The 252,941-nt window shown below is 44.7% G+C and overlaps 1 protein-coding gene across 6 annotated transcripts; it reads left to right on the forward strand.

Moving 5' to 3' along the window:
• The first annotated feature begins 83,683 nt into the window (after positions 1–83,683).
• Positions 83,684–236,517, forward strand: tab3 (TGF-beta activated kinase 1 (MAP3K7) binding protein 3). Of its 6 annotated transcripts, none has more exons than XR_011595802.1 (8): positions 83,684–83,929; positions 172,028–172,223; positions 178,273–179,788; positions 184,041–184,201; positions 196,515–196,608; positions 202,040–202,132; positions 217,544–217,705; positions 234,742–234,825. XR_011595802.1 is itself a non-coding variant. In XM_070893351.1 (8 exons), exons 2-8 carry the CDS (start codon positions 172,122–172,124, stop codon positions 234,888–234,890), a joined length of 2,211 nt encoding a protein of 736 aa, XP_070749452.1. In that variant the 5' UTR covers positions 83,684–83,929; positions 172,028–172,121; the 3' UTR covers positions 234,891–236,517. The 6 variants fall into 6 exon arrangements, 5 of the variants coding, with proteins under 5 accessions (XP_070749452.1, XP_070749453.1, XP_070749454.1 ...); XM_070893351.1 differs by lacking the exon at positions 217,544–217,705 and adding an exon at positions 220,211–220,306 and having other exon boundaries at positions 234,742–236,517; XM_070893352.1 differs by lacking the exons at positions 217,544–217,705; positions 234,742–234,825 and adding exons at positions 220,211–220,306; positions 221,669–221,839.
• The last annotated feature ends 16,424 nt before the right edge of the window (positions 236,518–252,941 follow it).

Raw genomic sequence — 252,941 nt, forward strand, 5'->3', positions numbered from 1 at the left:
ATATATTGTAAATAGCTGGGGTCCCAGCGCTGAGCCCTGCGGTACCCCACTAGTCATTGCCTGCCATTCTGAAAAGGACCCGTTTATCCCGACTCTCTGCTTCCTATCTGCCAACCAGTTCTCTATCCACATCAATACATTACCCCCAATACCATGTGCTTTAATTTTGCACAGCAATCTCTTGGTTGGACCTTGTCAAAAGCCTTGTCAAAAGCAGCAAGAGCAGGACATCATTACAGCCTTGGTCCAAGCATGGATAAAAGAGCTGAATTCCAGAGATGAGGTGAGAGTGATTGCCCTTGACATAAGGCAGCATTTGACTGAGGTGGCATCAAGGAGCCCAAGTAAAATTTAAGTTAATGGGAATAGGGGGAAAACTCCCCACTGGCTTGAGTCATACCTAGCATAAAGGAAGATGGTTGTGGTTGTTGGAGGTCAATCATCCCAGCCCCAGGATATCCCTGCAGAATTTCCTCAGAACAGTATCCTCGGCTCAACCACCTTCAGCTGCTTCATCAATGACCTTCCCTCCAAATTAAGGTTAGAAGTGGTGATGTTCGCTGATGATTGCCCAGTGTTCAGTTCCATTCGCAACTCCTCAGTTAATGAAGCAGTCCGTGTCCGCATGCAGCAAGATCTGGACAACATTCAGGCTTGGGCTGATGAGTGGCAAGTAACATTCGCACCAGACAAGTGCCAGGCAATGACCATCTCCAAAAAGAGAAAGTCTAACCACCTCCCCTTGACATTCAATGATATTACCATCATCGTATCCCCCATCACCAACATCCTGGGGGTCATCATTGACCAGAAGCTTTACTGGACCAGCCACATAAATACTGTGACAGCAAGAGCGGGTCAGAGGCTGGGTATTCTGCGGCAACTGACTCACCTCCTGACTTCCTACCACCACCGACAAGGCACAAGTCAGAAGTGTAATGAAATAATCTTGACACCATCCAGGACAAAACAACCTGCTTGACTGGCACCCCATCCACCACCTTAAACATTCACTCCTTCCACCACCGGCACACCGTGGCTGCAGTGTGTACCCATCAACAAGTTGCACTGCCAGGCAATGACCATCTCCAAAAAGAGAAAGTTGATTGCCGGCTTCTTCAGCAGGACCTTCCAAACCCACGATCTCTACCATCTAGAAGGAAAAGGGCAGCAGGCACATAGGAACACCACCACCTTCAAGTTTCACTCCAAATCACACACTATCCTGACTTGGAAGTATATTGCCATTCCTTCATCGTTGCTGGGTCAAACTCCTGGAAATCCCTCCCTAACAGCACTGTGGGAGTACCTTCGTCGCACGGACTGCAGCGGTTCAAGAAGGCGGCTCACCACCACCTTCTCAAGCTCACTAGGGATTGACAAATAAACCTGGGGCTCTCTGAATGCAATCCCATCATTAATTTTAAATTGTCCTGCCAATCAACATGTGGTTTTGTAGCCTGCAATTGGATGACGTATCGCTCCCTGAGCTGGAGTGAACAATTGTATTGTAAAAGTCTTGTTCATGTCGGCTGTTATCTTCATCATGTTCCACTATAAATGTTTCAATTACAGTGGATTTGCCAGGAATCTTGCCAACAAGATATTTTTGTTTCCACATAAACGTTACCAAATCCTGATGCATAAAAAGAAAAACAATACAGAAAATATATATATGTTTTTTTTTAAGTATTAAAATGACACTCAAATTCACTACAAATGCCTTTGCCTAAAAATTGAGCCCATTGGTTGTGCATAAAATGTTTCTTAGCCCAGAAATTGTGGGCAGTATAATGGGTCAGACATCATCGCTTCAGCTCTCGGCTCTGGGTGCAATCCCCCATATGCCCATACAAGGTTAATGCAAACCTTTGCACCGATTGAAAAATCTGCCTGTTATCCTTTAAGTTCTCGAATTCTTTCCTTTATTTCTCTGAATTTGAATGGATTCTGTTCCGGTGAAGTATTCTTCCATCCACTCCTTGTGCTTTCTCACCCTGTCAAATATTGCCACCTGAACTGCTGTAAGTATCAATTCCAAAGAAAAAAGCATCCCAGCTGTTAAACTGTTCATTTCTCACTTGGATTATTTTATCTTTTCCCAGCACAATTTTTGGGCTAAGAAACATTTTATGCACAATCAATGGGCTCAATTTTTCCCAAGCCTGTTTTCTGGTGTATTGCCAAAGTTACGCCTGTTTTTCTAGGCCAGAAATGCGGCAGAAATATTTTGCCAAAGTTTCCCCGATTGTGTAATTTGAATTTGGCGGCGCGCAGCGTGTCCAGTCACCTCGTGCAGTGGAGACTGGGAAAAAAATAATACCGCCCGCCCACTTTTTTGGGGCGGAATCATCAGAATGGGCGAAATCAACGCCCATAATATCCCCAGCGTTAGTTTCTGCACGGAATTAACGCCAAGATTCAATAATACCGCCCGCCAACTTTTTTTTGTCGTAAAGAACCTTTAAAAGGCTGCTCTGCTTCAACCTAGGGGGAGTTCGGATGTACTCTGGAGGTCATTGGAGTTGATGTGAATATCTGTACACACATCTTGACCATACTGTGACCGATTGGAATTTAATAGGTGTCTTCGTCGGGACATTCATTGTTTCTGACCAATCGGTGGAAAACAGAGAGCTATTGCAATGGGGTCTGTCCTTTCCTACCCTCTCTTGATGACCAGTTACATGCTGCAGACTCGAGATGGCCGAAGGTATGCTGCACAGGCATTATGTGCCCAAAGTAAGATGTGCCAGACTGATGAGGAGGACGAGACGTTATACCCCCCGCAAGTACAGGGACAAGCGGTCTTGCCTCGACTTGCCAAACACCACCTGCCTTCGGAGACTGCGCTTCCACAAAGAGGTTATCACTGAAGTATGCCAGCTCATAAGGGGAGATCTGCAGCCTACCAGCACCATCAGTACTGCACTGTTCTTTTCAGGCCTCAGCTGGCGACATTTGCAGTCTGTCTCAGCATGCCACACATTGCTGCATTAGACAGGTCACTGAAGCCCTGTACGCACACAAGAGGGACTTGATCAGCTTCCCTATGACCAGGGAGTCACAGAGTGAGAGGGCCCTAGGATTCTCCAGAATTGCAGACTTCCCCAAGATGCAGGGAGCAATAGGCTGTCCACACATCGCGATGCGGGCACCTTTTCAGGATGCAGAGGTTTTCAGAAACAGCAAGGGATTCCACTCCCTGAATGTCCAACTTGTTGTCGACCACCAGCAAATGATAATGGCAGTGAATGCTAAATTTCCAGGCAGCATCCATGATGTCCACATCCTGCGTGAGAGCACTGTAACGGACTTGTTTAACAATCAGCCACAAGGTCAATGCTGGATGCTTGGTGACAAAAGATATGGCCTCGCCACCTGGCTGATGACCCCCTGCATGACAGCCACACTGAAGCTGAGAAGCGATACAGCGAGAGCCACAGAGCCACTCGCAATATTGTGGAGAAAACCATTGCAGTGCTTAAGCAGCATTTTAGATGCCTGGACCACTCAGGAGGCGACCTCCAATACTACCCTGAGCAGGTAGCTCAATTCGTGGTGGTGTGCTTCATGCTGCACAACTTGGCTACCAGGAGGGGACAAGAATTGCCAAAAGAGTCTGACAGTCCACCTCACCAGAGAGAGGAAGAGGAGGACGAGGAGGTGGACGCTGACATCGGCCCAGACAATCAGGCTGATGCTTAATCCATGCTACCGCCCCCCCTATAAACCATATGAAAGGGCCCGTGACGGCAAGAGCCTTACATCAGGAGCTCATCAATGAGCGCTTTGCCTGAAAGAACATTGGTGGTATTTACAAAGCTGACACACTGCTGGGTGTGCAGGTCATACATCAATGGTGGGCATCACCTTGGTGACAGTTAAAGTTTAAGTTGATTGAAGTTAAGTGTAATTATACCCTTTGATGTTAAGGAATCACCAGCGTGTAACAGTGCAGCTATCTGAGCCAATGTGCAACAAGGTCTTGTTAAATAAAAAACATTTAAACCAAACATTTGTCTGAAATCATCAGTATTTCTGCACAAACCAACCCTCTCCCCCCTCCCCACCTCTATCTCTTCCCCTTCCTCTCCTGACTCCAAGCCGCCTGGCTGAGGAGCTCCTCAGGTGATGCTTCATTGGTGGGGGGGAGGCGGGTGGGGGTATGACGGCTGAACCGCTGCTTGGACGGATACGGGAGAGGACGGTCCTGAGGTGGGAACGTGCTCCGAGTCAGAAGCAAGATGTTGCTCCTGGCTCTCATGTGTGGTTGGCAATGGGGGTGCGGCACCTTGGGGTGCGAACGCTGCCATGCCGTTGCTAAGGACGCTGACACTTTACGGCAGAAGGTCAGAGAGATTTAACGCTACCACCCGTTTCATATTGCTCACGGTAACGCCCAATTTCAAAAATGGAGACGAGGTGCTTTGAAAATGAGCGGGGAGCCCTCTGCCACCAGTGTTCCTGGCTACCAGCGCCAGGGCCTCTACCGTCCCTTCCATGTTATATTTTATTTGTTGGACAAAAACTCGGTGCCAACTATGCTCTTGGTGCTTCGTAGGCTTTTTGCTGCTAGTGAATCTCCATCATGCCTCCCACAACAGCAAACAAGCACACACCACAGCCACACACACTTTCAGTCCCTCTCAGCTCCCCCTCTCTCTCCGTCTCATCTTCTGCGCATGTCATGATGACCCTTGACCTCCTGAATCGCGGGAATCAAGCGTTGCCATGCCGTTGCTAAGGACGGCGACATTTTAAGGCAGAAGGACAGAGAGATTTAATGCTACCGCCCATTTCATATTGCTCACGGTAATGCACAATTTCAAAAATGGAGACTAGGTGCTTTGAAAATGGGCGTGAAGCCGGCGATCTGAAAACACATTTTTACCACCCAGGCCGGAAATAATGCCCATTTTTGGGTGATGTGCACAAAGGTACATAATCTAGCCCACCCTCTCTAAAAAGTTGCATTTTCATCTTTGCAGAGGAAAGTGGCACACAGCAGAAGGGAAAGATCTCGAACAGCAGGAGGCCTGGCAAATCTGCACCCACTGACACCCTTGGAAGAGAGGGTCGCTGCTTTGATGGGTCCTGCCTGGAGAAAAGGAATCACCACTGCACAAGCTGAGCCCACATTCGAGGGAGAGGGTAAGTCCTGCAAATTCATCATGGCCCTTCAAATCAAACTGCTGCCTGGCCTGCGATGTGTGAGCCTACTCATGCCACCCATCCTGCCCCCTCCTCTGCTGCTAACCATTTGACTGTTCTGTTATATTTTTCAGAACTTGAGGCCAACCTTGATGATGCAGAAGAAGATTCAGACGCAGATGAGCCAGAAGAGGAGAACATCTTCCAATCCATCCATGGGGGTGAGGGGGAGGGGATGGAACTGGATGAAGCTCCCACTATTGTACTGACCTTGGAGGAGGTGCCGCTCATGGAGGTGACAGCCCCTTCCATGACTAGTGGTTTGAGTGTTGGTGGGACATTCCATGGTTTCACACCTTCCAACGTGGCGGGACCCAGTGGTGTGGTGCAGCGAGGCACACTCAGGGCCACACCTTACGAGGTTGCAGTTCCCAGTGGTTTGGTGCAGCGAGGCACACCCAGGGCCCCACCGTCCCAGGCTGTGGGTCCCAGTGGTGGGATGCGAGCCACACCCATGGGGAGAAGGGGAAGGAGAGCTCGACAGCGCTCTGCTGAGATGCAGGATCCAACAGATGTGGTTCAGATAATATCATTGGTGTGGAGAGCATTGACCTTACCCGATCTCGTCTGGACACTATCAGTGGGGTGAGTGATGAGGTAGCAGGACTGTCGGGAGAAGTAACAACACTCTCACGAAATATGGGAACGATATCCGGGACCCATCAGTGAGGGAATAGTGGCCATGACGAAGGAAATGTCAGAGGTAGTTGCAAACCTCTAGTGGCCATGAGGGAGGGAATGTTGCAGGTCGTTGAGACATTGTCAGGGCGCATGAGGGATGGCATGTTGGAGTTAGCTGCTGCAGTAAGGGAACACGCCCAGACCCCTCGCACATTGACAGAATCAACTGTCATTCCCACTCCAATTCCCACACCAGCCTCTGAAGAGCCCAAAGCCGGACTCTCCAACTTGCCTCCTGGGCCCTCCAACTTGCCGCCTGATGCTGATGCCCCCCCACCCTCAAGAGGTGTGCAGTACCCGAGATGTTAGAAAGAATAAGCTTGGTACCAAGCCCAGAAACACTGTGCCACCGCCTGTGGGCAGGGGTGGTAGAGAGTACAAGACCAAGCGCAGCGGGCGGTCTTAGAATAAGGGGGATGAGAGATGGTGCAGCCTTTCTTTGCTGCTGCTGTTGTTGTTATTATTGTAACTGTTGTAACTGGTCTCAAATTAAATGTCTTTTATAAGTTATGTAAATTTATAAGGTTAGAAGTGATCTTAAAGTTTTTAAGTGATCTTAAAGTAAAGTTTGATACAAGAATAATTTTATTAAAGTTAAGTTATTGTAAATTTTGAATAAAATATATTTTACATTAAAACTGAACCATGTTCCATTAACACAACACAACAAGGGGTCACAGTCTCAGCCATGATCATATTGAATGGCGGTGCAGGCTCGAAGGGCCAAATGGCCTACTACTGCTCCTATTTTCTATGTTTCTATATTATGGAACAGCTCCAAACAGTAAACATGTCCATGTGGAATAGTTGTCGCTGACTTAAATTTAACCTTTGAAAGAAGTTCAAAATGGCAGGAAAGCAGGCAGTACAGGTTCACAGTTGAATCTTTGCAGGACTGTATGGATGGACCACACTCAAAGGTCTTGTGACTTCTCCTTTCTCCTCCTCACCTCTCTCTCCCTCCCCAGGCTCCAAAGCCTTTCGATCGGCATCTCTTTCTCTCTCCTCTCCTCTCCTCCCAACCCCCCCTCCCCCGTCAGCCTTTACTAATTGTTTTATGACTTCTCTTTCTCCCTCCCCCTTCCTGGGCTCCAAGCCTTCCAATCGGCATCTCTCTCTCTCTCCTCCCACTCTTCCCTCCCCCCCACCCGGATACATTCGGTTTTGTATCTGAAACCCGAGTCGCTGTGGCTGCGCGCGAGGCCGATTCTGCCGGCCAAACCTACGGAACCTCCAGGCCTTCTTCAAGACGTTCTCTGGTGGCGTGACTTTATTATTGATTTTGACAGTGTTCTTGACTCCCTCCAAAATCTTCGATTAAAAAACAATGGCGTCTTTCAGCGCAGATTTGTGAATGTGCGCTGGTTTTCTGAACTCACCAGAAGGTTTTTTGGGAGTGGCCAGATACGCCAACCTGAGAGAAAAAAATGTTGGCCAAACTGCGAACAGTTGAAAAAACTGTCGCCGACATGAGGGAACGTCAAAACAAACTGGCATAGAAAAATTGTAACTAAGTCAGTTATGCCAACGCAGATCCCAGGGGGAAACTTTGAAAAAATAAATATGCCAGAGAAGCAGCGTGCGCTAAAAAAAATGGTGCAAATGAGCGGGGAAAATTGAGCCCTTTATTTTTGAAATTTTTATTTTTTTTAATTTTTCACATTATAGGAGTTCAAAGGCTTAAAATATATGTGCTTCTAATCCTAAAATGTTGGGAAGTGTATTACTCCTAAAAATTCCTTTTGCCTTTGGGGAGCTTGAGGAGGAATGATCAGGGGTTAATCTGAGGCAGTCTGCACAAACTCGCTACTGCACAAGTTTGCAGGCTTTTAAACTCTGCCAGAACTACTTGGACATGTCAGAGGAGATCTGCCTTCACCACATGACTTTCACCAGGATAGCCGTTTCTGAATAATACCCATCTTCTCCAAATCAACCTGCAGATTATGTCGAGGACAGAGATAAAAGTTACCAGTGACCATCGAGTCATATAATCGTAGAGGTTTGCGGCACAGGAGACCATTCGGCCCATTGTGTCTGTACCAGAAGCAGCCTGGAGCTTTTGTGTGACTGACGAATTTCAAGTGATAAATGTCAAGTCAATCAGTCTGCAGTGGTCTGGTGCATATAGCGCTTCATTGATGCCCTGATTGCCAGGGAAAGTAGTTTAATTCTGTCTATATAATAAGCAGGCCACTAGCAGTAGCAAAGGACAGACCACTTTTTCCAGGGTGGTTCGTTTGCCAAAAGTGCACAGCCTCATCGAGGAAACCCATACGACCCTCTGGCCCTCCTCTGCCAACACCATTAATCTTTCTCACTTTATAATATGCCTCAGTCGGTGCTACTGACTCAATCTCATTAACTGTATCCACTATGAAATAGGTAGATGTGCTGGTGCTGGCAGACTTTGGTGAGAGGAATGCAGGGTGTTGTGCAGTGCTGCCTTACTCGTGACACTGGGGACCCCGAAATTCCATACAGGTTCTCCTGACCTCCAGCGAAACTCCAGCGGGAGACTAGTGGAACCGCTGGAGAACTAGCTGAAAACATCTGTTTAAGCCATTTCTCCAGGAGTTCCACTTGTCTCCCAGTTATGGCAAGAGACCGGGAGAACCACCCATGGAATTTCAGGGCTTGGCAGTGTTGGCAGACTGCATTTCCAGGCCTACCATGACTTATATCTGACAAATATTCCCAAAGTTCATTACTTCCCGATGCACCTTTTAAACAAAGCTTACATTGGAAGTTACTGTGTGCGAGGCTGGTGCTATTGTGTGTATGTGTCTCCAGGAGCGAGTGAGATAAAGTATGAAATATAACAATGTAACAGAATGAGAGAGGGAGGGACATTATATAAGCTATAGGATGTTGAGAGCTCTGTGTCCAAGATAGGGATACAACTTTAAGTAGTTAGATAAAAGGCAGTATAGCTTTAAGAAATCATTGACCTTAATTACATTTAATCGGGAACTGTTCCCAGCCTGTAAGAACAGAAGGCAGGGAAATGGTTTCATTGGGGCGAGGAAGGAACTGAGAGGGAGGCCGGAACATAATAGCTAGTACTGTCTTATTCATCGCTGCAAGACACCACATGGATGAATAAACCTCACTTATTTTAAAGCCTAGTCTGCATATCTAATTGACCACTGGGTCGTGAGCCTGTTTCAAAGAACAACATACATTCTGACTTTGAAAAGTTGACTAGCAACTTCCAAACAAAACCTGATCAACAGTGCCCAGTACAGGCTTTGTGATGTGTGAAGATAAGGTGCACAAAAACAAAGTATGTGGCAGCAGTGGATTTCAAAGTTACTGAAGATGGAAGTGAGTGCTGAAGACAGGGAAGTGGATTTCTGGAGAGGGGGATTCTGAGGGCCCCACCCTGAATCATCTTCTTGTGTTCCTGTTTTTTTTGGAGGCATTTTGGAGCCTGCTATTATTCTGAGCATAATTTTTAAAAATTAAGTAATATGCATTTCTAGTCCAACTTGGACTTCCCATTTTTCCTGGAAATTCCACAAATGTCGCAACAGGAACAAGGTCAGTTAACGTATTCACACCAGTAACATCTTTCTTATCTCAAAAGTGGCTGTAACAAGTTTTGAAAAAAAAACAACAGCTGGGTGTGACTCAAACGTTGTTAAAAGCTGCATTTTAACAGATTATTTGTTATATAAATCCTGCTCGGCATCAAATACTAAATAGCGACCTGTAACACTGGCCCGATTTTAATGGGGGAGTGGACACAGTGTGCACGAGCTCTGAAGCGGGCAGTGCAACCGGGGAGTCCAGGGATGTGAACGCCGCAGCCAGATACCCATGGGTTCTGTCCCCGGCATGGTAAATGGAGGAGTGGCGAAGGCAATCGGGCGAGGCGTGAAACCTTGGGCGCGGGATTCCCACAGTTTCCTTGTGTTGGAAATATGCCAGGTTAAGGCTCTCTGTATTCACTTTAATAATCAGCATCGACTGTAAAACCAATCTGGTTGATATATTGGGCTAGAACCTCCACTTTCTTTGCATGCTTAATGCCCAATTTGCTGCTGAAATGATGTATAACACCTGTATATTGCCCATTTTGGCACAAAATGTAAACTGACAGGCATTTGTAGGAAACTTATCGCCTAGAGTTACTTTCCCCATGTGCTTAATGTCGGGAAAAAATATTGCAGCCTGCCCACTTTTTTCATCAGAATGGGCGAAATCAACGCCCATAATATCACCCAGTGTTACTTTCCGCACGGAATTAACGCCGAGATTCAATAATACTGCCCGCGCACTTTTTTTGTCGTAAAGAGCACATTTGGTGAAACTAACGCCCAGGAGATCACCCACCGTCGTTGCACGGGTACGGGGGGGGGGGGGTGCCGAGTGGGCAACATTCTCTGATGCAAAAGCAGAATTTTGGATCCGCTCTCGTGTCGTTCGCAGTGGTGGTGCGGAACCTAGGGGTGGAGTGCCGCACTCGGGGACCACTGGGAGGCCTGTGGCAGCAGTGTTCCTGGCTATCGCATCCAGGGCCTCCGCCATCCACAGAATGTACTCGGTCATGGTGGCCAGGTGTCGGGATATGTCCCCCAGTGCTTCGATGAGCTGGTCACCAATGTCTACAGTCCTCCTGGACAATTGCTCCATCTCTCCGCTGTCATGTGACGCTCGTGGAACAGACCTGCCGTGTCCACGAGACTTCCTGGGGACAAATGGGGTGCCCTGTGGTGAGGTGCTTGGGGTCGGTACCTCCAGAGTGGAGGCAGGAGTGACCGGAGGAGCACTAGATGGTCTTGGGGTCGAATGGCTTCTGGAGCGTGGCGATGCAGGTTCCTCGAAGTCCGTGCTCTCATCCATGGAGAATAGACCCAGCGGATTGACGGGCGAGAATCGGAGCTCCTCAGCACCAGATGTTGGATCGTCCGGAAAGTCGGGCCCCACGCCCCCACCTTCTGGCCTCTGTGCTCTTGCCTGGTGCCGCGCTGCTGGCTGAGCTGCAAAACACAAATGAGGTTATTGGAGGAGAAGGGGTTGCTAGGGTCACGAGGTGATTCCAGCGCTACACACAGCATATGCACGACAAAAGCATCACCGCTCTCAAAATCATCGCAGACATCACATTTCATGACCATCAACACATGGTGCATTACAATGATTTTCATTAGGCCATCATTATTTCTATGACAATTTTAGAAATCATCTATCATATATGATTTTTTGGATATGAGTGGGTGTGGCATCTATTGACTTTACATCACGCAATGGTGTAAGCTTTACACATGTGGCATCACTTCAGGGTCTGCAGATGCATCCGTGGCTGTCCAGGCGTACTTCCCCACGAGCGCGAGCACCCGCTCCTCCGTGTCAGTGATGTTGCTGGGGACTGGGTGCCCCCCCACCCGTTCGCCTCTGCACGGACCTCATCGTCTATAGCTTCTTCTGTAAAAGGTGACAGGACGACATGGCATGAGATCATTGCATGATATCATTGCTAGGTACTGTCACAGAGACTGATACAACACATAACGGACAGATGTAATCATGATTATTATGAAAATGATCATTCTTTACCTAAAGATGTATACCGTGACCACAGGCTTTGAGTAAAACATTCTGAGTAAAAGTGAAAGATCTCATATCTGCTGATAATCACTCATAGAAACATAGAAAGTAGGTGCAGGAGTAGGCCATTCGGCCCTTCGAGTCTGCACCACCATTCAATAAGATCATGGCTGATCATGCAACTTCAGTACCCCATTCCTGCTTTCTCTCCATACACCTTGATCCCTTTAGCCATAAGGGCCACATCTAACTCCCTTTTGAATATTTCAAACGAACTGGCCTCAACAACTCTCTGTGGTAGAGAATTCCACAGGTTCACAATTCTCTGAGTGAAGAAATTTCTCCTCATCTGAAACCTAAATGGCTTATCCCTTATCCTTAGACTGTGATGCCTGGTTCTGGACTTCCCCAACATCGGGAACATTCTTCCTGCATCCAACCTGTCCAATCGCGTCAGAATGTTATGTTTCTATGAGATCCTCTCTCATTCTTCTAAATTCCAGTGAATATAAGCCTAGTCGATCCAGTCTTTCTTCATATGACAGTCCAGCCATCCTGGGAATCAGTTTGGTGAACCTTTGCTGCACTCCCTCAATAGCAAGAACGTCCTTCCTCATATTAGGAGACCAAAACTGTCTTTTGATTTCTAACAGTCATTGGGGTGGTGGGGGGGGGGGGGGGGGCATGCCCGCCCCACCCTCACCCCCCCATGACTTTTACAAATCAAATTATATAAATACATATGTACATGTAAATCAATGTAATACTTACTCTTGCAGAACCCATAAGGTTGTTCCATCGTTTGCGGCATTGGTTGCCCTCATGAACCTCGTTGTTCGCCGACGAGACCACCCTGCTATCTTTGTCCATATCCTCTGGTATGCCTTTGGGGTGGACTTCCCACGCCCTCCCTGTGTCAAATCACCCCAGTGTGACTCGACCTCCTGCAGGAAGGAGGCATTTGCCTCATCCAGAACCTCCTGGTTCTTTTGCGCCCTCCAATGTGCTCCTCTCCCACCTCACTGCTCTTTCCAGCATCAGTCTCTACAGCGTGCTGTGATGCCTCCTCCTCTCTCTCCAATATAGGCTAAATTCGGGCAAATATGTGGCTGGTAACAGCTGCTTTTTGTTTGCCTACTTACTGTGAAGCTCTAAAGTCTCCCTCCTTCCTAACAAAGCAGCCACACCACACCCAACCACGCCTTCAGTCCCACTAAGCTCCCTCTCTCTCTGTCTCTTCTGCGCATGTCATGGTGACCCTTGACCTCCTGAATTGCGGGAATCGAGCGTTGCCATGCCATTGCTAAGGACGGCCCACTTTACAGCAGAAGGTCAAAAAAATTTAACGCCACCACCCATTTTATATCGCTCACGGTAACGCCCATTTTCAAAAATGCAGACTAGGTGATTTGAGAATGGGCGAGAAGCCGGCGATCTGAAACCATTTTAATGCCCACGCCGGAATTAGGCAATAACCACAAAAGTGGAGATTCTAGCCCAATGTGTTTAATCAGAGTTTAAGATGGAATATAACACTAGTTATATGGCAAAAACATATAACGGTAACAGGTAGTTGATACTGATTCCGATCGGACAAACGGCTGGCGCATGTGAGCAGTTCTCTTTAGCTTGCAGTCTCTTTCTCTGTCGAGAGCTTCCTTCGGTAAAGCATGGGATCACTCTCGAAGCGTGTTCGACCAGCTTGACTTCTGGTCTGCTCTCCCCTCACATCATCTGTGGCTACAAGCTTCTAGGAAGTCACTTTTAACCTATTTTTAGGGGTGGGCTTGAACCTGAATATTGACGAGACATTTTGACCGATAGCGGTTCCCCTAAAAACTTAATATCCAATAAGGCCTCTAGTTCTTTGTCTCGATCCTTGTTTCAAGAACCCGCCTTAAACATGTCTTACGATTCTGGCCATATGTCATTGTTTATACCTTATCAAAGTCGCATTTCTGTCGAATTCCTTTGATATCTCTCTGTTTATAGTAACCGAGGGTTTCTTCCTGTGGAAAACGTTTCATATCTCTCTCATCTCCTTTGATCCCATGAAGACAAACCAGAAAACTGCTTGCCCCAGAGCCATTATTTCTTTTACGACGTCTCAACATGTTTACGTTAACACCTCCAACTTCCATTCATTATCTTCGCCAGCAGTTTTGTTAAGGTAACTTCAAACCCTACCCTTTACATTATACATAAAATACATAAACAAGGTTCAAGTCTTAACTTAAAAACAATAGATAATCGCTAAGCAACAGGGAGATTGTATGTAGTACGAAGAACTATACGATCCATTTCTAAGCATTTCTCTAATTCGAATAGACATTTTATCTCCAGTTCAAAACAACGATTTAAGCACAGCATGCGTATCTGTTTTATACATTCATAACAGTTTTATACATTTTGGCATCCCAGATTTCTAACATTTGTGGGGTCCAGAGGAGCACTCCTGCTCTTCCTGGCCCAGAAGGAAACCTGAAATAAAAATGAGAAGACTTCCCTCCTGCGCTTCTTCTGCCCACAGTCCAATTCTCAACAGATTTCGCCATATGGAAAAACCGTCATCCCCACTCAGGCCTTGGTCTAAAATAGATCGGGTTCCGATCCTGTCATCTGTTTCTTATCTGCATATTTAAACGGGACCCACCAGCTTGGGGTGGGTATCCTGCTCACCTGTGCAAATGACCAGGTTAACATTCGGACCCAGGGGGATCGGCAGGGTCAGTCATTCTCCTCATTATATTTGCCCCACAGGCAGGGAGAGTTAAAATCGGGGCCTATGAGTCTGAGGAGTACTAATTTTTTGAAGGTGCCTGATCAAATGGATCTAAAGGATTCAAAGCAATAGTGGAAGGCCAAGTAAACAAAGGCAAGAAACACAAAAGGGCCACACTACATCATAATTCTAAAAGGACAAAGGGTGTTAACAAAACAAGCCTGAAGGCTTTGTGTCTTAATGCAAGGAGTATCCGTAATAAGGTGGATGAATTAACTGTGCAAATAGATGTTAACAGATATGATGTGATTGGGATTAGAGAGACGTGTCTCCAGGATGATCAGGGCTGGGAACCCAACATCCAGGGGTATTCAACATTCAGGAAGGATAGAATAAAAGGAAAATGAAGTGGGGTAGCATTGCTGGTTAAAGAGGAGATTAATGCAATAGTTAGGAAGAACATTAGCTTGGATGATGTGGAATCTATATGGGTAGAGCTGCAGAACACCAAAGGGCAAAAAACGTTAGTGGGAGTTGTGTACAGATCTCCAAACAGTGGTAGTGATGTTGGGGAGGGCATCAAACAGGAAATTAGGGGTGCTTGCAATAAAGGTGCAGCAGTTATCATGGGTGACTTTAATATGCATATGGATTGGGCTAACCAAACTGGAAGCAATGCAGTGGAGGAGGATTTCCTGGAGTGCATAAGGGATGGTTTTCTAGACCAATATGTCAAGGAACCAACTAGGGGGGAGGCCATCTTAGACTGGGTGTTGTGTAATGAGAGAGGATTAATTAGCAATCTCATTGTGCGAGGCCCCTTGGGGAAGAGTGACCATAATATGGTGGAATTCTACATGAGGATAGAGAATGAAACAGTTAATTCAGAGACCATGGTCCAAATCTTAAAGAAGGGTAACTTTGAAGGTATTGAGGTGTGAATTGGCTAGGATAGATTGGCGAATGATACTTAAGGGGTTGACAGTGGATGGGCAATGGCAGGCATTTAGAGACCGCATGGATGAACTACAACAATTGTACATCCCTGTCTGGCGTAAAAATAAAAAAGGGAAGGTGGCTCAACCATGGCTATCAAGGGAAATCAGGCCAAGGAAGTGGCATAAAAATTGGCCAGAAATAGCAGCGAACCCGGGGACTGGGAGAAATTTAGAGCTCCAGCAGAGGCGGACAAAGCGTTTGATTAGGGCAGGGAAAATAGAGTATGAGAGGAAGCTTGCAGAGAACATTAAGACGGACTGCAAAAGTTACGATAGATATGTAAAGAGAAAAAGGTTAGTAAAGACAAACATAGGTCCCCTGCAGTCAGAATCAGGGGAAGTCATAACGGGGAACAAAGAAATGGCAGATCAATTGAACAAGTACTTTGGTTCGGTATTCACTAAGGAGGACACAAACAACCTTCTGGATATAAAAGGGGTCAGAGGGTCTAGTTAGAAGGAGGAACTGTGGGAAATCCTTATTAGTCGGGAAATTGTGTTGGGGAAATTGATGGGATTGAAGGCCGATAAATCCCCAGGGCCTGATGGACTGCATCCCAGAGTACTTAAGAAGGTGGCCTTGGAAATAGCGGATGCATTGACAGTCATTTTCCAACATTCCATAGACTCTGGATCAGTTCCTATGGAGTGGAGGGTAGCCAATGTAACCCCACTTTTTAAAAAAGGAGGGAGAGAGAAAACAGGGAATTATAGACCGGTCAGCCTGACATCAGTAGTGGGTAAAATGATGGAATCAATTATTAAGGATGTCATAGCAGCGCATTTGGAAAGAGGTGACATGATAGGTCCAAGTCAGCATGGATTTGTGAAAGGGAAATCATGCTTGACAAATCTTCTGGAATTTTTTGAGGATGTTTCCAGTAGAGTGGACAAGGGAGAACCAGTTGATGTGGTGTATTTGGACTTTCAAAAGGCTTTCGACAAAGTCCCACACAAGAGATTAATGTGCAAATTTAAAGCAAATGGGATTGGGGGTAGTGTGCTGACGTGGATTGAGAACTGGTTGGCAGACAGGAAGCAAAGAGTAGGAGTAAATGGGTACTTTTCAGAATGGCAGGCAGTGACTAGTGGGGTACCACAAGGTTCTGTGCTGGGGCCCCAGCTGTTTACACTGTATATTAATGATTTAGACGAGGGGATTAAATGTAGTATCTCCAAATTTGCAGATGACACGAAGTTGGGTGGCAGTGTGAGCTGCGAGGATGATGCTATGAGGCTGCAGAGTGACTTGGATAGGTTAGGTGAGTGGGAAAATGCATGGCAGATGAAGTATAATGTGGATAAATGTGAGATTATCCACTTTGTTGGTAAGAACAGAGAGACAGACTATTATCTGAATGGTGACAGATTAGGAAAAGGGGAGGTGCAACGAGACCTGGGTGTCATGGTACATCAGTCATTGAAGGTTGGCATGCAGGTACAGCAGGCGGTTAAGAAAGCAAATGGCATGTTGGCCTTCATAGCGAGGGGATTTGAATACAGGGGCAGGGAGGTGTTGCTACAGTTGTACAGGGCCTTGGTGAGGCCACACCTGGTGTATTGTGTACAGTTTTGGTCTCCTAACTTGAGGAAGGACATTCTTGCTATTGAGGGAGTGCAGCGAAGGTTCACCACACTGATTCCCGGGATGGCAGGACTGACATATCAAGAAAGACTGGATCAACTGGGCTTGTATTCACTGGAGTTCAGAAGAATGAGAGGGGATCTCATAGAAACGCTTAAAATTCTGACGGGTTTAGACAGGTTAGATGCAGGAAGAATGTTCCCAATGTTGGGGAAGTCCAGAACCAGGGGTCACAGTCTAAGGATAAGGGGTAAGCCATTTAGGACCGAGATGAGGAGAAACTTCTTCACCCAGAGAGTGGTGAACCTGTGGAATTCTCTACCACAGAAAGTTGTTGAGTCCAATTCACTAAATATATTCAAAAAGGAGTTAGATGTAGTCCTTACTACTAGGGGGATCAAGGGGTATGGCGAGAAAACAGGAATGGGTTACTGAAGTTGCATGTTCAGCCATGAACTCATTGAATGGCGGTGCAGGCTCGAAGGGCCGAATGGCCTACTCCTACACCTATTTTCTATGTTTCTATGTTTCTAAGAAGAGCAGAATGTTTTGTTGGTGTCCTGGTCAACATTTATTCTCAAGTAACACCACCAAAACAGACCAACTGGCAATTTATCTTGTTTGTGAGGTCTTGCTGTGCACTGTTCATAACAACAGTGAGTAAACTTTAAAAATAATTTGATGGCTATGAAGGATTTTGGGGTGTCCTGAGGGCATGAAAGATACTACATAAATGTAAGCATTTCTTTCTTCTCAACCTTAGAAACATCGGACTCAATTTTCCCCAGAGATTTGCGTTGTTTTTTTTTGGAGCAGGCTGCTCTTTTGGGCCTAAGCAATCAACTTGCACCAGTGTAACTCAGTTAGTTATGAATTTTTTAGGTCAGTTTTTTTTTTCAGCGAAAGCGGGTATAACCAGCCACCTACACCAATTCTGGGCATTTAGGGAAGTTTGGCCAGCTGTGAGTTACTCTAGTTTTGCTTAGGCCAGCTTATGTGGTCTCTCCAGAGAAACCTTCCGGAGAGTTAAGGAAATTGGCGCAGGTATGGAAATCGGCGCAGCAGATGCCTGGACACACACAGAATTGAAAAATACATAGCAGCAACTTACTTCCAACCCTGCCCGAAGGGCTTGCCAGTCCGGTCCCATTCTCGGTACACACCCAACACCACACACACACACACCCTTTGGGCGAGGTTGGTGGTACGTTGCTGCTATGTGTTTTTCAATGTGTTGGGAGCTGGCTGTCTGCTTCACTTTGCAGCCTCAGCTCGCATTGTGTCCCTGGTTACCATGGCAGCCCGATCCTTTTGGCGCAGATCAAGGCTCCACCCCCAAAACTAAAGGTCGGGTCACGCCACGCCAAAATGAAGAAATCCAACGGGAAACTTAAAATGTTTCTTTTTCTGGTGTACTTAGGCCCCAAAAAATCAGCCGTAACTCTTCAAGTACGCCAAAAAAATGCTTTGGGGGAAATTGAGCCCAAAGAAACACAGAAATCTACAGCGCAGAAGGAGGCCATTTCGGCCCATCGTGTCCACGCTGGCCGACAAAGAACCGCATGGCCCTCGGTCAGCAGCCCTGAAGGTTACCTTCTGTAGAACTCTTTTGGATGGGCAAAGTATGAGCTCAATACCTTAATCCAATGAAAGTCCATTTGGATGACATGTCCATTAATGAACAGCCAACAAGATGAATTCAATTGCACGTCTCAAAAGCTATAATTGCCAGATTTTAATTTGTTTGACAAAGGACAATTAAATGTTATTGTTAGAGAATCTGTTTGAGGATGCTTTCATTTATGGTTAGATATTCTATTTATTTCTCCTAATCAATAAGATTCTTGAAACAATAAGATCAAGCGCTCGTGGAATTATTAAGTACATAGTACATGCAACAGTACTAAAACATACATTTAAAATAGCTTGATTATGTGATTCAACACGTTACAATTCTGAGCTCAGTAGTCAGGTTGATCGAACCTTCAAATCCAAATTCCTGTTATAATTCACTGATTTATATCCTTTCAACTGCTTTTTGGTCTCTTTATCAAATGTCTTAAACGACAGGCAGGTTGAGCATGACTTGACCATGTCTTGTTCATGTGTATGTTTTACATTTCTGAACTACAGAGTAACAAAATAATGGGTAATTTTACAATACTTCTATTGATTGACATGGGTGAAGATAACTCCATTTCTCAAATATCGTGCTTTGCACTTTCTCAGGCTCCTTATCTCACTTTCCCGAGGTCCCCAGACTGTACTTCAATTAAGTACAGTTTCTCTAAGAGGCTTAAGGGTCTGGAGCATGATAAGAACGCAGGTGTAATCTTCCTTGGGAGGCCCACTATCAGTAGAGTAGGCAAATGATAAAATATAACTTCTGTTCTTTAAGCTACATATTAACCCTTTTTCATCCATGTCCCCCACCATTACCTCTCTCTTGAGAGTTTAAATCATGACCAGGAAGAAAGGTTTCTGACACCAATAGTTTTTCAAAATTCTCTCCATCTTCTTAGCCTTATCTGATCAAGGATTGTAACATAAGCCAGTCTACTGGTGTGCAGTTTTGCTTCGACATTAGTTGAAACTAGCACCAGTTTTAATGCAATATATATCTGGTGATATTAAGATGTATCCTTTGCCTGTGTCTCAGATGTTCCACCGTTCAAGGTATGTTGTGTGTTCAGAAACATAAGCTTTTCAACAAACGTGTCCCATATAGTCCTTGTTTTCTTATAATTAGAAGGCGGAAAGAAAGAAACAAAGGCCGCAAAATTCGTCTCCATAGAGCCCGTTGTTTGGGCGTTACCAGTGCTGTTTAGGATCGAAGATGATGTCCGCGGCACACGTGCACATTTCTGGTATGAGCCGCACAGACACCATCTTGGTGAGGATAGTAGTGCACGTGTAAGGAGCATCTGTTGGAAGTTTGCAGAGTCAGCAGATCGTGATGTTAATCAGAGTGTATCGCTGATTTGACACCAGCGCTGCCATTTTGTAGCTCAATGCTCCAGCCCGCCCTTAAAAACGCACAACTGAACACACATTCAGCAGCAGGACGGATATTGCTGATGCTGCGATTGTAAAAGTGTTCGGTGGTTTCGAGAGTTCTTTGAAGTTGCTAAAGTCTACAGGGGATTGTGTGGCACATGCTGAAGGACTTTGTCCTGGCTTCAAGGATTCTGCACAAGCCACTTGCTCCCAGACATGGGTGCAGTGCTAGGCATTCCTCTTGGACTACAGCATGACTGGGGGAATAAGCAAAGGTGACACAGAGCAGGACAAGCTGCTGGCAGAGGGAGGAAGTAGAGAAGGGCTTTCAGCAGGAGGCCATATCTGCCCAGTATGTTCAGGGAGCAATTAACCTACCGCACCTCAGCGAGGAACAGTGCGTCAGACGTCTGTGTTTCACCAAGGACGTCCTCACTGAAATTGACCAGCTGCTGTCGCCACCTCAGAGCAGGGCGAGGACCACATTGTCACTGGCTGTGAAGGTGACCGTGGTCATGAACTTGTATGCGTCTGGCTCCTTCCAGGCTGGAGCAGGGGATATTTGCAACATCTCTCAGTTTGCCATCCACTGTTGCATAAGGGTGGTCACTGAGGCTTTGTATTCCCGGAGAGTTGAATACATTTAATTCTCTTTTGCCAGAGAGCAGTAGGCGGAGCGAGCACTCGGCTTCGCAAGGATTGCAGACGTCCCCATGTTGCAGGGTGCCATTGACTGCACTCACATCGCTTTGCAGGTACCGCTTATCAACTCTGAGATGTACTGCAACCAAAAGGGATTGCACTCCCTCACTGTCCAGCTGGTGTGTAACCATACCCAACGAATCATGCAGGTCAATGTCTGGTATCCTGACAGGAGTCCTGATGCCTTCATTCTGTGTCAGTCTGCTGTGCCATCTGCATTGGAGCCACGATGGCGAACCAAAGGGTGGCTACTTGGTGACGAGGGCTTATCTGTTGCTGTCAACAAGGCTCATGACTCCGGTGTGCAACCCACGCACATGTGGGCCGTATGCATACAATGAAAGCCGTTGCCACACAAAATATGATAGAGCAGACCATTGGCATGCTCTCGCTGCCTGGATCACTTTGGAAGAGCCCTGCAGTACTCGGCAAAGTGGGTGTCAAGAATCGTGGTGGTCTGCTGCACGCTGCACAACCTTGCCATCTTGCAGGCACAGCTCTTGCCACCAGGGATATGGTGACCAGCTGAGGAGGATCAGGAGGAAACCTGGTCTGTCAACGACTCATCCGACTGCGATGCCAGTAAACGCAACCCTAATTCCCCAATCACCAACAGTCCCACACCTTCCCTTCCCTCTGTTACTGACCATCTATTGTGGCCTACTTGGCTACAATCCAAAAATAGAAGGCTACACAAAATAAACATTCCAAACCACATTTATAAATCATAGCCTGCCATATTGCATACAAATGTCATCTAATCACATTTGTGCATTCCCTGTCTTCCCTGTGCCTTTGCCGATCCGAGCGCTCCTAAGTAGCAGCTGCAGCATGGCTGCTGGAAGACTGCTGACTTTCAGTGGGGGAGACGGCAGACGGCCTTGGAGGGTGACCTTGAGCAGCTCTGGGCCTAGAAGACCCAGCTTCAGACTGCACCACCTTGGCATGGGCGGCAGAGTCTGGGCTTGCTGGTTGATCAGCAACAGCAAGGGCACTGGCGAAGTTACAATGGTGGGAGGATGAATGCTGTCATCCTAAGAGAGGAGAGCAGGTTTATGCTCCACGAAGCTACTGCCAATCACCCGGGGCGGCAGATTGCTGGATCCTTCAAGCCCCTTTGAACACTGGTATCTGCAACCATGATGGCAGCAGTCTGAGCTTGCATCACAGCAAGCTGTCCTTGCATGACGGATGTCTGAGCTTCCATTGCAGCACCCAGACATTGGGCGGTTTCTGCTTGTGCTGCAATGGAAGCTTAGACATCGACATTCAAATGCTGAATCATGCTTGGATCCCCAACTCTGTGAATGGAGTTGGCCACCACTTCCATGCCTGGAAAGGATGGGCACCAAGCTCTGTGCAAAGCCTTGTGCTAAGTTGGTGCCGGACTCCTCCAGGGTCCTTGACAATTGCACACAGGCTTTTTGGCAGTCCTGCCAATGTACCAAGCATTTCATCATGCATACCCAACAGCCGTCTTCTGTAGTCTGCCCCTTAGAAGTGTTCATCTGACCCCTTTGCAGAGGAACTTATGTGCAACGTGCAACCTCACCCCCCACTGCCCCCCCACCCCCAAGCGAGCTGGTACCTGGGCTACCATTGTCCCCTGCTCTGGCTGCAGGCCACTCATGCCAGGAGTCTCAGCCCGTGCAGATCCCGCCTCTCAGCTATCCTCTAGACTATGTGCAATGTCAGGATCGACTGACAGTGTTTTTCTTCATCACCACCTTCTTCCTCTTCCACCTGTTGTGTTTCCACCACTGCCTGGCCGGGTAACAGTCCTTGGGTATCTGAAAGGAGTAAAGTTGTATTGAGGGGAGGGGAGGGGAGGGGAGGTGCATGATTACACCATTTGCAGCTTCCAAATCAGGAGATTTTTGGGATGAAGGGAATGTGGGTTGTATGAAAGAGTATTAGCTATGAGGCTAGAGGTGCAGTTGATGGGATATGCTATTTGATGAATTCACTGACCATGACCACTTGTCTGAGGTCATTGAGCATCTGAGGCACTGCATCCAGGTCCTCTGGGCTTGACTCCTGGCATTGACAGCCATAGCTGTTGCTCCCACTGCCTTCTCAAAGTTTGTCTGGAGGGCCTGCTGGCCCCCTGTGGATAAAGGCCGTCTCTCTCCTCCTCTCCACCTCCTCCACCAAGGCCTCTAGTTCAGCGTCGGAAAATCTTGCAGCCCGTTCTCTCCCTGTTAGTATATCTTCTTCCAGGTCACAATATCTTCCATTGTCACTTCCAGCACCTGCTCCAGCCACAGTGCACCTCCCTAAGAGGTGCTGGCTGGCTTTAAATAGTGCAGGCTAGCTTTAAGTGATGCTAGCCTTGCACAAACTTGGACACCCTGCCGATGCTTGCAACCACTCAACAGTGCATTTAGCGCTAGTTGCATGCAGCAATCATGTAAATGAGCAGGCAGCACAAAGTTGGTGTGCTGCCCGCATCGGAAGCAACAGGTGTGGATTAATCGCACATCTCAATCCCGTGCCTGTTTTCAGGGGCTATTGAATTTTGCTCCCATAGTACTTTATTCCCGTATGGTTTTGATAGAGTGGATACAGAGAGAATGTTTCCACTTGTGGAGAAGAGCATAACTAGAGGCCATCAATATAAGATAGTCACCAAGAAATCCAATAGGGAATTCAGAATAAACTTCTTTACCCAGAGTTGAAGCAAATAGTATGAATGCATTTAAGGGTTGGTTAGTACAGCCAATGAAGGAGAAGGGAATAGTGGGTTAAGCTGATGGGGTTGGATGAGGAAAGACAGGAGGAGGCTCGAGTCGAGCTTAAGCATTGGTTGGGCCGAATGGCCTCTTTCTGTGCTGTATATCCTATGTATAATTTAATTTGAACTGTGACAGTGAATTTGTGAAACTGAATTTAAACCAGTACAATCAGTCATGAGTTTAAAATTAAAAGCCTAGAGCAAGACTAGAAAATAGATTTTTTTGTTACCTACAGCATAGTGGATTCGCGAAACATATTCTGAACAGATATCTCGTTATGAACAGGATTGAAGGATGCGATGATAAGTAGCGACATGCATGATCAAATACTCTATGGGATATAATGGTATTTGTACTGCCAGAGTCATGGAAATATCATCCACAGAAAGCAAATGGCAAAGGTTAAATAATGGAATTTATACGGTTGGAAAGCTTTATTTGACCTTTTCATAAAATATCTTTACTAGCAAGGAACAATTTTGCAAAAACCTCTTTCAGGAGATGAAACAAGTTGGCCAAAATCAATTATAAAAAAGCTTATACATGATTTATAGAAGGAACAGACTTGACTGGCCATAATACATGTGTGTATGTAAATGATCACTGGGCAATTTGGTTTATATGGGCATGGCAGAGGTTCGACAAGACATGTAGCAGTTATAAACCGAGGACGGGGCGGATGATATGAAACAATCCAAAGTTTAAATCTGAGGCCCTGTGATGGGTTGAAGTCAACTTGTCGACAATATGGAGTGCGCTTCTAATGTCTATGAAAACAATATCCAAATTCAGTCAGTGTGGTGAAGGGTTGAATCCAGGAGCTGTTAAAGAGGCAAAGTATCAGCTGAGGTATTGGTGGAAGTTATCCAGTGGAATCAGGAGGCTGAGGAAGAGCAGAGAGTTGCTCATTAGCCAGCCAAGGTTGATCCGGGAATTCAGCAGGATATTTCGGAACCGCCTGGGGAAAAAATGAGTCAGGTTAAGATATTCATCTTGAGCACACTTCTTCTTCCTATTAGAGTTGGGGAAAGTGCAGCATACGCATTACTCATCTGTTATTTTAGTAGTAAGGAACATGCAATTCGTTTTGTACAGGTAAACTAAAATGCCTTCATCTAAGTGCACACACCTGGTATATTTTCTCTGGTGACAATTAAATGTCAGGCGCCTAGAATTCTACAATTTTTAAATAGTTTTGACTTTGTTCTTAATTTTCTTTACATGTTATCTAAAGTATTCTGGACTACAGGAGCACAGAAAGAATCAGTAAGGACTTCACAATTCAATTTTGTGATATGCAGAAGTGTGTGTAATTGCTTGCTATTTAACAATCGTGTCATCACATTTAATTGGTAGGAAGAACGAGGTGAGGCAATATAAACTAACAAGTATAAATCTAAAGTGGGTGCATGAACAGAGAGACCTGGGGGTATATGTGCACAAATCATTGACGGTGGCAGGGCAGGTCGAGAAAGCTGTTAAAAAAGCTTATGGGATCCTGGGCTTCATAAATCGAGGCATATAGAGTTCAAAAGCAAGGAAGTTACAATTTATAAAACACTGGTTCAGGCATGTGTCAATTCTGGGCACTGCACTTTAGGAAGGATGTGAAAGCAGGGTGCAGAAAAGATTTACAAGAATGGTTCCAGGGATGAGTGACTTCAGCTACATGCATAGACTGGAAAAGCTGGGGTTGTTCTCCTTCGAGCAGAAAAGGTTGAGAGGAGATTCGATAGAGGTGTTCAAAATCATGAGCAGTCTAGACAGAATAGATGAGAAACTGTTGGAAGGACGTGATTGCACTAGAGAGGGTGCAGAGGAGATTTACTAGGATGCTGCCTGGAATGGAAAATCTTAGTTATGAGGACAGATTGGATAGGCTGGGTTTGTTCTCATTGGAATAGAGGAGGTTGAGAGGAGACCTCACTTACAAAATATTGAGGGGCCTGGACATAGTGCTTAGCAAGGATCTACTTCCATTGGTGGAGGGATCTATTACGAGGGGGCATAGTTTTAAGGTTGGTGGAAGGTTTAGAGAGGATTTGGTGGGGGGGGGGGGGCTTCTTTACGCAGAGGGTTATAGGGATCTGGAACTCGCTGCCTGGAAGAGTGATGGATGCAGAAACCCTCACCACTTTTAAAAGATGGTTGGATGGGCACTTAAAGTGCAGCAACCTGCAGTGTTACGGACCTAGAGCTGGTAATTGGGATTAGACTGGATGACCTTTTGTTGGACGGCGCAGATATAATGGTAAATACTGCAGGGAATAGAATACGGCCAGGGTGATCGCCTGGACTAGTTTTGATCGCCCGGATTGGTCGGAGAGGAATTTTCCCAGATTTTATCTCCCTAAATTGGCCTGGGTTTTTATCTGGTTTTTGCCTCTCCCAGGAGATCATATGGCTGCGGTTGGGGTGGAGTGTAGAATATTTCAGTATAAGGGGTGTCGCAGTTGTGTGAGGCAGACTGGTTGGGCTGGGTGCTCTTTGCCTTTCCGTCATTCTTCATAGGCTTATCTGTAACCTTTAGGGTTGCTAACCAAGGGCCGTGCAGTTCTTTGTCGGCCAGCGCGGGCACGATGGGCCAAAATGGCTCCTTCTGCGCTGTAAATTTCTATGTTTCTCTGTTCCCATTGATGGAAGAGTGGAGAACCAGAAGACACAGATTTAAGGTGATTGGCAGAGAACCAAAGGCGACCTAAGGAACAACATTTTACGCAGCAAGTGGTTGGGTTCTAGAATTCACTGCCTAACAGGGTGGTGGTGGCAGATTCAATCGTGGCTTTCAAAAGGAAATTGAATAAGTACTGAAGGAAAAAAAATTGCAGGGCTATGGGGAAAGCGCGGGGGAGTGGGACTAGCTGAAGTACTCTTGCAGTGAGCCGGCACGGGCTCGACGGGCCAAATGGCCTCCTTCTGTGCTATAACCGTTCTATGATTAAGTGGATTAATGCATCTGTTAAAATAGCGTATCAAGAACTTTCATGCGGAAAATGTTGGGGAAGGTCCATCTACTGATATTACACAGCATATTTTCTCAGCCAAAATGTTTTATTTTCAATTTATTTTACACCGCATTCAAAACAGGTACACACTTCTCGAGCTTGTTGCTTAACCTTTCCATCTGCCCTGGAGCTGCACCCATTGGCCCTATCTGGATTTCTAGCCTGGGGTTATTTCTAACCTGTGGATGGGATCCTTAGCCTCCTTCATGTAGGCGTACTGAACTGAGGCTGAGAGGTTACTGCAGTGGACCTCCTGCCCCTACCACAGAGCCACAAAGAGACAACCTCCAACTGCATATAAAATAAAAAAATATCAGTATTTTGGCCCACATTTTTTTTTATCTCTGTTCTTGCAGCCTGTGCATGGCAATGCAATGTGAATGACTGCACAGACCCCTCTTTTGGAAAAACAGCAAGGTCCACTTTGCTCGCATTTGACTGTTGGGTGCCAGGGCCTAACAGACGGCTCCGACAGATGGCTCTGGCATCAAGCATTCAATCAGGGGAAACAGTGGAAACATGGCAAAGGCTGTGTTTCCTTCATCTTACTTTCATTTGCACGTGCCCACTCATACTTGTGTGTGTACATTTTAGGCTGCTGGGCTGACCCGCCAGAATGGACTGGACAACTGAGTCGCAGCAGAGCATATTTCCAGCCTGGTCTGCCTTAGTTCCAGATACTCATCATCATCATCATAGGCAGTCCCTCAGAATCGAGGAAGACTTGCTTCCACTCCTGAAGTGGTGGCTGAACAGTCCAATACGAGAGCCACAGACTCTGTCACAGGTGGGACAGATATTCGTTGAGGGAAGGGATGGGTGGGACTGGTTTGCTGCACGCTCTTTCCGCTGTCTGCGCTTGATTTCTGCATGCTCTCGGCGTCGAGACTCGAGGTGCTCAGCGCCCTCCTGGATGCACTTCCTCCACTTAGGGCGGTCTTGGACCAGGGACTCCCAGGTATCAGTGGGGATGTTGCACTTTATCAGGGCTGAAAAGTCTTTGCCCATTGCTCAGAATTCACAGCAGATTTTTTTTCGGTAAGGAGTAAATTGTGATCCTTGCAGATATGCTATGGATATTTTTGTAGTATAAAGAATACTGTTCTTGTGTAGCTCTGCAGAGTACTACACTTTGAGCTGCCAATTGAACCATTGCAGTCGGAGTGCTTCATGGCACAGCATGAAAGACAGGATGCTTATAATTAGTGGTGTGAATAAACAAAACTTGTACAGAATGTACTGTAGAATGTAATGAATAGAAAATGTGTTTATAAGAAGTGTGAAATGTATAAAGAATAGAGCTTGTTTGGTACTTGCAAATGCAAACAAAAGAAATTGAAGATCAGGTCATTTTAAATAATATTGTGATTTAAATAATAACTTGTAGAGATGTAGCGCAGACACTTGCCCAGCAGGGATGGAGGAAAAAAAGGAGACTCGTTCCTCGAGTGCTCTCGTACACCTCCCAGTGGTTGGTTCTCAGCATCATTAGCAGATTCCTGGGACCGTAGAACAACAACAACAACTTGTATTTATATAGCACCTTTAATGCAGTAAAATGCCCCAAGGTGCTTCACAGTATTGTAGACAAAAAATTTGACACCAAGCCACATTAGCAGAAATATGGGCAGGTGACCAAAGGCTTGGTCAAAGAGCCAGATCTTAAGGAGCGTCTTAAAGGAGGAAAGAGAGGTTTAGGCAGGGAATTCCAGAGCTTGGGGCCTCGGCAACAAAAGGCACCAATGGTTAAGCAATTATAATCAGGGATGCTCAAGAGGGCAGAATTAGAGGAGCACAGATTTTTTTTTGGGGGGGGGTGGGATTATGGGGCTGGGGTAGATTAGAGATGGTGAGGGGCAAACATGGAGGGATTTGAAAACAAGGATGAAAATTTTGAAATCAAGACTTTGCTTAACCGGGAGCCAATGTAGGTCAGCAAGCACAGGGGTGATGGGTGAGCGGGACTTGGTGTGAGTTAGGACACGGGCAGCTGAGTTTTGGATGACGTCAAGTTTGCTCCAGGGTCTTGAGCACCGAAAATCTAGGCTGACACTCCAGTGCAGGTCTGAAGGTGTTCTGCACTCTTGGAGGTGCCATCTTTCGAATGAAACGTTAAACTGAGGCCCTGTCTGCCCTCAAAGATCCCATGGCACTATTTCGAAGAAGAGCAGGGGAGATATCCCCGGTGTCCTGGCCAATATTTATCCCTCCGTCAACATAACAAAAACAGATAATCCGGTCATTATCACATTGCTGTTTGTGGGAACTTGCTGTGCACAAATTTGCTGCCGTGTTTCCCACATTACAACAGTGACTACACTCCAAAAGTACTTCATTGGCTGTAAAGCGCTTTGAGACGTCCGGTGGTCGTGAAAGTTGCTATATAAACCTAAGTTTTTATTTTTAGTCTTTCTTTACATCGGGTAGAATGTGGGAGGCCAGCCAGGAGTGCGTTGGAAAAGTCAAGTCTAGAGGTAACAAAGACATGGATGAGGGTTTCAGCAACGGATGAGCTGAGACAAGAACGATGTTACGGAGGTGGAAATAGGCAGTCTTAGTTGTGCTGCGGATATGTGGTCGGATGCTCATTTCAGGGTCAAATATGACACCAAGGTTGCGAACAGTCTGGTTGAGCCTCGGATAGATGTTAGGGAGAGGGATGGAGTCAGTACGAGGGAATACATTTGATTGCGGGGACCGAAAACAATGGCTGCGGTCTACCCAATATTTAATTGGAGAAAATTTCTACTCGTCCAAACTGGAGGTTGAACAAGCAGTCTGACAATTTAGATACTGTGAAGAGAAGAGGAGAAAATAGCTGAAAAGAGGAAGCTTAATTTCCCCCTCTCCCCATAACACTAATATACGGTGATAGTGCTGCTTTGTATTGAAGGAGCCTATTGCAGTTACTTGTAAGTAGTGATCAACTTTCTTTTACTGATACAAAAAACTACAATTTAAGTGCACCCAGTTTTACAGGGATTCCTGTATTTTAGGGGGGTACTAGCAGAGACCTGCAAAACATTTGCAGTCAAATTGGTATCTTTATTGCAACAGTACTTGTTTAGACTGTATCTTCCTTGTCTATAGAATCAACGCTGATGTCCCCCCTCCATCTCACACCCTCTCTTCCCCTTCCCTCCCCCCCAACCCTCTCTTCCCCACCCCCTCACACCACCCTATCCTCTCTTCCCACTCCCTCACCCTCTCTTTCCCCCCCCACCCTCTCTTTCCTCGACCTCCACCCTCTCTTTCCTCGCACCCCCCCCCCACCCTCTCTTTCCTCGCCCTCTCTTTGCCCGGTCCCCACGCTCTCTTTTCCCTCCCCCCACCCTCTCTTTTCCCTCCCCCCACCCTCTCTTTTCCCTCCCCCTCCAACCTTCTCTTTCCCTCCCCGCCATCCTCTCCTTCCTCGCCCACCGCCCTCTCTTTGCCCGGTCCCCACGCTCTCTTTTCCCTCCCCGCCATCCTCTCTTTCCCTCCCCCCAACCTTCTCTTTCCCTCCCCGCCATCCTCTCTTTCCCTTCCCCCACCCTCTCTTTCCCTCCCCCCTCCCCACCCTCTCTTTCCCTCCCCCCTCCCCACCCTCTCTTTCTGTCATGTATTCCACTGTCATTGTAATCCAGGTATAAACTGACCTAAGTTGTACACCGTGAGAACACTGACCACGAGGTGGTGAACTTGTGGAAGACACTCCGAACCTGGACTTTCAGGTATAAAAGGTTCAACACTTCAGTGCTGGAATAAAGGTTACTGGTCACAAAGTGGCCTTCTCTCAAGTATGGGCCTCGTGTGCATTTGTACTGTATAGTAAGGACATATCATTGGCGACGAGAAACTGGGATTTAAACCACGCGAGCATGGCCGCTAGCAGCACAGACGAGAGGTACTGTGTTGGTGATGATTGGGATGATTTTATTGAGAGACTACAGCAAAGTTTCGTCACTAAGGAATGGCTGCGACAGGATTCGACCGACAAACACGGGGCTCATGTCCTGACGGTTTGTGGATCCAGAACGTACTCCCTGATGAAGGACCTTCTAGCGCCAGAGAAGCCGGCGGACAAGACTTTTGAAGAACTCAGTAAGTTGATCGGGGAACACTTTAAATCAACAAGCAGCATGCACATGGCGAGACACCGGTTTTACACGCACCAGCGGCGAGAAGGGCAAAGCGTTCCAGACTTCGTGGCAGACCTCTGGCGACTGGCGAGCCTATGTAAGTTCCCAGATGCATGCAGAGTGGAGATGTGGCAAGACTTTTTTATTGGGAGGAGGACCTCTTTGCGACGCTATCCGGTAGCAAACCTTTTTCAAAATTGGACCTGACCTCAGCTGACATGACCCAGAGCTGGCGAGTGAGTCGAAGAAGCTGACCACCATCATGACACACAAGGGGTTGTTTGAGTATAACAGATGTCCATTCGGGTTTCGCTCGGCCGCCACGATCTTTCAACGAAATATGGAAAGCCTCCTCAAGTCGATTCCAAGGACAGTGGTTTTTCAAGACGACATCCTCATCACGGGTCGCGATACTGAAGAACACCTCCACAACCTGGAGGAGGTGCTACGCAGACTGGACCGGGTAGGTCTGCGACTGAAAAAGGCGAAGTGCGTCTTCCTAGCTCCAGAGGTAGAATTCCTGGGAATGAGGGTAGCAGCAGACGGGATCAGACCTAATGCGTCCAAAACGGAAGCGATCCAGAGAGCACCCAGACCTCATAATACGACAGAACTGCGTTCGTTCCTGGGGCTCCCGAACTATTTTGGTAACTTTCTTCCCAAATTAGGCACACTGTTAGAGCCGCTACATGTGCTCCCACGCAAAGATCGCGAATGGATCTGGGTGGACAGCCAGGAAAGGGCTTTTGATAGAGCGCGCAATTTGTTATGCTCCAACAATCTGTTAACGCTCTATGACCCATGTAAGAAACTTGTTTTAACGTGCGATGCGTCGTCCTATGGGGTCGGGTGTGTGTTGCAGCATGTTAATGCCAAGAGTCAGTTACAGCCGGTAGCTTATGCCTCCAGAAGTCTGTCCCAGGCAGAAAGGGGATGGTAGAAGAGGAAGCGCTTGCATGTGTATATGCAGTAAAAAAAAATGCACCAGTACCTGTTTGGCAGGAAATTTGAGCTGGAGACAAATCACAAACCCCTTATGTCCCTTTTGGCCGACAACAATGCCATAAATGCAAAGGCGGCGTCCCGCATACAGAGGTGGGCACTCACGTTAGCCGCCTATGACTATACAATTCGGCACAGACCGGGCACTGAAAACTGCGCCGATGCACTCAGCAGGCTCCCACTAGCCACCACCGAGGGGGCAACTGAGCATGCTGCTGAGATGGTCATGGCTGTTGAAGCTTTCGAAAGTGAAGGCTCACCCGTGACAGCCCAAAGGCTGGACTAATAGAGACCCGCTACTGTCTTTAGTCAAGAAATGTGTCCTGAATGGGGACTAGGCAGCCACGTACAGGGCATGCCCTGAGGAATTTAAACCATTTCATAGGCGCAAGGATGAACTCTCGATTCAGGCCGATTGCCTACTGTGGGGAAACCGAGTAGTCATGCCCCAGATGGGCAAAGAGGCGTTCATCCGAGAACTCCACAAGGAGCACCCGGGCATTGTCATGATGAAGGCTATTGTTAGGTCACACGTTTGGTGGCCAGGTATAGATGCAGACCTGGAACTTTGTGTTCGCAGGTGCAACACGTGTGTCCAGCTGGGCAATGCGCCCAGGGAAGCCCCCCTTAGACCCTAGTCCTGGCCCGCCAAGCCATGGTCACGCATTCATGTGGACTACGCAGGTCCTTTCATGGGAAAAATGTTTTTGGTTGTAGTAGACGCCTACTCCAAATGGAACGAATGTGACATTCTCAATTCAAGCACATCCTCCACCACGATAGAAAGTCTACGGGCAATGTTCGCCGCCCATGGTCTACCGGACGTCTTGGTCAGCGACAATGGCCCGTGCTTCACAAGCATTGAGTTTCAGGACATCATGGCAGGAAATGGTATCAACCATGTCAGAACGGCACCATTCAAGCCGGCCTCAAACGGCCAGGCGGAACAAGCAGTGCAGATAATCAAACAGGGGATGCTCAGAATCCAAGGGGGTTCCCTACAAAGCCGCTTATCACGCCTCCTGTTGGCAATAGATCCCGACCACACTCGCTCACAGGGGTTCCACCCATAGAGCTGCTAATGAAAAGGATGCTCAAAACCAGGTTATCCCTCATACACCCACCATGAAAGAAATTGTTGAGAGCAGGCGCCAGTCACAATGTGACTACCATGACGGGAATGCGAGTGCGCGATGTATTGATGTCAATGACCCTGTCTTTGTCCTCAACTACGCTGCAGGACCCAAATGGCTCGCAGGCACTGTGGTTGCCAAAGAGGGGAATAGAATTCTGGTAGTTAAACTTACCAATGGACTAATCTGCCGCAAACACTTGGATCAAACAAAAAGGAGGTTCAGCAACCCCATAGAAGAAGCAGAGGAAGAACACGATGTAGAGTTCACTCCACCATAGATGACCAAACATCGGAACCAAGTGGAGGAAAGCCCAGTCACTGTGGGCAGTCCGGACAGGCCTGAGGCACCGCAAACAGCAGACACTCAGACCAGCGCCCAACAATCGGAGCCCCAACTCAGGCGCTCTACAAGGGAGCGTAAACCACCAGAGAGATTTAACCTGTGATCCCAATAAGACTTTGGGGATGAGGTGATGTCATGTATTCAACTGTCATTGTAATCCATGTACACCGTGAGAACACTGACCACTAGGTGGTGAACTTGTGGGAGACACTCCTAACCTGGACTTTCAGGTATAAAAGGGGACGCTCCACCCACCTTCATCACTTCAGTGCTGGAATAAAGGTTACTGGTCACAGAGTGACCTTCTCTCAAGAACATGTCACTTTCCCTCCCCACCCTCTCTTTCCCTACCCCCACCGCCTCTCTTTCCCCTTCTCCCCCCACCACCTCTCTTTCCCTCTTTCCCCCTCTTCCCCCACCACCTCTCTTCCCCCCTCTCCCCCCACCACCTCTCTTTCCCTCTTTCCCCCTCTTCCCCCACCTCCTCTCTTTCCCTCTTTCCCCCTCCCTGAACTCTCTTTCCCACTTTTCCTCTCTTGCCCCCACTCTCTTTCCCTCTTTCCCCCTCTCCCTCCACTCTCTCTTTCCTCCCTCCCTCATGGCTTCTTGGCTGTGGCTTCGCTTTTTCGTGGAAAATCAATCCATGAAATGGGTGCACTCGCTTCTTACAAATAAGGAGTACTGTTTTTGTTACACGATATATAGTGGATTCAAAGTAATATTTAATATTTAGAATATTTAGAATGTAATATATATTTATTATCAAAGACATACTATATTTCATTTCCCCACGTAATCTTTATCAAAGAATTAAGAATATAGAGACTTTTCTAATGGTGGGTCAATTCATAGTTTTAATCATCAAATAAACTACACAACACAATGGGCCCAAGTTTCCACACGATAAAAAACGGGCGCCCCTCCGAGCTGGGCGCCCGTTTTTCACGCCTAAAACGGCGCCTAAAAAACAAATCGCGATTCTGGAGCGCCCTGCAGCTCCTTGTCTGCCTGGCACGGCGCCCAGGTGGGCGGAGCCAACACTCGCGCCGATTTTGTAAGTGGGAGGGGGCGGGTACTATTTAAATTAGTTTTTTTCCTGCCGGCAACGCTGTGCATGCACGTTGGAGCGTTCGCGCACGCGCAGTGCGAAAAAAACATTGGCACTCGGCCATTTTTGTAGTTCTTTGTAGCTGTTTAATTTTTGAACATTTTTTTAATAAAAGCACATTGCCATCAGCACATCAGCACTTGCAGCCTTCTCACTGTCTCCTTCACCCCCCTCCGCCCCCCCCCCGCGGGAAGAACGGGCGCCTCCTCCCCCTCCCCGCAGGAAAGAACGGGCGCCTCCTCCCCCCCCCGCGGGCAGAACGGGCGCCTCCCCCCCCCCGCCGCGGGAAAGAACGGGCGCCTCACCCCCCCCCGCGGGAAGAACGGGCGCCTCCTACCCCCCCCGCGGGCAGAACGGGCGCCTCCCCCCCCCCCGCGGAAAGAACGGGCGCCTCAGGCTGACTGCAGCATTCTCCCTGCCTGAAGCACTTTCACACAGGTAGGAAGATGGTTTATTTAATCTTTTCTTTGCTTATAAATGTTTATTCAGGTTGGATTTATTTGTATAATATTTGTAGAAGTATAAATAAGGATTTATTGTAGAATTTAATGACTTCCCTTCCCCCCCCCTCCCCCCCCACCTCGTTCTGGACGCCTAATTTGTAACCTGCGCCTGATTTTTTAATGTGTAGAACAGGTTTTTTCAGTTCTACAAAAATCTTCACTTGCTCCATTCTACTTTAGTTTGGAGTACGTTTTCACTGTGGAAACTTTCAAATCAGGCGTCAGTGGCCGGACACGCCCCCTTTTGAAGAAAAAATTCTGTTCCAAAGTAGAACTATTCTACCTGACTAGAACTGCAGAAAAATAAATGTGGAGAATTGCGATTTCTAAGATAGTCCGTTCTCCACCAGTTGCTCCTAAAAATCAGGCGCAAATCATGTGGAAACTTGGGCCCTTTATGTTGCAAGCTGAGGCCTTGAAATTATATGACACAATATCAGCATATAAGCACTTAATGTATTCAGATGAAATTCCATCGACTGTTATTTAATGGACTGACAGAAACTGACCTGTTTAAACAATTGAGTTAATGCCCTCATACTAAAGAATTTCATACAAATGTGCCACATGTTCATATGCTAATATCCCACATTGAAATTTCAAGGCCTGTGCTTTTTTTGAAATCCAGATATTGGAAAAAACAAGACGGCCACAATTTTCAAAAAATAAAAGCAGCAAGCACTGCAAACACTCGGTGGGTCATCAGCATCAGTGAGGAGAACAGACATGCTAATGTTAGTTATGTAAGGGCTTGTGTTGATGGAGGTTGCTGAGCCTATACCAGTCGGGAAGGGAGAAGCAAGGCCGGGCCTAGGGAGACCTAAGGACACCATGTGAGACCCGGGGGATCATTCCTGCTTTTCCTGGCCGACAACGATTCCACATAGAAGAATTTATTTTGAAATTTACCTTGGCCTCTTCTGGAAACTCTGCGGACTCCCATGAATTAAAATGGGGGTCATGGCGCCAATGACATCATCAATTTAAATTAGGCCCCTGTCTGCCTGCAGTGCGAGTATCAGCGACTTTGTGGTCGGTGAAAATAAAATGTCGCCAGGTGGGAATGGTGTGGCCTCGGGTCGGAAGAGGATCCGAGTGATTTTTAACTCCTCCTGTGCCCGGTGGGGTGAAAATCAAAATCTACCACAATAGATCTGATCCTCTTTTTCGTCTGTCTTGTGCCTGTGGAATGCTGATTTCCCCACACAATTTTATTTCATTGTATGTTACAATAAAGGATGTGTTTACTGGATGGTGCAGTGGATTAGGCACTGTCCTTTCATCCCAAAACAATTTATATAGTGTTGTATCATACTTCCAGGCTACCCAAAAGCACTTTACAACCAAAGTATCACTTTAAAAGTCAAATAGAATCATATTAATCAGGCCTAGCCATTAAACTCTGCTGGGCCTCCCGCTGCCACTCCCGGATGGGCCAGCCATTTGCTAGGCTGCTCGGGATTTTAAATCAACTCCCGTTTACCTGAACTTTACAGCAATCCAGTCCTCCACACTAACTTGCTTCATCTTATATTGAGCACAAAATTCTCAAAAGATAAGGCCAACAAGTTCAGGTGATGTCATAAAATAAAACTGAAGCAATTTTTCTCAGTAATTTTATCTGCAAGATTACATTGTCTCCAACTAACAAACTCAGTGCAAGTTTTTATTATCACAATTTAACATTAATGCCAGCAAATGCACAAAATGTACCGCCACAACAAGAAAAAGTTGAATTTAGGACAGTCCACATTGGGCCAGATTTTGCTATCAAAATAACGGTGAGGCTAATGGCACTTGCTGTTATTTATGCATAAATGGTACAGCAACTTCAGGCGAGAAATAGATGCGCTGCTAAATGCCAATGTCCAAAAGTTGCTGTTTGAGTTGTGCTGCCCCACCATTACCTTCATGAGAACGGCATTTCACTGTCTGCCTCAGCATTGACACAAGTTGTCGTGAATTTGCTGTATTTGGGCGGTAGATACGAACTAAACTCGCCATAGGAATTTGAGGCATGTTACTTCAAGCGTAAGCACTCTTTTAATGACATAATAATTGTTAATGATTGCCAATCAACCTCTCTGGCACTGAAAATGAAGTATGGGGCTAGAATTTTGACTGGGTTTCGTCGCGATTTGACTCTCCGCAGCGAAAACCCGGCCGCGGGATCCTCGGGGTACCTTTTTGCGACGGCACTTCCACGTACCGCCGGGGAGAGAAGCGCCACCGTGAAACATCGCAAATTGCGTTTGCGATTGATTTTTTTTTTGGGCTCTCTCGGGGACCCGTATTCTGCGCCCAGAATAACGATGGGTCAAACCTGTCGGTGCAGCCTTGCCAGCAGTGGCAAGTGTGAAGACCTGCAAAAAAGGTAAGTTCAAGTTTATTATTTTTTGATTCTTTTCCAGTAAGTAGATAATGGTTTTGTGAATGTGTTTTGCAATTTTTTTTTATTTTTCTCCGCTCCCAAGGCCTCTCTCGCAGCGCTTTCGGTCCCGTACTATTGCCGAAATTCGTGGTTTGCGCCACGAATCCTCATGCAACACCAATTTTTACCGATGATTAAAGGCCGAAAAGCGGGCCTAAAAATGGTAGCGCCACGAAAATAGAAATTTGACGTAAAACTACTGTTTTCGCTGAAAACTGAAATTCTAGCCCATGGTCTCTTCTACCTTGAGGATTTAAATATCAAATTTAGATTTTTTTTTACTTTGTCTCTCTTTTCACTCTCTTAATCCAATCTTTCTTTCCCTCTCTTTGTTTCTCTTTCTGTGCCAGGTTTGACATTGAATTCATCCATTCTAATTTACACTTCCTTGTCTGACCTCCTGCTGTTTATTTCTCACTCCTTCAATCTGATTGGTTAAGGAGATACACAGTTGCTTGCCCTGTTCACTCAGGTCCCAGATGTCCAGTTTCCCTCGCTGCGCTGTTATCAATTCACACTTCCAGCAACTTAATGGGCAGCAATGTTTTGAGCTAAAGATTGCAAGGGCAAGTCTAACTATGGCAGATGCAATTAGATGCCCTGCTCCAACAAAATCTGCCTCAAAGATTGCTAGCACTCTAGGACGGGTATTCAAATCTGATTTTAAAAAGCTCCAGGGAGATTTGGTGCAGTCACTAATTGCTGTGATTAGATCTGACTATTAATGATGCAGCAAAATTGCATTTTTAAAACTTTGCATGATATAAAAAAATAGAAGTGGCATGAAGACCATTCAGAAGTCTTACCTTAATGAAGTCAAGGACCAGAACGTCAATCTATAATTGCTACTTCTTGCTATATTTATATAGAGTGTGTCTGTCACATTCCAGGCATCACTGTTAGAATTCAGGTTTTCTCGCAACATTTTGAATTCATGTTCACAGCACAAATGCACTTTCCATAAGTAGATTCACATTTCTTATGAACTCAAATTTTCACCATTATTCAGGATGTGAGCCTCTTAATAAGACATAGGACTAATAATTACTCTTTTACTTTGGGAGTACTTACGAGAGAAAATGAAGAAAGTTCACTACAATGTTCTCCCCGAAAGCAGTAAAAAATCACTTAACATTCAGGCTAAAACTGATAGTAAAATTTATATATAATAATAATTATACTGAAACAGAAAAATACAGCAGCAAAGTAGCAGTTCACTATTAATTTGTACAATAACAGATCTGTTTCAACAAGAGTAAAGAATCCTGAATCTTTGGAAGCTTAAAAAAAAGGGGGGGAATTTGATCGGCAATTTAATGAGTTCACACTGCTGTGAAATAGAATATCATGGGGTCCCGATAATGCCTCAAATTCGGTCGTGCCTCTGTTGTGGCATTAATCGAGGCAGAGCGGTACTTTTAGTGCCCTGAAAAAGTCTCCTGCCCAGAAATTCATCAGAGAGAGCTGACGGGGCCTAAATCAGCTGTTGCACGTCAGAACTTGTGGGACACTAATGAAAATGCCAGCGCTAAATTTAACTGAGCCATTACGTATGCGTCGAACTCCCATTCAGATCCCAGGAAAAGCCAAGTCTTAAATGCGTGGCATAGTAATGCACCCATTAAAGTTTTCAAAATCACTTTTTCTCAAGCTGATCTCTTATTTCTGTCTACTGCTGCAAACTCGGAGGCTCATGCACCGTGCTCTGTGTAAATGTTGCACTGACTGTGACCTCCGAGGGAAACGCTTCCTCATCCCTTTAAGTAGCCACCAGTTAATGACTCTGCAAGCCCGGTACCGACTCTTTTTCCAGGCATTGTTATTGGCGGGCGTTCTACAAGGCGAGTTCGGGGCCAGGGGCCCAGGGGCAGCACGGGACAGCTCACACTGTGATATGTGTGCACGCTAGATCCGTGCAGCAGAGCAGCTCTCCAGTCGTCTTGGGTAATCCTCGCCTCTGGACCAAGACCTAGCTCTGTCAAGCCCGTGTGGTGGCTGGCATGTAACGGCCACCACACGTTTAAAAAAAATCCACGCACAGGCATCTTCCACCCTTCAAGATGTAGTTCGGGTTCTTTGAAACATAGAAATTTACAGCGCAGAAGGAGGCCATTTTGGCCCATTGTGTCCGCGCCGGCTGACAAAGAGTCACACAGCCCTTGGTCAGCAGCCCTTAAGGTTACATATAAACCTATGAACAATGACGGAAAGGCAAAGAGCACCCAGCCCAACCAGTCCGCCTCGCCTCACCACAACTACGACACCCCTTATACTGAAACATTCTACACTCCACCCCAACCGGAGCAATGCGATCTCCTGGGAGAGGCAAAAACCAGATAAAAACCCAGGCCAATTTAGGGAGAAAAAAATCTGGGAAATTCCTCTCTGACCCATCCAGGCGATCGAAACTAGTCCAGGAGATCATCCTGGCCCTGCAGTACTTACCATTATATCTGCGCCATCCAATGAAAGGTCATCCAGTCTAATCCCAATTACCAGCTCTAGGTCCGTAACCCTGCAGGTTACTGCACTTTAAGTGCCCATCCAACCATCTCTTAAAAGTGGTGAGGGTTTCTGCATCCACCACTCTTCCAGGCAGCGAGTTCCAGATCCCCACAACCCTCTGCGTAAAGAAGCTCCCCCTCAAATCCCCTCTAAACCTTTCACAAACCACTTTAAAACTATGTCCCCTCATAATAGACCTCTCGACCAATGGAGGTAGACCCTTGCTATCCACTATGTCCAGGCCCCTCAATATTTTGTACATCTCAATGAGGTCTCCTCTCAACCTCCTCTGTTCCAATGAGAACAAACCCAGCCTATCCAATCTCTCCTCATATCTCAGATTCTCCATTCCAGGCAGCATCATAGTAAATCTCCTCTGCACCCCTCTTGTGCAATCATGTCCTTCCTATAATAAAGCGACCAGAACTGCATGCAATACTCCAGCTGTGGCCAAACTAAAGTATTATATAATTTAAGCATAACCTCCCTGCTCTTATATTCTATGCCTCAGCCAATAAAGGCAAGCATTCCGTATGCCTTCTTAACCACCTTATCCACCTGGCCTGCTACTTTCAGGGATCTGTGGACAAGCACTCCAAGGTCCCTTTGTTCATTTTACACTATTAAGTGGCCTACCGCTTAATGTGTATACCCTTTTCTTATTAGCCCTTCCAAAGTGCATCACCTCACATTTCTCTGAATTAAATTCCATTTGCCACTGCTCTGTCCACCTGACCAGTAGATTGATATCCTCCTGCAGCTCATGACTTTCCTCTTCATTATCAACCACACAGCCAATGCTAGTATCGTCTACAAACTTCTTAATCATACTCCCTATATTCAAATCTAAATCATTGATATATACCACAAAAAGCAAGGGACCCAATGCTGAGCCCTGTGGAACCCCACTGGAAACATCCTTCCAGTCACAAATACATCCATCAATCATTATCCTTTGCTTCCTACCTCCAAGCCAACTTGACACTTTTCCCTGTATCCCATGGGTTTTAACCTTCATGACCAGTCTACCATGCGGGACCTTATCAAAAGCTTTGCTAAAGTCCATATATACTACATCGTATGCACTATCCTCATCGACCCTCTTGGTTACCTCCTCAAAAAATCAATCACGTTAGTCAGACACGATCTTCCCTTAACAAATCTGTGCTGACTGTCCCTAATTAATCCTTGCCTTTCTAAATGCAGATTTATCCTGTATTTCAGGATTTTTTGCAATAATTTTCCCATCACTGAGGGTAGGCTGACAGGCCTGTAATTACTCGGCCTATCCCTTTCTCCCTTCTTAAACAAGGGTACTACATTAGCAGTCCTCCAATCCTCCGGCACCATGCTCAGATCCAAAGAGGACTGGAAAATGACGGTCAAGGCCTCTGCTATTTCCTCTTTTACTTCGCTCAACAGCCTGGGATGCATTTCATCCGGGCCTTTCAAAGCTGCTAAACCCCTTAATACTTCCTCGCTCACTATATTTGCTCAAAGCACCTGTGAACTCATCCTTTTTTTTGGCGTGGAAGCAAGTCATCTTCGTTTTGAGGGACTGCCTATGATGATGATAAGGCACATGCACCTAATTTAGCCACCGGGGCGCAAGCGTGCACGTTGCACCAGGGTGATGTCATGATCACCCTGGTGTAACGTTTGCGCCCTCGGTGAGCCTCTAATGAATTTTCAGTCAGGGCGCTAAAAGCTGTACACCCGGTCACTAAGCTCTAATGCCCGCATTCACGCTCTGGCCGCTAACTGGACCTTAGCCAACCGAAAATCCAGCCCATGGTAGGTGAAGCTCCACAACTGAAGCTCGAATGTGTAATATTATCTCAACTCTCAGTTAACACATAATCAATTTTTTTTAATGCACATTAAACTATTTGTCTTATAAAAGAAAAGGGAACACTTTCCTGTGACTTGAATTTTACTGTAATTGATTAACTGCTGCGCATTTTCTAAAAATAGTTCAAGCTATTTCAGAGATTTAGGAAATCTAACCAGATTATATGATTATGTTAACTGAGACTTAAGGAATGATACAATACAAAACGATAAAATGAATAATGATTTTGACAAGTCGTTTTATTCATTTAACTTTTCTATTATCGGTATTAATTATTGTATCAAATTTGACAAGAAGTTAACAATAGGATGCAAACTAGATTGTAATTACAGTATTGTAGAAATGGGTTATGGATAACTGAAAGCGTATTCGTCATTTGTTCCATTATTATATACACATTGCAGTGCAGCAAAACAATGTTTAAAAAAGGTCTTAAAATCTTCTGTAAAAGGACCTTTAGAAACAGACGATCCATATGTACAATACTGCACAGTATTTAACAGTTAATCATTTTTTTAACAGTTCAGTAATTAGCACTTTTCGTTTAGCTCGACACACCAGATGGATTAGCAATAAGCGTCACAAAGCTTGAGCAAAAGCCTCTGATAAGACAGTTTCCACACCTAACCAAAAGTGCCAGTCACATCGACTGCCAAAAGTGCTTGAGCCCTCACACCTGATGAGATAAAAAAGACTCTGAAACATCATGGAATTAGTTACATGATGATTTCCACAAAGACGCTTGAAAAAGGACTTAACTCATTGGTTTCATCATCATAGGCAGTCCCTCGAAATCGAGGAAGACTTGCTTCCACTCAAAGTGAGTTCTCAGGTGACTGAACAGTCCATACGGGAATTACAGTCTCTGGCACAGGTGGGACAGACAGTCGTTGGAGGAAAGGGTGGATGGGACTGGTTTGCTGCACGCTCCTTCCGCTGCCTGCGACTGGTTTCTGCATGCTCTCGGCGACAAGACTCAAGGTGCTCCGTGCCCTCCTGGATGCTCTTCCTCCACTTAGGGCGGTCTTTAGCCAGGGATTCCTAGGTGTCGATGGGGATGTTGCACTTTATCAAGGAGGCTTTGAGGGTGTACTTGAAATGTTTCCTTTGGGGATCACTTGCCGTGTCGGAGTTCCGAGTAGAGCGCTTGCTTTGGGAGTCTTGTGTCAGGGATGCAGGCGATGTGGCCTGCCCAGCGGAGCTGATCGAGTGTGGTCAGTGCTTCGATGCTGGTGATGTTGACTTGATCTCCAGTTTAGCGATGCATTATAACACTTAAATTAATAAATCAAGACTTTTGCAATGCATTTAAATGTTTTAGTCATTGAACAATTTATTCGTTAAACAGGGACAGCCATCACTGGAAAAGAGGAAGGTATTTGTGCATGGAGATTTTATTCTTTTAACAGTTATTAATTTAAATGGGCCTGACTGTATTTAAAAAATTAATGCTCTTAGTGGTTTTTTGGTTTGGGCCTACCTCACGCGCGATCGTTCCCTCCGAGCCTCTACCCATCGGCAACAACAGGACCACCCTCCAACCAGCGGCGACTGGATCTCTTCCCCTCCAACCAGCGGTGACTGGGCCTCTTCCCCTCCAACCAGCGGTGACTGGGCCTCTTTCTCCCCCACCACCCCTCCCCTTCGGCGACTGGGCCTCTTTCCCCATCGCCCCACTGCCCCCCCCCCCCCACCCCGCCCCACCCCCTTTGGTGACCTGACCTCTTCCCCTCCTGCGGCGACCAGTCCTCTCCTCTAGCACGTGGTGAGCACAATGGCTGTGACCACTCTGACCTCTCCTCCTTCTACTCTGAACAACCTAACCTCCACCCCATAAAATGGACCTCTGACCTTCCCAATGCCTGCCCCCAGCCAAACCTTGGATCACCTACCATCTCACCGAAGGGCGCTACTCAGCGCCGAGCTTACGGCCCGCATCGCGCCGTAGGCAACTAGGCTCATACAGCAGTGCCTGGTATCCAGTCATCTTGGATCCCCTTGTCACTGGACCAAGACCTTGCTCAGCTTAGCCCGTGTGGTAGCTGGTGTGCAACGACCACCCCACGTTAAAGGAACTCACACACAGGCATCTTCCACCCTTCAATATGAAGTTCGAGACCTGGAATGTCAGGACCCTCATGGACAAGTCCAACAGCGACAGGTCGGAATGCCGCACCGCCATAGTTGCCCAAGCACTTAGACACTTCGATGTCGACATCACCGCCCGAAGCGAGACCTGGCAGGCAGGAGAAGGCCAGCTCAAGAAACAAGGTGGATGTTACACCTTCTTCTGGAAAGGCAAACCAGAGGCAGAACGCCGCCTTCACGGAGTCGGCTTTGCCATCAAAAACGAGCTGGTTGACCGCCTCAAAGACTCCCCCTGCGGGGCTAACGAACACCTCATAGCTCTTCGACTCATCCTATCCCGGAACCAATGCGCCACAGTCATCAGTGTGTACACCCCAACACTCGATGCCACAGATGAGACCAAAGAGGGTTTTTACTCCAGCCTCTCAAAATCCCTGTCCTGCGTCCCTATGGACGACAAACTGATTCTCCTCGCCGACTTCAACGCCAGGTTCGGCAAGGACACGGCCCTCTGGAGAGGCGTGGTCGGCAGAGAGGGGGTAGGGAAAACCAATTTCAGTGGTAACCTGCTCCTGACAAAATGCCTAGAGCACGACCTTGTCATCACCAACACCTTGTTCTGCCAGAGGGACAAATACAAGGCATCATGGCAACACCCTCACTCCAAACACTGGCACCTGCTCGACTATGTCATCGCCTGAGCCAGGATGTGCGTATCACCCGCACCATGACAGGAGCTGACGACTGCTGGATGGATCACAGTCTAATCCATTCCATCATCAACATCAATATAGCCCCAAAGCGGCGATGGTAGCAGAAGCAGTGTCGCAAAAAAGTCAATGCCGGGGCACTCAAAGACCCAGCTAAGAGAGCCCTATACAGCCAGCATCTCACTGCTGACCTGACGTCCCACGATGATCCCGAGACGCAGAATGCCCACAGTGCTTGGTCTGCCCTCCAGGCCTCCATAACCAGTGCCTGTGAAGAGATGCTTGGTCACTTAACCAGGAAATGCCAGGACTGGTTTGATGAGAATGACCAGGAGATCCAAGAGCTAATAAATCGCAAGCGCAGGCCATTTCTGAGCCTAAAACAACAACCCAACTCGGGAGCTCTAAAACAGCATTACAAACGGCTTAAGGCCGAGGTCCATCAAAAAATCCACAACCTAAAGAACAGATGGTGGGTGGAGAAAGCACAGGAGATTCAGCAGCTGGCCGGCAGCCTTGATGTGCGAGGATTCTTCACCGCAGTCAAGGCCACCTACAGCCCGAACACCCAAGGCCCCACCCCACTGCTGGACAAGAACGGGGAGACACTCGTCAAGGACACCGAGGCAGTCAGGACCCGCTGGAAGGAGTACTTCAAAGATCTCCTTAACCGAAACTCTGCCTTTGACTCGAGTGTCCTCGACTCCATCGCGCAGCATGCTACCCATCACCATCTCGGCAAAACCCTAGTTCCTGCACGAGGTAGAAAAGGCCATCCATCAGCTCAAGAACAACAAGGCATCAGGAGCAGATGGAAACCCCGCTGAGGCACTAACTTTTGGCGGAGAGGCACTATTGGCATGAATGCATGACCTCATCTCTCTCATCGTGACCATCTTTAAAAAAGGGGACAAGTCTGACTGCGGCAACTACAGAGGAAACTCCCTGTTATCAGCCACTGGGAAAGTCGTCGCTAGAATCTTTCTTAACCATTTTCTCCCTGTGGCTGAGGAGCTCCTCCCGGAGTCACAGTGTGGATTTTCTCATCTACGGGGTGCAACGGACATGATTTTTACAGCACGACAGCTGCAAGAAAACTGCAGGGAACAGCATCCGCCCTTATACATGGCCACCTTCGACCTGACAAAGACTTTTCACACTGTCAACCGCGAGGGACTATGGAGCATCCTCCTGTTTCGGCTGCCCCAAAAGTTCGTCACCATCCTCGACCTGTTCCACGACGACGTGCAAGCCATGATCCTGACCAAAGGATCCATTACAGACCCAATCCACGTCCGGACTGGGGTCAAGCAGGGCTGCACCATCACGCCAACCCTCCACTCAATCTTCCTCACTGCCATGCTTCACCTCAAAGTCAACAAGCTCCCCGCTGGAGTGGAACTAAACTACAGAACCAGTGGGAACCTTCATCATCTCCAGGCCAGGTCTAAGACCACCCCAACCTCTGTCGTCGAGGTTCAGAGACTGAACTCCAAGTCATAGGCAACATCTTCACTGAGGCGTACAAAAGCATGAGCCTTACACTAAACATCCATAAGTCAAAGGTCCTCCACCAACCTGACCCCGCCACACAGCACTGCCCCCCGGTCATCAAGATCCATGGCGCGGCCCTGGACAAGGTGGACCACTTTCCATACCGTGGGAGCCTCTTATAAACAAGGGGAGACAGAGACGACAAGATTCAACACCGCCTCCAGTACGCCAACGCAGCCTTCAGCCACCAGAGGAAGAGTGTTGGAGGATTAGGCCCTCAAATCTGCCACTAAGCTCATGGTCTACAGGACTGTAGTGATACCAGCCCTCCTGTATGGCTGAGACGTGAATCATATACAGTAGACACCTCAAATCGCTAGAGAAATACCACCAACAATGTCTTCGCAAGATCCTGCAAATCCCCTGGGAGGACAGACGCACCAATGTTAGTGTTGTGTTCCTGACACAGATGAGACTGCACACAGGGAGGTTAAAGCAACAGTGACCTCAGTCTTTATTAAGACACTCCAGAGTGAGTAACAGGCCTTAGGGGCCGGCATATATACAGTGCTCCCCCCAAGGGATGCTGGGATCTCTTGGGACTTCATGGGATGCGCTCCCTGGTGGTGGAACATGGGAGTGCATGCTTTACAGATACACATCACTGCCCCCCAAAGTCAAAGTGAAAACTATTTACAAGGTGAGGCGGTCGGGAGCCTTTCTTTCCCTGGTGGACTGCTTCGGTACAAATGTCTGTTCTGGTGTGTTGGCTGTGCCCTCTCTGGGCTGGCGTGTTGTTGGCCCTGCAGGGCTGCTGGGTGAGCCTGGCCTTGCTGGGCATGTTGGGCGTGATGCGTTCGATTTTCTGATCCAGCGTGGTGTCGTTGATCCTTTGGGTGTGTGTTGTTGGCTCAAAAAAGGTGGTGTCTGCTGTGGGTTGTTCAGGGCAGTCTGTGAACCGCAACCTCATTTGGTCCAGGTGCTTTCTGCAAATTTGTCCATTGTCCAGTTTGACTACAAACACCTTACTCCCTTCTTTAGCTATCACCGTGCCCGCGATTCACTTGGGACCATGTCCATAGTTTAGCACGTACACAGGGTCATTCAGATCAACTTCCCGTGACACAGTGGCGCGACCATCGTTTACATTTTGTTGCTGCCGCCTGCTCTCTACCTGATCATGCAGGTTGGGGTGAACCAGTGAGAGTCTGGTTTTAAGTGTCCTTTTCATGAGTAGCTCAGCTGGGGGCACCCCTGTGAGCGAGTAGGGTCTCGGGCGGTAGCTGAGCAGTACTCGGGACAGGCGGGTTTGGAGTGAGCCTTCTGTGACTCGTTTGAGGCTCTGTTTGATTGTTTGTACTGCCCGCTCTGCCTGCCCATTGGAGGCTGGTTTAAAAGGGGCCGAGGTGACATGTTTGATCCCATTGCGGGTCATGAATTCTTTAAATTCAGCACTGGTGAAACATGGCCCGTTGTCACTGACCAGTATGTCAGGCAGGCCTCAGGCTTTCAATGATGGCGGTGGCGGTGCTTCCCAACATTATTTCACATTCAATCCATTTTGAAAAAGCATCCAACACCACCAGGAACATTTTACCGAGAAACGGGCCCGCATAGTCGACATGGATCCTCGACCATGGTCTGGAGGGCCAGGACCACAAACTTAGTGGTGCCTCTCTGGGCGTGTTGCTCAACTGAGCACACACGCTGCATTGCCGTACACAGGACTCTAAGTCAGAGTCGATACCGGGCCACTACACGTGGGATCTGGCTATCGTTTTCATCATTACTATACCCGGGTGTGTGCTGTGGAGATCGGAGATGAATGTCTCCCTGCCCTTTTTGGGTAGCACTACGCGGTTACCCCACAACAGGCATTCTGCCTGAATGGACAGCTCGTCCTTTCACCACTGGAACGGCTTGATTAGCTCTTGCATTTCAATGGGGATGCTGACCCAGCTCTCATGCAGTACACTTTTTTACTAGGGACAGCAGAGGATCTTGGCTGGTCTAAGACCTAATCTGGCGGGCCGTGACAGGTGATTTATCATTTTCAAACGCTTCCAGGACCATCAACAAGTCTGCGGGCTGTGCCATTTCCACCCCCGTGGTGGGCAATGGTAGCCGACTGAGAGCACCCGCACAGTTCTCAGTGCCTGGCCTGTGGCGGATGATATAGGTATACGCTGATAGCGCGAGTGCCCACCTTTGTATGCGGGCTGAGGCATTAGTATTTATCACCTTGTTTTCAGCGAACAGGGATATGAGGGGCTTGTGATCAGTTTCCAGCTCAAATTTGAGGCCAAACAGGTACTGATGCATTTTATTTACCCCAAACACACATGCTAATGCCTCTTTCTCAACCATACTGTCAGCCCTCTCGGCCTTAGACAAGCTCCTGGAAGCATAGGCGACAGGTTGCAACTTCCCCGCAACGTTAGCTTGTTGTAATACACACCCGACTCCGTATGACGCCTCATCACATGCTAGCACAAGTCTTTTACACGGGTTATACAATACAAGCAGCTTGTTGGAGCATAAAATGTTTCTGACTTTCTCAAAAGCAATTACTTGTTTTTTTTCCCATACCCAGTTCTCACCTTTACGCAATAACACATGTAGGGGCTCTAAGACGGGGCTTAACCCTGGTAGGAAGTTACCAAAATAGTTAAGGAGTCCCAGGAACAACTGCAACTCCGTGACGTTCTGTGGCCTGGGCGCGTTCCTGATAGCCTCTGCTTTGACGTCTGTGGGCCGAATGCTGTCCGCCACGATCTTTCTCCCCGAAAACTCCCCTTCTATTGCCATGAAGATGCTTTTCGACCTCTTCAGCCGCAGCCCTACGCGATCCAGTCACTGGAGTACCTCCTCCAGGTTTTATAGGTGCTTGACGGTGTCCCGACCCGTGACCAATATGTTTTCCTGAAAAACCACCATGCCTGGTACCGACTTGAATAGGCTTGCTGTGTTTCTCTGGAAGATCGCTGCAACCGACCCAATTCCAAACGGGCATCTGTTGTAGATGAACAGTCCCTTGTGTGTGTTGATGCAGGTGAGGTCCTTCGAAGACACCTCCAGCTCCTGCGTCATGTAGGCCGAAGTCAGGTCAAGCTTGGTGAATGTCTTGCCTCCTGCCAGCGTCGCAAATAGGTCATCTGTCTTAGGTAGCAGGTATTGGTTCGATAGCGAAAAACGATTAATAGTTACTTTATAATCGCTGCAAATCCTGACCATGCCATCACTTTTGAGTACTGGAACAATCGGGCTGGCCCACTCACTGAATTCCACTGGAGAGATGATGCCCTCGCGTTGCAGCCTGTCCAGCTCGACTTCTACTCTCTCCCTCATCATGTGAGGTACCGCTCGCGCCTTGTGGTGAATGGGTCATGCCTCTGGGACCAAGTGGATCCGCACCTTCGCCCCGGAAAAGTTTCCAACGCCTGGCTCAAAAGGGGAAGGAAATTTGTTCAGAACCTGGGTACATGAGGCCTCATCGACATGTGATAGCGCTCGGATGTCATCCCAGTTCCAGCGGATTTTGCCCAACCAGCTCCTTCCAAGCAGCATAGGGCCATCGCCCGGGACAATCCAGAGTGGCAGTTCGTGCACCGTGCCCTCAGAAGTGACCTTGACCATGGCGCTGTCCAGGACAGTGATAAGCTCTTTGGTGTACGTTCTCAGTTTCATGTGGATGGAGCTCGTGGATGGGGCTCAGGGCTGGTCTGAGTGCCTTGTTGCATCACAGTCTCTCAAACATCTTTTTACTCATGATGGATTGGCTAGCGCCAGTGTCCAGTTCCATGGCTACAGGTAAGCCATTCAATTTTACGTTTAGCATTATAGGTGGACATTTCGTCGAAAATGTGTGCACCCCATGTACTTCAGCATCTGCCTCCTCTCTCTCAGGCTCGAAATTGCTTTGATCCACCATGGACCGATCTTCCTCTGCCACATGGTGGCTAGCAGGTTTTGTAGAGGTGCCCCATTGTTCCACAGCTCTTGCAAACATACCCTTTGAAGCGGCATGAAGAGGCTGAATGGAAGCCTCCACAACGCCAACAAGGTGTGAATTGCCTTGCATTCATCCTTTGTTGTGGACTCTGAGTCATCTGGGTCACCTGAGGCCTGCTGGCAGTTGCAGACTCGTGGTTTCTGCCCTGTACATTACTGCTCGCAATACAGTTCCAGTTAATTTATGAACATTTGTGTGTTGAGAGATTTGTTTGGTGTTATCACTGGTGGACATAAACACCTGTGCTATCGCAATGGCCTTACTGAAGGTCGGTGTCTCTACAGTCAAAAGTTTTTGTGGGATGGTCTCGTGGCCAATGCCCAGTACAAAAAAGTCTCTGAGAATCTGCTCCAGATAGTCATCAAACTCACATTGTCCTGCAAGTTGCTTTAGCTCGGCGACGTAGCTCGCCACTTCCTGACCTTCAGATCGCTGGTACATATAGAACCGATACCTCGCCATCAGCACGCTCTCCCTCGGGTTAAGATGCTCCCGAACCAGTGTACACAGCTCCTCATACAACTTATCTGTGGGTTTCACCGGAGCCAGAAGATTCTTCATGGGTCAGTGCCCCGCAGACCGTGAGGAGGACCGCTCTCCTTTTTGCAGCGCTTCCTTCTCCATCCAGCTCGTTGGCTACAAAGTACTGGTCTAGCCGTTCGACATAGGCTTCCCAGTCCTCACCCTCCGAGAACTTCTCCAGGATGCCCACAGTTTGCTGCATCATTGCATTGGATTTGCGTACTCGTCGCCAGTTGTTGTGTTCCTAACACAGATGAGACTGCACACAAGGAGGTTAAAGTAACAGTGACCTCATTCTTTGTTGAGACACTCCAGAGTGAGTAACAAGCCTTAGGGACCGGCTTATATGCAGTGCTCCCAAGGGATGCTGGGATCCCTTGGGGCTTCAGGGGATGCGCTCCCTGGTAGTGGAACATAGGAGTGCATGCTTTACAGATACACAACAATTAGCATCCTCGACCAGGCCAACATCTCCAGCATCGAAGTACTGACCACATTCAACCAGCTCCGCTAAGTGCGCCAGATTGTTCACATGCCTGACACAAGACTCCCAAAGCAAGCGCTCTACTCGGAACTCCTACATGGCAAGCGAGCCCAAGGTGGGCAGAGAAAACATTTCAAGGACACCCTCAAAGCCTCCTTGATAAAATGCAACATCCCCACTGACACCTGGGAGTCCCTGGCCAAGGACCGCCCTCGGTGGAGCAAGTGCATCCGGGAGGGCGCTGAGCACCTTGAGTCTTATTGCCGAGAGCATGCAGAAACCAAGCGCAGGCAGCATAAGGAGTGTGCGGCAAACCAGTCCCACCCACCCTTTCTTTCCACAACTGTCAGTCCCATCTGTGGCAGGGACTGTGGCTCTCGTATTGGACTGTTCAGTCACCTAAGAACTCATTTTTAGTGGAAGCAAGTCTTCCTCGATTTCGAGGGACTGCCTGTGATGATGCTCTTAGTGCGGAGTTGCCTGTTAGGAGTGCATATCGAGACCCTGTGGTCATTTTTCTAGATTGTCATCTGTGGCTCAGTGGGTAGCACACTCACCTCTGAATCAGGAGGTTGTGGGTTCAAGTCCTGCACCAGAGACTTGAGCACAGTAAGCTAGGCTGACACTCCAGTGCAGTGCTGAGGGAATGCTGCATTGTTGGATGAGACGTTAAACCGACGCCTCATCTGCTCCCTCAAGTGGATATAAAAGATCCCATGGCACTATTTTGAAGAAGAGCAGGGAAGTTCTCCCCATTATCCTGGCCAATATTTATCCCTCAATCAACATAACAAAAACAGATTATCTGGTCACTATCATATTGCTGTTTGCGGGAGTTGCTGTGTGCAAGCTAACTGCAATGTTTCCCACATTATAACAGTGACTACACTCCAAAAGTACTTTATTGGCTGTGAAGTGCTTTGAGGCATCTGGTGGTTGTGAGAGGTGCTGTGTGAATGCAAGTCTTTCTTTATTCTTTCTTTCTTTCTTTTCTCTTTGATATGTGAACTCATTACCTTTTATTTTTTTTAAAAAACAGCTCTCGTGCGAGCACATAGGCTTACTATACCAAATTTGTGGAGCAGAGATGCATTACAACTAACATGTAACTGAGCATCCAATCAAAACACAATAATAGTGCAAAATCCCCTTTAATATGAGGGAAAGGATTTGTAACGTATATGGGGGTAACTTTGACATTGGCCAATTAATTTAAAACAGCCGACATCGGATCAATTTCCTATTCAATAGCTCTCCCGATTTTCATTTGGAGTCAGTGAAAATGAAAATCGTGAGCAATATGCAATGGCCGGCTGATCCAATAATGCCCCATTTATACTATCGCCCAAAGTCAAAATTACCCCCAAGGAGTCTGAAATAGAGAAGCACAAAATTGGGTGATGTTGTGTTCATACTCTATTTGTTTGTTACAGGCATTAGGACCCCGCAGGAGCTATTCACACACTGCTGTAAACATTCTGGTTCATGCTGGTTTTGGGACACCATTTTGGGTGTAGCTATAAAGGACACAGTAAGTTACATTACTCCTGCTTCAGTTAGTCGGTTTATTTACATACACAACAGATGGTAGAAGGAATACAGAAAAACTGACCTTATTTCTAGTTTCAACATTTTTTGTATTATCTTCCTTCTGTCATTTATTTTCTCATGATGTCTTTCTTTCAACCGCTTCTATTATTACTTTCTTTCCCCCATCTCTTTGTTGTATTAACTTTCACAAGCTACAACTGAGCGTGCATAAACTGCCAAAGCACTGGGAAGTGGTGATCCTAAAGCTTTGTTCGGATGCCACCTGGTAGCAGTTACTTGTTCAGTTTGCCACAATTCAGGCCATGCTGTACCTGTTAGTGAGATTGAAGAGTGGTAAACTCATGGAGATGTTTGCCAATTAATAATCATCTCCGGAAAGTGTTTTCATTTTGTGTTCTTCTGGGAAACATTGATTTTCTGTCTCGCTCTTTCAGCATTTCCAATTCGATTTTGCTGTCTACAGCTACACCTCTGGTTAATCAGAGAACTGCAGCAAAATGTTTGGCTCGTGGATTGCACTGAAATGTTACCTTTTAAATATATTTAGTCAAACTGAAGGGGATGTTATCATGAAAATATCAAAATGATAAAATTGATGTTTGGCTTTAGAAAGCATCTTACAATAAAAAATCCTCTTAAATTCTAGGTTTGAGGTATCGCTGCAAACAGAAGTTGTATATAAAATACTCAGAGGGACGATTGAAGAGCAGTTTGACACTGTCCACTGCCAAGTCATTATTTGAAAACAAAAGTTTAATTATCCTATTTTATGGATTTTAATGGACCCAAAACAAAATGGTGGCTGTGAATGATTGGCTGTGGATCCGCTCTTGCTACATAAATCTGATGATCGGACTGAAAGTGTCATGTCTGCAAACTCTTTGTATTCACTATGTAACTATGTAAGATGTACCACCTGAGGGCGCTGCTGTTGGAAGCCCCAGGGGTTTCCTGCCCTGGTGTGCAGGGGCATATAAAAGGCAGCCAGCCATGCTGCCCCTCACTTTGCAGTCGTATTAAATGGACTGAAGTCACACAGCTCTTACTCACAGTACAAGGCCTCGTGGAGTTATTCAATGGTAATTGCAGATATAATAGAAAGAAAACTAGCTAATCGTGATGTAGTAACACTTGATTTCACACTTTTCAAACAACAACAACAACTTGCATTTATATGGCGCCTTTAAAGTGGTGAAATGTCCCAAGGCATGTCACAAGAGCATTATCAAACACTAAGCCATATAAGGTGTTTTTAGGGCACTTGATCAAAGAGGCAGGTTTTAGGGAGCATCTTAAAGGAGGAAAGAGAGGTGGAGAGGTTTAGGGAGGGAATTCCAGAAGTTCAGGCCTCAGCGGCCGCCAATAGTTGAGCAATTTATAATCGGGAATGCTCAAGAGGACAGAATTGGAGGAGCCCAGATATCTGAGGGTTGTAGGGTTGGAGGAGATTACAGAGAAAGGGAGGGGTGAAGTCATGGAGGGATTTGAAAACAAGGATGCAAGTTTTAAAATCAAGACATTGCTTAACCAGGAGCCAATGTCAGCGAGTGATGGGTGAACGGCACTTGGTACAAGTTAGGACACGGGCAGCAGAGTGGAAGATGGGAGGCCTATCAGGAGTGGAATAGTCAAGTCTAGAGGTAAAAAAGGCATGGATAAGGCTTTCAGCAGATGAGCTGAGGCAAGGCTGTAGACGGGTGACATTATGGAGGTGGAAATAGGCAGTCTTATTTGGAACAACCACGTTGTCACCTAAACAAGTATAACCGATGAAAATGTTTATATTTCACCTGTGCAGTGTGCAAAATCCACATGTTAATGACTGCAAGAAAATGTCAATTTAACCATAACTCTCATTCTACCGGAAATGGAAGGCCCAGATCCAAAACAGATTGTTCTCCTGCTTTAATCAGGTGCTGTTCCTCAGGCAACAGGATACACCCCATGGGGCAAGGATTCTTCTGGTTGATATGTGTAGCTACATTGTAAATGTGTCTGTAAATATTTCCTGCTGCATGTTTATAGTGAAATCACAAATACATTATTTTAGAATGGGGCATCCTCCTGTCTTAAATTATGCGCAATCTTCACCTGCCAGAAAGAAGGGAGTGAGTTAGTGAAATCTTTGCGAGGTATTTAGAGAATGTGCCTTTCATAATCAAATAGTTGGGATGCAGTGTGTAAGATATGAGGTGTGGGGAAGATATGAGGTGAGTATTGGGAGAAGGATGTGGAGTGAAGTATGGTGCAGTGATGATAGTGGAGTGAAGGGAAGCATGGGAGGGGAGCATTATGAGTAGTGAGGTAGGAGATCATGGAAGTATGAGCGTAAAGTAAGAAAGCAGTATTCTTGACAACTCTGCTGAGGCCAGGAACTTTTTTCGGCATTGGGAGCTAAACACCTGGTGCTGACCCCCTCAGTGACCTCTTTTAACCGGCAGCGGAGGGAACAGGTTCTCCTCCTCTTGTTCACCAATTGGACCAGGGCCTCCAGTGTGGCATCTGGTCACCTGAGTCACTTGTCTGGACCTCTTCCAGCCATTTTCTTCGATCTGGGAAGTTCCCCTATTGTCGCAGCCAGAGTGCACCTTCCCTTTAAGAGGTACTGGCTGCCTTTAAGTGGCTTCAGAGACACCTGATTTCCCACCTACAAGATATCCCCACTCCAAACAGGCATGCTGGGTGCCTCACTCCACTGCACTTCTGGTGGTGGAGCAGAGAACCTGGAATTTTGAGGCTACAAAATCTAACCTAACCGGTCAGAAGTATTCTACCTGCTTACCCATGCTCTGTGGAGAACTGCTCTAAATCCATGCTCTCTTAATTCAGTTGGAGGCTAATTGCTGATAGAAGTTTGTAAAATAAAACCCCTGAAACAGCAATTTTGACTCCTCCTCCTGAGGCTCAGCAGAAGGAAACAGTTTATCGACCTCTTGATGTTTTAGGCTGGCAGCTCCCCCTTGGGTTAGGCTCGATTATTCGCATCAGCAGGAAAGGACGAACATGCATTATCTTTTTTTTTACAATTGTTCAGTATGATTTGTTGCTATTTTATGAATTTGATATTTGAGCCAACCAGATGCAAGCATGAGATACACTTTGCAATTTATGACATTTCCAAATGTGACACTTTGAGGCATGCCAGACACGTTGGATGCAGGTTGTTTATTATATGAACAGAAAGCTGTTGACATGTACCTTAGTTACGCTTTAAACTGTGTTATTGCGTTCTGGATTTTCCACGGGCAGAGCTTATTCAATATTCGCAGTGGGCTGACAGCAGTATCCCCCATTCCTAAATGGCTGACAATGACTAAAAGGGAAGAAGATGCAATGCACTTGCAATGTATAAACCAGCTGCTTAAAGGGACAGGTGACTTTCAGAAACCCTGGCAGCAACATGTCAAACTGCGGCAATGGTGGGGAAACTGGTTTCGGACAGGCGGTGAATGGCAAACCCTCCTGACGTCATCAATTTGAGCTCGGAGCTATTTGAGATTGAGGTTAGTTGGGGTCAGGACTAGTTGAGGGTTGGGGGCTAGTTGAGGTCAGGACTGGTTGAGGGTTGGGGACTGGTTGAGAGTTGGGGGCTATTTGAGGTCGATGCTAGTTGGTGTCAGGACTGGTTGAGGGTTGGGGGCTAGTTGAGGTCGGGGCTAGTTGAGGTCAGGACTAGTTGAGGGTTGGGGGCTAGTTGGTGTCAGGGCTGGTTGGGGACTGGTTGAGAGTTGGGGGTTATTTGAGGTCGATGCTAGTTGGTGTCAGGACTGGTTGAGGGTCGGGAGCTAGTTGAGGTCAGGGCTATTTTAACTCCTGGGACTAATTTACATCCCGCCAAACAACTACCGTCCCAAAACGGGCATGAAGAGACTGTTGGTCAACTGCCAACAGATGAAGGTCAGGCAGCCTGGAGATTGCCCGCTGCACTCGGGTAATTCGCAGGAGGGAGTTTCAGAATGGTCTTGTAGATGGTCTACACCGCCTCCAATGCGCCAGTGCAGCCTTCGGCTGCCTGAGGAAAAGAGTGTTTGAAGACCAGGCCGTCAAGACTGCCACAAAGCTCATGGTCTACAGGGCTGTAGTAATACCCACCCTCCTATATGGCTCAGAAATATGGACCATGTACAGTAGACACCTCAAGTCGCTGGAGAAATACCACCAACGATGCCTCCACAAGATCCTACATTCGTTCTCGACCAGGCCAACATCCCCAGCATTGAAGCATTGACCACAGTTGATCTGCTCCGCTAGGCAGGCCACATCATTCGCATGCCAGACACGAGACTCCCAAAGCAAGCATTCTACTCTGAACTCCTTCATAGCAAACGAGCCAAAGGTGGGCAGAGGAAACATTACAGGGACACCCTGAAAGCCTCCCTGAAAAAGTGCAACATTCCCACTGACATCTGGGAGTCCCTGGCCAAAGACCGCCCTCAGTGGAGGAAGTGCATCCAGGAGGGCGCCGAGCACCTCGAGCCTCATCGCCGAAAGCATGCCGAAATCAAGCACAGGCAGTGGAAAGAGTGTGCGGCAAATCTGTCCCACCCTCCCTTTCCCTCAACGACTATTTGTCCCACCTGTGACAGGGACTGTGGTTCTTGTATTGGACTGTTCAGCCACCTAAGGACTCATTTTTAGAGTAGAAGCAAGTCTTCCTCGATTCCAAGGGACTGCCTATGATGATGATTTGATGATGCAGATGATAAGGAGTAAGCCCAGCACAGCAGCTGGACTTTCCTTGTGGGGCGCAGAGTAGAACAAAGATAAGTTTAAAACTTCTTTCTTCCCCAACAGGTATTGGTGAGTCAAGTATCCGTCAAAATGCCATTGGTGTTCTAATGCCACCCTTGGACCCTGATTTGCACACATCAATGAGGCTCCTACCTGAATCATTCAGGGACCTCGTCCGCCTGACAAAAGGGCCCAGTAAAGGTGACGGGAATGGGGTGATATGATTTTGGTGCCGATTTTAACTTTGCCGCAGCCCCACTCCCACCAGATGGGGTGAATTAAAATCAGTCCCACTGTCCAAAGAACAGCTAGCTATGGCTGCAGCAAAAATGGCAAGCGCCCCTAAATTCACCGATGCCTCGGTGTAGGTACTGTTGGCAGAATATTGGCAAAGAGGGATTGGGTCTAAGGTACAGAGGAGAGGAAGCTGAACAAATTGGTGCAGCCATTGTGGAAGAAGGTGACAATGGCAGTTGCTACCTCTTCCTCATTATTCGTAGCCTCTTCCTGCTGCTAAATCCAAGGGCTTTGTCTTTCCTCCTCTTCCTCATCCATAGAGAGAAAGATCAATCCTTTACAAATAGCAACATGTTGCAGCCCGCAGTGCACAACCATGGTGTTCGAGACCCTTGCTAAGTTATACTGCCATAATCTCCTCAAAACCTTTCCCTGAATTGGGACTTGTGTCCCGATTGACTGTTTAATTAGGTTCTTATTGCACCGTGCTTCATCCTATTCTCCTCTGTTGTCCTTGGATGACAGAGTAGAGTCATCAACCACAGCTGCAGATGGTATACCTGGTCACTGGGCAATCATCTCAACACATGCTGAATAAACCTGGGATAGTAGACTTGTGAAGCAGAAAAACATTGTGGCAGCTTCCCAGATAGCATTCATTATCTGAATGGTGACAGATTAGGAAAAGGGGAGGTGCAACGAGACCTGGGTGTCATGGTACATCAGTCATTGAAGGTTGGCATGCAGGTACAGCAGGCGGTTAAGAAAGCAAATGGCATGTTGGCCTTCATAATGAGGGGATTTGAGTACAGGGGCAGGGAGGTGTTACTACAGTTGTACAGGGCCTTGGTGAGGCCACACTTGGAGTATTGTGTACAGTTTTGGTCTCCTAACTTGAGGAAGGACATTCTTGCTGTTGAGGGAGTGCAGCGAAGGTTCACCAGACTGATTTCCGGGATGGCGGGACTGACATATCAAGAAAGACTGGATCAACTGGGCTTGTATTCACTGGAGTTCAGAAGAATGAGAGGGGATCTCATAGAAACGTTTAAAATTCTGACGGGTTTAGACAGGTTAGATGCAGGAAGAATGTTCCCAATGTTGGGGAAGTCCAGAACCAGGGGTCACAGTCTGAGGATAAGGGTTAAGGGGTAAGCCATTTAGGACCGAGATGAGGAGAAACTTCTTCACCCAGAGAGTGGTGAACCTGTGGAATTCTCTACCTCAGAAAGTTGTTGAGGCCAATTCACTAAATATATTCAAAAAGGAGTTAGATGAAGTCCTTACTACTAGGGGGATCAAGGGGTATGGCGAGAAAGCAGGAATGGGGTACTGAAGTTGCATGTTCAGCCATGAACTCATTGAATGGCAGTGCAGGCTCGAAGGGCTGAATGGCCTACTCCTGCACCTATTTTCTATGTTTCTATGTGATTTTGGACGGTAGCTGAACACTGAGAGTGTCAAAACCCCCTCTGTTGAAATAATTTAGTGGTGCTCATGTGGGTCCCAATTGCCATGTGGGTCCCATCCATAGCATCCTGAACCTAGGGGAAAATTCAGCTGCACTGTGAAAGCTAACTGCACACTCTCTCGGCTTTGCTGGAACCACAGGAAAAACTGATGTCCACCGGAACAGGGCATCAGTCACCTGTTTGATACAGTGATACACTGCAGACTGACTTATGTTCTCCAAAGCAGCCTGGAAAGATGCAGTAGTAAGAAGAAGCACTTGCATTTATATAGCATCTTTCATGACCTCGGGACATCCCAAAGTGTAGTCACTCTTGTAATATCAACAAAAAAAAAATCAAAGCAGGTTTAGCTTTTACAGCCACCAACAAGGTTGTACCCCTGGTTCAAAGGGGCTGCAATTTAGGGAGCAGCAACAGGCAAAACGCAGATATTGAGGGGAATTTTAACCTCAACAAATGGGTGGGTTTGGGTCGGGTGGGATGTAAACATTTTTTAAATTTCAAACCCGAAACCAATCCACCCCACTTCTGGTTAAAGTGGGGCGGCGGAGGGGGGGGCCTTGTGAGGTGACCAAGCTGCTTCCAGGAGGTGGTTTGGTCAATCAAGTTCTTTAATGAGGCTGCGTACCTCATGTTTTATCTCTATTTTAAATTTAACCCTGGCTAGCGGGTTTCCCAGCAGCTGTTTACATTGTACATTAATGATTTAGACGAGGGGATTAAATGCAGTATCTCCAAATTTGCGGATGACACTAAGTTGGGTGGCAGTGTGAGCTGCGAGGAGGATGCTATGAGGCTACAGAGTGACTTGGATAGGTTAGGTGAGTGGGCAAATGCATGGCAGATGAAGTATAATGTGGATAAATGTGAGGTTATCCACTTTGGTGGTAAAAACAGAGAGACAGACTATTATCTGAATGGTGACAGATTAGGAAAAGGGAAGGTGCAACGAGACCTGGGTGTCATGGTACATCAGTCATTGAAGGTTGGCATGCAGGTACAGCAGGCGGTTAAGAAAGCAAATGGCATGTTGGCCTTCATAGCGAGGGGATTTGAGTACAGGGGCAGGGAGGTGTTGCTACAGTTGTACAGGGCCTTGGTGAGGCCACACTTGGAGTATTGTGTACAGTTTTGGTCTCCTAACTTGAGGAAGGACATTCTTGCTATTGAGGGAGTGCAGCGAAGATTCACCAGACTGATTCCCGGGATGGTGGGACTGACCTATCAAGAAAGACTGGATCAACTGGGCTTGTATTCACTGGAGTTCAGAAGAGTGAGAGGGGACCTCATAGAAACGTTTAAAATTATGACGGGTTTGGACAGGTTGGATGCAGGAAGAATGTTCCCAATGTTGGGGAAGTCCAGAACCAGGGGTCACAGTCTAAGGATAAGGGGTAAGCCATTTAGGACCGAGATAAGGAGAAACTTCTTCACCCAGAGAGTGGTGAACCTGTGGAATTCTCTACCACAGAAAGTAGTTGAGGCCAATTCACTAAATATATTCAAAAGGGAGTTAGATGAAGTCCTTACTACTCGGGGGATCAAGGGGTATGGCGTGAAAGCAGGAAGGGGGTACTAAAGTTTCATGTTCAGCCATGAACTCATTGAATGGCGGTGCAGGCTAGAAGGGCTGAATGGCCTGCTCCTGCACCTATTTTCTATGTTTCTATAAAGGGAGATGAGGACTGTTGCGTGGAAAAGCTAAGCGCCTTTCCAGTATGCTTCTGAGTCAGCAGGAGCAGGAGTGCTAACCTCCCAGCCCACCCTGCTTCCCTCCTTCCGATCGGACTCCTCTCTTCCTTCTTGCCCCCCCACACTACCACCCAGATGCCTGCCACAATCGGACCCCACCCTGTTATCACCGATAGCCCCCCCCCCCTCCCTTCACGCTCAGCACCCTCCCGTGACCACCAACCCCTGCCCCCCTCCCCTCCACCACCCCCCACATCTCTGCCCCGGTCCTGTCTCCCACCCCCACCTCGATCATACCCTGATCCTATAAAACCACTCTGTACACCCCTTTCCCGCCCCCCCCCCCCCTTGGATCTCTACGCCAGCAGTACAAACCTACCTGCTACTGGGCTGTGGCCTCTGCCACAGCATTCCTCACCTGTCAATCCGGCTGGCTTCAAGGCAGGGATCCTGTTGAGGAAAAAAAATACGCACACCATGGAGTTAAAATTCCACAGTTTTTGGGGAAACTCAGACTTTTGGGTTTCCCAACCAGAACTCCTGCCCCCAGCTTGAAAATCCTGCCTCAGTAAATATCGGGGCCATTGTCTCAGGTGGAAAGAGCAGCCTCTGAGACACTGCCTTGCAGACAAACTCAGGAAAGTCTGCCTTTGTCTATAAGCTTTCTGGTGTCGATATTGTCTCTTGGGGCTTGACAGCATCGATGCTGTTGGATTAGTCTGGTCCCATTTGCTCATCCTCCTGATACTCATCATCCTCTTCGTCATAGCAGAGAACAAGGGAATTTCAAGTGGAAACTTAATACATTTTGAACGTCGCCAATATTTTTAAATTTTGCACTAAGCTATTCCTGGTCTAATTTCCTTCTCAAGTGTGTGCGTGTGTACCTGTGTGTGAGAGACACAGTGCTGCCATATTACTTCCAGTGAACAAAAGCACAAATTAAGCCAACTTTTATGGGGTGAAACTAATTAATTTCAGTAACAGTCATTCTTCTGCATTTTAGAATTGCATACACTACCAGAACTGCAAGCCATAGTTGGACCAAACTCTATTGCTGCTGACAGACTTAAGTCAAAACATTTTTCAAATAGCTTTTTGCGGTTTTGCCAGAATTTATAATTTATAATAAAAAAGCATGTTTAAAGTGCAAATTGTTAAGAAGCAGTGTTCACCCTGTAGCCCAATGCCCTGAATAACCTCTAACCCCACCCTATAATCTTTGATTCCAGCCCAGTAACCAATAGCACTACCAACTCGTATCATTTTAGCTTTTGTTTGTTGACATTTGCTGATTTTATAATGTTATGACCGTTCACTTATAGAAGGATTTCATAAGTACTCAGTCATAGCCACATAAAAAAATTAGTAATGCATGTTTGTACAAGGCAATGGTTAGGCCAAAGTTGGAGTACTGTTTGCAATTTAGGGGATGAAAAGGATATTAAGGTCATAGCGGGGCATTCAGTATAGGCTGATTAGGATGATGTCAGAGATGGGAAATTATAGTTATTAAGAGAGACTTGAGCTACTGTAACCATTTCCACTAGATTGGAGAGTCGGTTTTGAGAGGTCAATAGTTTAAAAGAATCTAAATGAGAGAGGTTCAGTTCTTCCCCCATAAATTGGTACCAGGGAAAGGGATCGAGGAAAAGAGATTAAAATCGTCCAGGTTCAATAATAGGCAGGCGATCTGCTCCACCGGTTTACTGGACAAGCAGTGAAGGTAAAAATTACCCAAAATTAATTCATAGATTTCAGTAGAGATGTCAATATTTGAGACTAGATTGGATATGTGGATGAAGGAAAAGAGGGTAAAGGGATATGGGAACAGGGCCGGTAAGAGTGATTGGGACCATTTGCTCACCCTGGAGAGTAAACGCTACCATGGATTGGTTGGGCTGAATGGTCTGTTTCCATGTTATCACTTCTAAGTATTTACATTCTTTTGCTGAGAGTTTCACAGTTTGATAATCCTGTTGCGCCGTAAACTCTTACAGAAATTCAACTTGCCTCCAGTATTCTTCATTTGCACACTGGCCCTGAAATTCTGGTTGCGGACCCAGATGAAAACCCAGCAGATCTCCTATTGGAGGACGGAAAAATGAGGTGGAACTTGGTTCTGCCAGGATTCTGTGTTGCTTCCTTGGTTTTGCTGTCTTCTGGTGGGCACACAATCTCAAATTTTGCTTACGATGCAGAAGTAGAAGAATTAGCAAACCATAAGCAAGACTGTAAGAGGCTTCAGGAATATATAGGTAAGTTAGGGGAATGGGTAGACAGGTAGCAGATGCAATATAGGGCCCAAGTTTCCACACGCGCCTAGAACGGCGCAGTCCCGACCTTAATGCCCGTTTTTTGCGCCACAAAGTGCGCCTAAAATAATCCTCCGTATTCTCCACCTCCCTGCAGGTCCTCTGGCCCTCGGCGCAGCGCAGCACGAGCTGTGGGGGGGCGGAGCCAGGTCCCTGCGCTGAAAACAGTGCCGGGACCTCTGCACATGCGCGCTACAGTGGGCACGCAAGTGCAGTAAGCTCCAGGCGCCCGAAACTGTGTGGGAGGGGCCCGAAGCACGCAGCCCCTAGCCCTGGCCGAATGGCCTCACTGGGGCTGCGTGAATAAGGCTCCTCCCACGGCCAGCTCCTGCTTCCCCCCCCCCCCCCCCCCGGACCCGACCCGACTCCCGCTCCCCCCCCACCCCCACCCCCGGACTGGATCCGACCTGACCTCCCCCTCCCCGACCTGACCTCCCCCTCCCCGACCTGACCTCCCCCTCCCCGACCTGACCTCCCCCTCCCTCTCTCTCCCTCCCCCCCTCTCTCTCCCTCCCTCCCCCCCTCTCTCTCCCTCCCTCCCCCCGACCCGAACCGAACCGAACCTCCCCGACCCGACCCAACGCCACCTACCTGTAAATCTGGTGCTGGGGATGGGCCCTGCCCGAAGTCTCGGGCCGGCCCGTTCAGCCTTCGGTCCCGAAAGGCCTGCCTGAAGCACTTTCACACAGGTAGGAAGATGGATTATTTTATCTTTTCTTTGCTTATAAATGTTTATTCAGGTTGGATTTATTTGTATAATATTTGTGTAAGTATAAATAAGGATTTATTATAGAATTTAATGACTTCCCTCCCCCCCCCCCGACCTCGTTCTGGACGCCTAATTTGTAACCTGCGCCTGATTTTTTAATGCGTAGAACAGGTTTTTTCAGTTCTACAAAAATCTTCACTTGCTCCATTCTAAGTTAGTTTGGAGTACGTTTTCACTGTGGAAACTTTGAAATCAGGCATCAATGGCCGGACATGCCCCCTCTTGAAGAAAAAATTCTGTTCCAAAGTGGAACTGTTCTACCTGACTAGAACTGCAGAAAAAAAAAATGTGGAGAATTGCGATTTCTAAGATAGTCCGTTCTCCACCAGTTGCTCCTAAAAATCAGGCGCAAATCACGTGGAAACTTGGGCCCATAATGTGGATAAGTATGTGATCATACACATTGGGAGAAAAAATAAGGAAACAAAGGATGGGAGTAAACACTTGATGGAAAAACACTGGGGCATAAATTCAACGTTGTTACACTCATTTTATGGGTGTAAAACAGGCACAATGATAACCAATTTAGCAAAAGCAAAGGCCAGCTTTTGGGCCATTGCTAAATTGGTTGAGGCTTTTTTTTTAGGCTGCCTGAAATGAGTGTTGAATCTTGAAATGGAACTCCTGCAACCATTTCCGACCCAAATTCCTAAACTCATCGAACCTTGTGCTGTTGTGCAAGCTCCAATTGGAATTTTTCTTGAGCGACTAAGACAGCACAGGCTCAATGGGCCGAATGGCCTCTTTCTGCGCTGTAACCATTCGATTATTCTTAGCAGTAGCCTTCAAAGCAAGTCATTGAGACCACAGAACTTTTTGCGAAGTTGGAAGGAGCAGGAATGCTCCTCCTAGCTCCATAAAACAATTGCATGCTGCCATTCCCAACTCGAACTTCAATTCCTCTTCTCTCCCACCTTTTTTCTTACGAATTTTTAAATATGTGTAGTAATGCCTCCGCTATCTCGTCCCTAGATTCTTTTAAAATGCATGGATGCAATCATCCGGACCAAGGGTTTCATCCTCTTTGAGTTTAATATATCCCCTCTTTATTTTAAATGCACTTATCTCATTACTCATCTCACCGTCCAATGTCATGTTCACCTGTTCTATCTCTGTGGTAAATACTGAAGCAAAATTATTGTTTCATATTTCTGCTATTTCTCTGTTGTTACCTGTGGTATCATTCTGTCCATCTCTTAATGGCCTTATTCCCATCCCAACCTCCCTTTTTTTTTTAAATTGATGTACCTTTAACTATTTTACTATTTTGTTTTATGTTTCTTGATAATTTAATTTCATAGTTCCTCTTCGCCTTCCTAATTTTTTTTTACTTCTCTCCTAATCGCTTTGTATTCTTCCCTATCATGTAAGTGAGGCCATAAAAAGAAAAGCTAATCGCATTTTGGGTTTTATAAATAGATGAATAGAGTACAAAAGTAAAGAAGTAATGATGAATTTATACAAAATGTTAGTTGGACCACTGTTTTTGGCACTCCTTTATAGAAAGGTTATTGAAGCCATAGAGACCGTTCAACACTGATTCACCAGTATGATGCTAGGGATGGAAAATTATAGTCCTGAGGAGAGACTTGAGATATTGGGACTATTTCCACTACAGCAGAGAAAACAAAGAGTAGATTTAAAATAAATTATTGGATAGAGTCCCGGTTGCTGAGTTGGTCCAATGGAAATAAAAATCGAGAGAGATGTATAACAAGCAGCAGAATCGCTATCGCCTGTTGTACACTATCGCCCAAAGTCAAACTGGCCCCATTTAAACCTGTTGCCAAAGACTCCACCACAACAAACCTTGCAACATTGTATCAGGAAAGGCTAGGTACAGAATTTGGCTTTAGCTGGTTGTTCAAGCTTCTGGGTAGAATTTTCTATGGTTCTGCGCCATTGGTGGAGCTTCCCACACTCTGTCTGAAACTATTAAGTGCAACGCCTGCGATTTTCCATTCACCATTGCCAATGGAAGGACAATTACAGGCACTGCACCTGCGATATTCCGATAAGAAGCAAGTGTGCAAGGTCATGCCAGTGGCACAGGGCCTCCGAAAATTCGGCCCATTCTGACTGAGATTTAAGCTAACAGCTCCCACAGCCACATTAGACAAAAATGTATAATTATTGTTAGTGAGAGCAAAATTAGGCCTCGTGTCGCCTGTTTCTTGGGCACCATATAGCGGCAGAAAGGTCCAATTTCATGGGGCGATGTCCCTTGGCCCACAGGTACCTAAAATATGTCTGATGTCATACTGGCTTGAACGATATTCAGGCATCACTGCTGGGCGCCTTAAACAGGCATTAGCCACTTTGCATATGTTAATGAGCGGCCTGTTTTATGACCCTTCTCCTCATCTGGTAACAAATAGGCAATGCTCTGCTCAATTTTTCCGGTTCCTCTGTGGCCGAACCAGCAGTCCCTTTAAGATTCAGTGGAGGCCACCGACAGGAAAGGAAGTTTTGTTTTTCTTTTTAACTCGCCTTAATGTGGAACCAAGAGGAGGAGGAGCGCTCCTCCTGGCTCCGTAGCATATTACTGTGAGCCGCTGTCGGCCTGCGCACCCCTCACCCACCTTAAGCCTTTCACCCAGGGCCTACCTAAGTGCCACTGCCAGGGTCAGAGAGGCACACGCAGCTAGCCGGAATTATTCACATGAGGCCCAATTTCAGACGAGCCTCGGGCCTCCGGCTTCAGGTGCACTGCGACTGCACCCAACATTTCGGGTGGCAAAACGGGCTTAAACCCCTGTTACACTCCAGCAAATTGTATCTTTCTGAAGAAATTTCTGCTGTTCGAGATATCACAAGCAAGAGTATTTATCTCGCCACTCTGCTTGGAGCTCTAACATGTTATGCCATCGCTCTGATGAACATGTACATTTCAATTAAATTTTTTACTTTGACCACATGTAAGTCATCTCAAAATGACATTGCATAGATTCCATGGTCAGATATAATGGGACAGATTTTAAACTTGTTGCCCGGGCCAAGAAATTGGCATTGTGGATCGGCTGCCACCCAATCTTCATTTCTCGGGCAACATATTGAAAGCCTACCTCAATGTTTAACCCTCTTGAATGAAACAGCTATTGGCCCAGAAATTCCGGCCTCCCGTGCCCGTACGGAGTGTGTACGGACCCGGGAAGGCATCACAAAAGTTGGTTTTCAGTGCACAATGTGCATGCGCTGAAAACCGGCTTTTCCGATCTGTCAAACTGGAGCTTGACAGATCTTCCGTACCCCCACAGCCAGGACATTCGCATGGGCAAGATTGTGGCATTTACCCATATCTTGTCTAGCAGATGTCCTGAAAACTCTTGCACCTGATAAAAGTGGCCTACTTTTACAGGTGTAAGAGTTTTAAAATACACAAAAACATAATAAAATAAAATTTAAAAAACACATTGTTTAAAAACCCTCCCCGTTACGGTAAATTTATTTTAAACCATAAGTAAAAAAACTCTGGAAAATATATATATTTTTAATAATACATAAATAACTTTAATTTAAATTAATAAAAATATGTGGTGTATTTTCTCTCTTTTTTTTATGTGTTTTGGATGTTTGGGAGTGCTTCTTAATCATCATCATAATGGGAACTCCAACTACACAGTTCCCATTATTATGAATGAGTATATACATTACCTTGATTGGCTGCCCAGATCCATGTGACTGCAGCTCCAGCCCTGCAGACGTCCCGAAGTGCACGCGCTCCAACGTGCAGTCAGTGGAGGCCTCAGGACCGGGAACTCTCGTGGGCACAGCAGCTTCAGGTAAGTACGCATTTTTTAAACATTTTTACCCGATTGCCCACGGGATGCAACTGACCAGGATTTCTAAGCCATTATATTCAATAATAGTTACATAAGAACATAAGAAGCAGGAGTAGGCCCTACGGCCCCTCGAGTCTGTTCCGCCATTCAATAAGATCATGGCTGATCATCGACCTCAACTTCACTTTCCTGCCCAATCTCCATATTCCTTGATTCCCCTAGACTCCAAAAATCTATCTACCTCAACCTTGAATATATTCAGAGACTCAGCATGCATAACCCTTTGGGGCAGAGAATTCCAAAGATTCACAACCCTCTGAATGAAGAAATTCCTCCTCATCTCAGTCTTAAATGGCCTACCCCTTATCCTGAGTCTGTGCCCCCTAGTACTAGACACTCCAGCCAGGGGAAACAACCCCTCCGCATCTAGCCTGTCAATCCCCTTCAGAATCTTGTATGTTTCCATGAGATCATCTCTCATTATTCTAAACTCCAGAGAGTATAGGCCCATTCTACACAATCTCTCATCATAAGACAATCTCTCATCCCAGGAATCAATCTAGTGAACCTCCGTTGTACCGCCTCCAAGGCAAGTATATCCATATGGAGTTTCCTGTATAATATCCTTCATTTGATATTATAAATATTCCTAATTAATACATACTCCAGCCACCCGAGCTCACAAGTCACGGTTAACACCTGTGCAAACACGAGATGAGTGGTGGGTAGCAATAATGTATCCACAACGCAGTGCCATTCATGACCGTGCCAGTTACACACTCTGTACGTCTGCGTCTGAAAGAACTGATGCTGCACCATAACATGAGGTTACCTCATTTCCATCATTGACTGTCAGTCTGGGGGTGTCTCTCTTATGATGCACTGGGAATGCAGGGCATGGAGAGCACTGGTGCGAGGTCCCCTGGGTGAAGTGTGATTGGGGCGGGGGTCAGAGGGGTGGGGAGGGGGGGTGGTGGCATAACAGAGGTGACTGATATTTTTTTTCATTTAATGATGACCTCCCTTGCAGATACCCATCTGGCCCTAGTAACCCCCCCACACAGCTTGTGTTCTGGCTCCTGACCCCCTGTGTGCTCGGCACCCACACTGAGATGAGCTGAGTGCTTTGGACTCAAGCCTGAACACCTGATATTCCAGGGAATTGCTATTGTTTTATTGACTACCAGGGCTTTGGAACCAAATTTTAAATATTACACACCTCTTTAAAATATTGCTCTCTCCTTCCCACCCCACACTTACTTATTTCTGAACTCATTTTTAGATGGTCCATGGAAATTTAGATTTTTTTTTACATTAAAATTGGCGCATTCTGACTCGTTTTAAACACTTCTTATTTGACTTCATAATTGATAGATTTTTAATCTTAAAAATTGTAGAAAACATTAGTAATATTTGGGTTTATCCATATTCAGTAGATCAATTCCCTTTGTAATGTATTTGCTTCATGGGTTATTTGCTTAAGAATTCATAGCAACACATTGCTATTAAGAACGAGTTGATTTATTAACAACAACAACAACAACTTGTATTTATATAGTGCCTTTAAGGTAGTGAAATATCCCAAGGCACTTCACAGGAGTATTATGCAACTAAAAATTTGACACCAAGGCTTATAAGTAGAAATTAATGCAGGTGACCAAAAGCTTGGTCAAAGAGGTAGGTCTTGAAGGAGGAAAGAGAGGCAGAGAGGTTTAGGCAGGGAGTTCTAGAGATTGGGGCCTAGGCAACAGAAGGCATGGCCACCAATGGTTGAGCGACTTCAATCAGGGATGTTCAGGAGGGCGAATTAGAGGAGCACAGACATCTCTGTGGGGTTGTGGGGCTGGAGGAGATAGAGGTATGGAGGGGCAAGGCCATGGAGGGATTTGAAAATAAGGATATAAATTTTGAAATCGAGGCATGCTTAACTGGAAGCCAATGTAGGTCAGTGAGCACAGGGTGATGGGTGAGCGGTGTGAGTTAGGACATGAGCAGTCGCGTTTTTGATCACCTCTAGTTTATATAGGGTAGAATGTGGGAGGCCAGCCAAGAGTGTGTTGGAATAGTCAAGTGTAGAGATAACAAAGGCATAGATGAGAGTTACAGCAGCGGATGAGCTGAGGCAAGGGTGGAGATGGGCAATGTAACGGAGGTGGAAATAAGCGGTCTTAGTTATGCTGCGGATACATGGTCGAAAGCTTATTTCAGAGTCCAATATGACACCAAGGTTGCGAACAGTCTGGTTCAGCCTCAGACAGAAATTGGGGAGCGGGATGGAGTCAGTGGCTAGGGAATGGAGTTTGTGGCGGGGATCAAAAACAATGGCTTCAGTCTTCCCAATATTCAATTGGAGAAAATTTCTGCTCTTCCAGAACAGGTTGTTGGACAAGCAGTTTGACAGTTTAGAGACCGTGGAGGGGTCAGGAGAAGTGGTAATGAGGTAGAGCTGGGTGTCATTAGCGTACATGTGGAAACTGACACTGTGTTTCTGGATGATGTCGCCAAGGGATAGCATATAGATGAGAAATAGGAGGGGGCCAAGGATAGATCCTTGTGGGATACCAGAGGTAACGATGCGGGGGTGGGTTGAGAAGCTGTTGCAGGTGATTCTCTGATTACAATTAGATAGATAAGAATGGAACCAGGCGAGTGAAAAACAAAGGTTCAACAATCACACTACAAATTACCAGTTCATCCACTCGGCTCACAACTGCATGCCTCATCATGGATGACCAAGATCCAACTGACTGCGGTTTTATTGAGACTTGTGACCATCATGTGACTGGCTAAGCTACTCACAATGCAACAGCTCTACAACTATTTTAATTAAACAATAAAGCCGGGTGTCCCCTTATTAAAGGGGCACGAGAACTGACAAATTAACAAATTAAATTTTGTGAACCGTAAACAGTCAAATTAAAATTTGTTTGCCGGGGGTGATGATACACCACAGGCCCTCTGTATCCACATTTTGCAGAAGACCACGAGCGTACCAGTAGACACTGCATGCTCCATCTCCAAGGACACCCTAGCATGAACGTAGCCGTGGAAGTGAGGCAGGCAGTTGGGCTGAACGACCCCCTCGACTGCTCGCTGCCTGGACCTGTTAATGGCCACCTTGGCCAGGCCCAGTAACAGCCCTACGAGGACGCCTGCTGACCTGCCCGCTCCCCTCTGCACCGTGTGCCCAAAGATCAGGAGCGTGGGACTCAAGTGCAGCCAAAACTCGAGGAGCAGCCTCTTCAAATAATGGAAGAGGGGCTGCAATCTCACACACTGTACATACACATGGTACATAGACTCCTCCAGACCGCAGAAATTGCAGGCGGCCTGGGAGTCCGTGAACCAACTTAAAAACTGATTGCATGGGACTGCCCCATGCAACACCCTCCAGGCCAAGTCGCCAATAAATAAAGGGAGGACTCCCGCATAGAGAGCACTCCATTGAGGACCCCCACTTCCTCCGGACAGCAAGATGGTGCACCATGGTGTGGCACCAGCTCTACAAACCTGTGAGCAAACATTAAACGCTTCTTTCACAAAGGTATTCCCCTCTCTTTTATCATCTGCCCCCAATTTATAGAGGCACTTTCTTCCTCAAACCTCCTTTTCCCAGTTCATATTTGTTCCCTTGCTTTCCTCCCTCAGTTTACACAATCATCATCATCCTCCTCCTCCCTCCTCCCTCCTCCCTCCTCCCTCCTCCCTCCTCCCTCCTCCCTCCTCCTTTTTGCAAGATTGGGATTTCTGTTCATTGTGAAAATTCCCATGTACAGCAGCATTTTGTTTCTTGAATAGCAGGAGCTCAGAATGGGGAGTGGCATTAAGGGGCTGTACAGGGAGCAGAGCTCATTTTTAGCACCGAATGCGTAAAAAAGTGCACCTGGCTATGTTCATGTGAGGGACAGACTTCTAGCCAATGAACCTGGCTGGGAAACAATGCCATAGGTAGGAGAAACAATATTGGAAACATCACCACTGATATTTTGTGCACGCAGTTTAGATGCAGCTCGAGCATCTCTTGTGCTGCTGGCGTAAACATAGAGGTCTGGTTTAAGAACCTTTTGTTGCTGATCCAGTCATAATCTTGTGGAGAACTAACTGGCAGCCATATATGCATGATGTGGTAGAAAGTGCTCTCTTTGATGGAGTAAGCTGTTGCAATTATGTACTTGGAACTGCATTGAATGCAGAAGCGAGTGAGGGTTTCCCATTGCACAACACAACTGTAATATCTGCAGCACTGGCTAGACTTTGTTTACCATTGATAGAAAGAACTTGCATTTATATAATGCCTCATCACAGCCGCAGCATGACTAAAAACCCTTCAAAGTGAATGACTTACTTTTGAAATGTAGTCACTGTTTTGGAATGCATTGCCTGCTAGGATGGTGGAAACAGATTCAAAGGTAGCTTACAAAAGGGAGAAAACAACGGCAGGGTTATGGGGAAGAAGCAGAGGAGTGGATCTCTCAGGATTGCTCTTCAAACGAGCCGGCATAAACTCAGTGGGCTGAATGGCCTCCTTCGGTGCTGTACTATTCTATGGCCTCAAGTTTCCACATGATTTGCTCCTGATTTTTAGGAGCAACTGGTGTAGAACGGAGTATCTTAGAAATCGGAATTCTCGTCATTTAGTTTGCTCCAGTTCTAGTCAGTTCGAACAGTTTCACTTTGGAACAGAATTTTTTTTTCAAAAGGGGGCGTGTCCGGCCACTTACGCCTGATTTCAAAGTTTCGTCAGTGAAAACTTACTCCAAACTAACTTAGAATGGAGTAAGTGAAGATTTTTGTACGCTCGAAAAAAACCTTGTCTACACTTTAGAAAATCAGGCGTAGGGAATGGCGGGGGGGCGGTGTTTAAAGGGAAGTTTACAAACATTAAACACTTCAGTTTTACAAATAAAGAGCCATCATCAATAATAAATGATAAATACATCAATAAATCAACCAATAAATCAATCAAAAAAAATTAATAAGAAATAATTTATTTTTTAAATTAATAAATAAAACATTTTCTACTTACCGACTGCAGCACCGGGAGCCCTCCAACAGCGTGCTGGGATGCCCCCCCCCCCCCCAGTGTGACTCTGTCAGTGTCTCTATCGCTCTGTCTGTCTGTGTGTCTTTGTCATTCTCTGTCTGTCAGTGTCTGTGTTTCTGACAGCGAGGGGAGGGGGAGGAGGGGGGTAGAGGGAGAGAGGGGGGGAGCGAAGGGGGAGGGATGGGGAGAAGGGGATGAAGGGGAGAAGGGGGAGAAAGGAGATGGGGGGGAAAGGAGATTTTGGGGAAAAGGAGATGGTGGGGGGGGAAAAGGAGATGGTGGGGGGGGGAAAGGAGATGGGGGGGAAAGGAGTTAGGGGGGGGGAAAGGAGATGGGGGAGGGGGAAAAGGAGATGGGGGGGGAAAGGAGATGGGGGGGGGAAAGGAGATGGGGGGGGAGGCTGAACGGGCCGGGCCCGAGACTTCGGGCAGGGCACGTCCCCAGCACCAGAGTTACAGGTAGGTGGCGTTGGGCCGGGTCGGGGGGGTGGTGGGAGGGAGGTCGGTTCGGTTCGGGTCGGGGGGAGGGAGGGAGAGGGAGGTCAGGTCGGGGGGGGAGGGAGGTCAGGTCGGATCCAGTCCGGGGTGGGGCGGGGGGGAAGTGGGAGTCGGGTCGGGGCGGGGGGCGGGAAGCGGGAGTTGAGTCGGGTCGGGAGGAAGCAGGAGCTGGCCGTGGGAGGAGCCTTATTCACGCAGCCCCAGTGAGGCCATTCGGCCAGGGCTAGGGGCTGCGTGCTTCGGGCCCCTCCCACACAGTTTCGGGCGCCTGGAGCTACTGCACTTGCGCGCCCACTGTAGCGCGCATGTGCAGAGGTCCCGGCACTGTTTTCAGCGCAGGGACCGGGCTCCGCAACCCGACAGCTCCTGCTGCGCCGCGCCGAGGGCCAGAGGACCTGCAGGAAGGTGGAGAATCTGGAGGGTTTTTTTAGGCGCACTTTGTGGCGTGAAAAACGGGCATCCAGGTCGGGACTGCGCCGTTCTAGGCGCGGCTCGAAACTTGGGCCCAATGATTCTAAGTAGAAGCCAATTGGAACAAAAAGATCCCAAAAATAACAATGAAATAAATGATCAGTTAATCTGTTTTGGCGATGTTTGACCAAGACACTGGGAGAATTCCCTGCTTTTCAAATAGCAGCAGGGGATCTTTTAAATCCATCGGAACCTCTGTTCAGGGCCTCAGTTTAGTCTCAAAGACGGCATATCCAATTCCCTATCAATTCGGCAGTAATTCAGCAGATAAACGAAGGGCAAGTTCGGCCCCTGGAAGTCTGTTCTTCAAATGATTTGCTACAATTGTTGTGATATTGAGTATTTATTTATTTTAAAGCAGTATCTTCTTTAATAGTTAATGGGCAATAAAAAAATATTCTCTGCAAAAATTCACCTTTTAGAATTTTAGGCTGTACTTTCTATAGAATAATCATATTTTGTTATATTATACCTTACAAAAGTGTCTTCAATACTGTAAAGATTAGGGTATTAAAAGCAAACGCAAGTCACTGACTTCCTCTTGTAAATTGAAATATATAAAATCTGAACTTAGTTTTTGGCTTGATTTTACCAAATGCTGAATTTGCATCCATAGTACAAATGTTAAAGTAATTTAGAATCACATAGCTAACATTATAGGAACTATAGTCAACCTCTCAGCGTAAGATTATACTTCATTCATGTTACAGCAAAAATACATTGGGATTGCAAATTAATTTTGCCAAGATGTAAATAAATGCAACCAACCCCCATTTGCCTTGTTTTTTCCCCGTTTGTTTGTGTAAAGTCCCCTGTGAAAAAGAAGTCTATATTAATTCAGCGCTCAGCCTTGCATAAAACAGAATTTGGTACCTCTTTGGGAGGCATATTTACTGCAAAATGGAAAGATGCCGTATTAACAACACCTTCAGGAAAATAATCGTTGTTTTCATTTAGAAGGCAAAAAAATCCTCAAGTTTGACCCCTTTGCTTTTACATCCAAAAAAGCAATAGGTTCACTATTGGCCTTTTGAAGCTATTTCCTCCTTCATGCATACACAAAGAATTCTTGTATGGTAACATAAAAATGTGCAAAAATAGATTTAAATGTCCCAGCAGGTAATTATTTGGCAGTGAGAATTGACACTTTGAGCCATCCAATAAATAAGAAAAAATGTGCCTAGCGTTCCCATGCCGATGAATGCATCATGAAAAGAACCCTGCCTTTTGAAAAGTAAAATAAATCGCTTGTACTGCAGTATGCAGCCTTTCAGTGCACCTATTGTGCAAATAGTTATGCCAGGCCATTTAAAAGTATTAATATAGGTTTTTAAGTTGTAATTTTTTTTCTGTAGACATGATTTATGATGCCATCATAAACTATATTGCACAGCATTTTTTAAAGAGATAAGTTATAAAATAATTGATTTTTTTTTATTTTACCAGGATCATAATGCTCCTTTAAAGCTAAAGTAATTTTAAAAATGTATATTTTGGGAATTCTCCTTTCCTTGAGTAAAAAGCCTCCCCAAAATGATATCTAAACATTTCAGCAAGTTGTACTTATATTCAATTTCATTTTCCATTGTCTTTTGTCCAACTTTATTTTTATAATTTGCATATATTATCATAAGTTTACACAATTCAGATGTTCATTTGGAAGAAATATTTCCAGCAAGGGTTAGCTACAAAGAAAGATATGGGCCACGATTTCTCCACACGCGGTGGGATCGATTTGCTGGGGGTGGTGCATGTTGAAAGCCCATTCCGACTCGAGCCCGCTCTCTCTCCCAAATCTTCCCATGATGCGGCTTGTTAAGCCTGCCCTGCGGGCTTCCCGGCCAATTAAGAGGAAGCAGGTCTGATGACGTCAATTGATGACATGTCATCAGCCGGTTTCCTTAAAGGGACCATGCCCGCAATGGTTTCGACAGTTCTTCTGTCAGTATTCTGCAGCATTCAGGTGCTGCAAACACTGAGAAGCACTGCAGAGGTGCACGGCTGCACCCAGGCACGCCCATGACTCTTTCAGATGCTTATAGAGGGAGTTACAGCACACAGGTTCTCTTCCCTTCCCATGGGCAGAAGGGACCACGCAGCCTGGTTGCACATTGCACAGGAGGTTACAAGCAGGGATGTCGTCTGGAGGAGCTGGCTGCAGTGGTGCAAAGCTTTCTATGATCTCAGCAGATCACAAAATGTTACTGCAAAGCCACACTCAACTCACTGTGCCACTCATCACATCCCCATCACTCTGCCTTCCCTACCTTATTCCTGCATATCCTTACTCTCACACCAACATATCTTGCACTTCCACTCACCCCTCTACCTACATTATCACAATGCATCTCACTAGCCGCCCTACACACTCACCCTCATCCTTGTCAATCATATCAACTAATAATACACAAGGATAGCCACTTGGTTCTTTAGCCAATGTTCCTGTATAGTTAATGTGGCCTTGGTCAGGCCATCCCTGGCCTCCCGGGCAGCAATGTGGTCAGGTGCTGATGCCCGTGTCCTGTGCAGCAGCATGTGATTGCGGAGGTTGGTGGTGTTGTTGGTGATACGAGTGTATTTAGTGATGTTGGTGTTGGGATTGATCGTGGTGAGATTTTGAGGACAAAGGTGAGATTTCTTCAAGGGCATCGATGCTGCTGGAATAGATGGCAGGTGAGGTTGAGATGGCAGAAGCGATCGGTCAATGGTGAGAGAGGTTGCTCCAAGAAAGTGACAGTGAATAGAGAGTTCACTGCAAACACTTCCAAGTTGCATACAGCTCAAAAATCTCTTCCAAATTCTGAAGGCTTCAGCTTCTGACATTGGAAAGTGAACAGCTGTGAAATGGTAGCTTTAATACCACTTCTGCAGCTGTCAACCAGCCAAAGTAATAGAGAATCACTGAGAACTCGACACACTTACCGTGCCTGAAACCCGAGGCATGGCAAACCCATCAAAAGGTTGATAAAATTGTAAGTGCCTGTTTTTAAGCCTCTTAACTGACATTTAAGTACCTTTTAATAATGTTAATAACCTGTCTGACCGCTTGCTGTCGGGTCTGCTATCCGAATGCAGACCCGACAGCTGAGAAACTCACACGGTGGCAGGTTCAGAGCGGGATCCCGACCCGCTGTCAACCTCGGCTATTTTGACAGCAGGCCCGTCTCCAAACCCGCACTCGTAGGGCTGGGAAGATACCGGCCTTGGTGTGCAAATCAATTGAACCAAATGGAATTTAGCAATATGAAAACAAAATACTTAGAGTGCTGGAGATCTGAAATAAAAACAGAACATGCTGGGAATACTCAACACCTGTGGCGAGAGAAACGGAGTTCATGTCTCAGGTCAACGACCTTTTATCAAAACGTTCCAGGTCGATGACTTTTTGTCAGGACTTCTGACAACATGCCACGGAACTGAAACGTTTCTCTCTCCGCAGATGCTGCCTGACCTGCTGGGTATTCCCAGCATTTTCTGTTGATATTTTAGAATTTAACAATGACCTGTATTAAAACAGCTCAAATTCAAGCTGAAGCAAAATGTGTGATTGCTACTTCTGAAGATAATGAGTGGCTCTTGACAGACCCCATTTATTTCTTCTGCAATGAAGTTTTATCAAATTAAAAAATGATGTTGCAGATTTCTGTGAGCATCATCATCATCATCATAGGCAGTCCCCGAAATCGAGGAAGACATGCTTCCACTCTCAAAGTGAGTTCTCCGGTGACTGAACAGTCCAATACGGGAATTACAGTCTCTGTCACAGGTGGGACAGACAGTGGTTGAAGGAAAGTGTGGGTGGGGAGTCTGGTTTGCCGCACGCTCCTTCTGCTGCCTGCGCTTGGTTTCTGCATACTCTCGGCGACGAGACTCGAGATGCTCAGCGCCCTCCCGGATGCTCTTCCTCCACTTAGGGTGGTCTTTGGCCAGGGTTTACCAGGTGTCGGTGGGGATGTTGCACTTTAGCAAGAAGGCTTTGAGGGTGTACTTGAAACGTTTCTTCTGCCCACCTAGGGCTCGCTTGCCGTGTAGGAATTCCGAGTAGAGTGCTTGCATTGGGAGTCTTGTGTCGGGCATGTGTATGATATGGCCCAACGGAGCTGGTCGAGTGTGGTCAGTGCTTCGACGATGGGGATGTTGGCCTGATCGAGAATACTGATGTTGGTGTGCCTATCCTCCCAGGGCATTTGCAGGATCTTGCGGAGACAGCGTTGGTGCCATTTCTCCAGCGATTTGAGGTGTTTACTGTATATGGTCCACGTCTCTGAGCTATAGGAGGACGGGTATCACTAAAGCCCTGTAGACTATAAGTTTGTTGCCAGATTTGAGGTCATGGTCTTTGAACATTCTCTTCCTCAGGCGACCGAAGGCTGCACTGGCACACTGGAGGCAGTGTTGGACCTAGTTGTCGATGTCTGCCTCGCTGATAGTAGGCTCCCTAGGTATGGAAAGTGGTCTACGTTGTCCAAGGCCGTGCCGTGGATTTTGATGACCAGGGGGCAGTGCTGTGTGGCGGGGTCAGGTTGGTGGAGGACCCTAGTCTTACGGCTGTTTAGTGCAAGGCCTATGCTTTCATACGCTTCGGTGAAGATGTTGACGATGGCTTGGAGTTCAGCCTCTGAGTGCGCAGACGCAAACGTTGTCCGCGTACTGTAGTTCGACGTCAGAGGATGGAACGGTCTTGGATCTAGCCTGCAGGCGACAAAGGTTGAACAGGTTCCCACTGGTTTTATAGTTTAGTTCCACTCCAGCGGGGAGCTTGTTGAGCGTGAGATGGAGCATTGCAGCGAGGATGATTGAGAAGAGGGTTGGCGTGATGACGCAGCCCTGCTTGACCCCGGTCCGGATGTGGATTGGGTCTGTGATGGATCCGTTGGTCAGGATCACGGCTTGCATGTCGTCATGGAGCAGCCTGAGGATGGTGACAAACTTTTGGGGATAGCCGAAACGGAGGACAACGCTCCATTATCCCTCACGGTTAACAGTGTCAAAGGCCTGTGTGCGGTCAAAGAAGGACATGTACAAGAGTTGGTGTTGTTCCCTGCATTTCTCTTGCAGTTGTCATGCCATGAAGATTATATCCTTTGCACCCCATAGTGGACGGAATCCGCATTGTGATTCTGGGAGGAGCTCTTCAGCCACAGGGAGAAGATGGTTGAGGAGGATTCTTGTGATAATTTTCCCAGTGGCCGACAACAGGGAGCTTCCCCTGTAGTTGCTGCAGTTGGACTTGTCTCGTTTTTTAAACATAGTCATGATTACGGCATCTCTGAGATCTCCCGGCATGCTCTCCTCCTTCCAGATGAGAGAGATGAGGTCAAGCATTTGCACCAATACTGCCTCTTTGCCAGACTTTAGTGCCTCAGTAGGGATTCCATCTGTTCCTGATGCCTTATTGTTCTTAAGCTGACGGATGGCCTTTTCGTGCAAGGCTGGGGTTTTGCTGAGATGGTGGCGAGGGGGGGAGGTGGGGGTGGGGTGGGGAGGGGAAAGAGAGGGGGAATGGGGCAGCACTGAGCAGGCTTCAGGTGGCAGCAGTAAGCATCATCCATCATCTTAGGCAATCCCTCAGAATTGAGGAAGACTTGCTTCCACTCTTAAAATATGAGGTGGCTGCAAGACGAGAGCCACAGTCCCTGTCACAGGTAGGACAGATAGTCGTTGAGGGTAAGGGAGGGTGGGACATAATATGTCCTTACTATACAGTATAAATGCACACGAGGCCCATACTTGAGAGAAGGGTCACTCTGTGACCAGTTACCTTTATTACCAAGACCTCAAGTGATGAAGGTGGGTGGAGCTTCCCCTTTTATACCTGAAAGTCCAGGTTAGGAGTGTCTCCCACAAGTTCGCCCCTTGTGGTCAATGTTCTCAAGGTGTACAACTTAGGTCAGCTTATACATGGGTTACAATGATAGTTGAATACATGACATCACCTCCCCTCCAAAGTCTTATTGGGATCACAGGTTAAGTCTCTCTGGTGTTTTACGCTCCCTTGTAGAGCGCCTGAGTTGGGGCTCCAGTTGTTGAGTGTCTGCTGTTTGAGGTGCCTCAGGCCTGTCCGGACTGCCCACAGTGACTGGGCTCTCCTCCGCTTGGTTCCGGTGATCGGTCACCTGTGGTGGAGTAAACTCTATGTCGTGTTCTTCCTCTGCTTCTTCTATGGGGTTGCTGAACCTCCTTTTAGTTTGATCCACGTGTTTACGGCAGATTTGTCCATTGGTAAGTTTAACTACCAAAACCGTATTCCCCTCTTTGGCAATCACAGTGCCTGCAAGCCATTTGGGCCCTGCAGCATAGTTGTGGACAAAGACAGGGTCATTGACATCAATACATCACGCCCTCGCATTCCTTTCATAGTAGGGTGTATAAGGGATAAACTGGTTTTGAGCGTCCTTTTCATTAGCAGCTCTGCGGGTGGAACCCCTGTGAGCGAGTGTGGTCGGGATCTATTGGCCAACAGGGAGGCGTGATAAGCGACTTTGTAAGGAACCCCTTTGGATTCTGAGCATTCCCTGTTTGATTATCTGCACTGCTCGTTTGAGGCCGGCTTGAACGGTGCCGTTCTGACATGGTTGATTCCATTGCCTGCCATGAAGTCCTGGAATTCAGTGCTTGTGAAGCACGGGCCATTGTCGCTGACCAAGACATCCGGTAGACCATGGGCGGCAAACATTGCCTGTAGACTTTCTACCGTGGCAGAGGATGTGCTTGAATTTAAAATGGCACACTCAATCCATTTGGAGTAGGCGTCTACTACAACCAAAAACATTTTTCCCATGAAAGGAGCTGTGTAGTCCACATGGATGCGTGACCATGGCTTGGCGGGCCAGGATCAGGGGCACGTTGCCCAGCTGGGCACACGTGTTGCACCTGCGAACACAAAGTTCCAGGTCTGCATCTATCCCTGGCCACCAAACGTGTGACCTGGCAATTGCCTTCATCCTGACAATGCCTGGGTGCTCCTTGTGGAGTTCTCGGATGAACGCCTCTCTGCCCGTCTGGTGCATGACTACTCGGTTCCCCCATAGTAGGCAATCGGCCTGAATCGAGAGTTCATCCTTGCGCCTTGGTTTAAATTCCTCAGGGCATGCCCCGTACGTGGCTGCCCAGTCCCCATTCAGGACACATCTCTTGACTAAAGGCAGTAGTGGGTCTCTTAGTCCAGACTTTGATCTGACGGGCTGTCACGGGTGAGCCTTCGCTTTCGAAAGCTTCAACAGCCATGACCATCATGCTCAGTTGCCCCCTCGGTGGTGGCTAGTGGGAGCCTGCTGAGTGCATCGGTGCAGTTTTCAGTGCCTGGTCTGTGCCGAATTGTGTAGTCATAGGCGGCTAACGTAAGTGCCCACCTCTGTATGCGGGCTGACATATTCGCATTTATGGCCTTGTTGTCGGCCAAAGGAGACGTTAGGGATTTGTGATTTGTCTCCAGCTCAAATTTCCTGCCAAACAGGTACTGGTGCATTTTTTTTACTGCCTATACACATGCTAGCGCTTCCTTTTCTACCATCCCGTAGACCCTTTCTGCCTGGGACAGACTTCTGGAGGCATAAGCTACCAGCTGTAACTGACCATTGGCATTCACATGCTGCAACACACACCCGACCCCATAGGGCGACGCATCGCACGTTAATGTTATATGACCCGTGTAAGAAACTTGTGATAACAGTTTGTTGGAGCATAACAAATTGCGTGCTCTATCAAAAGCCCTTTCCTGGCTGTCCCCCGCAGACCCAATCGCGACCTTTGCTTAGGAGCACATGCAGCAGCTCTAACAGCGTGCTCAATTTGGGAAGAAAGTTACCAAAATAGTTCAGAAGCCCCAGGAACGAACGCAGCTCCGTCATGTTGTGGGATCTGGGTGCTCTCTGGATCGCTTCCGTTTTGGACACAGTAGGTCTGATCCCGTCTGCTGCTACCCTCCTCCCCAGGAGTTCTACCTCTGGAGCTAAGAAGACGCACTTCGCCTTTTTAAGTCGCAGCCCTACCCGGTCCAGTCTGCGTAGCACCTCCTCCAGGTTGTGGAGGTGTTCTTCAGTATCGCGACCCGTGATGAAGATGTCGTCTTGAAAAACAACCGTCCTTGGAATCGACTTGAGGAGGCTTTCCATATTTCGCTGAAAGCTCGCGGCAGCCGAGCGAATCCCGAACGGATATCTGTTATACTCAAACAACCCCTTGTGTGTCGTGATGGTGGTCAGCTTCTTAGACTCACTCGCCAGCTCCTGGGTCATGTAAGCTGAGGTCAGGTCCAATTATGAAAAAAGTTTGCCACCGGGCAGTGTCGCAAAGAGGTCCTCCGCTCTCGGTAGCGGGTACTGGTCTTGGAGTAACACCCGATTGATGGTGGCCTTGTAATCGCCACGTATCCTGACCGACCCATTCGCCTTGAGCACCGGCACAATCGGGCTCGCCCAGTCACTGAATTCGACTGGCTAGATGATGCCTTCCCTCAGCAGGCGGTCCAATTCCCATTTTATCTTTTCCCGCATCACGTACGGCACCGCTCTGGCCTTGTGGTGTACTTGCCTGGCGTCTGGGTTTATGTGGATCACTACCTTGGTCCCCATGAAAGTGCCAATGCGGAGTTGAAATAATGAGTCAAATTTGTCCAGGGCCTGTGAGCATAATACTCACTCCACAGAAGAAATTGCATTGACAGCGCCCCATTTCCAGTTCATGACAGCAAGTCAACTCCTCCCCAGTAGTGCGGGACTGTCCTCCGGGACAATCCAGAATGGCAACTGGTTCTCCGAATCTTTGTGGGTCACGACTATCGTGGCGCTGCCTCGCACCGGAATGATCTCCTTTGTATATGTCCGTAGCAGTACGTCAATCGGCAATAATTTTGGCCTCCTGGTCTTGGACACCCACAATCTTTTGAACTGCTTGAACTGGCTGGCCCCCGTGTCTAGCTCCATTAATACTGCGATGCCATTGAGGAGCACTTTCATCATTATCGGTGGCATCCTGGTATATGAACTGTATATGTGCTCCACATGAACTCGCTGAACGTCAGCTTCCAGCGATTTCCCCCAGTATTCATTTGGCCTTGTAGGGCTTACATCGGGTCTGTCCTCCTCGTACATCAACCTGGCTGCAGGCTTCCTGCACATACGCGCCAAGTGACTGCTAATGTTGCAGTTTCTGCAGGTATATTGCTGATACCTGCAAGCTCTGGCTGGGTGTTTGCCTCCACACCTTCAGCATGAGCTGGAGGCCCCATTGTTGTAAACAAAAGGTCCATTACCAGTCGATCGTCTCTGACTGTCTCTGTGACTGTCCTTAAGCGCACCATTAACAGGTGTTGATGGCCCCATTACTGGTCGCATTGTCCATTGCGATGGCATGAATCGCCGTTCAGACATTGTCTCTGTTGAATTCCTCCTTTGGGTTCGACTACATGCTCGGGCAGGTCCGATTGCCCTTGTCTGCCTAGAGAACTGTGTGCCACGTTAACAATGATGACTCCCTGGTCGTTTGCTGCATTTGAGCCAAGATTTTTGTCATACATCATTCTGGTCTCTTCCTCCCCTGAGATAAATGTCTGGGCTATCAGAGCCGCTGCTTCCAAGGTCAAGTCTTTGGTCTCAATCAGTTTCCTGAAAACCCCAGCGTGCCCAATGCCCTCAATAAAAAAGTCTTGCAGCATCTCCGCTCTGCATGCATCTGGGAACATACATAGGCTCGCCAGTCGCCGGAGATCTGCAACGAAGTCTGGAACGCTTTGCCCTTCTCGCCGCCGGTGCGTGTAAAACCGGTATTTCGTCATGTGCATGCTGCTCGCCGGTTTAATGTGTTCTCCGATCAACTTACTGAGCTCTTCGAACGTCTTGTCCATCAGCTTTTCTGGCGCTAGAAGGTCCTTCATCAGGGAGTACGTTCTGGATCCACAAACCATCAGGAGATGAGCCCTGCATTTGTCGGCCGAATCCTGTCCCAACCATTCCTTAGTGATAAAACTTTGCTGTAGTCTCTCAATAAAGTCGTCCCAATCATCACCAACACAGTACCTACCTCTCGTCTGTGCTGCTAGTGGCTATGCTCGCGTGGTTTAAATCCCAGTTTCTCGTCGCCAATAATATGTCCTTACTATACAGTATAAGTGCACACGAGGCCCATACTTGAGAGAAGGTCACTCTGTGACCAGTTACCTTTATTACCAAAAACTCAAGTGATGAAGGTAGGTGGTGCTTCCCCTTTTATACCTGAAAGTCCAGATTAGGAGTGTCTCCCAGAAGTTCGCCCCTTGTGGTCAATGTTCTCAAGGTGTACAACTTAAGTCAGCTTATACATGGGTTACAATGATAGTTGAATACATGACAGGACAGATTTGCCGCACGCTCGTTCCGCTGTCTGTGCTTGGTTTCTGCACGCTTTCGGCGATGAGACTCGATGTACTCAGCGCCCTCCCGAATGCACTTCTTCCACTTAGTGTGGCCTTAGCCAGGGACTCCCAGATGTTGGTGGGGATGTTGCACTTTATCACGGAGGCTTTGAGAGTGTACTTGTAAGGTTTCTTCTGCAGGCTGCGGGTGGCAGCACTGAGCAGGCTGCGGCGGAGACCGGAAGTGCTGTCTGTCAAGCCGAATGAGGAGGAAGTCTCGCGAGACCTGGCCTCGGCGGCCGCCATGTTGTGTTTTGGCTGCGGCCTTCAATAAGTTCGAGAGGCGGCAAAAGAGCGGAGAGAGCGAGAGACAGAGAGAGATAGATAGAGAGACAGTGAGAGATAGACAGCGAGAGGCGCGGAGCGGAGCGGGCTCGGTGTCGGCCTGGGCTAATCCAGCTCCCCGGGCGAGGGCGAGCCCGCACACTGCGCCCCGCCGGCCGATACCAATGGGAGTCTGCGGGGAATGAAAGGCGGTAAGTGGAGAGAGTGACAGAGAGGTTTGTGTCCCTGGCCGTCCATCCGCCCCAGGCTGCCCGCACCCCCTCTCGGGCTGTGTCTCCCCCCGCCCCCCCCCCCCAATCTCCGGCTGTCCCCCCCCCCCCCCCAATCTCCGGCTGTCCCCCCCGCCCCCCCCAATCTCCGGCTGTCCCCCCCGCCCCCCCCCAATCTCCGGCTGTCCCCCCCCCAATCTCCGGCTGTTTCCCCCCCAACTCTCGGGCTGTGTCTTCCCCCCCCCCCCCAATCTCCGGCTGCCCCCCCCCCCCAAAATCTCGGACTGTGTCTCTCTTTCCCGCCCCCCCCCAAATCTCCGGCTGTGTCTCTTTCTCCCCCCCCCCCCCCCCCAATCTCCAGCTGCCCCCCCAATCTCCGGCTGTGTCTCCCCCCCCCCCCCCAATCTCTGGCTGTGTCTTCTCCCCCCCCCCCCCCCAATCTCCGGCTGTGTCTCCCCCCTCCATCTCTGGCTGTGTCTCTCTTTCCCCCCCCCCCCAATCTCCGGCTGTGTTTCTCCCCCCCCCCCCCCAATCTCCGGCTGTGTCTCCCCCCTCAATCTCTGGCTGTGTCTCCCCCACCCCCCCCATCTTGGGCTGTGTCTCTTCCCCTCTCCCCCTCCCCCCCCCCCCAATCTCGGGCTATGTCAACCCTGCCCGCGCCCCCCATCCCCCACCCCCCAATCTCGGGCTATGTCAACCCTGCCCGTGTCCCCCAATCTTGGGCTGTGTCAACCCTGCTCCTCCCCCCCCCCCCAATCCCCTCAGGCTTTGTGTTTGAAGAGGGGGATCAGCCAGCGAGCAGCACCTCCAACCCCCCCCCCCCCTCGTCTCCATCCCCCCCCCCCCCCCGGCAATGTCTGTTTGCAGCAAACCTGGAGGCATGCCCTGCTCTGCTCCTCCCTGTCCTCATGCCCACACTCTCTCCTTCATAGAGGGAGAGAGAAATACATCTCTGCAGCACTGCCACTCACCCCCTCTACAACGCAGCGTTTCATGCACCATCTGCTATGCTTGTTCTGTGTGTCACTGATTGAGAGACATCACTCTCTTGTGGTCATTTGTTTTGGAAAAGCTAGGATTTTCTATTTGAGGGCAGAAGGTTTTGAAGGTTCAGATGTGTCCTCGTAAACTTAGTTGATTTGTCAATTTATTATAATTGAAGCGCTGTATGATTTTTGTTTTGTTGGGAAACTGCGAAGGCCGGCTTTAGTTACCTAAGTCAAGCCCTGTTTGTGTGCTCGTGTCAGTGCACTCTTGATGCTTAATTGGCAGTACTAAGGTTTAAATAAATTAAAAAAAAAAAATGTAATGTCGATTTTTACTCGTGGAAATGAGTCAAAGTAACAGAAAATAAATGCAATGGCAAAGCATTGCACAATACTGAAGTATCAAGCTGCGAGACCCATAATGATAGGAAAGTTGCCTGACACATCTGGAATATTATTAGTTGAGCGCTGCTGCAAGAGGTATTGTAATGTCTCTGTTAATAGTTATTGATATGTACAGTATGGTGATTTATCTCAGCTGGCTTATTGCATGTTCATGTTAGTTTAGTATAAGATCTAGTAGTTTCATTCATGTGCATTGTCATTCTAAATTATACAATGCAATTACTGGCAAAATAAAATCTGTTCTGGTGCCACCATACTTTCAGATGCTAACAGATCTCTTTATTTACAGTATTTTCTGCCTTATTCCAGATACTAATTAATAGTTTTGTATAATATGCTGCTTCATAGTCAGTGCCATGTGTTTTTTCATGCCCTGGCCCTCAATTTGTTTGTTTATTTCTGGTGGAGTGGTTAAGAATGGATTACCCTACTTTGCAATTAGTTACAGTACTAGGAACTTGAATGCTAATTTGTATTGACATCGCCACAATAAAAGTGCTTAATTTCCCTACTCTTTAAAGTTGATCGGTATAAAGGGAGACAAATTTGTACCTGAATAGTTTCAAGACGTTGAATAGGCCTCAAAAGTGGTCCTAATTGATGCTGTGAGTGCTTCAGGGACAACATTCGGCAGTGTTCCCTGTCCCCAAGGCACCTGAAGGGTTGACTCGTGCTTATTTGTTCCAGTTCACTCCGCTCATTAGAAAGTATGGCCAGGCAGATAATAAAATAATTGTTAAAATAATCTCATTAAAAGGGGATTGAATTTCAGAAAAATAGTGAACATATCGGATCCATAGGGAGTACTAATTGTTTTAGTCCAACCTGGTTCTCTTCTTTCATACATGGATACATTGCTACTTTGTTGAAACTTGGTGACTAATAAATACAATAGAAACATGTCTTCCACTTTGACTTAAAACCTATTTTGTAAAGAAATTATAGCAATGTAGGAACTGTGAAAGAATATCTATAAAGCTGAGATTTAGCTTCAGTAGTGTGCAATGTAGTCCTGTATACAACTACTTCAATCCATCTATGGAGATTAAGTAGCCAGTGGGGCTATACTCAGCATACAGATCGTGCATAATGCTTATAGAAGCTGTGTATTTGTATGTGTATAACAAACATATTAAACATTTATTGGCCGATACTTGTGATATTTGTTTTTATGAAGATTTCAGTACAACTGTTAATTTTTGCATGTAGTTATGCATGTTATGGTTTGTGGCATATTGGTGCAACTCTTTTTACATCCAAGTTGTAAAACTTGGATTGAGTGATCACACTTGGGATTGTACCAAATAAGTGCTGAAAGGCAATTGTTGAATGCAGGTGACTGAAGCAAATGAACGTCAATCATTAAAATAAATGAAAATTTGAAACACTGATCATTTAAAAGTGAATATTCCCAGGTGTTTGAGGAAAGTGTCCCTCGTATTAACAACATTTTCAACTGAAAAGACTTGTGATGTAGTGGATGACCTCTTGAGCAGAATATAATTTTCACAAGTGTTTGAGGTGCTAACCTTCACTATTTCACTAAAGCTTTCAGCAGCTTTGCAAGGTGGGGGAAGGCAAGAAAAGGACTGCTAAGATGTCATTTTCAGCACCCAGCCTTCAAAACGTTGCTGAAGTTGTAGCTCAGATCAAGAGGCTGGTCATTGTATTGCAAGGCTTTTTAAAATTTGATCTTCCCCATTTGGGAAAAAAACATTTGGTATATTTTCCAGAAATACTGGAGTATCAAAAATAGACTGTAAAAGCTTCTATAGGTATGTAAAAAGGAAACAATTAGCAAAAGTAAATGTGGGTTTCCTAGAGGCTGAGACAGGATAAATTATAATGGAGAATAAGGAAATGGCAGAGAAATTAAACACACATTTTGTGTCTGTCTTTGCAAAAGAAGACATGGAAAAAAAATCTCAGAAATAATGGAGTACAAAGGGTCTAGCGAGAATGAGGAACTAAAAGAAATTTAGTATTAGTAAAAAAAATTGTACTGGAGAAATTAATGGGACTGAAAACCGATAAATCCCCTGGACCTGATGGTCCACATCCTAGGGCTCTGAAAGAGGTGGCGATAGAAATAGTGGATGCATTGGTTGTCATCTTCCAAAATTCCATAGATTCTAGAATGGTTCCCACAGATTGTAAGGTTGCTAATGTAACCCTGCTATTTAAGAAAGGAGGGAGAGAGAAAGCGGGGAACTACAGACCAGTTAGCCTGACATCAGTAGTCGGGAAATTGCTAGAATCTATTATTAAAGATGAGGTAATAGGGCACTTAAAAAAATAATGTATTAACATAGAAACATAGAAAATAGGTGCAGGAGCAGGCCATTCAGCCCTTCTAGCCTGCACCGCCATTCAATGAGTTCATGGCTGAACATGAAACTTCAGTACCCCCTTCCTGCTTTCACGCCATACCCCTTGATCCCCCGAGTAGTAAGGACTTCATCTAACTCCCTTTTGAATATATTTAGTGAATTGGCCTCAACTACTTTCTGTGGTAGAGAATTCCACAGGTTCACCACTCTCTGGGTGAAGAAGTTTCTCCTCATCTCGGTCCAAAATGGCTTACCCCTTATCCTTAGACTGTGACCCCTGGTTCTGGACTTCCCCAACATTGGGAACATTCTTCCTGCATCCAACCTGTCCAAACCCGTCAGAATTTTAAACGTTTCTATGAGGTTCCTGAACTCCAGTGAATACAAGCCCAGTTGATCCAGTCTTTCTTGATAGGTCAGTCCCACCATCCCGGGAATCAGTCTGGTGAATCTTCGCTGCACTCCCTCAATAGCAAGAATGTCCTTCCTCAAGTTAGGAGACCAAAACTGTACACAATACTCTAGGTGTGGCCTCACCAAGGCCCTGTACAACTGTAGCAACACCTCCCTGCCCCTGTACTCAAATCCCCTCGCTATGAAGGCCAACATGCCATTTGCTTTCTTAACCGCCTGCTGTACCTGCATGCCAACCTTCAATGACTGATGTACCATGACACCCAGGTCTCGTTGCACCTTCCCTTTTCCTAATCTGTCACCATTCAGATAATAGTCTGTCTCTCTGTTTTTACCACCAAAGTGGATAACCTCACATTTATCCACATTATACTTCATCTGCCACGCATTTGCCCACTCACCTAACCTATCCAAGTCACTCTGCAGCCTCCTCGCATCCTCCTCGCAGCTCACACTGCCACCTAACTTAGTGTCATCCGCAAATTTGGAGATACTACATTTAATCCCCTCGTCTAAATCATTAATGTACAATGTAAACAGCTGGGGCCCCAGCACAGAACCTTGCGGTACCCCACTAGTCACTGCCTGCCATTCTGAAAAGTACCCATTTACTCCTATTCTTTGCTTCCTGTCTGACAACCAGTTCTCAATCCATGTCAGTACACTACCCCCAATCCCATGTGCTTTAACTTTGCACATTAATCTCCTGTGTGGGACCTTGTTGAAAGCCTTCTGAAAGTCCAAATATACCACATCAACTGGTTCTCCTTTGTCCACTTTACTGGAAACATCCTCAAAAAATTCCAGAAGATTTGTCAAGCATGATCTCCCTTTCACAAATCCATGCTGACTTGGACCTATCATGTCACCGTTTTCCAAATGCGCTGCTATGACATCCTTAATAATTGATTCCATCATTTTACCCACTACTGAGGTCAGGCTGGCCGGTCTATAATTCCCTGCTTTCTCTCCCTCCTTTTTTTAAAAAATGGTTGGCTACCCTCCACTCGATAGGAACTGATCCAGAGTCAATGGAATGTTGGAAAATGACTGTCAATGCATCCGCTATTTCCAAGGCCACCTCCTTAAGTACTCTGGGATGCAGTCCATCAGGCCCTGGGGATTTATCGGCCTTCAATCCCATCAATTTCCCCAACACAATTTCCCGACTAATAAAGATTTCCCTCAGTTCCTCCTCCTTACTAGACCCTCTGACCCCTTTTATATCCGGAAGGTTGTTTGTGTCCTCCTTAGTGAATACCGAACCAAAGTACTTGTTCAATTGGTCTGCCATTTCTTTCTTCCCCGTTATGACTTCCCCTGATTCTGACTGCAGGGGACCTACGTTTGTCTTTACTAACCTTTTTCTCTTTACATACCTATAGAAACTTTTGCAATCCGCCTTAATGTTCCCTGCAAGTCTCGGACTCCATTTTCCCTGCCCTAATCAAACCCTTTGTCCTCCTCTGCTGAGTTCTAAATTTCTCCAGGTCCCCGGGTTCGCTGCTATTTCTGGCCAATTTGTATGCCACTTCCTTGGCTTTAATACTATCCCTGATTTCCCTTGATAGCCACGGTTGAGCCACCTTCCCTTTTTTATTTTTACGCCAGACAGGAATGTACAATTGTTGTAATTCATCCATGCGGTCTCTAAATGTCTGCCATTGCCCATCCACAGTCAACCCCTTAAGTATCATTCGCCAATCTATCTTAGCCAATTCACGCCTCATACCTATTGGGCAGAGTCAACACTGATTTATGAAAGGGAAATCATCTGTTTAGTTTTTTTTGAGGTTGTAACTAGCGAAATAGATAAGGGGGGGTTGGTGGATGTGGTGTATTTGAATTTTCAGAAGGCATTCGATAAGGTGCCATGCAAGAGGCTATTAAACAAAATTGGGGCTCATGGGATTGGGATAATCTAGCATGGACTGAGGATTGGTTAACGGATAGAAAGTAGGAATAAACGGATCATTTTCGGATTGGCAGGCTGTAACTCGTGGGGTGCCACAAGGATCGCTGCTTGGGGCCCCAATCTATAGCAATGATTTGGATGACTGGACCAAATGTAATACAGGTTGAACCTCCCTTATCCAGCACCCTCGGAACCTGGCCTGTGCTGAATAAGGGATTTTGCTGGATGTGGGGAGGTCACGTGTTATAAGGGCCGGGTATAAGGTTGCTATACAAACCGTTTTTACAACTTCACTCTCTTCACTGAGGGGAGAGCGACACTGTCTGAGAGGACCGGTGTCATCAGCGATTTCCAGGTACGGCGGCTGCCGGCTCTGTTTGATGTTGATATTCTTACCCCCCCCCCCCCAGTTATAAACAGATTGCCCCACATCTTGCAGAATATTTTCTGTTACAATGCAGTGCCAAGGGTCAGTCTTTAGCTGAGCAAATACAGTTGCAAGATTAGGGAGATGGTACAGGTACTGAGCAAGGCATTTGAACAGTGAATTTGATTTTCCAGTTCAATGCAGATGAAAGCAAAGTACTGGAAAGATTGCGAGTACAGGTGGGCAAAGTTACGATTATCTGCATGTTTTGGACGTTCCCCGGGGCTGGGAGTGTGGCGGGGAGGTGGAATCGCTGGTGGTGGAAGAGATCGCCAACATCAGTCATATTTTCTCATTGCTCATGTGTTTCTCAGTAAGTTTTAAAATAATTTTTTTTTAAAAATTAGTGGAGTTGGACTGCCGGTCCAGTGGAGTGGGCTGGGAGTGCGGCAGAGAGATCGCGGGGTCAGGCCATCGATTGCGGGAGTCGGCAGCGATGAAGGACTTCAATTTGTTCATGTCGGAGGACCCGGCCGCGTTCTGTGTATGTGCCCCTCGGCGGCAGGGGTGGTGCCGGATAAAGGAGTCCCAGATAAGGGAAGTTCAACCTGTATATCCAAGTTTGCTGATGATACAAAACTAGGTGGGAATGCAAGTTGTGAGGAGTAAGCAAATAGACTTCAAGGGGATATAGACAGGCTAAGTGAGTGGACAAGAACATGGCAAATGGAATATAATGTGGAGAAATGTGAATTTATCCACTTTGGTAGGAAAAATAGAAAAGCAGAATACTTTTTTAAAATTGTGAGAGATTGTTACCATGCAGGTACAGCAAGCAGTTAAGGCGGCAAATGCTATGTTGACCTTTTATTGTAAGATGATTTGAGTATAAGAGTAAAGACATCTTGCTGCAATTATATAGTAGTAGCATTAGGCAGTCCCTCGTGTCGAGGATGACGCGCTTCCACACCAAAAAGGGATGAGTTCACGGGTGTTTCAATGAGGGATCTGACATTCCGGGTCCAGAACTACATATTGGAAGGGTGGAAGATGCCTGTGCATGGATTCTTTTAACGTGGGGTGGCCATTGCACACCAGCCGCCACACGGGCTTGACCAAGCAAGGTCTTGGTCCAGTGACAATGGTTAATCAAGGCGACAGGTCACCGGATCGTCTGCGGGGCCCAGGTACAGCAGAGGAGCAGCGAAAGATCGGGGCAATTGTATAGGGCCCTGGTGAGACCGCACCTGGAGTATTGTGTACAGTTTTGGTCTCCTTACCGAAGGAAGGATTGAGGGAGTGCAGCAAAGGTTCACTAGACTCTTTCCTGGGATGGAGGGATTGTCCTATGAGGAGAGGTTGAGTAGACCAGGCCAATATTTCCTCTAGTTTAGAAGCATGAGAGGTGATCTCATTGAAACATAAAAAGGTAGATGCATGGAGGATGTTTCCTATGGCTGGGGAGTCTAGAACCGGGGGCCACAGCTTCAGAATAAGGGACCAGCCATTTAGGACCGAGATGAGGAGAAATGTCTTCACTCTGAGGGTGGTGAATCTTTGGAATTCTCTACCGCAGAGGGCTGTCGAGGCTCAGTCTTTGAGTATATTCAAGATGGAGATTGATAGATTTTTGGATATTAAGGGAATCCAGGGTTATGGGGATAGTGCAGGAAAGTGTTGTGGTAGAAGATCAGCCATGATCTTCTTGAATGGCGGAGCAGGCTTGAGGGGCCGAAAGACCTACTCCTCCTATTTCTGTTATCATACAATCATAGAATCATACAGCACAGAAGGAGGCTGCTCTTTCAAGAAACTATCTAATTAGTCCCACTCCCTTGCTCTTTCCCCACAGCCCTGCAGATTTTTCTTTCTCTAGTATATATCCAATTCCCTTTTGAAAGTTACCAGTGAATCTGCTTCCACTGCCCTTTCAGGCAGTACATTCCAGAGTAATAGCATTTTTCTTGAACTTGCTTGATCCGGGTGCAGCATCTATTTTGCTTACAACTGCCATAAAACTGGATCACCATGTTGAAGTTGACTGCTTCATTCAGTTGCAGGTCTTGCACTGAATTGAAATGAGAAAGTTGGTAGGTCTGAGAAAATGTCTGCTGAAGACAGCTGGCTATTTAATCAAAAGGAACGGGCAACTTGCTTTCCCAATAGCGTAGTCTTTCATCTGTGGGTTTGTTTACTCATTTTATTATTTATTCCTCGAGACTGGCAGTATCCGTATCAGATCTTGGGTTATTTGTCAATTTACAATAAGTGAAGTGCACTGGATCAGTAAGTTCCTGTATAAAAAGCAGTGAATTGCATCAGGATATATGGGACCTTTTGTTTTGTTTGATACATGATGATGGCTACTATTCTAATGGCTTATTCTAGAGGCAGTCCAAGTTTTGGAATCAGTACAGATAGTATCCACCAAGACTTTTTGTTGGTCGTCCTTATAGCGAGTGCTGCTACCATTCCTTTGATCTACTAATCTCTGTAATTGTGTGCATAATTAATCTGTCTGGATGAAATTGATTATTAAATCCCTCTTTTTGTAAGACTCCCTGATATAATGTAGTCTATTATTTTATTTTCATTGAAGTTCTCCCTTTTGAGAGACTTTAAAGAGAATGTATGTAAATTACTCCTATTAATACTTTTTAATTAAATCAGAAAAAACACCAAACCGTTTCTGGCTTTTAGGGCCCAAGTTTCCACATGATTCGCGCCTGATTTTTAGGAGCAACTGATGGAGAACGGACTATTTTAGAAATCGCAATTCTCCACATTTTTTTTTCTACAGTTCTAGTTTAGAACAGAATTTTTTCTTCAAAAGGGGGTGTGTCCGCCCACTGACTCCTGATTTGAAAGTTTCCACAGTGAAAATGTACTCCAAACTAAAGTAGAATGGCGCCAGTGAAGATTTTTGTAGAACTGAAAAAACCTGTTCTACACATTAAAAAAATCAGGCGCAGGTTACAAATTAGGCGCCCAGAACGAGGTGGGGGGGAAGGGAACTCATTAAATTCGACAATAAATCCTTATTTATACTTCTACAAATATTATACAAATAAATCCAACCTGGATAAACATTTATAAGCCAAGAAAAGATTAAATAAACCATCTTCCTACCTGTGTGAAAGAAGCAGGGAGAATTCTGCAGCTGTTCGTGAGAGAGAGAGAGAGAGAGAGAGAGAGAGAGATCGGGGAACAGGGGTGGGGGGGGCGGCGGGACTCGGGTCCGGGAGGGGGGGAAGATCGGGTCTCGGTCGGGGCGGGGGGGGAGCGGGTCTCGGGTCTTGCGGGTCGGGGCGGGGAGGGAGAGCGGGTGTCGGGTCAGGGCGGGGGGGGAGAGCGGGTGTTTGGGGGGGGGGGGCGGGGGTGGTCGGGCGGGGAGCAGGAGCTGGCCGTGGGAGGAGCCTCATTCACGCAGCCCCAGTAAGGCCATTCAGCCAGGGCAAGGGGGCTGCGTGCTTCGGGCCCCTCCCACACAGTTCGGCGCCTGGAGCGACTGCACTTGCGTGCCGACTGCAGCGCGCATGTGCAGAGGTCCCGGCACTGTTTTCAGCGCAGGGACCTGGCTCCGCCCCCCCCCCCCACAGCTCGTGCCGGTTGCGCCGAGTGCCACAGGACCTGTAAGTCGGTGGAGAATACCGAGGATGTTTTTTGGCGCCGTTTTAGGCGAGCTGGGCGCCCGTTTTTTTTTGTGGAAACTTGGGCCCTATATCACTGCACCTCTAATGGTTCTGGGTTACTGGAGAAGGGGGATTTCTAATGTATATTGAAAGGATGGTATTGATTTTGAATTTGAGCTGTTGTCATAAAATAAGCTCGAAAGAGGACACTTGATGCAGTCGGTTAGACACTGGCCTTTCACTTCTGGGACTTCAGTCCAAATTCAACTCTGATTTTAAAAGGATGAAAGTTTTGTCTGGGAGCTGCAAGAATCCTATAAATTTGAGCAGTCTCAGTCCAGTTCTTCGTGGCCTTGGTACTAATTTGGCATTTATTGGCAATCACGCTCAAAGGCTAGAGGATGACTGCGGTGTAAAAGTGTTTCACTGTTTGGGGAGACTTGAGTCAAGGACTGAGGTTGGTTGTTGGAAGAGACTAGGGAGAGCGTCATTGTACCTTTTGGCTGTTATACCTGACCTGGGAGTGTTTCATGGGTGTGTGAAATGGAGTTCCATTCCCCAGCATTAATGTCACTCACCTTGCTATGCACACACACTTTTTAAAACAAACTGTTGATTAACACATAGCTGATATTGCAGGTGTTTTGTAAAGGACTTTGGCCACAACCTAACCGTAATGAAGGTTTTTTTTTCCCCTTTCCTGAAGGTGTTGCTTTTTTAGACACTGTACTGTTGGAAAATTAGACATGACATTTGTAGCTTCCCTGCTGGACTGAATGAGGGTTAATCGGTGGTTACAACTAAGGAAGAGCAGGGAGCAACAAGGTTCAGATACTCCAGGGAGACTCTACTGTTAAATAAAATGCTGGACAGGAAGGAAAGGGATTGGCAGAGAGAATTTTTGCTCATGCTCTGATGAGCTTACTTGACACTTAAAATACAATTGTTTGTGTGTTGTAACCAAAGGTGGTTTAAGGGTACAAGGCATTATTTTACTTGTGTGCTGACTAAATATCAGTCCAATTAATCAGCTTGCATAGTAACCGTTTATGGTGATTTAGACCTGTGCCATGAGAAAAAGTATCTCTCTCTCTCTCTCTCTCTCTCTCTCTCTCTCTCTCTCTCTCGCTCAACTAATTTTTCTTGCCTTTTTAGGTTTACCTGTGGCAAAAAGAAGTTTAGCTAGGATGCTTTAAGGTCCCAGTATATGCCATTCTTGAATTAGTCAATAGTCATGCAGTAGTTTCCCACATTACATTGCAACAGTCACTATGGGCTCAAATATGGCCCACCCCTTTTTTCGGCGTACTTACTGGAGATGCTCCGCTTTTCTCCGTTGATAAGTGCGGCAAAAAAATCGCTTCCCACCTTGGCCGCTGTCTGGCCTCTCCTCGGTCTTTGCGTAGCATGACCAGTCGAGTCGGGGGCGGAGCCAGTGTCCTGCGCTGAAAACGGTGCTGGGAAGTCTGCACATGCGCAGTGGAGTGTCCGCGCATGTGCAGTAGCTCCTCGCCCCCAGCGCTTCTGTGTACTGCAGCCGCTGTGTGTGGGACCCGATGCCCGCCCCTAGCCCTGGCCGAGTGGCGTCCCGGTGCAATCGACCTCTGGTTTGAAATTTTATGCAAATATGTTTTGTCTCTTGTGAATAAGTTTGACAAATGGTCACCACTATTCACCTGGTGCTATTGTGAAAGAAGAACATAAGTGACTGAGGAACACTGAGAGAATATCTTATTTATTGAAGTAGACTTTATTTCGATTAATATAGGCTCAATTTTGGCCTAGTATAATCATTGCAAACAAATAGTTTAAATTAGTTGTGACATTCAGGCAATTTAATTCAACTATCTTTTACTATTTTTGTAGTTTAAGCTTCCATGAATATTTCTGTTGTATAGTAAATTAACTTTGCGAAGATTGTCATATGATGTCCTGTATAGCTGTTTGATCCTATTCACAATCTTTAGTCAAGTCATTAAGTTCTGCTGGTCTCTGATGTACCTACCTGCGCTGGTTTCTTAACTCTCCACAAGGGTTTTCACAAGTGGCCACATAGGCTGGCCTAAATAGATTTGGAGTAAGTATTAGCTGGCCAAAGTGGCCAAAACTGGCAGGCGGCTGGTAACGCCCTCTTTTTTGAGAAAAACTAAACTTAAAAAAAAAAAATCACAACTAACTCACTCACACTGACGCAAATTGAATGTGCAAAGTGGGGATTTTTAAGATCCTCCAGAAAAATCAAGTTGCTCCAAAAAAAAACTGAGCAACTCCTGGCCAATTTTGAGCCCAGTTCTCCAAAAGTACTTTATTGGCTGCAAAGCGCTATGAAACATCCGGTGGTCGTGAAAGTCTTTCTTTAGTTATACAGAGTTCCTCTTCCCCTGCAGGGAAGTATCTTCCCTAGTGCCATGGCTATGATTAGGAACCTGTGTAATGGATCCAAAACCTGTACCCTACCACTCTGTGGCATAGCAACTACCACAAAACTCCCTTTCTACTGGCTAGACCACATATGGATATTTTAGATTGTTTTCAGACCTGTTTTTCCAGACCTTTCAATTTCTGTTTTCAACTTTGATGCTTTAAAAATAGAAAACAATGTGCAGTAATCCAGTTGGAAATTTGAAAATTAATTTAAAGAATGATTTGAATAAGTTCTACTCTTATGATCCCATTGTGATTGTGTTTTTGTTGATGATGGCACAAGGCCATAAAGTACAGTTTATGGATACGGACTGTCGAATAAACCTGTTATATATTCCTAAATGGTCTATTTATTTGATTTAAATGGATTCTTGTGTTCCATTCTTGACAACAAAAATGTTTTTGAAGATTGCCCAATGGCTAATAAATGCCCTGCCAGGTATGGTACTAAGTTTTTTTTTAAACCAAAGAGTTCATGGGTTTGATTTCTCTGTGTTGAGTTAGCTGATCTCTGCTGACATCAAGGGCTCACTTTGATGTTTTGCATCGTTTAAAAAAAAAAAATTAAAGTTTCCCCAAAAAATCTGCGCCAGCATAACTCAGTTACAATTTTTTTAGGTTAGTTTTTTTTGCGACATAGGGGGTGTAACCCGATGTCTGCACTAGTTTTTGTCAATTATGGAAGTTTGCCCCCCAAAAATTTCTCCAAGGTCGGCGCATCTGACCACTCCCGAAAAACCTTCGGGTGAGTTAAGAAAAAGCAGCGCACATTGAAAAATCGGTGCAGAAAGACACCATTGTTTTTCAGCAAAGTTTTGGAGGAAGTCAAGAATGCTTAACTATACACAAAGATTTTTTTTTACCTTCTAATGCAAACAGGGCTCTGGGGTCGGAGCGTCGGCCGGCAGAATCGGTCCCGCGCCTGGACATGGGCTCGGCTGCAAAAGAAGCCTTGTTTGAACTACCTGTGACATTCCCTCCCTCGTTCACGGAGCACATCAGCTACCTGTGACAATCCCTCCCTCGTGCACCGACATGGTTTCAGCTGACTGAGAGATTCCCTCCCTCGTGTTCCCGGACAGTGTTTCCCTTTCTCGAGAGTGTTGTTACTTCTTCCAACAGTCCCGATACCTCATCACCCACCCCACTGATGGTGCCCAGGAGTGATCGTGTAAGGTCAATGCTCTCCGCACAAATTGCCATTATCTGAACCACACTTATTAGATCCTGCACCTCAGGAGAGCGTGGCCGAGCTCTCCTTCCCCTCCTCACCCTGGGTGTGTCTCGCAGCATCCCACTGGGACCCGCAGCTTCGGACGATGGGAAACCATGGAATATCCCACCAACACTCAAACCACGAGTCAGGGAAGGGGTTGGCACCTCAATCGATGGCATTTCCCTGCACTTCCTCAAGTCAGTAAAACAGTGGGGGCTTCATCCATCCCCTTCCCCTCACCCCCATGCTCTTGGTCTGGAAGGTGGGATTGGAAGATGTTCTCCTCTTCAGGCTCGTCCTTGTCTGCATAATCTTCTGCATCGTGGATTGGCCTCAAATTCTGCAAAATATAACAGACAAATGGTTAGCAGCAGAGGAGGGGGTGGCATGAGTCGACTCTCTCAGCGCAGGCAACAGGCTGATTTGAAGGACTACGATGAATGATGGCACATTGCATCAACTGAAGCGTAGTTGACAGAGACATCCCCATGAACCGAAGCATGGCTAGCCCGCGCAGTACTTAACATTTAGCAAAGCCAGACTCTCTAATTTGCAGGACTTGCCCTCTCCGTCGAGCGTGGGCCCAGTTTGTGCAGTGGTGGTTGCTTTTCTCCAGGCAGGATCCATCAAAGCAGCGACCCTCTCTTTCAAGGGTGTCAGTGGGTGCAGATTTGCCAGGTCTCCCCCTATTCGAGTTCTTTCCCTTTTTGTTGTGTGCCACTTTCCTCTGCAAAGATGAAAATGTAGCTTTTTAGAGAGGGTGTTTTTCTGCTGCTCGGGACAAATACAGATGGTCACATTTACAATTGCAATTTCATTGAAAAATGAAAATATTACTTACAATAACTACTTGACCAAGGTCCTGCCACTTTTTCCACTGGCCTCCAGACCTCGGGGTGATCACCATTGCACCGTCATCTTCTGCAAGTTGGTTCCAGCATTTCTTCATCTCTTTGGGTGGAACTTTTATGTGACCTCTGCTGGTGTCCAGCTCCTGCCATCTGTTCTCAATCACAGTAACGAGTGCCTCCACTTCATTCTGTAAGACATTCTTGGTCCTGGCGCCGCATTGCATCTTGTATTGCAGCTCCGATTTTTCCAATGATCATTACAGTTCTTGCACAACACTCAACATTCCCTCACACACAACTGGCTCTTTAAAAATGGCCGATTGCAGATCGGGATCTGTACTGCGCATGCGCGCCCATAGGAATTACGTCAAAAACGTCCCTTTTTTTCCGCGCAGACAATAGGCTCCACCCCCTGGGGCTATTGGACAAGCTCCGTGGCTCCAATTTTGAAAAATACAGTGGGGAAACTTGGCACGTTTATTTTTGGAGTAGTTCTGGCTTAAAAAAACAGGCGCAACTCTGGCAATACACCAAAAAATGGCTTTGGGCAAAATTGAGCCCAATATTTAGGGCATTTAATTGATCTCTCTTCCCCTGTGCAACTGAGTGGTATCATTAATCATTCAGAGCTCCCACTTCATTTCCATCCAGTGATCCCTCTTGGAAAGTGTAAGTGTGAATCAGGACAGAATAAGGTTTAGCTGTGTTGCATTCCATGGTGAAATTGCCTGTGCTCAAACACTAGTTTCACAGGTGAAGAATGTGCACTTGGGTGAGGTACTGCAGGACTGACTGCACTGTTAGACCTGTACCCCATTGAAAGGCAGCATCCTTAGCAGAGGAAGGGTGGAAATTGGGAGCGCAAGTCTGATTTAGAAGAATTCCTGTGATTACTTAGAGTTTTGAAGCAAACTATCTGATGTTCCATGTCATTGCTCACAATGAGTTGGAGGTGTTATACAAGTGTCTTATGCCAAGTAGTATTGCCCGGGACAATTACTTTTCAGCATTGGGAAAGGTTCTGGGAGCATTATGAATGGGGCAAGGGGTCTGGCTATACTGGGATTGGGTCTCGAGGTTGAGCAATATTTTAAATATGAGAAGTACTCCGAGAAGGGGAGGTCCCACTGCTTTTGGGAACATTGGAAGATGAGTTTTCAGGGGCACTGGGGCAGGGTCTTGGATCATTGGGGGGAATCCTTGGGTCTGGAAGGACTGGGAGAGTATTTTAGATTTTGGCTCTGCAAGTACTCCAACAGTATTGGAGTTTGCTGATGGGGCATGGGTTGGAGCAGAGTCCTAATAGTCTTGTTGGGGGGAGGAACCCAGGAAAATGGGGCCAAAAAAACTACCATCTAGTTCCTGCCTTGAAGCATTTAAATGTAAATTTTATGCTTATTAAAGTGAATGGAGGGCAAATTGCAGATTGGATGTGTGCACTTTCTTGACAGCATCCCCGGCGTGTGCCAGAAATGGAAAGTTTAGTGCACTGTTCAAGTTTGCTGACTTGCCTAGCCTTTCAGAAACACACACTTCCATTTTATTTAAAAAAATAACCTCAGAATGCTCAAAAGTTCATTGTTAATTAAGAAAAAATCCCTAAGCCTCAAATGGTTCACGCGAAGTTTTTAACTGAATTTTCAACAACAATAAACAGGTATGGCAAAAAGAAATTATGTTCTGTAAACAATGTTTTTTCAAAACATTAACAAAGAAACCATAAGTACTGCTGTTCCAGATGTTGTCCGTTTGAATAGTTCATAATAGAAAATAGCATTTGCAGATTAAATTAAAATTAAATGTTAGATTTGCTTGCATTTAAGATTTTAAGAATACAGTCTCTCTTTTCATGTAATGTGTTTGATAAATCCTCGCATGATTAGGGGGTCACACGCTGCTGCTCTTCAACATCTGTTGATGCGCAGATTATATGATCCATGCACATCTGTGTTTATTTCAGTTGATCACAGCTTTCAATGTAAATCCAATAGTGGATTTCCTGTGTATTTGGTCAACACCTGTCACGATTGGCTTGGAGTTACAGCGCATATTACTGCATAATGGTTTCTCCTCACTTTCTTTTGATTTTTGTTGAATGCAATTGCTTCTCTCCTCGGTGACCAACATTGGCTCCTGGTCTCCAACATCTCAAATTTAAAATTCCCATCCTTGTGTTTAAATCCCTCCATGGTATTGCTCACCTCCTCCAGCCTGACAGCCCTCCGGCCCTCTGTTCCTAGCTGCCATTGAGGGCCGAACGGTCAGTCGTCTTGGCTCCATGCTCTGGATCTCCCTCCTCTGAAGGCTTCGCCTCTCCAACTCCCTCTCCTCTAACATTTTCCTCAAAACCAACCTCTGTGACCATGCTTTTGATCATCTCTCCTAATATCCCCTTTTGTTCAGCATCTCCTCTTTCTCTCCCCCCCCCCCCACCCAATGAGCTTGTGGGCACCTTGGGATGATTTTCTACATTAAAGATGCAATATAAATCCACCACCTCCTCCATAATGTCATAGTTTAATTATATTTTTGAAGTATCTCAACTTAAAATTTGCATGAACACAACACCTGGGCAGGACCGGAACCAATGTCCTAGGGGGAGTGTTTGCTAGTGCTGTTGGGGAGGAGTTAAACTAATATGGCAGGGGGATGGGAACCAATGCAGGGAGACAGAGGGAAACAAAAAGGAGGCAAAAGCAAAAGACAGAAAGGAGATGAGGAAAAGTGGAGGGCGGAGAAACCCAAGGCAAAGAACAAAAAGGGCCACTGTACAGCAAAATTCTAAAAGGACAAAGGGTGTTAAAAAAACAAGCCTGAAGGCTTTGTGTCTTAATGCAAGGAGTATCCACAATAAGGTGGATGAATTAATTGTGCAAATAGATGTTAATAAATATGATGTGATTGGGATTACGGAGACGTGGCTCCAGGATGATCAGGGCTGGGAACTCAACATCCAGGGGTATTCAACATTCAGGAAGGATAGAATAAAAGGAAAAGGAGGTGGGGTAGCATTGTTGGTTAAAGAGGAGATTAATGCAATAGTTAGGAAAGACATTAGCTTGGATGATGTGGAATCTATATGGGTAGAGCTGCAGAACACCAAAGGGCAAAAAACGTTAGTAGGAGTTGTGTACAGACCTCCAAACAGTAATAGGGATGTTGGGGAGGGCATCAAACAGGAAATTAGGGGTGCATGCAATAAAGGTGTAGCAGTTATAATGGGTGACTTTAATATGCACATAGATTGGGCTAGCCAAACTGGAAGCAATACGGTGGAGGAGGATTTCCTGGAGTGCATAAGGGATGGTTTTCTCGACCAATATGTTGAGGAACCAACTAGGGGGGAGGCCATCTTAGACCGGGTGTTGTGTAATGAGAGAGGATTAATTAGCAATCTCATTGTGCGCGGCCCCTTGGGGAAGAGTGACCATAATATGGTGGATTTCTGCATTAGGATGGAGAATGAAACAGTAAATTCAGAGACCATGGTCCAGAACTTAAAGAAGGGTAACTTTGAAGGTATGAGGCGTGAATTGGCTAGGATAGATTGGCGAATGATACTTCGGGGGTTGACTGTGGATGGGCAATGGCAGACATTTAGAGACCGCATGGATGAATTACAACAATTGTACATTCCTGTCTGGCGTAAAAATAAAAAAGGGAAGGTGGCTCAACCGTGGCTATCTAGGGAAATCAGGGATAGTATTAAAGCCAAGGAAGTGGCATACAAATTGGCCAGAAATAGCAGCGAACCTGGGGACTGGGAGAAATTTAGAACTCAGCAGAGGAGGACAAAGGGTTTGATTAGGGCAGGGAAAATGGAGTACGAGAAGAAGCTTGCAGGGAACATTAAGACGGATTGCAAAAGTTTCTATAGATATGTAAAGAGAAAAAGGTTAGTAAAGACAAACGTAGGTCCCCTGCAGTCAGAATCAGGGGAAGTCATAACTGGGAACAAAGAAATGGCAGAGCAATTGAACAAGTACTTTGGTTCGGTATTCACTAAGGAGGATACAAACAACCTTCCGGATATAAAAGGGGTCAGAGGGTCTAGTAAGGAGGGGGAACTGAGGGAAATCTTTATTAGTCGGGAAATTGTGTTGGGGAAATTGATGGGATTGAAGGCCGATAAATCCCCAGGGCCTGATGGACTGCATCCCAGAGTACTTAAGGAGGTGGCCTTGGAAATAGCGGATGCATTGACAGTCATTTTCCAACATTCCATTGACTCTGGATCAGTTCCTATGGAGTGGAGGGTAGCCAATGTAACCCCACTTTTTAAAAAAGGAGGGAGAGAGAAAACAGGGAATTATAGACCGGTCAGTCTGACCTCAGTAGTGGGTAAAATGATGGAATCAATTATTAAGGATGTCATAGCAGTGCATCTGGAAAATGGTGACATGATAGGTCCAAGTCAGCATGGATTTGTGAAAGGGAAATCATGCTTGACAAATCTTCTGGAATTTTTTGAGGATGTTTCCAGTAAAGTGGACAAAGGAGAACCAGTTGATGTGGTATATTTGGACTTTCAGAAGGCTTTCGACAAGGTCCCACACAAGAGATTAATGTGCAAAGTTAAAGCACATGGGATTGGGGGTAGTGTGCTGACGTGGATTGAGAACTGGTTGTCAGACAGGAAGCAAAGAGTAGGAGTAAACGGGTACTTTTCAGAATGGCAGGCAGTGACTAGTGGGGTGCCGCAAGGTTCTGTGCTGGGGCCCCAGCTGTTTACATTGTACATTAATGATTTAGACGAGGGGATTAAATGCAGTATCTCCAAATTTGCGGATGACACTAAGTTGGGTGGCAGTGTGAGCTGCGAGGAGGATGCTAAGAGGCTGCAGAGTGACTTGGATAGGTTAGGTGAGTGGGCAAATGCATGGCAGATGAAGTATAATGTGGATAAATGTGAGGTTATCCACTTTGGTGGTAAAAACAGAGAGACAAACTATTATCTGAATGGTAACAGATTAGGAAAAGGGGAGGTGCAACGAGACCTGGGTGTCATGGTACATCAGTCATTGAAGGTTGGCATGCAGGTACAGCAGGCGGTTAAGAAAGCAAATGGCATGTTGGCCTTCATAGCGAGGGGATTTGAATACAGGGGCAGGGAGGTGTTGCTACAGTTGTACAGGGCCTTGGTGAGGCCACACCTGGAGTATTGTGTACAGTTTTGGTCTCCTAACTTGAGGAAGGACATTCTTGCTATCGAGGGAGTGCAGCGAAGGTTCACCAGACTGATTCCCGGGATGGCGGGACTGACATATCAAGAAAGACTGGATCAACTGGGCTTGTATTCACTGGAGTTCAGAAGAATGAGGGGATCTCATAGAAACGTTTAAAATTCTGACGGGTTTGGACAGGTTAGATGCAGGAAGAATGTTCCCAATGTTGGGGAAGTCCAGAACCAGGGGTCACAGTCTAAGGATAAGGGGTAAGCCATTTAGGACCGAGATGAGGAGAAACTTCTTCACCCAGAGAGTGGTGAACCTGTGGAATTCTCTACCACTGAAAGTAGTTGAGGCCAATTCACTAAATATATTCAAAAGGGAGTTAGATGAAGTCCTTACTACTCGGGGGATCAAGGGTTATGGCGTGAAAGCAGGAAGGGGGTACTGAAGTTTCATGTTCAGCCATGAACTCATTGAATGGCGGTGCAGGCTAGAAGGGCTGAATGGCCTGCTACTGCATCTATTTTCTATGTTTCTATGTTTCTATGATATTACTAAAATACTCGTCTCAAATTAGATATAAGCAATGTTTCTCTATCAAACCAGCAACTGTACATGTCCTATATTTTTTACTGATCAATTAAACAGCCAAATGAACAACCAACTCAACATGTATTGCATTATGCTTGTATTTTAAAGTGAATTAGCACCTCAATGCTTACAGTTTCTTGCTGTAAGTTTAAAAAGTTTCCCTGCTGTATTTGCAAAAGTTGCAGAAATCACAATTGTTTTGTGTACATGATGACTGTTCCTATGGATAGTAACATTGACTTGCAAGTACAGGTATGTTGCTGTCACTGTTTATTCAATGTTAGAAACATAGAAAATAGGTGCAGGAGTCGGCCATTCGGCCCTTCGAGCCTGCACAGCCATTCAATGAGTTCACGGCTGAACATGCAACCTCAGTAACCCATTCCTGCTTTCTCGCCATCCCCCTAGTAGTAAGGACTACGTCTAACTACTTTTTGAATATATTTCGTGAATTGGCCTCAACAACTTTCTGTGGTAGAGAATTCCACAGGTTCACCACTCTCTGGGTGAAGAAGTTTCTCCTCATCTCGGTCCTAAATGGCTTACCCCTTATCCTTAGACTGTGACCCCTGGTTCTGGACTTCCCCAACATTGGGAACATTCTTCCTGCATCTAACCTGTCCAAACCCGTCAGAATTTTAAACGTTTCTATGAGATCCCCTCATTCTTCTGAACTCCAGTGAATACAAGCCCAGTTGATCCAGTCTTTCTTGATATGTCAGTCCCGCCATCCCGGGAATCAGTCTGGTGAACCTTCGCTGCACTCCCTCGATAGCAAGAATGTCCTTCCTCAAGTTAGGAGACCAAAACTGTACACAATACTCCAGGTGTGGCCTCACCAAGGCCCTGTACAACTGTAGCAACACCTCCCTGCCCTTGTACTCCAATCCCCTCACTATGAAGGCCAACATGCCATTTGCTTTCTTAACCGTCTGCTGTACCTGCATGCCAACCTTCAATGACTGATGTACCATGACACCCAGGTCTCGTTGCACCTCTCCTTTTTCTAATCTGTCACCATTCAGATAATAGTCTGTCTCTCTGTTTTTACCACCAAAGTGGATAACCTCACATTTATCCACATTTATCCACATTATACTTCATCTGCCATGCATTTGCCCACTCACCTAACCTATCCAAGTCACTCTGCAGCCTCATAGCATCCTCCTCGCAGCTCACACTGCCACCCAACTTGGTATCATCCGCAAATTTGGAGATACTACATTTAATCCCCTCGTCCAAATCATTAATATACAATGTAAACAGCTGGGGCCCCAGCACAGAACCTTGCGGTACCCCACTAGTCACTGCCTGCCATTCTGAAAAGTACCGATTTACTCCTACTCTTTGCTTCCTGTCTGACAACCAGTTCTCAATCCATGTCAGCACACTACCCCCAATCCCATGTGCTTTAACTTTGCACATTAACCTCTTGTGTGGGACCTTGTCGAAAGCCTTCTGAAAGTCCAAATATACCACATCAACTGGTTCTCCCTTGTCCACTCTACTGGAAACATCCTCAAAAAATTCCAGAAGATTTGTCAAGCATGATTTCCCTTTCACAAATCCATGCTGACTTGGACCTATCATGTCACCTCTTTCCAAATGCGCTGCTATGACATCCTTAATAATTGATTCCATCATTTTCCTCACTACTGATGTCAGGCTGACCGGTCTATAATTCCCTGTTTTCTCTCTGCCTCCTTTTTTAAAAAGTGGGGTTACATTGGCTACGCTCCACTCGATAAGAACTGATCCAGAGTCTATGGAATGTTGGAAAATGACTGTCAATGCATCCGCTATTTCCAAGGCCACCTTCTTAAGTACTCTGGGATGCAGTCCATCAGGCCCTGGGGATTTATCGGCCTTCAATCCCATCAATTTCCCCAACACAATTTCCCGACTAATAAGGATTTCCCTCAGTTCCTCCTTACTAGACCCTCTGACCTCTTTTATATCCGGAAGGTTGTTTGTGACTTCCTTAGTGAATACCGAACCAAAGTACTTGTTCAATTGCTCTGCCATTTCTTTGTTCCCCGTTATGACATCCCCTGATTCTGACTGCAGGGGACCTATGTTTGTCTTCACTAACCTTTTTCTCTTTACATATCTATAGAAGCTTTTGCAGTCCGTCTTAATGTTCCCTGCAAGCTTCCTCTCGTACTCTATTTTCCCTGCCCTAATCAAACCCTTTGTCCTCCTCTGCTAAATTTCTCCCAGTCCCCCAGGTTCACTGCTATTTCTGGCCAATTTGTATGCCACTTCCTTGGCTTTAATAATATCCCTGATTTCCCTTGATAGCCACGGTTGAGCCACCTTCCCTTTTTTATTTTTACGCCAGACAGGGATGTACAATTGTTGTAGTGCATTCATGCGGTCTCTAAATGTCTGCCATTGCCCATCCACTGTCAACCCCTTAAGTATCATTTGCCAATCTATCCTAGCCAAATCACGCTTCATACCTTCAAAGTTACCCTTCTTTAAGTTCTGGACCATGGTCTCTGAATTAACTGTTTCATTCTCCATCCTAATGTAGAATTCCACCATATTATGGTCACTCTTCCCCAAGGGGCCTCGCATAACGAGATTGCTAATTAATTCTCTCTCATTACACAACACCCAGTCTAAGATGGCCTCTCCCCTAGTTGGTTCCTCGACATATTGGTCTAGGAAACCATCCCTTATGCACTCCAGGAAATCCTCCTCCACCGTATTGCTTCCAGTTTGGTTAGCCCAATCTATATGCATATTAATGTCACCCATGATAACTGCTGCACCTTTATTGCATGCACCCCTAATTTCCTGTTTGATGCCCTCCCCAACATCACTCGTGAAATAAGAAAATGGTGTCCTACTCCCATGTTTGCTTCATTGATAAAATCCCTGCCTACTTTAGAAGGCAAAATTCCGTGTTCGATCACTGATCAAACTGCGATAGGTGCTTTCAGCTGGGAGAGTTGTCGGAGAGTACAGTTGGAGAAAGAGACACTACATTTATGTAGTGCCTTTCATAACCTCAGGATGCACAATTATATACTTTGAAAGTGTAGGCACAGCTGAAATGTTGGGAAATTTGTACAGCAAACAACGAGATAAATGTCTAGTTAATCTTTTTTTAGTGCTGTCGGTTGAGGGGTAAATATTGGACAGGGCACATAGAAACATAGAAAATAGGTGCAGGAGTAGGCCATTCGACCCTTCGAGCCTGCACCACCATTGAATAAGATCATGGCTGATCGTTCACCTCAGTACCCCTTTCCTGCTTTCTCTCCATACCCTTTGATCTCTTTAGCCATAAGGGCCATAATCTAACTCCCTCTTGAAAATATCCAATGAACTGGCATCAACAACTTTCCGCAGGTTAACAACTCTCTGAAGAAGTTTCTCCTCATCTCAGTCCTAAATGGCTTACCCCTTTATCCTTAGACTATGCCCCCTGGTTTTGGACTTCCCCAACATCAGGAACATTCTTCCTGCATCTAACCTGTCCAGTCCCATCAGAATTTTATGTTTCTGAGATGCCCCTCTCATCTAAATTCCAGTGAATACAGGCCTAGTCGGTCCAGTCTCTCCTCATATGTCAGTCCTGCCATCCCGGGAATCAGTCTGGTGAGCCTTCGCTGCATTCCCTCATTAGCAAGAAAGTCCTTCCTCAGATTAGGAGACCAAAACTGAACACACTATTCCAGGTGAGGCCTCACCAAGGCCCTGTACAACTGCAGTAAAACCTCCCTGCTCCTATACTCAAATCCCCTAGCTATGAAGGCCAACATATCATTTGCAGCCTTCACCACCTGCTGTAGCTGCATGTCAACTTTCAATGACTGATGTACCATGACACCCAGGTCTCGTTGCACCTCCCCTTTTCCTAATCTGCCAGCACTCGGATAATCTGCCTTTGTGTTTTTGCCACCAAAATTGAAAACCTCACATTTATCCACATTATACTGCATCTGCCATGCATTTGCCCACTCAACTAACCTGTCCAAGTCACCCTGCAACCTCTTGGCATCCTCCTCACAGCTCACACCTCCACCCAGTTTAGTGTCATCTGCAAACTTGGAGATATTACACTCAATTCCTTCATCTGAATCATTAATGTATATTGTAAATAGCTGGGGTCCCAACACTGAACCTTGCAGTACCCCACTAGTCACTGCCTGCCATTCTGAAAAGGACCCGTTTATCCTGACTGCCTGCTTCCTGTCTGCCAACCAGTTCTCTAACCACATCAATACATCACCCCCAATACCATGTGCTTTAATTTTGCACACCAATCTCTTGTGTGGGACCTTGTCAAAAGCCTTTTGAAAGTCCAAATACACCACATCCACTGGTTCTCCCTTGTCCACTCTACCGGTTACATCCTCAAAAAATTCTAGAAGATTTGAGCATGATTTCCCTTTCATAAATCCATGCTGACTTGGACCGATCCTGTCACTGCTTTCCAAATGTGCTGCTATTTCATTTTTAATAATTGATTCCAACATTTTCCCCACTACTGATGTCAGGCTAACCGGTCTATAATTATGTCTTTTCTCTCTCCCTCCTTTCTTAAAAAGTGGTGTTACCCTCCAGTTCATCGGAACTGATCCAGAGTCGATACTGTTGGAAAATGCATCCACTATTTCTAGGGCCACTTCCTTAACTATCAGGCCCTGGGGATTTATCAGCCTTCAATCCCATCAATTTCCCTAACACAATTACCCACCTAATAAGGATTTCCTTCAGTTTCACCTCCTCACGAGACCCTCGGTCCCCTAGTATTTCCGGATGGTTATTTGTATCTTCTTTCGTGAAGACAGAACCAAAGTATTTGTTCAACTGGTCTGCCATTTCTTTGTTCCCCATTATAAATTCACTTGAATCTGACTACAAGGGACCTACTTTTGTCTTCACTAATCTTTTTCTCTTCACATATCTATAGAAGTTTTTGCAGTCAGTTTTTATGTTCCTAGCAAGCTTCCTCTCAAACTCTATTTTCCCCTTCCTAACGAAAGCCTTTGTCCTCCTCTGCTGAATTATAACATTCTCCCAGTCCTTAGGTTTGCTACTTTTTCTGGCCAATTTATATGCCTCTTCCTTGGATTTATCACTATCCTTAATTTCCCTTGTTAGCCATGGTTGAGCCACCTTCCCTGTTTTATTTTTACTCCAGACAGAGATGTACAATTGTTGAAGTTCATCCATGTGATCTTTAAATGTTTGCCATTGCCTATCCACCGTTAAGCCTTTAAATATCATTCGTCAGGAAATTCATGTCTCATACCATCGAAGTTACCTTTCCTGAAGTTCAGGACCCTGGTCTCTGAATTAACTGTGTCACTCTCCACCTTAATAAAGAATTCTACCATGTTATGGTCATTCTTCCCCAAGGGGTCCTGTGCAACAAGTTTGCTAATTAGTCATTTCTCATTACACATAACCCAGTCTACGATGGCCAGCCCTCTAGTTGGTTCCTCGACATATTGGTCTGGAAAACCATCCCTAATACACTCCAGGAAATCCTACTGTACTGCATTGCTACCAGTTTGGTTAGCTCAATCTATATGTAAATTAAAGTTGCCCATGCTAACTGTTGTATCTTTATTGCACGCATCCCAAATTTCTTGTTTGATGCTGTCCCCAACCTCACTACTACTGTTTGGTGGTCTGTACACAACTCCCACTAGCGTTTTCTGCCCTTTGGCATTTCTTGGCTCCACCCATACCGATTCCACATCATCCAAGCAAATGTCCTTCCTTACTATTGCATTAATTTCCTCTTTAACCAGCAATGCCACCCCACCTCCTTTTCCTTTGTCTATCCTTCCTGAATGTTGAATACCCCTGGATGTTGAGTTCCCAGCCTTGGTCATCCTGGAGCCATGTCTCGTGATGCCAATTATATCATATTCGTTACTTTCTGCCTGTGCAGTTAATTCGTCCACCTTGTTATGAATACTCCTCGCATTGAGGCACAGAGCCTTCAGGCTTGTCTTTTTCACACACTTTGCCCCTTTTAGAATTTTGCTGTAATGTGACCCATTTTTGCTTTTTGCCTTGGGTTTCTTTGCCCTCCACTTTTACTTTTCTTCTTTCTATCTTGCTTCTGCCCCCATTCTACTTCCCTCTGTTTCCCTGCATAGGTTCCCATCCCCTGCCATATTAGTTTAACCCTTCCCCAACAGCACTAGCAAACACTTCTTCCCCTCCCCCCCCCCCCCCCCCCCAAGAACATTGGTTCCGGTCCTGCCCAGGTGCAGACCGTCCGGTTTGTACTGGTCCCACCTCCCCAAGAACCGGTTCCAATGTTCCAGGAATTTGAATCCCTCCCTTCTGCACCATTCCTCAAGCCTCGTATTCATCTGAGCTATCCTGCGATTCCTACTCTGACTAGCACGTGGCTCTGGTAGCAATCCTGAGGTGACTTCCTTTTTGAGGTCCTACTTTTTAGTTTAGCTCCTAGCTCCCTAAATTCGTGTTGTAGGACCTCATCCCATTTTTTTACCTATATCGTTGGTACCTATATGCACCACGACAGCTGGCTGTTCACCTTCCCGCTTCAAAATGTTCTGCAGCTGCTCCGAGACATCCTTGACCCTTGCACCGGGGAGACACCAGTCGAACCTCCTTAATCCTCTTCAAATGGTGCCTGAGATCTGAGAGGGCAGATGGGGCCTCGATTTAATATCTATCTTGTGCTGAAGATGGCACTTCTGACAGTGCAGCATTCCATCAGTACAGGTGTTAGCTGTGGCTCAGTTGGTAGTACTCTCTCTCCTCTGAGTCAGCAGGTTGTGGGTTCAAGAGCACAAAATCTAGACTGATACGCCAGTGCAATACTGAGCGAGTGCTGAATTGTTGGAGCTGCAGTCTTTCAGATGAGCTGTTCAACCCTGAGGTCTGCTGCCTCAGGTGGATGTAAATGATCCCATGGCACTATTCGAAGAAGAGCAGGGGAGTTCTCCTCTGTGTCCAGGCCAATATTTTTCCCTTAACTAACATTTTTTTTAAAACCCTAGATTATCTGGTCATTATCACATTGCTGTTTGTGTGAGTTTGCTGGTGTGCACATTGGCTACCACGTTTCCTACATTGCAACACTTCAAACGTACTTCATTGGCTATAAAGTGCTTTGGGACGTCCAAGGTAGTGAAAGTGTTGATACGGATTCTTTTCCCTTGATCTGTTTCAGCGAATACACTGACTCGAACACTTCAAAGTTTAGTTCAGACTAACTTTATTCCGGCTTCATCGATGAGGTCTTGCTCTGATAAAGGGGCACTGACTTCATGAGTGTCGAATCCACCAGAGCAAGCAAAAATCATTACAACATCAATACATTTATACAGTTCATGATTGGTACAACCCCTTTTCATTGTCCTATCACATCAACTACCATGGCATAGATACAAGCTAAATTAGTCATTTACACAGTTAATTAAGCAGTGTCCCTAATCATGAGAGAAGATTAAGTCATCTCCAGCTTATCCTTGTTTTGCAGACAAGGAAGGCACGCATAGTTCTGCTTCTCTGGGTATTCCTACATCTGTTGGTACATTTACATATACGGTCCCTCAAGGTTGTTTCACAAAGACAAGTCACTCATTGTTTTCCCCTACAGTGAGATCTGAAGAGTCAGCAATAACCATGAGCGGCCATTTTAGAAAGAGTTAATACATTTGAAATTAGTACGGATAATACATATAAAGTTGGTAGCTACAGTGATGCAGATTCTCAAAAGATGGCATATAAACTTTTTCTTTGGATCGCAACTGAATAATTGCTACTTAGGCAAGATACTGATGGACAGTTGACAATCCTGGAATAATACTGCAACTCAAAACTGTGCCTTCAGGAGTAGTTGAAAGGTGGGACCAAAAATAGTTCCCAAAAACTGGTGAAATACCACTATTGCAGAACCGAAACATGCAAGAAAATTTTTCAGTGGTAGGAGCCTCAGAAGAGCGCTCATCATCATAGGCAGTCGCTCGGGATCGAGGAAGACCTGCTTCCACTCTTAGCATAAGTTCTTAGGTGGCTGTACAGTCCAATATGAGAACCACAGTTTCTGTCGCAGGTGGGAAGATGGTCTTTGAGAGAAAGGGTGGGCAGGGAGCCTGGTTTGCCGCAGATTCCTTCTGCTGCCTGCACTTGTTCTCGGCGACGATACTCGAAGAGCTCAGCGCCCTCCCGAATGCACTTCCTCCACTTGGGGCGGTCTATGGCCAAGGACTCCCAGGTGTCAGTGGGGATGTCGCATTTTATCAGGGAGGCTTTGAGGGTGTCCTTATAACGTTTCCTCTGCCTGCCTTTGGCTCGTTTGCTGTGGACGAGTTCCGAGTAGTGCGCTTGCTTTGGGAGTCTCGTGCCTGGCATGCGAACTATGTGGCATGCCCAGCGGAGCTGATCAAGTGTGGTCAATGCTTCAATGCTGGGGATGTTGGTCTGGACGAGGATACTAATGTTTGTGCATCTGTCCTCCCAGGAGATTTGAAGGATCTTGCGGAGACATCGCTGGTGGTATTTCTCCAGTGACTTGAGGTGTCTACTGTACATGGTCCGCGTCTCTGAGCCATACAGGAGGGCGGGTATTACTACGGCCTTGTAGACCATGAGCTTGGTGACAGTTTTGAGGGACTGATCTTCAAACAATCTTTTCCTCGGGTGGCTGAAGGCTGCCCTGGCGCACTGGAGGCGTTGTTGGATCTCATCATCAATGCCTGCTCTTGTTGATAGGAGGCTCCCGAGATAGGGTAAGTGGTCCACGTTGTTCAGGGCCACGCCGTGGATCTTGATGACTGGGGGGCAGTGCTGTGTGGCGAGGACAGGCTGGTGGAGGACCTTTTGTCTTACTAATGTTTAGCGTAAGGCCCATGCTTTTATATGCCTCGTAAAATGCCTCGGTAGATCATGTCCGTTGTGCCCCGGAGGGGACGAAATCCGCACTGCGACTACGGGAGGAGCCCCTCGGCCACGGGGAGAAGACGGTTGAGGAGGCAACTCTAGCGACGACTTTCCCAGTGGTTGATAACGGGGAGATTCCTCTGTCGTTGTCGCAGTCGGACTTGTCCCCTTTTTTAAAGATGGTCACGATCACTGCATCTCTAAGATCTCCCGGAATGCTCTCCTCCCTCCAGATGAGAGAGATGAGGTTGTGTATTCGCGCCAGTAGTGCCTCTCCGCCATACTTCAGTGCCTCAGCAGGGATTCCATCCGCTCTCGTAGCCTTGTTGTTTTTTAGCTGTCTTATGACCTTTTGTACCTCCATACAGTGTTGGGGTTTCACTGAGGAAGTGGCGGGTAGCATGCTGAGGAATGGAGTCGAGAACACTCGAGTCAAAGGCCGAGTCTCGGTTGAGGAGATCTTCGAAGTGTTCCTTCCAACGGGCCCTGACTGCCTTGGTGTCCTTGATGAGTGTTTCCCTGGTCTTGGCCAGGAGTGGGGTAGGGCCTTGGGAGTTTAGTCCGTATGTGGCCTTGACTGCGGTGAAGAATCCTCGCACATCATGGCTGTCGGCCAGCTGCTGTATCTCCTGTGCTTTCTCCATCCACCACCTATTCTTTTAGGTCCTGGGTTTTTTGTTGGACCTTGGCCTTTAGCCGTCTGTAATGCTGCTTTGCTGCTCCTGAGTTGGGTTGCTGTTTAAGGCTCAGAAATGCCCTGCGCTTGCAGTCTATTAGTTCTTGAATCTCCTGATCATACAAACCAGATCGCTACAGTGCTGAATTTTAATTTTACTTTGGTCACTGTACATCATAGACCAATCTGAGTATCCATTCTTTTATATTAATTTTCACATACAGAAACCAAAAATTACAATTAATTATATTCCTGGTTAAAATGTAAGATTTTAATTTTCACAGACTGGAAGATGCGGAACATCTCCAGTCGCAAAATCAGTCAATTTCTGGAATGTATTTGAGGCATTTTTCTGGTACATGTTTTAGAACTGACGAGAGAACGGCCATACTAGATTTCGTGCTGAGTCATGAACCAGAAATAGTTAACAATCCAATAGCAAAAGAACATCTTGGAAATAGTGACCATAAAATGATTGAATTTGCTATTGGGTTTGAGAGGTAGTCATAAACCAAGGTTTTAAATTTAAGGAAAACTTCGAAGGGATGAGAAATTAATTGACCACAGTGAAGTGGTCTGAACTGTTGGTTGATAAACCTACAGACAGACTGTGGGAAGTGTTCAAAGAAGTATTTGGTACAATACAAACCCAGTACATAAGGCAATGACTCCACTTCTGTAGTTAAGCAACCACGATCAACGCAAGAGGTAAGGTGGAAATTCCAATAGATTGTGAGCCCTTTTTTTTAAAAAAACATCCACGGGATGCAAAGAAAGGGAATGAGGAAAAATGCAAGGGATAGCAAAGCAACATTTTTAAAAAATAAATGTGGAGCGAGAGATATATAAGGGGGGGACCCATTAAAAGACAGATGCAGGCAAGATGATTGGACATTTAAGAACGTGGCAGACATATTAAATGAGTACTTTCTCAGTTTTCAGTGGCGGAAGAGGACAAAATGTCATGGTACCATGGAACCTAAAAATAAGTTAAAGGCAGGAACTTATTGGATTTAATCTAAGTAAGAAAATGGTAATGGTGAAAATAATGGGACTCAAGATAAATACATTTCCAGGACCTGATGGTTTCCACCCCAGGATACTAAAATAAATGGGGGAGGAAATTGCTGGCATAATTTTCCAACATTTTCTGGATTCCAGAATGATTCCTTTATTGGATTGGAAAACTGCAACACTCATTCCATTATTAAGAAAGGGAGGGAGAAACCAGGAAATGATAGACCTGTCAGTTTAGCATCAGTTATGGGGAAATTGCTGGACTCATTCATCGGGGACAGTGACTGAGAACTTGGATAAGTATCAGATGATCAGAGAGTCAGCATGGATTTGTGACGGGTAGGTTATGTCTGACTAATGTAGTTGAATAGACTCACAGAAGGCATTTGATAAGATTCTACATAAGAGATTAATAGCAAAAATGAGAGTGCATGAAATTGGGGGTAACTTTGACATGGGTTGGTAATTGGTTGAGGGGTAGGAGATAATGAGTAGAGATAATGGGAATGTACTCTGATTGCCGGGACGTGAAAAGTGGTGGTGCTAGCAATCTGTACCAGGGCCTCAGCTTTTCACCGTATACATAAATGACTTGAATAAAGGAAGAGAGTGTTGTATATCCACGTTTGCAGATGCCATTTAAGTTGGGAGAAACAGTAAGTTGTGTAGATGAGAGCAGAAAGTTGCAGAGGAACATGGACAGATGAAGGGAGTGCGTAAAACTGTTCAGTGGAAGGAAGTGTGAGGTTATCCATTGTGAATTCAAGAAAGACGTGAGTATTTTCTTAATGGTGAGACTTGAGTTGTGGAGAAGCAAAGGAATTTGGGTGTCCATGTACACAGTACTAAAAGTTAATGCACAGATACAAAAAGTAATCAAAAAGGCTATTTGAATGGTGGCCTTTATCTCGAGGGGGCTGGAATACAATGGGGAGGAAATTATGCTTCAGTTCTACATGCCTTGGTCAGACCCCATTTCTGTGAACCGAACCTCTGGACGAATATATTGGCCTTGGAGGGAACATGGGATTAAATTATGATGGCAGGTTACATAAATATGACTTGTATTCCCTTGAGTTTAGAAGGTTGAAGGGTGATCTAATTGAGGTTTGGGTATGCATAAAAAAAATAAAAGATTGAACCAGCCCTTTACTCAACAAAGTTGATTCCACTAATAACCTGGATGACTGAGGCCCCTAGTATTCCAGGTATCAAAAACCACAGCTGTTCTGTACTTTCCTCTTTGACCCCTCCGCAGCTCTGTGTTGTCAGACCCCAGTCCCTCATCACCAATTCCGCCCCTCCCTAGCCATTGTCTTGGGCTGAACCAGACTGTTCACAACCTCCATGTCCAATTTAACCCTAGCTGAGTTTCTGACCCCATATCCTCTCTCCTCTCTGTCACAAAGACCACCTACTTCCACCTACATAATGCCGCCCATCTACATCCTTGCCCCAGCCCATCTGCTGTTGAAACCCTAAACCATGCTTTTCTTGCCTCCAGCCTCGACTATTCCAATACTGTCTTGGCTGACCTCATGTATTGCTCATCCAAAACTCTGCCTGAATTGCACTAAGTTCCATATATCCATCACCCCTGTGCACTCTCTGTGAAGTGCTTTGGGACCTTTTTACTACATTAAAGTCCACCAATGTCTCATTTAAAATTCTCATCCTCGCGTTCAAATCTCTTAATGGCCTCGCCTCATTCTATCTCTTTTGCCTCCTCCATCCCTACATCACTCCAAGAACTCTACGTTCTTCCAATTCTGGCCTCTTGTGACTCCCTTTGGTGACCATGCCTTCAGCCATCTAGACCCTAAACTCTGGCATTCTCTCCCTAAACCTTTCCATCTCCATCTTTCCTCCTTTTAAAACGTACCTCTTTGACCAAGCTTTGTTGCCCGTCCTATTAACTCCTCCTTGTCTTAAGTGCCTTGGGACCTTTTTACTACATTAAAGACAATATTTAAATGCAAGTTGTTATGGTTGCTTGGGTGGTGCTGATGTTCAGGGCTCCATTCCAGGATGGATGTTAGCTCAGCCAACCAATAAGAAAACATTCAATTAGGGAGCTAATTCTCCGAGACACAGTTGCCTGAGACAACTTAACTGTATGCATGGCAACCTCCATTCCATAAACTCGGCGATCTGTTGATCAAATGCTCTTATTAAAAATAAATCCAGATTTTCTTTAAGAAAATCCGCACTGTTGATTTGCATCCTAGTAATTTGGTTAAGTACTAACTTGGATGTCCTTGTACACATCATAAAGTTAGCATGCAGGTACAGCAAGCAGTTATGAAAGCAAATGGTAAGTTAGCCTTTATTACAAAAGGATTGGAGTACAAGAGTAAAGAAGTCATACTGCTATTTTATAGGGCCTTGGTGAGTCCACACCTGGAGTACTGTGTACAGTTTTGGTCTCCTTATCTAAGGAAGGATATACTTGCCTTCGAGGGAATGCAACGACGGTTCACCAGATTAATTCCTGGAATGAGGGAGGAATTGTCCTACGAGGAGAGATTGAAGACACCTGGCCTATATTCTCTCGAATTTAGAAGAATGAGGGGTGATCTCATTTGATACATATGAAATTCTTAAAGGGCTTGACGGAGTAGATGCTGGGATGGTGTCTCCCCTCAAACTAGGGGGTCACAGGCCCCAAGTTTCCACATGATTTGCTCCTGATTTTTAGGAGCAACTGGTGGAGAACGGAGTATCTTAGAAATCGGAATTCTCCACATTTAAGTTTTCTGCAGTTCGAGTCAGGTAGAACAGTTTCACTTTGGAACTGAATTTTTTTTTCAAAAAGGGGTGTGTCCGGCCACTGACGCCTGATTTGAAAGTTTCCACAGTGAAAACTTACTCCAAACTAACTTAGAATGGAGCAAGTGAAGATTTTTGTAGGCTTGGAAAAGACCTTGTCTACACATTAAAAAATCAGGCGCAGGTTACAAATTAGGTGTAGGGAACGAGGGGGTGGGAGGGGGGGGGGAAGGGAAGGGAAGTCAAGTCATTACATTCTACAATAAATCCTTAGTTATACTTATACAAATATTATACAAATAATTCCAACCTGAATAAAAATTTATAAGCAAAGAAAAGATTAAATAAACCATGTTCCTACCTGTGTGAAAGTGCTTCAGGCACACCTTTCAAGCAGGGAGAAGGCTGCAGGAAGCCTCAAGTTGAGGCAGCCGTTCCCGACGGCGGGGGGGAGGAGGCAGTGAGGGCCCGACCGATGGCAGCAGCCGTTCCCGACGGCGGGGAGGGGGGCGGGGGGAGAGGAGGCAGCAATGAGGGCCCGACCGACGGTAGCAGCTGTTCCCGACAGCGGGGGGTGGGGGGCAGTGAGGGCCCGACCGACGGCAGCGGGGAGGAGGCAGTGAGAAGGCTGCAGGAAGCCTCAGAAGTTGAGGCAGCCTTTCCCGACGGTGGGGGGGGGGGTGGGAGGAGGCCCCCCTTGCCGTCGGTCGGGCCCTTCGGGCAACGGCTGCCTCAACTTCTGAGGCTTCCTGCAGCCTTCTCACTGCTGCAAGAAGCCCAACTCAGAGGGGCGCCTTTTTTGCCGCGTGTGGAAACTTGGGGCCACAGTGTCCGAATAAGGGATTGGCCATTTAGGACTGAGGTGAGGAGAGATTTCTTCACCTCATCAGGTTGTGAATCTTTGGACTTCTCTGCCCTAGAGGGCTGTGGCTGTTCAGTCATTGACTATGTTCAAGACTGAGATCGATAGATTTCTGGACATCAAGGGAACTAAGGCATGCAATAGTGCAGGAAGGTTTTGAGGTAGAAGATCGACCATGATATTGAATGGCGGAGCAGGCTCGAAGGCCTGAATAGCCTACTCTGGCTCCTAATTCGTACATTATGTCCTACTTGTCTTATTAGTATAACTTGTCTAAAAATCTGTAATACATGCAGAGTCATTGGTCCAGTGCAAAAAGTACTATGCGCAATTCCCATTAATGAACATCTATTCAGTAGTATCATTTGTTAAGTTGTTTCTTTTGACAGGAACAATTTTAAAGAGTAATTCCTTTGTCATATCTTTCACACTTCTCCATTACCATTAGATTATACATTTTATTGTATATTTATTTCCCCACAATTTGTCATGACTTCATTACCTTACGTTCATTCCTAGTGGAGGAGTGTTATCGCTGTTTTTCACAACCTTCTTTAGTTGACCACAGATTGGGTAATTCAAACCTTGCATTTCAAATTGCAGTTGCACTTCCCCTGACCATGATCAGCAAATACTTCCATGCCGTTTAAAAACACAATGTACAGTAAGGAGTGTATTTGCATCTTGTAGGTTCCTTTTACGCTGAGTAGTTGTTGGTAGGCCCAAATTTAAGTTTGAGTTTTTTGTTGGCTCTCTGTCTTCAGCAATACATAGCCTGTCAATAATTGGATTGTATGCAGTGGAAAATAAGTGAACGTTAAGGAGCGAGACTTGTGAAGTGTGAAATTCAATAGAAAGTACCAAACTCAGTAATGTAAAAACAAAATGAAGAAATTGCACTTTATAATGTGAGAGTAAGCACTGGCATGGGCCAAGTGGCGGCCTCCTGAGCTGTAACCCATCTTGGAACAGTAGTGTGGTTAGTTATGTGATGCAAGATCAGTTTTCATTTTTGAATGCCCACTCTTGATTATTTTGGAATATCATTTTGGCTTAATTGGTAGCCCTCTTGCCTCTGGGTCAGAAAGATATGGGTTTGAGCTCCACGCCAGAATTTGAGCATATAATCTCGGCTGACGTTCTATTGCAGTACTGACAGAGTGCTGCATTGTTGGAAGTGCCATTTAGAATAAAAATGAACACGTGAAAACAAAATTAAAAAAAAAAGCCTGATGCAACTCAGTAGATTTTTGTAATCTATTTTTCTTATGTGCGTGTCTGCAACTTGCACCATTCCTAGCTGTCAGGGTGAGAAGATAATCTCACAGCAACAAGGTGACAAATGGTAGTAGTCAGGTGTGACTGGCCTTCAAGTTTTCCTCCAGCCTGTTGGAGAAATGTCTGAGTCTCTTCGCGTTCCTTTTGATGACCTGACCAGCATTAAGAACTTGTGTGGATAACTCAAGGATTCAAACTAGTATTGGTCACAGTGTAATATATCTGAATTCAAGCTAGCGACAAGTTCTTAACGAAGATGACTAGAGTATCACAGTCTTCATTATCTACACTCCAATTACCTGCAAATTTTTTAATGAAAGTTGTCCCATTGCACAGCTCACTAATACCAATTTCTCTCTCATCTAAATCTCACTACAGGTGAAAAATTATTTTATTTCTGTGCTTGGAGTATTATGCCATTTCCATAAAATCAAAATGTGTTGATTGTATTATCATCCTATTTCCATTATCCACTGAGGAGAAGGAATCCCATCTGTTCAAGCCAATAATGGAGGTTAATGATGCACCATATAATGAAGGCAACATTGTACACACAACTTGCTTGGTTTTTGTTTGCTAACGCTCCTGTGAAGAGCCTTTGGATGATTTACTACATTAAAGGTGGTACATAAATGCAAGTTGTTTGTTCAGAGCCTGGATTGTGTCTCCAAATGCATTTGTTGCCACTGTGTCTAAGGTTAATGCCCAGTTGTTTGTATTTGTTTCAAGAACTAACCTTTGAACAATGATTCTGTCTTTATGCAAAAGTGACATCTGGTATTCTGCAGTGGCAGATTGATGATTCAATTTCTTACTTTCACTGGCTGATTACCATTATTTAAATTCTGTTGCGATGGTAGAACTGTGTACCCTATGGCACGGTCTCATTTCACCACCCTAATAAGTCATGATGGTGGTTAAGCATTTGGATATTGTACCAAAAGCAAATTATTTTATGTGGTAGCTACTTTTAAAATGTTTGTGAAAATATTTAAGCAGTACATTTTTTATTTATCCTTTTTTCAAAGCAGCCACATGAAGTGGGTATGTGACAGTTTTGTTAATTTTTTTTCTTGACCAAAATGTTTGTGCCAAGTTTTAAGCACTCCAAAAATACAATTGATGATGCTTAGTTTGTGTTTTGGGGCGGGGGGAAGAGGAGAAAGAGAGAGAGGGCGTGGCAAGATATGAGAATTGTGACATAATTCCTTTTGGAATGCACCAGCTTTTCCCTTCATGTACTTCTATTACTTTACACAGTATTGGAGATGGGAACTGTCAGATCTTTATACTGTGGTATGTGCATAACCTGGGACGAGCCAAGCGTTGACCCATTTTCATTTGCATGTTTTAGCTTCACAGTGGCTTTGAACTCTATATAGTAGTGTATAAATGACTCAGTGGAATGATATTGAGGTTATTCTGTCTAACCGATTGGTGTTGAAGTGCAATGTGCAGTCTAGCACTGCAAGTACATTCCGCCTGCAATGAGCATGGAGGAATTCCTGCTAGCCGTGCAGAACAATCCTCCAGAACTGATGACTTAAAAGATCTTCAGTATAATATGTTTACTTACCATTACAGTAGAACTGACGTATGTTGCAGTTAAAGTGATTCTCGCTAGGTCTGCAGTGTTTCCGTTGTCAGACTATTTTAATAATTCAAAAAAATACTGGCAGATTTGCCGCAATGTTACTCGTGGTGAGTCGGAGGTTACACTGTTGCAAGAGGAAGGGAAGTGGGGGAGGTGTGCATGTGGCTGCTGAGAAAATTTGGAAAGAAGTTTTGAACCACTGAAGCCAGTGTGTGCTTTTTGTCCTGTTTGATCCCTGACTCGCTCCAGGATGACATCTGCCCTAAGGCTCATTTCCAGAAAGGATTTCGCAGTAAACTGCATTCTGGGAGTTATAGTGCATAGAATTACATAGATAGTTGCTTGCAGAGTGGCACTGGTTCATTCTGGAGGTTTTCTAAACTGCATAGAAGGAAGCCATTTGGCTCATGTCTTTGCTGGAGCAATCTAAAACTATTCCCACTTCTCTGCTCTCTTTTGACATCCATGACTCTCGCCCTCTGCTTCCAATATTTATCCAGTTTTTCCTTAAAAGATGCACCTAGTCTTTGCCTCAAGTATTCTCTGTGGCAAAGCATTCTGTGCTTCAACAGCCCTCAAGAAATTTCTCTTAACTGCACTTGATCTTAATTTTAAATTGATAATCCTTCATCACAAATTTCCTAACCAGAGGAAATAGTCTTTATTCACTATCAAAACTCTGCATAATTTTAAAAACCTGTATTTAATTGTCCACTGGAAATAGTCTCCATATCTCAAGTTTGTCTCATGACTATATTTTCCCATCCCTGGCATCCTATTGAATCCACATCACACTAACGCTTTAATGTCTTTTCTATTATGGCATGCCTAAAACTACCCACTGTCGTCTAAACTCTGGCCTAACTAATGCTTTGTATAACTTCATCATTACTTCCTTTTTGTACTCCAAGCCCTATTTATAAAACCCTGAATTCTGTTGGCCATTTTAAAGGTTTTATTTCCCTACACCCACACTTGCATAGAATTATGAATTGAAACCTTAAGTTTCTCTCTTCATCCACACCTTTGTGTTTTTCCAGTAAGCATATACTTCCATTCCTAGTTTTTTTCCCTGAAAATGTATTGCCATGCAATTATCCACATTAAATTGCATCTGCCATCTATCTGCCCATTCTGCTAAATGGACTCAGCCACAGAGGGATGGGTAACCAAAAGCTTGGTCAAAGAGGTGTGTTTTAAAGGAGGAGAGGAAGGCAGAGGGGCTTAGGCAAAGAATTCCAGAGGGCGAGGTCGAGACAGCTGAAAACATGACTCATTATCGTGGTGTGAGGAGGGGTAGCGGATACACAAGGCCAGAGTTGATGAATGGAGAGTATGGTGGGGGTGGTTGTAGGGTTGGAGAAGATTACCATTAGGAGGGAAAGGTGAAGCCTTGAAGGAATTCAAACACATGTTTTAAAGTGAAAATAAAGATATCAAACAAAAGATTTCACAATTGTTTGTGGAAAAAGAAATGGGCCGGTGGCAAAAGTTACACCCTAATTCAAAATCATAAAAAGGGATAAGCTAGGTAACAATAGACCAGTTAGTGTCAAGTGAGGATATGAAAACTGTTAGAGATTAAGAGATAAAACTAGTGAAAATTTAGAAATGTTTGAGCTAAATTTAAAACTATTAGGCTTGTTATAGCAGTCAATGCTGATTTGAAAAGGCAGGCCATGCTTGACTAATCTCATTGGCATTTTTGAGGAGCTGGCCACAACCACTTCGCCACAATTATCTACATTGTGCTATATTTGCTACATATCTGTCCATTCCAGTAACCTGCCAATGTTTTGCTGTAGTCTCCCATATTTTTCTTGCAGTTCTATGTGCATCAAAATATGTTATGGTCAGCAAATTTTGTTAATGCTTCTTTACCTCACATCAGAGTTATTGATGTGTTCAGAGAGTGAAGAGGCCACAGGGCATTGCACTAGTTGCATCTTGCCAGTCTGGGAAATATCCATTTACACCGACTGCATTTCCATCTTTCAGTTATCCCTCCAGTCCACACCATCAGTTTACCTTGAATACTGTGCACCTTGACCTTTTGTAAGTCTCTTCTGTAGGACTTTATCAAACACTGTTTGGAAGTTTGATGAGATGTGGAGACCCAAGAGGAATGATGCTAGAGTTTGCTGTAATTAAGGGGCATGGCAAGCTGTGCTTGGAGGGCAATGTCAAGTTAGTCGAGTGGGCAGGTATGTAGATACTTACAATTTACAGCAGAGATGACGACCATTCGGCCCATTGTACCGGTGCTGGCTCTCGGAAAGAGCTTGCTTAGTGCCGTTGATAGAAACAGGAGTAGGTCATATCCCTTGATATCCTTGTCTAATAAAATTCTATTGATCTCGGTCATGAAAATTTCAGTTTACCCAGAGAACACAGCCTTTTAGGAGAGTGCGTTCTGGATTTCTACTACTTCGCGTGAACAAGTACTTCCTGAATACATTCCTAAATGGCTTGGCTGTAATTTTAAGACGTGTGCCCCTTTTTGTTCTGGATTCTCCCACCAGAGGAAATAGATTCTCTGTATCTACCTTATCAAATCCCTTTTATTATTTTAAGGACCTTGATTAGATCACCCCTCAACCATTTAAATTCCAGGGAATAAAACCAAGTTTACATAACCTAGCCTCATAGCTTAACCCTTTAAGCCCTGGTACTATTCTGGTAAATCTTCACTGTACCCCCTCCAAGGCCATCATATCTTTTCTGAGGTTTGGTGACCAAAAGATAGGGCTTGACCAAGGCTCGGTACAATTTAAGTGTTTGTTCCTCACTTTCGAATTGATTACTTTTTGTACACGTGCATTAGCTTTTAGTGATCTGTGTACATGGACACCATAATCCCTTTGGTCCTCCATAACTCGTAATCTCTCATTAAGAAAATACTCCAATTTGTCTTTGTTGGAAAGAAAGTGGAGGACATCACATTTCCTTTCATTGAACTGCATCTGCCACAGTTTTGCACACTCCCTTAATCAGTATGGGCTCAATTTTACCCAAAGCTTTTTTTTTGGTGTACTTGAAGAGTTATGCCCATTTTTTTTGGACCCAAGTATGTCAAAAAAAAATGATCGAAGGTAGTACCCTGTCGGATTTCTTCATTTGGTGCAGCCTAACCTGTTCTTTAGTTTTGGGGGTGGAGCCTTGATCTGTGCCAAAAAGAACAGGTTGCCACGGTAACCAGGGACACAATGTGCGCTGAGGCTGCAAAGTGAAACATACAGCCAGCTCCCAACACTTTAAAACACATTGCATCAACTTAAAAACACATTAAAATATATTGCAGCAACTTGCCTCCAATTATTAAAGCCGGTGCTGATCCCCGCCCATATCCCAGGCCAAAGGGCCTCCCGATCTGCCGCCTTTTCCCAGGCCGAATGGTCGTCTCCCTCCCGAACTATACCCGAAAGCCCTCTCCCTCTCCCTCTCCCTCTTTCCCCTCCCCCCCCCCCCCCCCCCAGTCCCGTCTCTTCCCCTCCTCCTCTCTTTCCCCCCCTCCCCCCAATCTTTGTCCCTCCTTCTCCTCCTTCTCTCTCTTTTTCTCTCTCTCTCTCTCTCTCTCTCTCTCTCTCTCTCTCTCTCCTGCCCCCGCCCATCTCTTCTCCCCTTTCTTGCTGCTGCTGTCCCGGCATTTGCTACACTTGCCTGCGCCGATTACCTTACATGTGCCAATTTCTTTAACTCTCCAGCAGGTTTTTCTGCAGAGGCCACATATGTTGGCCTACGAAGAAGTGGAGTAACTCTCAGCTGGCCAAACTTACCTAAATGGCCAGAATTGGCACGGGCGACCGGTTATGCCCCCTTTGGCTGAAAAAAATGTACCTAATTGTAACTATCTAATTGGGGAAAATGTGGTTTTTTTTAAACTTTGGCCAAAAACGGCAGCCTGCTCCAAAGAAACAGTGCAAATCATTGGGGAAAATTGAGTCCATATGTCCCTTTTGTAACTTCCTGCTGCCAACTATAAAACCTACTGTGCCTCCTAACTTGGTGTCATCTGCAAACTTGGATAGACAACTCCATGTTCTTCATTCCAAGTCATTGATGTTTCTGGTGGAGGTCCCAGTACAGATTCCTGGAATACTACTTTTCACATCCCAGTAACAAGGGTACACTCCCTTTATCCCCACTCTCTGCTATCTCCGAACCAATTACCAATCCATGTGGCAAGGTTTCCTCAAATTGTGTGCGATGTCTCTCAGTCTGGGAAAATTAAAATCTCTCATAACCACAATGTTCTTTCCACTGCCTAAACAACCTTTTACTGAAATCCCTATTTTGTTCTGCTGTAACTCTGGCTTTTCAGTATTTCCCTCTCCCTCATTTCCAAATTTCCCTTTACTTTCGAAAGATCCTATAGTCTGGATTATTACGCTTCCAGTTATGCCAATTTATAGCCACTTTTCAGTAATGGTCACTATATAATTTAAGCTGAATTTGTGGTTTTAAATCACTTGTTTTATTTCTTATGCTACATGCATTTGTGTACCGAACTCTTATTTGGATAGCTGTCTCCATTCTGTCTATTTGCCCTGCTAATCTTTATTACACACACATTGACTTTGTGAATTTTCCCTTCCCATCCCCTTAACTAGTTTAACTCTTTCCTCACTGGCCAACTTCCCCTTTCCACAATGATGTGGCTGCCTCTCTGGTTTAGGTGAAAGCCATCCTGTTGTCCGCCCTTCCCTGGCCCTGGAAGTGGCCCCAGTGTCCGAGGAATATGAAACCATCTCTTCTTTACAGTACCACAATTCCAGCCATGTGTTGGTCATCCTAATCTTTCTCTCCCTGTCTGGTTCAGTCTTTTACTGATGTTTTTTATTTTTCAAATTGTTATCCACTTCCATTTTTTAAAACTAATGGATTGTATTCACCCCACTGTTTCTGGCAGTGCATTCCATAGTAATTCTCCAAACTTCTCCCCTTCATCTTTTGGTGATCACCAAAGGTGATCCTCTCGTTTCAGACACCGGTGGAAATAGTTTTTCAGAATACTCATTTAGTATCTACTATTCCTTCATCCTTCATAACATTTTCTATTTTAATTGGCTCTATTGTTTTTTTTCTTTGTGTTGTATGATGCTTTACGACTTCCCTTTTATGGTAACTGATTTGGAATTTTTTTTGCTTCCGCTTTATTTTCTATCTTCATTTTGACTTACTTTTGTATTATTGTCCCCACATTCATAAAATGCTTTTTAAAATCTTATTTTAATTAAGTTTCACCTCATCCAAGGAATGCCAGCGTTTGCTGCACCACTGTTACTACAAATACTTATGCAAATATGTCTGGTCCATATCCTAATCATCCCCTGTTTAAATGCGTTCCATTGTTTGTGTATTGTTTTCTTTGCAAATTTTTCTTTCCAGTTTATCTGGGCTAGTTCCCTTTTTATCTTGCTGAAATGGGAGGTGGTAGTTCAATACAGAGAAATGTGAAGTAGCACATTTTGGGAAATGCAATGAAAGAGATTGTACTCTAAATGGTAAGATTCTTAATGATGTGAAAAAACAAATCGTGGGAAGCAGATATGTAGATCTTTTAAAACCATGCAGTTAGGAAATGCAATACCAAGGCAAATGGAGTTCTGGATTTTATACGTAACACCATTGAATATATAGGTAATTAATGTTGAATTTGTGCAAGATGTTGGTTAGGCCACATCTGCAGTATTGCATGCAGTTATGGCCATGCCATTATAGAAAGGATATTGGAGCCACAGGAAGGATGCAGTGAAAATTCACTAGATTAATATTTGAATTGGAGGTAGCTCCAACAATGTTGAATCTGAAACAGAAGGTTGAGGGACAATCTGATCAAGTTTTCCAAAATTATGAAAGGCTTTGAGAAGCTAAACACTAAAGATTTCACTGCTCGGTGAGTTGATCACAAGGAGGTAAAACTGCAGATTATTACGTGAACATTGAAGGGAAATATTAGATTCCTACAGATTGTGCTGTCTTTTCAGCTGTCAGCAATAGCTCGAGGATGAATATGAGCTCAATCCCTAGGCGCAATGTATGGAGACTGTGACCTCTGATTAAAAACGTAATAATTTCTACACATTTTGTTTGTCTTTATTGTGTTACAAATCTTATTTCTGGTTGTAAATTTCTTTCGTGAAACTCCAAGATAGCAGACAAAAATCTTTAGTGATGTGACTGTTTTATGGCTTCCTTTTATTTGTAACTGTTGCTAACTTCTGTCTTTGATGCAGTTTGAACTCTAATTAATGATCAAAATGGTTAAGAGAATAAATGGGTAGGAAGGCATCCCTGGAGGCAGCAATTGGGGTTAGGGGGATAAGAACATCCTGAGGCCTGATCTCCAACAATAAAAGAATTGGCTGAGTGCCAAAATAATGAAACAAAGAATATCCAGAAGTCAAGAGACTTCAAAAATCAGAAAAATTTGGAGAGAGGCCGAATGGGTAGGAGGAAGATCTCTGACGGTTTGACTTTGAATCTTCTCGAAGACAGCAGTACAGGCTGGAGGCCCGATCTCGACAAAACTAAGTGCTTTAAAACTGAAAAAAATGTACTATTTGATAAGTAGAGAGGCTGTAAGTTTGGTTCTGTCCTCCAGCATTGAAGGGCTCGAACCTGTTAACGGCAGCTTAGCAGTGGATTATTGGAGCTTTTGGAGCACTGTCTATTGGTTGAAATGGAGCTGATAGTGTGACTGAGACCCATCGCAGCTCTCAGCTGCTCACTTAAGAATGGGCAATCCTATTAAGGTACCACCTAGAGGAATTACATAAGTCAAACAGGCCATTCAGCCCAACCAGTCCATGCCAGTGTTTATGCTCCACTTGAGCCTCCTCCTGTCTTTACTCATCTAAATCTATCAGTTTAATCCTCTATTCCCTTTTTTCTCATCTGCTTATCTAGCCGCCCCTTAAATGCATCCATACTATTCAGTCCATCTCACCGCACGCTACACTTTGCTGCATTCGCTAGGTGACTACTGTATGTACACAGGATGGACTTCATAAATGTCCCAATGACCAAGAAGACCCAGAATGAGAGGGATGTAGGTTTTGGACGCTTTGCTGGCTTCTGCAAGGTTCAGGGTGACATTGACTCCACGCACATTGCCCTGTGAGCACCTTTACACAATCCAGAGGTTTACCAAAACCGAAAGGGATTCCACTCCATGAACGTACAGATCGTCTGCGACCATACTTGGCGCATCATGACAGTCAATGCCCAATATTCAGGGTATATCCATGATGCTTTCATCTTGCGTGAGAGCAGTGTCTCAGGCCTGTTCCAGCGTCAACCACAAGGCCAGAGGTCACTGGTGGAGGCCATCAGTCTCACGTGGGCATTGATGGCCTCGCAGGTTTCGTGGCTCGCACTGACAATCTGAAACCGTGTCTTGTTGCACCTCCCCTTTTCCTAATCTGTCACCATTCAGATAATATTCTGCCTTCCTGTTTTTGCCACCAAAGTGGATAACCTCACATTTATCTACATTATACTGCATCTGCCATGCATTTGCCCACTCGCAACCTGTCCAAGTCACCCTCCGAGGTCATTGAGACCCACCTCTTGCTATCTTGACCCTAAACTGCTAAGCATCCAACTTCTCTTCCTGGCTCCCATGCTAGCTGACATTGTAAAACGTTCCCTCTTCTCGGATACAGTTTCACTCTCTCTCAAAACTGCCATCATCATCCCCCTCCTCAATAAATCCACCCTTGACCCCTTTGTTCTTGCTCACTACTGTCTCTTCTCCAACCTCCCTTCCCCTTCCAAAGTAATTGAATGTCTTGCCAGCTCCTAAATCTGTGCCAATTGTTCCTGCAACTCTTTTTGAACCTCACCAGTCAGGTTTATATTCCTGTAACCGCACTGAAATGGCCCTAATCAAAAATACATATTACTTCCTCGTGATTGTGACTGATGCACAATTCATTCTGGTACCTCTGAACAGTCAACCACACCATACTCCCACTGCCTCTACACTGTTATGTAACTGAGTGGGACTGCCCCCTTTTGGTTCCACTCTTAGCTATCCAATCATAGATATAAAATCTCCTGCAATGCCTTCTCTTTCCAGCCCTATACTGTTAACCTCTGCAGTGCCCCAAGAATTTATCCTTGGCCCCCTCCTATTCCTCCTCCTACATACTGTCCCTTGGCGACACCATCTGAAGACATAATGTTAGGTTCCACATGTACACTGACGACATACAGCTTCATCTCTCCACTGTCTCTGTTGTTAGCCTGCTTGTCCAACATCCAGTGATGAACAGAAATTTCTTCCAATTACATATTGGGAAGTCTGAAGCCATTGTCTTTGGCCCCCACCACAAACTATGTTCCCGAGTGACCGCCTCCATCTCCCTCCCTGACCCCATATCCTCTCTATCTCCAAGATCGCCTACTTCCACCATAATATGGTCCGAGTTCATCTGCCATTGAAATCTTCATCCGTGCTTTTGTCACCAACGGACTCGACTAATCCAATGCTTTCCTGGATGGCATGCTATCCGTCACCCTCTATTAACTTGAACTCATCCAAAACTCTGCTAGCCAGATAAAGACCTGCACCAAGTCTTACTCACCCGTCACACCTGTGCTTGCTTGCTGACCTACTTTAGCTCTCAGTCCACCATTCTCGTCTTTGCATTCCGGGATGACGGGACTGACATATGAGGAGAGACTAGATGAACTGGGCCTTTATATACTGGAGTTTAGAAGGATGAGAGGGGATCTCATAGAAACTTACAAGATTCTGACACGACTGGACAGGTAAGATGCGGGAAGAATGTTCCTGATGATGGGGAATTCCAGAACCAGGGGACGCAGTCTTAGGATAAGGGATTTAGGACTGAGATGAGGAGAAACTTCTTCACTCAGAGTTGTTAACCTGTGGAATTCCCTGCCGCAGAGTAGTGTTGATGCCAATTCATTGGATATATTCAAGAGGGAGTTGGATATGGCCCTTATGGCTAAAGGGATCAAGGGGTATGGAGAGAAAGCAGGAAAGGGGTACTGAGGAAATGATCAGCCATGATCTTATTGAATGGTGGTGCAGGCTCGAAGGGCCGAATGGCCTACTCCTGCACCTGTTTTCTATGTTTCTATGTTTAAATCTCCATGGCCTCACCTGTCCCTATCTCTGTAACTTCCTACAACAGTCTAAGGCCTCTGTTCCTCTAACTATAACCTCCTATGCCTCCCACACTCCATTAGCCCCACCATTGGCAGTCATGCCTTCAGCCATCTAGGCCCGAAGCTCTGGAATTTCCTCCCTAAACCCCTCCCTCTCCGCCCCCCTCTCCTCTTATAAAACCTACCTTTTTTGACCGAGCTTTTAGTCACTCCTCCTAATAGCTCCTCCTTGGCGTCGATTCTTGTCCGATTATGCTTCTGTGCAGCTCTTAGTGACGATTTTCTACGTTAATGGTGCTATATAAATGTAAGGTATTGTATTGCACCGTAAATGTATGTATGTCCATCCTTTATGATTGTAGAATTTATTCTATATTGTATTTTTCCTGGATGGGAAACACCTTGCCGTGTTTTTTTCTTTGTCTATGCCAAAATGTAGAGAAATAGCTTTGCCTGATTCCATTACCAATGGCCCTGAATATTTCAGTTCACACCAAATTGAAGAGATTGGATTAGATTTTGCATCGGTTATTTATAATACTTGGAGAACTGCAATTCATGAAAAGCCTTTTGAAGATAACTTATGACTTCAAAACTTAGGAAATGACCCTTCTTCTACAGTTGAGTCCAGATCGAATTTGTTGCTTTTGTAATAATTCAATTAATATTTTCTTGCATTTTGTAATTCGACTGCTGATTTGTTGCGATGCAACAGACCTGTTTAGAAATGGTACATTGTGTACAGTATATTAATTTCCTCAGCTTTAAGTTTCTCATATTTTTAAAACTGCATGCTCTGATCTAATTGCAACAGGCTGAATATGCATTAAAAAAATATAGTATCCCTCTGTCCCAGACCTAACTGATTTGCTCTACCTCCAGATTTGATCATTCAGAGTGGAAACTTCTGAACGTCCGAATTCAAGGCTCAGATTTTGTATTCTGTTAAGGGAGAGGTTGAGATTTATTTTTAATTTTCTTTAAAATCATGTTTGCACAAATTGCTTTTGAAAAAACCTTAAATGGCTAGCATGGAAGATTACTGATCAGCTGGGTAAAACCAGGATGAAAAATGCCACCTCCTATTTGAGGACCTGGACTGATTTATAAAGATGGTAGCCAGTTCCTCCACACACAGCCAATTGTACATGGTGGTGACAGATGGGTTGTATAACCTTGAGCAGCTAAGTTTCTCTCAAGTTAGAATTTGATAAGTGGCTAGGTTTTCGACTCCTTTGTCTGCAAATGTGTGGATACACAGTACTGCACAAGCATGAAACCAGCATTTTGATGCTTGAATCTATACTCCAGTTTTAATGCCATTCAATGCACCACTAAAATTTGAGAACAGAAGGGATTTGGTTAACTCACTGACCACAGGTGTCAATACAAAAGCAAAATACTGCGGATGCTGGAAATCTAAAATAAGGACAGATAATGCTGGAAATACTCGGGTCAGGCAGCATCTGTGGAGAGAGAAACAGTTCTGATGAAAGGTCATCGACCTGAAACTTTAACCCTTTGTCTCTCCACAGATGCTGCCTGACCTGAGTGTTTACAGCATTTTCTGTTTTTATTTCATTCATCATCATAGGCAGTCTCTCGGAATTGAGGACATGAGTTCTTAGGTGGCTATACAGTCCAATAAGAGAACCACAGTCTCTGTCACAGGTGGGACAGATAGTCGTTGAGGGAAGGGGTGGGTGAGGCTGGTTTGCCGTACGCTCTTTCCGCTGCCTGCGCTTGATTTCTGCATGCTCTCGGCGACGAGACTCTGGGAGCTCAGCACCCTCCCGGATGCATTTCCTCCACTTGGGAGTTGTGGTCTTTGGCCAGGGACTCCCAGGTATCAGTGGGGATGTTGCATTTTATCAGAAAGGCTTTGAGGGTGTTCTTGTAACGTTTCCGCTGCCCACCTTTGACTCGTTTGCCGTGAAGGAATTCTGAGTAGAGCGCTTGCTTTGGGAGTCTCGTGTCTGCCATGCGGACTATGTGGCCTACCCAGCAGAGCTGATCAAGTGTGGTCAGTGCTTCAATGCTGGGGATGTTGGCCTGGTCATGGATGCTAACGTTGGTGCATCTGTCCTACCAGGGGATTTGTAGGATCTTGCGGAGACAACGTTGATGGTATTTCTCCAGCGACTTGAGGCTGTACATGGTCCATGTTTCTGAGCCATACAGGAGGGTGGGTATTACTACATCACTATAGACCATGAGCTTGGTGACAGTTTTGAGGGCCTGGTCTTCAAACACACTCTTAGGCGGCCGAAGGCTGCACTGACGCACCAGAGGCAGTGTTGGATCTCGTCGTCAATGCCTGCTCTTGTTGATGGGAGGCTTCCGAGATAAGGGAAGTGGTCCACGTTGTCCAGGGCCGCGCCGTGGATCTTGATGACTGGGAGGTCAGTCCTGTGCGGTGAGGACAAGCTGGTGGAGTACCTTTGTCTTACTGATGTTTAGCGTAAGGCATACCACAGTTTTTCCACAAATGCTGCTTGACCTGAGTATTTCCAGCATTTTCTGTTTTTATTTCGTATATAGGTGTTGATGGAAAGTATATTTATGCAGTACCATAGGAGAAATTTATTCAAAAGATTTGTCAAATGTATTTACAATATGTAGCATCATAGAACAATATTTTAGGCAAAAGTGATTATATCAAGTATCTCATGGACAGGCATTTAAGCACAAGATCTGTTCAAACAAAACAAAAATGTCACTGATCATAAGGTCGGCTTCAAGCATATTAGAAATTATACTTGGAAAGTTTCTACACTCTGATGGAGAGGTCCCTAGAGTGCACCATCAACAACAACTTGTGTTTATATCGTGCCTTTAATGTAGTAAAACATCCCAAGACACTTCATAGGAGCGTTACAAAATCAGTTCTACAGTAACTTTTTTTTCTCATTACTTCCCCAGTTCGACAATATTTTCTTCCGATGCACAGACTAATTTTACAGCTGATAAAACGGAGGGCTTAAATTACTGCAGAGTGCAGAATTATGGCTTTAGTTTTGGTTATTTACTTGGGTACAATTGAGAGTTAAACATCTATAGTAATGTGCTGAGCATGCTTCAGAGACTTCAGTTTCGACCTGCCCCACTGGGCATTATTATCCACCTATCTGCTTTTTTGGCAATAGTTTCTAATGTAATACTGGCCAACAAATATTCTTTCAGCATAGTTACTGGAATGTAGCAAGACAAGTTTAAACCAGGGTGTCCTGACTGCATTAAATTACATTTTGAAAGCTTGCTTTGACATTATGCAGCTGCACGAGTCATACACATTTTGACAAAGCTACTGCAATTAGGAAATTAATTCTGTTAAAGTGAGAATCGCCCTCCCTGGCTATGCAGAGCCACAGAACTGGAATATTTGTTAAATTTACTTTCAAGCAAATCGGGATGAAGAGACAACTGGCCTTTCCTGTTTTTAAAAACAAAAAATTCTGGTGAATTTCAAAATTGCAACAGACCCAAATACACCTCCACCCTTTGTTTTGCATTTGCCTCCAAATGAATGCAACAAAGTCTGAAGGGGGCCTGGGAATAAGACTTAGGCCATCAAATAGCAAAACAAGAATGGAGAGAGGTATGGGAATATACCCTGATGATGAGCACCTCCTGAAAATATATGAAGTGTGTGGCATCTGGTGGATGCTTCTCAAATTCCACCCGTCCCTGAAGAAATCAGAAAGGCACTCTGTTACACATGTTCCTGTCATGCCCCCACATTCACCCATGAGAATATGACCAAACTCTCCATTCCTACGTGCCAAGGCCTGTGTCTGGGTTACCCACTGGAGTATGAGCTCAATGCTGCTAAACAAAAGGTACATTTTTGCTGTAAGTATATATTCTTCCCCTGTGACTAAGGACAACACTCACCACAACAAATGCGAGTGAAGCACATGCCAGTCAGAATGGGAGCAGTATGGATTCTGCCTTGAGCTCTGAAGCCCCTTTACTGGAAGCCTAAATGCTCCAGGCATCTCAGACTTCCCTCTCTCTTTTTCTTTGTTCTCTCTCTTCCTGATCTGGTTTGCTGAGGGTATTATCAACCTTCATGCAAATCTTTATGTTGGAAGGGCAGGATCAGGCCATCTTGATACTCACTAGCAAAGGTTTTCTTCAGAAACAATTTTAATGCTGATTGAGGGATAAATGTTGATCAGGGTACCGGAAGTTTTCTCATGCTGCTCTTCAAATAGTGAAATAGGAACCTTTATATACACCTGAGCGGGCAGACTGGGCCTCTTTAACTTTTCATCAGCAAGATGGCCGTACAGCGCAACATTCCCTTAGTATTGCACTGAAATGTCAGCCTAGACTGTGTGCTCAAGTCTCTGGAGTTCGGCTTGAGCCACAACCTGCTGACTCAGGCGTAAGTGTCACCAACAGAGCTAAGCTAACACTAGTAAAATTAGGATCAGTACTAGAAGTATAAAAGAGGATGTGTTTGAAAGAAATACTTTCATTGCAAAGGGTTATTAGAATATATGGAAAGTAGTACTGATCAAGCCTATTGAAGTCACGTTACTAACCTAATATTAAGGGATTAGATAATTACCTGAAGAGAAATATTAAAGGACCAGGCAACAACAAGGCAATGCAATTAAGGTAGCTAGCTCCGATGTGGAGATGGCGCTGGCAGGGCCAAATGCTTCTTTCTATGCTGAAACAGCCAATATTATGTGACTCATTATGGAAATTGAACATCCTAAATTCTAATTGGGCCATAAAATCAGTAATCTGCCCCCCCCTCCTCTTCCCCCGCTCCACCCCCAATCCAAAAAAAAGGGCCCTGATGATGTTCTTTGCTCAGTATTGATGAGACTGATGTCCTGAATTGACCAGCTGAAAGGATCACCTCAGAAACGAACGTTATGCTATAATTGGAACCTACAGTAAAGTCATATAGTCTTGAGGGGAGACCTGATAGAGGTCTTTAAGATTATGAAAGGGTTTGATAGGGTAGACGTAGAGAAGATGTTTCCACTTGTGGGGAGACCAAAACTAGGTGCCATAAGTATAAGATCGTCACTGATAAATCCAATAGGGAATTCAGGAGAAACTTTGTTATCCAGAGATTGGTTAGAATGTGGAACTTGCTACCAGGAGTAGTTGAGATGCCTAGCATAAATGCGTTTAATAGGTAGGGAGAAAGGAATTTTAGGATATGTTGATGTTGGGTGAAGTAGGATGGGAAGAGGCTCATGTGGAGCATAAAACGCTGACATGAACCAGTTGGGCTGAATGGCCTGTTCCTGTGCTGTAAATTCTATAATACTATGTATGCATGTAACATGCTATTTTAACACAAGACATCCCTCCCAACAGTATAGCACTCCCTTAGTACTGATTGATTGTCAGCCCAGATTATGTGCCCGTCTCTAGAGTGGGGCTTGAACCCATAACTTTCTGACTCCAAGGCAAGAGTGCTGCCAAGTAGAAAGTAACTGGCTTCTCCACCACCTTAACTCAATTGGACCATTTTATTTCCTAGTGAGGGTCCTGTGTATCTGCTCTTGCTGTAATACAGTAGCTGCCATGTTTAAACAAAGTCTTAGTTCAGTTGTATTTAGTGGTAATTATTACACCCTATTTTAGTATTAACTTGATGGTCACAAATCTTCGCTTTTCCCCCTTTGAAAACATGTGACTGGTTTATGAGGCACTTATGAAAAAGGATGATTTGTATAATCTAAACAATATTAAAACTGTGTGCTAACATGTTGGTCTGCAGGCAATTAGTGCTTGCTTATTGGGTGCTCTAACGCTCCCTGACTGTTGGTGCAGTGGACCATTTCAATTAATTCCTCTTGCATGATATCTAAGATACAATTTGTTCATTTTGAAACCACCAGGAAACCTTTGTTTTAATTATTCCTTTGCTTTCACAATTATTTTATCCCCATCAAAATATTGTCCTGGACTTTACGCGGCCGTAAGTGCCGCACAAGTTCCGGGTTTCCGCATGTGCGAAAATCCGGTACTTGCGATCTGTCAAGTTTAAGCTTGGCAGATCATCCGCATGCGCAGGAAAGTGCCCAGCAAATTCCAACGGCACCCTTGCGTCTGGTAAAAGCAGACATAGGGCTGCCTTTTATCAGCGTATAGATGAAAATAAATATATATACTTTTTAAAATCATTTGAACATTCAAACATCTTTAAAATTTATTTAGGTTATCTTTGGCCCTTTTAAAAATGTTTTTACATTTATTTTTCAAAAAATTAAATTTTTGTTTTAAATGTTTAAAGCGTCATCTGCATACTGTAATTCAATGACCGAGGATGGGACGACCTTGGATCTGGACTGGAGTCGACGGAGGTTGAACAGTTTCCCATTTGTTCTGTAGATTAGCTTCACTCCAGCGGGGAGCTTGCTGCGGGTGAGATGGGGCATTGCAGCAAGGCAGAGCGTTGGTGCGATGACACAGCCTTGCTTGACCCTGTATCGAACGTGAATTGGGTCTGTGGTGGATCCGTTAGTCAGCATGTCATTGTGAAGCAGGCGGAGGACGGTGACAAACTTTTGAAGGCAGCCGGATTTGAGGAGGATGCTCCATAATCCCTCACGGTTGACAGTATCGAAGGCCTTTGTGAGGTCAAACAAGATCATGTACAAGGGATGATGCTGATCCCTGCATTTCTCTTGTGTTTGCCGCGTGGTAAAGATCATGTTCATTGTGCCCCTCAATGGGCGGAATCCGCATTGTGTCTCCGGAAGGAGCTCTTCAGCCACGGAGAAGGCGATTGAGGAGGATTCTTGCGATGACTTTCCCTGTGGCTGACAGTAGGGAAACTCCTCTGTAGTGACCGCAATCTGACTTGTCACCTTTCTTGAAGATGATCACGATTAGAGCTTCTCTCAGATCTCCTGGCATGCTCTCCTCCTTCCAGATAAGAGCAATGAGGTCATGTATACGTGCCAATAGTGCTTCTCCGCCATGTTTTAGGGCTTCGGTTGGGAATTCCATCTGCTCCTGAGGCCTTGTTCTTCAGTTGTCAGATGGCCTTTTCTACCTCCTGCTGGGGTTGTGTTGAGATGGTGGCAGGTAGCATGCTGCGGGATGGAGTCGAGGACACTCGTGTCGAAGACAGAGTCTCGGTTAAGGAGATCTGTGAAGTGCTCATTCTAGCGGGCACTGGCTGCCTCTCTGTCCTTGAGTGCACCTCTGTTCTTGTCCAGCAGTGGGGTAGAGCCTTCAGTGCTTGGGCCGTAGGTCGTCTTGACTGTGCTGAAGAATCTTTGCACGTCGTGGTTGTCGGCTAGTAGCTGGATCTCCTGAGCTTTCTCCACCCACCATCTGTTCTTCAGGTCGCGAGTTTTTTGTTGGACCTCTGCCTTCAGACTTCTGTAGAGCTGCTTTCTTGTTCTCTAATTGTGTTGCTGCTTCCAGTTCAAGAATGCTTTGTGCTTGCAGCTTGTTAGCTCCTGGATCTCCTGGTTGCTCTCGTCGAATCTGTCTTGGTGTTTCCTGGTCAAGTGACCGAGCGCGTCTTCACAGGTGCTACGTATGCAGGCCTTGAGGGTAGACCGGGTGCTGTGGACACTTTGCGTTTCTGGGTCACTGGGAGTCATCAGGTTGGTAACGAGCCAAAGGTGGGCAGAGGAAACGTTACAAGGGCACCCTCAAAGCCTCCCTGATAAAGTGCGACATATCCACTGACACCTGGGAGTCCTTAGCTAAAGACTGCCCTCAGTGGAGGAAATGCATCCACGAGGGCGCCGAGCACCTCGAGTCTCGTCACCGAGAGCATGCAGAAATCAAGCGCAGGCGGCGGAAAGAACGTGCGGCAAACCAATCCCACCCACCCTTTCTCTCAACCACTATCTTCCCACCTGTGACGGGGACTGTGGTTCTTGTATTTGACTGTTCAGCCACATAAGGACTCATTTTTAGAGTGGAAGCAAGTCTTAATTCTAAGGGACTGCCTATGATGGTGAAGCGAGACACTGGCTGAATAGGGCTTTCTTAACTGGATCTTTGAGTGCTCCAGCATTGATTTTCCTGCAGCATTGTTTCTGTTGTTGTCGCTGTTTTGGGGCTACGTTGATGGAGATGACCGAGCGGATGAGGTGGTGGTCCTTCCAGCAGTCGTTGGCTCCTGTCATGGTACGGGTGATGCTCGCGTTCTTGTGGTCCCTCGCTCGGATGATGTAGTCGAGCAGATGCCAGTGCTTAGAGCGAGGGTGTTGCCATGAAACCTTGTAATTGTCTTTCTGACAGAACAAGGTGTTGGTAATGACAAGGCTATGTTCTAAGCATTTTGTCAGGAAGAGGGTACTGTTGCGCCCTTCTCTGCCGGTCACACCTCCCCAGAGGTCTGTTTCCTTTCCAACTCTAGCGTTAGTCACCAAGGAGGATCAGCTTGTCGCCCATTGGGACTCGGGACAGGAATTGTTCAAGGCTGAAATAGAATTCATCTGTAGCTTCCAGTGTTGGGGCACACTGGTTCGGGGCAAGGGTGAGCTGAAGAGTCATGAGGCGTTCGTTTATCCCACAAGGAGAGTCTCTGCGACGACCAACTAGTTCATTTTTTATAGCGAAGCCTACCCCCATGGAGGTGGCCGCCTTCTGGTTTACCTTTCCAGAAGAAGGTGTAACCACCACCTTGTTCCTTAAGGTGGCCTTCCCCTGCCTGTCGGTCTCACTTAGGGCAGCGATGTCAATGTCTGAACGTCTGAGCTCCTGGGCAACGATAGCAGTATGGCATTCCGGTCTGTCGTTGAGGTTGTCCATGAGGGTCCTGACGTTCCAGGTCCCAATCTTCATTTTAAAGGTTGAAAGGTGCCTGTGCGTGAATTCTTTTTAATGTGGCGTGGCCGTTGCACACCAGCTATCACACAGGCTTGTCAGAGCAAGGTCTTGGTGCATGCGCTTGCAAATCGCATGCGAGCCTGGTATACGTGGGCCTTTAGGCAGGTGTAGGCCTGCAGGGCCAGGACTGCAAGAGTCCGAAGATATGGAGGCACCAGGTAGGTGTGTACTTTTCTTGTGGATTGGAGGCATTCGCCCGAGGGAAGTTTCCGACCGCAGTTTCAGGTCCATTGTGTCTATATTATATACGCTTAGCGCCGAAAAATACAAGTTTCGTCAAGAAACGAGTACCTACCGCTGACGTGCAGCTCGGCGGAAGATTCATCATTGACATACCGGCGGCGCGTGATATGCATACCGTTCACCATGTAGAACCGCCCAAAAAGTGAAAGTTTGATAACATACCACCGACATATTGCCGGAGTTGCATACTGTCCTGGAGAAGATGGTTTTACTCTAGTGGTCGGTACCACCATTTTGAAATCGGGAACAGTCAGCAAAAGCAGCACCTCAATATTCAGAGGTGAACAGTTACTTTACAGTGGGAAAGGTACTTGTATTGGTACTTAAGATAGAAGGCATTTGAGTTTACATTTTATTGAAAAATCATTTGAGTTTATCTCGGGCTATTTGAGGAGATTCTGGAGATTTAAGAAGAATGGGGCCTGTACTATCGCAGCCTGTATTGCTGACTACTTGTCCAATGCAGGATCCAGATGGGAGAAGGTTTATTGAGCAGAATTATTCGGGTAATTGAGGAGGTCACAGACTGATGAGAAGGCCTTACCCCCAAAAGATTTTCAGGGAGAAGCGCTCATACTCGGACCTGACTGATCAACAGTGCTTTCGAAGGCTGTGCTTCCAAAAAGAGGTGATCAATGAAATTTGCCAGCTCATTAAGGCAGACCTGCAGCCCGGTATCACCAACATTACTGCACTCTGTCGAGGTGAAGGTGCGACACTTTCCTTTTATGCATGCGGCTCTTTTCAGGTATCAGCTGGGGACATGTGCTAGATTTCTCAGCACGCTACTCATGGCTGCATTGCACAGGTAACCGAAGCACTGTATGCACGCCGACTGGAATTTATAAACTTCCCAATGACCAGGGAGGCAGAGTGAGAGGGCTTTGGGTTTTGCACGCATTGCAGACTTCCCCAAGGTGCCGGGTGCAGTTGACTCAATCCATATTGCCCTGCGAGCACCATTATAAGGGGTGGAGGTGTACCGAAACTGTAATGGATTCCACTCCCTCAACGTATAGCTCGTCTGCGACCATATGCAACGCATTATGGCAGTGAATGCCTACTTTCCAGGGAGCATCCATGAAGCGCACATTGTGCATAGAAACATAGAAAATAGGTGCAGGAGTAGGCCATTCGGCCCTTCTAGCCTGCACCGCCATTCAATGAGTTCATGGCTGAACATGCAACTTCAGTACCCCATTCCTGCTTTCTCACCATACCCCTTGATTCCCCTAGTAGTAAGGACTTCATCTAACTCCTTTTTGAATATGTTTAGTGAATTGGCCTCAACAACTTTCTGTGGTAGAGAATTCCACAGGTTCACCACTCTCTGGGTGAAGAAATTCCTCCTCATCTCGGTCCTAAATGGCTTACCCCTTATCCTTAGACTGTGTCCCTTGGTTCTGGACTTCCCCAACATTGGGAACATTCTTCCTGCATCTAACCTGTCTAACCCCGTCAGAATTTTAAACGTTTCTATGAGGTCCCCTCTCAATCTTCTGAAATCCAGTGAATACAAGCCCAGTTGATCCAGTGTTTCTTGATAGGTCAGTCCCGCTATCCCGGGAATCAGTCTGGTGAACCTTCGCTGCACTCCCTCAATAGCAAGAATGTCCTTCCTCAGGTTAGGAGACCAAAACTGTACACAATATTCCAGGTGTGGCCTCACCAAGGCCCTGTACAACTGTAGTAACACCTCCCTGCCCCTGTATTCAAATCCCCTCGCTATGAAGGCCAACATGCCATTTGCTTTCTTAACCGCCTGCTGTACCTGCATGCCAGCCTTCAATGACTGATGTACCATGACACCCAGGTCTAGTTGCACCTCCCCTTTTCCTAATCTGTCACCATTCAGATAATAGTCTGTCTCTCTGTTTTTACCACCAAAGTGGATGACCTCACATTTATCCACATTATACTTCATCTGCCATGCATTTGCCCACTCACCTAACCTATCCCAAGTCGCTCTGCAGCCTCATAGCATCCTCCTCGCAGCTCACACTGCCACCCAACTTGGTATCATCCGCAAATTTGGAGATACTACATTTAATCCCCTTGTCTAAATCATTAATGTACAGTGTAAACAGCTGGGGCCCCAGCACAGAACCTTGTGGTACCTCACTAGTCACTGCCTGCCATTCTGAAAAGTCCCCATTTACTCCTACTCTTTGCTTCCTGTCTGACAACCAGTTCTCAATCAATGTCAGCACACTACCCCCAATCCCATGTGCTTTAACTTTGCACATTAATCTCTTGTGTGGGACCTTGTCGAAAGCCTTCTGAAAGTCCAAATATACCACATCAACTGGTTCTCCCTTGTCCACTCTACTGGAAACATCCTCAAAAAATTCCAGAAGATTTGTCAAGCATGATTTCCCTTTCACAAATCCATGCTGACTTGGACCTATCATATCACCTCTTTCCAAATGCACTGCTATGACATCCTTAATAATTGATTCCATCATTTTACCCACTACTGATGTCAGGCTGTCTATAATTCCCTGTTTTCTCTCCCTCCTTTTTTAAAAAGTGGGGTTACATTGGCTACCCTCCACTCGATAGGAACTGATCCAGAGTCAATGGAATGTTGGAAAATGACTGTCAATGCATCCGCTATTTCCAAGGCCACCTCCTTAAGTACTCTGGGATGCAGTCCATCAGGCCCTGGGGATTTATCGGCCTTCAATCCCATCAATTTCCCCAACACAATTTCCCGACTAATAAGGATTTCCCTCAGTTCCTCCTCCTTACTAGACCCTCAGACCCCTTTTATATCCGGAAGGTTGTTTGTGTCCTCCTCAGTGAATACCGAACCAAGTACATGAGAGCATTGTGTCTGACCTGTTGAATTCTGAGCCACAAGGTGGATGCTGGGGGACAAAGGGTACGGCCTTGCCACCTGGCTCTTGCGCCCCCCACCTCCCTGCGGAACAATCGGACTGAAGCCGAGCAGCGACTATAATAAGGGCCATATAGCCACGTGTAATATTATCAGTCAATTGGAGTGTTGAAGCAGCGCTTTCAATGCTTGGACCACTCGGGAGGCAGGCTGCAATGCCACCCTGATGGTTCAGTTCACAATGGTGTGCTGCGTGTTGCATAATTTAGCAATTATGCGGGAACAGGAATTGCCACAGGACTGCGGGAGCACCTGAGGGGAGTGTGCAGGACATGGAGGAGGAAAATGAGGGGGATGAACTCATGGTGCCCCCCCCCGCCCCCAAACATCTCGGTGGAGGGCTTGCAGAGCATATGCCACTGCAAAATTGTCACGTCAGCAGCTCTTAAATGAATGCTTTGCTTGAATGTGGAGAACTGCATTTCATCTTTTCTTGTGCAGTGTGTGGGACCCTGATGACTCTTACCCCAAAAGTTTGACACTGTACAAGAGTGCTTAAATTCAATTGAAATGTTTATGTAAAAACGTAAAAAATATACAACAATTGTAAAATTTTGAAAAACTTAGAAAAACTAACAACTTTAACAACTTTAAATAAACTTTAAAAAAATCAAACTTCAACTATTTAAAATTAACAATGAACAATTGACTATACAACAAAGCACCCTTTGCTGTCATCGACCTCGACCGCATACACTCCCATCCTTCGGACTTACTCCCGCCCTTCTCTTTCCCACTGCCCCTGAGCCCGGACCTCCCCGTGGTAGTACCAAACCGGTGTGCAGCACCGCACCCAGAGTGCTGCTGTTGGGGTAAGACATTACAGGCGCAATGAATAGGGCCTCAGAAGAAGTTTGTGATCCGGAAGGCACGGCTTCAGGGCTGGAAGCTGCTGGCGGCTCCCCACCCTCAGGTGCTGTCGACCCAACTACTATGGCACGGAGAGGTACTGCACCATCTCCCGATCCTGTCGATTGCCACATGCATCGACTGAGTCGGCAGTTTGCGGTTTGCACCATCGCGGTGATCAGGCGCGACATATCCTCCAACTAGCGTTCTGATAGAGCCGGGATGTTTTCGGCTATCGTAGCCATGGCCTTGAGCAGCTCTCGACCAATGTTGACGCTGGCCTGTGACAAACGCACCACGTCCTGGTACGCCCCTATCTGTCTTGCAGCAACGGACCTTTGCTGCACCAACCTCCGTCGCTGTAGAACGCTAGGGGTGCCTTGCTGCACACTGCTTGGTCTCGCAGAATCCGAGGAGGCATGGGGGAATCCCCTGAATAGAGAGTTGGTGGTGGAGGATGTTCCAGCTGGCCCAAATGTAACTGTTATCTCCTCCTCCGTCTCCACCCCCACCTCAACTTCCACTGGCTCCAGGATGCTGCTCTTCCTCTTCCTCATCTCTGGCAGGGGTGAAGTCGGGAGAAGGCTGGGTGATGCCAGAGGTGGAGGCAGTGGGTCTGTCGTCGGGGGAGGGGGGAGGGTGGGGGGTGGGGGTGTGTGTCTCTGCAGAGGTCTGGTCTGAATCCTCCGAGTCTGGAAGTACAAAATAACAATTAAAAGTGCTTGGCACCAGGGGAGGGGTCAAGGAGGGAATACCACAAGTGGGCGGACCTTGCATCTTGATGCATTTCGGGCCCTATATATTTAATGCTGTATGAGGCTTGTTTTGTCCTGTAGCTTTCCGCCAGTATGTGGATACAGTATTGAAATATACAGGGTGACATGAGTACAGTCACATAGCACAGCTTTACTTAAATGTCCACCATTACTGCATTACATACTGCAGACAGATAATACATATATACATATAAATTGTATTACATGCTCTGAACATTGCAGTAAATCATGAGCCCAACTGTACAATGCAATAAACTTGCATTACATGAGGCCAATGTTAGTTAGTTACATCACATGACTGCAACACAGACCGAGTATTGTATTGAACTGACCATCCTGTGGGTCAGCTCCAACGCAGGTGGTGGCATGATTGCTATCCTCAACCAGCGACAGCACGGATCTCAATTTCCGTTAAGGCTTCTTGCATTGGGGCTCCGTGTCCCGTCCCCCCCGCCGCTCGTGCGCCGCTGATCTATTGCAGATGTCCTCTGCAGAAAGTAAAGTAATTGAAAGTAAAAAATCTTCAATCCATTTAGCATCGCGCACACACCTGAAAGCACAAATACATCGTCGTAACCTGGGCATAAATAACATCATCCATGTGACACCGAACCTACATTTGCATGGCACATGGTGGGTGCATAAATAAAATGATTACTTACTCTTGTTACCCTCACCAGCTCGTTCCACCTTTTACAGCACCTTTCTCCAGTGCATACCATTGTACTTGTGGAGGAGATAGCCTCCCTGATCTCGATCCATATATTCTGTTGTACTCCTTTGTGGGGGGCTTTCCACGACCACCCTTGGTTAAGTCAGAGTATCTCTCCGTGATATTCTCCAGCAGGTCAGGTAGCTCCATTTTGTCGAAGGCGGACATCCTCAACCTCCCGTCCTTCTCGATGTTCCTGCGCTTCGACTTTTTAAGCATTTCCATTATATTATTTATAAAATATGTGTTGTATTATTATTTGACTCTGAATTTTTGATTAAAAATAACCAACCCTCGAATACTTTGCTCCTTCTCACTCTCTCTCTCTCCCTCTACTCCAACTCTGCGCAGGTGATCCCTGACCCCCGAAATCGCAGGGAAAAAGCAGCTTTTTTAAAAAAAAAAGTTGCGCAGTGCAGTGCCTCACCGTCCATCAAGAAGAAAGTCGATCTTTATCGACTATAATGCTGAATACCGGCAAAAAAAATTTGATTAAACTAACTTACCTTTCTGAGGTATTCCGGCAGTTTTAAACCATGCACTGCAGGAATACTACAAGTGGGCGGACCTTGCATTTTGATGCATTTCGGGCCCTATATATTTAATGTTGTATGAGGCCTGTTTTGTCCTGTAGCTTTCCGCCAGTATGTGGATACAGTATTGAAATATACGATCTGCTTCCCAAGTTCCATATAAAATTCTGGATGTCTAGTTTGATTAGTCACTAATGTATGTGATGACGATAGGAAGTCAGCGGCCTTTGTGGAGTGCCAATAGGAAACTTGTGTTTCAAAATAGTTGCCAGCGTGCATACTGTGCACTGCTTTGTAACTGGCCAAATTTTCTCTCTCTATAATGTAGCAGTCTGAAGACTCGCATTTTTCCAGAAATGTACTTTATAATATGAAGTTGCTTCGAAATCAATGTTGGGAATAGAAGCATTAAAATATATGAAGGAGTATTAAAATTGGTGGTTCTGTTGCATGCACCTCTAATAACCCATTCAGCAGCAAACTTTCTTTCACAATGAGGCTGGTGAGCCCTTTCTTCCATGATTTATCATTATCTACATTTCATAACCTGCATTATGTTAAATTTGCAGTTTTCCTTTTTTGTGGACTTTGGGAAATAACCTCCCACATACATGCAAATGATGTACTTTAAATACATTTGATTATATGTTATACTTACAACTCTGAGACTAGAACGTTGTGCCGTATTAGCCATCAAATGACTGCAGTGTGCCTGTGAGGAAAAGTTGCAGTGCATCAGCTGTACACGTTATTTTTTAGCTTTTAGCCCTGTTTTTCTCTCCTTTGCAATTGGAGAATGAGATTTCTGATTCCGGGCTGCAGATGTTGTTTGGGGGCTTGAATGATTTAATCCATGTGGATAAAACCAACACAGTAGGAGGAGAAAATTGCTGGTAAGTGATTTTTTTTCTGAGGGCATCAGATAACAACTCGCAGTATCAAAAACATACATTTTTAATGAGAATAATTTAAGATGAAACTCTACTGTTTGCTTAGAAATTACAGGTTGAATCTCCCTTCTCCTGCACCCTCTGAACCTGCCCTGTGCCAAATAAGCGATACTGCTGGATGTGGGAAGGTCACGTGTTATAAGGGGAGCAACGCTATACAAACCGTTTTTACAACTTCATTGGTGTCCATCATTGGTCAAAAACAGATCGTGTCTTCATTTCTGTGCCATAGTGACCAAGTACACACATTATTAAGTACATTAAGCGTAATTTTTACAACTTTCATGAACTCCGATCTACCGCCCCCCACCTCCACGATCTCTCTGCTGCACTCCCAGCCCCTAGCCAGCCAGCCCGCCCCGATATCCCCGATCATACAGTACATTGGGTTTTCCAGTTCAGTGCAGATGTAAGCAAAGTATTGGAAAGGTTGCTGATACAATAGGCAAAATTACGATTATCTGCATGTTTTGAGCATTCCCTGGCTGGCTGACTGGGGGCTTGGAGTGCGGCAGTGAGGAAGGCCGGTGTGGGGGTCGGGGATAGAATCGGTGGCGGTGGAAGAGATCGCCAACACCAGTCATAGTTTCTCATTGCTTATCTGCTTCTCAGTAAGTTTTTTTTTAATTGCGGAATTGGACTGCCGGTCCAGTGGAGTTTGCAGCAGAGCGGAGCAGTCGGGGATATCTGGGTCGGCTGGCTGGGGGCTGAGAGTGCAGCAGCGAGGAAGGACTTCAATTTGTTCATGTCTGAGGACTTGGCCGCGTTCTGCACATGTGCATCCCAGCGGCGGGAATGATGCCGAACGAGGGGTGGTGCCGGATAAGGGAGGTTCAAACTACTTTTATAGTGTACTGGATTTCAGCTATTCTCCATAGTCACAAGCTTAAAGCACAGTTGTGCTGTAGCTCGGCGGGATATAAACCTGCAGGTCACAGCGTATTTTACACTCTTGTTATGTGACATACTGAAGCTGTCCCTTCATGTTGCTGCATAATCAGGTCAATGGGCTATTGCTGTCAAAGGTGTAATGGGTCAAATCTGTCTTCGGTTCAGAGTTGGGACTTGAAACTGATGCGCCAGCTTTCTTGTAATTTTGTTTTGGTTAATTCAAAGTGTGCTACAAATGGATGTAGTTGAAGATCACAAATTTTTGAATTCAAATTGTTTTGTTTAAGATTGTAATACTTTCATGGAAAAAATGTCTTGAGCTGAGCCTGCTTTATATTGAAACACAATTTACATGTCTCGAGATTTTCTCTAAAAGTGAAAAGCCACTGAAATCAAATGGAAGTGATGCAGTGCTTTCTTTAGAAATATCTTTCAAGACTCTCGGTCATTTGAATGTACCTGGAGTTGTTGCAATAAAATGTTTTTGTTTAGCATTCAGTCTGCTAAAAACAGTGTGCTGTGCACTGCTCAGCACGATTGTGTGACTTGAAGAGAAGGGCTTGGAAGGAAAGAGAGGGAAGAACTGTGTAAATGCTTTCTTGTATCTACTGACCATAGAAACTTGCACAACTAAGACTACTTCCTCCTTCGTGCTGAAGGAAGCAGAGCAGTTTTTTATCGAGAAATACAGCCACCCATGTGTATTCTTTGGCAGACTTGCACATTACGGTGTGTTCCATTGTTGCAGGGAACAATAGACTGGCAAAGAATACTTCAAGGGTTGACGGTGGATAAGCAATGGCAAACATTTAAAGATCACATGGATGAACTTCAGCAATTGTTCATCCCTGTCTGGAGTAAAAATAAAACTGGGAAGGTGGCTCAACCATGGCTAACAAAGGAAATTAAGGATAGTGTTAAAGCCAAAGAAGAGGCATATAAATTGGCTAGCAAAAGCAACAAACCTGAGGACCAGGAGAAATTTAGAATTCAACAGAGGAGGACTAGGGGTTTAATTAGGAGGGGGGGAAATAGAGTACGAGAGGAAGCTTGCAGGGAACATAAAAGCTGACTGCAAAAGCTTCTATAAATATGTGAAGAGAAAAAGATTAGCAAAGACAAACATAGGACCCTTGCAGTTGGATTCAGGTGAATTTATAATGGGGAACAAAGAGATGGCAGACCAACTGAACAAATACTTCGGTTCTGTCTTCAAGGAAGATACAAATAACCTTCCGAAGGTACGAGGGGACAGTGGGTCTAGTAAGAAGGAGGAACTGAAGGATATCCTTATTAGGTGAGAAATTGTGTTAGGGAAATTGATGGGATTGAAGGCCGATAAATCCCCGGGGCCTGATAGTCTGCATCCCAGAGTACTCAAGGAATTGGCCCTAGAAATAGTGGATGCATTGGTGATCATTTTCTAACAGTCCATTGACTCTGGATTAGTTCCTATGGACTGGAGGGTAGCTAATGTAACACCACTTTTTAAAAAAGGAGGGAGAGAGAAAACGGGTAATTATAGACCGGTTAGCCTGACCTCGAGTGGGGAAAATGTTAGAATCCATCATTAAGGATGAAATAGCAGCGCATTTGGAAAGCAGTGACAGGATTGGACCAAGTCAGCATGGATTTATGAAAGGGAAATCATGCTTGACGAATCTTCTGGAATTTTTTGAGGATGTAACTAGCAGAGTGGACAAGGGAGAACCAGTGGATGTGGTGTACTTGGACTTTCAAAAGGCTTTTGACAAGGTCCCACACAAGAGATTGGTGTGCAAAATCAAAGCGCATGGTATCGGGGGTAATGTACTGGCGTGGATAGAGAACTGGTTGACAGACAGGAAGCAGACAGTCGGGATAAACAGGTTGTTTTCAGAATGGCAGACAGTGACTAGTGGAGTGCTGCAGAGCTCAGTGCTGGGACCCCAGCTCTTTACAATGTACATTAACGAATTAGGTGAAGGAACAGAGTGTAATATCTCCAAGTTTGCGGATGACACTAAACTGGGTGGCGGTATGAGTTGTGAGGAGGACGCTAAGAGGCTGCAAGGTGACTTGGACAGGTTAGGTGAGTGGACAAATGCATAGCAGATGCAGTATAATGTGGATAAATGTGAGGTTATTCATTTTGGGGGTAAAAACACGAAGACAGAATATTATTATCTGAATGGCGGCAGATTAGGAAAAGGGGAGGTGCAACGAGACCTGGGTGTCATGGTTCATCAGTCACTGAAAGTGGGCACACGGGTACAGCAGGCAGTAAAGAAGGCAAATGGTATGTTGGCCTTCATAGCTAGGGGATTTGAATATAGGAGCAGGGAGATCTTAATGCAGTTGTACAGGGCCTTAGTGAGGTCTCACCTGGAATATTGTGTTCAGTTTTGGTCTCCTATGAGGAAGGACGTTCTTGCTATTGAGGGAGTGCAGCGAAGGTTCACCAGACTGATTCCAGGGATGGCTGGGCTGTCATATGAGGAGACACTGGATCAATTGGGCCTTTTATTCACAGGAGTTTAGAAGGATGAGAGGGGATCTCATAGAAACGTATAAGATTCTGACGGGACTGGACAGGTTAGATGCGGGAAGAATGTTCCCAATGTTGGGGAAGTCCAGAACCAGGGGACATAGTGTTAGGATAAGGGGTAGGCCATTTGGGACTGAGATGAGGAGAAACTTCTTCACTCAGTTGTTAACCTGTGAAATTCCCTACTGCAAAGAGTTGTTGATGCCAGTTCATTGGATATATTCAAGAGGGAGTTAGATATGGCCCTTACGGCTAAAGGGATCAAGGGGTATGGAGAGAAAGCAGGACAGGGTTACTGAAGAAATGATCAGCCATGATCTTATTGAATGGTGGTGCAGGCTCGAGGGGCCGAATGGCCTACTCCTGCACCTATTTTCTATGTTTCTATGCATAAAACACGAGAGCAAAGGCCCAGGAGTCGTGTGTAAAATCACTGATCTTTTTTTATAACTAAAAATAGCATAGAATAGAATGGCATTTCCCCATTAAAAATGCTTCCACATGCGTGGGTTTGATTTTAAAAAAATGTGGTGAACTGTGAGTAAAAAATGTTGTGAACTGTGAGTGTAGTGTTATGTAACACACAGGAGTGCCTGCCTCTTGCCTCGGTAGCCTCTGTTTGAGATGCAGGGCTGGCTCATGTTGAACTACAAGCTTGATTCCTGAGAATAAGACTATGCCACTTGCGTTAAAACCAACCCATTAGCTTACTCTGGTACAAAATAATTCAAATATTCTGTTTCCATCTCGAGACTCTGGGCTAACTGGTATTTGTAGCTATATTGGCCAACAACTCCAACATGTTTGCAGTTTTGGCTGCTTTTTATACTAGGATTTAAAAAAAAAAATTGAAGTTGAATATTTTTCATTTTTTTTCTTTGCAGTTGCCGAGATTTTTCATATTCAATTGTATTCCTTTGAGTACACCTTTTTATATTTGCCTCCCAAGTTTAAAGCATTTTGGTTATAATGCATGTGGAAGCATTTTTCATGGGGAAATGCCATTTTATTCTATGCTATTTTTATAATTTATGTATGTGGAATCTACTTTTCAGTGATTCTAAAAATAGTGCAACAGTAAGAAACAGTTCTTCAATGAACATTTTGGCATGCTTGGATTAAAACACTGCTGTAAGATTCAAGATGGTTGCATGTAGTTGCGTGAAATTCTTGTCCTCGTAGTGTAGTGAATTGTAGCCACAAAATAGTGGCATGTTTACATGACGAGTTCCTGATCTTGGATGAGTCAATCTGGACAAATGTTGAATCGAACCCAAGCAATACATAAAAGGTAGAAGAACTCATCAGGTCAGTCTATACAAGGTACTGTCATGTCCCTCATGGCTAGCAGAGATGCATTGTCCAATTATTGAGCAGGAATTCAGCAGGGCTTCAGCGAGGATTCTGAAGGGGGTGCCTCTTTTCTCAGAAGTATAGTCACAACGAATGTGTGCAGCTCTTGGTGAAAGTCGAGCACTTGACAGAATACATAGACCCGTGATATCCTCTCAACTGGTGTGATGCAGGAGGCCTGTCACTGCAGTTCCTTTGGTGATGAAGATGCTCGATGCAATTAAATCCAAGCTTTTACAAACACACAATTTTGCCCAAATTCACAGTGAAAAAACACTGTTCAAAAATTTATCTAAGCTATTTTTGGCAGCCATGGTTTCGGTGTGTATGATGGTGTGTTCAAATAATTTGGAGAGCAAAGGCGTTCATGTAATTGCAACTCTCTTCTTTCTCCTTGGTGGGGCTGGTACCATGTCTGTGAGCATGCCAACACCCTTGCTCCATTTCAGGTTTTCTGGCTGAAAGAAGCCATCCTACTGCTGCAAAGTTATTCACTGTTCAGTTGCTTGCAATATAGCAAGTCCTTACAAATAGTGTCTGTCCCTGTAGAATCCACAAACCACCTCAGCTGGGCATAGCTTCCAATGTCAGTATATTCAACAAATTGGATTGTAGAAACGGGGAACTACAGGTCTGTTAGCCTGTTGTCAGTCGTTGGGAAAATGCTGGAATCCATTATCAAGGAAGTGGTGACAGGGCACTTAGAAAATCACATGATTAGGCAGAGTCAGCGTGGTTTTATGAAAGGGAAATCGTGCTTAACAAATGTATTTGAGGATGTAACAACCGGGGCAGATAAAGGGGAACGAATGGATGTCGTATACCTGTATTTGGATTTCCAGAAGGCATTCAATAAGGTGCCACACAAAAGGTTGCTATGCAAGATAAGGGCTCACTCATGGGGTTGGGACTAATATATTAGCATGGATAGAGGATTGGGTAACTGACATAAAAGTGAGTAGGGAAAATGGGTAATTTTCCAGTTGGAAGGCTGTAACTAATGGGGTGCCACAAGGATCAGTGCTCGAGCCTCAGCTATTTACAATCGATATTAATGACTTGAATGAAGGGACAGAGTGTAATGTATCCAAGTTTGCTCAATATCCAAAGCTAGGTGGGAAAGGAAGCTGTGCAGAGGACACACAGCTTAAAAGGGGAAATGGTGAAGTTATTCAATTTGGTAGGAAGAATAGAAAAACAGAATTTAAAAAAAATGTTGGCATTGAGATTTAGGTGTCCTCCTACAGGAAACACAATTAGCATGCAGGTACAACAAACAATTAGGAAAGCAAATGGCATGTTGGCCTTTATTGTAAAGGGATTAGAGTACAACAGTAAGGAAGTCTTACAACAATTGTACAGGGCCTTGGTGAGACCACACCTGGAGAACTGTGCACAGTTTTGATCTCCTGAACTCAAGAAGGATATACTTGCCTTAAAGGCGGTGCAACAAAGGTTTACTAGATTGACCCTTCGGATGGGGGGATTGTCCTATGAGGAGAGATTGAGTAAATTGGACTTGTACTCTCTGGAATTTAGAAGAATGAGAGGTGATCTCATTGAAACATATAAGATACTGAGGGGTATTGACAGGGTAGATGCTGAGGTTGTTGCCCCCCTCGTTGAAGTGTCTAGAACTAGAAACATAAACATAAAAAATTGGTCTACTCCTGCACCTTTCGGCCCTTCGAGCCTGCACCACCATTCAATAAGATCATGGCTGATCATTCACCTCAGTACCCCTTTCCTGCTTTCTCTCCATACCCCTTGATCCCTTTAGCCATCAGGGCCATATGTAACTCCTTCTTGATGCCAGTTCATTGGATATATTCAACAACTCTCTGCGGTAGAAAATTCCAGAGGTTAACAACTCCTGAGTGAAGAAGTTTCTCCTCATCTCTGTCCTAAATGGCTTACACCTTATCCAAAGACTGTGATCCCTGGTTCTGGACTTCCCCAACATCGGGAATATTCTTCCTGCATCTAACCTGTCCAGTCCCGTCAGAATTTTATATGTTTCTGTGAGATCCCCTCTCATTCATCTCAACTCCAGTGAATACAGGCCCAGTCGATCCAATCTCTCCTCATACATCAGTCCTGCCATCCCGGAAGTCAGTCTGGTGAACCTTCGCTGCACTCCCTCAATAGCAAGAACATCCTTCCTCAGATTAGGAGACCAAAACTGAACACAATATTCCAGGTGAGGCCTCACCAAGGCCCTGTACAACTGCATTCAGACCTCCCTGCTCTGAAACTCAAATCCCCTAGCGATGAAGGCCAGCATACCATTTGCCGCCTTCACCGCCTGCTGTAACTGCATGCCAACTTTCATTGACTGATGTACCATGACACCCAGGTCTCGCTGCATCTCCCCTTTTCCTAATCTACCGCCATTCAGATAATATTCTGCCTTCGTGTTTGCCACAAACAAGCAAGCTTGCTTAGTTAATTGGCCAGCTAGTAAAAACTGGTTCCCTAAACATGCTAGTGGTGAGTCAGCTAGAAACAGTATAAAAAGAGAGGGCTTTGTGCAGAACTGCACGGAGTGCAGCAGCAGCTCAGAGTGCAAAGGTAAGAGTTTGGTAAGTGGGAGCGGGAAGTGTTGCTTTGTCTTGTTTTCCCCACCAGTGCTGACTCCCCGACCTGGGATAAAGAAAACTAAGTGTGACGTCACAGCCAAGTGGGTAAGTGATTGGCTGGTTGATTGGTGAGTAGTTTTTCTATTTTCCTTATCTTGTCAGTAAGAAACCTTTTTGGCATTGTTGCCAAATTAGATTATTTTAAGGGTTAGGCCATGGCAGGAGAGCCCAGACCTGTGTCATGCTCCTCCTGTGCCATGTGGGAAATCGGGAACGCTTCCAGTGTCTCTGACGACTGTGTGCAGGAAGTGTATCCAGCTGCAGCTCCTGTTAGACTACATGACGGCACTGGACCTGTGGATGGATTCACTCTGGAGCATGTGTGATGCTGAGAATGTCGTGGATAGCACATTCACTGAGTTCACACCACAGGTAAAGGTTACAAAGGCAGATAGAGAACTGGTGACCATCAGGCAGAGCAGGAGCAGGAGTAGGAAGGCAGTGCAGGAGTCCCCTGCGATCATCTCCCTCCAAAACAGATATACCACTTTGGATATTGTTGGGGGAGATAGCTCACCAAGGGAAGGCAGCAGCAGCCAAGTTCATGGCATCGTCGGTGGCTCTGCTGCACAGGAGGACTGGAAAAAGAGTGGGAGAGCTATCGTGGTAGGGGATTCTATTGTAAGGAGCATAGATAGGCGTTTCTGCGGTCGCAACAGAGACTCCAGGATGGTATGTTGCCTCCCTGGTGCAAGGATGTCTTGGAGCGGCTGGAGGGGGAGGGTGAACAGCCAGTTGTCGTGGTGCATATAGGTACCAACGATATAGGTAAAAAGCAGGATGAGGTCCTACAAGCTGAATTTAGGGAGCTAGGAGTTGCATTTAAAAAGTAGGACCTCAAAGGTAGTAATCTCAGGATTGCTACCAGTGCCACGTGCTAGTCAGAGTAAAAATAGCAAGATAGCTAAGATGAGTACGTGGCTTGAGGAGTGGTGCAAGAAGGATGGATTCAAATTCCTGGGACATTGGAACCGGTTCTGGGGGAGGTGGGACCAGTACAAACCGGACGGTATGCACCTGGGCAGGACCGGAACCAATGTCCTCGGGCGAGTGTTTGCTAGTGCTGTTGGGGAGGGGTTAAACTAATATGGCAGGGGGTTGGGAACCGATGCAGGGAGACAGAGGGAAATAAAATGGGGGCAGAGCAAAAGGTAGAAAGGAGAATAGTAAAAGTGAAGGGCAGAGAAACCCAAGGCAAAAATCAAAAAGGGCCACATTACAGCAGAATTCTAAAGGGGCAAAGAGTCTTTTTAAAAAGACAAGCCTAAAGTCTCTGCCTCAATGCGAGGAGTATTCGTCATAAGGTGGATGAATTAACTGCGCAGGCAGCTGTTAACTATTATGATATATAATTGGGATTACGGAGACATGGCTCTAGGGTGACCAAGGCTGGGAACTCAACATCCAGGGGTATTCAACATTCAGGAAGGATAGACAGAAAGGAAAAGGAGGTGGGGTAGCGTTGCTGGTTAAAGAGGAAATTAACACAATAGTAAGAAAGGACATTAGCTTGGATGATGTGGAATCTGTATGGGTAGAGCTGCGGAATACCAAAGGGCAGAAAACACTAGTGGAATTGTGTACAGATCACTAAACAGTGGTAGTGAGGTTGGGGACAGCATCAAACAAGAAATTAGGGATGCGTGCAATAAAGGTACAGCAGTTATCATGGGCGACTTTAATCTACATATAGATTGGGCTAACCAAGCTGGTAGCAATGCGGTGGAGGAGGATTTCCTGGAGTGTATTGGGGATGGCTTTCTAAACCAGTTTGTCGAGGAACCAACTAGAGAGCTGGCCATCCTAGACTGGGCGTTGTGTAATGAGAGAGGACTAATTAGCAATCTTGTTGTGCGAGGCCCCCTGGGGAAGAGTGACCATAACATGGTAGAATTCTTAAGATGGAGAGTGACCGTGTTAATTCAGAGACTAGGGTCCTTAAGGAAAGGTAACTTCGATGGTATGAGACGTGAATTGGCTAGGATAGACTGGCAAATTGTACATCAAGGGTTGACAGTTGATAGGTAATGGCAGACATTTATAGATTACATGGATGAACTTCAACAATTGTACATCCATGTCTGGAGTAAAAATAAAACCGGGAAGGTAGTTCAACTGTAACTAACAAGGGAAATTAGGGATAGTGTTAAATCCAAGGAAGAGGCATATAAATTGGCCAGAAAAAGCAGCAAATCTGAGGACTGGGAGAAATTTAGAATTCAGCAGAGGAGGACGAAGGTTTAATTAAGAGGAGGAAAATAGATTACGAGAGGAAGCTTGCAGGGAACATAAAAACTGACTGCAAAAGCTTCTATAGATACATAGAGAAAAAGATTAGTGAAGACCAACATAGGTCCTTTGCAGTCAGAATCAGGTGCATTTATAATTTGGAACAAAGAAATGGCAGACCAATTGAACAAATACTTTGGATCTGTCTTCACCAAGAAAGAGACACACAACCTTCCGGAAATACTAGGGGTTCGAGGGTCTAGCAAAAAGGAGGAATTGAAGCAAATCCCTATTCGTCAGGAAATTGTGTTAGGGAAATTGATGGGATTGAAGGCCGATAAATCCCAGGGCCTGATAGGCTGCATCCCAGAGTATTTAAGGAAATGGCCCTAGAAATAGTGTATACATTGGTCATTTTCCAACATTCTATTGACTCTGGATCAGTTCCGATGGACTGGAGTGCAGCTAATGTAACACCACTTTTTTTTAAAAAGGAGGGAGAGAGAAAACGGCCTGACATCGGTGGTGGCGAAAATGTTGGAATCAATTATTAACGATGAAATAACAGCGCATTTGGAAAGCGGTGACAGGATCGGTTCAAGTCAGCATGGGAAATTCTGCTTGACAAATCTTCTAGAATTTTTTGAGGATGTAACTAGTAGAGTGGACAAGGGAGAACCAGTGGATGTGGTGTATTTGGACTTTCAAAAGGCTTTTGACCAGGTCCCACACGAGATTGGTGTGCAAAATTCAAGCACATGGTATTGGGGGTAATGTATTGACATGGATAGAGAACTGGTTGGTAGAGCGGAAGCAGAGAGTCGGGATAAACGGGTCCTTCTCAGAATGGCAGACAGAGAGTAGTGGGGTGCCGCAGGGTTCAGTGCTTGGACCCCAGCTCTTTACAATTTTCATCAATGATTTAGATGAGGGAATTGAATGTAATATCTCCAAGTTTTCAGATGACACTAAGCTGGGTGGCGGTGTGAGCTGTGAGGCGGATGCTAAGAGGCTCCAGGTGATTTGGACAGGTTAGGTGAGTGGGCAAATGCATGGCAGATGAACTATAATGTGGATAAATGTGAGTTTATCCTCTTTGGTGGAAAAACAGGAAGACAGAATATTATCTGAATGGTGACCGATTAGGAAAAGGGGAGGTGCAACGGGACCTGGGTGTCATAGTACATCAGTCATTGAAGGTTGGCGTGCAGGTACAGCAGGCAGTGAAGAAGGCAAATGGCATGTTGGCCTTCATAGCTAGAAGATTTGAGTATAGGAGCAGGGAGGTCTGACTGCAGTTGTACAGAGCCTTGGTGAGACCACACCTGGAATATTGTGTTCAGTTTTGGTCTCCCAATCTGAGGAAGGATGTTCTTGCTATTGAGGGAGTACAGCGAAAGTTCACCAGATTGATTCCCAGGATGGTAGGACTGACACATGAGGAGAGACTGGATCAACTGGGCTTGTATCCACTGGAGTTTAGAAGAATGAGAGGGGATCTCAAACATATTAAATTCTGATGGGATTGGACAGGTTAGAGACAGGAAGATTGTTCCCGTTGCTGGGGAGTTCCAGAACCAGGGGTCACAGTCAAAGGATAAGGGGTAAGCCATTTAGGACCGAGATGAGGAGAAACTTCTTCACTAAGTGGTTAACCTGTGGAATTCTCAACTGCGGTAAGTTGTGGAGGCCAGTTCATTAAATATATTCAAAAGGGAGTTAGACATGGCACTTACGGCCAAAGGGATCAAGGGGTATGGAGAGAAAGCAGGAAAGGGGTACTGAGGTTGAATGATCAGCCATGATATTGAATGGCAGTGCAGGCTCGAGGGGCCGAATGGCCTGCTCTTGCACCGAATTTCTATGTTTCTATGCCATCAAAGTGGATAACCTCACATTTATCAACATTGTACTGCATCTGCCATGCATTTGCTCACTCGCCCAACTTGTCCAAGTCACCCTGCAGCCTGTTGGCATTCTCCTCACAGCTCACACCGCCACCCAGCTTCGTGTCGTCTGCAAACTTGGAGATATTACACTCAATTCCTTCATCAAAATCATTGATATATATTGTAAAGAGCTGGGGTCCAAGCACTGAACCCTGCGGCACCCCACTACTCTCTGTCTGCCATTCTGAGAAGGACTAGTTTATCCCTGCTCTCTGCTTCCTCTCTACCAACCAGTTCTCTATCCACGTCAATACATTACCCCCAATACCATGTGCTTTAATTTTGCACACTAATCTCTTGTGTGGGACCTTGTCAAAAGCCTTTTGAAAGTCCAAATACACCACATCCACTTGTTCTCCGTTGTCCACCCTACTAGTTACATACTCAAAATTCTAGAAGATTTGTCAAGCATGATTTCCCTTTCATAAATCCATGCTGACTTGGACCAATCCTGTCACTGCTTTCCAAATGTGCTGCTATTTCATAATAATGGATTCCAACATTTTCCCCACTACTGATGTCAGGCTAACTGGTCTATATTCCCTGTTTTCTCTCTGTCTCTCCTTTTTTAAAAAGTGGTGTTACATTAGCTGCCCTCCAGTGCACAGGAACTGATCCAGAGTCGATAGACTGTTGGAAGATGATCACCGATGCATCCACTGTTTCGAGGGCCACTTCCTTAAGTACTCTGGGATGCAGATTATCAGGCCCTGGGGATTTATCGGCCTTCAATCCCATCAATTTCCATAATACAATTTCCTGACTAATAAGGATTTCCTTTTAGTTCCTCCTTCTCGCTAGACCTAGGGGATATAGTCTCAGAATAAGGGGTTGGCCATTTAAGAAGGAAATGCTTTACTCGGAGGGTTGTGAATGTTTGGAATTCTCTACCCTAAAGGGCTGTGGTTGCTGAGTTGTTGAGTCCATTCATGGCTGAGATATAGATATTTGGACACTCAGGGAAACAAGGGATATGCGGATTGGGCGGGAAAGTGGAGTTGAGATCTAAGATCAGCCATGATCTTGAATGGCAGAGCAGGCTCGAAGGGCTGCATGGCCTACTCCTGCTCTGAATTCTTGTTATGTTATAGCCTTCCAGGGAGGCTGTTAGCAGAAACTGAAAGCTGGTTTATATGGTTTTTAATCTTGCAATAAGTAGTAGTGTTGAATACAGAAACCATCTTTAGCTTTGCTGCTGCCACCTTGTATGCCATATCACACACGCACAGGTTAGTTAAGCCAGCTACAATAAACAAACTCCTTGACTGCGGTGTGTGACTTCATGAACTTAGCCATACACTGACTCAGTAACACATGCCTTCACTGCTGTCTTCAAAACAGTGGCTGCAGCTTTGAAAGTTTTCTTTTGACAGTGGTGAGTACTTAAATAGTTCAGTCCTCTGGGTGTTTGAATCGATTTCTGCTGAGGTTTGTGGAATTTAATTCCTTCACTGGGTTGACAAGCAGATTGCAGCCTTCGAATGAAGGTGAGCCTGTACTGCAGGTAAATCTCGCTGTACTGTCAACCTGTTCTGAGAGTGGCAGGTCTTTCCCAACAGACCAGTTCCATCCTTGCTGTTCCTGTAAAGGTTGCCACACACCTGTTTTAAGAAACTATACACGACTCTTGCGAATGCTAATCTGATACTGAAGTTAGTCAGAGACTCGGCCAAATTTCCTGCCAAAATTACATTTATTTGAATGAGTAGGTATGTAAAATAATGATTGTCACACTGCACATTTCTTGGCAATTACTGTTGAAGTGGAGATTTTCCTGAATAATGCAACAGAAATGTGTATGCAGCTTGAGACCCACATGTACTGGTTCTGCTGTCGCTGCTGCTTGAAAATGGTCTGATGTGAGCATGGGCGGCGTCGGAGCTGTTCACTGTAGATAGCCATGGTTGTCTTGGTGATTTGATGTTTTGATTAATGCGCCTATGGTCCTGGTGCTGAGTTGGGAGATTTTGTATTGGATCTGACCTTTATTTCCCTGCCCAAATCTGCTTTCTGGCTCGAGTTAAGGTGTATATCCAGCTTCAAGTGTCGTAAATAAATCAGTTTGTTACTTTGATTGATGAAGGCATACAACATTTACAAGTTGTTCTAATGTAGCCAGTCTATAATGTTGGCTGCTGGATATTTGATTGGTTTGGACTAGCATTGTCATCAGTTTATAAAATACAATACATGTTGAGATTTGATTCTCAGAAGAAATAAAATAGCTTGCCTCCAATAACAATTATAAATGTATCATCTTGTACTCTCTGCACCTTTACAGCTACTGTATTCCCTTTTCTAAATTTTCATGCGATGCATAACATTTGCGCAATATTTTGTTTGGAATCAACTATTGAATTGCAGAATTTGTCAGTAATATAATTTTTCTCTCTACCTCCATGAGAATATTTACATTTATAGTGAATTGCATTTTGAGGATATTTGGGACCAGATGGTAACTACAGTGGATTAGTTGACAGAGAAACATAGAAAATATGTGCAGGAGTAGGCCATTCGGCCCTTCTAGCCTGCACTGCCATTCAATGAGTTCATGGCTGAACATGCAACTTCAGTACCCCATTCCTGCTTTCTCGCCATACCCCTTGATCCCCCTAGTAGGAAGGACTTCATCTAACTCCTTTTTGAATATTAGTGAATTGGCCTCAACAACTTTCTGTGGTAGAGAATTCCACAGGTTCACCACTCTCTGGGTGAAGAAATTACTCCTCATCTCGGTCCTGAATGGCTTCCCCCTTATCCTTAGACTGTGTCCCCTGGTTCTGGACTTCCCCAACATTGGGAACATTCTTCCTGCATCTAACCTGTCTAACCCCGTCAGAATTTTAAACGTTTCTATGAGGTCCCCTCTCATTCTTCTGAACTCCAGTGAATACAAGCCCAGTTGATCCAGTCTTTCTTGATAGGTCAGTCCCACCATCCCGGGAATCAGTCTGGTGAATCTTCACTGCACTCCCTCAATAGCAAGAATGTCCTTCCTCAGGTTAGGAGACCAAAACTGTACACAATACTCCAGGTGTGGCCTCACCAAGGCCCTGTACAACTGTAGCAACACCTCCCTGCCCCTGTATTCAAATCCCCTCGCTATGAAGGCCAACATGCCATTTGCTTTCTTAACCGCCTGCTGTAGCTGCATGCCAACCTTCAATGACTGATATACCATGACACCCCAGGTCTCGTTGCACCTCCCCTTTTCCTAATCTGTCACCATTCAGATAATAGTCTGTCTCTCTGTTTTTATCACCAAAGTGGATAACCTCACATTTATCCACATTATACTTCATCTGCCATGCATTTGCCCACTCACCTAACCTATCCAAGTCACTCTGCAGCCTCATAGCATCCTCCTCGCAGCTCACACTGCCACCCAACTTAGTGTCATCCGCAAATTTGGAGATACTACATTTAATCCCCTCGTCTAAATCATTAATGTACAATGTAAACAGCTGGGGCCCCAGCACAGAACCCTGCGGTACCCCACTAGTCACTGCCTGCCATTCCGAAAAGTACCCATTTACTCCTACTCTTTGCTTCCTGTCTGACAACCAGTTCTCAATCCATGTCAGCACACTACCCCAATCCCATGTGCTTTAACTTTGCACATTAATCTCTTGTGTGGGACCTTGTCGAAAGCCTTCTGAAAGTCAAAATATACCACATCAACTGGTTCTCCCTTGTCCACTCTACCGGAAACATCCTCAAAAAATTCCAGAAGATTTGTCAAGCATGATTTCCCTTTCACAGATCCATGCTGACTTGGACCTATCATGTCACCTCTTTCCAAATGCACTGCTATGACATCCTTAATAATTGATTCCATCATTTTACCCACTACCGATGTCAGGCTGACCGGTCTATAATTCCCTGTTATCTCTCTCCCTCCTTTTTTAAAAAGTGGGGTTACATTGGCTACCCTCCACTCCATAGGAACTGATCCAGAGTCTATGGAATGTTGGAAAATGACTGTCAATGCATCCGCTATTTCCAAGGCCACCTCCTTAAGTACTCTGGGATGCAGTCCATCAGGCCCTGGGCATTTATCGGCCTTCAATCCCATCAATTTCCCCAACACAATTTCCCGATTAATAAGGATTTCCCTCAGTTCCTCCTCCTTACTAGACCCTCAGACCCCTTTTATATCCGGAAGGTTGTTTGTGTCCTCCTTCGTGAATACCGAACCAAAGTACTTGTTCAATTGGTCCGCTATTTCTTTGTTCCCCGTTATGACTTCCCCTGATTCTGACTGCAGGGGACCTACGTTTGTCTTTGCTAACCTTTTTCTCTTTACATATCTATAGAAATTTTTGCAATCCGTCTTAATGTTCCCTGCAAGCTTCTTCTCGTACTCCATTTTCCCTGCCCTAATCAAACCCTTTGTCCTCCTCTGCTGAGTTCTAAATTTCTCCCAGTCCCTGGGTTCGCTGCTATTTCTGGCCAATTTGTATGCCACTTCCTTGGCTTTAATACTATCCCTGATTTCCCTTGATAGCCACGGTTGAGCCACCTTCCCTTTTTTATTTTTACGCCAGACAGGAATGTACAATTGTTGTAGTTCATCCATGCGGTCTCTAAATGTCTGCCATTGCCCATCCACAGTCAACCCCTTCAGTATCATTCGCCAATCTATCCTAGCCAATTCACGCCTCATACATTCAAAGTTACCCTTCTTTAAGTTCTGGACCATGGTCTCTGAATTAACTGTTTCATTCTCCATCCTAATGCAGAATTCCACCATATTATGGTCACTCTTCCCCAAGGGGCCTCGACAACGAGATTGCTAATTAATCCACTCTCATTACACAACACCCAGTCTAAGATGGCCTCCCCTTTAGTTGGTTCCTCGACATATTGGTCTAAAAAACCATCCCTTATGCACTCCAGGAAATCCTCCTCCACCGTATTGCTTCCAGTTTGGTTAACCCAATCTATGTGCATATTAAAGTCACCCATTATAACTGCTGCACCTTTATTGCATGCACACCCCATTTCATGTTTGATGCCCTCCCCAACATCACTACTACTGTTTGGAGGTCTGTACACAACTCCCACTAACGTTTTTTGCCCTTTGGTGTTCTGCAGCTCGACCCATATAGATTCCACATCACCCAAGCTAATGTCCTTCCGAACTATTGCCTTAATTTCCTCCTTAACCAGCAATGGTACCCCACCTCCTTTTCCTTTTATTCTATCCTTCCTGAATGTTGAGTTCCCAGCCCTGATCATCCTGGAGCCACGTCTCCGTAATCCCAATCACATCATATTTATTAACATCTATTTGCACAGTTAATTCATCCACCTTATTGCGGATACTCCTTGCATTAAGACACACAGCCTTCAGGCTTGTTTTTTTAACACCCTTTGTCCTTTTAGAATTTTGCTGTACAGTGGCCCTTTTTGTTCTTTGCCTTGGGTTTCTCTGCCCTCCACTTTTCCTCATCTCCTTTTTGTTTCCCTCGGTCTCCCTGCATTGGTTCCCATCCCCCTGCCATATTAGTTTAACTCCTCCCCAACAGCACTAGCAAACACTCCCCCTAGGACATTGGTTCCGGTCCTGCCCAGGTGCAGACCGTCCGGTTTGTACTGGTCCCACCTCCCCCAGAACCGGTTCCAATGTCCCAGGAATTTGAATCCCTCCCTGCTGCACCACTGCTCAAGCCACGCATTCATCTGCGCCTATCCTGCGATTCCTACTCTGACTAGCACGTGGCACTGGTAGCAATCCCGAGATTACTACTTTTGAGGTCCTACTTTTTAATTTAGCTCCGAGCTCCTTAAATTCGTTTCGTAGGACCTCATCCCTTTTTTTACCTATGTCGTTGGTACCAATGTGCACCACGACAACTGGCTGATCTCCCTCCCTTTTTAGAATGTCCTGCACCCGCTCCGAGACATCCTTGACCCTTGCACCAGGGAGGCAACATACCATCCTGGAGTCTCGGTTGCGGCCGCAGAAACGCCTATCTATTCCCCTTACAATTGAATCCCCTATCACTATCGCTCTCCCACTCTTTTTCCTGCCCTCCTGTGCAACAGAGCCAGCCACGGTGCCATGAACTTGGCTGCTGCTGCCCTCCCCTGACCACTAGCCATAAAACATAAGAAATAGAAGCAGGAATAGGCCGTACGGCCCCTCGATCCTGCTTCGCCATTCAATAAGATCATGGCTGTTCATCATCCAACTCCACTTTCTCGCCTGATCTCCATATCCCTTGATTCCCCTAGAGTCCAAGGAGCTATCTTTCTCAGCTTTGAATATACTCAGTGCCCCGCACCCCAGCCCTCTGGGGCAGAAAATTCCAAAGATTCACAACCCTCTGAGTGAAGAAATTCCTCCTCAACTCGGTCTTAAATGTCCTACCCCTTATCCTGAGACTGTACCCCCTAGTTCCCGACTCTCCAACCAGGGGAACCAACCTCTCAGCATCTACCCTGTCAATCCCCCTCAGAAACTTGTATGGTTCAATGAGATCACCTCATTCTTCTAAACTCAGAGTACAGGTATAGGGCTCATTCTACTAAATCATTCTACGCAATCTCTCATCATAGGACAGACCTCTCATCCCAGGAATCAATCTAGTGAGTCTTCGTTGCAGCGCCTCCAAGGCAAGTATATCCTTCCTTTAGATGAGGAGACCAAAACTGCACAGTACTCCAGGTGTGGTCTCACCAAGGCCCTGTACAATTGCAGCAAGACTTCCTTACTCTTGTACTCCCAGCTCCCTTGCAATAAAGGCCAACATGCCATTTGCCTTCCTTATTGTTTGCTGCATTGGGACCAGATGGTAACTGCAGTGGATTAGTTTACTGAACTAAACTACAGAACCAGTGGGAACTTGTTCAACCTTTGCCATCTCCAGGCCAGGTCCAAGACCACCCCAACCTTTGTCGTCGAGTAACAGTACGCGGACGACGCCTGTGTCTGCGTACATAGAGGCTGAACTCCAGGACATAGTCGATGCTTTCGTACGCCTCCGGAAATACACGAGCCTTACACTAAACATCCGTAAGACAAAGGTCCTCCACCAGCCTGTCCTCGCCGCACAACACTGCCCTCCCAGTCATCAAGATTCGCGGCGCGGCCCTGGACAACGTGGACCATTTCCCATATCTCTCGAGCCTCCTATCAACAAGAGCAGACATTGATGACAAGATTCAACACCGCCTCCAGTGCGCCAGTGCAGCCTTCGGCTGCCTGAGGGAAAGAGTGTTCGAAGACCAGGCCCTCAAATCTGCCACCAAGCTCATGGTCTACAGGGTTGTAGTAATACCAACTCTCCTGTATGGCTCAGACATGGGCCATGTACAGTGAACACCTCAAGTCGTTGGAGAAATACCACCAACGATGTCTCCGCAAGATCCTACAAATCCCCTGGGAGGACAGACACACCAACGTTAGCATCCTTGACCAGACCAACATCCCCAGCATTGAAGCATTGACCACACTTGATCAGTTCCACTGGGCAGGCCACATTGTCCGCATGCCAGACACAAGACTCCCAAAGCAAGCGCTCAATTCCGAACTCCTTCATGGCAAATGAGCCAAAGATGGCCAGAGGCAACGTTACAAGGACACCCTCTAAGCCTCCCTGATAAAGTGCAACATCCCCACCGACACCTGGGAGTCCCTGGCCAAAGACCGCCCTAAGTGGAGGAAGTGCATCCGGGGAGGTCACTGAGCACCTCGAGTCGCATCGCCAAGAGCATGCAGAAACCAAGTGCAGGCAGCAGAAAGAGCGTGCAGCGAATCTGTTCCAACTTCTCTTGCCCTCAACAACTATCTGTCCCACCTTTGACCGGGACTGTGGCTCTCTTATTGGACTGTTCAGCCACCTAAGGACTCATATATATTTTAAGAGTGGAAGCAAGTCTTCCTCGATTCTGAGCGACTGCATCTGATGACAATGATGATGCTTGCTGTGCTGTACCTTACCTGCATGATGGCTTTCTGTGTGTCTTGCATGAGGACACCCAAATCTCTCTCGACACCAACATTTAAAAGTTTCTCACCATTTAAAAATATTCCAATTTTCTATTCTTCCTACCAAAATGATTGACCTCACATTTCCCTACATTTTTACTCTCATCTGCCACCTTACTGCCCACTCACTTAGTCTAACTATATCCTTTTGCAGACTCTTTGGCCCCAAGTTTCCACATGATTTGCTCCTGATTTTTAGGAGCAACTGGTGTAAAACGGAGTATCTTAGAAATCGGAATTCTCGTCATTTAGTTTGCTCCAGTTCTAGTCCGTTAGAACAGTTTCACTTTGGAACAGAATTTTTTTTCAAAAGGGGGCGTGTCCGGCCACTTACGCCTGATTTCAAAGTTTCGTCAGTGAAAACTTACTCCAAACTAACTTAGAATGGAGTAAGTGAAGACTTTTGTACGCTTGAAAAAACCTTGTCTACACTTTAGAAAATCAGGCGTAGGTTACAAATTAGGCGAAGGGAACGAGGTGGGGGGGGAAGGGAAGTCATTAAATTCTACAATCAATCCTTAGTTATACTTATACAAATATTATACAAATAAATCCAACCTGAATAAAAATTTATAAGCAAAGAAAAGATTAAATAAACCATGTTCCTACCTGTGTGAAATAGCATCAGCCTTCGAGCTGCTGTGCTTCAGGCAGGCCTTTCATGTTGGGGACAGGCAGCGGTGTGGCGTCAGTGTCTCGACGGCAGCGGCAGCAAGCTTCGAGCTGAGCTGCAGTGCTTGAGGCAGGCTTTCATTCTCTTCGTGGCTGGCAGCGAAGAATCAGCAGCGGACTGACGTGAGGCCATTCGGCCATAGGATATCAGCGGCGTCAGTGGCTGGCCGGCAGCCGAAGAATCAACACCTGACACACGCAGCTCTTTATGATGCTTGAGGCCATTCGGCCACGCTTTAGGGGCAGCGTCAGTGGCTCGACGGCAGCCGAAGATACAGCAGCAGCCTTCGAGCTGTGAGGGGGACTGAGGCCATTTGGACAGGGAGAGGCAGCCACATCGACTGTTTTATATTTAAATTTGCAGAATGGGTGCTGCATTGTCAACACCACGTATTATGCAATGGTTTGCCATCTTTGTTCTTGGTGGACGTTGATCCATTGCAAAGTTAAATTGGCACTCTTATTTCTCCAAACACAGTCATTAATTTGCATGCACCAATGCAGCACCGGTTCTGCAAGTTTAGCAGTGAAAAGCTGAACTCACTGATTTCAGCAGGTAATTTATTCAGCAGTGCTGCTAAAAGCACTCCCTCACACACAGAAATATCAAAAAAAATTAAATTACAAGCCTTTGCAGGGGTCCAAGAAACAAATCTTCACTTTTTCTGCAGTATTTTAAAAAATGGCCGAGTGCCAATGTTTGTGTGAGACTGCGCGCACGCGCAGGGTTGCCGGCACCACGAAGGCTAATTTAAATTGTACCCGCCCCTGCTACTTAGAAAATCGGCGCGAGTGTTAGGCTCCGCCCCCTGCTGCGAAGAGCACGCCGCGCCAAGCAGACGTCGCGCTCTGAGAATATTGGACTTTTTTTTAGGCGCAGTTTTCGGCGCGAAAAACAGGCGCCCAGCTCGGAGGTGCGCCGTTTTCGCTGCGGGATGAAACTTGGGGCCTTTGTGTTCTCCTCACAGCTTACTGTCCCGCCTAGCTTTGTGTCGTCCGCAAACTTGGATACATTACACTCGGTCCCTTCATCTAGGTCATTTAATATAGATTGTAAATATCTGAGGCCCCAGCACTGATCTTGCAGCACTTCACTACTTGCAGCCTGCCAACCTGAAAATGACCCATTTATCCCTACTCTGCTTTCTGTCCGTTTACCAATTTTCTATCCATGCTAATACAAAATTGGCTCTGAGGCAGGGAGCAAAGAGTAATGGTTGATGGGTGTTTTTGTGACTGGAAGGCTGTTTCCAGTGGGGTTCTGCAGGGCTCAGTACTCGGTCCCTTGCTTTGTGTGGTATGTATCAATGATTTAGACTTGAATGTAGAGGGTATGATTAAGAAGTTTGCAGATGATACAAAAAATGGCTGTGTGGCTGATAATGAAGAAGAAAGCTGTAGACTGCAGGAAGCTATCAATGAACTGGTCAGAACAGGAGCAAATGGAATTCAATCTGGAGAAGTGTGAGGTAATGCATTTGGAGAGGGATAACAAGGCAAGGGAATACACATTAAATGGTAGGACACTGAAAAGTGTAGTGGAACAAAGGGACCTTGGAGTGCATAATCCATAGATCCTTAAAGGTTGCAAGCCAGGTAGATAAGGTGATTAAAAAGGCATATGGAATGCTTCCCTTTATTAGCCAAGGCATAGAATACAAGAGCAGGGAGGGTCTGCCTGAACTGTATAAAACACTAGCTAGGCCACAGCTAGAATACTGCGTGCAGTTCTGATCACATTACAGGAAAGATGTGATTGCACTAGAGAGGGTTTTGCGAGGATGTTGCCTGGACTGGAGAATTTTGGATAGGCTGGGTTTGTTTTCTTTGGAACAGAGCAGGCTGAGTGAGAGGAGACCTTATTGAGCTGTATAAAATTGAGGGGCCTCGATAGTGGATAGGAAGGACCATCAGCTCCGATGGGCAGGCCATGTAGTTTGCATGCCTGATACAAGACTCCTGAAACAGGCACTCTACTCCAAGCTCCATCACGGCAAGCGAGCCCCAGGAGGGTAGGGAAAATGCTTCTCGGACACCCTCCAAGTCTCCCTGAAAAAATTTAACCTCTCCACTGACTCTTGGGAATCCCTGGCCCATGACTGTTCAAAGTGGAGAAGAAGCATTCGGGAAGGTGTCGAACACTTTTTGAGTCTCTTTGTTGGGAACACGCGGTAGTTAAGCTCCAACAGCGGAAGGAGCGCATGACAAACCGAGCACCTCACCCACCCACCACCTGCCACACCTATGACTGAGATTGTAGATCCTGCAATGGACTCATCAGCCACCTTTAGAACTCGGAGTGTGAAAGCAAGTCATCCTCGGTTCCGAGACACTGCCTCAGAAGAAGATTTCCCTTCGCAGAGGGGTCAACAACCAGGGGGCATCGATTTAAAGTAATTGATAGGAGGTTTAGAAGGAATTTGAAAGGACATTTTTCCACTGAGGGTGGTGGGGTCTGGAACTCACTGCCTGAAAAGGTGGTAGAGGCAGAGACCCTCACCAATTTCAAAAGTACTTGGATGTGGACTTGAAGTGCCCTAACCTACAAGACTACGGACCAACAGCTGGAAAGTGGAATTAGGCTGGATAGCCTTGTCGGCCGGTGGGGACGCGATGAGCCAAAATGGCCTCCTTCCGTGCTGTAAATTTCTATGATTACCTCCAATACTGTGAGCCCCTGTCTTGTTCGGTTGCCTTTTATGCGACACTTTATCTCATGCCTTTTGTAAATCTAAATACACTACATCCACTGGTTCCTCTTTGTCTACCCTGCTAGTTGCATCCTCAAAAAAAAAACTCTCCAATTTGTCAAACACTGCATCTACAGGCCAGTTAACCTGACATCAGTCGTCAGGAAAATGTTGGAATCCATTGTTAAGGAAGTGATAGGGCACTTTCGTATTTGACAAATTTAAGTGCCCTGATACACTTCCTTAACAATGGATTCCAACATTTTCCTGACGACTGATGTCAGGCTAACTGGCCTGTAGATGCTGTGTTTAACACTTGAGTTTTTTTTAAGGGTGTAACTAGCAGGGTAGACAAAGAGGAACCAGTAGACGTAGTGTATTTAGATTTACAAAAGGCATTCGATAAGGTGTCGCATAAAAGGCAACTAAACAAGACAGAGGCTCACGGTATTGGAGGTAATCAAAGAAATTTACAGCACGGAAGGAGGCCATTTTGGCTCATCGCGTCCCCACCAGCCGACAAGGTTATCCAGCCTAATTCCACTTTCCAGCTGTTGGTCCGTTTTCTTTCTCCCTCCTTTCTTGATTAGCGGTATTACATTTGCTACCTTCCAGTCCGCTGGGACTGTTCTCGAATCCAGGGAATTTTGGAAGATCAAAACCAATGCATCCACTAAATCTGCAGCCACCTCTTTTAGAATCCTAGGATGTAAGTCGTCAGGGTCCAGGTTTTTAGTCCCATTAGTTTCTCTAGTACTTTTTCTCTCCCTTTTTATATTAATTACGTTAAGTTCCTCATCCTCATTAGACCCTTGGTTCACCACCATTTTTGGTATGGTGGGGAACCATGATGGGTTTGTTTTTAATTCCAGATGTTTGCCAGTTCATAGAGACAAGCCAATGAATTAAGATTTTCTCTGGCTAATTGCAGCATAGATTTGGCATTTTTAAAAAATCTGCTTGTCAAAGCAGAACTTTATTTGATTGCATGACTTGACAATGAGAGTCGACTCTCTGCACACTGGAATGATGAAGGGAATCATTTGTGGGAATTTACATAATTCAAGTTTGATATAACTAATTGTATTTCAAATCCTTAATGGTTTAAAACAATCTAATTGTAATTCCATTTATACTGCACTGTAATGTAATTACCAGCATTAACCAGGCATGTCAACTTACTAGTTCTGTTCCAATACTGGTATTTTGGTAGGTAAAACTTGAGTGACGCTTCACTGGTAGGAAATTGGTGTCCTGTCAGTTACAGATTTGTGCAATATGAATGGGGTTTGCATCATTTAGTTGCTGTAAATTTAAGTAACTGCTGTATTATAAAAATGTCTTGTGACAGATGAAATATTGATTTGCCCCCAAAGACAGTATGGAAATAGCAGGAGCAGTTCGAAGTGATTTAAAAGCATCACCAAAGAAGCATGTCAGACGACGCGTATGAACTGTTATTTTTTTTCCTGCAGCTCATTGGGATCAGTATATTAAATAAGTATAGCGATTACACTGTCGTTGACATTTTTCTTCAATTTTGTATTCTTGGTTCCTTATCCATGCACCTTCAATTGTGGCCATTTGGCATTGTTCTCCTACAAGCCCAATATAAACAGTTGTTTGCATCCAGTCAGACATTCAACAGATGCGAGTTGTTGTGAGATCAAGGCTTTAACCGCTGCTATTGCACCATCACTATACGTAAAATGTAAAGTTACCTTTAGCATAGTGTATTCTTAATGTGCAGTTTATGTGAAAGCATTAGAGATAGGACAGCTTTTAAACTGCCCTTTTGGTGGTGGTGTATGGTTTTCTTGGGGCCCCTGAGCATCACCAAAATGCAAAATAGAACCTCTTTGATGTGCTGATAGCAAGATACCTGGAAGAGGTTGTTTCACATTGTTAACTATGTCCATCAGATGCTGTATAAAACTAGCCAGTGTGAAGCCATCAAAGTATAGGTTTTGGTAGCCCCATGCATTGCTATTCCCATCAGAAATAATACCAGGAGTGGATGTCATTTAGCAGCACTTGGTGTGTACAGTTGAGTATGCATGTGCTGTGTTTTTCATTAACTTAACAGCAGTGTTACCAGAGATGTTTTTCTGCTGACACTGCTGTGATAGTGAAGTCTACATTATGTGTCTCTGTGCCGAGTGAACCCCCTGTTGTAACTAAAAGTTAACCCTGAAGCACAGCTTCCACGACGAGTCTCCAATATCACTAATTTGCTCGCTTACATTATTGGCTGCCTACTGTGTTGCAACTCTCTCTGCATCTTTGTATGTACCCTGTCATTTATGCATACTGTAATGCCTCAGTCTCCAGTGTACACACTGAAATTGTGCTATATATTTGTCATGCATCATTTCTGTGTAGTTGCTCAAACATTGAAAATGCACATGTTGAGATATTTAAAATAACTGAATTTATTTTTGCCTCATTTACCTGACTACTTTAGAGAATTCTGCTATTCCCTCAGGATGTTAAGCATCCTTTGGGTAATGGAAGAGTCTTGAAGGCATTTAATTATTGCTAAGTGTTATATTTGCTTGCATAGCAGTCACTGCACTCCAAATGTAATTAACTGTAAAGCGTTTTGAGACATTATGGTTTAATAATGTGCATCATAAATGCAAGTGTTTTTAATGTCCTATTGGGGCTACAACCCCATTAGTCTAAGAATGTATATACCCATACTGCTAGAGGGGTTGGGGGTTAACCTGTTTTTTCTGACTAGCAGTAAAACTCGCCTGTTTTAATCCACTCCTCAAATTTTCACTTATTTCATCTTTCTCTCTCTGTACAGAAAATGCCAGAAGGGTCGGAGGACTGTAGGCACTGGCAGGCCCATTGACATCCATCCCCTGTAACTGTTCCAGTATATCCATCCAATCCTGACAATGGCGCAGGGCAGCCAGCAGATTGATATTCAGGTGCTGCATGACCTCCGCCAGCGCTTCCCTGAGATCCCAGAAGGAGTGGTGTCTCAGTGCATGCTGCAGGTACTGTGTGAAAGTAGGACCCATCAGCTGCTAAATACCTTTTTGCATTTTGGAACCGCAGCAAAGTAGAAATTTGATGTAGTTGTATGCTCTTCGTGCTACTTTAAATAATTGCATACATGCAAATTCAATGCCACTATAAAATTAAGTAGAAAATGTTATTGTCCAAAGAGGGTTATTGTGATTGATTACAAAGGACTTCCAGTTATGGGCTTGACAATTATTTCACTAATAGTTTGAATCAAAATCGTAACAAAATCTTACAATGTGCAGGCACAGTTGTTTTGAATTACTTTGTTTCCCTTCCTCCCCCTACCCCCCTCTCAACAATGTGTGTCTGGCATTGCAACCTGACACATTGGTGTATACTTTCATACACACTAAGAAACAGCAAAATAGATTAAGTAGTTCAATATAAATAGAAATTTAAAAAAGACAGGACTCAGAGTTTAAAGGGATATTTGAGGTGCAAAGTCAATCTCAAAGATGAGTTTTGCTAACCACATTACTGTAATGTTCTTGCAGTATCATGAATAGTTAAAGATGAAGTTAGAACCAAAAATAAGTTGTTAAAAAATAGCAATATTTAAGGTGGTTTTTTTAGAAAAATTTAGAGGATAGCTTGTAATGTGCCCAATATCAAAGAAGATTTTAAAGTCAACTTTGTAAAAATACTAATGTTATGAAGATTTGAGACTAACATCACCTGGGCCCGATGAGTATATCCTAGGTTGCTCGAAGATGCCCAAGAAGGAAATTTTTTGGTTACCGTGGAGGAATCACTGGACACAAGTGTGGTCCTGCAGGAATGAAAGCAGGTGTCCATGTCATCTATATTTTAAAAAAAAGGTAGCAAATCTGACCCAGGCACTACAGACCCATCAGCTTAACATCGATGATGGGCAAAGTAATGCAATATATTTAAAGGAGTAGGCTGGTGGAGTAAACATGTAATAAAATAATGAAACAGCCCCATGTATATAAAAGGGAAGAGACCTGGCATACTGATTTGACTTCTTTTAAAGATGTTACAAGTAAAGAAGATAGTGGTACTCCCCATGATATCATTTAGATTTCCAAATGTTTTTGAAAACATTCCACATAAAGAAAGGACTTATGAATGAAAAGCCACATGAATTCAAAACAGAATATGTGAGCAGATAAGCAACTGTTTTTTAAGAAACTCTGCTCGTGAGAAGTATAATGTTCATTTGGTTGGGGGGGTGGTGTGGAAGAGGAATTGTTGGGTGGAGTCAGATGGGGCTTGATGCTCAGAACCCTATTTCTGATCTACATAATTGACCAGGATACTCCAACTAATTGTAAGCTTGTTACATTTTCTCATAAAATAAGAACAGTGGAGACAAAGGATGCAACTAAAGATTTGCAAAAGCATTTAAATTGGCAATGTGATTGGACACACACATGACAAATTAAATTAACAGTATTAAACAAGTGTTGAACATAAGTCCAAAAACGTGGGTCATAAGTATACAGTGAATTGATTTAATTTGCAATGGGGTACTTAGAAAGGGACTTGGAGGAATAATGAATGTTACTTTAATTGTCCAGACATTGTCAAAGGATTAAAAAATATAGATGGCTGAGAATATGTAATAAGAACAGTAGAATGTAAGCCCATGGGAGCTACACCAAGGCTTTACAATGCACTGGCAAGACCAATCTTTATGTTCAGTTTTGTCACAATGCTACAGCAAAGATACACACACATGCATTAGGGAGGGGAACAAGACTTGTCTCAATCGTAAGAGGGAGGAGCTAGAAATAAAAGTTGAAGAAACTTTATTTTACAGTCTGGTGAAAAGACAATTGAATGGGGACCTTATCCTAGTTTATGAAATATTAAATAGTGCAGATAAGTTAACCCAGATTATTGTTTCAAAAGAGCAGTGTATGTAAATATAATTTTTTTTTAACATAGCCTGAGCTTTAAATGTTTGGCATAATCTCCCAGGCAGGGTAGTAGAGGCAGTTGAATTGGAGTTCAAAATGCAGTTGGATACTTTGATAAATGACCAGAGGAAAAGCTTAAATGGAATTCAATAGCCTTTTCTGATCTCCGATGTTTGTGCTCTGAGTGCTATGTGCCCCACAGAATGCTGAACGTATATTGGAATAAGCTTTGCACCTCCCACTTCTAGGACAAAATCTGTGATAAGAAAGTGACCACGGCCTCAAAAGAACACATCTGCACATAAAAACACGATGACAGAAGTAATTGTGTAAACTCCTCACTTTTTTGGTTTGTACAGATGTGTAATTTGAGGACGGCAGACTGAATCTTAACTCCCAAAAATGGATGCGTTGGCAGCGTGTCAGAGGTTAAAATTTTTAAAATCTGAAACCAGAGCCCAACCTGCTTCGATCCCGCCCAATTCCAGTTTTAATGGGAAGAGGGGCGGACAACTAATCCACGGTTTGGTCATTTAAATATTACAATGAGGCTGCATGCCTTCATTTCAACAGTCATTCAATTTTTAACTCCTGTTGGCCGGGTTTCCCAGGCCTCGGGGAAACCCAGCAGGTGAAAGGAGGCGAGAAGGGCTGAACACTCTGTTAAAACCCCAGTTATACCTAATCCCTTTGGGTCTAACTTTTAGTGGAAAATTAAACAGCGTACGTGTTGCGGAAGAACCATGAAGGAAGTGCCTTTACAGCACTGCTTGTGGGCCAGGAGGAGCAATGTTCCTTCCCGGCCCATCAAACTACACAGTAACCCCCTCCCCCCGCAGCGATCTTTCCCACCCTCACACTGGATCTACCTGCCCTCCTCGGCTGCAACCTTGTGTTGTAGGCTTCTCCAGCCTGTCAATCCAGCTGCCTGTCGGCGGGAAACTGACAGATTTGTTTTTTTTTTAAATCTGTTCTACTGGGTTTCCTGGCCTCAAAATAGCCCCCCCCCATTCCACACGGAACGCATCTGTGGGCTTAAAAACCAGGCCAATGTTTCTATTACAAGATGCTGATGCTAGACAAGGCATTTTTGCTGACAGCATTGTTAAATTTGAAGAAAATGCTTACATTTAGTAACAACTGGCTACATGAGAAAAGATTGTATGGGAGAACAGTGTATGATTGCAGAACTGCATTCTGTGCAGTGAGAAAGCAGCAGTTAATCGCCTGGAATTTGCAGTCAGCAGCAAAGCGAAGGTGCTCGCTGCTGGCCCTGAATTACACTTTGCATAAAGATCTCGCAATCCCTGTGTCGAGAAGTTCGAGTTTTCTGACATTTGATTCAAGCAGTGGGAATCCCCTTGTTCAAACTGCTGTGACATCAACGGGCTGTCTAAGCAGCCGATCAAAAGGCAGAATTCTCAGATAGCGAACAAGGAAGTGAGTAAACTTTTGAAATTCTAACTTTATAAAATAAAATAGTAAAAGAAAGATGGGGGCTCTCACATGGGAAAAAACAAATTTGAAATAAAGGACAAATTTTAAAAAAAAGAAACCTTTCTTTGAAAAGTTTTTACATTTTTATTAAAATGGACAAATGTCACACTGCACAAAACTAAAATTAGTTTTCCAGGCCCTTAACCACGTATTGGTTGCTAAACAAATGTTTAAATTCCAGTTACACCTAATCCCTTTGGGTCTAACTTTTAGTAGGGAACTTAACGGTGTAATTACTGCAGAAGAGCCAAATTTGTTGTCTGTTTCAATGATTTACAGGGTTTCACTGATTGCCGGGTTGGGGAGGGATAAGCACAGCACAGCCTGTTTTGGAGCTGTCACTGACTGACTGCAACGTCGTGATTTCCACATGTGCCAAACTCTGAAGTTGCAGTCAGTTTCAACGGTGGAATGATGGCGAAGGCAGCCATCGTCATCGCGACTGCAAATTCTGGGCCATTAACTGCAGGCATAATCCTGTAGATGTGTTCAATTAGCCATTTATGCAGGACTCTTTCTCAGATTATGTAATTCTTCAGAGATGTTTCTGATTAAGCATAATTTTGTATATCAAATCCGTAAATGTTGAAAACCCAAATATAGTTTGAAAGTTGGCCGTATTGATTTATTGTGAATGCTTCTGATACCAGGATACTTCACAGAATATCTTATAGCATTAATGGAGGATATTACACCAGTGACCATATGTTATGGACGTTCATTTTGATTGGTCTTTCACAGAAGTAGAAGAACCTACATCTCTGTCTCGTGCATGGTTTATTCTGCCCTCCTGTGGGGGCAAGGGGGAATTTTGTACAGGTGGAGATCTCTGGTATTGGAAGAGATATGTTTGTGTTCCATTTTTTTGATCCTGTATTAGCACTAAATATTTTAGATTAGTACAGCATTGGCCAGGTGCAGATTTAAAATTCCTCCAATGAATAACCTTAACTGCAACCTTAAATTAGCACTTAATACTGCACCAGAGTGACATTTTCTAATTCCACTCCCTAATGTCCTCTGAGCAAGGCATCCAGTTTTATATTGAATGCAATATGTGCAGTGGAATCATGTAAACTGGGATTTGAATGAAAACTGCCCATACTCATTTTATCTTCGAATAAACTTCTCCCTTCTAAGGTAATTGTGATGATTCATCAGTCTGGAATGGTTGGAATCTAGGTACAAGAGGTAAAAAATCTGTGTTCTAACCTTCTGGACTTTTCAGTTTAATTGAATCACCCATGTCTACCTCTAACAACTACAGTAACACTAACTTTCACATCCTGAAATACTAAATAGTACCACTGATACTTGGAGAAAAAAATGCAAAGCATGAAGAACATAAATTTTGATTTGTGGAAAACCAGACTAACTTTTATTAAATGGTAACACTTCAGAAAATAGTTTGTAATTGGTTTGTAGACCATAATATCAGCTTGCATATTTTTGACAGCAGCATTATGTTTTGGCCCCTATGTTTTGCTGGCCAACGTAGGAAGAACTTTACATTGTTTAATATAGTTATGATCCAAGAGTTATAATAGATACTCTTCTAACTTGAGTTTTTGTAAGTTGAGCATGCTGTTTAGAGGATATTGAACTGGCACTGGTGGTATATTCCCATTCCTTCGCAGAATAATAGTGTAATGAAGAAATGCACCGCATGGTAAGGTACTTGAGCAATACAGGTCAAGGTTTCAGGTTTGATTCCTGGTTTCTGTTAATTTAACTGATCGAGGTCAGTGTTTTTTTTTCCTCTCTAGCTGGGCAAAAGAGAGAAATCTGCAGGGTTCCTACTCTTGATTGCTATCCAGTGACCCCTTGTAAGTGTACAGCTAAGATGGAACTTAACTGTGACACCACCCCAGGTTGAATAGCCTACTAGCATTCACTGTTTGCATCAAACATGAATAGAGTTCAGAATGAGGTACCAGTTGCTAGCCAGCATTTGTGGGACTGCACCCCAGTCTTAGTCACAATCTTAAGAGAAGAAAAGTTTAAAACACACACAAGGTGTATGAATTACAATGTTAATGTCTATTTGAGTGAAAGTGTATTTTGGAATATTCCCTGCATTCTGTGGGTTTTAGTAAACTGGGATTTAAGATGATTCCCAGCAATAAGTAGTGTGGGCCCTTCGGTTATTTTCGACGTGCACATAATATTTTAATTCCCAACAACACACACTGCACCACCAGCCCACTTATTTTGACATGTCTTACTTGCATTTGCGTGTCACTACTGTGTGCGAAGAACTCATGACTTTTTCTTTCCTCCTGCCTCAGCTGCACTCTGTCTCTTCAAATGGCTCGGCCAATGAAAATACATCCTCACAAGCCCACTTCTCATTTCTCGATGTTTAGAAGTTTAGTATTTGCCACAACTTAAAATTAGCTTAACTTTCCTCACAGTTTCTTAGCCAAAAAGGACAGCTACCACACTCGTCTTCCCCATCAAATAATCCCAATGTTTTTTAACCTTATTACATTGCTTGTTACTTGATAAATATTTTTCTCTCATTGTATGTTGGATTCATATTTAAATTGTGCATGTTTGAAATTGTCCATGTGTTACTATGTAAGCTGTAATAATGGCGTTGTAACTTAATGTTCCTTATTTCTCTTTTTAAATTAAGAATAACAATAATCTGGAAGCCTGTTGTTTGGCCCTTGCCCAAGAAAGCAACAAATACCTTTATGGGGAGTTCCACAGCCCCGATGACGCCAGAATGAGCAGGAACCACATGCTGCAGATTAACCTGGGTATCCAGCCTCCAGCAACATACCAGACAGGGGATGGTGGTCAGATCAATGGGGGTCGAACGCTGGTCCATAGCACAAGTGATGGCCACATCGAGCCGCAACGTGGAGGTGGTAAACAACTTGTGCGACTAATACAGGAGCCACATTCTGCCCCTGCAATAGTAGCTAATCCGTCTGGCTACAACCCTTTCTTTGTAAGTGACCAGGGACGAAATACAGGTACTCCTCCCCCGCCATCTCAGCAGCCAACTTCCCTTCAACCAGGCATGAACGCATCACCTATGCAAGGTCATTCTCCAACATATCAGCCCATACCTCGGTACACCATGAACCCTATTACCGTAACCTTGTCACAGAACATACCATCTGGTCAGACTGCTCCTACTGCTTTGCACATACATGGTGGTCCAGCACAGATGCAGAATACTCCCTATGGGATTGGTAATTCTATTTACATTAGGCCAGCATCTGGACGACAGACTCCTCAGAACGCAGCTTGGACTTCTAGCCAGTGCCCTCTTCCACAGTATAATCATCATCCTCCACCTGTTTATCAACCACAGCAGTCCTATCAGCCTTCTCAGTATTCTCCAAAGCAGCCTCCGCTTCCTCAGCAAGCATTTCGATCGCCACCTCCATCACAGTTCAGCTCGCCCTACAGCTCTCCACAGCATCAGGTACAAGCCAACCAACAAGGTCATCAGACTTCCCATGTCTTCATGCCTATCAGTTCTCCTACAATGACTCACCTCCCCTATCAACCTCCACAGAATTATCCACAACAAGGCAGTCAGTCATTGTCCTACATCCCTTATTCTGTGTCTGGATTGTCCAAAGGTCCTATGAAAAACCAGATAGAAATCAAATTGGAAACACCCCAAAGATCTGGTGCCAACATTACACGAAGTTCATCCCCTGTAAGCAGTCAAACTCCTTTACGGAGTCAACCTACGCTATATATTGCCACCAATTCACCTTCTGGCTCACCGTCAAGAGGAATGTCGGGACAAATGAGTGTCGTTCAACCACAGCCAGTGTACAGTGTACCACCCACGTATATTCACCATCAACCATCACGACCTAGGTCTACAACTGCTGGCAGTAACCAAGTGAACTCTCCTCGTGTGGTAGTAACTCAACCAAATACTAAATACACCTTCAAAATTACAGTTTCCCCAAACAGACCACCTTCAATTTCACGAGGTGTGGCATCGCCTACTTTTGACCCTGGGAGCATCTTGAATTTAGTTGATTATCAAGGAGAGCATCCTGGAGCCCCAGAACCTATACAGCCAATATCAGCACTAACTGGATCTAGTATCGATAAACGAAATGAGGAGCAGCGGAGAAAGTCGAGTTCAGGGTCAGATGACTATGCTTACACTCAAGGTACAGTATAATAGTTTTGCAAACGTTGTACTGCAAGAGCATGGGTTCAACTTTGCATTATAACGTATGCAGTTTACTCCATACAAGTGAGATAAGGCAATGCGATTTGAGATTTTTTGGATATGTGCTGTCACTAAGTTTTGATAGCAATTCTACAAAGCTATCTTGAAAAATTCCTCATTGTAAATCCAGAAAAGTTGTTCTTGTAAATTGGGAAGAAAATTCATAGGCTTGTTGCAACCCAAAAGAGAGATTTCTCCACTTAGTTACAGAATGCAATTTGAGTAACACAGTTCAATACATGGGCAAAATGACAGATTGTTCTTTAAAAGTGGGCTTGTATTCCAAATGTAATTCAAACAAAAAAATTAATTTTCATACATTGGGCAAACTGGTGTTCGGAGATTATCTGATTTTGTGCTAGAAAATTAAATATGATCTTGGGAACAGCAGGCCATTCAATCAGATCATGACTGATCTGTACCTCAACTCCATTTACCCGCTGTAGCTCCATATCCCTTAATACCCTCACGTAACAAACATCAGGTGTCTTTTTGAAGTGAGGATGCTGAAGATTGCCTGCAATATTCTAAATCTAACCTTGTCAACGAGTGTTAGTATAACTTACAATTGGAAGGCATTTGTTGTATATTGAAATGAGTTATTTTATTTTAACATTCTGGCAAAGCAATTTTGACACCCTACCTTCAAAAGGAAATTAATATATTGGAGTGAGATCAGAGAAAATAAACCAGGGTGATTCTCGGGCTTTATAAAAGATGGCAGAGCTGAATTTGTTTTCATTGAAGAAACGACCGAGCAGGAGATCTAAAATGAACGATGTGGATAATTTTGAACAAAGATTATTTTACAGAATTGGAGGCTACAAAGACATGAAATTAGAGGAAATGTGTGTGGTTTGGAAGAATGTGTTTACTGGGCCAATAAACAGTTTCCTATTCCTTGCCTTATGTTCTACTTTTGGCTGACATAGCTTTTGAATTTCAGCCTTTTATCCCCACTGAAGAGATTGTCCAGTTAGTAGCTACAAAATTCTGGAGTTGAGGCACCTCACTTAACCATTAAACAATCCTGTGTGCTTTTAATTGCTCATGGGTGACACAGAATTTGTTCAGTTTGGTGAGAAAAAACTTCAACTCTGAGTGCCAAAGTTATGAGTAAGTTAATAGGTCTTAATTACTAATTGAATGAATTTGATTTTTGTACAGTTTGAGTTCAGCTTTTGTATTGCACCTGGCCTAAGGCTATAAATGTGGAAATGGGAATAGCTGCGCACTGTTGTGGAACCAAATGCTTCATTTTACAGTAATTCATACTGCAGCACCAAAATATAAGGGATTGAATGTAGCTGTGTGTCAGTTAAAATCATTTATTAACCCGGATACTGACTATATAATTTTAGTAATTTTCTTTTAAATTGTTGATGTGATTTTATGCCAATATTGTAGATTTTGTATTGGGATTCAGCTGAAATATCCCAGTATCCCATAGTAATCTATGGTTATGATTGAGAAAGCCACCTTTAGTTTGACCAAAATTGAAGCGTACTGCTCATTTATAAAAGCAAAATACTGTAGATGCTGAAAACTGAAATAAAAACAGAAAAGGGAGAGAGAAAAACAGAGTTAAAGTTTCAGGTTGATGATCCTTCGTCCGAACTGGCAGTAGTTCGAAATGTAACAGATTCTTAAGGAAGTGCTGGGCCCTGAAAGGGGGACGGGGTGGTGGAAAGAACAAAAGGGAAGGTCTGTGATAAGGTGGAAGGCAGAAGAGATTTGAGAGACAAAGGGGATGATGGGCTGAATTGAGATGGTAATAACACAAGTTAGGAACCAAAAGATGAGCCTGAATAGGGTGTGAATGGCAGAATGAATATCAGCTGCCGTGGGAAACGGAGAGAAACAAAATGAAAATAGGGGGGGGAGGGGCGGGGTGCAGGGGAAGAAAGAGGAGTTTTTGTTCATTTAAAAAAAAAAAGGGAGGAAAGGGAACAAGCTGTGGGCAGAGGTTATGGTCTGAAATTGTTGAACTCTGTGTTGAGTCCAGAAGGCTGTAAAGTGCCGAAACGAAAGATGAGTTGCTGTTCCTCAAGCTTGCGTTGAACTTCATTGGAACAGTGTAAGAGATCGAGGATGGAGAGGTCAGAGTGGGAGTTGAGTGGAGAATTACAGTGACAGGTGACCAGAAGCTCAGGGTCACCCTTTTAGACTGAACGGAGATGTTTCGCAAAGCGGTCACCCAATCTGCGTTTGGTCTCCCCAATGTAGTAGCGAATACAGATATGAAATTGAAAGAAGTACAAGTAAATTGCTGTTTCACCTGGAAGGAGTGCTTGGGGCCCTGCTCTTTTATAAAATTGCATTGGCTTGCATAGCTGTTCAAGACAAAAAAAAACATGATGATTTGCCTATGGTTTCTGAAATTTAAGAGGTCCTAAATTTCTAGTTTTGTTTTTTTTTTAAATTGCATTGAAAAGGAAGGAAAAATTAAAACACTATCATTGTATTTTAGAAAATTGTAACTTTCTGTTGTATAATAGAGGCGACACGAGGAAACATTTTTTTGAGTTGTGATCTGGAATGCACTGCCTGAAAGGAAGCAGATTCAGTAGCAACATTCAAAAGAAAATTGGATAAATATGTGAAAGGACTATAGGGAAAGAGCAGGGGAATGGGATTAATTGGATGGCTCTACCAAAGAGTTGGCATGGGCCGAATGGCTTCCTTCTGTGTGTATCATTCTATGACTTTGTTTTATTGTTCATTGTTAACTACTTGGCTAAGTGATCATGGGCTCAAGTTTCGGCTTGAGTTGCTCCTTTTTTTTTGGAGCAACTAGTTTAGAATGGAGCATCTTAGAAATTGCAATTCTCAGCTTTTAGTTTGCTCCAATTCTAGTGAGTTAGAATAGTTTCATTTTAGAACAGTTTTTTTTTTCAAAAGGGGGTGTGTCCAGCCATTTACGCCTGTTTGGCAAGTTTAGGCAGCGAAAACTTACTCCAAACTAACTTAGAATGGAGTAAGTGTAGATTTTTGTACGCTCAGAAAAACCTTGCCTACACTTTATAAATTAGGTGCAGGGAACGAGATGGTGGAGGGAAGTTGGTGAAGTTATGGTATTTTGCAAGCATTTTAACACTTCACTTCAACAAATAAAGAGCCATCATGAATAATAAATGAGAAATTAATCAAATAAAATTTTCCTACCTGTCTGAAGCAGCAGCTCCGAGCTGTGGAGAGGAGTTTGGCCAGGGGATAGGGGCGGCGAGAGCAGTACAGCCCGGCAGCAGCAGACTCCGAGCTGCGGAGAAGAGTTCGGCCAGGGGATAGAGGCGGCGTGCAAAGCACTGGAAGGGAGAGCCAGCTAGACTATGAAATTGCTATGAATTATTATGGTTATATTTTCTGAGACACAAATAGGGAGTTTAAAAAGTTTATAAATGTCTAGAAAATTGAAGGTACAAATCATGAGAGGTATGTAGTATAATTTTATCACCATTAATGGATTTCAGTGGCAGCTCACCAGTGCGACTCAAATTTGGTAGTGAGAGATTTGCTTTTAAAATCAGAGATTTTACTGGGCGAGAATTAATAGTACTTCAGTATCTGAAATACAGGATCAGAAGTTGAGACAAATAAGATCATCAATACAGTATTAAAACTAAGCTTTCATCTTAAAAAGTACTTCATTTTTTTTTTATTTTTCAAATCGCTTATTTATAGGAATATTACCATAAAGAGGTTATCAGAATGGAACCCCTCAGATAAAGTCAAGGGATAATTATTTGATACAGAATGATAATTTAGTGTATTCCTCTGGGAATGGCAAAGTCTTAATCATTTTATAATATCACTGTAGTCTCCATTGGCAAGAATTGCTGTCCTTGTAACTTTGACACTAATTCTTATCTATGCTATCAGTAAAGAGGTTTATGAATAATCTGAATCTAAATTCCTTTCTCTATACATAGTAAGCCTTTGAGATATAATGACCCCTGAACATACAAAGAAAATTTTCATCCTCGATATACTTATTCTGGATGCCTCCCGAGTCACTGATCATTTTTGAATTGGGCGACTGGTCTTTGTTTTCAGCAATTTGCTTCATGGGGAGCAGAAAAAGAGAAGAGAATACTTATGAAAAATAACTTGGTTTAACACGCGCCGTTTCTGTTCATCTGAGCGAGATGTCAGTTTTTCTGCTCTGACTGATTTTTACAATATGTCTTTAGCACTATTGCTCCATCAGCGAGCTCGAATGGAGCGATTACTAAAAGAGCTAAACCTGGAAAAGCAAAAGCTGGAGAAGCTGAAGGCTGAAGTCAATGAAATGGAATATGATTTAATGCAACGACGGCTGAGGAGAGTGAACTCCAACACGTCAATACCTACAGTAAGGCCACTAAATTGCAACTTGCTGTATATTTAGGAAGTAAATAATACTTTGTACATTTAACTCTCTGGATCTTTATATTTTAAGCTGACTCATCCAAGTGGAAGAGTCTTGTACAGTGCACTTTTGATATCATCAACTCCTGCTTGTGAAACCATTCTGTTTACATTGCAGGACAGTTTCACAATAGCTGCATCTTGCCCTCCCTCTCCATGTGATTCAAAGCTAAGCTGCTAATAAACTTGCTAATGGTAATACTGTTGAATTAACATCCAGAGCCATGCAGATGTGTATTCTTCCTTGATCTAATCGGAGTGACCTCCTGACAGGCCATGCACATGTTGATGATGTCCTTTTCAGACTCAGACCCAACGTGGCAGACCTTCAACCAATCCAATTTTTTTTAAAATCATCTTGCTGATAGAAATAACCTAGTGACAGAGGAAGTATTAAGGGGTTTATGATCTTTGAAAGTGGATAAATCCCCAGACCCGAATGAAATGTATCCCAGGCTGTTTAGAGAAGTGGAGGTTCTGACCATTTTCTAATCCTCTCTGGCTACAGGTGTAGTACTGGAGGACTGCTCACGTTGTACCTTTGTTTAAAAAGGGATAGACCAAGTAATTGCAAACCAGTCAGCCTAACCTCTGAGGTGGGAAAATTATTGGAAAAAATTCTGAGGACAAGATAAATCTTCATTTAGAAAGACACGGATTAAATCAAAGGACAGTCAACATGGATTTGTTAAGCGAAGGTCATGTCTGACTAACTTGATTACATTTTTTGAGGAGGTAACGATGAGAGTAGTGCGTTTGATGTAGTGTATATGGATTTTGATCAGGTCCCACATAGACTGGTCGCGAAAGTCAAAGCCCATGGGATCCAAGGCAAAGTGGCAAGTTGATGCAAAATTGGCTCTGAGGCAGGAAGGAAAGTGTAATGGTTGATGGGTGTTTTTGTGACTGAGAGGCTTTTTCCAGTGGGGTTCCGCAGGGCTCAGTACTAGGTCCCTTACTTTTTGTGGTGTATATCAATGATTTAGACTTGAATGTAGGGGGTATGATTAAGAAATTTGCAGATAATACAAAAATTGGCAGTGTAGTTGATAATGAAGAAAGCTGTAGACTGCAGGAAGATATCAATAGATTAGTCAGGTGGGCAGAACAGTGGCAAATGGAATTCAATCCAGAGAATTGTGAGGTAATGCATTTGGGGAGGGCTAACAAGGCAAGGGAATACACAATAAATGGTAGGACACAGGTGTAGAGGAACAGAGGGAGCTTGGAGTGCATGTCCACACATCCCTGAAGGTAGTAGGATAGATCGCTAAGGCATATGGGTTACATGCCTTTATTAGCTGAGGCATAGAATATGAGAGCAGGGAGGTTATGCTTGAACTGCATAAAACACGAGTTAGGCCACAACTAGAGTACTGCATGCAGTTCTGGTCAACACATTACAGGAAAGATGTGATTTCACTAGAGAGGATACAGAGGAGATTTATGAGGATGTTGCTTGGACTGGAGAATTTCAGCTATGAGGAAAGATCGGATAGGCTGGGTTTGTTTTCTTTGGATCAGAGGAGACTGAGAGGAGATCTAATTCAAGTGTATAAAGTCAACAGTCAAGGGGCAGAGATTTAAAATAATTAGGAGGTTTAGAACCGATTTGAGGGGAAATATTTTCACCCAGAGGGTGGTGGGGGTCTGGAGTTCACTGAAAGAGTGGTAGAGGCAGAAACCCCCACCATATTTTAAAAAGTACTTGGATATGGACTTGAAGTACCATAACCTACAGGGCTACATACCAAGGGCTGGAAAGTGGGATTAAGCTGAATAGCTTTTTGTCGGCCAGCACGGACAGACTGGGCCGAATGGCCTCCTTACGTGCTGTAAATTTCTATGATAAATTTTCTGACTTTTCATTTGAAAGTGTTCCCTATTAAGATGGAACATGTGTATAAAAGGCACTGTTGCCTCATAGAAATTACTGACTAGCCACCAGTGATACTGTTTTAGTCACATGCACTAATTTTAGTGGAAACTGCCTTAAAGATGCACTCAATGCAAGTAAATGTGTATATTAACTTAAACATCTACCACCATTCAGTAACCAAAGGAAGTGAAGCACTCAAAGATCAAAAAACACTCACACTCTTGGCTTTTTATCTTACCATTTTATCAATAAAAACACAACGGTTAAAGTGCACATGACCTGCAAATATGAGTATTGAGATAACATGCCCAACGATGGTGTCTAATACTCATTTTATTTACTGATCAAAAATTCAGTTGGATTTCAAAACCTGGAATCGAATTGTTACTGGCCTTATTAACTACAATGTTAAGTTAATCATCATTATTGGCTCAAAATCCTAGTGACTTAATGCAATCATTCACCAGACGGGTAGGAAATGTTACAAATCAACAATTGGGAAACTCAACAAATCAAATCATTTTTCCCAACTTACAAATCATTCGTATTCAATTTTATTTGTCCTCAGAGATTGTTGCTGCTCATACATTCAGGTACTTACAAAATAGTTACATTTATACCAAAATAAATACTAGATAATCCTAAAAAGAGTCAATTTACCTGTAAATTTAGCCATTATAGGTTTAAAAACTCTTCCAGAAAATTTCCCCTTGCCTTTTGGAGCTGAAATTCTGCTCTACTGTTAACCTCAGAAGTTCCTGACAGCTTTTTCACCCCTCTCCTATCTGACTACAATAATCTTGTTGCACTGCAACAACCTCGCACATGACGACAACAACACAGAACATTTTACAAATAGCCTTGAGGTGCAATGGGGTAGGGGTAGAAATGATGGAATCAAAAATAAAATTTTCACTCTTCATCTACTTGGAGTTTAAGCTGTTCAATAATCTTTCTGAACTGAAAGTGGTGTTTGGGATGGCTTTGATGTTGAGCTGACATGTCATTCAGCCAGCTGGTCAATCAAGCCCAGATGATGGTGAATCTTCGACCTCAACTCCACTTTCCTGGCCAATCCCCATATCCCTTGATTCCCCAAGAGTATAAAAATCTATATTTCGGCCTTGAATATACCCGATGACTCGGCATCCACAGCCCTTTTTGGATAGAGAATTCCAAAGACACTCAACCCTCTGAGTGAAGAAATTCCTCCTGATAGCAGTCTTAAATGGCCAACCCTTTATCCTGAGACTATGCCCTCTAGTTCTAGGCTCTCCAGCCAGGGGAGACTGTCTCTCAGCATCTACCCGAACAATCCTCCTCAGAATCTTGTATGGTTCACTGGGATCACCTCTCATTCTTCTAAACTCCAGAGAGAGACCTCCTTTGTGCAACACTGCATTGAGGTTTTGGAAAGGGAACAATAAACAGTTACTTACAATCTAAACAATTTTGTGAAATGATATGTAAAGAGTATTGCAAATATATCTGTACGGCCACTTTCCGTATCGGTAAAGTGTATATTGTTTTACCTCCCACTAGTCTCTAGATGTACTGCTTCAGTAAATTTACTGGATTCGTGATAGGCAGGCTATTACAAATTAAACTACGTTTTGGTCCTGGACTACTTAATAAAAATGTCTCGGATGATCTATTTAAAATAGAAATTGATTATGCACAAAAAGTGTGTGTGTAGGGAGGTGTGTGTGTACATATATATTATATATATATTTATTTATATTATTTATATATATATATATATATATATATAATATATATATTAGTATTGGCTGAGCAACAACTTTGCCTGACGTTTGGTGATTTTTTTTTGCATCTTAGTGATTTATTTATGTGTGTGTGTGTGTATATAGTTTCATTTAATGTCCCCATTCTACTTCCCTCTGTCTCTCTGCATAGGTTCCCATCCCCCTGCCATATTAGTTTAACCCCTCCCCAACAGCACTAGCAAACACTCCCCCTAGGACATTGGTTCCGGTCCTGCCCTGGTGCAGACCATCTGCTTTGTACTGGTCCCACCTCCCCCAGAACCGGCTCCAATATCTCAGGAATTTGAATCCCTCCCTCTTGCATCATTCCTCAAGCCACGTATTCATCTTGGCTATCCTGCAATTCCTACTCTGACTAGCACGTGGCACTAGTAGCGACCCTGAGATTACTACTTTTGAGGTCCTACTTTTTAATTTAACTCCGAGCTCCCTAAATTCAGCTTGTAGGACCTCATCCCGTTTTTTACCTATATCTAATATAGCTAATGTAACACTAATTTTTAAGCAAGGAGGGAGAGAGAAAACGGGGAATTATAGACCGGTTAGCCTGACATCAGTTGTGGGAAAAATGTTGGAATCAATTATTAAAGATGAAATAGCTGCGCATTTGGAAAGCAGTGACAGGATTGGTCCAAGTCGGCATGGATTTATGAAAGGGAAATCATGCCTGACAAATCTTCTAGAATTCTTTGAGGATGTAACTAGTAGAATGGACAGGGGAGAACCAGTGGATATGGTGTATTTGGACTTTCAAAAGGCTTTTGACAAGGTCCCACACAAGAGATTGGTGTGCAAAATTAAAGCACATGGTATTGGAGGTGATGTATTGACGTGGACAGAGAACTGGTTGGCAGACAGTAGGGATAAACAGGTTCTTTTCAGAATCACAGGCAATGACTAGTGGGGTGCCGCAGGGCTCAGTGCTGGGACCCCAGCTATTTACAATATACATCAATGATTTAGATGAAGGTATTGAGTGTAATATCTCACAAGTTTGCAGATGACACTAAGCTGGGTGGCGGTGTGAGCTGCGAGGAGGATGCAAAGAGGCTGCAAGGTGACTTGGACAGGTTAGGTGAGTGGGCAAATGCATGGCAGATGCAGTATAATGTGGATAAATGTGAGGTTATCCACTTTGCTGGCAAAAACACGAGGGCAGAATATTATCTGAATGGTGACAGATTAGGAAAAGGGGAGGTGTCATGGTACATCAGTCATTGAAAGTTGGCATGCAGGAACAGCAGGCGATGAAGGTGGCAAATGGCATATTGACCTTCATAGCGAGAGGATTTGAGTATCGGAGCAGGGAGGTCTTACTGCAGCTGTACAGGGCCTTGGTGAGGCCTCACCTGGAATATTGTGTTCAGTTTTGGTCTCCTAATCTGAGGAAGGACGTTCTTGCTATTGAGGGAGTGCAGCGAAGGTTCACCAGACTGATTCCTGGGATGGCAGGACTGACATATGAGGAGAGACTGGATCGACTGGGCCTGTATTCACTGGAGTTTAGAAGAATGAGGGGGGATCTCATAGAAACTATGAAACATATAAAATACTGACAGGACTGGACAGGTTAGATGCGGGAAGAATGTTCCTGATGTTGGGGAAGTCCAGAACCAGGAGTCACAGTCTAAGGATAAGGGGTAAGCCATTTAGGACTGAGATGAGGAGAAACTTCTTCACTCAGTTGTTAACCTGTAGAATTCTCGACCGCAGAGAGTTGTTGATGCCAGTTCTTTGGATATATTCAAGAGGGAGTTAGATGTGGCCCTTACGGCTAAAGGGATCAAGGGGTATGGAGAGAAAGCAGGAAAGGGGTACTGAGGTGATGATTAGCCATGATCTTATTGAATGGTGGTGCAGGCTCGAAAGGCCGAATGGCCTACTCTTGCACCTATTTTCTATGTTTCTAAAGCACAGTACTGCATTGGTATGCAGTACTAATGTGAAATTGGCTTCAAATGAGAAATCAAGAGCAGTAGATGCAAGGGAATATCATCATCTCCAGGGGTCACACACCATTTCAACACGGGCATGTTTTGTCGTCCCTTTGTCGTCGCTGGGTCAAAATGCTGGAACTCCCTACCTAATAGCAATGCAGGAGTACCGTCACCACATCGACTGCAGTGGTTCAAGCAGGAGGCCCACCACCACCTTCTCGAGGGTAACTAATCGGTCAATAATGCTGGCTTTGCCAGCGATGCCCATATCCTGAGAATAAATTCATGTTATATTTGGGGCAAGATCCCCAGGACTCATGCACCCTGTAACTCGGTGATCATAAGTGAGCATGATGTGAGATAAATGGTTCGTCATCAATTCCACAAAAGAGGGAGGAATCTACCAAAGGCGGGATTTTTGGTAAAACTGTAGTTTTATGCCAAACTTATCATTCTCACTGCGCTTCTGTTTTGCAGCGCACACCGCAAGTTTTGGCAACTTTAGTCCGCGGCCTTGAGCGCTGCGAGAGGCCTTGGGAGGGGAAAAAATTCAAAAGAAACATTCAAATTTACACGACCATTATGTATCGAATCACTGAAAATAAATAAAAATAAAAATTCTAACTTTCTTTTTTACAGGTTTTTGTACTCACCGCTGCTGGCAGGGCTGCACCTGTCGGTATTTTGGGGCAGCGTACGGGTTGGGATAGTGCCAAAAGTATGATGCAAACTCAATCCGCGGCATTTCAGGGCGGCGCACCTTTCGCCGGTGGTAATTGAAAGTGCCGCCGCAAAGAGATACCCGAGGATCCCGTCGACTAGGTTTTCACCGTGGAGGGTCAAATCGCAGCGAAAACCCGGTCGCAAATTTGGTGAAAATCCAGCCCCAAGTGTTCATTTTCAAAATTCAAGATCATTTAATGGAGTCCTAATAACCAAAGATTGAGCCTGCTTGAGGGAACAAGTTATGACATTTTGTTAGCTTGCTTGAATGGTGACAGATTAGGAAAAGGGGAGGTGCAACGAGACCTGGGTGTCATGGTACATCAGTCATTGAAGGTTGGCATGCAGGTACAGCAGGCGGTTAAGAAAGCAAATGGCATGTTGGCCTTCATAGCGAGGGGATTTGAGTACAGGGGCAGGGAGGTGTTGCTACAGTTGTACAGGGCCTTGGTGAGGCCACACCTGGAGTATTGTGTACAGTTTTGGTCTCCTAACTTGAGGAAGGACATTCTTGCTATCGAGGGAGTGCAGCGAAGATTCACCAGACTGATTCCCGGGATGGTGGGACTGACCTATCAAGAAAGACTGGATCAACTGGGCTTGTATTCACTGGAGTTCAGAAGAATGAGAGGGGACCTCATAGAAACGTTTAAAATTCTGACGGGTTTAGACAGGTTAGATGCAGGAAGAATGTTCCCAATGTTGGGGAAGTCCAGAACCAGGGGTCACCATCTAAGGATAAGGGGTAAGCCATTTAGGACCGAGATGAGGAGAAACTTCTTCACCCAGAGAGTGGTGAACCTGTGGAATTCTCTGCCACAGAAAGTAGTTGAGGCCAATTCACTAAATATATTCAAAAAGGAGTTAGATGAAGTCCTTACTCCTCGGGGGATCAAGGGGTATGGCGAGAAAGCAGGAAGGGGGTACTGAAGTTACATGTTCAGCCATGAACTCATTGAATGGTGGTGCAGGCTAGAAGGGCTGAATGGCCTGCTCCTGCACCTATTTTCTATGTTTCTATGTTTCTATCTCCATCGACCGTCAAACTATGGTAGTGCGGCGCTCCGGCCTGTCGCTGTTGGAGTTGTCCATTAGGATCCTGACGTTCCAGGTCCCGAACTTGATATTAAATGAGTGGACGATGCCTGTGCACGAGTTCTTTTAATGTGGGGTGGTCGTTGCACACCAATTACACGGGCTTAGCTGAGCACGGTCTTGGTCCAGTGGCAAGGGGGTCCAAGACGATTGGAGACCAGGCACTGCTATATGAGCTTAGTTGCTTATGGCGAGATGTTGACCGCAAGCTCAGCGCTGGGTAGTGCACTTGATGGTAGGTGGTTGGGGGCAGGCACTGAGGGGGTCAGCGGTCCCCTGGAGTTCAATATGGGAGGTCCGAGCCATGGTACTCACCACGTGCTGGGGAAGGAGAGGTCCAGCCGTTGTTGAGGGAGAAGGAGAGGCCAGTCGTCATCGCTGGAGAAGAGAGGCCCAGTCCTCTTCGATGGAGGAAACCTGGAGGGGGCGTGGGGGGGGGGCGATCGACATTGGAGTGGGCCCGGTCGACGTTGGAGGCTCACCTGGCTCGCAGGGCGTCGCCGAGGATCGGGTGGGGCAGCTGAGTCGACATCGAAGGAGCAGATTGCCAGAGAAGGTCGCTGAAGGAGGGAAGAGGTCCAGGTCCAGTTCGCTGCTGTAGTCGGAGGCTCGGTCGTCGCCATCGAGGAGTGTTGTGGGGCTTAGGAGGAAGATTCGCACATGAGGTAGGCCCGAATTTGTAGATTATAGGGTCTGAGGATGACGAAGAGAGAGATCCAGGTCCAGGTCGCCGTTGCAGGAGGTTTGGTCGCTGGTATTCCGGTCGTTGTCGCCAGTGAGAGGTGTGGATGTTTGGAGGGGAGGTTCGTGCCTGAGGTAGGCCCGCATTTGTGGGGTTTGCAGGTTTAGGGTTTTAAGTTAAGTAGTAAGAAAATGGACCCCCTATTAGGGTCTATTAGGACTAGGGGAAGTTTAGACAGTGGGACGGGGGAGATTGAGGGTGAAAAGTTGTCAGATGGCAGGAGATGACGAGGGTAAAGTTTTGGCAGGGGAGCTCCCTCGGGAGCTGCCACCCCGGCAGCCATCTTGGCAGAAAATGGTTTTGATCATTATTTGGAATTAGTAAACTTTTTTTTTAGCCAAATGAGTATTTTCTAAACTATACATTTGTTCAAGAATAACTGCCCATTAAATCACTAAATTCTTAACTTTTTAAATCAGCTGTTCCTTTTTGAAGGAAGTCCAAACACCTGGACTCAGTTCAACAAAGGGCTAGAATTTCCATTGCATTGCTGCCCGGTTTCTCAGCGATATTGGTTGTTCTGTGCGAGAACCGGGTCGGCAAACTTTCACAGCTGTGTTCTGCCGTATTCGAAAATACAGTTTCGAAGTATTGCTGGGGAGCGGACCGCCGGCGTGCACTGTCCTTGGACCGCCAGCGCCCGATTTTTGGCTCGGTGTTGATCCGTAGGTGAGTATTAAAAAAAAACGCCCATGAGAAGTAGCGGTAGGTAAGTCATCCTGCAAAAAAAAGGTAAGTAAATGGGTTTTTACTAATTATTTTAAAATTCTCTTGCATTGATTTAAGTGAAAAGGATCCTCGGAATGTTTGTGATTTTCAAAAAACGTAAAATTAAAAAAAAAACTTTTTTGTTTTTCTCCTCCTCGGCCCAACCTGCAGCCTCAGTGTAAATTTTAGTAATTATTGCCCTTTTTTTTTAAGAACCACCCAATCGGCCCAAGATTCCATTTTCTACTGAGAATTGGAGTGTAAGGTCCATTTTTTTTCCCCACTGGGCGATTATTTTTTTTTCCTCTTTTTTTTTTTAATGGAATTTTTCACCGGCAGGCAATAATTTGAGAATTTTAGCGGTATTTTGGGCGACAATCTGGCGATAGCGGATTTTTTTGGAAATTCTAGCCCTATCATTCTCTCAAGTCATGTATCGCTACCTATCCAGCTTTTTGTGTTTGGTGGTGGTGGTGGTGGGTGGGTGGGTGGGTGGGGGGGGGGGGGGCGGTCACTGGGTTGTTAGCAGATTGAACAATTACAATGTATATTTGACATTCTGCCAGACAGGCTGTGTGAGTAGGTTCAGTGTTGATCATCTAGTTTATAGTTCCACAGATTGGATATTCCTGAGAGCTTGTTGCATTAGTCTTTATATCCTGACACACACAGCTGTATGTTTCAGGACTGCTCCCTCAATTACCTACCTTTATGAAAAATTGCTCTCTGGAAGTAACCGCTTTTTTGTCTCTCCAAGGAGATGATGATCCTGATCATGTTTTAAGGGACAGTGGGCAGGCAACAAAGGCTAGCCAATGAAATGGGATTGATTTCAGGCAAACTAATTTAAATCCTTCCGCCTAATCTCTCCACTGAACCTGATAGAATATGGGAAGAGGAGTAGCCATTCAGCCCTTCGAGCCTGTCTGCCATTCAATTAGATAATGGCTGATCTGTATCTTAACCCCAGCTACCTGCCTTGGTTCCGTAACAGTCAACACCCTTGTCTAACAAAAATATGGCTCTGGTAAAGTTATTCTCTGACCGTGCACCTTTTTATAGTAGGTTAGCTGTTTTTTGCTCGAAGTCTTTCAGTGCTGCTAATTTCCAGAACCAGTGTTGGGATAAGTGTCTTTGATAATGGCTTTTTTTTTGGTTTGGCTACTGAATGGGACTGATGATCCCTTGTGGGTCACCCCCAAGATCTAACAATCTTAACATCACAATTTATACTGGTTTTCTGGTTGCCAAGTTGTTACCATGATTGATTTTATTCTTGGCAATCATGTTAAGTTTTGACGTGAAAGTATATCCTACATGTCGTGTTTCTCTTCTGTAACTCGTGGACCTATTCTGGTTCACCTGCGATGATCATCTTGCTACTTTGAATATGTTTCATCTGTTCTATCATATTTCTGTTGGGAAAAAGATTGTGTATGTAGCTACTGTATTCCTATTCGTATTGTAAGAAAAATCAATCTTTGGAAAAGCTCACATTGAATCTTGTGCTGGATGTTGCCTCCATTTTAAAAACAACGGAGGATTTCCTTTGGTTATACTTGAAGTTCTGGAAAGGTTAGGTTGCAGGAAATAGATGAGCATCAGGGATTTTAGTTCTTGCTGGTTTGGTTGCTTTACTTGTGGTAAAGATGAGTAATCTTTTTTTTACAATAGCTGCTGTTTCAAAGTGGCTACCAGTAATTTTGAAAATAAAATGTTCTGTGTTATTCAGTGGTTATTATCCATTAGCATTTTTTTGCAATAATCTAGTGTTTAAAAGATTTTTTTATGAATGAACAGTTTGAACACCAAGTATTACTTTGGTAATTGTTACACCATGGTTCTGCAATGATGGCATAATATATTGCTGTCTATCTAGAAACTAAACATGTGCTTGATTTTTTTATTTGCTCTGTTTGTTGTTGCAGTGTTGTCCGCTTTCTCCCACCTTCTCTGAAAAGAGTACTTAAGTTGTCAAATAAAAATTTTCATTTAAGGGCTCAATTTTCCCCAAAGTTTTTTTTTGGTGTACTTGAAGAGTTACGCCTGTTTTTTTTGGGCCGAAGTACGCCAAAAAAAAGTTCTAAGTTTCCACATTGGATTTCTTCATTTTGGCGTGGTCTAACCTGTCCTTTAGTTTTGGGGGTGGATACTTGATCTGTGCCAAAAAGATCGGGCTGCCATGGTAACTAGGGATGCAATGAGAGCTGAGGCTGCAAAGTGAAGCATACAGCCAGCTCCCAACACATTAAAACACATTGCATCAATGGAAAAACACATTAAAATATATTGCAGCAACAGACCTGCTGGTCCACTCCCCCGCATCCCAAAAAATGGCCCCTCTCTCTCTCTCCCTCTCTTTCGCTCTCGCACTCGCTCTCCCTTTTCTCTCGCTTGTGCTCCCTTTTCGCTCATGCTCTCTCACGTGCTCTCTCTCTCACGTGCTCTCTCTCTCACGTGCTCTCTCTCTCACGTGCTCTCTCTCTCTCTCGTGCTCTCTCTCTCTCGTGCTCTCTCTCTCTCGTGCTCTCTCTCTCTCGTGCTCTCTCTCTCTCGTGCTCTCTCTCTCTCGTGCTCTCTCTCTCTCGTGCTCTCTCTCTCTCGTGCTCTCTCTCTCTCGTGCTCTCTCTCTCTCGTGCTCTCTCTCTCTCTCTCTCGTGCGCTCGCTCTCTCTCTCTCTCTCTCGTGCGCTCGCTCTCTCTCTCTCGTGCGCTCGCTCTCTCTCTCTCGTGCGCTCGCTCTCTCTCTCTCGTGCGCTCTCTCTCTCTCTCTCTCGTGCTCTCTCTCTCTCTCTCGTGCGCTCTCTCTCTCTCTCTCGTGCGCTCTCTCTCTCTCTCTCGTGCGCTCTCTCTCTCTCTCTCGTGCGCGCTCGCTCGCTCTCTCGTGCGCTCGCTCGCTCTCTCTCGTGCGCTCGCTCGCTCTCTCTCGTGCGCTCTCTCGTGCGCTCGCTCGCGCTCTCTCTCGGGCGCCTCTGCTGAGGCTACATACGCTGACCTAAGCAGAACTGCAGTAACTCTCAGCTGGCCAAATGTGCCTAAACAGCGTGGGTGGCAGTTTATGCCCCCTTTGGCTTAAAAAAAACTTACCTAAAAAAATCATTACTATCTGAGTTACGCTGCTGCAATTGATTGGGGAAACTGTTTTTTTTTTTACTTGGGCCAAAAAAAGCAGCCCACTCCAAAAAAACGGCGCAAATCAGTGGGGAAAATTGAGCCCATAGTCTGGTGGTGTGACTGGTATTTGTGACATCAACCAATATTATTGTCCAAGTACATCTTGGTCAAATATTGTGGACCACTAACCGGAGTACAATATTGTATTGAAATGTTTGAAGTTTAATATTTTAGGCAGTCTGTATTTTCTTACTTTTTTTTTGTCTTTTGCAGCCAGAGGAGATGACTAGATTGCGAAGTCTAAATCGACAGCTGCAAATTGACATTGACTGTACTTTGAAAGAAATTGACCTTTTACAGTCCAGAGGTTTGTGGTCTTTACTACATTTCATGAGGGTAAGGGAAGTGTTAACTTGGGTTTTAATGCCTACTCTTCATTATCTGTAACAGTTGATGCTTGGCCAGATAGGCAGGCTTAATGAAACCATTCTTGCACCTTAACTTGTGTAGTTGTGATTGCTGGTCATATATCTTCATGTACTGCATTGAACGACACCTGTTACTTGTGCAAATACATTTTTTCTTTTTAAAAAAAAAAAGGAAAAACTGAAAATGCTGATCAGTCAGTATCTATAAAGAAAATGTTTGACCTTTCTCTTTCTTTCTGATGAAGGATATACACTCAATGTAAATTTGTCTTTTCAGATATTGACTGGCCAGTGCACTTCCAGTGTTGTCTGTTTCTATTTTAAATTTCCCATTTGTTAGCAACAACTTTCATTAGTGTGTCGCACCTTTAACATAGTAAAATGCCCCAAGGCATTTCACAAGAACAAACATAATTTGACACTGAGCCACATGCGATATTGGGGCAGATGACCAAAAGCTTGGTCAAAGATGTAGGCTTTAAGGAGCGTCTTAAGAAGAAAGGCAGAGAGCTTTAAGGAGAGAATTCCAGAGCTTAGGGTCTCGGCAGCTGAAGGCATGGCTGCCAATGGTGGAGCAGTTAAAATCGGAGATGCGCAAGAGACCAGAATTGGAGGAGCGCAGTTATCTTGTTGGGCTGGAGAAGGTTACATAGATACAGAGAGGCAAGGTTATGGAAGGATTTGGAAACAAGGATGAGGATTTTTAAATGGAAGCGTTGTTTAACCGGGAGCCAATGTCTGTCAGCGAGCACAGGGGTGATGGGTGAACAGGACTTAGTCCAAGTTAGGATACAGACAGTAGCGTTTTGGATGTGCTTAAGTTTAGAGAGGGTGGAAGATGGGAGGCCAGCCAGGAGTGCGTTGGAATAGTCATGTCTAGAGGTAATAAAGGCATGGATGAGGCATCAGTAGTGGATGAGCTGAGGCGGGAGCGGAGTTGGGCAATGTTGGAGGTGAAAATGGGCAGTCTTCGTGATGGTGCGGATATGCGGTTAAGCTTGTGTGTACAATTGAATGTCAACATCCAAAACGAGGGAGGGGGACGATCATGAACCACAGGATACTTAAAGAATTTGCCAGACAGTAGCCACATGAGCACAGAACACTCATGTAGCCTCCGTCTCTCTGCCCGAATGCATACAGGGCCTCGTGGGTGTTTGACTTTAGTTCTTTGTCATCCAACTGCTTGAACTTTCTCCTGTTGTATCTGTTTATATTCATTATAGTCAGAATGTAGCGTTTTTGTAATTGCTATGCCAAGCTTTGTTTTGCATTTGCAGCAGTCTTTTGATTTGCACATATTTTGGCATCAATCTCAATCCAAGCCTTTTCCAATCACCTGATTGTTGTTCATTGTCAATGTTTCAAACTGAGGTTTGCACTTCCTGCCATTGTTTCTGATAGTTACTTGATGCTTTCATGAATGTAAACTTTCCTTGTATTATCTTTGTCCTGTAATGTCCTTCAGAAGAAGGGATTGATACCGAAATGTATGCAGTAGTCGCCAATGGTTTCTGAGATGAGAGAGCCTGGAAGCACAGAATCCTGTAGTTCTTGGCTCTCTGGTTGTTCAGAAAATGAGAAAACTACCCAAGGCAGTTAATCTTTCCAGTGGAAGTTGATATTTACCCAAACTTATTTTTGTAACTACTTTTAATGAAGTTAGCCATGAGCTGGGAAATTTGATGGTTCATGAGGAAGTTACAAGATCCTGTGCGCATTTTGGCCATTCCTAAAGGATGGTCAAAATGCAGACAGCATCTCTTGCAGAGTCTGATTTATTCTGCCACTGGGACACCATGACCTTTATCCAGGTGAAGGATATTAATGCAGGTCAACGGAACATTTTTCCATTTCTGGCACAAATATTGGCAGCCAAGCAGTCCTAAATTGGGTAAAGCTCATTCCACTCTGCCCAATGTTTCTGTTTACTGTAATTTTCCTATTCTTGCATCACTATCTTATAACCTTTTTTGAAGGTTCAAATGTTAAATTGAATAGTTCTGCACTATGGAGCTGTTACTGGGATTTGGGTTGGTTATAATATTTAAAGCTAATTTGCAGTCAAGGGAAGTTAGTTTTTTTTTAAGTGGATATTTGGAGCCAAGAAAATGAGAAATAAGGTAAAAAGATTTTGAATCCATATTTTTTTAGGACAGTAAAGGTTACACATGATGCGATTGGTTAGAATAGGGAAGGAAATTCAAAAGCCAGTGTGAACGAAGAGGATGAAAATTACATCTAAATGAGCAGAATATTTGTGTTTAAACTTTTTTTAATTTTAATTAAAATTGTTAAATTTTAGTTCTGTAGAGTAATGCAGTAATAAAACTACTTCTGGACTAGTTTAATTAGTTTAAATTTCTATTTCAGGGTCACAGTGCATAAGCTGAAAAAAGACAAAACCGGTGAGCTTAAACAGACAGGAATTTCCTGAAGTTACTGGGAGTTGTCAATTAGTTGTAATGGCCAAGGGTCTAGAATTCAAGTGGGCCTCTAGTGTGGGGAAAATGACCTACCTACTTGGATGGAATTCTGTTCCAGATTAATGACATTCTGCTAGAAGTATCACCTTGCATGCTGTGCTAACAGCAACATTGTGCCAAATAGGACATCTCAAAATGTTGTGTGTCGGAAATTACTTTATTACCTGCTGTGCTCAGTTTGAAATGATATTGGCGGATAGTTTGGAAATGTTCTGCAGAGGAATGGTTCCTGAAAGGCCCTGCTTATGTGCCATTGTGTTAATCTCGAGCTTTGCTTTATCCCAGCTATGTTATGTTGCTGCTAAGTTCTGTTTCTGCTTCAGCCTCGCTCCACTCTGCTCCCCACCCCCTATTGTCACCAATCATGCACAGTCTGATGGTGAAGGTTTCCTGTTTTCAATATGAACTGAGTTTCATCATTTGAGTAGCTGGATCTAGAATTTTTTTTTCCTGTCTTACTCTCTTCTCTTCAGGAGATTGGCAAAGTGGCTGTTAAGCCTCCTAGACCTCGCTCAACTGACCATTATGAATATATGAATCTTGACAGACTAGTCAACCGCAGGAGCAACTGACCTGAGCCAGATTGTGTCATTGCCTGAAATCCAAAAAATAGTTCCAGTATGGGTTGCAGAAATGATTAAGTAGGAACCCTGGTCCATTCTCTTCCCCGCTCCCCGAACTCCTTGAGGACAATTCTGTGCCCCACTGATGCCCTGGCTAACATCAGCTAACTTAACAGGCTGGGGCTCAAACCAAAGACTTTACTGTGCTTGTAAATCTCAGCTGCACAGTGGATAATAATCATGTAATAATGAGAAGATCTGTGCTCTTGAGCAAAGTGTTAACCTAATTTTCATTTATTTGTATCTGGTTCTTTTGGTTCAGTCATTTATGATTTGTTTTTAATTTGACGGTAATACTCCCAGATTCTGTTAGCACATCAGGCCCTGTGCTTTAAGCTGTCATAGCAGGTCTGCAGTATATTACTTGCCATGCAAATCAGGCTGTTTAACATCAATTGATTTTTTTTTTCTCCCCATTTAAACCTCATAACTTTGTCTTGAGATATTATCATTCTTTTCATCACAACTCTGCTTAGAGATTGAATGCCGGTTTTACTAACTTAGATGTCTTTAGTGAACTTCTGATGCACTAAGCTATTGAGGCTAAATGTTTCAATAAGTCTGTACAGTTTTTTGTTTTGTTACTGTAACAATCTTAAAAAAAAAAAATCTCTCATTGCCGGAAGAGTTGCAGAAATGGCAGATTGACAACTGCGAGATGAACTGAATGCTCATTTCATTTGAGCTATGACAACCTTCTATGTTAAATTTATCAGACCCCTGGACTCCAGCTATTTGGAATAATTTTAATCCTTTTGCAAAATAACATTTCCTGCAAACTTTCTGAAGGTGCTGTTTGGGGCATATGTAGTTAAGCCAAACCTGAACAACTAGTCATGGTTCACTGACCCCTTTTTTTGGCAGTACTTTTGTTTATCCTGTGCATACCAAATCCCCAGTGTACTAATAGAAAGCTTTATTATAATGGCAACACAAACTTTTGAATTCTTAAATAATTGTTCAGACAGACTACAAAGGAAAATACAATTCGGCTTGTGTGTGGTTTAAAACGAGAACACTAAGGAATTCATAAGATGTCACAGTTTGCAAGAATGAAGCACAGCCAGTTTAACATCATGCAAACGGCAACATTTTGTTCCAACTTTGAAGTCCCAGTAATTTCTCCCGCTTTAACAAAAGACAAGCACATCATTATATAAAGAGCAAGTCTGATAATACAGGCATTGTTGGTAGTAGGGTGCTATATAATTATCAGCTGCTCAGGATCATTGCTCTTCGAAAACTAATCTGGACCTGGATATCAACATTTATAGACAACACTAAATGGGGACATAGGAAAGAACACAGGCACTGTGGTTAATTATAAAAATGTGTAAACTCTTTCTGGAAGACAGATTGGCCAGATAGATGTCAAATGAAATTTGATGTGGAGAAATGTAAGATGATTCATTTTGGGAGGAAGTGTGAAAGATCATGTGTACAACATGGTAAAATGTAATGTATTGCTAATTTATTGATCATGTTCAATCTGCACTCGTGGGGATATATAAAACTTTCTATTCGTCCAATGGGTGCTTGATAAACACAGAATAAACAAAAGTGCCATTCATGAGTATGCCAGTCAGATCACTTCCTTCCCGCCCCCTCTCTCTCTCTCTCTCTCTCTCTCTCTCTCTCTCTCTCTCTCTCTCTCTTTTCCCCCCCCCCCCCCCCCCCCCTCCCGCTGCCCCCTCCCTCTCCTCCGGCCCCCTCACGCTCTCTCCTCGTGCGCTCTCTTCCCCCCCCCCCCCCAAATGTTGTCTTTTTCTCTCTGATGCGTTGGGAAGTGATGCTATCTACTTTTGGGATTTTCACTCATAAAAATTATTGGTATGGAAAAAATATTAGTGTGGCACATTATCTATTCAAGTTACGAATTGAAGCATGTTTGGATAGAGTAATCTCTGTATGTTGTACCTGATCTGGTGTGCTGTACCTGATCTGGTGTGCGTGCTGCTAATTTTTAACCACAAACTGGAGAAGTGTTTTCATTTCTGCAAACATAGTTTGATCAGTGCAATAAAATTGCAAACTCAAACCTTTTTGTTTTTGACAACAGAAATTATAGGTAATGCTTACAAATATATTTTTGGAAGGTTTCCCTGCAATTTATATTCTATAATTTGTTATACTTTCTAAAATTTGAGTTTCATACTTGAACAATTAATTCCCCACTTTGGTTAAATGTGTTTGTGTGAAAGCTGTTTAAATAATAACTTTAATCATATTACTTAATTCTCTCCATCTTGTGTTTATTTCAGGGAACTTTGATCCAAAAGCCATGAACAATTTTTATGACAACATGGGATTAACTGGCCCTGTAGGTGCTGTTCCCCCAAAGCATAGCAAAAAAGGTAAGTTATTAACTGTGCCGTGTTGAGTATCGTTCTTAATGTTTTTTTCTTCTAAATGTGTCGGACTGTTATGTGTACCAGGGATAGCACTATGGGTTAGAAAATGCTTATTCTAATTATTCACTCCCTTGCTCGCTCCATGAGAAAATGGGCCATACCTGTCTGTTCGTCTGTCTAATTGTCCGTTTGTCCCAATGGGGAAATAATTAGAATGGCATTACAGTATAGGTAGCTTCCCTGAATGAGAACATTCTCAATTGAATTGGTGGGTTAAAATTCAATCGTCTCATACTTGCACTTAGATTACACAAATGCACGAAAATGGTAGGCTGTTTCATTCCAATTTAAATTAGGTGAGTGTTGGGAAGAGGCGTGAATGTTTTGAATAAGATACAAAATGTGTTGCTAATTTATGAATGGTGTTCAAACTAATGGGAAAATATAATGCTTTCTATCCAGCCTAATCATAGATGTAACTAAAAATCATGAATTGTATAATTATTACAGCACTTAAGGAAGCAATTTGGCTCATCACTTGTATTCCAGATCTATAAAAGGGCTATCCATCTCGTCCCATCCCAGCTTTTTCATTTGAAAATATTTGTCCACTTCCTTTTTAAAAGAGGATTCTGCTCCACCACTGTTCTGGTCAAACATTCCATGTCCTAATGACCCTCCGCTCCTTTTGATCTTTTCATGCTAAATTTATACCTTCTGGTTACTGACTTAATGACCAGTTTTTCAGGTTTACCTTCGCAAAAAGCCTCTGTTTTGAGCACTCCATCCAATCTCCTTTTAAACTTTTATTATGTCCAAAAAGAGGCCTAACTTCTCTTGTCTCTCCCCTTACTTAAAGCTTCTTGCCCCTGGCATCATCTGCATCTTCTGACATCCTTCTTAAAATAAGATACCCAAAACTGGACACCATGGCCCCAAGTTTCCACATGATTTGCTCCTGATTTTTAGGAGCAACTGGTGTAGAACGGAGTATCTTAGAAATCGGAATTCTCGACATTTAGTTTGCTCCAGTTCTAGTCAGTTAGAACAGTTTCACTTTGGAACAGAATTTTATTTTCAAAAGGGGGCGTGTCCAGCCACTTATGCCTGATTTCAAAGTTTCGTGAGTGAAAACTTACTCCAAACTAACTTAGAATGGAGTAAGTGAAGACTTTTGTACGCTTGAAAAAACCTTGTCTACACTTTAGAAAATCAGGCGTAGGTTACAAATTAGGCGAAGGGAACGAGGTGGGGGGGGGGGGGGGGGGGGAAGGGAAGTCATTAAATTCTACAATCAATCCTTAGTTATACTTATACAAATATTATACAAATAAATCCAACCTGAATAAAAATTTATAAGCAAAGAAAAGATTAAATAAACCATGTTCCTACCTGTGTGAAATAGCATCAGCCTTCGAGCTGCTGTGCTTCAGGCAGGCCTTTCATGTTGGGGACAGGCAGCGGTGTGGCGTCAGTGTCTCGACGGCAGCGGCAGCAAGCTTCGAGCTGAGCTGCAGTGCTTGAGGCAGGCCTTCATTCTCTTCGTGGCTGGCCGCGAAGAAGCATCACCGTTCAGAACCGAGGCCATTCGGCCATGAGATGTCAGTGGCTAGCCGGCAGCCGAAGAATCAACGCAGGACACACGCAGCTCATTAAGGTTCTTGAGGCCATTCGGCCACGCTTTAGGGGCGCCGTCAGTGGCTGGCCGGCAGCCAAAGAATCAGCAGCGGAAGGACATGAGGCCATTCGGCCATAGGATATCAGTGGCTGGCCGGCAGCCGAAGAATCAACACCTGACACACGCAGCTCTTTATGGTGCTTGAGGCCATTCGGCCACGCTTTAGGGGCGGCGTCAGTGGCTCGACGGCAGCCGAAGATACAGCAGCAGCCTTCGAGCTGTGAGGGGAACTGAGGCCATTTGGACAGGGAGAAGCAGCCACATCGACAGTTTTATATTTAAATTTGCAGAATGGGTGCTGCATTGTCAACACCACGTATTATTGCAAAGTTGAATTGGCACTCTTATTTCTCCAAACGCACAGTCCTTAATTTGCATGCACCAATGCAGCACCGGTTCTGCAAGTTTAGCAGTGAAAAGCTGAACTCACTGATTTCAGCAGGTGACTTATTCAGCAGTGCTGCTAAAAGCACTCCCTCACACACAGAAATATAAAAAAAAATTAAATTACAAGCCTTTGCAGGGGTCCAAGAAACAAATCTTCACTTTTTCTGCAGTATTTTTAAAAATGGCCGAGTGCCAATGTTTGTGTGAGACTGCGCGTACATGCACGCTCCAACGCGCATGCACAGGGTTGCCGGCACCACGAAGGCTAATTTAAATTGTACCCGCCCCCTGCTACTTAGAAAATCGGCGCGAGTGTTGGGCTCCGCCCTCTGCTGCGAAGAGCGCGCCGCGCCAAGCAGACATCGAGCTCCAAGGAGCTCGAGAATATCGGCCTTTTTTTTATAGGCGCAGTTTTCGGCACGAAAAACAGGCGCCCAGCTCGGAGGTGCGCCGTTGTCGCCGCGGGATGAAACTTGGGGCCCATATTCCCACTGTTGATCCTTAATTCAGATCAGTTATACAAGAGCAATGGTCCTAAACAGTTGATAATTATATACTGCCCTACTACCAACAATTCCTATATTGATAGATTTTCCTGTCACAATGATGTAACTTTTTTGGGGGGTCAAAATAGTGTACTCTTAAATCTGTCTCAACCCTTTCACATGGTGTAAAACCTGCTGTGTTTAAAAGTCTGTTCTAGGACACTTAACTTCTCGTGATCACCAAAATAACAAAGCGACTAGCAGGTTGAACCTCCCTTATCCGGAACCCTCGGGACTTGGCCTGTTTTGGATTAGGGATTTTTCCGGACGAAGGGTGGTCACGTTAAATTGGATGGTACAGGTACTGAGCAAGGGGATATCGGGATATGCCTGGCTGGGAGTGCAGCAGAGAGATCATGGGGGCGGTGGATTGCTGGGTCAGGCCAGCGATTGCGCGAGTCGGCAGCGAGGAAGGACTTCAATTTGTTCATGGTGGAGTTCTGCATGTGGCCGGGAATGCTTCCGGACGAGGGGTGATTCTGGATAAGGGAGGTTGAACCATATATAATACTGACTCGTCAATCTTCAGTTTAAGGTAATTTAGCAGGGAGAAGGGCACCAGAATTAAGTATTAGAGGGGATAGACAAGGTGCACAGTGTACTGGAAAAGAAAAACAGCATTAGAATAAAGAGTAGTTCAGAAATAGAGATCAGAAAGGGGAAATGCGAGGCAGGCTAAGATGGGTTTAGAGTGCATGTGTGTAAATGCAAGTCGTGTGATTTAATAAGGTTGGTGAGCTGCATGCATAAGTAGCCATATTATGATGTAGTGGCAATAATGAAGTCCTGGCTCAAACAAGGGGAGGAGTGAGCACTTAATATTCCTGGCTACAACGGGCCCAAATTTGCCCAGGAGTTGCTCCGTTTTTTTTTGGAGCAACTTGATTTTTCTGGAGAATCTTAAAAATCCCCATTCTGCACATTTAATTTGTGCCAGTGTAAGTGAGTTAGTGACAATTTTTTTTAATTTAGTGTTTTTTTTCAAAATATGGTGTTACCAGCCGTTTTGGCCATTTAAGCCAGTTTCACAGCTAATAGTTGCTCCAAACTAACTTAGGTCAGCATTTGTGGCCGCACAGAAAACCCCTGCGGAGAGTTAAGAAATAAGCGCAGGTAGCCAGAGATAGGGAGGGAAGAGAAGCACAGAGGACCTTGCAAAGCACTAAACACCTTCACAACAACTAATACAGATCTTGTACTGTAACTTTTGCATAATTTACACATTCCACTATATAAAGTTTCATAAAATATGCACTTTTTAATATCATTTATATAAGACAAAGGGTTTCATAAAACCATTTATGAATCAAATATTTTGCTGGCAGGGCTATGAACGATGGTCACTTGCGCAAGGTACCTGAGCGTGCCCATGCAGTTACTCCCCAATAAGGCACCCATGGGTGCCGATGGAGTGTTCCCAACAGGGTATCTACGGGCATCCATGCAGTTGTTCACTAAGAATTGGTGGGATTTAAAAAAAAAATTGACCCAAGTCATGATTACTCCCAAAACAAAAGCCACAACCAGATATTTGCTGGTACTGAGACCAAACCTGAGGAAAGTTTTCTCTGGTCATTCTCACCTCTTAACAGCCAGTTACAATGTGCCATTGACCGAGACTTTTTCTAAATCATTTAAAGAAACTTTCCTCCTTCCCGCTCCCCCCCCGGGATTAAAAGTCTCCCTGCACCAGCCTGTTGCTTGTAGTCCTCAGCGCAGGAAGGCATCTGCCGGTCTGTGCGGCAGGCCACCCGGCCAGGGATAGGGGCGGCGAGTATCGGGTCCGGCGCTCAACCTGTTAGACTGCTGGGAGGTGAGGAGCTACTGCGCATGCACGCAGCTGGCACTGTTTTCAGCGCAGGGCTGTAGCTCCGCCCCCCACTCCACAAGAATCGCTGCGCCAGGACCCGGGACACACAGCAGAGCGGCCAGAATCGTTAGTAAGTTTTTTCGCAGTTTTGAGCGCACAAAGTCGGCGCATCTCGGGAGAGTGCGCCGGAAAAAGGTGTTGGGGAAATTTGGGCCAATTGTATCCAGGAAAGACCGAAGGAAAAAAAAGGATGGCACACCCTTGACGACTGCTGGACGGACCACCACCTAATCCGATCCATCATCAATATTAACATTGCCCCAAAGCAGAGGGGACAGCAGAAGCAGTTCCGCAAAAAAGTTAATGCCAGGGCACTTGGAGACCCAGCTAAGAGAGACCCATACAGCCAGCGTCTCGCAGCCAATCTGGCGTGCCTTGATGACCCCGAGATGCTGAATCCCCATAGTGCTTGGTCTGTCCTCTAGGCCTCTATAACTAGTGCCTGTGCAGAGACTCTTGGTCACTCAACCAGAAAACATCAGGACTGGTTTGATGAAAATGATCAGGAGATCGAAGAACTAATAGATCGCAAGCGCAAATCATTTCTGAGCCTCGCGCAACAGCCCAACTCTGGAGCTGCAAAACAACATTACAGATGGCTCAAGGCTCAGGTCCAACAAAAAAACTTGGGACCTAAAGAACAGGTGGTGGATGGAGAAAGCACAGGAGATACAACAACTGGTCAACAGCCACGATATGCGAGGATTCTTCGCTGCAGTCAAGGCCACCTACGGTCCAAGGCCCCACCCCACTCCTGGCCAAGAATGAGGAAACACTCATCAAGGACACTGAGGCCGTCGGGGCCCGATGAAAGGGGCACTTTGAAGATCTCCTCAATCGAGACTGCCTGTGACTCGAGTGCTCTCGATTCCATCCCACAGCATGCGACCCGCCATCAACTCAGTAAAACTTCAACGTTGCACGAGATAGGCAGCCATGAAACAGCTTAAGAATGACAAGGCTACGGGTGCGGATGGAATCCCTGCTGAGGCGCTAAAATATGACGGAGAGGCACTGTTGGCGCGGATACATGACCTCATCTCATCTATGGAGTGGAATTAAACTACAGAACCAGTGGGAAGCTGTTTAACCTACGCCGTCTCCAGGCCAGGTCCAAGATCACCCCAACCTCTGTCGTTGAGCTGCAGTATGCGGACGACGCCTGCGTCTGTGCACATTGAGGCTGAACTCCAGGATATAGTCAATGTATTCACTGAGGCATATGAAAGCATCGGCCTTACGCTTAACATCCGTAAGACAAAGGTCCTCCACCAGCTTGTCACCGCCGCACAGCACTGCCCTCCAATGCTGTGGGCAACGTAGACCATTTCCCATATCTCAGGAGCCTCTTATTCAGTATCTCCTCCAGTGCGCCAGCGCAGCCTTTGGCCGTCTGAGGAAAAGTGTGTTTGAAGACCAGGCCCATAAATCTACAACCAAACTCATGGTCTACAAAGCTGTAGTAATACCCGCCCTCCTGTATGGATCTGAGGCATGGATGAAGTTACCTCGAGTCACTGTACATCACCAATGATGTCTCCGCAAGATCCTGCAAATCCCTTGGGAGGACAGGCGCACCAACATCAGTGTCCTCGACCAGGCTAATATCCCCAGTATTGAAGCACTGACCATACTTGATCAGCTTCGCTGGGCAGGCCACATAGTACTCATGCCAGATACGAGACTCCCTAAGCAAATGCTTTATGCGGAGCTCCTTCATGGTAAACGAGCCAAAGGAGGACAGCGGAAACGTTATAAGGACACCCTCAAAGCCTCGATGGTAAAGTTCGACAGCACCACTGACACCTGGGAGACCCTGGCCGCAGACCGCCCGAGGTAGAGAAAGTCCATCCGGGAGGGCGTTGAGCTCTTCGAGTCTCAACGCAAAGAGCATGAAGAGGCCAAGCGCTGGCAGCGGAAGGAGCGCACAGTAAACCAGACCCACCGACCCCTTCCCTCGACAAATGTCTGTCCCACCTGAAACAGAGTCTGTGGCTCTCGTATCGGACTGTTCAGCTGTCAAAGAACTCAGGAGTGGAAGCAAGTCGTCCTCCTATTCCGAGGGACTACCTATGATTGATCAAAAATACTGTTGTAGCACTAAGAAGGGATGATGTATTTGATGGTTCAAAGACAAAATCTATTTATTTGGCTAGAATTAAGGAACAATTAGAGGAAGTATTATGCTGCTGGGTTTATAACTATAGAGGGAAGGAGATAGAGGAGAACATTTGGAGTCAAATTGCAGAAAGACTTAAGAACTTTAGAGTAGTAATACTGGGATACTTCAATTGTTCTAATAATACTGGGAAAATAACAGTGTCAAGGGTAAAGAAGGGGAGGAATTCCTGAAATGTGTACAAGTGAACTTTCTTGATCAGTTTGTTCCAGCCTAACAAGGAAGGAACAAGTGCTGGATCTAGTTCTGGGAATGTAGTGGAGCTTGTTTCAGTAGGAGAACTTTTTCAAAACGGTGGTCACTACCATTAGGTTTAGAATAGTTGAGGAAAATGACGAGGAAAAATCAAATGTGAAAATACTCAAATGAGGAGGGCTAATTTTAATGAGTTGAAAAGGGATCTGGCTCAGGTGGATTGGAATCAAAGATTGGCAGGCAAACCAGTAAATGAGCAATGGGAGGCATTCAAAGATAGTTAAGTTACAAATTAGACACATTCCCGCACGGGGGGGAAAGGAAGGGCATCCAAAGTTAGAGTTCCCTGCATGACTGAAGAAATAATGATTAAAATTAAACACAAAAAGGAGGCTCAAGATAAATGCCAGGTTCATAATTCAGTAGAGAACCAAGCTGAATGCAAAAAGTACAGGGGAAAACTGAAAAGGAAAAAAGAGGGGCAAAGAGAGCGTATGAGAAAATAGATTAGTGGGTAACAAAAAGGGAACCCTGAAGTCTTTTCTTAACATAAATATTAAAAGGGTAGTCAAAGGCAGGGTATTGATGATTAGGGACCAAAAAGATCATTTTGTGGAGGCAGAGGGTATGACGGAGGTACTAAATGAGTACTTTGCATTTGTCTAAAGGATGTTCTGTATATGGACTTTCAAAAAGCATTTGATAAAAGTACCACATAGTAGACTTGTTATCAAAATTGAAGCCAATGGGATTAAACGGGCAGTGGCTGCGTGGATATGAAATTGGCTAAGGGACAGAAAGCAGAGAGTAGTGGTGAATGGTTGTTTTTCAGACTGTAGGGAAATGCGCAGTGGTGTCACCCAGGGATTGGTGTTGGGACCACAGCTCTTGGTGTATATATATTAACGTCCTGGACTTGGGTATACAGGAAATGTATTTCACAATTTGCAGATGACACAGAACTCTGAAATGTAGTAAGCAGTGAGGAGGATAGTAGCAGACTTTAGGAGAACATAGACAGACTTGTTAAACCTGGCAGATGAAATTTAACACCAAAGTGTGAAGTGATTAATTTTGGTCAGAAGAATGAGGAGAGGCAATACAAACTAAATGGTAGAATTTTAAAGGGGGTATGCAGGAACAGCGAGACCTGGGGGTGTATGTACACAAGTCTTTAAAGGTGGTAGGACAAGTTGAGAAAGTTGTTAAAAATGAATATGGGATCCTTAGCTTTATAAATAGAGGTATAGAGTACAAAAGCAAGAAAGTTACGTTGTGTACACAATCATTGAAGGTGGCAGGGCAGATTGAGAAAGCGGTTAAAAAAACAAAGGGAATACTAAGCTTCATAAATGGAGGCGTGGAGTGCAAAAGCAAGGAAGTTATGATGAACCTTTATAAAACACTGGTTCGGCCTCAACTGGAGCACTGTGTCCAATTTGTGGACCGCACTTTAGGAAGGATGTGAAGCCCTTAAAGAGAGTGCAGAAAAGATTTATGAAAATGATTCCAGAGATGAGGGACTTCAGTTACGTGGATCGACTGGAGAAGCTGGGGTTGTTTTCCTCCTTCGAGCGGAGAAGGTTGAGAGGAGCTTTGATAGAGATATTCAAAATCATGAGAGGTCTGGACAGAGTAGATGGAGAGAAACTGTTCCCATTGGCGGAAAGGTCGAGAACCAGAGGACACAGATTTAAGATGACTGGCAAAAGAATCAAAGGTGACATGAGGAAAAACGTTTTTGCGCAGCGAGTGGTTAGGATCTGGAATGCACTGCCTGAAAGGGTGGTGGAGGCAGATTCAATTGTGGCTTTCAAAAGGGAATTGGATAAGTACCTGAAGGAAAAATATTTGCAGAGCTACGGGGAAAGGGTGAGGGTGTGGTACTAGCTGAATTGCTCTTGCAGAGAGCTGGCATCTGCGTGACGGGCCGATTGGCTTCCTTCTGTGCTGTAACCGTTCTATGATTCTAACCTTTTATAAAACACTTGTTGGGCCCCAGCTGGAGTATTGTGTCCAATTCTGGGAACCACACTTTAGGGAGGGTGCAGAGGAGATTTACTGGAATGGTACCAGGGATGAAAGTCTTCAGTTACATGGAGACACTGGAGAAACTGGGATTGTTCTCCTTAGAGCAGAGAAGGTTAAGGGAAGATTTGATTTGGGGTGTTCAAAATCATGAAGTTTTGATAGCCTAAATAAGCTGAAGCTGTTTCCATGAAAGAAGGGTTGGCAACTAGAGGAGACAGATTTAAGGTAATTGGCAAAAGTTCAGAAATGACTTGAGGAAAAAACATTGTTTTACACAGTGAGTTATGATCTGGAATGCAATGCCTGAAAGGGTGCTGGAAGCACATTCAATGATAACTTTCAAATGGGAATTAGATAAATACTTGAAGTGGAAATATTTTCAGGGCTCTGGGGAAAGAGCAGAAGAATGGGACTAATTGCTCTTTTCGAAGAGCCTGGACAGGCACGCTGGGCCAAATGGCCGCTTTCTGTGCTGTAACGTTTGATTCTGTGGTGTTCACAGAAAAAAATGGGTTTATAGTAGCATACCTGAAGTTAAAAATGTAATTCAAACAAAAATTAATCGTTACAATTGTGTTTTTTTTATTTATAACTTAATCAATATTTTTGTCCAGCTATATAACATACTAAAATTAATGCATGAGTCAGGCACTCCATGAAAAACTGCTACATAAACATTTCCTTTGGGAATTTCGCTAACACCAGTAGTTGGAGCTTTAATAGGATTTTCAATGTTCATCTAAACAGTCCAATCATAGCTGCCTATCACTTAAGCATGTGTAGTATTATCTTTTGTCCATAAATCAAAGTTTTTGGTTGCCATTTTTTCTCAGTTACTGAACTTTCTGATGGGCCAAACTTTAGTTTTAAACAAAGTTGGGGAAAAAAAACTTTCACAATAACATCAAATATATAAAGTGAATTGACCTTGTGTCTTTTAATACCTTCATTAAAGATTTAACCTGAAAGCCTCAGCCTTTCCAAAAACTACAGGCATTCAAATTTCATTGAAGGTATAAAGAAATAAAGGCAGTTATCTGGAATGTACTCCATAAAATACTAAAGTCAGGGGGCTGATGTTTCTGCTTTGGGTGAAATGAGTGCAAATTGCGAAGTTTTTTTTTTCCCTGAAGTTTTCGCTCAAACTCATTTGTATATTGCCAAACACACAATCTGCCATGAACCAGCGCAATTGGGCATCGATTTAAAACCTAACTTTAAAAAAAGTCTTGTGGCCATAAAGGGAAGTAATTTCACCTTAGCGGAAGCATAATACTTTGTCCATTATATGGCCTAGCTCTCCTGTTCTTATAAAACAAATCGCATGACTTGCCGAGCAAGATCCGTTGGCATATTGAAAATAGTACATCTGCTTGCACTTCCTGCCTTGTTTCAGGTATTGTGCCCTGGCTTTTTGAATTGGTCCAAATGTCATATTCTTGAAACAGCAAGAAATCAGAACTGCAGTGGTAGTGAACGTGTGAATCAACAGCTAGCAAAACGGCTATAAAACTTCTAGTGAGCAGCTACTGAGGATATAAAGAAAGAACTTGTATTTCTATAACAATTATCATGTCCTTGGGGTATTTCCAAATGCTTCACAGCATAAAAATGTCAAAATACTGTGTAATCACCATATTTCAGCCACCCTGATGCATTTTGCATTACATGACATAATGCTTCTGTCATTATAAAGTATCATCTCTGAAGCAGTGCCACGAACGATCCACTAGTTATATTTTAGCAGCAATGTGCATTTATACGTAGCCTCTTTATCATAGTAAAGCATCCCAAGGTGCTTCACAGGAGTGTTATCAAACAAAATTTGAGACTGAGCCACATAAGGAGATATTAGGATTGATGACAAAAGCTTGGTCGAAGAGTTAGATTTTAAGAAGTGTCTTCAAGGAGGAAAGAGAGGTGGAGAGGATTAGGGAGGAAATTCCAAAGCTTCGGGCCCAGGCAGCTGAAAGCATGGACCACCAATGGCAGAGCGATTTAAAGTCAGGGATGCGGCCAGAATTGGAGGAGTGCAGTGATCTTGGAGAATTGTGGGCCTGGAGGAGGTTACAGAGATGGGGAGGGGCGAGGCCATGGAGAGATTTGAAAACAAGGGTGAGAATTTTAAAATCCGATGTTGGTCAGCGAGCATGGGTAATGGGTGAACAGGATTTGGTGCAAGTTAGAATATGGGCAGCAGAGTTTTGAATGAGCTCAAGTTTATGTAGGGTGAAAGATGGGAAGCTGACCAGGAGAGCATTGTAATAGTCAAGTCTAGAGGTAATAAGTGCATGAATGAGGGTTTCAGCAGCAGATGAACTGAGGCAGGAGCGGAGTCGGGCGATGTTCCTGAGGTGGAAGTAGGTGGTGTGGATATATGCTCAGAAGCTCATGCCTGGGTCAAATACGACACCAAGGTTGCAAACAGTCTGGGATGGAGTCGATGGCTAGGGCATGGAGTTTGTGGCGGGGACGAAAAACAATCGCTTCGGTCTTCCCAATGTTTAATTGGAGGATATTTCTGCTCATCCAGTACTGGATGTCAGATGAGCATTATAATAAAGCAGACAATGGAAGAGTCGAGAGAGATAGTTGTAAGGTAGAGCTGGGTGTCGTCAGTGTACATGTGGAAACTGGCACTGTGTTTGCAGTTAATGTTGCCAAGAGACAGCATGTCGATGAGAAATTGGAAGAGCCCAAGGATAGATCATTGGAGAATGGTGCAGGAGTGGGAAGAGAAGCCATTGCAGCTGATGAAACAGTACAAGAGTGAGAATTTCCTGAACATCATACTTTAGGCGTCACATTTCCAGTGTCGCAATTAATTGATGGGCTCGAATTTTGTATTTGTAGAACAGAAACAAGCCAGAGCTTCAACTATGAGGAAAATCTACCGGTAGGAGGGAGAAGAGCAAAAAGTAAACCATCAAATCATCCATTATTGTTTCAAAATCTTGCGGCTGTTTTTCTTTTTCTTTTAGTCAACTGTGCACTTTTTAAAAATACAATTTCATTGATACTTTGCAAAAACGATTTTAAATTAGCCATAAGGGGGACATTGAGAGTGAATTTATTACATTTTGTTTGGGGCCTGAGCCTCGAGTTTGGCTCAAAGGCCGCTGCGTGTGCTTTTAGTGCAGATGTTTCTGGTCTTTTGATGCGACCCTGAGCAATGCCATTGGAGATCTGTTTCTTTTAATTACTGACTTTTCCTGCTGCTCTACCCATCCTGGACTGAATATGCCAATAATCCATTTCTCTAATGGACCGGCCTCAGTTAGTCAGCAAATATAGTATTAAAGCACATCTAGCAATAAAACTGGCTTTAGGCCAGAAACAGCATTATGAAAGATTGGCTGCTTGTGTATATTATGGTAGAGGACAGGGCATGATGAATCCTGGGAATATTAGCCCAATTTGGCACAGTTTCCAATGCTTGAGATATCTTTATGTATGCAGTAGGAGCTGGAACTGTCAAACTCTGGCTAAGATCTGAGGTTTGGGGATGTTTGAATCCTAACATTGCATCCAGCCATGTGTGAGAAGATTGTTGAACTAGCAAGTAAATTTTAGTATTTTATGTTGTATGTTACAAATTTACTGATCTTTGTGGTGGTTATTGCTCATTGAACTGTTGTTTTTTAATGAATGAAATGTCTTATAAAGCAATAGTGTCAGCCTTGGCTCAGTGGTAGCGCTCTCGCCTCCTAAGTCAGAAGACTCAGCCCACAATCTAGGCTGACATGTCAGTACATTGCTGAGGGAGTACCGAGTTGCCCTCTTCGATCGAGACGTTAAACTGAGACTCCACCTTCCCTCTCAGATGGACATCAGGAATCCAATGGCAATACTCAAAGAAGAACAGGGGTGTTCTATGGTATCTTAGCCAATATTTATCCCTCAACCTGCACCGCTAAACACGTTATCTGGTCATTATCTCATTGCTGTTTATCATTGCTTGTTCTACCATGTTTCCCTACATTATTACAACAATGTCTACACTTCAGAAAATCTTCATTAGCTGTAAAGCACTTTGGAACGTGCTGAGGTCATAGAACGTGCTATATAAATGTATGTTTGTTCCTTCTTTCTCTCAATAGTAAAACAAAAAGTAGAAATAATTAAAGTTTTTATTTTGTGGCTATTTGGCTCAAATGTTCCATTCATTAAAAGTCCTGCTTTGTACCATATGGACAAGCCCATCTGAATCTTATCTGCAACTTACAAGAACGTTTAGGCCTATATTTGTGTCCCTTTCCTCCACTCTTCCATCCCCATTATAATCATAAAATCAGCACAGAAATTATAAAGAGCTGATTTGATAAGTGAGAAACAATAGTAATTTTGGGTGAGAATTTCCAAAATATCTGCCAGCCCAAAATACCACTAAGATTTTAAAATTACCACTGGCGAAAAATTCCACAAAAAAAGGAAAACATTTCACCGGGCAGAAAAAATGGTCCTTACACTCCGATTCTCGTCGGAAAACGCGATCTTGGGCCGATTGGGCGATTTTTAATAAAATGGGTGGTAATTACTAAAATTTAGACCGAGGCTGCGGGTTGGGCCGAGGGAGGAGGGAAAACGCACAATTTTTTTACAAAAAACATAAAATAAAAAAAATCAGAAAACATTCTCAGGACACTTTTTTTCAACTTAATCACCCTTTAACTTACCTTTTTTTGCAGGGCTGCCCAGCTCCTGCTGCTCCTCCATGGGTGTTTTTTTCAATCTTGCCTACGGGTCACCGCTGAGTCAAAACTCGGATGGTGGCAGTTTTTGGACAGTGCACACTGGGGTCGGCTCCCCAGCAGTATTTCAAAACTGCCGGCGGAACTCTCTGGAAATTTCTACCGGGCAGTTTTTCGACCAATACCGCTGAGAAATCGGGCGGAGATGCAGTAGAAAATCCAGCCCATAGATTCTTGAGTCTTTTTTAAAAAAAAAAAATCTATGTAGAAAAGCACAGAATTTCAATCTTTCCTAATTGGATTGGAAAAGCTATTAGTGAATATGAGCTTGTGGTGCTTTTACATTATTTTGTATAGTGTCTTTCAGCAATTCAGACACTTTTGATAAAATTAAACATCTCCAATGCATTTTTATTTTTCCTTTATGGGAAAGGCAGGTTTCAGCTTCAGATTCATTGAACTATTTTTTGTCGGTGGGAATGTTTCATCGGTGTTAACCACAGTAATGAGGAATATTGGGTAATTGTTCAATCCTGTTTTTCTTTCTGTTCTCTCTCTCTTTCCCACTCACTTTCTCAGTGGGGAGACAGAAAAAAGCAGTCATTTCTCAAGGTCATTAATCTTTTGATGGCCAGCGTGCCTTTCAAAGTGACCACAAAGGTGTCAATAGGGCATTTCATGCTGCCAGATGATGGATGAAGCATGGTAACCAGAGGCTGCATTGAATTTTTTTTTTAAATTGCATTTATGTAATACCTTGTGTCCCAAAGTGCTTCACAGCCAAGAATTACTTTTGATGTGCAGTAATTCCTATGTAGGTAAATGCAGCAGCCACAAATAACAAATGTAGAAATGATCAGGAAATCTGTTTCTGCTGATGTTGTGAGGGAGGAATGTTGGCCAGGAGAATTCTCTGCTGTTCTTCCAATTCTGCTATAGGATGGTTTGTATCCACTGCAGTAAGCAGACGGACTCTGTTTAATGCCAAAAGATGGTACCTCTGATAATGCCTCAGTCATGCACTAAAGTGCCAGCCTAGATTATGCTCCCACACCGTGACCTTTATCACCTAGAAGGACAACGGCAGCAGGTGCATGGGAACACCATCACCTCCAGGTTCCGCTCTCAAGTCGCACACCATCCTAACTTGCAAATATATCACCCATCCTTCATTGTCGCTGGATCAAAATTCAGGAACTTCGTCCCTAACAGCATTGGGAGTGCCTTCAACACACTGACTGCAATGGTTCAAGAAGGCGACTCGCCACTATCTTCTCAAGGGCAATTAGGGCTGCGCAATAAATGCCCACAACCTGTAAATGATTTAAAAAATGTTTTGGAGCAGCAGAATATATGCAGAATACAAATATTTTTAAAATTGCAAATATTTAGTAATTCATGTGAAACTTTTTGCTTTATTTATTATTGAACTTGTAAGTTAATTTGTACTGAATGGAACAATAAACAGCTAGAACTAGTGGAAAAATGATTGAACATAATTAGTGACATATTAACACTGCTGTATGTAGGTTACAATGCTTGAACTTTTCTCCTAAGTCCTTGAAGAAGAAACTGAGTCATGTTTTGGTATAAAGTACTGTTTGCATGTGACTAAACCGTAACCATTTGTCCTGGAAAGTTTAATTGTGAGCCAGCAGTTGTTAAAGGAATGATTTCATGTGACCATTTAACTTTTGCATTGGAAAGTTTGGGTTCTGCAATCTTAAAGGGCAATGTTTTGTGGTAGGTGTAAAAGTTGACATCTCCTTTGTTTATAGCTTTAGCACAATAGAAAACGATTCTAAAATGATTTGGTTTTCTCTATTTTAATTGGGTAGATATCGCTCTTGGTGTTTGGAATGTTTTCTGCCATGGAGTGGTAGAGCGGGGTTTTATCCCTGTGAACTGCTTTCCCCATGCATTGAAATCCTGATTTTATTTCGGTCTTCAAGTACTGAAAACAGATGAGGCCTTTTGCTGAAGTGAAGGAGAATATGAGGGTAAGCCAGTCACTCCTTTCTTGAACCAGCTGTTGGGGCACAGGAAGTGATATAAACATAGGCTCGAACATGGCAAATGCCTTCCTTATTCAGGGAATGGTGTGGCATGAGTGAAAAGCAAAATGGGAAAATAAGGATTGGAAGGGAATTTAAGTTGTTTGTGTTGGGTTGCTACAATATTTAAGTCCATTTGGAAAAATAAAAATCTGCATGGTTCTGAATAATTCTTGGTCACATGATCAAATTGGCAGTCTTCAGTCAGATTTCAAAACTGGTTCAGGTATATGGAGCTTGGAAAGAGCTGAAATAAATCATCTATCGGTTATTTGTTAGAATATCTGAATTGGAGATGGAATAATTCCATTGTAATTATAGCTCAATTCTGTAAATAGTGTTGCAGGATTAGAATTGAATTTAAGTTAGTTTCATTTTTAACAATTTAAAGCTGAGCAACATCTCTAAACTCAAGCCTTCGAAAGATTGCTGACCTTCATATTGTAGCTCAAGTTATAAATGGTCAAAATATCTCATGGCTCAGCCATTAAGCAGTTCTGTACAATTTTTTTGCCTTTGGCAACACTATCTTTACAGTTGCAGTATATTTATTTGAAAATGTGCACTTCAGTAACGTGTCTTTGACATTCAAACAGTTCTGTGTAGCCTCAGATTTCAGCAGCTCGGAAATACAGACTGGGGGAGTAAAAAGGAATAGCATCTATTTTAGTGCAATAAACTTGTTTGCACAATATGGCCCCAAGTTTCCACATGATTCAACTCCTGATTTTTAAGAGCAACTGGTGTAGAACGGAGTATCTTAGAAATCGGAATTCTCGTCATTTAGTTTGCTCCAGTTCTCGTCAGTTAGAACAGTTTCACTTTGGAACAGAATTTTTTTTTCAAAAGGGGTCGTGTCCGGCCACTTATGCCTGATTTCAAAGTTTCGTGAGTGAAAACTTACTCCAAACTAACTTAGCATGGAGTAAGTGAAGATTTTTGTACGCTCGAAAAAACCTTGTCTACACTTTAGAAAATCAGGCGTAGGTTACAAATCAGGCGTAGAGAATGGGGGGGGGGTTTAAAGGGAAGTTTACAAACATTAAACACTTCAGTTTTACAAATAAAGAGCCATCATCAATAATAAATGATAAATACATCAATAAATCAACCAATAAATCAATCAAAAAAAATTAATAAATAAATAAAAATCAATAAATAAAACATTTTCTACTTACCGACTGCAGCACCGGGAGCCCTCCAACAGCGTGTTGGGATGCCCCCCTCAGTGTGTCTCTGTCAGTGTCTCTATCTCTGTCTGTCTGTGTGTGTCTCTCATTCTCTGTCTGTCAGTATCTGTGTTTCTGACAGCGAGGGGAGGGGGGAAGAAGGGGAGTGGGGGGAGGGAAAGGAGATGGGGTGGGGGGGAAAGGAGATTGGGGGGGTGGGGGGGAAGGAGATGGGGGAGGGAGGCTGAACGGGCTGGGCCCGAGACTTCAGGCAGGGCCCATCCCCAGCACCAGATTTACAGGTAGGTGGCGTTGGTCGGGTCGGGGGGGGGTGGTGGGAGGGAGGGAGGTCGGTTCTGGTCGGAGGGAGGGAGGGAAAGGGAGGTCAGGTCGGATCCAGTCTGGGGGGGGAGGGGCATGAGGATCGCGAGGAGAAGAGAGCGGGTGTCGGGTCCGGTCCGGAGGCGGGAAGCGGGAGTCGAGTCGGGTTTGGAGGAAGCAGGAGCTGGCCGTGGGAGGAGCCTTATTCACGCAGCCCTAGTGAGGCCATTCGGCCAGGGCTAGGGGCTGCGTGCTTCGGGCCCCTCCCACACAGTTTCGGGCGCCTGGAGCTACTGCACTTGCGCGCGCATGTGCAGAGGTCCCGGCACTGTTTTCGGCGCAGGGACCTGGCTCGCCCCCTACAGCTCCTGCTGCGCTGCGCCGAGGGCCAGAGGACCTGCAGGGAGGTGGAGAATACGGAGGGTTTTTTTAGGCGCACTTTGTGGCGTGAAAAACAGGCGTCCAGGTCGGGACTGCGCGGCTCGAAACTTGGGCCCTATATTACTACAAGTATATTACTACATATAGCATCCATTAACTGGACATTTGTACAATACTGAATCGTCCTGGTAAAATCCATTATTATTTTATTGTATTTGGGTGGAGAGGCTTACTTGAGCCAAACCTAGGGACATAATTAGTCAAGTCAAATTCAATTCACAGCAAAACTGAAGAAATTGTTAACTGCTTTCTAGCCTTAGTGCTATCCCACCAATGATGTCTGTGCAGGATTGTCTGTGCATGAATCTTTGGGTTTCATGAAGGTGACAGTTGCTTTATGTTTTGTGTTGGGTTTCTCTTCAGTCGTTTACTATCGTCGTGTGAAATAGCTAGATAAATAGTTAAGAAATGTGCTTTATGTATTGTATCTAGTTGTGGTATCTTGTGTGTTGGGGTTGTGTTTTAGGTTTTGAGGTTTGCCCCTTTATCCATCTCAATCTTCATGACTTGTCTTGTACAGACCCTTCAGGTACTCTAGAGAGAAAAGCAAGGAAAATTAGTGTGACTTCAAAGTTAAAGAAGGACTCCTCTGATTCCCAGGCTGCTCCAGCTGAGGGTGGGTACTTCCGTGAATGTCACCTGATTGCCAGATTGGTGTAGATATTCACAATTCATAAGGCAAAAGGACCAGTCCAAAATGTTTTTAAAAAATCTTGCTCAATTTCTTGACTTTATCCTGATTTTTTTTTTTTATGTAATCTTTTCAGACTTTGAACATTCTTTGCATCAAAGCATCTTTGATTAACATTCTCTAATTCTTTAGACTGTCAGTTGCTTTTTAATATTTTATATTTGCATAAGCTGCTCAGACCTATTGGCCACTGAGGGAACCAGTTTTATAACTATATTTGGAGTATTAGCAATAATGTTTAATGTGTAATGTTTTGTTGTCTGCTACTTGTAAACATAGTAATACGGCTTAATTTGAATTCCTGTTTACACTTTTTAATAACAATGCATTCCTTTATCAAGCTGCCTTTCATCAAAAGGAGTTACACAATTGAGGGTTTAATGGGATTTTCATACTGCACAGTTCATAAGGTTTCATAATATCACAGACTTTACACGTGTGTTGTAATAGTTAATGATTTTGGGCAAAGCTTTTCTTGGTTAATCTCTCACTTTTTACTTGCAGCATTAAGGCTTAATTTTTTCAGGTCCACCCGAGGAAATATGAAGCTGATACTTAACTGTTTCAATTTATACTACTGATTGCCTCGGAAATTTGTCAACAGTAAATCTCATGTTAATAATTGGATAAACTTCAAATGTATTACAAATATAGTTTGGCTTTGACTTTTTTCATAGTAAATGAACAGGTAGTAAGCTATATGGTGAGATTGCTGAAGGAGATTTTTTTGGGGGAAAGGAGGCATCTACAATCTACTGACAACTAAGGATTTTTGAACTATAACATTTGAATTCATCAGTAATTTTAATTTAAGTAGTTGGGTACTTTGAATAAAGCAAATTTGAATTAAGAGTAGACTAATTATTTTTAAACTGATGAGTCACTGTTGCAAGATGCCCTGCTCTCGCAAGATTTGCTCCATTCTTTTTCAAAATGCAAGTTGCAGCAGGATTTGTTTATATTCTCCAACATGGAGATTTCTTCTAATTGCAGACATTTTAATAATGCATCCCCTCTTCTAGCTGTTTTAGTGCTAGCAAAGGAATGTATTCCATCTGAGAGCATAAGATTGGGTACAAGTGTCAACTCTGATTAGTAGTTTAGCCATAGATAAGTGCATGTTTAACATTTACTTGGAAGAAAAATAAATATAATTCAGCTTTTGTTATAAAGGATACACTGGGCTAAAACTTTTATGGAGCCTCATTGTGTGGAGCTCTTGTTTAGAACTTAGGCAATTGTTAAAATTTAGATGATTAGAAATAAATGCTTCCGTGCTCTTGTCAGGATATCAAGAAAAGTCAGTATTACCCATGGTGGTTTATATTAAGTTGGTGCAACAGATATTTCAGCATTGCAGCAGTGACTACACTTCAAAACAGTACTTCATTGGCTGTAAAGCGCTTTGGAACATCCGGTGATCGTGAACGGCACCATATAAATGCAAGTCTTTTTCTTTTTCTTCACTAGCCAACTGACTTAAGTGTTCAGTATGGAGTTTTAATTTTTGTTTTTAAAAATGCCTTTTATGTTCAAGATGAGAGATGTCAGGACTTGGAAATGAATGTTTTTCGAGATCAGATACAGCATAACACAACTCCAACATAATGTTTCTTTTCTTTGCTCCAAAAATTTGTATATTTTTCTTTTGTTTTCTACACCAGTTATTCTTGTGGTGCCTGAGTGTGCCAGTCATTACTTAAATTATAGCATTTTGTGCTGTGGAGCTGTACCCACAAGAGACAGGGTTAAGACTGCCAGACTTGTTTCATGCAGCAATGATGTAGCCTGACAAACCGAGGAGTTTCATATCCTGGATTGCATTCAAATCTAGGTTCCAGTATTGTTCACCCACTACACTATTTGTTCCCCTTGGGGTTTTCTTTCCGTAGCATTTTGCCTGTTATTTTACTAACTATTATCTGGTAAAATGCATAATGTATTTCCGTTCAGATATGACTATTCTAGCTCCGTGATTAGTAAAAATTGTTTGGATAGGAAGACCATCTAGGTGTAACATTGGATTTCTTCAGTGGTGCTGATTTTAAGATTTGTAACAGATTTGATTTCTATGGTACTGCAGTGGTGATAGCCTTACACTAGGTGGCAATAAGTGCTCCATGAGAAATTCAAGCATGAGGGAATGCAGCATTGATGATGTCTGGGGAAAAACATGTTGTACCCATTTTTTTAAAGAGGGAGACCGAATTAATCTGGGTTATTCTAGAATAGTTAGCTTAACATCTGACGTAGGGAAAATTTTTGAGTCTTCAATTAACAATGAAATTGCCATGTTTTAGGAAAAGAATAAATGGAAGTAGCCAGCAGGGATTTCAAGAGATAAATGCACTTGACAAACCTCAGAATTGTTTTGAGGAGGTAGATGGGGGAAATGCAGTGGATATAGTTTACATGAACTTCAGGAAAACATGAGCGATTACTAGAGAAAGAGAAGATTAAGGGACGTGGATTTCGGAGAGGAAAGCAAACTGGATTTAAAAATTGGTTAGAACAGAGAAAACAGGAGATACGGGCAGTTTTTCAAAGTTGTTGGAAGTGGGTCATGTCTCACGAGGTTAATTTCTGGGGCCAATTCTATGTACTGCCTAGAGGGTGTGGTGTTGAAATTTGCAGATAATACCAAAATGAAAAGTATAGTTAATTATTTTGGAGATCAAAGGAAATTGCAAAGGGATGTTAAGATTGGGGAATGGGATTAAAAAGTGACTCGATGGAATGTACTGTTTGTAATGAGAGGTGATGTAGTTTGTGAAGAAAATATAATGGCAGTAATTATACTCTGAATGGAAGTAGGCTCGTTGCTGTGGAAGAACGGGGAATTTGGGGTGCAGGTTCACAAGACTTGAACCGATGCATCTTGGGTTGATGTGTGTAAAAGAAAAGGTAATGGAATTTTAGCTTTTACCATAAAACATAGAATATAAAAACCAAAAGTAATAAAGACCCTATATAAAACTATAAGACCTCAGAGCATTGGGCTCCACACTATAAGATATTAACATTTTTTTAAGAAAGAGTACAGTGCAGATTGGGTTCTGTCTGAACTGGGTCCCTGTCTTCTATAAGGAAATATAAATATGAAGAAAAACTTGAAAAAATCATTTTTTTCTTTGAACAATGAAGATTATGGGACGATAATGATTGAAGTGCTTAAAATAATAAGGTGGGACAGGATAGCTGGAAATAGAACATGCATACCCACAGTATTTTGCTTTTGTAGATAAAAGTAGACTTTTTCCAGTAGTTGAGGGGTCAGGAATAAGGGCCTTCAATACAAGATTAATGCAAGAGAACTGGAACAGAAGGCAGGAGATAGAGTTGAGGCTGTGGAATTCGCTTCTAGAGTTAGTGGTTGAGGCAGAAATCATGTCAGCATTGAAGATGAGATTGAATCAGTGGATGAAGGAAAAGAGTTTAAAGGAAAGAGAACAGAGTGGGTGAATGTTATTGAAATGATTTGCTTATGTTGGGGGTAGACACCAACATGAACTGCCTGGGCCTAATGGCCTGTTTGCATGTTGTAACTTCTATGTATTTCTTAAAAAGTAGCATTGAACTGAATGTGAGAATAACACAGGAGATATTTATGGTCTGCGTAGGATTAGTTTGGGGCGGGAGCAGGGAAAGAAAGGAGCCTAAAATATTAGCTTCCCCTGCTCAGTTTCCTCCAATTTCTGAGAGTTGATTGATGACTTGCTGCCAAACCTCTAGTGCTGTTTTGAGCCATCCACAATGTGGTGTTTGACAAATCGCTTTTAATGCCTTCCCACTACAGCACAGGTGAGATTGAGAATTCAGCAGCAAATTGTGTAACTTCCCCACTAGTTTCTACTGTGCACGGTCATGTGTACTGTGCTACCACTTTGTCTTTGCTAGCCTTCCAGTCAACGGCATGCACTTAAAGATGTTATGCTGACTTCAATAAATGCCACCTATATAGAAACATAGAAACATAGAAAATAGGTGCAGGAGTAGGCCATTCGGCCCTTCTAGCCTGCACCGCCATTCAATGAGTTCATGGCTGAACATGCAACTTCAGTACCCCATTCCTGCTTTCTCACCATACCCCTTGATTCCCCTAGTAGTAAGGACTTCATCTAACTCCTTTTTGAATATATTTAGTGAATTGGCCTCAACAACTTTCTGTGGTAGAGAATTCCACAGGTTCACCACTCTCTGGGTGAAGAAATTCCTCCTCATCTCGGTCCTAAATGGCTTCCCCCTTATCCTTAGACTGTGTCCCCTGGTTCTGGACTTCCCCAACATTGGGAACATTCTTCCTGCATCTAACCTGTCTAACCCCGTCAGAATTTTAAACGTTTCTATGAGGTCCCCTCTCATTCTTCTGAACTCCAGTGAATACAAGCCCAGTTGATCCAGTCTTTCTTGATAGGTCAGTTCCGCCATCCCGGGAATCAGTCTGGTGAACCTTCGCTGCACTCCCTCAATAGCAAGAATGTCCTTCCTCAGGTTAGGAGACCAAAACTGTACACAATACTCCAGGTGTGGCCTCACCAAGGCCCTGTACAATTGTAGCAACACCTCCCTGCCCTTGTACTCAAATCCCCTCGCTATGAAGGCCAACATGCCATTTGCTTTCTTAACCGCCTGCTGTACCTGCATGCCAACCTTCAATGACTGATGTACCATGACACCCAGGTCTCTTTGCACCTCCCCTTTTCCTAATCTGTCACCATTCAGATAATAGTCTGTCTCTCTGTTTTTACCACCAAAGTGGATAACCTCACATTTATCCACATTATACTTCATCTGCCATGCATTTGCCCACTCACCTAACCTATCCAAGTCGCTCTGCAGCCTCATAGAATCCTCCTTGCAGCTCACACTGCCACCCAACTTAGTGTCATCCGCAAATTTGGAGATACTACATTTAATCCCCTCGTCTAAATCATTAATGTACAGTGTAAACAGCTGGGGCCCCAGCACAGAACCTTGCGGTACCCCACTAGTCACTGCCTGCCATTCTGAAAAGTCCCCATTTACTCCTACTCTTTGCTTCCTGTCTGACAACCAGTTCTCAATCCATGTCAGCACACTACCCCCAATCCCATGTGCTTTAACTTTGCACATTAATCTCTTGTGTGGGACCTTGTCGAAAGCCTTCTGAAAGTCCAAATATACCACATCAACTGGTTCTCCCTTGTCCACTCTACTGGAAACATCCTCAAAAAATTCCAGAAGATTTGTCAAGCATGATTTCCCTTTCACAAATCCATGCTGACTTGGACCTATCATATTACCTCTTTCCAAATGCACTGCTATGACATCCTTAATAATTGATTCCATCATTTTACCCACTACCGATGTCAGGCTGACCGGTCTATAATTCCCTGTTTTCTCTCTCCCTCCTTTTTTAAAAAGTGGGGTTACATTGGCTACCCTCCACTCCATAGGAACTGATCCAGAGTCAATGGAATGTTGGAAAATGACTGTCAATGCATCCACTATTTCCAAGGCCACCTCCTTAAGTACTCTGGGATGCAGTCCATCAGGCCCTGGGGATTTATCGGCCTTCAATCCCATCAATTTCCCCAACACAATTTCCCGACTAATAAGGATTTCCCTCAATTCCTCCTCCTCACTAGACCCTCCGACCCCTTTTATATCCAGAAGGTTGTTTGTGTCCTCCTCAGTGAATACCAAACCAAAGTACTTGTTCAATTGGTCCGCCATTTCTTTGTTCCCCGTTATGACTTCCCCTGATTCTGACTGCAGGGGACCTACGTTTGTCTTTACTAACCTTTTTCTCTTTACATATCTATAGAAACTTTTGCAATCCGTCTTAATGTTCCCTGCAAGTTTCTTCTCGTACTCCATTTTCCCTGCCCTAATCAAACCCTTTGTCCTCCTCTGCTGAGTTCTAAATTTCTCCCAGTCCCCGGGTTCGCTGCTATTTCTGGCCAATTTGTATGCCACTTCCTTGGCTTTAATGCTATCCCTGATTTCCCTTGATAGCCACGGTTGAGCCACCTTCCCTTTTTTATTTTTACGACAGAAGGAATGTACAATTGTTGTAGTTCATCCATGCGGTCTCTAAATGTCTGCCATTGCCCATCCACAGTCAACCCCTTCAGTATCATTCGCCAATCTATCCTAGCCAATTCACGCCTCATACCTTCAAAGTTACCCTTCTTTAAGTTCTGGACCATGGTCTCTGAATTAACTATTTCATTCTCCATCCTAATGCAGAATTCCACCATATTATGGTCACTCTTCCCCAAGGGGCCTCGCACAACGAGATTGCTAATTAATCCTCTCTCATTACACAACACCCAGTCTAAGATGGCCTCCCCCCTAGTTGGTTCCTCGACATATTGGTCTAAAAAACCATCCCTTATGCACTCCAGGAAATCCTCCTCTACCGTATTGCTTCCAGTTTGGTTAACCCAATCTATGTGCATATTAAAGTCACCCATTATAACTGCTGCACCTTTATTGCACGCACCCCTAATTTCATGTTTGATGCCCTCCCCAACATCACTACTACTGTTTGGAGGTCTGTACACAACTCCCACTAACGTTTTTTGTCCTTTGGTATTCTGCAGCTCTACCCATATAGATTCCACATCATCCAAGCTAATGTCCTTCCGAACTATTGCCTTAATTTGCTCCTTAACCAGCAATGCTACCCCACCTCCTTTTCCTTTTATTCTATCTTTCCTGAATGTTGAATACCCCTGGATGTTGAGTTCCCAGCCCTGATCATCCTGGAGCCACGTCTCCGTAATCCCAATCACATCATATTTGTTAATATCTATTTGCACAGTTAAGAATATGATTACACTCCCATTTTTTTGTTTTGGTTTTCGGGATGTGAGTGACATGGCCAAATCCATATTATTTCCCAACCCCAGTTGCCTTCAAAAGTTGGTGGTGGGCTTCTCCAACTGCTGCAATCCTTGTGCTGATGGTGTTGGTGAGTTACAGGATTTTGACCCAGCGATGAAGGAACGACTGAATATGCCCATCTCAGGATAGTGTGTGACTTGGAGGCGATTGTGTTCGCATGATCTTGCTGCTCAATGGTACAGGCTGTGAGGCTAGAAGTTGCTATCGAAATAAACTTGGTGAGTTGCTTCAGTACATTCTGCAAATAATGCACACTGCAGCCATAGTGGCAGTGGTGGATCTTGAGTTTGGTGGCAGACTGCTTTGCTCTGAATGTTGTTGAATTCTTATGTTAGAGCTGCCCCATCCAGGCAAATGAGGAGTGTTCCATCAAACTCCTGACTTCAACCTTGCAGATGGGGAAGTGGTCTTGAGCTGAGAGGTGAGCCACTCATCACAGAATACCTAGCCTCGTCCCAGTTCTTATAGGCACAATCTTAATATAGCAGTCCAGTTAAACTTCTGACCAATGTTGTTGACCCCCCCCCCCCCCCCTTCTAGGATGTTAATGGCATGGTACCAAATAGTGGTGTTTAAAGCCAGGAGGGGCTGGTTGGGCCTTTTCTTAGAGGTGATCATTGCCTGGCACTTGGGTGGCATGAATTTTAAATGCCACTTGTTAGTTCAAACCAGGAGTTATCCAGGCCCTACTGTTGGCTGACATTGACTTCATTATCAGATGTTATGAAAGGTCAGCACTGTGGATTGGTCTCTCAGCCCCACTCAACCCAGTGACAACTGCTGAAAATCGTTGGCTGAGGACTCTGACCCGAGGAACTCTGACAGTGACAACTTGAGGCTGCGATGATTGGCCCTGATTACCAAATCCATGTTCCTTTTTGTTGGATGTCTTGGTGCTATACTCTGTCGAATGCTACCTTGATGTTGGACATTACTTACACCCCTCCTCTTGCATTCAGGGCTGTGACCAGTTTGAAGCTGTGAGGTTCTGGCAGAACCTAAAATGAGCAAGTTACTGGTGTGTAGGTGTTTAGTACTACCGATTTCTTCCATCACTCTGTTGATGATTGGGAGGAAGCTGACAGAGTAATTTTAGAGTTGTCTGCATTAGATTTGCCCTTTATTGTGAATAGGACATACCGTGGCAATTTTCCACATTGGTGCATAGCAGTGTCATCGTGATTCTGGAATAGCTTCCCGAGGAGGAACGCCTCGTTCTCATGCATAGCTCTTTAGCACTACAGTTGGGATGTTATTGGGGATCAAAGTCTTAACTGTGTTTGGCGTACTTAGCTGCAACTTAATGCCGCATCGAGTGAACCAAATTGGCTGGTCACTGGCTTCCATGATGGGAACCTTGCGCGGTCAAATAGGGTCATCCACTTATGCATGCTTTATACACACTTATTCAAGTTAATGTCCAATGATGTGCCAAATTACCATTTGTATCTTAATTTCCAAGAACAAAATATGGATGTTTATCTGCTGGTAAAAAGATTTTTTTTTTAAATTAAATTAACAATTCTTCAAGGAATGCATTCAAAAATCATTTGTTCTTTTTAGCAATTTCTTAGTTCCAAAATGGGAAATAATATTTTGTTTCCTTTATTACATAATTTATTTAAGTTTTTGTGTTCATGTATGTGAGGCATATAAGTGCCGGAAATAGAAGTTTTCTCATTTTGGGTGCTCAGTGCCATCTCGAGCTCTCCTTGGGTAGCTATAGCACAGCAAGATGCAGAATTTCCTCCGCTTCAGAAGAGCACCCCATATTGTGCCAGCGTGATGTTTTTCCCCCTTTCCCACACCACCCATCTGCAGCTCTTTGAGTGAGATTGTGATAGTTATGCTATGCAGGCCCGTGCCTACTAGAACTTGGTGGAGACTGTTCTAACCTCATTTCACACAGGGCCCTTACAGCCAGCATAGAAAATAGACTTGCATCTCATCGGTTTGAACTAGATGTGAGCCTATGTCCCAGAGATGAAAGACTAGTTTCACACCCACTGTATCACTCAGTTCTTCTTTTATTTCCTTCAATGCAGTGGCCTACTAATTTAGCTCATAGCCATAAGTACCTTGTAATACATCCTTACTATACAGTACAAATGCACACGAGGCCCATACTTGAGAGAAGGTCACTCTGTAATCAGTAACCTTTATTAGCCAGCGCTGAAGTGAAGAAGGTGGGTGGAGCTTCCCCTTTCATACCTGAAAGTCCAGGTTAGGAGTGTCTCCGACAAGTTCACCATCTAGTGGTCAGTGTTCTCACGGTGTACAATTTAGGTCAGTTTATACATGGGTTACAATGACAGTTGGAATACATGACATCACCTCCCCCCCCCCCCCCAAGTTATTTTGGGATCACAGGTTAAGTGTCTCTGGTGGTTTACGCTCCCTTGTAGAGCGCCTGAGTTGGGGCTCCGGTTGTTGGGCGCTGGCCTGAGTGTCTGCTGTTTGTGGTGCCTCAGGCCTGTCTGGACTGCCCACAGTGAATGGGCTCTGCTCCACTTGGTTCCGGTGTTCGGTCACCTGTGGTGGCGTGAACTCTACATCGTGTTACTCCTCTGCTTCTTCTATGGGATTGCTGAACCTCCTTTTTGTTTGATCCACGTGTTTGCAGCAGATTTGTCCATTGGTAAGTTTAACTACCAGAGTCCTATTCCCCTCTTTAGCAATCACAGTGCCTGCGAGCCAGTTGGGCCCTGCAGCGTAGTTGAGGACAAAGACGGGGTCATTGACATCGATACATCGCGCCCTCGCATTCCCATCATGGTAGTCACATTGTGACCAGCGCCTGCTGTCAACAATTTCTTTCATGGTGGGGTGTATAAGGGATAACCTGGTTTTGAGCATCCTTTTCATTAGAAGCTCTGCGGGTGGAACCCTGTGAGCGAGTATGGTCGGGATCTATTGGCCAACAGGAGGCGTGATAAGCGGCTTTGTAGGGAACCCCCTTGGATTCTGAGCATCCCGATTGATTATCTGCACTGCTCATTCCGCCTGGCCGTTTGAGGCCGACTTGAACGGTGCCGTTCTGACATGGTTGATACCATTTCCTGCCATGAAGTCCTGGAATTCAATGCTTGTAAAGCACGGGCCATTGTTGCTGACCAAGACATCCGGTAGACCATGGGCGGCGAACATTGCCCGTAGACTCTACCGTGGCAGAGGATGTGCTTGAATTGAGAATGTCACACTCAATCCATTTGGAATAGGCGCCCACTACAACCAAAAACATTTTTCCCATGAAAGGACCTGCGCAGTCCACATGGATGCGTGACCATGGCTTGGCGGGCCAGGACTAGGGTCTAAGGGGGGCTTCCCTGGGCGCATTGCCCAGCTGGGCACACGTATTGCACCTGCGAACACAAAGTTCCAGGTCTGCATCTATCCCTGGCCACCAAACGTGTGACCTGGCAATTGTCTTCATCATGACAATGCCTGGGTGCTCCTTGTGGAGTTCTCTGATGAACACACCTCTACCCATCTGGTGCATGACTACTCGGTTTCCTCAGTAGGCAATTGGCCTGAATCGAGAGTTCACCCTTGCGCCTGTGAAATGGATTAAATTCCTCGGGGCATGCCCCATACGTGGCTGCCCAGTTCCCAGACTAAAGACAGCAGCGAGTCGCTATTTCTCCAGACTTTGATCTGACGGGCTGTCTCTGGTGAGCCTTCGCTTTCGAAAGCTTCAACAGCCATGACCATCACAGCAGCATACTCGGTTGCACCCTCGGTGGTGGCTAGTGGGAGCCTGCTGAGTGCATCGGTGCAGTTTTCAGTGCCCGGTCTGTGCCGAATTGTTTGGTCATAGGCGGCTAACGTGAGTGCCCACCTCTATGCGGGCCGACGCATTAGCATTTATGGCCTTGTTGTCGACCAAAAGGGACGTAAAGGGTTTGTGATCTGTCTCCAGCTCAAATTTCCTGCCAAATAGGTACTGGTGCATTTTTTTACTGCATGTACACATGCAAGCGCTTCCTTTTCTACCATCCCATAACCCCTTTCTGCCTGGGACAGACTTTTGGAGGCCTAAGCTAGCGGCTGTAACTGACGCTTGGCATTAACATGCTGCAACACACCCGACCCCATAGGACGAGTTTCTTACATGGGTCATATAGTGTTAAGATTGTTGGTGTTGAAGCATAACAAATTGCGTGCTCTATCAAAAGTCCTTTCCTGGCTGTCCCCCCAAACCCATTCGCGATCTTTGCATAGGAGCACATGTAGCGGCTCGAACAGCGTGCTCAATTTTTGGAAGAAAGTTACCAAAATAGTTCAGGAGCCCCAGGAACGAACGCAGCTCCGTCGTGTTACGGGGTCTGGGTGCTCTCTGGATCGCTTCCGTTTTGGACGCAGTAGATCTGATCCCGTCTGCTGCTACCCTCATCCCCAGGAATTCTACTTCTGGGGCTAGGAAGACTCACTTCGCCTTTTTCAGTCACAGACCTATCCGGCCCAGTCTGCGTAGCACCTCCTCTAGGTTGTGGAGGTGTTCTTCAGTATCGCAACCTGTGATGAGGATGTCGTCTTGAAAAACCACCGTCCTTGAGGAGGCTTTCCATGTTTCGTTAAAAGATCGCGGCTGCCAAGCAAATCCAGAACGGACATCTGTTGTACTCAAACAACCCCTTGTGTGTCGTGATGGTGATCAGCTTCTTCAACTCACTCGCCGGCTCCTGGGTCATGTAAGCTGAGGTCAGGTCCAATTTTGAAAAAAGCTTGCCACCGGATAGCGTCGCAAAGAGGTCCTCCGCTCTCGGTAGCGGGTACTGGTCTTGGAGTGACACCCGATTGATGGTGGCCTTGTAATCGGCACATATCCTGACCGCACCATCGGGCTCGCCCAGTCACTGAATTCGACTGGCAAGATGATGCCTTCCCTCAGCAGGCGGTCCAATTCGCCTTCTATCTTTTCCCGCATCACGTACGGCACCGCTCTGGCCTTGTGGTGTACTGGCCTGGCATCCGGGTTTATGTGAATCATTACCTTGGTCCCCATGAAAGTGCCAATGCCGGGTTGAAATAATGAGTCAAATTTGTCCAGGATCTGTGCATGATATTCGCTCCACAGAAGAAATTGCATTGACATCATCCCATTTCCAGTTCATGACAGCAAGCCGACTCCTCCCCAGCTGTGCGGGACCGTCCCCCGGGACAATCCAGAGTGGCAACCAGTTCTCCAAATCTTTGTGGGTCACGACTACCGTGGCGCTGCCTAGCACCGGAATGATCTCCTTTTTGTACATGTCCGTAGCTGTGCGTCAATCGGCACAAATTTTGGCCTCCTGACCTTGGACACCGACAACTTGTCGAACTGTTTGATACTCATCAGGGACTGGCTGGCCCCTGTGTCTAGCTCCATTGATACTGAGATGCCATTGAGAAGCACTTTCATCATTATCGGTGGCATCCTGGTGTATGAACTGTATATGTGCTCCACATGAACTCGCTGAACTTCAGCTTCCAGCGATTTTCCCCCAGTGTCCATTTGGCCTCATAGGGCTAACATCGGGCCCGTCCTCCTCGTACATCAACCTGGCTGCAGGCTTCCTGCATATATGCGCCAAGTGACCGCTGACGTTGGGAACTTACATAGGCTCGCCAGTCGCTGGAGGTCTGCCACAAAGTCTGGAAAGCTTTACCCTTCTCGCCGCCGGTGCGTGTAAAACCGGTGTCTCGCCATGTGCATGCTGCTCGCCGGTTTGAAGTGTTCCCCGATCAACTTACTGAGCTCTTCAAAAGTCTTGTCCGCTGGCTTCTCTGGCGCTCGAAGGTCCTTCATCAGAGAGTATGTCCTGGATCCACAAACCGCCAGGAGATGAGCCCTGCGTTTGTCGGTCGAATCCTGTCCCAACCATTCCTTAGTGACGAAAATTTGCTGTAGTCTCTCAATAAAATCGTCCCAATCATCACCAACACAGTACCTCTCGTCTGTGCTGCTAGTGGCCATGCTCTCGTGGTTTAAATCCCAGTTTCTCGCCGCCAATAATATGTCCTTACTATACAGTACAGATGCACACGAGGCCCAGACTTGAGAGAAGGTCACTCTGACCAGTTACCTTTATTAGCCAGCACTGAAGTGAAGAAGATGGGTGGAGCTTCCCCCATTGTACCTGAAAGTCCAGGTTAGGAGTGTCTGCCACAAGTTCACCACCTAGTGGTCAATGTTCTCACGGTGTACAACTTATGTCAGTTTATACATGGGTTACAATGACAGTTGAATATATGACATCTTGAACCTGAGCTGTCTGAGGTAAGTGCTGAGCAGAGGCCAGGCTCGGTTCCCCTTTCTATGTCCATTGTGAAGCTGCATGGGAAGTTTATTGCGTTAATAACACTATATATAATTGCAAGTTATAGAAAATCCAAGCTCTTGTACTTGCAAGTAGTATTTCACATGGCAATTTTATTGCGTGCTTGTAAATGGGCCTTTTTCCCACTCTTCTGGTTTTACAGTGATGCATGGCATTCAAAAGGTTATTCTATTCACTAATTTACATCTGTACCTCTTAATTTTAAAATGTTAACATTTTTGCACTCGTCATAGTGGCAAGTGCTAGTCCATTGAAGCGGAACACTTCTCCAAATTGGGGCATCCAGTGTATTGAGTATTCATAGTTTAGGTGGACATTAAAAGATCTTTCTACAATGTCCAGGCAATGTTTCTTAAACACACCCGAGAAGCAAACATCCGACTGGACCCCTAGGATACTTTGTTTCCCGTGCCAACCATCTGTGTGGCGGTTCTAAGTGAGACTGAATCAGTGCTGAATTACTGGCACAACTACAAGGGACTAAGGTGCAGACTGCACAGATTAATTTCACAGCTATCTGTGGACGGTCACATCCTTGGTTCAAGTTCAAGCACCAGAGGTGAAATGACAGATTAATCAGCTCTGGCAGTCTTTGGCTGATGTACTTAGACAACCATCTTGACATACTGGAGTAAACTCTGACCGACTTTTCTTTCTGTATTGCGTTGCATTGGTTGATTTGTGAATTTCAAACAATATGAACGGAAAGCTTTTGAAATGTTTAACCTTAACATCCAGTCTACTTCCTGTGATTTGATTTTTAAAACTAGCGCATTCAATAAGTTAGAAAGTTAAGGAAATGCTCCTCCAAAGGGTTGTTTTTAAAAAGTTAATTTGCGGCATAGTGAGTGTGCCAATACTTCACTACTAAAAAGAATTGCCAGCACACTATTTCTCTCAAGACAAAGTGTGTGTATATTTATGCAAATATAAATGCAAGTTGTTGTTGATAGCCATGCTTGTGCAGATAGTTGAGGCTATGCTGAAAAACTTTGAATTTAAGCAACTTTTTCCCTATCTGTTCTTATTTTCTTTGTACTGACTGAAATATATTCTGGATCAGAAAACTTACTGATTACATTTTCTTTGATTTTGCACATTCAAATATTATCATTGTCCTGTCTAAAATTGGCTTTACTTGTATTGCAGAAGCTGGTCCTGTCACGGCATCTAGTCCAAGACCTCATCAACGAGATGAAGATTTTGAAGGTGCCCCTTGGAATTGCAACAGCTGCACCTTCCTCAACCATCCAGCGCTGAATCGCTGTGAACAGTGTGAAATGCCGAGATACACCTGAACTGAAGTGGGCTTGCACTTGCCAGTGAGCAGGATCCTGAAACTTTGGGGATGAAAGGAGACTGAAAATTTGCAAACCGTCTGTCGGGCCTTAGTGAAGATGAAAATTCAAATCTGCCGCATATTGAAACAGCTAAATTCACAACACAATCATGGCTGTCTACATCACTGCTAAACTTTAAACAGCATCTAGTCACAGTGATGTTTTTTTATGTGATGCATTCAGTAAACATTCAAATGGCGTGATGATGGTCCTCAGTGAAGCTGACAGTAGTTGCCACTTCTCGGTCTGTGGATCATAAGTCGGGATACTGTTTCATTGCCCTTCCCTTGTAGGGGACCTATCCACGGGATGAATTTGGTTGCCTAAATGAAAGTCTGTCTGCATAAAATGGTGTCAATCGTGAAGGATTCTGGTTGCTTTCAGTTGGGGTGGATTGTCCCTTGTGCTGCATCTCTGTTAACTGTTGGTATATTGACTCAGTCTTGCAGGCAAAAGGGACTGCCGTGACACTACAGTTGGGTAAAAGACTTGAGTTACTTGTAATTGCTGCTTTCTTCAGGGTAATTGCAATCTTTACACAAATCAGTTATATATTAAATTTATGAGACTGTCACAATGGACAGGTGATGAGGTATTGCCTTATGTGTGTTCTAAAAATACAATCATAATCAACAATCCCTTTTGCTTGTACTGTGTCCTTTGAACTGCATCATTGACACTGGTGAATATGAGTCTTTGCAGATCAGAACAGTGCTGCATGCTCTAATTAGGGAAATGATTTTAGGCTGTGGGCCCTTTCCTTGATTTTAAAAGTCATGTGTGCTTTTTAATTTTTTTTAACAAAGCTTCCTTTAGGCCTTGCTCTGTAATTATACAGCAAACCTATGCCGAAGGCAAGTATTCCACAACCTGCTCAAGACTCCAACCCACCCATTCTTGCGAGGATTTGTTCCGCTACTTAAGCAATTCCTGAGCTTCCACTCTGTAAAGAAATCATCTTGTTTACAGCACAGAAGATATGTTTTGTACCCCTTCGCCCCCATATAGGTGCATTTAGTAATCAATAGCTCTTTAATAAGAGTGAGTTTGCACATCACTAAGAAACCAGCCTGTACTAAAACTTGCTAAACGCAGCCTGAAATAAATGGTCGCACACTGCAATTGTAAAAGAAAACTGTTGGAACTTTTTTTCATTCGTAAAAGAATGAAACTTGCTGGACCCGCAAATCAAAGTTCATTACGAACTTGCTGGTACTTTTATGCATACAATGTTATACTGTATTATTAAAGGTGATGTTTAGTTCAAATGCTTCAGGTTGCTATAACTATAATTAAAGTACTTGTTCTTTGTGAAAATCACACATTTGTTGGGTCTGGACAGCTGAATGAGAATAAAGTTTGTGAGTGAATAGGATGTTTGTGTTCCGACACAATGAAGCACCTATCTTTGTATGGTTCTGCTCTCTACAGTTTAAATAATTGTGTAATGTATGATCTCGTCTGAAGTTTTAGCTGGAGGCAAAATTGTGCAAAGGCAATAGGGGCAATGCATGTATGGTACATATATGAACATTCTGGTGGCCGCAATATTTTACAAATAAAGTCACAAAGTGAAGAAAAGCAACTTACTTGGTTTTACTTGGGAAGTAGTGAACATATTAACCATGTATTTTTTTAGCAGCTTCAAGTGTGTTTCAGTCTGCCTGAAACAACTCGTGAACGGTACAACATTGTACACACTTTATTCAGTTCTAATAATAGCTCTTCAGCTGTGGCTCTGTGGGTAGCACACTTGCCTCTGAGTCAGAAGTTTGTGGATTCAAGTCTCACTCCAGGGCACGTAAATCTAGGCTGACACTTCAATGAAGTGCGGGGAGTGCTGCACTGTCGGTGGTGCCGTGTTTTGATTGAGACATTAAACCGAAGCCCCGTCTGCGGGCTCAAGTAGATGTGAAAGATCCCATGGCACTATTTCGAAGAAGAGCTTAGGAGTTATTCCTGGTGTCCTGGCCAATATTTATCCCTCAATCAACTTAATAAACCTCAGTAACAAACACAGTTTATCTGATTATTATCACATTGCGGTTTGTGGAAACTTGCTGTGCGCAAATTGGCGGCTGTGTTTCCCACATTACAACAGTGACTTCACGCCAGAAGTACTTCCTTGGTTGTAAAGCGCTTTGAGATGTCCGGTGGTCATGAAAGGTGCTATATCAATGTAATTCTTTCTTGAGGTTGAAGACTTCAAACAGTCTCGTTGGTATTGATTTAAAAACAAAACACTCAAAATATTATTCTTTGATACAGGTGTACTTCTAAACGATCACTTCCAAGAAGTGATCTTTTTGGAGTATGACATAGTTAATAGTGTGGAAGAAGTAAATTGCATGAATAGGAAAATGATAGGCTAGTATGGCCAAATTTAGGACTGATATCCAAAGATACTTCACATAAGTGATCAATACATGACATGGTCTTCAAGATAGAGTACCCCACTAAAACTCCTTCAGTAATATTCTAATCAATTCCCAAGATTTACCCTGAATCACTACAGCTCTGAGCTTGACTAATGTAGAATTTGGCAAATGCCTTTTGGAAGTACATACAGCATAGGGTTTTCTGCAGCCCACTGGGAATATCACTTTCTCAAAGAAGTCAAGGAGGATAGTCGGGCAGGGGCATCCTGTTCTGAGCCCATCTTTACTTGAATATTGTACAGTTAATAAGTTTATTCTGATCAATTCCATTATGTTATAAGGAATCAAAGTAAGACTAATGGATTTGTAATTGCCTCTGTCTGTAATGTCTTTTTTTAAAGCATAGGCATCTCACAGGCCTGTTTCCAATCTGCAGGTATTCCCCCAAGGCCCAGTTACACTCTCATAGTCGCTGTCAGTGTCTTGCAAATCTGCTCCCTATTCTCTGTCAGCAATCTGGAATAACTGCCACCTATCCCAAAGGATTTATTGGTTTTGAGACCTTTTAGTCTGCCTATGATTTCCATATCACATAAATCGGTCGTTAATATTTCTTAGATTATCGCTCTTCTTGAAGGGCATGTTGCTCGCACCTTCTCATTGAATATTTGTAGGATATAATCATTCTGTTCCCAATTCATGAGCAACCATTTCTTCCCTGACCTCTGCAACTGTCTTTTTCTAGGTCGCTCTTTGCTTCCTTGGCCAGTTTTTTAAACCTGTTTCTATCATCATCCCGGTGAACTCCTTTCTCATTATCCCCACAGGATTTGTAGAGGTGATTTTTCCTTTTTATTCAACTTTTGATTTGTCTCCTGCTCCATATAGGGTCCTGTTTGTTTAGTCTGAGCTTGCTGATTCTTAGTATGTACTTATCCTGCAAGCTCAGTATTATTCCTTTAAAGGGATTCCATTTGTCTTGTACTGCTGTTGAACAGGTTCTTTGAGGGGGGGGGGGGTGCGGTGGGAGGGAGGAAGAGAGAGGGAGCGGGTGGGGGAGATCGGAGGCCACAGCCAGGGAACACAGAGGAGGGGAGGGATTGGAAAGGCCGGTGTCCAAGATCGAAAGGGTTCGGGAGGTGCGGTGGTGGAGAGGAGATCTGGCTTGGGGGCCGATCATGAGGAGGAAAGCAGGTTAGGTTAGAGGTCCAAAGGGAAGCACTCCTAGCCTACAATGGGTGCTGGAAGGGCACTTAGCTGCTGGACCAAGCAGTCCTTGCCTCCCTTTGGCTGCAGGGTTTAGGAGGTCTGGGAAACCCTGCAGGCCAGTGTTAAATTTAAATGGAGGTATAATCTGAGGCACACAGCCTTGTGCCCGTCTCCTGGGAGCACATTAGTCGCCCACCCCCTCCTGTCACCACTTGAAATGGGCAGGTTGAGATTGGGTTTGAGAGTTTTAACATTTAACCTCCCTCTTCTCCTCTCTCCGCCCCCGCCCTCCCCCCAGCAAAAAAAAGTTTGATTCACTGACCTACAAGTACGTCAAGATCTTTTGGGCTGTGATGTATTGTGCTTGGGCATTCTGTATAGCAGAATGTCCTTGAGTTGCTTTGTAGAAGCTGGTCAATGATGGAATACTTCAGAAACTGGTGCGTGTTTCTCTGGGAACTACCTCTGCTACTCAATTAAAATTTTGAAGTCCAAAGCTGACCATCAGTCGGTTAGACCAGAGGATGGGCGAGTTGTAGCTTGTGATCCAAGACTGCTGACTGAGCGATTATGTAAACTTGTTTTGAGATAAATAAAACTTGACTGAAAAAGCTTGCTCTGCTACTGCCTAGACAACTGAAGGCCTTGCGAGTCTCTTCTCTTTCCTCCCCCCCCCCCCCCCCGCAAGACACAATATAGCAGCCCGTTGCTCTGGAGAAATCCTGGCTGCCCATGAGTCAATGCAGCACTGTTTTTGAATATTAAGTTTTAGATGTTTAGAATAAGAAGCTGGTTGCTCTAAATTCAGTTTGGTCTCATGCCAAGCACAGAGGTTGCTGCACAAGCAGTTAGGAACCATGTGTGGACTAATGCCAGTTCAACATTGGCCAGATGGCAAAGTTACTGCAACAATCAGCCTCGTATATCCTGGAAGCAGATGCCATGACTCGCTCAGCGCACCGTTCTTTGCTGGTGTACGTGACTAAGATTTGAGTTTCTGTTTCTGATTTGCAGATGCAGCTCAGTTTCCTTTCCCAAGAAAGAGCTTGTTCAGTGAGCAGGTTGAAGTGATGTTCGAAAGCTTTGAAAAGCACCAGCAGAGCTTGTGAACTCTTAACAGAAATGGCAGTATGGCAGCTTAGCTAGCAGCAACTCAATTTGAACCTCCTTTTGATAAATACGTTGAGTCTTTCAAGTGAGAGGAAAGTTTACTCTTGCTGCAAGACATCACTATTTGAAGACAAGTGCTCCACCGGCCCCTTCCCCATTGCAGGAGGAAACTGATGGCAAGGGAATAATTGACTCTTCCAGTGGTGGATAAACAGTTGGAGAGTTACATCCTTCCGTTCCTTGAGCTCTCTCTCCCTTCTCCCTGACCAAAGGTTGCAGGCAATAGTTTTCTTGGGAGAAAACATTTTAAGAATGGTCGTGACAGATAACTCCCCTTCCGTGTCTAGGAATAATTGAAATTATACAATGTAAAATTCTGTTATGTATTGATGAATAGCTTAATTGATAAATGAACATACATATGTTTATTGGTGAGAGCATTACAATTCTTAGTGCAGAAAATCTTTAGAAATCTTTAAAAGAAATTCACCACTTATTCATTGCTCAGTTTGAGGGCAGGGGAATGGGGAGTTCAGCTCTCAAACAAAATATCAAATGTCTGTTTAAATTCTGGTTTGTTTTTAAACTTTGATTTTCTCAATTGGATAATTTCAACTAAATCAAACACAAACTGACATTTTGCAAGCATTCATAATTGAGAATAGTCTCTGTATACTCTTGTGATGGGGAATTTAAATTTTGACATCTTGCACAGACTTCAGAAGTAACTTTGAAACTGAACAAATAATTTTAAGTTTTAATTGTCGAAGGTAAAATGATTTTATTTTAAAATGTATGAATCGTGATTTAAACGCGTCAAAGGCGGGCAGAGGAAACGTTACAAGGACGCCCTCAAAGCCTCCCAGATAAAGTGCAACCTCCCCACATTACACCTGGGAGTCCTTGGCCATAGACCGCCCTAAGTGGAGGAAGTGCATTCAGGAGGGCGCTGAGCTCCTCGAGTATCATCGCCGAGAGCATGCAAAAATCAAGCGCAGGCAGCGGAAGGAGCGTGCGGAAAACCAGGCTCCCTGCCCACCCTTTCCCTCAACGACTATCTGACACACCTGTGACAGAAACTGATTTTTGTATTGGACTGTACAGCCACCTAAGAACTCATGCTAAGAATGGAAGCAAGTCTTCTTTGATCCCGAGGGACTGCCTATGAATGACATTAGAACTAACTGCAATGTTGAATTGTGTTTGAGTAAAACTGACTGAATTTTCTTAAATGTATGGTAAAAGTATTGATGAACAAAGTGCATCCCTGAAGTGAAGGATACTTTTGGATTATTTATTGCACTTCACCACCTTCATAGCATCCTATGTTAACAAGAATAGACAAATAAAGGAGGTATGACATCTGTAATGAAACATTAAAGCAGTGTGGAAGAAATTGGAATTTACTGAATTTTTACTGAAACTTGTGAAATTCCTGTTTGTATATCTGATTTATAGTTATAAATTTCATGAAGCCTATTTTGTTTACTATTTAGTTCAAGCTCTGTTAATTGATTGAACTGATATCTACATGCGACTCTGACATTTGTTCTGCTTTTTCTGTTGGCTTCAATGATTTCAATACATGCGATTTGCCTTATTACAGGTTTTATGGAATGATCCAGTGATTGTTTGAGTTAACTCGATGCTCGAAGAGCTCTTGCCAGTTCTGATAAAAGCTAGCGTATAGAGATTTGAGACTGTTCTTGGTAGTGCCTACCTTCTGTTAATGTGGAATAGGATAGACGTTTACCACACACAAGGTGGCCATTTAGCTCATTCTGTCTGCCAGCACTTTACTCTTTCCTACTTCAAATGTTTGCCCACTCTTCCTTTAAAAGATGCAATGATGTTTGACTCCCCGTGGCAAAGCATTCCATGCTATAACAATTCCTTGTGCAAATAAATTTCTACTAATCTCTCCTCGCCCACTTACTCACTGTTGTAAATTGATAACCACTTGGCACTGGCTCCCCGACCAGAGGAAATAATGGCCCTTAAATTCCAGTCGCGCTCTTCCCGCAGACAAACGACACAAAAAGAGAAAAAAGATGCGGACTTACCTGTTGTTGCTGCGCCCGTTGGAACTTCTGAGCCTGAGGCCTCTCGTGACTGCGCGTCGCAGTGCGTGCACATGGGGACGTGCGCAGGCTGGGAGCTGGAGACAGCAGCCAATCAGGTGTAGTATAGATTCTCATTCATAGTAATGAGTTCCATAATTCTGGAACTCCTATTACTATGAATGAGAAACTCCTGCCCCCGCCCCCACAAACACCCAAAACAATAAAAAAAAGAAAATAAACTACATATTTAACATTCATTTAAATTCAAGTTGTTATAAAAAAAAATATACATTTTCCCGACTTTTTAAAGTTTTTTTAATTAAGCCGTAAAATAAACTTACCGTAGTGGGGAGGGTTTTTAAACACTGAAATGTATTTTTATAACTTTATTTTAAAATGTTTTTGTGTATTTTTAAACAGTTGCAGCTGTAAAAGCAGGCTTATACGCCTGCTTTTTCAGGTGCAAGATTTTAAAGGACATTTGCTGGGCAAGATATTCGTAAATATCGGAAATCTTGCCCTGCAAGTGTCCTCGCTCCCGAGATACGGAGGATCTGTCTAGTCAGAAACTTGACTGATCGGAAAAGCTGGTTTTCAGCACAGGCGCATTGCGTGCTGAAAACCGGCTTTTCCGATGCCTTCCTGGGTCTGTAGAAACTTCGTATCAGTCTGTTCATAGAATTATGCTCCATTTGAGCTAATTGCACCATATGTTTCTCGCACTCAAAATGGTCCCATTTATATCTCTGGTCTTGCATGTTGAATAATTGAACTTCAAACTGTCATAATGAATTCACTGTATCTGTTATGATATTGAGGGATAGCTATCCTGGGGAAAAAAGTTGGAAATAGGTAATTTAATTAGAGCTCTTGCATTTTCTTTGCCCTGACACCACAAAATCTGCCTTCTGGACAAGTACATCAGAGATAAAATGCAAGGATAATAAGCCATGGTTTGTTAAAAGGACCATTGAATGCCTTTTGCTACAATGTCAATTATCAGGTTGAGAGCTGCCAGAACATGACCATTCCACCCAAAGTATGGTCACCTTATGTGCCAAAATTAAACCAATTGACAAATCAATCTTTAAGTTGTCTTGTGAGTAGTCTTCATTACACACCACCAAAGATTAGTTACCCTTTGGCATATTTGCCCTTAAAGTGATGGATCGTTTGTCTCAAGCTTTTGGTACTATTGTACCAGTGCCCTCTAATGAATAAATATATAATGAAACAAGTTAGATTTATAGGAAAGTAGGTAGAGGAGTAGGCAGCTGAGCACCTCGAGCCTTGTCTGCCATTCAATGAGATCATGGCTCACATAACTCCATATACCTGCCTTTGGCCCATATCCTTTAATACCTTTGGTTAACAAAAATCTATCAATCTCAGATTTAACATTAAGATAATGCCTCAATTGCAATTTGCAGAAGAGAGTTCCAAACTTCTACCACCCTTTGCGTGTAGAAGTGTTTCCTAACTTCACTCCTGAAAGGCCTAGCTCTCATTTTTAGGCTTTGCCTCCCTTGTCTTGGACTCCCGAACCAGCAGAAATAGTTGCTCTCTATCTACCCTATCAGTTACCCTTAATATCTTGAATACTTTGAACAAATCACCCCTTCAACCTTCTAAATTCCAGGGAATACAACCCCAGTATGTGTAATCTGTCCTCGTAATTTCATTGAGAAGTCTACGCTGTACTACCTCCAAGGCCAATATTTCCTTCCGAAGGTGTGGTGCCTTGTTATCTTGGGTATCTGATTAAATTTTTTCTGCACTCTGTAGTGGAGTAGAAGGTCTGAACTCTTCTTGTGTGGAGAACTTGGAATATATAATGTATCTTAAGAATTACTCCACGATGTATAATTTAGCACTTTAGCTGATTAGAATGGTCGTGTTTATTTTTTTAATTTTTACATGTCCTTTTACTGGTTTGCCATTTTTCCACTTCATTCAAAGTGGTGCTTTTCTCCTACTTTTCCAAATGTTAAGTTCAAGCAGGCACTTATCTCCTCCTCCCCCAGATCCAAATGGCATGCTTCTCCTTCCTTCTCCCCCAGTCTACTCTTCTCCCCTTCAGATCCACATGACACTTTCTTGGTCTGCTCCCTTAGTTCAAGCTGATGTCACCCCACACCCTCCACTCCCACCCCCCCCAAAACCCACCAGTTTCATGCTGGCATTCCTTCTCGCTTCCAATTTTATATCGACTCTCTCTTGTCCCCTTTTCTCTCCAATTTTACACTAACACTCATGCTGCTCCCATTCCTCCCTTTCAAGACCATTGCCAGTTCCTACCCCTGCTACTGCCCCATTTGGAGCATACCAAACCCACACTGCAGTGTTGTTAAATCACCTACGGCAAGAGGTAGCAACTAGTAGCAATTTTATGATTTCTAAGTCTTTGGCATTAAATTGACAGCAAGACCAATTCTTTTAAAACAATTTGGAATAGTTTATTAAACACACACACACATGCACATCTATCAGAGAAACAGCAGTCCTCAGCTATCCTTTGGATACAATGATGTTACAATAAAAAAAGGTATACTTTACTTCCCTCTGGCAAAGCACAAGCACATGGCGTTTGTTCTTCTGCTGTGGAGGGCGGTTCCTGCTTTGCCACGTGCTAAGGAGAAGAGAGACCCAGTAATCTTTAGCTTGACATTTTATATCCCTTAAGGCCATTCTTTCTCAGCCTCAGGATTGGCTATTGTTTCCAGGGCCATTCCTGATTAGCTTCTCCTCATAAATGTCTTTGTCTGGAGGGCTGGTGCTATTCCTTGATTAGGTTAATGGCTTTCCAATTAACATCTTTTCTAGTTTGGTGAGTTTCAAAGCCATGCTTCTTTTGTAACTTCAGCTCTGCCCAGCCAGGAGATATGAACTTGGGGAAGGTATCCATTTTGTTTCTTTCAACAATACAGTCTTTCCATATAATCTACACTTTTAACATTTATTTATTTATATATACATACAGAATCAATTTTATCATTACTAAACACTTTTATTCTTATACAGTGCTGACAGGGAAGATGAACTGGGACACCCAATGCCTACTGGCTGGATCGCTCAAGTTTGCAGGCTGTAGTCTAAGGCTGTAGTTCCTGCCAATACAGGAATAGGAGAGAAACAAATGGCTCTTGTGAGGCTACTGCAAGCAAAGACCTATGAATTTCAACATTTGATGGATCTATCTCAACGCATCTAAAGATAAACTTCAATCTAGAATGAGGAAGACCATATTAAAAGTAGGTAGACTATACCTCTGAACCATCGTCTTTTTAAACCTTACATTAATGCTTTGGGCCATTCTTGTTGCTGCAGGGACAGGAATCTGTCAGTGTCCTCATTTTGGCTCTTACTCTTAACATCAGTCTCGATTGCTGTTTGTGGAACTTGCTGAATTATTGAGGGAATTTTTTTTTGTTATGTGAAGAGTCCCAGAGAACTATCAAAGACTGCATTGAGCCACCGAAGCAGTGTTCAAGGACAGGTTACAAAGGATTCACTAGGTATGGCGAAAATATTAAATGCGTACTTTGCATCACTCTTCACACTTGAAGATGATGCTCGAATACAAGTTTTGTAAGTAACATTAACATAGACAAACATATTGTTTTAGAAAGAATTAAGAACTTGAAAATAGATAGAGCAGCCGGGCCGAATGATATCCACCCGAGGATCCTCTGGGAAATGAGACAGAGAAACATAGAAAACAGGTGCAGGAGCAGGCCATTCGGCCCTTTGAGCCTGCAGCGCCATTCAATAAGATCATGGCTGATCATTCCCTCAGTACCCCTTTCCTGCTTTCTCTCCATACCCCTTGATCCCCTTAACCGTAATAGAAACATATGCTGTGCAAGTCCCTGGCCTGTGTTAATAGCTCTCTGGAATGGTTCCTACAGATTGGAAGGAGGCTAATGTCCCCATTTAAAAAAAAAGTTGACAAGACAGACCTGGGTAACTATAGGCCCATCAGTTTAATATCAGTAATAGATAAGATGCTTGAAGGAATCGTAAGGGATGTAATATATGAATACTTGGATAGGGAGGGACATATTCGGGATACCCAACATGGCTTCATAAAAAAAAGAGATCATGCTTCACAAATCTAATTGTATTTTTTGAAAAAGTTGGAAAGTTACATCAGAACATAACATTAGTTGTAGGAGCAGGAGTAGACCATACGGCCCCTCAAGCCTGCTCCACCATTTAATACAATCATGGTTGATCCAACATTAATTGCAGAATCTTAGCGGTATTTTGAGCAGTAAATGGACGGTGGCAACCTTTGATCAATTTCTAGCCCAAGGTATCCAAGGGACTAAGGCTACACTGGAATTAACATTGGAGTACATTTTTGTTTTCCCCGCTTGGGTGGTAATTTGATGGCATGGAATGCCGACCTACATAGAACTCATCTGATCTGTATTCCTTTGGCATTTTAAAGGAATAAAAATCAGGTAGGTTCTCTAAAGGCTGGGCAGTCTGCCCCACCAGGTTGCTGTCCAGGCAGTGAAGACAAAAATCTACTAAGTTTGAAGCTCATCACTTACTGACAGTTGAACTCGGCAAGCAATGGAAGCCATTTTGGAGCAAGGCTTTGTTAGCTGTCCTTCAACTGATGAGAAATAAAAATAATATTCCAGAGTGCTATCTTTCCCGATACAGAGAAGCATTCAATGTGCAATCAGCTCAGAATGCTGAAGAGGCGGCTCAAATTTTAGGTTTAATAAAACTAAATTAAAATCAGTTCCTTACATTTGTATACTATGGATGTTTCTGTCATTTGTGCAGTGATATAACCAGTTGTGTAGTTTTGAATAGTTATCTTTGCAAACTAAAGTGGCTGACATAGAAAGCAGCACCTCACTGTGCAGTGATCCAAGATGAAACACTTCCATGTGACACGTTTTTGTGTTTGAATTATGCTTCCAGCCAAACAGACTTTCTCTCCCTGTGTGTTACAAATTTTGGATCTATACAAAATATTCTCTTGGGTTCAGTGACATTGCTCACTCCTGTAAGTGGACCCCACAGTATAGTTTTACTACCCAATACTTTGTAAAGTAATAGTATGAACTGGGGGGGGAGGTTCCTGAATATTGTGACCTCGTGCATTTTCCTATCTTTTTGAGGGTTGACTTGAGCAGCAATAAAGTGGTTTATTTTTACATGAAAAATATGAACAATATAGTTTCCAGTGCGTTTCAACCAATTCTCTACTACTTAAACATTAAAATAAATTACGCAAACTTTGTCCTTGTCTACAGCACATTACAAGTTAGCCTGGCCCAGCAGGCTGAGCGGCCCCTGGCCTGCGAGCACCATCGGAGCAGGCCAGGGAGTGGCGTGGAGGCGTACCACTCCAGAGAGCAACAGGTGCTGGAGCAGGAGAGCAACAGCAGTGAAAAGGGACGTCACCAAAGTCCAGGTCGGTGAATGGAGCGTGGGCAGGTACAGCAGGAGCAGCGAGGTCGGGGCGAAGGAGCGGTGAGAGACTGTAGAGGGATGTGATCGGGGCCCAGGAGAGGCGCGAGTTCTGGGCCAGGAAAGGCGAGGGGCCCAGGGGCAGCACGGGCTAGGCCACACTGCGACATGTGTGCGCACTCGGACCGTGCAGCAGAGCTGGTTTCCAGTCGTCTTGGTTAATCCTTGCTACTGGACCAAGACCTAGCTCTGTCAAGCCCATGTGGTGACTGGTGTGCAACGGCCACCACACGTTAAAAAAATCCACACACAGATTTAGTTCAGGACCTGCAATTTTAGGTCCTTCATTGAAACACTTGTGAACTTCTTGATGTGAAAGCAAGTCATCCTTGATTCGAGGGACTGCCTATGATGATGATGATGATGGCTGATCCGATCATGGACTCAGGCCCACTTCCCTGCCCGCTCCCAATAACCCCTTATTCCCTTATCGGTTAAGAAACTGTCTATCTCTGTCTTAAATTTATTCAATGACCCAGCTTCCACAGCTCTCTGAGGCAGCAAATTCCACAGATTTACAACCCTCAGAAGAAATTCTTCCTCATCTCAGTTTTAAGTGGGTGGCCCCTTATTCCAAGATTATGCTCCCTAGTTCTAGTCTCCCCTATCAGTGGAAACTTTTCAGAATGGCAGGCAGTGACTAGTGGGGTACCGCAAGGTTCTGTGCTGGGGCCCCAGCTGTTTACACTGTACATTAATGATTTAGACGAGGGGATTAAATGTAGTATCTCCAAATTTGCGGATGACACTAAGTTGGGTGGCAGTGTGAGCTGCAAGGAGGATTCTATGAGGCTGCAGAGCGACTTGGATAGGTTAGGTGAGTGGGCAAATGCATGGCAGATGAAGTATAATGTGGATAAATGTGAGGTTATCCACTTTGGTGGTAAAAACAGAGAGACAGACTATTATCTGAATGGTGACAGATTAGGAAAAGGGCAGGTGCAAAGAGACCTGGGTGTCATGGTACATCAGTCATTGAAGGTTGGCATGCAGGTACAGCAGGCGGTTAAGAAAGCAAATGGCATGTTGGCCTTCATAGCGAGGGGATTTGAGTACAAGGGCAGGGAGGTGTTGCTACAATTGTACAGGGCCTTGGTGAGGCCACACCTGGAGTATTGTGTACAGTTTTGGTCTCCTAACCTGAGGAAGGACATTCTTGCTATTGAGGGAGTGCAGCGAAGGTTCACCAGACTGATTCCCGGGATGGCGGGACTGACCTATCAAGAAAGACTGGATCAACTGGGCTTGTATTCACTGGAGTTCAGAAGAATGAGAGGGGACCTCATAGAAACGTTTAAAATTCTGACGGGGTTAGACAGGTTAGATGCAGGAAGAATGTTCCCAATGTTGGGGAAGTCCAGAACCAGGGGACACAGTCTAAGGATAAGGGGGAAGCTATTTAGGACCGAGATGAGGAGGAATTTCTTCACCAAGAGAGTGGTGAACCTGTGGAATTCTCTACCACAGAAAGTTGTTGAGGCCAATTCACTAAATATATTCAAAAAGGAGTTAGATGAAGTCCTTACTACTAGGGGAATCAAGGGGTATGGTGAGAAAGCAGGAATGGGGTACTGAAGTTGCATGTTCAGCCATGAACTCATTGAATGGCGGTGCAGGCTAGAAGGGCCGAATGGCCTACTCCTGCACCTATTTTCTATGTTTCTATGTTTCTAAACATCCTCTATGCATCCATCTTGTCATGCCCCCTCAATCTTATACGTTTCGATAACCTCTCATAATTCCAATGCGTAGAGTCCCAACCTACTCGACCTTTCCTCGTAAGTCAATCCCCTCATCTCCGGAATCAACCTCGTGAACCTTCTCTGAACTGCCTCCAAAGCAAATATATCCTTTCTTAAATATGGAGACCAAAAACTGTACGCAGTATTCTAGGTGTGGCCTCACCAATACCCTGTATAACTGTAGCAAGACTTCCCTGCCTTTTGGTGGATGAGGGAAGCCCAGTTAACATTGTCTACTTAGACTTCCAAAAATCTTTTTGACAAGATACCGCACAAGAGGCTTCTCTATAAGCCTCTGGTATTAATGGAATAATATTGAGTTGGATTCAGAACTGGCTGGCAAGACACATGTAAAAAGTAGTTAGATGGATTTGGAACTCTTTGGAGATCGATCAGTCACCAGTGGTGTCCTGCTGGGACCGTTGCTTTTTTGCTATTTTTATTCATCTGTATTTTGGGGTTAGGGGCACAATTTGCAAATTTGCAGATGATACCAAGATTTGTGAGAGTTTTAGAACTGCAGAAGATACTCGTCTGCTTCAGGCAGATCTTAATGTGTTGGGAGATTGGGCTCCAGACTGGAAAATAATGTATAACTTAGATAAATGCAGTGTTATGCATGTGGGCAGGGCAAATGCTCAACATATATACACCCTCCAGGGAAAGGCATTAAGGATGGTGGAGTTAGAGGTTTGGGCATTCTAGTGAATACATCCTGAAAGATACATGTGTGATGCCGTGCACCTATAGCTAGAGAAAATAGGGTGTTGGGATGTATCCATAGGACAATTGGGTACAAGACGAAGCGTACCGTTTTGACCGTAGTTAGGCCGCACTTGGAATACCGTGTCCAGTTTTGGTGGTCTCACATGGTTGGTGATATTGAGGCTCTGGAAAGGGTGCAGAAGAGGGCCACGATACAAATTCCAAGTCTTAAAGCATCTTAGTTATCAAGATAAGCCAAAAGAGTTGGAACTGTATACCTTAGAGCAGCATAGACTTCGGGCGATCAGATTGCGGTTTATAAGATTATGAAGGGAATAGACAGTGTTCCAGCTGACACTTTATTTCAATTAAATAGGTTAGGCAGGACCAGAGGTCACAAGTTTAAGTTGTATAGGGCTAGATCCAGGTTAGATGTCAGGAGGTGGTTCTTTTCCCAGAGAATAGCAGACCTCTGGAACAAGCTGCCATTTCGTGGTGGTGGATGCAGACTTGCTGAATTCCTTCAAGCGAAAGCTGGATTTGTTTATGGCTGCGGTGGAGATGACCTCTTACAGAAGGTAGGTACTGCAGGGAATTTAAGGCCATAGTGATCTCCTGGACTAGTTTTGATCGCCTCGATGGGCCGGAGAAAAATTTCCCAGATTTTTTCACCCCCAAATCATCATCATAATTATAGGCAGTCCCTCAAAATCGAGGAAGACTTGCTTCCACTCTAAAAGTGAGTTCTCGGTTGACTGTACAATATGGGAATTACAGTCTCTGTCACAGGTGGGACAGACAGTGGTTGAAGGAAAGGGTGGGTGGGTAGTCTGGTTTTCCGCACGCTCCTTCCGCTGTCTGCGTTTGGTTTCTGCATGCTCTCGGTGACGAGACTCAAGGTGCTCAGCGCCTTCCCGGATGCTCTTCCTCCACTTAGGGCGGTCTTGGGCCAGGGATTCCCAGGTGCCGGTGGGGATGTTGCATTTTATCAAGGAGGCTTTGAGGGTGTCCTTGAAACGGTTCCTCTGCCTGTAATGATTCAAGAGTCTGTTTACTGTAAACTCACTCAGGTGCAACCTGATCCATCTTTCTTCCAGCCCAAGAGTGCCAGCGTGACAAAGACACCCAGCTTATATACAGGTGACCAAGTACACATGCCACATGCGTACAGCCCGATGACCTCTGACCGCGGTGCTCTCTGGTGTCTGGTGACCCCCAAGCATTAATACATAACACTGCCCACCTGGGGCTCGCTTGCCTTGTCGGAGTTCTGAGTAGAACGTTTGCTTTGGGAGTCTCGTGTCGGGCATGCGGACGATGTGGCCCACCCAACGGCGCTGGTCAAGCGTGGTCAGTGCTTCGATGCTGGGGATGTTGGCCTGATCGAGAACACTGACGGTGCGTCTATCCTCCCAGTGGATTTGCAGGACCTTACGGAGGCAGCGCTGGTGGTACTTCAGCGCTTTGAGGTGTCTACTGTATATAGTCCACATCTGAGCCATATAGGAGGCAGGTATCACTATTGCCCTGTAGACAAATCCCCAAATCGGCCTGGGTTTTTTATCTTTTCTTTTGCCTCCCCCAGGAGATCACATGGTTTTGGGTGGAGTGTATATGTTGTGATACACAAGGTATCGCAGCCGGCATGGCGGCAAGCGAGCAGGACTTCCTGGAGAGAGCGGGTGAACTGCAGCAGCAACTGCAGGCCAGAACGTCGAGAGAACACCAGCGGCAGGTCGGGGCCATAGAAGGAGCGGTTGTGCGGCGGCCCGGGAGCAGCGTGGAGGCATACCACTTCAGGGAGCAGCGCGAGCTGGTGCAGCAGCGAAGAGTGACGTCATCAAGGTCCAGGTCGCTGATTGGAGCGTGGGCAGACACAGCAGGAGTGGCGAAAGACTGTGGAGGGATGTGATCGGGGCCCAGGAGAGGCATGAGTTCGGGGCCCAAGGGCAGCATAGGCCAGCCCCCACACTGCGATGTGCGCGCACCAGGTCCATGCAGCAGAGCAGGTTTCCAGTCTTGAATAATCCTTGCCACTGGACCAAGACCTAGCTCTGTCAAGCTCATGTGGTGGCTGGTGTGCAACGACCACCACACGTTAAAAAAAATCCACGCTCAGGCGTCTTGCACCCTTCAGGATGTAGTTCAGGATCTGGAATATTAAGGTCCTTCATTGAAACACCTGTGAACATCTTTTTTTGGCGTGGAAGCAAGTCATCCTCGTTTCGAGGGACTGATGATGATGATTGCGTGTGACAGGCTCGATGGACCAGATGGTCTTTATCTGTCTGTCATTGTTCGTATGTTCGTAATGTGGATCCAGTGCAAACCATAGCTAACCTACTGCCCTTTGCACTATTTGCACCAGGACTCGAAAACTGCACTGACAAATGTTTAGTCTCATCTGACTTGCATTTACTTACCAAAATCTTGCTAAAAACTGCATCTACACTAGGTGGTGCTGTTGAATTCTCCTAAAAGTATAGTGTGGATTATACAATTTAAGGGCCCCAAATCAATACCACAAAATACAAATCTTATTCCCAAGATCCTCATTCTGGTCTGATTACAATTCAATAATTTATAACCCATATTGGGCCCAAGTTTCCACATGATTCGCGCCTGATTTTTTAGGAGCAACTGGTGGAGAACGGACTATTTTAGAAATCGCTATTCTCCACATTTTTTTTTCTGCAGTTCTAGTCAGGTAGAACAGTTCTAGTTCAGAAGGGGGCGTGTCCGGCCATTGACGCCTGATTTGAAAGTTTCCACAGTGAAAATGTACTCCAAACTAAAGTAGAATGGCGCCAGTGAAGATTTTTGTAGAACTGAAAAAACCTTTTCTACACATTAAAAAAATCAGGCGCAGGTTACAAATTAGGCGTCCAGAACGAGGTGGGGGGGAAGGGAACTCATTAAATTCGACAATAAATCCTTATTTATACTTCTACAAATATTATACAAATAAATCCAACCTAACTAAACATTTATAAGCCAAGAAAAGATTAAATAAACCATCTTCCTAACTGTGTGAAAATTCTTCAGCCAGGGAGAATTCTGCAGTTGTTCGTGCCGCTGAGCAAGAGAGGGAGGGAGAGGAGAGGGAGGGGAGGGAAGAGAGGGGCGGGGGGGGGGAGAAAAGAGAGGGGCGGGGGGGGGAGAAAAGAGAGGGGCGGGGGGGGGAGAAAAGAGAGGGGCGAGGGGGGGGGAAGAGAGGGGCGAGGGGGGAAGAGAGGGGCGAGGGGGGAAGAGAGGGGCGAGGGGCGAGGGGCGAGGAAGAGAGGGGCGAGGGGGGAGGAAGAGAGGGGC

This window comes from Pristiophorus japonicus, chromosome 11, assembly GCF_044704955.1.
Source record: "Pristiophorus japonicus isolate sPriJap1 chromosome 11, sPriJap1.hap1, whole genome shotgun sequence".
NCBI lineage: Eukaryota > Metazoa > Chordata > Chondrichthyes > Pristiophoridae > Pristiophorus > Pristiophorus japonicus.

Bases quoted from the DNA above. Each gene is read 5' to 3' on its own strand.
- tab3 (XM_070893351.1), top strand. From the start codon at position 172,122: ATGGCGCAGGGCAGCCAGCAGATTGATATTCAGGTGCTGCATGACCTC. The intron at 184,202-196,514 runs GTAAGGCCACTA...TGTCTTTTGCAG, and splicing joins CCAACACGTCAATACCTACA to CCAGAGGAGATGACTAGATT. The intron at 220,307-234,741 runs GTGGGTACTTCC...CTTGTATTGCAG, and splicing joins CCAGGCTGCTCCAGCTGAGG to AAGCTGGTCCTGTCACGGCA.